General features: G+C 49.9%; 7 protein-coding genes across 17 annotated transcripts in view; 4 read left to right on the forward strand and 3 right to left on the reverse strand.

Annotated features, from left to right (window-relative positions):
- The first annotated feature begins 1,187 nt into the window (after positions 1-1,187).
- Positions 1,188-41,327, forward strand: LOC119565290 (collagen alpha-1(XXV) chain-like). Its single transcript, XM_043547335.1, has 28 exons — positions 1,188-1,228; positions 2,165-2,242; positions 2,918-2,944; positions 3,741-3,794; positions 4,511-4,582; positions 5,197-5,256; positions 6,816-6,851; positions 10,528-10,572; positions 10,930-10,965; positions 11,508-11,552; positions 12,565-12,600; positions 13,792-13,827; positions 15,164-15,196; positions 17,999-18,070; positions 19,070-19,129; positions 20,355-20,390; positions 22,269-22,349; positions 25,329-25,373; positions 25,748-25,819; positions 26,257-26,292; positions 26,410-26,445; positions 28,320-28,361; positions 30,243-30,296; positions 31,118-31,156; positions 31,413-31,451; positions 35,366-35,404; positions 37,477-37,512; positions 41,148-41,327. Exons 2-28 carry the CDS (start codon positions 2,231-2,233, stop codon positions 41,325-41,327), a joined length of 1,359 nt encoding a protein of 452 aa, XP_043403270.1. The 5' UTR covers positions 1,188-1,228; positions 2,165-2,230.
- Positions 35,136-145,361, forward strand: LOC119566600 (collagen alpha-1(VII) chain-like). Its single transcript, XM_043520930.1, has 38 exons — positions 35,136-35,404; positions 37,477-37,512; positions 41,148-41,282; positions 42,975-43,097; positions 44,476-44,745; positions 48,155-48,271; positions 55,110-55,175; positions 59,072-59,152; positions 59,257-59,307; positions 61,405-61,440; positions 61,574-61,627; positions 63,176-63,211; positions 63,708-63,767; positions 64,587-64,712; positions 65,995-66,066; positions 66,541-66,576; positions 68,250-68,309; positions 70,568-70,612; positions 72,836-72,871; positions 73,785-73,820; positions 77,171-77,227; positions 78,782-78,853; positions 80,198-80,269; positions 81,626-81,661; positions 91,030-91,110; positions 93,171-93,224; positions 93,514-93,567; positions 93,968-94,030; positions 96,017-96,079; positions 102,446-102,562; positions 114,043-114,120; positions 116,627-116,680; positions 124,251-124,299; positions 126,569-126,577; positions 128,644-128,811; positions 135,292-135,360; positions 136,538-136,708; positions 143,642-145,361. Exons 4-38 carry the CDS (start codon positions 43,044-43,046, stop codon positions 143,647-143,649), a joined length of 2,511 nt encoding a protein of 836 aa, XP_043376865.1. The 5' UTR covers positions 35,136-35,404; positions 37,477-37,512; positions 41,148-41,282; positions 42,975-43,043; the 3' UTR covers positions 143,650-145,361.
- A 36,075-nt stretch (positions 145,362-181,436) lies between these two features.
- UCN3 (urocortin 3) lies at positions 181,437-194,551 on the forward strand. Its single transcript, XM_007055937.4, has 2 exons — positions 181,437-182,060; positions 194,078-194,551. The coding sequence occupies exon 2, from the start codon at positions 194,087-194,089 to the stop codon at positions 194,549-194,551; it is 465 nt and encodes a 154-aa protein (XP_007055999.1). The 5' UTR covers positions 181,437-182,060; positions 194,078-194,086.
- Positions 194,552-213,645: 19,094 nt separating this feature from the next.
- Positions 213,646-221,155, reverse strand: LOC102932498 (tubulin alpha-3 chain). 7 transcript variants are annotated; one of them, XM_043520966.1, is made up of 4 exons: positions 221,037-221,155; positions 219,590-219,706; positions 216,042-216,239; positions 213,646-214,853 (listed from the first exon to the last, which is right to left on the reverse strand). In XM_043520966.1, exons 1-4 carry the CDS (start codon positions 221,037-221,039, stop codon positions 213,873-213,875), a joined length of 1,299 nt encoding a protein of 432 aa, XP_043376901.1. In that variant the 5' UTR covers positions 221,040-221,155; the 3' UTR covers positions 213,646-213,872. The 7 variants fall into 7 exon arrangements, with proteins under 7 accessions (XP_043376901.1, XP_043376891.1, XP_043376914.1 ...); XM_043520956.1 differs by having other exon boundaries at positions 216,042-216,190; positions 219,484-219,706; XM_043520979.1 differs by having other exon boundaries at positions 216,042-216,190; positions 221,037-221,078.
- A 6,197-nt stretch (positions 221,156-227,352) lies between these two features.
- On the forward strand, positions 227,353-234,996 carry LOC102946649 (tubulin alpha-3 chain-like). Of its 3 annotated transcripts, XM_043521012.1 has the most exons (5): positions 227,353-227,364; positions 229,069-229,084; positions 232,524-232,746; positions 233,130-233,278; positions 233,803-234,996. In XM_043521012.1, exons 2-5 carry the CDS (start codon positions 229,082-229,084, stop codon positions 234,778-234,780), a joined length of 1,353 nt encoding a protein of 450 aa, XP_043376947.1. In that variant the 5' UTR covers positions 227,353-227,364; positions 229,069-229,081; the 3' UTR covers positions 234,781-234,996. The 3 variants fall into 3 exon arrangements, with proteins under 3 accessions (XP_043376947.1, XP_043376941.1, XP_037745309.1); XM_043521006.1 differs by lacking the exon at positions 227,353-227,364 and having other exon boundaries at positions 229,016-229,084; XM_037889381.2 differs by lacking the exons at positions 227,353-227,364; positions 229,069-229,084 and having other exon boundaries at positions 232,518-232,746.
- Positions 234,997-242,935: 7,939 nt separating this feature from the next.
- On the reverse strand, positions 242,936-251,907 carry LOC102932721 (tubulin alpha-3 chain-like). 2 transcript variants are annotated; one of them, XM_043520992.1, is made up of 4 exons: positions 251,810-251,907; positions 245,612-245,834; positions 245,080-245,228; positions 242,936-244,125 (listed from the first exon to the last, which is right to left on the reverse strand). In XM_043520992.1, exons 1-4 carry the CDS (start codon positions 251,810-251,812, stop codon positions 243,142-243,144), a joined length of 1,359 nt encoding a protein of 452 aa, XP_043376927.1. In that variant the 5' UTR covers positions 251,813-251,907; the 3' UTR covers positions 242,936-243,141. The 2 variants fall into 2 exon arrangements, with proteins under 2 accessions (XP_043376927.1, XP_037745311.1); XM_037889383.2 differs by lacking the exon at positions 251,810-251,907 and having other exon boundaries at positions 245,612-245,840.
- A 29,553-nt stretch (positions 251,908-281,460) lies between these two features.
- LOC102932947 (tubulin alpha-3 chain) overlaps positions 281,461-284,068 on the reverse strand; it is an 8,356-nt gene continuing 5,748 nt past the window's right edge. For both annotated transcript variants that reach the window (XM_027818320.3, XM_043520947.1), the window contains exon 4: positions 281,461-282,852. In XM_027818320.3, the coding sequence (XP_027674121.2) occupies positions 281,875-282,852 (978 nt within the window). In that variant the 3' untranslated portion in view covers positions 281,461-281,874. The remainder of the gene's footprint in view (positions 282,853-284,068) is intronic.

A 284,068-nucleotide genomic window follows, 5' to 3' on the forward strand; every position in this document is an offset into this window, starting at 1 on the left:
TTCATCGAAGCTGCCTTCCACTTTCAGATTCTCCACCAGTTCCTCAGTACTGGTCAAACGCAAGCCTAGAACAGCCTCCCCCCAGTAGCTTTCTCCATCTTCTGAAATAAAAAAAAATGTCTCCAATACATTCCAAGAACTTGCTGGCTAATCTGTGCCCTGCTGTGTTATTTTCCCGGCAGACATCTGGGTAGCTGAAGTCCCCCATCACCACCAAGTCCTGGGCTTTGGATGAGTTCATTAGCTGTTTGAAAAAAGCCTCATCCATCTCTTCTTGCTGGTTTGGTGACTTGCAATAGCCCCCTGCCATGACATCACCCTTGTTTTCTACCTCTTTTATCCTTACCCAGAGACTTTCAACAAGTCTGTCTCCTATTTCCATCTCAACCTCGGTCCAAGTGTCTACATTTTTGATATATAAGGCAACACCTCCTGCCTTTTTTCCCTGCCTGTCCTTCCTGAGCAAGCTGTACCCTTCTATACCAATATTCAGTCATGTGTATTATCCCACCAAGTCTCTGTGATGCCAACTATATCATAGTTGTGTTTATTAACTAGCATTTCTGGTTCTTCCTGTTTATTCCCCATCTTCTCGCATTAGTATACAGACATCTCACTTACGGATTTGATTTCCCCCTAGGTTCTCTCTTGTCTCTCCCTCATCCCTGCTATAATAGCCCATGCTCTGGCCAGATTACAGCCCTTCTCCCAGATCTCCATGCTTTTGCCTTACCTGTGTGCTTTTGTCTCCTGCCCCATCAAACCTAGTTTAAAGCCCTCCTCCCTAGGTTAGCCAGTCTGTATCCAATAAAGTCTGTATCCAGTCTGGCAATGAAGCTGTTTGCATCAGCCCTGTCCTTTGGGGATGATTGTTTATATGCCTGCCTGCCTGTCTGTCTAACAGCCTCTGGAGCAATAGAGTAACTGACTGAAGAGCGAGGAAGTCGGGACCATTGCCTCAGCTGGCACGAATGGGTGAAGTTCCATTGAAGTCAATGGAACCCTGGGGACCGACTCCAGCTGAGAATCTGGTCCTACGGTTTCCTATGTGTAATTGTGTACCGAGCAAGTTCTCAGGGTTTCCTCAGATGAAAATCTGAGCGGAAAAGCTTCCTGACGCCCCAGTAAACTGCTGTGTGTGCTGCTTCCCGTTGTGCAGGGGGAACCGGGCTACGTTCTGGGAGGGGTGGAAGTGATTCCTGGCCGAAACGGACAACCAGGCTCTCCTGTGAGTAAACGCATGACGTCTGGTATAACCCACCTCCCTTCTGCGGTCGGTGTCTCCAAATGGTGTGTGGTCACCATAGATCACGCGACCGGGGCAGCCAGGCCTTTAGAATTATCTGTAGCCTAGTAGTGGCCGAAGGGTCTCTGTTAGGATCGGGGCCCCCTTGTGCTAGTCTCTGTGCATGCATATATAGCACAAGACAGACCCTACCCCAGGTAGCTTAGACAAAACAGGAAAAATAGGTGCACTGAGGGGAGAAAGGGATGCAACGTACGAGCTGACTAGGTCAGTGCTTTCCTTTTCCTGGGAGTCTCCTGTACAGGTGTTGGTGACTTGGGAGGCAGCGTTCTTTCCTTTGAGTCAGCACTAGAGGGCACTGTGCTGCTGGATGTGGGCCTGGCCACATGTGGTTGTTAAGGATCTCATAGGACTTTGTGTACGATTAGGATTGTTAACCCCCACATCCTGATGAAGTACAGTTTGGGTAACTGCTCTCTGGCTTCTTAAAGTCCCCCCCTTGTCATTTCAGTGAGATACAAAATCCTCCTTCACATCCTGGCCTGAGCTGCTGGCAGTGTTATTGTGTGCTATTAACCAGCTGCTGCCTTTCACCCCAGAGGTGGCAGCATTTCAGTGCTGGGTGCATGGATCTCAATGTGTATGTTCTAAATAATCTTGTTCCCTCTGTGTTTCCTGCTGTACCCTCATCATCTCTTTTCACTGCAGCCATCCTCTGTCCTCTTGAGAGCAGGGTTATGGATGTCTTTCCTTCAGTGTCTCTCCGTGCAGCTCAGTGATTGGCCAGAGAGGTCGCCACTGAGTGACACGGGCACTTACTCTAGGCCCATACGCTGCTCAGCTTTGCTAGGAGTGGGAGTAGAGGTCACTGGGGTAGAGCATTTGTGTCTCTCAAATGTTTGGCTTGAATCATTTCAGGGGCAGAAAGGGCAGCCGGGAGTTCCTGGAGCAGCAGGACCACCAGGGCCACAGGGACCTCCTGGGATGTCTGTGAAGGTCTGTGTGACTGTGAGCTGGCCATTCATCTGCATTGCTCTGCCATAGACACCTGGGGGCGTGTGCTGAATGCGGGGTAACTAGGGGGGTTATCCTTCTCAAGGCAGGGGGAATCCACATCCCCCAGCCTATCACACAGTGAGGGGTCAGGCCTCCTAGACATCTATAAATTAATCCTGTGCCATTGATGCCAATGGGGGCTTTACCGGTGACATCTGTGAGTGCAGGATCAGGCCCCTCTCTGTAATCTGACATCTCATCACAAGACATTGGGGTCCAACTGCAGTTTCAGAGGACCTAGTGGGCCAGTTTGAATGCAGCCTGGAACAGGAGTGAGTGAAAGTTGTTACCATCTGGGGGTGGTTCCGTTGTTCAGGTGAAATATTTAAGCCCAGCTTCCAGTGTGCACAGTGCCGTTGTCAATAGTTGCCTCCCTACTCAGCCACCTTCTAGGCAGTTTGAGCTGAGGACAATGGTGGGTGCAAATGTGGGAGACGGCTCCCCTCACACGCGTGGGGCAGAACGATCCCAGTGGGGGCAGACTGCAGCCCAGATTGCGTAGATCTTCGAGAGGAGGCTCCAGCGGAAAGTGAGAGAGGGAGGGGGCCCTGAGAAGGAAACGTGATCGCTCCTGTCTTGTTCTGAGGCTGTATCATTCTCTGTCCTCTGTTTCAGGGTGAGCCTGGAGATGCCGGCGGTAGAGTAAGTAGCTGAGATTTACTCCTAGTTTCATCCCCTCTGTGTGTGTGTGTGTGTGTGTGTGTCTGTCAGACCTGACTTGTCTCTCTCACTAGCAGGGGGTGGTCCGATAAAAGACATTACCTCACACACCTTGTCTCTCAAATATCTTGGGACCAACATGGCTTCAACCAAACTGCATGCAACATGTCTGTCTGACTGACAGCCCTGCATTTTATTTTTAAGCTGCCTAATGGATTGAATTTAGCTGGTGTTGGTCCTGCTTTGAGCAGGGGATTGGACTAGATGACCTCCTGAGATCTCTTCCAACCCTAATGTTCTATGATTCTATGAATACATGCCCCAGTGACGCTCAGCCTGGGGACGTATCCAAGAAGAGACATTTACTTTTTTTTGGTCTCCTCCCTCCCTCTCCCCTCCTCCCCCCACCCCCCCGCCAGCTCCCCGATCTGTCTGGTGATGCTGGTAGTGTTGCTATGGCTACCAGTCAGGAGTAGGTGTGCATGCGTGTGTGTGTGTATATATGGTGCAGGGAGGGAGCTGCCCAAGTACCATAGGCCTGCCACCATCACTGGCCACAATAACACAGTAAGTCAAGTATGATTCTCCCCTGTACTGCTGGTCTCCACTGCAGCTTGTGCCCTGTGGCAGACTGAAGGGGTCTCTGGGGTGCCATTGTATCCGAAAGGTTCTTTAATGCATGAGCATGAATCACTGGACACATGATTGATACTGAGGGCGGCTCCTGGAAACGTGCAGTGTTGTTCCAGGTGGTGAGAGTCTCTCATGCATTATACAGGGGCCTCGCGGGAAAAGCGGTGCCAAGGGTGACAAGGGAGATGCAGGAGAGACCGTGAGTACAGACTGGTGCTGAACTTTCACCAATAGTCGCTTTGGGCCAGACAGTGCCTGTCAGATGCAGGCCGTCGCTTAGGGTGGGTGGAGAGCAATACATCCTGGGACTCCTGGGAAATGTCGCGGAGGCGTAGTCGGCAGGATCTACACCCTGTTTACTGGTTAGCCATGGGTCATGCTCCCGGAATTTATTCACCAGATAACATAGATACTAAGAGAGTCCAAGGTGAGAAGGCTGGGAACGGGTGAAGCAAAAGGTTACGGTTTGTTATTTTCCATTTGTTTATTTCCGGTAAGGGAGCTAGAACAAAGGGAAAGGCAGGATGAGTAAACTGGAGACGTAACCCAGTCCCAACCTGGAGTTAGACAACCTCTGTGCTGACTGTGGCCTGGAAGCTGCAGTCAAAACAATGAGGGGATAAGAGTTGGGTTCATGGACTATGACAAGCATCCGGAAGAGTGCTGCAGTTAGAGCTGGCCAAGAGAGAGGCCCAAAAGCTGGAGGTAGCAGAGAAAGCCAAAGAGTGAGGTGCCTTTGGGTAGTGTCACACTCCCCTCTGTGGAGGGCAACAGCTTTCACTGGCTAAGATGCTGTATGAGCTAATTCCCAGCGCTTCGTGGGGCCTCATTTTTATCATTTGGCTTGGCACTAACCCTAAATACCTTGGGCATGACAGGCACTGTGTTGAAGCACATTCTGTTCCTCTTTTGCAGGGGAAAGCCGGTTTGCCTGGCCCTCTCGGGCTGGATGGTGCTCCTGGAATTCCCGGGCCAAGGGGAGAAAAGGTCATTACTCATGTAATATGTCTTTACTCTTCATCTGCCCAAAGGGGACAGAAATAGCCGAGTTGCCGTAATGGCAGGATGGACCAAGTGCGAGGAGGATGGAGAAGTGTCACCATGTCTCCCCCTGCTCCATGGACTTGCTGCAGCCAATATCATGGAATAGAATAGACATTGTCTGTCTAGCCAGCCTTCCCTGTTCCTCTGACTCATCTCCTATCTGTGCATCTGAAAGGTTTGGCCACTGTAGATGCCAGGACCTTCTCCTCTCCCACGGGATGCCCTCCTTTGGTGTCCCTGCCTCCTTTATCCCCATCCTCTTTCACAGTTCACTTGAAACCTCTACAGTCCTTTTCTTAACATGTCTCCCTTTCCAGGCAACTTAGGCTGACCTTAGAAATACAACCCTATAATGCTGAGGTTACATTAACAGACACTTCTCCAGACAAAATGGTCCTGCACTAAATTGCTGGCCACCAGTGGGAGTTCAGAGATGCTGCTGTAGATAGGACTGATTTCAGTTATAGTCTCGCCTTTTCTTTTCTTTTTCTTTTTTTCTCCTTTCTCCCTTCTCCCTCTGGAGTGTTACCTTCACTTAGGCTGTGCTTGCTTTTCAGGGGGAGGCAGGGATTGGCATTCCAGGCACACCTGGCTTTAAGGGAGCAGAAGGAGGAAAGGTATGTTTAGTCTTTGCAGCCAGGTTTGTACATGTGCAATAGGCAACCTCTGTCCCTCCCCTTTTCCTTCAGTGCTCTGGATGTAGTTATTAACAGACTGAACCGAAAAACTAAATCTGTCCTTGTAGTTCTATGGCCTGGGTTTTGCAGGAGGTCAGATTAGATGATCACAGGTTATGTCCATAATTGAAGATAGGGGTGTGATTCCCAGCTTGCCTAGATACACTCATGCTAGACCTCCCTGAGCAATATTTATCTGCTTTCACAGGAAAATTTCTATATTTCTCAGTCAGAAGACCTAAATATTTTGACTGAAACCGACATATTTCAAATTGGACATACTGCCACATTGCCTCATGGGAGTTATAGTTTACTGGCCTCATGTCTCCATTCTCCTCTATGGGCTGAGCTCCCCAGAGTGACTACATCTCCCATGAAGCACCATGGCCAGGGACTCCTATGATGTACTGCCTCCTTTCTCCAAAAGGGGAGATCGTGGTGCATCCTGGGAGATGAAGCCCTGTGTCCAAATTTCTGCCAAAAATTGAAATATGTATTTTTTTCCATTTTTGTCAAATTTTTCTGTGGAACCTCTTGCTTTTTTCCACCAGCTCTAGTGGGAAGGCTAGTGCAGACAAGGCGTCAGTGGCCACCAGCCTTTTTATCATGGCGTTTAGACCTTCTCTCATTAGGGTGGGAGGACTCAGTGATTAAAACACCAGTGGTAGTGGGAACCTTGGTACCCAGTGTGGCTACTGCAGTAGAACTAAACCAGCAATCACAAGGTGTTTGGCAGCAAAGCCCAGTGTAGATGCAGCTTCGTTTGTCAGACTTGGACTGGATGTTATTTTCTCAGAGGTAGGAGAGAATTTCATCTGGGTGTGAGCACCATGTGCCTGCGGTGTTCCAGCTTGGGGAGGAGTCAGTATGAGCCAATTAGCGTCTGACCTGCACTGGCATTAATGCCCAAACACTGGTCCTGATGAGCAGCTTGAGCCCATGGCCTATACTCTGGGGAGTTTCAGTGGGGCTGTAGAGAAGGAAGGCACCTAGGCCATAGAACAGAAGAGGAGCTATTCCACAGTGTCCACTGCAGCCTGTGCAGCATCTGGCCTCCCCCAATGCCAAGGGAAATGATTGGTGGCAGGTCCACCAGTTCTACCCCCAAATCCCTGCTCTGCCAGGCAGTGCCTGGAGTTTCTGTGCAGCTGGTCTTGTGGCACAAAAATCCTCCTTGGGCTTCCAGAATCCTGCCCTTTGCCCCTAAACAGCTGGTAGGAATTGCTCTTGCAGGACGCCTGTGTCTTCATTGTTTGAGGGCTCTGGATTTACCAAACCGTTGGAGGTGACAATCTAATAGGCGAGAGATGGGACGGGTGTTGCCGAAATCAGCCCTTTGTAAATAGCTGGACCACAATGGAGAGGTGTTGTTGAAACTCATGCACTGCTGCTGTAGTTGAAAAAGGAGAGAAACACAGAAGGGTGGTGATGATGAAGAAGAGAACAGGAGCCAGCAATGAGTCCTAGAGGCTGAGCTCTCTTCTCGCTTTGTTTTTCAGGGGGAAATGGGGCCACCCGGAGCACAAGGACAAAAGGTGGGTATTAAAAACATGCATCCAAGTTGAACCTGTGCTAGGGTGGTTGGAAAGGGGTGGTGGTCTTGTGATGGGGAAGATAGAGGGACATTCCTTGTGGCATTGAATGCAATGACATTACCCCAAATTCAAAGCCAGTGAAAGGAAATCCTTCTTCACACAAGGCATAATCAGACAGTGGAACTCCTTACCACAGGATGACATTGAGGCCAAGAATCCAGCAAAACTCAAAAAAAGATTGGATGGGTAGAAACCGGTGATCAATGGCTCAATGTCTAGTTGGCAGCCAGTATCAAGCAGAGTGCCCCAGGGGTCAGTCCTTGGGCCGGTTTTGTTCAACATCTTTATTAATGATCTGGATGATGGGATGAATTGCACCCTCAGCAAGTTCGCAGATGACACTAAGCCTTGAGGAGAGGTAGATATGCTGGAGGGTAGAGATAGGGTCCAGAGTGACCTAGACAAATTGGAGGGTTGGGCCAAAAGAAATCTGATGAGGTTCAACAAGGACAAGTGCAGAATCTTGCACTTAGGATGGAAGAATCCCATGCACCGCTACAGGCTGGGGACTGACTGGCTAAGTGGCAGTTCTGCAGAAAAGGACCTGGGGATTACAATGGATGAGAAGCTGGATATGAGTCAACAGTGTGCCCTTGTTGCCAAGAAGGCTAACGACATATTGGGCTGCATTAGTAGGAGCATTGCCAGCAGATCGAGGAACGTGATTATTCCCCTCTATTCGGCACTGGTGTGGCCACATCTGGAGTATTGCGTCCAGTTTTGGGCCCCACACTACAGAAAGGATGTGGACAAATTGGAGAGATTCCAGCAGAGGGCAACGAAAATGATCAGGGGGCTGGGGCACATGACTTATGAGGAGAGGCTGAGGGAACTGGGATTGTTTAGTCTGCGGAAGAGAAGAGTGTGGGGGGATTTGATTGCGGCCTTCAACTACCTGAAGGGGGGTTCCAAAGAGAATGGAGCTCAGCTGTTCTCAGTGGTGGCAGACGACAGAACAAGGAGTAATGGTCTCAAGTTGCAGTGGGGGAGGTCTACGTTGGATATTAGGAAACACTATTTCACTAGGAGGGTGGTGAAGCACGGGAATGGGTTACCAATACCTAGGGAGGTAGTGGAATCTCCATCCTTCAAGGTTTTTAAGGCCCGGCTTGACAAAGCCCTGGCTGGGATGATTTAATTGGGGTTGGTCCTGCTTTGAGCAGGGGGTTGGACTAGATGACCTCCTGAGGTCTCTTCCAACCCTAATCTTCTATGATTTTATGGTCATGAATACATTTAGGCTGGAAATTAGAAGGAGGTTTCTACCCATCAGAAAGAGTAAAGTTCTGGAACAGCCTCCCCACAGCAGTAGTGGAGGGCAAACAACCTAGGTAGTTTTAAGATGGAGCTTGATACATTTATGAATAGGACTATATGACGTGGCTTCCTGTGATAACAGGGGATTGGACTCAGTGACACAGAGATCCCTTCGAGTCCTGTATCTGGTGGTCTCTGCTCTGATCCAGCCTGGGAATCCCTAGGTTCCTGGTAGGGTTGCCAGACATCTGTTTTTTTCACTGGAACACCCAGTCGAAAAGGGACCCTGGCAGCTTCAGTTGGCACCGCTGACCGCTCTGTTAAAAGTGCAGTCAGCAGCGCAGCAGGGCTAAGGCAGGCTCCCTGCCTGCCCTAGCTCTGTGCAGCTTCCGGAAATGGCCCCCAGGTCCTTGCTGCCCCTATGCGCATGGGCGGTCAGGACGGCTCTGCGCACTACCCCCGCCCCAAGTGCCGGCTCCTCAGCTCCCATTGGCCAGGAATCATGACCAATGGGAGCTACGGGGGTGGTGTCTGTGGGTGTGAGGGCAGTGCGTGGAGCCTCCCGTCCCTGGTCACTCATGTGCCATGGGGCTGCAGGAACCTGGTGGCCGCTTCCTGGGAGCTGCGGTAAGCGCTGCCGGGACCCTGCACCCCGAACCCCCTCCCGGACTCCAACCCCCTGCCCCAGCCTGGAGTCCCCTGCCACACCCAAACTCCCTCCCTGTAGCCCGCACCCCCCCCCAACACTCTGCCCTTGCCCGGAGCCCCCACCTGCACCCCAAACCCCTGGCCTCACCCCGCCTCACCTCAGAGCCCACACGCCCAGCTGGAGCCTGCACCCCCTCTCACACTCTGAACCCCTCAACCCCAGCCTGGAGCCCCCTCCTGCACTCCAAACCTCTCATCCCCAGCCCCACCCCAGAGTCCACACCCCAACGTGCTACCCCAGCCCAGAGCCATTTCCCGAACCCCAAACCCCTCATCCCTGGCCCCACCTCAGAGTCCACACCCCCAGCCGGAGCCCACCCCCGCCCCAGACCCTAACCCCCTGACCCATCCCTGTGAAAGTGAGCAAGGGTGGAGGAGAGCGAGCAACGGAGGGAGGGGGGATGGAGCAAGTAGGGGCGGCTCCTCAGTGAAGGGGCGGGGCCTCGGGGCAGGGGGCGGGGCAGGGGTGTTCGGTTTTGTGCCATTAGAAAGTTGGCAGCCCTAGTTCCTGGTGGAGGCTGGGAAGGCAAAAAGTGTCAGTAAAGGCATATTAAACTGCATCGTACTGTTCAGCCACTAAGCAACCTACCTTTTTAAAGCTAACCTCAGCCATTGCTGGCAATGCATTAAAGGATCTTCTAGTGAACACATCTGGTGTGTATCTCTCTGAGAAGGGAGCCCTGCAGCCAGTCCATATTTGGTACCGAACCCTGACTTGCTGGTAAGCAGCCCTACCGGGTACAAAATGTACATGACAGAGGCCCCGCACAAACAGGCGGCAATGATTGTTGGGGAAGTGACTCGGGGAGAGTGGGGAGGATTTTGCTGCCCAGGGGTGAGGAAAACATCGATGTCTTAGCCTGTGACATTCACTGCTGGACAAGGATCAGGGAGTCAAAGACTATGATTTCTTGATGTAATAAAAAAACCCTGAGAGTGGCTTAGGTATGTGAAAGATAATCAAATCTCAGGGCATGAAGTGGTCACCTCCATGGGCTGGAAAGATCTCCAGGCCCCTACATGTAGCGCTGAATGAGTAGTTAAATGCATGATTGAGTGAGCCGTTGCCCACCCCCTGAAGCATGGGATGTCAGCCACTGCTGTAGGCAGGATACCGAACCTGACTGGCCAATGGTCGGGTCTGGCTAATTCAATCTTCTTATCACAGTTTCTCTTCCCTGCCTCTCCAGCATCAACTGGCTTATTGCTTGGAGAGGATTCTGCAGAGCAGCGGCTCTGGGAGACGGACATGTGACTCACTTCAGACCGTCTTGTCTAGCGAATGGAAAACTTGCTTTCTAAAGAACTGCCCCTCCAACACACAATATTGAGGGCCAAGCCCTGCTTGCCTGTGGAAAAGTGCATGTTTATAACAATGCATGGGAATTGTGTATTTGCACATTCAAACAGCCATCTCTAACTTGCCCTTTGCATGTGCAATCATGGTACTGTGTGCACAAATGTGGGCATGCACTTGTGTGGGCATTTTTGCATGTGCAATTGCACCTCTTTAAGAAAAGCAAAAAGTGTGACTGAGTGTTTTCTGTAAGGGGCCTTAGGCCTAGAACTACTGGTGTTTTTAATGAGCTCTTTCGGGGACTGACTACATGGGACAGTCAGGGAAATACATTTTGTTTTTGTTTTTGTTTAGGGTGAACCAGGATTGCCTGGAGAGGAAGGACTGACTGGCCCAAAGGTAGGGTTTGGGTGAACCAAAATCAAAGTTAAAAAAAAATGCAGTGAATTTAGAGCCCAAACTACCCCGATAAAATGGGACCCCAATCTCAGCTGATGTTACCATAATACACACAATATTGTGAGAATTAATTATTGTTTGTCTGGCTCTTTGAAATCCTCACCTGAAGGGCAATATATGAATGCAAAGTCTATTGATATTAAAACAAAGATATATTTGTTCTCTTGCTTTGCAAACTCCTGGAGGAGGAATATCCAAAGCTCTTTCTCCTGCAGAGTGCAGGGCTTGCTTGTTCGTTGGTTGATATTTCTTTGCAAATGGATCTTTGTCTTAACAAAAGCATCTTTCATTTTCCAGGGTAAAAAAGGCCAAGCAGGTGTCAAAGGGGAGAAGGTGAGAGGGGTCCTTAAACTGATAGAAATAAATGATGCTTGGACATAGGAGAGGAGAGAGAATAGGCCTGATTTGCTCTTGGTTACACTGGTATAGATCAAAGATAAATTTGGTGGAGTTACACTGGTCTAAAACCAGTGTGGTTGGCAGCAGAACTGAGCCCAATATCTGAGTTGTCTTAGCCTGTTGAATGTGCATTCAGTTTTCTTTTGAGGAATATTTCCCATGCATATTTGTTGTTTTACAAACCCCAAAGTCACATTCCTTCTGCATTTTCATTTAATTATTAAATCAAGGATCAAAATAAGATTGGGCATTTTTATTAGCATTTGCAGCTAGGATAAAAATAAGCTATCAATCCTCATGCTTCAGGATATTGGCTTATCACCAGCTGGGGACAGGAAGGTATCTCCCCTGAAGGTGACTTCCTCTGCAGTTTTGAGGCTCTGTCAGAGATTGGATGCTGAAGTAGATGGACCCATTGGTCTGTTTTGGCAACTCTTATGCACCTAATACCTCTATGTATTTTCTGTCGCTTGCAGGGGGAGCGTGGAGAAATGGGGCCGAAGGGACTTCAAGGAATTGCTGTAAGCCAATCAAGTTGCTTGACAAGCTGCTGTCAGAATGACCCTGCATGTAACAAATGGAACCAACCCAAACCCTTTCTTGATGAGACCATCGCAGAGCCAGCTCCTTCCCAATGTTGCAATGCCTTTGGAGCCACTTGCCACAGCTCTTGCAAACATTGTAGTCTCTGTTTGGCATCTCCTGTTGCTACAGATGCTCTGCTTGGCTCTCATTTACATGAATGCCCCTTTATGCCACTCTGGGTAAAAGGGCATTAAAGTGGGCCTTTTACCTGCCAGAATACTGTGAAAGAAACCTGGTATTAATGAGAATCAGGCTCTTCGTTAACGTGAGTCTGCAATGGCTGCATTCAGGTTGAAGACTAGCCCCATCCCCTTTTAGCCTCCTGGAATGGCAGGGAGGTGGTGACATTTGGGTGTCTCAGAGTTTGATTTAGGTTTCCTACGGACTGGCAGATCTCTCTCTTGCCCCCAAAAGCCCGCAGAGTGGGTGCTTGTATGGGTGCCTTCTGGTCTTGTATTCAACCTTCTGACCGTTAAAAATTGGGTGGGAAATCTCATGAGAACAGAATTTCTAGTGAGATTTGTACATGCGGGTGGATCTGGCTGGAGGTCCCCAAAGAAGACTACTGCATGGTGTGGGGCCTGCTTGTGTTGAAAAGCCTGGTAGTGGGACATAGAGCACATCACTTCTAGGTCGCCCTATTTAAATAGGGCCCAGGTTCAGGATAAATGTTCCCATCTGATGGCTGATGGGTAGCCTGTGTGCCGGGATCTGGTGATCTCATTCCACTCCCTAATGGGCGAGTTTTCATGGGATTAAAATCATCATCATGTTTAGCCCCCTTTTTGGGAGCAGTCTTGGCAGAGAAGCCAATGGCTAAATGTCCCATGAAGACACGACTTGACACTGCTGTTGTCCCTGCTGTACAATGTGGTCCCTTTGGGACCCCGGAATTAAATGACTGAAATTTTTTTAACCTGTTGGAAATGTTCCTTTGATGTTTTACAGGGTCTTCCAGGAATGGTGGGGCAGAAAGGAGACCAAGTAAGTAATATGGGGGCAGTGGGGGTCATTTAGATCGAGGAGCCAGGGCAAAGAACAGGAGTCAGGACTTCTGACAATCAGATAACAGCCTTAAAATAGTGACTGTGTTTAGCTGCCTTTACAAGTTTCCTCTCTTCTGATACAGTGTGTTCCAAGAAGAGCCCGGGGAATAACTGATGTTTCAGTTCGCTGGCAGCTCCAACATTTTTGTTAAAAAAAAATTCATTTTGGGCCAAACCGAATCGGAAAACTGCAAAAAAAATTTCGGCAAATAGAAAAAAAATCCATTTTGAGTCGAACAAAAATGTCTGGCATTTTAAAAGAACTACATTCACAAAATGAGTAGCGGTGGGGTCTCCTTTAGTCCTGTAGTTAGGGGTGCTCACCTGGGATATAGGAAACCCTTGTTCAATTCCCCCCTTCTGATTCAATTCCCCCCTCTGCCTATTGTGGGGAAGAAACTTGTACTTGGGTCTCCCACCTCTCAGGCGACCGGGCCATTGGCTATTCTGCTGCAGAGCTCTCTCAACCTGTTCCACTTAGTGTAAACAGTAACTGGAGCAGGGACTTGAACTTGGTCTCCCACATCCCAGGTGAATGCCCAACCCCCAGCCGATAGTGTACATCTCTCACTCTCTTTCCCTGTGCCAGTGACCATTCTTATTCATCATAGTCATTCATAATTACAGTGTCTGCTCATTGGGCCAATGAAAGACATACAGCATCATTAGGGCCCTACCAAATTCACGGCCATGAAAAACGCGTCACAGACCAAGAAATCTGGTCTTTAATATACTTTTACCCTATACTATACAGATTTCACAGGGCAGACCAGCTCTGAAGGCAGCGCAAAAGTAAGGGTGGCAATACCACTGCCCCCCTACAATAACCTAGTGACCCCCCCCACAACCTCCTTTTGGGTCAGGACCCCTACAGTTACAACACCATGAAATTTCAGATTTAAATAGATGAAATCATGAAATTTACGATTTAAAAAATCCTATGACCGTGGAATTGACCAAAATGGACTGTGAATTTGGTAGGGCCCCAAGCATCATCCTATTGTTTTACTTCTGTCCTTCTGTGCCTGAGCTGGGGGCTGGGTTAAGAAATGATGCTTTAGGCTTTTTTAAGCATAAAAACTTTTAATTTTCTAACTATTAACTTTATGTATTTAATCTTTCCTTACAGGGAAGTCAGGGCTTTCCAGGTGCTCCGGCCATGGGGGTAACTATGAGTGGACAGTAGTTCTGGTAACCCCCCTGCGCAATAGATACTGCATCACTCAGTGTACAATCCAGACATGGCTTGTGTCGCTTAGCGCACAGCTTTCCGGCGGGCAGCGTGAACAGCTAAAGAACTAGGGAAGTCTTACTGAACTGTCTGTTCACGCTCACTGTTAAAGTCACCTGGATCCACGGGGTGCACTGACTTCTGAAAACCAGGCTCCTTGGTGGTGGAATTATGAAAGCCAGTTCCACATGAGTGATTACTGCTATTTCTTCTGTAATATGCTATTTCCTGGAAGGCCCTGATCAAGACTGGGGCCGCATTGAGACTGGTGCTAGAAAGACAATCCTGGCCCCAGAGATTTTGTAGTCTAATCCTGTCCATTTAATCTGATCTCCTGTTATGAGAGTTAGCACAGGGCTGATTTTGGCACTACGAGGGCACTTACATTTATTCTGAGAGATACTGAGGCCTGCTGGAACCATCGAGGCTCAGCCCTGGTGTAATTAAAGTCCTTGGGCTGTTCTGGGTAAATCTTGACCAGTTAACTGGCCCCGCTGCCCTGAAGGTGAATTACCTCTGGATCCCACACTTGGGCTTACAGAGGCCCTGATTCAAAGCCCATTGAAATAAATGGGAGTCTTTCAATGGGCTTTGGACCAGGCCTATAGTCCTTTCTGGTGTTGGATACAGTATAGGAGTCGGCTTTTGCCACTCAAACACGGGGTACAAGGTCCTATAGGGTAATGGGGTAATGGAGGTAGACTGAGCTTATTTTGCTTTGAAACTTGAGTTGTGTCCCCCCCACATTGTCCCCCCTCCACCTCCATAAAACCCCAGTGTAACATGATCTGAATATGGCAGAGAGAACTGGGCTTATTTAGTCTGCAGAAGAGAAGAGTGAGGGGGGATTTGATAGCAGCCGTCAGCTACCTGAAGGGGGGTTCCAAAGAGGATGGAGCTTGGCTGTTTTCAATGGTGGCAGATGACAGAACAAGGAGTAGTGGTCTCAAGTTGCAGTGGGGGAGGTCTAGGTTGGATATTAGGAAACACTATTTCACTAGGAGGGTGGTGAAGCACTGGAATGGGTTCCCTAGGGAGACGGTGGAATCTCCATCCTTCAAGGTTTTTAAGGCCCGGCTTGACAAAGCCCTGGCTGGGATGATTTAGTTGGGGTTGGTCCTGCTTTAAGCAGGGGTTTGGACTAGATGACCTCCTGAGGTCTCTTCCAACCCTGATCTTCTATGATTCTATGATTCTAATATCCATCTATGGCAAGGAAATCCATCCCTCTAAATAAAGAGGACACTTATGTGGCTTCCTTTTCTCCTAGGTTGTTGGACCTCCAGGCAAGAAGGGTGCCAGAGTAAGTTAACTAAGCAGCACAATGTTAAACTTGCATGAGACCTTTGCCTAAGAAGACTAGGGCTGAGTACCATGTTACTCACTGAGATTCCTGGGCTATATGGAGACCTGGTCTCATGAAATGACAAAGCTCAAGTGAACCGAGATTGGAACATAAGAACTCTCATACTGGGTCAGACCAGTGGTCCATTTAGCCAGTATCCTTTCTCTGACAGTGTCCAAGGCCAGATGCTTCAGAGGGACTGAACAGAACAGGGCAATTATTGAGTGATCCATCCCCTAGTGTCTAGTCCCAGCTTCTGGCAGTCAGAGGCTAAGGGACAACCAGAGCATGGTGTTATGACCCTGACCATCTTGGCTAATAGCCATTGATGGACCTATCCTCCATGAACTTATCTAATTCTTTTTTTAACCCAGTTATAGTTTTGGCCTTCACACCGTCCCCTGGCAATGAGTTCCACAGGGTGATTGTGTGTTGTGTGAAGAAGTACTTCCTTATGTTAGTTTTAAAGCAACTGCCGATTAATTTCATTAGGTGACCCCTTGGTTGTGTGTTGTGTGACAGAGTAAATAACACTTCCTTATTCACTTTCCCCACACCCTTATCATTTTTATAGACCTCTAGCATATCCCCCCGTAGTCTCTTTTCTAAGTGAAACAGTCCCAGTCCTTTTGGTCTCTCCTCATATGGAAGCTGTATTCAAGGTGTGGATGTAACGACACATGATCAACGATGATTCTACCCCATTAATCTTTCTCTTGTTTATATGCAAGCCAATTGAAACCCTCACGTAACATCTAGCCCAGGGGTAGGCAACCTATGGTACGCGTGCCAAAGACGGCACGCGAGCTGATTGTCAGTGGCACTCACACTGCCTGGGTCTTGGCCACTGGTCCGGGGGGCTCTGCATTTTAATTTAATTTCAAATGAAGCTTCTTAAACATTTTAAAAACCTTATTTACTTTACATACAACAATAGTTTAGTTATATATTAAAGACCTATAGAACAAGACCTTCTAAAAACGTTGAAATGTATCACTGGCACGAGAAACCTTAAATTAGAGTGACTAAATGAAGACTCGGCACACCACTTCTGAAAGGTTGCTGACCCCTGGTCTAGCCACATGGCAGATGTAAATTTGCTTCCAGCCATTCTGTTTCCAGTGTCAGCTTGTGGAAAAGGCTTAGATCTTGGGGTACTGGTTAAGGAGGTTAGTAAGGCACAGATCCAGTGCCCAAGACAGAATCTGGACTCTGTCTAGAGTGGAGAGGTGTTGACCTTGCTAGAGTGAACTCAGTTTCCAAAATCCAAGGACTTCTTCGAGGTGGAAGAGACCACCTGCTGCATTAGCCATGATGGCAGGATTGATTTAATTTCCCTTCCCCCCCCCCCCCGTACCCTTATGGATGTGTTGGGTCTGGAATGTTCTAACTCTGGAACTTCCCTTAGCACAGTGGTCCCCAAACTGTGGGGTGTGCCCCCGCCTCGTTCGGGGGGGGGGCATGGCGGGGCCCCAGCCAGCCCCCATGGGGGCAGGGCGGAAGCACCACCCAGCCCTGTTCTGCCTCCAGCTCTGCTCTGGCCCTGCCCCCAGCCATGGCTCCTGGCCCTGCCCCCAGCCCTGCCCCAGGCTGGGGCTCTGCTCCCGGCCCCAGACCTGTCCCCAGCTGCAGCCCCAGCCTCAGTCCCCTTACCTCTGTCAGCATCCCCCGCCCCCCACCCCAGAGCCCCGGATCCCGGGTGGGGCTTCACTCCCAGTCCCAGACGTGCCCCCAGACAGGGCTCTGCTTCCGGCCCCAGCCTCAGCCCCTGGCCGCGGCTCCATTCCTGGCCCCAGCCCCAGACCTGCCCCCAGCTGTGGCCCCAGTCTCAGCCCCCTTACGCCTGTCAGCATCCTCCCTCCTCTCTCCCCCTGGAGCTGTGGCCCCACTCCCAGTCCCGGCTCCTGGGTGGAGTGCAACCCTGAAAAGTCTGTGGACCACTGCCTCAGCAGCTCATTGCCAGACTTAGAACTACAGAACTTAGGCTCCATTTTCCCTCCTGCAGCCCTCCTGGCTAGTACTCATATCTCCCTCAACTACTCTTCCTAACACCCCCCGCCCCTTTACAACATGACAAACTTCTGCTTTGCTTTTCTTCAGGCTTGAGCGTGCCCAGTGCATTTATCCCCATTGTTCTCCAACCGTTTCCATTCTATGGGGCACGCCTATAAGAGATGGATCCTCTCATGAGACCCACCTCCCATTATGGGACTTAGCAATACTCTCTTGGTTGCTGTCTGGGTCTCAAAACGTTTCATTCCATTCTGTGGCGCGCTGGCAGAGGGGTCTGCAGAGTCCTTAGCCTTCTCCTTGCCTCATACGTCCTATTCTTCTGACCTTTTATCATTTTTGTTGGTAAAATACCAGTCTCTTTTGAAGCTTCTTAGCAGACAACTCCCGGGCCAGATTCTCATTGCATTTACACCAGCGTGAATTAGGAGTTGCTCCAATGGAGTTAAACCGGTGTAAGTGAGAGCAAAGTCCGGCTAACCCCGTTAATTCCTTCCACTGTTACACAGTTTTCCACAGCTAAGGACTCCATGAAATCCACTAGGGACTTAACTAGAGATATTGATTTTACATAGTAGGCCCCCAGATACTATGGTGACAGGCAGCAGGACAAAATCCGAAGATAAATGGGTAGATTTCTCAAAGAAATTAGTCTTCAGAGTGGACTGAAAACTGGATTCCTGCAGCCACACAGGAAGGGCAAGCCCTGGCTAGGACATGTGACTAACTGTGTGACTTCTTCACACTTAGGGCGATATTGGACCCGTCGGCCCCCCAGGACCACAGGGAAACAAAGGAAAACAAGGAGTTAAAGGAGAGAAGGTAAAGGCTGTGCTTGTGGCACTGGAAAGTTTCCGTTTCTTTGTTGGTTCAAGTTGTACATTGTGGGTCTCCACGAAGAAGGCCACAATGTGGATTGAGCTTCTTATTAAGCCAGACTGGTGTGCACGGTCCATGCATGGTAGCCCCCGATGTTTGCAGTGGCCCACTGAGGCCCAAGGCTTTGAGACAGATATGTTGTAAGGCAGGAGGGTGACAATGAGGCCCCGAGGCCCAGCAATACATGTTTCCTCTCGCTTCCTGCCTCTCTGCGCTGGAAATGCACCAGGTGGGAGATGCCTCCTTTCCGTCTGGCCCTAAACGCAGAGGCTTGTCTGTTGAGTTGGAAGCTGTCTGGGGGTAGGACAATGTCCCCCTTTGTGTCTTATGCAGCACAAAGCACACTGTGTGCAGTCAGCCCCTGGTAATTACAGTATGAACTGGAAGTAGGTCAGTATCTCTGAACCCCGTGTGGATGGGCTCAAGAGGGCGGGAAGAGAAATGGCTGAAGCAATGGCCACGCTGCATGACTTGTTACTGAAGCAGGGTGACACCAGGAGCAGGGGCAGGCAACCTCCAGCTGGTGCTCAGGGAGGGGAATTCTCAGGGGCTGTAGTAGGTTGAGAGCAGAAGGGTGATGCTAATGCAGAGTCGGACGGGCAGCTGGCGTGACGATGGTGAAACAAGAGTGAGGCACTCGCTCCGTTCACTGATCAGAATTCTAGCAGCAGCGTGTGACTTGTTCAATGTGGATACTAGCCCAAAAGAGCTAAGGGCCTTTCCATGAGAACTGCCTCCTCCTGAAAACCTCCATGCTGGCTGCCGAGACCCGGTCTGGATTCCTGCATGTTGCTGAATGCTGCTGATGCCCAGTGGGAGAGACAGTCTCATCTCAGTCTTCCTAGGGATGCAGGAAAAGGGAGGAGGGCAAAATAATCACTACGTTTTATTGCAAGCAGCACGGTGAATTTGATGAATTTGTGTTCATTGATCTCCCCTCAGGGAAGTCCAGGTTTTGGCATTCCAGGGCAATCGGGATTGAAGGGGGACATGGGCGAAAGGGTGAGTGGGGGCCATGTGATGAATGGGAACGGAGAGGGGAAAGGACGGAAAACAAGAGATGCTGAGCTCAATTCTGCTCCATTACCTCTGGGCAGCTGCACTGAAATCAATGTGACGTCAGCGGGGACTGAGAGCGAAATCTGGCCTCACCCCGTATGGCCTGTCACTAGCAAATTAATCCAGTAGCTTCTGATACAAAAAAGATGTACCTTAAACGGTCTACAGAGCCCGCAGGGCAGCTCACCCCAGGGTGTGGGACTGCAGAGCAAAGGTGATGGGGTTGTAGCCAGCGTGAACTCCCCCTGTAGTGCAGATCCAGGGTCCCTTGGGGCACCACCTGAATATTACTTGATCAGGTCCCTGCCATTGCAGGTACCTCGGGCATGCTGCACCCCAGTCCCTCCTGTTCTCTGCCTATTTAGTGTCCCGAGGGCTGTGGCACTGTTGGGCTGGGTGTGGGGATGGCTGAGTGGTGGCCTGTCATATACAGGAGGTCAGATGACACGATCTGGTCAGATCCCTTCTGGCCTTAAACTCTAGGACTCTGGCTATTATGAAACACAGCAACGTGGACAATCAAAGCCCTTGCTATTAAAAACACGTGCTTTCTCCCCCCTCTCCACATGACAGCATATTAGTCCAGCTGCTAAGAGAGCGCAAGCAAAGAGCAGGTAGCTGCCCAGAGTGGCGCCTTGAAGAGGTGCAAAAGGCAGCTTAGAACAGCTTCTAACAGTTCAGCCAAGGGAAGATGCCACTTTGGCTCACCAGGCAGAACTGCTGCTTAGAGACCCTAAGTGTCCTACTTGGTGTTGGCCGCTGCAATTCAAAGACATACGCACGCATTGTGTCCCAAGCTGCAGAGCAGCCATTTTAGAGCCTGGCCACCAACTGGCAGGCCTGGGCACACTTAGGCTAAGGTTTTGAATTGTGACTGTCATTTCAGAGAGCTCAAATTGCGACACTTTCCGGGGGCCTTAATTTCAGAGAGCGGGTGCTTAGCGCTTTCCAACACACCCTTTAATGTGTCTCGGGGTGGGTACCCAAAATCACTAGCCAGGTCTAAAAAAGTGGGCCACCGTGCCTGCATGCCCAGGGTGTCTTGGGAATTACTTGCGTGAGTTGTATCTGCTGCTGAGAGTGTTTTGCTAGGGTTATGAGATCAGAACTCAGTGACGTCTTCGGGTATTGTTCTTGCCAACTGACTTACAGTCTCATTTCTCCGCAGGGGAATGTAGGTTTATCTGGCAAACCTGGCCCAAAGGTGAGTGAGCACAGACCGCAGAGCATGTGCAACGCAAAATCACAACTGTTGCTTGTATCGCCCAAAGGGACTTCGGTCAGTTGGGTTTTGCAACAGAAAAAGCGATGCCGCTAAAGTGGGATTAGAGTGGACGTTCATGGGGCGGGGAAGCTGTAATGACTAAAGAGGCTTCAAGGCAACTTGTGGCTCTGCTGGAATCTCCATTCAGCAGAGCTGGGGCCTTGCACGCTGCAAGACGACAGGCTAAAACTGCCTCTTTGTACTCTCCCCTTGCTTAACCCTAACTCCCCAGTAGGAAGGTATCCAGGCCATTTCTGGGTGTGCAGAAACCTAGAGAGACCACGATCCCAATGTAACCCACTTTCCACCCCTTCTGGAGACATAGAGGGACAGGTTGAAATATCTTCTAAAGGTAGCTTCAAAAATACCTCTCAGTGTCTCTTTGCCCAGTGCCAGACCGGTGGACAAGGGCATGGAAAACAGCCTAGATGCAGATTCACAAAGATACTCAGGCAGCTGGCCTCCCCCACCAAAGTGCCTCTGTCAATCTGGGTCCTCGGGCAGAAGATCTGCTTAACGATGATATTTCTCTCACGGTGTTCCCTAGACTTTGTTGAAGGGGAATTTTGTTTTGGGAGACTGGTCCTTCACCAAACATAGCACATAGTGTGGGCTGCTTTGGGATGGGTGCACTTGGGGGCTAGGGGAAGGGTGCACCTACGTGATTGGGAGATGTAGGCCAGAGTGGAAGTGCAAAGGTGAGGCCAAGAGGTTTTAACTCAATGTGGTGGAGAAGTGGGGGGGGAGAGGAGAAGGGTGTTTGGGTGAGGAAGGATGTTGTTAGTGCTGTGGAGAGTTGTTACGGCTGCTCAGTCTTGGAGCTCCGATGTTAGCTGCACTGGCTGGGAATGCAGCGTACTGATTCAGCAGTGTTACTCGATCTTACTCATAAAGAACGGCCACAGGCTCGGTTCGGTGGTGAAGGCGCTGGGCCAGCATGGTACTAGCACCCCGGCTCCGTGGTTACAGGTACATTCAAACATGTATGCCCGTGACAATGGGACCAGCTCAATCAGGACACCAGGGTCCTATCACCTTGGCTAGCACAAAGATGCTCCTTTTCTGACTTCTCTTTTTATACAGGTTTCAGAGTAACAGCCGTGTTAGTTTGTATTCGCAAAAAGAAAAGGAGGACTTGTGGCACCTTAGAGACTAACCAATTTATTTGAGCATAAGCTTTTGTGAGCTACAGCTCACTTCAATTGGTTAGTCTCTAAGGTGCCACAAGTCCTCCTTTTCTTTTTATACAGTGATACAAACAAGTTATGTATTACTCTCCAGATGTTGTTAGCTAGCACCTTTATCCTTGTACCTGCTAGTTAGAAAAAAATATCCTCATCCATTATCCTGTCATTCCCTCCTTATCTTATGAGGGGTCGATGTGTTCTTGTACTATCCCTTAAGAATGTGTTTACATAGTTACTTGAGAGATCTGTGTGGTTTTGTACCGTCCTTTCCAGACAGGAATGCACTAACGTCGTTAGCTGACACCTGGTGCATTGCTATTGTGCTGAAGCCCGGCTTACTCCGGATCACAGCCTTTGGTTCATACTGTTACTTTTGCATAGGGCTCCAGCATGGCCTACAAAGGGGACATGGGGGGCAATGATACGAATGAATATAGAATGCCTCTTTTACAAACCCTACGCAGGTGAGATGTTTAGATGCCAAACAGCGTGAGCTGGGCCTGTTTCGCATCCCTAAACACAGCTGCCATGCAGAGAGAAAGAGACACCCACATCACACAGCAGCCTAGACCACCAGGGGTACAAAATGCAGTAGAAGAAAACAACAGTTGTGTTCACTGTTTATTTCCAGGGGGAAATGGGTCCAAGGGGACAGAAGGGTGAACCAGGAATACCTGGGAAACAAGGAGAGACCGGACTAAGAGGTAAAGATGTAAGTAGAAACTAATGGCCCAGTAAGACCGATCATGTTGGTACAATTTGCTGAACTGCACCATTTTCTTAAACACAAAAGGAAAAAGAAGCTTCCAAATTAAAAATGGCTCCTTGCCACCATCTGACGAGGGGGGAGTGGATTATGTGGAAGGAACTGGTGGGTGTCAGTTTTGTTTTGGGCATGGGAAACGGGAACTTTTAATAATTAGGTGAAATGGCTCAGTCTGTGACCCGTTACACTACGTGAAATTCAGGTACAATCCTGGACTAATAAGCAACTCAAGCAACATACAGCTCTGCTCTGTCCCAGCTGGTGAGAAGATGCACCCTTCAGCAATGTGGCTGTGCCCTGGGCATTCTAGGGTACATATCTGGGCAGAGCTCTGCCGGTCAGAGTGCACTGTCTCTTTAACTTCAGCTAAAGTGGGACAAATGTGTTGCACCATGGCCTTTGTGTTGCAACATCTTGACATCGCATCATCACATCATGACGACATATCATCAACTCGTGACAACTTTACGCTGCACCATGCCATCTTGGTGTGATGATGATGCACCAGCTCTCAAGGACATTTTAGGGCATGCTAGTATATTTTGCAGGACGTGAGATTGCTCCGTTAGAACTGGGACAGGCAGCCAGGCCAAGGTTCCCTCTAATTTTTTCCATCCATGTGCGGAATAAATTTTGTAATGTGCATCGAGGATGTGGATGTGCGCCACCAGTAGAAACAAAAAACCTAGATATAATATATATTTTTTAAAAAGTCACCATAGGGATAATTACTCCAGCCAGGACAGGTTAGGCATTTTAGAACTCACGACTCAAAGAATTAAGCTTAAGTGTAAGAGAAATAAAAATTATTAAATGCACAGACCTGTCAAAAAACTAAAATAACAGCACTTCGAAAGAATAAAATTACAGAGAATATATGTGCATTGCAGGAAGTACCAAGAAGTAACAACAACAATAATACAATAATGTGTTGGGAGGTGAGTGTGAAAGATACAGAGACAGTGTGTGTGTGTGTGTGTGTGTGAGAGAGAGAGACAGAGACTGTGTGTGTGACACACAGACTCTCTGTGTGTGTGTGTGTGACACACAGGCTCTCTGTGTGTGTGTCACGGCGACAGCATGTGTGCTGGCTGCTGGGGAAGTTTCTGAGAGACGCTGTGCACTGTCTCTTTAAGGCACTCACTGGAAGCTCTCCTGAGCCCTGTCTCCCCTCCCCCGCTCTGCGGAGATGGGGTACATGGGCAGTGGGGAGCGGGAGAGAGAGAGAGAGAGAGAGTGTGTGTGTGTGTGAGAGAGAGAGAGAGACAGACAGACAGAGACAGAGATTGTGTGAGCTGGCTGCTGGGGAAGTCTCAGACACCATGGCTGTCTCTTTAAGAAAGGCACTCAGTCACCCGGAAGGCTGGTTCAGATCTCAGACTGCAGCAGCTCTCTCCTGCTCTCGAGTTCTGAGCCAGGCTGGCCCCTCTTCCCTGCTCTGTGGAGCTGGGGTACAGGGGACACCCTGACATCAACACCCCCTCTCGCCCCCCTGCTTTGCACAGCCAGCAGGAGGGTCGCCAGGAGCAGCTGCAGGAGCAACATGGCTGCAAAGCAGCGAGGGGAGGGGCACCTGAACGCATGCTGCCGGATGTGCGCGGCTCTGCTAATCAAGTGCATGGCACTTGAATCTCTCCTGGGCGGCCGCCCAACCGCGCAGCTTAGAGGGAACACAGGCAGCCACCCAAGAGAGTTTCATTACAGGCCTCAGATAAGACTCTTTACTAATGACAGCCAATGGCCACGCTCCTTTAGTTCAACGAGTTTGCACATCCAAGAGTCTTTCCATCATTGGAGTTACTATCACAATGTCCTGTGGCAGAATAGAGCCCAAGTGTCCCTTGTATGTACTGATCCATGAAGGAAAGGATTAAAGGGAAGAGCCCTGATCCTCATTTCCGGTTACACTAGAGTAATGTCACTGACTTCAGAGGAGTTACTCCTGGTTTACACTGGCAACAGTAAGATCAGAGCCAAGCCAGGCACTTTAATTCAATTGGGAAATTCAGAATAACAAAACTGGTCACGAACTGAACTTTAACCTGACACTTCGTGTTATGTTCTAGGAACAACCAGGGCAGAAAGGGAACCTGGGGACCGAGGTAGCATAATGGGAATTCTGTGCTTTCCCATAGCCATGGAGATGATTGAGCTCTCTCTGCTGTAGTCTGTAGTAGAATGCGGAACCTCCTGATAAATATTAATGTGAAGCTGTTCCGATGCGACTCCCACGTCGTCCGAAAGGACCCTCTTCTTTTCCCATTTTGGGGGCTTCGATTCAGATGAGAGGTGTGGAGGTCAGGTTTGCATTTGGTTCAGCCTGGCTCAACCAACCCAAGTTATTGAAAGTCCCCCAAACGGTCTCCAACTCTGGGTAGGTTTTCCTTCTGGGTTTGATTTCACCTGCCAGAGTTAGAGACTGCAACCGACCTATCAAACGGGACTTCAGAACCTTTTTCCTTCTGGGAAGGTTCTTCAAGTTCTGGGGGGTGGGACTGACCCCGGAGGCGGTCACCCGCTTGTTAAGGCTGTGGAGGTGGAAAGCAGGAGACTTTCCCAAAATCCCATTGGGGACTGGTGGAGAATTGTCAACCTCCCCCCACCTCTACTAGCATTATTGCAACTCTGACATCTCCCTGCAACATCTGACCCTATTTACTCCAGCTCCAGGCACCCTCTGAAATGTCACCCCCATTTACTGCACCTCTGACAACCCCCCCCCCCATCTTTATCATTGCAGTCTCGTCTCGTGGCTGCTGGGGAAAGAGACTGGCCTCATTCAAAGCCACTGGCCACACAAGTGGGCTTGACTCTCTCTCCATTTGAACTAGCATCTGCAGGCATAAGTGCTGGGGAAGCCTGACACACCCATTTACCTGAGGCTGCTAAGCAGGCTTTAAAAAAAATTGTCCTTCTTTCCTTTAGGGAGAAGCAGGCGCCCCAGGAGAGCCAGGAGAGAGAGGAATCTGGGTAATGATTCATTCCAGGGTGCAGAATGGGATCTTTCAGTGCTTCAGTGGCATCCTTCAGGCACTATGTTTCCATGTTCAAGCAGTTATAGAAGGGAATTAGTGAGGGAAAAAGAGATCTGTGCAATGAGTTTGGTGGTTCCCAGCCCAGGGCTTTCTCCTAGGGCTTTCAATCCAGCACATGTCAGCAGCATTGGAATTCACATGCACAAAGAGTCCCCTCCCAAATTAAAACCACAGAGAGTTCAGGCGGGTGCCTAGGGTGAAGTCTTCTGCACTTCCTGTGCTGCTGGTCAGGTTCTGGAACGCCCATTGGGCTGTGTGTGCGAAGATCATTCTCTTGTTTCACTCATGATTCTTTGAATCATTTTGCAGGGACCTTTCGGGCTTCCGGGACATCGTGGAGAACAGGGGATCAAAGGCGAGATGGGAAAACCAGGACAGGATGTAAGTCAGTCATCGAAGGCGTGGTGGAAGGAGCGGGAGCTTGGGAGACAATACTGTAGCTGGCAAAAGAGAGGCCCGTAACTCTGCTGCTTCAAAGGCTGCAAGCTCCCTCCCTCTGTGTGATGTAGCATGGCAGGCCCGGCATTGAAGGGCTGTTCCCCAGCAGGAAGGGATGGAACCAGTTTGAATAACTGGTCTGACTGGGTGGACACACAAGACATAAGGAGGATTCTGCCATGGGCACCCCTGGTGTGCACACCGCTCGAGTGTGTGAAATCTCCTCTGCCCACCTCTGAGGAAGAGTCACTTGTGTTTTCAGCCTGTTCGATGCTGAGGCTTAGTTTGCATTGAGCTGGCCTGAGGCGGGGGGGGGAAGCTGCTTTGACTTTGTCCCACCCAAGGCCAGTTCTCACGTTGCCTCTCTCTCCTCCTCCCAGGGAGTCGCCGGAGAGAAGGGAGACAAGGGTGAAGCTGTAGGTTTGCACGTTCTCCTTTTTAACCTTGCATGAGAGAGGGTCCAGCTCGGGGTCTGACATGCTGACTTTCACCACTTGCCTTTTTGGGGGATGGGGGGTGTTGTGTCTCTGCAGGGGAACCCTGGGCCGCCCGGGTCACCTGGAAGCATTGTGAGTAATACTCCTTTTCCGGAGGTGCTCATTGGTGGGAGGGAAGGGGAACTGGGGCGGAGGGGGTACGCTGTCCTGGCAACGGGTGTGGGGGGGCTCCTATTCCTTGGCAGGCAGCTGTGCTGTGAGTCTGCAACGGCACTGAGGTTACTCATGGGTAGTGGCCTGTACCTAGTGCCTGCCACAAGAGGCCAGAGTCGCCGTAGTGGAGACCACAGTCCCGCTGTTGCAGTGAATACGTCACAGCAATTCATTCAGCACATGTGTGCGTGCATGTGTGCGTATAACAACAGTCCTTCCGGACCTGATTCAGGAAAACATATGAGTACATGCTTAATGCCATACCTATTCCAGAAAGCACATGGCTAACTTTAAGTACATGCTTTAGCTCCACTGAAGTCAATGAGATTTAAACACATGCTTGACTTCAATGGTTTAAGCATGTACTTAAAGTTAATCAGGTGCTTAACTAAATCAGCACCTGTGGGGATATGCCATGGAGGCTCTTGGCTATCTCACAAGGCCTTTGGTTGCCCCAGCCTTATCATCCTTGCCGTTCTCCCATTCGCTTACTGCTCATGCCCCTCTTAGGCCTGGTCTACACTGGGGGCGGAGGAGGGGAGGATCGAGCTAAGTTACACAACTTCAGCGACGTGAATAACGTAGTTGAAGTCGACGTACTTAGACCTACTCACCGCGGTGTCTTCACTGCGGTGAGTTGACAGCTGATACTCCCCCGTAGACTCCACCTGCGCCTCTCGCCCTGGTGGAGTACCGGAGTTGACGGGAGAGCGCTCAGGGGGGTCAATTTATCGCATATAGACTAGACGCGATAAATCGATCCCTGCTGGATCGATCGCTGCCCGCCGATCTGGCGGGTAGTATAGACATACCGGGGCAGGCAGCGATCGATCCAGCGGGAGTCGATTTCTTGCATCTAGTCTAGACGCGATAAATCGACCCCCCGAGCGCTCTCCCGTTGACTCCGGTACTCCACCGGAGCGAGAGGCGCAGCTGGAGTTGACGGGGGAGCGTCAGCCGTTGACTCACTGCAGTGAAGACACCGCGGTGAATAAATCTAAGTTATTCACGTTGCTGAAGTTGTGTAACTTAGATCGATTCCCCCCCGAGCGTAGACCAGGCCTTAGTGAAGTACTCTCCTCCGAAATTGTAATGCCACTGGGGATGGCGGTGGGGAGCACAGTACGGTCTACGCTGCCTAGTAGGCTTGCAATTCCCAGCTCCTGTTGGAAGGGCAAGAGGCTCGACTCCTGTGGCTCTCTCGCCCTGGTCTGCCCTGTGCTAGCACAATGACCACCGCACCCAGTGATCCAAGTATATCGTCTTCCGATTCAGAGGGGAAGGAGCTCGTTCTAAACTGTGCAGTCATGTGACTGTTTATTCAGTGCAAACAACTAAACTATATCTAAACAAGGGCAAAAGTTGAGTCAACATCAAAGAGGGGCCCATATAAAATCCTAAATCTGAACATCCCTGAGCTCTGGGGAAGTTTGGATATTGGATTCTCTGTAGGCCCCAATCTCTGTAATTGGTCAGACTAAACACTTCAAGCTTTGTGGAAGTGCAGCTGCAGACCCAAACTTCACAGCTGGCTCATATCTCTACAGCTCATTGTATGAAGATGCTCTCTAGCCCCCGATCCAAAGACCCAGAAGGTTTGGATCCAAATATTGCAGCTCAGATTAAGGGCTAATTTTTAGAGGAGGAAAGAAAGTGAATTAATTGATCCGTGTGCCAAGGGGGTGTATCAGAACCAGAAGGAAGGTAGGCAGAGATGATGTTGCTCATTGGAGATTTGTTCCTAATTGGGACCAACAACACTTTGTGACCTGTCTTTCCTCCATCTGGTGTAGGTATCATCTCTGGATAACAGCATCACCAACAAAGGCAATAAGGTAAAGTGTCTCCCTTGCCGGAGAAGCAATGGTGCGTTGAGATGACTGTCCCCTAAGACTGGTTGTGTAGTTGTTTTGCATGGGGGTGTTTTACCCTCCAACAACAATAAAAAATTTTAAAAAGTTTTAAATAAGCTGTAAACAGTTGCAAAGGATTAAGTTAAAAATTAAGAAATTCTATGAAATAGAGATGATAGAATTGACCTCAAACTTTTCCAGATGTGAGGGGCACATAACCCTACGCTGCTGTGTAACAAAGGGCATAGCTACCCTGCAATCACACCCAGCTCGAGTAGACATACCCAAGGTAGCTGTAATGTAGCTAGCTCAGCTACTGGAGGAGGGAAGCTGCCTCAGCATGCACGTCAGTGCGAGCCGTACAAGCCCACCTGGAAGCCTGGGTACTTATTCGCAGGACTAGCCTGCACTGCTGCACCTTCACTCCTCTGGGACCTGAGCAATCACAGGTGCTGTGATTGCAGTCTTGACTTACTCTGTGACTTCCTGACTTCCAGATCAAGTCTTCTCCACTCAGGTTGACTTTTGCAAGTCAAAATCCACAAAATTCAACTTGGGATCTGAAACGCTGAACTTGGAAAAGCAAACTGAGTTCTCCTGTTCACTTTGCCAGTAACAAAGGTGCTGATCATGTTGTTGAGGACGCAAGAGGCAGAGTGGACTCCAACCCTCTTGCCAGAGCTGAGTGGGTTCTGCAGGGCAGACAGGAATAAACACTCAAGCCCCGATTCAGCAAAACATTCATTGAAGTCAATGGGATTCAGGCAGGTACTTGGTATTAAGCATGTGCTTAAGGGCCAGATTTTTAAGGGTATTTAGGTGCCTAACTCCCATTGTCCTAAGTGCTTTGCCAAATGGGGATAGGATCATTTACATGCTTAAAGTTAAGCACATGCTTGAGCACTTTGCTGAATTGGGGCTAAGGCAACTGGCTTCTCCTTAAAGGGGGAGAAAAATCACTTGTTTGTTTTATGCCAGCTCTGGCAAACAATTCACTGCTTTGCATCTTTGTCTAGGGTAAGAGAGCCATATCCAGGTGTGTTTTGAGTAGCACCTTTCAAGGATTAGTGCAGTGCAGTCAGACAATTGATCACAGTAGGACGGCTGCAAGATGCATGGAAGGCCTGTAATAAAGATCAGCAGAGAAGGATTCCACCCATATGGGGTGTTTGGGTAAAAAAAAAATGGAAATTGAATACAGTACCTAAGGGCAGGGAAGCGCAGAGTTCAGGGAAAAGCACCCTTCAGAAGATGCCAATGTAGTGGCTGAGAGACATAGAACACCATGTGTTCTTTGCTTCATGCCATTTTTCTGTACCATTCCTCCGCTCAGAGAAACAAACAGCAAAGAATCCAGACTCTTTCATGCACCACCCACATCACCACATGCAGCATCCGATCTGACCTATGCGGGAGGAGAGTTTGGTTCAGGTGTTAACCAGAGCAGCCATTTTGCCAAGGAATGTCTCCCAGCTGAGTGGAGATAAAATATGACTTGAAATCACTGGGTTTAGCAAAAGTTGTGAATCGTCCTCATTTTCTGGCATCTTCACCCTCTGTGCAGCAGGGGACAGGGAGAGGCAACTTGCCCATCAAGGGGGTGGGCCTGCCACAGCATCAGTTGCATGCTAACATTTGCTGTGCATTTGTGGTAGTGGTTGTTTCCTTGCGGGCAAGGAAAGGGTGGTTCTGGAGGGACCCCGGGAGAACAAGCGTCTTAAGCAATAGTCCTGAGAGTTTGTTCCGTTCCCACGGCTAACGACAAAGCATTAAACCAAAGCTCTCCCCAGATACCTGCATTGCTTTATCAGTCATGCTGCAGTGCCAAAGAGAGAGCGCTAACCCATTCCTGCTGGGTTACAGGGAGATCCAGGGGATACAGGCCTGAAAGGAGAGAGAGGCCCTCCAGGTCCCAGGGTAAGTGTGGGAGTCTGGGGGTGAGTGTTTTTGTTGGGCTTGCAGGTGGACGGACAATTGGGTCAGACCTCTCATGTGCTTTGCCCCAAAAGCTTAGGGTTTAAACAGAGAGAGCTTTTGAGCTAAGCCGTTAAAGTCCTGGCCAGACCCGGGCCTGGATCATGCTAAGATTTCTGCACTGGCATAACTTCATGCAGATGAGGAGTCAGACAGAGACCAAAGGAGCTATCTGCATGCGTAAAGTTACCGACTGCCTAGGCCTTTGCAGAGGCACGGGCTTGTATGGTGGATCTTCACTTTGCCACCTGACCATGGAATCTGCTGCTTTTAGCATTTAACATACACATTCCTCTGCTACCACAATACAATTCATAAAGAGTCATCATCAGCCAACCTGAGGACCCCCAAATATAAATACCGGGCCACTCCGCTGGAAATTTAATAGAACTGGATCTAACCCAGTTTTGGCTAACCCTAGAGAGCCAGTTCCTCGGTGTCCAGCTGACTCCAAGCTGCGCAAAACTCTTCATATACACACCCCATTTCTGCTGGACAGCTGTGATCAGCTGGGAAGGGGCAGCCCACTGTGCCTAGATTCTGTCAGCACCAGGCCATTTAGTGGGAACTCTTTCATAGCCTGAATTATAACCAGCTTGGGACCAGCAATGTGGGTGGGGGGGCCTACGTTTTGGTCCTCGGGAATAGGGGCAGTGGCAGCATTCAGAAATTACTCCTTACTGTCATATTTTAGTTGTGGAGATAATGTCCCTTTGGAACATGGGAACTATGAGGTCAAACCTACCTTTATTTTGTATTTTAAGGGACCGGATGGTCTCCCAGGGCCTGCAGGTGGGACTCTGGTATGTTACTTTCCTAGCCTTGTTTTCTACATATAATCAACATTACTTAAATTATCTTTTTATAAACCATGGTTTTAGAATACTAATAAATAAATAGAGTCTATCACATTGTGTACCATATTTATCCTTGTTGAAGATCGTCAACTAATCTAGTAAGTTTCAGGTTCTACTTCTTAACCATGGCTGTTAGATTTTGGTGCATCCGTTCCTGAAACATTCAGTACTGATTTCGTGCCTTTTTCTCCCCCTTGCCAAGCTGGATAACATGTCAGAAAAGGGGACAAAAGGGGAAAAGGTAACATCTTCTAATGTCATAATTCTAGATTGTGAATTCTTTGGGGGAGGAACTGTGTTTTGTGTTTGTCTGTACTGTGCTAACACAGTGGGGGGTCGAGGGGGGGCTTGCCCATGACACTTCTGTAATACAGATCATCATCATCAAGGGAACCGTGGCCCTCTCTGCGGGAGAATTGTTTGCTCAAAATGGAAAAATGAATTATTTGTACATAGAAATGTGCCACTGATTGGCACAAAAATAGATTCACGCCCACCCATGGACAGAGCAACACACTGGCACTGTGCTGTGAGGTGTGTATTGCCATGAGTTCGGGATGTTCACCTTGCTGCCACGTCGCTGGACTAGGAGTGAGTCATGCAGGTCTTCCCAAAGAGAACCTGCAGCTAAAAAAGCTTTAGAGCACACCACACTGTCAGGTACTTTATTGATGCTTCATATTGCCGCAGTTGAGACCCGAAAGGGGAAAAAACTCTAGGTGCCATGCTCCAGGCAGTGCTTGGAAATTGTAGAGTCAAGACGATTGGAGACAGAATCTAATTGCTGACGTGTGTGTGTGTGTGTGTGTGTAAGGGGATGGATCTGGAACACACATGAGTTTAGCAGCCATTTTCTGTCAAGAGAATCACACTGGAGGCTCTTTAAAGAGCAGGAGGAATGGAGTAGGTGTACGCCAGGGCAAACCCGTCATGGCCTAGTGGGTTAAGCAAAAGGCCAGGGTCCAAGTGCTCCTCAATTCTTTCCCCACCTCTGCTAATGGCTGGTCTTAATTCTCTGCACTGATATAGCTCTTTGCAAACATTCAGGAGGTAAATATGCTGAGCCCCGGGGTGGGAATACAGGGGGGCCGACTGGCGAAGGGAATTGCCCAAGTCACATGATTACCCAGGTCCCATGGCTCTCAAGCCAATACTTTCTTGGAGTGGTGTAACCATCTGGGTGGTCTCCGGAGCCTCTTGGATTATTTTCTCTCCTGTGGAAATGTGTTAAGTGGTGGAGGCCACCCCAGTCCATGGGTTGCTGGTGCCCTTCATTCCACCGGAATCTGTAGAGGCAGAAACCAGATTTCAGTGTAATGAAGCCCATCAGACATGGAATTCAACCCCTCACCTTCAAGCCCCTTTCCCCCTTGGAGAGAATGTTGACCAAAAGCCCATGTGGGCTCTCAGCCCTGTGTCCAGACACTGTGCTGCCCTGCTGCCGATTCAGTGGCTGCAAGTTCAAGGCTCCTGTTGCAATGTTGACTCATCTGCCCTGCACACGCGCCATATTTCCTAGAATTGTTTTTTCTAATTAAAACTGCAGCTTAATATATTAAAGGGGAGGCGGCATGGTCCCAGGATGAGACTTGGAGTGAAGAGATCTGGGTTCTAATCCTGGCTCCGACCCTTAGCGAGACTCAGTTTACCCCCAAGGGTGAAAAGTGAAGGACGATAGTTACCATCTCCACTTCCCATTGGTCTTGGGAGGCTTAGTCAATGGGTGTTTGGGATGATCCTGAGCTACCATAATGTTGCTGTTGGAGCTCTGACTTTCAAAATGTCTGACTCCTGCAAATCTAACTGGGCAGCACTAACATTGCATTGGCAAAGGTCATAGCATTGAATAGGTTATGTCCTGCATCCCTTGGTTCTTTCACATCTGCGCAGGGGACACGACACACTTTCATTCTCTGGGGAAGAACATTGATACTATCAGGCTATGTCTACACTATGAGTTGGGATGTGATTTCCCTGCCTGAAACTGGTGGAGGCAGCCAGGCCTCCTCTGCTATTACCCGTGCTATGGCGGCGACACTGCTGTTTACACTTGCGCTAACTCGATGAGCACTAGTGCAAATACGTGTGCACGAGCAAGGAAATCACACCCCTCGCTTGTAGTGTTGACATAGCGTGAGTGGGTTGGACGTGGGCCTCATCTACCTGTCGCTGGTAAAATCCTCTGCTCTGAATTTGTCACATGTCCTGCACTTGCTCCATGTGCCAAACTGCCACCGATGTCATTGGAACACCAATTTCACACCTGGGAGAAACTGAGGCCCAGAGCGATGGAGGTGTGGCTCTGATCTGAAAAAAGTCTTCAGTGGGGGCCTTGTGGGTGCTTGGGTTCCTGGGAAAACGTGGCCAGGTTTGAAACTGTTGGTCTATGACCTGAGTGTGGTCAGACAATGAACTAGTGACGGAATTAAAAAGAGAACCGAGTGCCTTTCTAGCTACAGCGAATCACTCAGGTGTTCTAGATTTATACACAACAGCAAGAAAAGTCTGCAGAGCATCAATACAGCAGGTATCAGCCTTTTGTTATATATCACGGTAATCATGCTCACGCTAATAAAACGGGAAATAATGATAGTTTGACTTGCTTATGTACCAGTACAAATTTCTTGTGCTGTTATGTTCATTTGGATGGAATGGCTGGACCTAAAAGTATTCATAGCTCAGTCACTGTCCAACCTTAAACAGCACTAAGGTTCGGCATTTGGTGTACAGAGACCTTAGCCTGCTTTGGACGATGGCAAACACGCCGTTAACAATCCTGTTCACCTTTGTGAAAGATTAAGAAAAGAAGGAAAAACTGGTAAAGTATTTGCAAAGTGAAGTATTGACTGAAGCTTTCATTTTAACAACCTCTTGTTCCCGTTGCCTTTAGGAGGAGAGAGTTTTTAGAAGGAAAAACTCCCTTTTCCTACAGTCTCTCAGGTGGCATCAGAGCTGGTGATAACGGTCCTTTTGGGGAAAAGGGAGGAAGTCAGTTGAGATAGGCTGGAGCTGCTGTTAAAGTCTGAGCCTGTTTCATCCCAGGTGGTGGCTGAGATCCAGCTGTAGCCAGCAAAGGTGGCGATGTCATCTGGGTCCCTCTCTCTGGCTTGGCCTGGTCAGGACATCTCTCAGGATTAGGATGAAGAAGTTCCGGGGTCCCAGGAGATGGTGGGGGTGGGGGTCATGATAGTGAAGCTAGCACCAGTGGCCAATTTCCCCGCCCCCCCCCAGAGTCTCTTCTTTTAAGGACCCAAAAAGGGAGTGATGGGTGGAATAGCCCACCCCCTCTTTATTGGTTCATTAATTTCTGGTCCCACATTTACTGGTGTACCAGACATGCTCTTACCACAGCCTTTGAGTTATATCAGACCTTTTTGTTTGGACAAATTCATTCTGTTTCCCTTTCATCCCTTTTCCCATCAACATTTGTAGTTATACATTATTGTGACATCTGATGGACATACTTACATTGGAGCTCACCGTCTGGGTTACTTAGTAGGCCCAGTTATCCCACCATCACTCACGCACTGGATCACAGATTGAATTAGGCAAAGCGCAGTGTGGAACTGGCTGATCATCCAAAGGTTTCGCTGTCTGAGGTGTATGCTCCAGTGGACCGAACACCTGCAGATCGGCCCAATGTTCTGACACGAATCCAAGCTTCCTTCGAGTTGAAGGGCATTCGTGTCTCAGGCTCTGGTTCAGGCGGGGCCTAGCGGAAGGGGACTAGCTGCCAAGTTCACTGGAGGATTTCAAAGACCTTTACAAACATTAACTGGAGCCTCTCATCCCCACTGTGAGGTAGTTAAGTCATTGCCCCACTTTTACAGATCGGGGCATTGAAACTAAAGGCATGTCGACCCTTCAAGCTGGGAGTGTGATTTCCATCTCAAGAAGACGTACCCGTGCCAGCATGCTAAAAACAGAGTGTAGCCATATGTCTCTCTGCACTAGAATCACCCCACCAGCTCGAAGTGCGGACATATTCAAAGTGACTTGCCATGGTCAGACAACAAGTCACTGGCAGAGACAGGACTAGAACCCCAGAAACCTGACTGCCAAACCTCTGCTCTGGCCGCTATTCAGTGCTCCTGTCACTGCATTTCTTTGGGCTAATGCTCTTGTTAACCAGCTGTTGTTTGTTTGTTTTTAAAGGGAGATCCAGGTCCACCAGGCAAAGGAGTGGAGATCAAGGTAAATAAAAAAGTGGAAAATTATAATCTTGATACACTGTCTCTCCATCCCTGTTTCTCTCACTGTGTCTCTCTGTCCCTGGGTCTCTGAGTCCCCCCCCGCCCCCCTTCCCCCAGGAGAGGGGATTCAGAGACAAAATCCTAAGAAAGCCCGTGTAGAACAAGACACTGCTGAGCTAGTCATAAATCTTACCCCATTGCTGCAGTAAAATGAAATTGTTTGGCTTTCCGGTAGGATCCAGGTTAGTGACGTTAACCAGGATGGGCGCTGTGTGGGTCACTGCTGCAGCTCTGTAGAGAGATCCCTTGTGAAATTTAGTATAAACTAACAGGCAGCTATGAATGTGGATCCCTGCCCTACAGCTGAGCAGAATGGGGGTCACTGGTTAGGATCGGTTGGATTCTCAGGCATAGCAAAGGCTAGAAATGTTTTATTGCCCCTGTGGCTGACAGATTCCAACCTTTACTCTGGGGTGTTGATCTCACCCTCATCAGGTGTGCGTTGGTCAACTCTCAGTTAAGCAATTGTTGCATCACTTGGGGCTACCCTTGAGAGTCAGCTGGAAGCTTACATATGTGCAGAACATCTACCTTCTAGCTAAGGCAGACAGACAAGAGCGCATCACACCTGTGCTTCCATCTCCGTTCTGAACCAGGGAACATTCAGGTGTAAATCGAAGGCTTGGCTCCGTGAAGCCCTAACTGCTCTGAAATGGTTACTGTATCTCAGAGATCACCTTCTTCCCACTGCAGAAGTTGCAAACAATGGGATGCTTAGGTTTTCAGCCTCCCGGGATTACAGCCCTGGGTCTGATGTAGGGCGTTCCCAATAGGGCTCTGGCATTTGCTCCCAACAGGGATCCATCAAGGCACAATGCAAGGCACATGTTTATACAGCACCTAGCACAATGGGGCGCCATTTTTGGTTGGCCTTTAGGCACCACCATAATAAACATGATTAATTATCATTAATCTCCATCAAGGTTTTCACCTAACGCTGAGTACTGGATTGTCTCTACCTGTCGGTTTCTTTCCAATGCTGCCTATTACCATAGTATCTAAGAGTGGTCTCCTGGCCCAGATGCCCCAAGGACACGATCTCCTCTCACACGGCATTTTCACGCAGGTGACAGGGAGGAGGAGTGTATGGTTCCCTACTTTGGGAAGTGGTGTGTCCTGTTAACCACATTATGTATCCAATCATTGTGGCCTGTTAATAAGAGCCCAATGGGACATTTGCTGCTGAAAGAGCCAATCGGCCCACGCATGTAAAAACTCTGCACCTACCCTAGTCCCGTGATGCAAGGTCTGATGTTATGCCTGTCCAAGCCAACTGCAAAGCTTCCATGAGAGCAGAATCAGGCCATCAATATCTAGGGACTTAACACTGCTCATCTGTGGAAGTTATACTTTGAGTTATTCCCTTGGTGGTAAATTGTATAGTCAATTGCTTGACCGCACTTTGGTTTGTTATGAAAAATACTCAAGAGACTAAATAACCAATATCCGTTCGGTTTATTGGACACGAATCGTGTAATAAAGGGAAAAGGTTCAACATGATACAAGCTTCTGGGAAGCTGTCTCATGCAGCGTGGTTGAATTCAGCTTACACAGAAGGCTCGCTTCCAGAGTGACACATTTCAGCTAGGAGAATTTCACAAGTTCCAAACCTCTTTGCACATCACGAGAATTCAGCAGTTCATAGCAGTTTCTTAACTTGTTGTTCTGTACCTTCCTTATCTTGGAGGCTAGTTTTCCAAGTACTGGTACGGGACAGGACCTCCCCAGCTTGTACCAGGGCAGAACATTAACGTGGTTTGCCTTTGACAAGTTTTCTATTTTCTTTGCCAATGCTGACTTCATCTTTGCAAAGTGTTGTGGGATAATTGACGGGGTGAACAGAATTCACTGAACATAACTTCCCAACACATTTTCTTTCGTTCTTTCGTTTGTTCGTTCTTTCGTTCTTTCTTTCTAAATGTATATTATATCCATGCTCATCATATCTATTAATGTGGTGTATGCTACGCCCAACATATGTTCATTGGCTAACACCCTTCATTCCTAATTCAGGATCTGGAGAGACTTTTTGAAGCATATGGGATCAAGGTATGTGAATATTTTACTTTCCTTCTGAATGTTTGGCCCACTGCTGTTAGATGTAATTGCTTCCTGAGTTGAGATTGTTACCATTAAACTTAGATGAGCCCTAACAAGCCTTCATCGCATCCCTCTGGCTTCTGTAGTGTTCTGGAGAGAGGGTCGGCTCTTCTGTTTCCAACACTGAAGTTAATGTGTAGGTGGGGTTATTTCAGTTCCTGGGGCTAGCTATCGATAACATTCAGATTCATATATGGCAGCTTTACAGTGCAAGTATTATTGGGGAAGGAGGGTCTTGTGGTTAAGGTTACAGGCCTGCAACTCATAAACTCTAGGTTCAATTGCTGGCTCTGCTAAGAGATTCCTTGGGTGAGTCATTTCATCTCCCTGGGTCTCAGTTTCCCATCTGCAAACTAGGGATAATACACCTTTTCCCTGTTTCTAGTGTAAGCTCTTCAGGGCAGAGTCCGTCTCTCACTGTGTGTACATACAGTGCCTAGCACAGTGGGACTCCAATCTTAATTGGGCCCCAGGCTGTAATACAAATAACAATGAACTAATGTTGAGTGATGTAGTGTTACTGGTCCAGAGACTCCAACTATCCCCTGCAGAGCAGGCTAACAGACTCTGGGTGGTCCACATGGGGTGCTGTGTATAACCTGGGATAGGACACAGTCTGGACCGCATGTGCAGGTCTCCAGCTCCGAGAGCCAGCAGACGTCTCCCTTTGCTCTCAGCCTCCAGCCCCCTCCAGCCTTGGCCGTCTGGCTCAGGAAGGTCAGCTGGCCAGCTTGGCAGCTTTTCCAGAGACCTGTTTCTCCTCCAGTCTCCTGCTTGTGGCAGTTCTACCTCACCAGGTCGCTCCCAGCAGGGTCCCTCTCCCTCCTCTCCCAGGGGCTCTTCCTGCTTCTGGCCTGTCTCCCGATCACCAGGGACCGCCCCATGGCTGCTCTTCCTAGGGCGACCATATTTCCCTATGCTGAATACGGGACAGCTGGTAAAATTACTCATATTCAAGCGAGTTCAATGGCAATCAATTGTACAGATGTTCAAATTAACATCAAGGTGACTGAGCCCCTGTTAAAAAGAAATACCGCGTAGTTGGGATTCTTTTTATTTACCTTCTTATCTTTAAGGCTTTAGGGTTCACACAGGAAGGGGTGACACACACACACTCCTGCACGCTTCTCTCACACGGGATGTGTGTGTGACTGACTGACCCGACCCTCCCTGCCCGGCACTCTCTGCCCTCCATGCCTGGCTGGGCCCCCAGGATGGACCCACCTCTCCTGGTACCTGGCACCGCATCTTCCTGAGGCAACACGCAGGGGGACACGCAGGGCCACATGCCCCTCTCCTGCCCCCAGATTTCTGCCAGGGTTCACACCAGAATGTGGCCAGCAGCAGCCTTTCGGCATGGGGTGGGAGGGAAGGGATGGGAGCTGCTTCCAGCTGCAGGGGAGGAGGAGACAGGGGAAGGGATGACCTGGCCTGTGTCTTTGCAGAGCTCATCTCTCCCCCTTCCCCACCTCTCCGGTGTGGCTGGAAGCAGCTTGTCCCTTCCTGCCCGCACAGTGTCAAAAGACAGCTGCTGGCCACCAACATAACCCAGCCGCCTCCTGTCTCCCCCCCCCACCCCCTCCTCCCTGCTACATCACAGGCAGGAAGGGGTTAAGCATTGTGCATTGTGGATGCATGACTGCAGGGGCTTCAGCGAACCTGGCCAGAGCAGTGGCTCAGCACAGGAGGGTGCCTAGGGGACAGAGCAGCCCCCCCACCCCCCGCTCTCTGGGGGCAGGACTCAGGGCAGGGGGGCGGGCGAACTAGGGCAGGGGGGCGGGCGAAGAGGGTGGTGTGGAGCCTGCAGGGTCCGGGTGTGAACAGGCTTTCCTCGCTCCACGACTCCAGAGCTTAGCTGAGGGGCGGAGAGGCTGCCCAGTGCCAGCGCTGTGCGGGGCTTTGGCACATGCAGGGCTTGGCTCCTCCTGGCCAGCACCGCGGGCCGGAGGGTCTTGGGCTTTCCCGGGGCGCCGGCCCAGCCAGAGGCAGTGGGGGAAGGAAGGAGCCTGCCGGCCCGGCTGCTGGTGAGCTGAGCGCTCCGACCAGGGGCTGGTTCTCCCCACAGCGCCGGGAGCTGGACGTACCCCACTGCGGGGGATATGGAGGAGCAGCGGGGCTGGTGCGGGGGGGGGGGCGGGGGCAAAGTGGCAAATCAGGGAGAGGACAGCGAGAGGGGAAGCATGTAAAGGGCCGATGGGTGGGCAGCAGAGGTGACATGCAACCAGCCTCTGCCTGGTGCCTGCCTACACTCACCAGCCACCGCAGCTCGTAGCCAGTGCCAGCCAGAAACTGGATGATCGGGGCCCTGCTGGTATGCAGTGGGGGGCTGTGCTGACGGACCAGCAGGAGGAAGGGCCGGCCCCGGGTGCTGCATCTTCGCCCCACCACCAGCCTTGCACAACCAACCCCTGGGGTTGCCAACTGTCTAATCACACAAACCCGAACACCCCTGCCCCGCCCCTGCCCCTCCCCTTCTCTGCGGCCCCGCCCCTGCTCCCTCCATCCCTCCTCCCTCCGTCCCTCGCTTTCCCCCACCCTCACTCACTTTCACTGGGCTGGGGTGCAGGCTCTGGGCTCGAGGGTGGGGCAGATGGGTTCATAGTGCGGGAGGGGGTCCAGTCTGAGGCAGAGGGTTGGGGTGCAGGAGGGGATGTGGGCTCTGGGAGGGAGTTTGGGTGCAGGAGGAGGCTCAGGGCTGAGGCAGGAGGTTGGGGTGCAGGAGGGGATGTGGGATGCAGGCTCTAAGAGGGAATTTGGATGCAGGAGGGGGCTCAGGGATGGGGCAGAGGGTTGGGGTGCAGGAGCGGGTGTGGGCTCTGGCTAGGGTTGGGAATGAGGGGTTTGGGGTGAAGGAGGGGGCTCAGGGCTAGGGTTGGGGTGCAGGAATGGGTGCGGGCTCTGGGAGGGAGTTTGGGTGTGGGAGGGAGCTCCGGGCTGGGACAGGGGGTTGGGGCACAGGAGGGGGTGCAGGCTCCTGGCGGCGCTTACCTCCAGCGGCTCCCGAAGGTAGCATGTCCCTGCGTCTCGTAGGCTCAGGCAGGGACGGCCAGGCGGCTCTGTGTGGTGCACACTGCTGCCCCTGCAGCTCCCACGGGTCGTGATTCCTAGCCAATGAGAGCTGCGGAGTTGGTGCTTGGGGTGGAGGCAGCGTGCAGAGACTCCTTGGCCGTCCTTGCCTGCACCTAGGAGCCACAGGGACATACCGCCGCTTCCAGGAGCCATGCAGAGCCAGGGCAGGTAGGGAGCCTGCCTTATCCCCACTGCGCCACCCCCGTCAACCAGACTTTCAGCCTGTTAAAATCTCCTGGATTGCTTTCAATAGAGGCACACACAGTTGTGGTGAAAATCTCCCGTGCGGGTAACGCTGGGCCCTTTCACCAGAAGGCAGTTCCACTGGGTACTGGCACTTCCTGGAGACCTGCGGGCGTCTGTCTGTCCATTTGCCAGGCAACGCTCCTGAGTGCATGTGTATCATACTCTCATGTTGTGTGGGCTCTGCTTTTCTCAGTTACCTTGGGGAGCAGCGGGGGACAGGGAAAGAGGTGGTCATTGTTTGATCATTGATTGTTGATGTGCGGCTGCAGTTGGGGCTGCTGAAGGAACTGACTGATCTTCTCCTGAGGGAAGGGTTTGAAGCGCTGATCCAGCGGCGGGCCAGCTCCGGGAAAAGCAAGCCAGCCAAGAAAAAGGAGGGATTTACGCAAGCTACGGACTATGCTGTGAGTATTCATCCCCCTGAACTTCTGCAGGATCAGAGAGAATAAGGGGAGGAGAGCTGGGAAGAAATGGAGGCACCGAGAAATGGCTTGTTCAGGGCTCCAGAGAAAGTCGTTGGCAGAGCCAGGAACAGAGCCTGTTCTCATTGACACCATGTCCAGTGGTTTCAATATCAAGATCTTCTTTCCCTTCCCCTCCTTTTTGGTGTTATCATTGCATGGAAGAGTAGGACTGCTGGTAGCCGTGGTAGCTGAGAGCTGCAGGAGGACAGTTTATTGTCATGCAGATTATGATGATTTGTAGTAGCTAATACTGTTATGCCATTATATTATGTTGGAAGGTATTAATGCCTGCCATCAAGTGGATCTTTGATCTTGTTAAAGTGTACAGGTGAGCTAACCACCCTTCAGGCTAAATGAAAGGAGCAAGTAAGCTACTTTATGGAGTGAGATAATTGGAGACAATAGAAGCTATCGCCCAAGGCAGTCAGACACATGGTGAAACCTGAGCAGGGCTAAGCCATGTGAGCTGAGGGGGTTCCCTGGGACTGGTTGCAAATCCAGGGACTAGAGGATTGCTTGGCAAGCTGTTTGTGTAGGTTAGATGTAGAAAGCCAGCAGAAAATGAGAGAAGCTGTCATGGGCAAAGCCCTCACAGGGACCAGAGACAGAGATCCTGGGGGCAAAGGACTGGCTGGAAAGGCAGGATTGGAAACTGTGAGCAAGGACACTGCCTGCTGTTGTTTGTTTCCACTGTGTTCAGGGAAGCAGGACTTTTTCTACATTCTTTATAAATAAACAGGATCACTCCAAAGAACATATCTGGCTCGCATAATCAATTTCTGCCCCTAACAGAAACAACCCAGCAAGGCCCTGAATGTTGGCTGATTGCTTGGGCCAAAGGGAGAACAACGTTTTAACCTAGTCACAGGGCTTTTCACCTTGAAGGATTCCAGAGTGCTTTGGGCAGCCACTGACTGCAAATGGCCTGGAACCAAAACACCAGATCCAAACATCCTGGAAACGTGGGGTGTTTGAAATCTGAACCCAGGTCCAGATGGCCCTTCTCTTGACAAGCGAATGCAAAGACACCCCAGGGGTATCTGAGATTGTTGTGCAGATTTTGGGTATGTCTACACAGCAAGTGACAGCAGGTCTCAGAGCCCCGGTCTACAGACTCCAGCTCGCAAGGCTTGCACTACCAGTGCTAAGAATAGCCACGTAGGTATTCAGGCTTGGGCTGGATCTTGGGCTCTGAAGCCTAGGGAGGGGGATGGGCTTCAGAGCTGGAGCTGCAATGTTTACACCACTGTTTTTAGTGCTGGAGCCCGAGTCTGGGGCTTGCTGCCGCGGACTGTGTAGACGGACCCTTTGTAACCCCATCCCTACTGCACCCATGCGGCCCCAATGAAATGCAGCCACCTCTGGGGAGGGAGAGTAGCAATCAGCTGGCGCACAGCTATGGTAAGAGGGGGAAATTTGTCCAGTGGTGCTGGAGCTAATCTCTACTATTCTCGAGAGTGGCAGGTGCTCACCACACAGAGCGGACAGGCTTCATCTGCAAGACCTTCAAACAGCTGGTCTCATAGAACTCAATTAAATCCGCCTGGAAAGGATCAAGGTCTCCTTTGACCCACTGGGAGTCCATGCTCAGATCGCTCAACTGGGTCTAACTACTTTTCTTGGCATTTACAGGCTTCGCTGAAGTATGATTTTTCTAGCAACCCTCTGACCAGTATAGAGGTGACTGACGAAGACCTGAGTATGGATGTCGGGCCTCAGCTTACAGTTCCAGCATCTGTAGGACATCCTACTAAGGTAACAGTAAGTGGAGGCGGTCTGGTAGGATTCATTCTTTACATTTGGGGTTAATGGGTAGCTCCTAGGTTACTTAGCCATTACTAGGCTGTCTTCTCTAGGCTATATTCATGTTCTTGCACCATGCCCATCACCATGGTAATCTGAACAGCTTCCAAAAGATAAAGTCAGCGGTTAGCACCTGTTTCTCCATTTGAATAATATTTTCAAAAGAGCCCGGCTTTTTTCCCTCTGAGGTCAATGGTACAAATCTACTTGACTTCACTGGAGCACTGGTAAATATCACCCTTTGGTGTTGTCATTTCCCAATTTCCTGAATCCGTAGTGGGGCTTTTCTAATTTTCTGTGGATGAAAGGCCAGCGGCAACTCGCTATCCGCGTACCTCCCCGCACCCGTGAACAGCTCAGTGGCAAGAAGTGATGCTTCTAACTGTTGCTGTTTGAAAGCCAGATACCAGTGGCTTTATCGAGGAGGATTTTCACAGGAATGCAATATCTAAGGAACACTCCTCCTGGTGCATGATGTGCTTGCTTTTAGACAATGGTGGGCCCCAAACCAAAATGGAGTCACATGTGCTAACTTTTCCTTAACAATCTTCATTTGTTGTTGGTTGTTTCATAAAATCACTGGCAGAAGGGTGGTCCATTGGTTACAGTGCTAGCTGGAGACTTAAGTTCAATTCCTGCTCTGCTACAGACTTCTGGTATGGCCTTTGCCAAGTCACTTTGGACCAGATTTTTAAAAGTATTTAGGCATTGCTGCGCTCAGTGTCTAACTGATTTAGAAACCTAAATCTCATTGAAAGTCAATGTGACTTAGGCTTCTAAGTCAGTTAGGCATCGCAATGTTGGGCAAAGCAACATCTAAATACGTTTAAAAATCTGGGCCTTACCCTCCCTTTGTTTCAGTTCCTGGTCTGTAAATCGGGGATAATAGCATTTCCCAGCACTGCTGGGGTAAGATAAATGCATGAAAGATTGTGAGGTACTCAGATACCATGTTGGTATCAGAGCTAGATAGCATTAAAGTGATCACAGCATGGGATTATTAGCACTTCTGTAGCACACCAACATCAAAGCACTTTGCAAGGTGGATGAGTAGCATTATCCCCATCTCACTGAACGGGGAAACGTCTGTTCAGAAAACTGAAGTGACTCACACAAGATCACACAACAGAACTAAGGTGGGAATAGAATCCCGGTCTCCCGAGGCCTAGTTCCAGGCCCGTGGACCCATGTGAATGCAGCTCTTTGGAAGACGTCGGTTATCAGGAAGCCTCTCGTCATGTTAGATGTGGAAGAAGAGTGGTGAGTTCCGCTCACACTCAGACATTTATTGCCGCTGTGCCTCTTCAGCCCCCTTTCCCTGTTTTGTTAGGATGTAACAGGCCAGAAGAAACCTCTGGTTGATGGGACAACAGCCATCAGTCTTGGTGACTACACCGAAGTGGAAGTAATGGTAAACCAGACGCGCTCATGTCAGAGACAGCCGGAGACTAGGAAACGGGAAGGCAGCCGTAGACCTCTGAATGCAACCCGGCTACAAACTAGCCAAGAAGAGCCCACTACAGGGCAACAACATACTGCTGAAAATACCTCTCTTGAGTGCCAGGAGGTGGATGGGTCAGTAATAAGGGAGAATGAAGAGGTAACATTTAAAATCCCCTTGCCTGCTTAGCAGTTTATATTTGGTTTATATTCCCAAGCTAGACCTGTTTGCTGTTGAGCATCTCACACACCAGGTCAGACCCAACAAAGGTGCTTCTGTGGAATTTATAAACAGAGATGTTCCCTGCCTCCGGTATCTTCCAATTAACCCCAAATGAGACCAAAATGTCCCCACAGGCTCTCAGAATATTGCTTCTGATGCTCATTGAAGTGCCCACCTCAAAAAGCCCCATTGTAAAGCAAAAGGATTGGTCAAGCAACCAAAGGAAATGGGCTGACTTGTCCATACCTTTCTGAAGACACCAACCACACAGCCTGCTTCCTTCTAAGGGCCTCATGTGTGGAGAGGGTGACATTGATATAATTTTCTTATTTCCCAGAATGCCATGCCCCAAGCCAGGACTAAAACATGGCAGCCAAGAGGGACTACATTTGCTAGCCGTCCTGCCGTCTTGGATCTCAGAGTATCCCTGACCCTGACTACTCCCTTTCTCTGTCTGCCAGGGGAGTTCCAGACCACCCTACTCATGAGACTCCCAGCCCTGGGATCAGCTGCATGAGCCTTGTCATAAACTTCAGACTGTTTCCCCACAGTTAATTCCTTCCCCTCAGCGCCTTTGCCCCCAGACCCAGGGGAATTTTTAAGTGGCAAACGCGGGACAATGTAGTGCTGGCCGAAGAGCACTCCCTTGGAAGTCTCCAAGGGCCTACTTAATCCATTGCACCCACTGAGGACTGTGTAGCCTACAGGAGAGCCGTCACCCACCACCACAGAGAGATTCCGGTCATGGTCTGTGCTGGGATTTTTAAAATTAAATTAGATTTGCAGAGAGGTGCAGCCCTAGACACGGACATTCTCCTTTTATCTTCAGCACGAGCAAACATGCCCTGCTCCAAATATTGTCCCAATCCTGGCCAAGAGGGATCGGCCCTGAGTGGTCTAGCGCCGAGAGGGCAGTTCAGTCTCTGCCCACTCCTCTCTTGGCCTCCATTGAGAGTGGGTGCTAGCTGCCATGTGGATACAGGACTGGTTTTGAGATTAACAGAAACCCTGCCTGGCTCATGGAGCCCGCAGATCAGATGGTGAATTGCCGAGTTTATAGGATCCCAAGAAATCTATTTGGTTTTTGTGCTTAAATTCAGCCCTTTGCAGACATCTGTTTGCTGGGAATTGAGCTTACCTTGTGTGACCGGGGTCCCAGTGGGGGCCAGCTGAGGTTACTCAATTAGGGTGAACTGCAAAGAATGGGGCAGACAGACCCCAAAGCTGTTGGATATTCCAGTACTTAGATTTACCAAGCCAGCATAAAACAGCTTCTTTATTACCTTACTGGTTGCCCAAAACCCAACAACACAGTTCCCTTAAAGCAACCCAGCCTCAGGCCTCCATCCAGGTACCTAAGTCAAATGAAGGTACCTAAGTCAAATGATGAAGATTTCTGAAAGCCATATTTCATCATATTAAGAAAAGGTTCTACCTATCCCACAGGATCGGACACGTTACCTCCCAGGTTAATGAATATTCCAGATCTTACCCGAAGACACGCTACAGCCAATTCTTATTAACTAAACTAAAATTTATTAAAAAAGAAAAGAGAGGAGAGAGTATGGTTAAAAGATCAATATATAGACAGACATGAGTTCAATTCTTAAGGTTCAGATTCATAGCAGAGATGGTGAGCTTTGTAGCTGCAAAAAGTTCTTTCAGAAATAGTTCATAGGTTATAGTCCAATGTCCAATATCATTGCAGGATGTTCCAGCTTAGGACTGGAATCTCAGTCCTTATGGCTTAAGCTTCCCCTGTATGAAGCCTCAAGTAGATCTGAGATGAACAGGATCAGGACCCAAGGGTCTTTTTATACAATGTCCTAGCATCCACTTGACCACGCAGTCCTGGGTAAACAATAGGCTTTTGTTGTAACCTTTTGCTTTCTAAACACCACCAGTAATTAGTTACCCAAATTAACAGAGGGCAATTTATCCATTAGGCAGTCTATCACAGACTTCAAAGAGACATATAGACAATGACATTACTTCACCCAAGATCCATCTAAATGTTAATATTCCCATTTGATCTCTGAATTAATAGGTATAGTGACCGGAATTATCTGTTTACATGGCTAGCTTCTAAGATACACACAATTAGTGTCAAGTATCAGAGGGGTGGCTGTGTTAGTCTGTATCCACAAAAACAACAAGGAGTCCGGTGGCACCTTAAAGACTAACAAATTTATTTGGGCATAAGCTTTCCTGGGTAAAAAACCCACTTCAGATGCATGGAGTGAAAATTACAGATACAAGCATAAATATATCAGCACATGAAGAGAAGGGAGTTACCTTACAAGTGGAGAATCAGTGATGACACTTCTAACAATCAGTAGCGAGGCTGGGGGGGAGCGGGGCAGCGGCCGCTCCCCCATCGAGCAGAACTGGTGCCTTTTTAATTCTTTGGCGCCTTTTACATTTTTACTCACCCGGTGCCGCTCCGGGTCTTCAGCAGCACTTCGGCGTCGGGCCTTCACTTGCTCCGGTCTTCGGCAGCATTGCGGTGGCCGGGGGGGGGGCCTTCAGTGCTGAAGACCGGAGCGAGTGAAGGACCCGACGCCGAAGTGCTGCTGAAGACCCGGAGCGCCGCTGGGTGAGTACCAGGGGGTGGCGCCTCTTTTTATCTCCGCTCCCCCTGTTTTTTCCACCTGGCTACGCCACTCCTAACAATACAGGTTTGCATTTCAAAGTTCTAGCCTATCTACCATGGATGGCCCCCGTTACCATTCACATACCTTTCTAACATGACTTTAAAGGTGGGCTTTGGGTCATTCCGTCTGCAATAGGGTAGTGGCTGGGCCCTTAGCTGGAGTGTGAATAGCACAAGTTTAAGTCCCTGATCTTCTTGCCTCTCCCACATCGCACTTGAATGCCCTAACCTGTTGGCAGTTCTGGTCTTTTGCTGCATCTCTGTGGCCAGAAAGTCCATCCTGGACCTGCAAAACCTTCCCCATGACATTTTTGTCAAAAACGATATCGTTCCCTGAGAAGTTTCGGTTTCAACGAATTGGCGTTTTCTGACCAAAAAACATTTCCTCAAAAAATTCCCACCCAGCTTTAGCCATAACCAGCCTCCTGAGTACTCAGACTGCCCACGGTCTGCTTTTAAATAATACTCTTGTTGACAGCAGTGTGTCCTGATTTATGACGGAGCGCTCAGGAGTCGGTCACCTTGGCTGTGCATCATTGTACGTATAGTGTTTAATTGATCGTCATATTGCTACTGAATATCTGCTAAAGGGAAAGGGTATGTGTGAGAGAGTAATAAGAGTTCTACCTCATGTCCTGTATGTGACATGGGAGAGACATGGTGCCTTAAAGAGAAATAACCTGCCTTCTTCAGGCTCGGCAGAGCCCAGCTGGTCTTGCTCTGGGGTCGGAACCTCCTGCACTGGGAAACATTTCTGCGGAGACGCCAGAGCCCTTGAAGAAGAGGAGGAAGGAGAAAGACGTGAGCAGAGTAAGCGCTTTGTGTGGAGATGTATAACAATGCCCATTCGCTGACTTTCAATTAATCTCTTCCCACACATGACCCTAAAATTGACATTAAGGGAAGCTGCACCCCAGGGGCTAGTGTTGATTGTTGGGGATCTACAAGAAAGTTTTGCTTAGGCTGGACATTAAGAAAAGCTTCCGAACTGTCAGGGCAGCTAAGCACTGGGACAAATTATCTAGGGAGGTTGTGGAATCTCCGATAATGGAGGTTTTTAAGGCAAACACGTCAGGGATGGTCTAGATAATACTTCGACCTGCCTCAGCGCAGGGGACTGGACTACAATCATAGAATCGTAGGACTGGAAGGGACCTTGAGGGGTCATCTAGTCCAGTCCCCTGCACTCCTGGTGGGACTAAGTATTATCTAGACCATCCCTGACAGGTTTGTCTAACCTGCTCTTAAAAATCTCCCGTGATGGGGATTCCACAACCTCCCTAGGCAATTTATTCCAGTGCTTAACCACCCTGACAGTTAGGAATTTTTTCCTAATGTCCAACCTAAACCTCCCTTGCTGCAATTTAAGCCCATTGCTTCTTGTCCTATCCTCAGAGGTTAAGAAGAACAATTCTTCTCCCTCCTCCTTGTACATAAAGGATTGTTACTTGAAAACTTATCATGTCCCCTCTCAGTCTTTTCTTCTCCAGACTAAACAAACCCAGTTTTTTCAATCTTCCCTCAGAGGTCATGTTTTCTAGACCATTTTCTAGAGGTCATTTTTGTCACTCTTCTCTGGACTTTCTCCAATTTGTCCACATCTTGCCTGGAATGTGGTGCCCAGAATTGGACTCAATATTCCAGAAGACCTCTTGAGGTCCCTTCCAGTCCCACATGTCGATGATTTCTAAGATCCTGAGCCTGTCATATGCACTGGAAGTCACACTAAGGAGCTTTCCCTGGCTGAAGAAATCCCCTTGGCCCCGAGCCAAACACGTGCCTTCTTTCCCATGAGTGAGGCCGTTGGCTGCTGAACAAATCTCCTCCCCGTAACGCCCGGCTGGCAGCTGCAGCTCCGGTGTCTCCAATTATCACAGCTGTGCCGCAGTCGTGTGGGCGGAGGCAGCCTCTCCCCTCGGGAGGCCCATGCCAGTCAGCCCTGCCTCGGTCAAAGGTGACACCTCAGCCTCCACCACAGGCTCTGCCTCCAGTGAGGCTCCTAGATCTCTGGCATTTTGTGCTCCCGGTGAGATGCCCCACAGGCTGCAGTGCCTTTAGCTTCTGAGAGGGGGGCCCCCTGGAGAGTGCACAGGGACTAATGACCTCTCCAGGTGATAAGGTCGCAAATCATAATACCAAGGTCCCCCCGTTCCTGAAGAAACAGTCCCTGTTTCCTGGGCTAAAGGACTGTTTTGTCCACTGCTGCCATTCCCTTGTCTAACAGCAGCTGAGAATCTAACCAGCCCCCTGTAAGAAATGCAAACCCTGGTGCCAAATGATGGACACGCTCTCCATCAAAGGGGCAGATAGATTCTTCCCCATAACTTTTGGTCACTTTCCCTAACCTACCCGTGTGAGGTCTGCCTTGTTCGAATTGAGCCTCCGACAGCTGACTCCCGTGCATGCCCCAATCTAGATCAAACGCTGGGTGCGTTGCTCAACCGCCCGGGAAGTAATGGAGGCAGATTGTCAAAAGAGCTCAGTGTCCCGTGTCCTGAACCTTCTTAAAGTCCATCCATAAGTGCTGCAACAGGAGCTGCTGGATCCTGAGCACTTTTGAAAGCCTGAGGTTTATTTAGGAGCCCAGATGGGAGATGAATTCTGCCCCACACGGTGGAAATGGAGCCCCTTAAAATCTGCCCCTGAGCTCTTTTTGAAAACCTTGGCCCTAGAGCCGGCCTCCATAGATGAGCTGTGGCGCCATCTTAGAATGGCTATGGCGGAGTTCAGGGCCAGATGATGAAACTGGTGTAGCTCCATTTACACCAGCTGAGGATCTGGCCGTGTCTCTGACTGTCTTGGAGCTGCACAGCTCCGTCCTGTAGTTAAAGTGGCAGCGCCATGTCATGACTGATTGGAGGTCTAACCTGGAAATAATGCCTTTGTTTGAGCTGAGTGGCACTGCGCCTTTAAGAAAAGGCAATAACAATACTTAGGACCTCTACCGTGCTTTTCATCTTCAAAGCACTTGGCATGTATTGACAAGCCACCCCTGATAGGGAAGCTGTATCCCTGTTTTACAGAAGGTGAGGAACCGAGGCACAGGGAGGGTAAGGGATTTGCCGAAGGTCACAGTAGAAGTCAGTGTCAGAGCCTGGCTTAGGAACTCCTGAGGTCCTAGCTCCGCATTGTCTCAGCTTCAATCCATTGGACCAGGCTGCCTCTGACTTGCTGCCTTCATTCTCTGCCGTGCTCAGCCAGGCTCCATCCAGAGTCAGAATATCACTTCCCAGGAAATGGGTCCAGGGAGCTTCTGGCACCCCTGAAGAAAAGGCCCTAGGGAGCGAAGGAAGGAGAAAGGAACCCACAGAGTAAGCCCTCTGCACAGGCAGGGGGTTGGCACCCTATGCCATGTCTGGAAAGCCGTGAGTCTCCCTTCTCCCACCTGAGCCTGGTTCTGGGGGCCCTAGGGCAGGGACTTCAGGGTAGGAGCAGGAGATTTGAGGCTTTCACCCCTTCTATGTTGGCATTTCACACCTTTGTATTTCTCTGCCCTTCTGCACATGCCTAAACTCCATCCCCTTCTCGGAGCCTGAAACAAGCCACTTTGGTGTGTGCGTAGCCCAATGCCTGCAAGCCGCCTGACAATAATAAACCAGCATGTGCAATCTTGTGCTCCCGAGTGACCCTACACTGACAAACAGCTCAGCAGCTCTCCAGCAGTAGAACATTAGAACCAATGGTCCCTCTAGCCCAGCATCCTGGCGTCCAAGAGTGGCCGAGGCCCTATGCCCCTGTGGGCTAGTGATGGGGCTAAGAGAGGCACAGTAAGGAAATCCACTGTCATTTTCAAGCATCCAGGTGTTTATTAGCAAGAGAAATATTATTTTAGAAAATACTGGGAGATACGCTGGCTGGGTCCTTTGAACTGAGCTGAAAACCAGTGGTGTATCCTTACAAATGCCGCTGCAAGGGGCCGTGGGTTCTGGGTAGTTCCCGGCAATGATGCACATCAGGAAGAAATCCAGCCCTGATTAGAACAGACCCGTTGAAGACCTGCTGCCACTCCCCTAGCTTCGTGGTCAGTCTAGATGACCTCCTGAGGTCCCTTCCAACCCTGATATTCTGTGATTCTGCATAAAGCCTTGCTCTGTCCTGAGATTTCAGAAGGAATTCAGATGCAAATCAGTATAACTGTGAGCTAGTGGTCAGGGACCACTAGAGGGCACCCAACACACACAGGCCTGGAACATATGTACCGTAGCTCTGGGAAAAGGTTCTCCAAATTCTAGGAACGGGCAGGTTTTAAGAAATTACTAACTTGGAAAAGCCTCCAGTTCCAGATCTCTCCTGCTGGCATATTTGTCTCTATTTCACTTCCCTGATTTTCCTTCTCCCTTCTCCAACGGATATTTGAATGAAAACAAAATTCTTGTAATTCAGGAGCACAGTCCACAAGCCAGATGTTCCTACACTTCTAGGAGGGATTGGACTGAGAGTTCAATCTGGCAAAGATCCAGCCTATTTTAGGAGTTTCTTGGTGCCTCTCCCTGGAGAGGAAAGTCTTGTGGTTAAAGGGCTACAGCAGGAACCAGTAGATCTAGGTCTATTCTGTGCTCTGTTACTGATGTCTCCCTGTGACCTTGGGCATGTCCCTTATGCCTCGGTTTTCACAAATTGCTCCTATTTTGGGGTGCTTCAGTGGTAGGGTGCCCAACTGGAGAATTATCAGCGGTGCTGGGCACCCACAGCTCCCATTCATTTCAATTGGCATTTTGGGTAGAAATCAGTCCCCAGGGGTCTCAGGTTTGGCACCCCAAAATTGAGGCTCCCCAAATCCTTGGCTGCTTCTGAAAACGTAGACTTCAGTCCTGCAAGTAGTTCCATGTCAGCAGACCCATGGGGCTCCATGCGGAGGCCACCCACATGGAATAATTCATGGGCTCAAAGCCTTAGGCTGTAACCTTTCTGTGACTCAATGTCCCCGTCTATAAAATGGAGGTGATAATACCTATTCATCTCCTTCACAGGGGGATTGTGAGGCTAAATGTATCGATATGCTTAGATACTGCACTGATGCGTGCCATAGCAGTGACTCTGAAAAGAATATAGGGGTGATAGAGAACAAGCCACTGATCCATGTGCGATGCTGTGGCTAAAAGGAGCTGCTATGAGCCTTGGCTGTGTAAACAGGGAAGTAGCGAGTAGGGAAGTGATTTTTACCTCTGGGTAGGGCCGTGGTGAGACTAACACTGGACCGCTGCATCCTGTTCTAGGGTCCACATTTTTAAAAGGCTATTAAAAATTACAGCGGGTGCAGAAAAGAGCCACGAAAATGATTTGAAGTCTGGAGAAAATGCTCTATGGTGAGCGGCTTAAAGAGTTCAGTCTGGTTAGCTTGTCAAAAAGGAGACTGAGAGGTGACTTGGTTACACTATTGTGTAAGTACTTTTGTGGGGAGAAAATCGCAGGCACTAAAGGGCTCTTTTCTTGAGCAGAGAAAGACAGAGCAAGGGCCAATGGCTGGAAGCTGCACCCAGACAAACCGGCCTAACTGGTGTCTACATTTGGCACAAAGGGATTAACCACTCAAACAAACCGGGAAGGGGGAAAGCGGATTCAGGGGTGGTGGAAGCTTCCTAAAAGTGTATGTGGGGGGGGTACCAACACCAAACTGTGGCCCTCCCCCTGAGGCCCCACCCCAACAATGCCCCTTCTCCCTGAGGCCTTGCTCCCATGACGCTTCTTCCCCCAAGACCCCACCCCTCACTCGCTCTTCTCCTACCTCCCCCCGCCCCCGTTGCTTGCCCTTATGGCCGCTAAAAAGTGGCAGGGCCATGACTCACTCCCTCCCCTCTGTACTAGCACCCCTGGGTGGATTCGTCATCTCTTGTTGCCTTCAGCCCAAGATCGGCCGCCCTTCTGGATGCTGGGCTTCAGCCAAACACAAGATATTCATTAGTCAAACACAGGTTATTGGCAGACATGCCAAACCTGCAGAAAAAATGCAGAAATTGGGCTTATTTTTGGCTTAATTGGCTTGTGAGTTGCTTGTTGGCTAGTTTTTGGCTTGTAGCTTGTTGCCTGATTGGCTTGCTGCTTGTTGCTTGTTGTAGCTTGTTGCTTCTTTTTTTTTTATCAGCTCTTGGAAAGCAGGGGCAAGGGGCAAGCAGGGGAGAGAGTTGGGGGGTGCATAGCAGGCCCACCACAGTCCCAAACTGCAAGCCGGGGGGATCTAGTCACATGGAGTGTTGGGGTTCTTAGGGATTGGCTTGTTCTGGCCTTGTTTTGAAATGGGATTAGCTTGATTTTTGGCTTATTGTGAAAGTCAGGGTGCTTATTTACCATGTTAAAGTTGGCACCTGTGGTTACTGGACTCAGCTGGGTGAAATGTTGCGCCAGAGGCCAGGCGAGATGATCTAATGGTCCCTTCTGGCCTTCTGTGAATCCGTAGAAAAGCCTATACATTAAATCAGGATCCCTGGGTTGTAATCTTGTGTTCAGTTCCTATGGCAATAGTTATGGGCCCATCCCTGCCAACACTCACTCTTGAGTGTGATCTCACTGAAACCAAACCCAGAAAATTCTGCCTTCAGGTGAGGAACAGTGCAGGGAGCAGAGAAACAGCTAGACCAAAAATACCCAACTTTCATGCAAATGACCCTTGCACCATGGAGGCAGTGTTGTTTCTACAGATGGAACATTTCCCAGGAGCTCTCAGTAGGTCGACAATAGGCACTTCCATTCTGACAGCCAAACTAAACCCTCTGAAACACCAAAGCTCATTCTAATCTCAGCTTCAGAGCAGTCTCCTGCTGTTGATTTAGATGTAAAACTCCCCTTGACTTCATTGCAAGTTCTGTGTGTTCAGTGGTGGCAAGATACCAGCTTCCCTCTCCTCTTTACTTGCAGCGTGGCTCCGGTGTCTTTGGTTAAATAACTACATACCCACCAGGGGGAAATACAGCTAGAGATAAATATAGCTGGTTGTTCTCCCCATTAGCAGCAGCTCTAATCAGGAAGCATAATCATTAAAAGGTTCATGGGGCCCTTGACAGGTGTTGAATTGATAATAACCCTAGCAGTTGGCTCCAGAGGTCCAATTTCTTGGTGGTAGAAGAGTTTATTAAAAGTGGGCTGTGGAATCAAATGAACTTGGTCGGAGAGAAAAGCAAAGCCAACCCAAGTAGTTGTGTCATACATAAGAACGGCCGTACTGGGTCAGACCAAAGGTCCATCTAGCCCCGTATCCGGTCTTCCGACAGTGGCTAATGCCAGGTGCCCCAGAGGGAAAAAACAGAACAGGTAATCATCAAGTGAGCCATCCCTTGTCGCCCATTCCCAGCTTCTGGCAAACAGAGGCTAGGGACACCATCCCTGCCCATCCTGGCTAATAGCCATTGATGGACCTATCCTCTAGGAACTTATCTAGTTCTTTTTTGAACCCTGTGATAGTCTTGGCCTTCACAACATCCTCTGGCAAGGAGTTCCACAGGTTGACTGTGCGTTGTGTGAAGAAATACTTCCTTTTGCTTGTTTTAAACCTGCTGTCCAGGATGGGTAGTAGAAGTTACTTTCCTCCATTTGAGTAATAACAGAAAGAGTACTGCCTGAGACCTCCTGTCCAACCATCTTGGCCACTGCAAAGAATCTATAGTGCCAACCCCAAGAGAGCACCCAGCCTGAATTGTGCTGTTTTCCTCTGCAGCCTGATCATTCCAGGGGAAACGATGGTTCTTCTGAAGCAGCTGATACAGTCCTCTCAGACATAAAGGTAACAGGCCGCATCTGCTCATCCTTGCTTAGCTCCTTCCACATCCCCCGCTCCACAGGAGGTAACAAGTTTCAGTTCCTGGTGAGCCCGGCCTTGCTCCTGGAAATTGCTCTACGCAGGTCATTGAAGTCAACTTGGGCGCAATGGCAAAGATGCACAGAGCAGCTTGCAGGCCTGGAGCCCTTGAGATGAAAGATTCCTGCTATAGTCCCCATAGCTATTATTCTGATTCTTTATTTGTAGCATGTAGGAGCCCCAGTCATGGACCAGGGCCCCACTGTGCTAGGTTCTGTAAACATGGGCAAATCACTTCACTGCTCTGGGCCTCAGTTTTCCCATCTGTAAAATGGGGATAAAGATACCTCTTTTATAAAGCACTTTGAGATCTACTGATGAGAAGGGCTAAATAAGAGCTGGGTATTCATATACAATTATTAATATATTAACAAACAGACAGTCCCCGCCCCGAAGTTTACAATCTAACCTAATCTATCAAGTCCCTTATCTTTTAAATTATGTCATTGTAGCAAGCACAATTAGTATCCACTGTAGTTAAACTGTATAGCTTCTGAGTGGTAGCCGTGTTAGTCTGTATCAGCAAAAACAACGAGGAGTCCTTGTGGCACCTTAGAGACTAACAAATGTATTTGGGCAAAAGCTTTTGTGGGTTAGAACCCACTCGGATGCATGGAGTGAAAATACAGGAGCAGGTGTAAATACATGAAAGGATGGGGGGTTGCTTTACCAAGTGTGAGGTCAGTCTAACAAGTTAATTAACAGCAGGATACCAAGGGAGGAAAAATAACTTTTGAAGTGGTAACAGAGCGGCCCATTACAGACAGTTGACAAGAAGGTGTGAGTAACAGTAGGGAGAAATTTAAGTTTAGGTTTTGTAATGATCCAACCACTCCCAGTCTGTACTCAGGCCTAATCTGATGGTATCCAGTTTGTAAATTAATTCCAGTTCTGCAGCTTCACTTTGGAGTCTGTTTTTAAAGTTTTTTTTGTTGAAGAATTGCCACTTTGAGGTCTGTTATTGAGTGACCAGAGAGATTGAAGTGTTCTCCTACTGGTTTTTGAATGTTATGATTCCTGATGTCAGATTTGTGTCCATTTATTCTTTTGCATAGAGACTGTCTGGGTTGGCCAATGTACATGGCAGAGGGGTGTTGCTGGCACATGATGGCATATATCACATTGGTAGATGTGCAGGTGAATGAGCCCCGATGGTGTGGCTGATGTCGTTAGGTCCTATAACTTAAAAAACTTCAACTTCAATGAAGTGGGTTCTAGCCCACGAAAGCTTATGCCCAAATAAATTTGTTAGTCTCTAAGGTGCCACAAGGACTACTCATTGTATAGCTTCTGTTTATCACCCTCTTTTCACATCCTTGTAACTTTCCAAAATTTTCATTTTGGGGGCTGAAACTTTCCTCTTGGTAAAACCTTCCAGGTAGGAAAGTGGGTATTTTTTCCCCTAGAGCATTTCAGCAAATTCCTTTGGGTTATCTGGAGTTTGACAAAGTGATGGGGGTTGGGAGGAGGAACCAAACCACTGCTTTAAAAAACATTCTTGCAGATATCATAAAATCCACCATCCTAAAGGGCTTGCTAATTACCGTTCAGTGTGGTGCTCCGGAGATGTCTGGGCCGAAGCTGGGGGATGAGCCTGCTACAGCTTTGGCTAATAGAGCTGGCTCTTTTAGCAGTACAGGCTCATGGTTTAGGATCCAGAGGTCACAGGTTCTGTACCTGCTGCTGAAGACCTACCTGGGGTCCAGGCAAGTGGTATGTCTGTTGCATGACTAGGAATGGGTAAGACCAATGGGGCTCATTGATGTGGGAAATTGCCACAGTTGAGCTGCAGTGGTGGAGATGGACATGCAATTCTCTTACCACATAGCTTCTTCTTTCATAAACCCTTCTTATGACGGAACGACTGGTGCCAGGAAAACACTGCGAAACTCAAGCCACACAGGCAGTATCCAATCCCTTTGGGCCTGGTGCTTGTTCACATGGACAACGTTCAAGTTTGTCTTGCACCAACAGGCTGGTCAGTCAGTTATTAGGTGCACGAGGACCCGTGACCATAATCTCTACCATTCACCAGTAGTTCCCCAGTCTCATCTTTCCCATTTCCAAGAACTCCCCCACTTCAACTTTCTGTGCTGTCCATCCCCAAGTGGCTCTGCCTTTTTGTCCTCTTCTGAGATGTGCAAGGATCATGAGCTGGTAATAAACCCAGAGGTACAAAAGAACCATAAAACATCTGGCTTGGAAGGGACCTAAGGAGGTCATTTAGTCCATCCCCCTGCTCAAGGCAGGACCAATCCCCAATTTTTGCCCCAGATCCCTAAATGGCCCCCTCAAGGATTGAACTCACAACCCTAGGTTTGGCAGGGCAATGCTCAAACCACTGAGATATCCCTCCCCCCAAGTTAATTAATTAAATTAAAGCTAGTTAACTAATTAAATTAAAGCAAGAACTAGTGGGAAGCTGGAAGAAATACTATTATTTTACTTTTTACCTCACTCCATTTTATTTTGGGGGGACGCGAAGAGCTAATGCATTGATTTGATCAGTTTGGTTCCCAGTGAATTATTCAATTATTATTATTTATTTAGGCGTATTGCAGCGATGCTTAGGAGCCCAGTCATGGCCCATTGTGCTAGGTTCTGTACCAACACAGAACAAAACCAGAGTCCCTGCTCCAAAGGGTTTGCAATTTATTCAGGGTAAAATCCCCTCCTGTGAAGAGGGCTTGACTGGAACAAAGTGCTGTCCACTGTTCGTGTGTTGGCCATCTGCATGGGGTCAATTTCATCCACACTTCCTGTGACAAATCACTTTCAAAACATTGTAAATAGCCGATGGAAACCACCGTGGGGCTTGGTCCCAATATTTTGATGCTACCGTTCTTTTTCTCTGAGGCCTGATATTTCTGTCACGATGGGTTAGATTCTGATTCCCTTCCTCATGTCGAGTAGCACCTTATTCCATGGAGAGTCTCATTAAAGTCAGTGGGTGATGTACATGCATCCCAGGTGAAAGTAACCGGTCTTATTTGCTTCATAACATGCAGTTATGTCTGAGAGGAAGAACGAGCTTGTGGTTAAAACACACGGGTGGGAGTTTAAAAAATGGGGTCCTCGTCCACAGACAAAGACCTACGATCCACTGGGGTTGAGTTTATTTCATCGTGAATCACTCAATTCCTTTGTTTTCATGTTCTGGTGGTTCATGGTGTGCGAGAGCGGCTTGGGGAGTAATGTCTGGCAACGTCTAATTTCCTCACTTTCAAAATATAGGAGCAGATAATTGGGTGCAATTAATATGTAGGAACTCCTACAGGCATTGAGTGTTTACTGCTAGGGCAGGTGACCCTTAGCACAGTTCCTACCTTATACATCTCACACGTACTCTGCCAGAACATCCCAAAACACAAGCTTTGCAAGCATCTGTGAGTTGCAGATTAAGCCATTCCCATCTGGCCTTTCGTCTCTTGGTGGTGGTGCCTTTGGCCATTAATGTTCCAGTGATTTCAGGGGAATATACCAAGTCCACTGAGCACCGCATCAGGTGTGTTGTACCTAGATTCAGCTAGTGCCCAGAGCACCACTGCAGTGGTGCGTTACCTAGACATGGTTGGTACATGTAATAGCCCAAAAGGTAGGTGCATTCTTCCTGGACGTACCTGGTATCCTCAGCAACACCACCGGTGAATTCTACAGGGACGCACCTGGACAGTTCAGTGACACTCCGACAATTAACACTAGCAATTGCAACGTGTGGGCTTTTTTGAAGTAGCAGTAAACCTATGGCACGGTGTGAAATTAAATAATAATCCAACTTACGCGTCTGGGGGCTTTAAGGGATGCTGTTTTCCTTCATGCAGGAAAATGCAGATCGAGTTGACGGCCCGGAGTTAACAAACCGTGTTAGAGTCAGAAGAACGGCTGAGCGACAGAGGCACATGGTAAAGTCCCCTGTTCCCGCCACCTCAGTCCGTTATGCCTGAACGCAAAGCAATCAACACTGCTTGGAAGGAAGCAGTAATAATGCCTTGTTGTCCTTATACAGGTTCACTCACCTGGTGCCACTGGAGTTCAGAAATCCCCGGCTGGATATGTGGTAAGCGATGGCTGAATATCTGGAGTGTTTGCAGAGATCGTGCTTATGAGATAGACACGGGGGATAAGCGCCCTTGCTGCTTTCTCGCTCATTAACAATAGTAATACCCCTAGGGTGAGGGTGAAACGCTCCCTGTAAATAACGAACAAGCAGCAGCCAAGCCAGTGTCCTTTGGTATGGCTAAGTGCTGCTCCCAAGAGAGATGGGGAAGGGAAGGGTGTGATGCTTAAAGAACACAAGAGGAAAAGAGAAACCAGCGTTAATCACTGATGGAACACAATGACCAGCTTTGGGGAGGTTTTGTGTGTGCAACAAATATATCTATAAAATGTATATATACACACCCCCCCCAATTATACACAGTTGTTTTATTGTGGTTACGTCTGTCAGATTGGACATGTGAAACACTCTAAACGGTTCTTCAGCATTAGAGCAGGGCAAAAATCGGGAGCGGCAGAAGCTCCCTAAAAGTGGGGGGGCCACTGGTGCCCGAACTGTGCCCCCCGTGCTGCCCCTTCCCTCTGAGGCCCCACCCCCGTACCACTCCTTCTCCCAAGGCCCCACGCCTACCCCACCCCTTTTCCCCAAGCCCCTGCCCTCACACCGCCCCTTCCCTCGAGGCCCCACTCCCACTCCACCTCTTCCCTGCAAAGACCTGGCCCATGCTCGCTCCTCTCCACCCCCTACCCCATCGCTCCCTTATGGCTGATAAAAAGTGTGTGGGGGGGGGGCATGGCCCCCTGCCGCCCCGTTCCAGCGCCCTGGCTGGAACTCTCACTATTTCTACATTTGGTTTCATCCCAGATTGGAACAAAGAGTTTGGATATCCAAATTTGTAGTGGAAAAAAATGTGTTATTTGGAAAATGTCAAAATGATTCACTTTGAGTTGGTTCAATGTTAGACTGCATCTTCTTATGGTGCCGCATGGGAGTTGTAGTTTGGATGCCACATGCCCTTGTTCTCCTTTATTGGCTGGGCTGCCTGGCCAAACTACATCTCCCATGATGGACCTCAGTCATGTGACTCTCACAATGCACCATGCAGCTCAGTCAGAGGGAACCTGCGCTGTCGGAAAAATTTCTCTCTGATGATTTCTGACCTGCTCGCTTGCCAAAACATGGGCCCCAGTAGAATGCTTGATGAAAACTTTAAAGGGACAGGTCACATTTGGCCTGAAAAGTCGGTTTGGTAAAAACTTTTACAGAACTTAAGACTGATATAAATGTTCCCATGATTTTTTTTTAAAAAAATCTTAGTGGAAATTGATTATTTTAAACAAGAAAGCTTTCCCCTACTATGGCCCTGGTTCTGCAGCTCGTCTGGTGGAGGGTCCTCGCAGACTGCATGAATAGGAGCACTATTTTTTGTTAGGGAGGAGCAAGATACTGTGATGAACCTATTGCCATCCCTATGAGGGCAGAGTTAAGACGACACAGGTGTGTTCTGTGTGAAGGAGCATCTTAACTGGGCATTTCCTGCTTTATGTACGTTCCTTGTTGGGATTTTGTCTTGCAATGCCAACATTCTTTATGGGGAGAGGTGTGGAGACCTCAACTGAGCATTTACTACCTTTCTAACCATTGGGTTTGGGGCTCTGAAACCTTTTGTTCCTCAAGTGCATGAGGAGCAGAAGCCACCTGAACTCTAGATAACCAGGTTTGTTGTGAGTCTATCCTAAAGTTTCACTTATTTTCCTTTTCATTGCACTTGATCACACTGAAAAACCAGACAATAGGCTACATTCTGCTCTCGGTTCCCACAGCCTAACTTTGGAACAGCTCCAATGAAATCCTTTTTGTGTCATTTGCCCCTATGTTCAATTGGATAAGGCTGCTGCTAAGTGACCCCAGATAAGTGTTCACTGATTCCTGCTAAGACGTAACCTGTCCACTACATGCACCCAATTCACCACGGTTGGCATCAGGATGCAGTAAGAATGAATTGTTGCATTGATCGTGAGAGGTATAACGTGCCTTCCATGTTCAAATAGTTCTTTTCCACGTCTTATGGATGAAATAGCTCTGAAATATGAAATATTAGCATGCAATCATATGCTCTCCTCTGAAAACTTCCTCTTCTTTTTTATTAAATTCAAGACATATCCAGGACCTCAAGGCGCAAGGAGGATCAAGGTAATATATTTATTTTATAGAGCTGTTACTACAGCTCCGTGCGTGTTGGATGCAGCTGGTTCTTCATCATTCTATCCATAATCTCCTGTTTGATTGTGTGTGTCTGTGGGGGGGCTCTATTTTCTTTTTGCAGAAGCAGGAGTCAGACACGGTGGATCCAGAACGGGTGCCGTTCCAAGGTCAAAAGGTCTGAGTTTTTCTTTAACGTTTTAACAAAACAAACAAACAAAAACCCCACCCCCACAGAATCAGAGCTCCGTTGTAAAGCTGAGCTGAAAAGCCTTTACTTAAAGACAAATTAAATCCTTTAAGATCCCAAATAATCATCAGCCTGTTGGGCCTGACTCCCCACGGCCCTATGCTTGTAAAGGAGAGGGGAACGTGCTACTCAGTCAGGGCAGGGAAGCAGCACAAAGAGTCTTGCAGCGAGATTGCTGCAGACCAGGAGAGACGATGGGCTGGTATGAACCCAGGGTGAAGAGCGGGAGGTTACCTGGGATCATACAACAGTTCCCACCAACTGTCGGTGAAAGACCGTGCTGGACAGGGCTTTTAAGCCACGTGTCCAGCATCTAGGGCCACTGAAGTGGATTGCACTGAGTCCATGCCATGCCATCTGTATCCAGTGAGTGGGCTGATGCATAAACCAGGATGGGAATGCCACGACATGGCCAGCAATCATGAGATTGCTAAAAGTTTGGTGGCGCAATAAGGTCGCCAGTGAGCATAGACTGAACGTCTAGCTAGACCCCCTTAAGGACCTAGCTAGGGATCGACCTGGTTGGCGTTCAGTCCTCAAGGAGGCTGCATGCCTTTGGGATAATGATGATCGGAAAGCTGGCTGGGCCACCAGTTCTACGTATTCTGCAGTAAGTGCAGTCGAAAGCATGTTGCTGTAAAAGTGTCTTGGGAGCGAGGAGGGAAGAAACTGCAAGAATCAGAACGGTTTGCTCGAGGGGTTGCATCATTAAATGGTCACACTGCTGAGCTGCCTGTGATGTGCATGCTCTGTAGTGAGGGAGATGAGGAAGGACTGAGCATCTGTAAGAGGTGATGTCGTCTTCTTGCCAGCGGAGATGGGAGAGCCGGGAGAGAACTTGAGCTGCAAAGTCTGGATCTGGATCCAGATCAGAAGTTTCTTATGGTCTGACTGTTGGGATCCAGCCTGTGGGTTTTGCCCATGGGAAAGATAAAAACTCAGGTCCAAATTCCCCCAGTGTTTGGGTCATTCAGACCCTCTTTAGTTCAGGCCTAGCTCTAGTACTGACCAGATCCACAGTGAATTCGGAAGAGCAGGCTGCTGGCCTAACGTTGTTTGTTCCTGGTGCTTAAGAGCTCCTTTGAAGCTGCTTCCTACAGACAAGAGCTCCTGGATTTTAACCCCCAAAGCAGTGATTCTGTCCCTAAAAACCACTCGTTCATATCTGCCTAGGGCCTGCTGGTGATTCCAAGGGTAAGTCTGGAGGGAAGATCTATGGCTTATCTGTATACACTTAGGATCATGCAGCTAGTGCTCTCCGTCCCTTTTCCTCCACGACCATGCTTCCCGTGCCCTCGTGGTGAGTGGAAGCAACAGTTCCTAGCCCACAGTTTTGACCGGCCAGAGATTCTCTGCCCCCCTTGCAGATTACACAGAAATCTCTGACCTGGTTCCTGATCCCCTGCAGGGCATATTTCACCCAGCCCTCTTCCCCAGCCATGATCACGGGCTCTGTAACTTTCTCTTCATTCCTAGGGCACTAAAGGAGACAGAGGAGAAAATGGTCAAAAGGTAAGAGCCGACTTTGGCACCATACTCAAGGACTCTCCTAGGGTTAGGGTTCGGTTGCTGTTCTTACACCATTAGAATTCATGTGTGCTGTCCCTTCCTGGCTCTTCTCTGTACACAAAAGGGCTTTGCTCAGTAATGCTGCGTTTTTAGATCTAATCACTGTAGATGATCAGCTGCTGCCTGCCGCTGTCTCTTGTGTTTTCTCCAGCGTCGAGCTGTTCAGCTTCTCTCTGTAGTTCTCTCCCTCCGGGAGTGGGCCATATAACTCTCCTCCCTCAACGGCGGATGCAGCAGCCTTACATCCATCTATCTCTCAAGCATCTTGGGTGGGTTCTGTGGCTCCTGTCCCTGGAGTATTGACTTCAGCAGGAGTTGGATTGGGCCTGAAGTGAGCAGCACGTAGTGATGTGTCCAGTATGATTTTGACAGGCCCACGATGGAAGATGTGGTGTGTTTCTGATTGTTCTTGATCTCCTCCCCTTGTCTCTCTTTACAGGGAGAACCAGGAATTGGGTTCAGAGGCCCCGCTGGTCAGGCTGGGCCCCCTGGGCATAAGGTAAGCGTACAGGATCTCACTTTGTCTGCACATCATCCAAGATGCTCTCTCTTTGTGCCCCTTGCTGATCGCACAACCACCAGGCAGGCAGGCACCAAGGGTCCGTGGGGCTCACTGGGGCTTGCAAAGATGCGCTACCGAAGCCAGTCGAGGCTCTGGAGGGCAAGACCACCCATGTGTTCCAAACGCACAGCTCCAGGGAGCTGTCTCCTGCACGGCACCGTTTCACACCAGACCTTTCCTTTGGGGTGGGCAGATGGAGGGTCATTTTACCATTGCCAGAGCACGATGCTGAAGAATCAGGGGCGAAGCCTATTAGCCAGGCTGCACTTGTGAGATTCCAGGACTGACATAAAGGGGGCACTGCAGGCATGTCAGGATTAGGGGGCATTGGTGGAGCCATTTTGTTTCTGGAATAATAGAGGTGAACTCGCAGGTCAGCGTTAAGATGCTCTGGCAGAGCTATGTGGAGCATCGGGGCTGCAATGGCTGGGAGGGTGGGGTCCTGCTGCAGGGCAGAGGTGGGAGTGTGAGGTGCGTGGGAGCCAAGGACTGGGGCGGTGGGGGGTGTTGCAGGTCTCACGAGGGCAGCGGTGCACAGAGAGGTGCCTGTCAGCCCTGTGCCTGGCTCAAGCCAGTGTCATTAGGCCCTTCCTTGCACTCAGTGGACTCGCCAGTTCAATCTGGAAGGAGCAGTAGATGACAAGGGAGCTGAGAACCCCTTGCGAGTAGCCTGCTGGTCATGGCTACAATAAGCTGTGTTACTGGGGAGTCCACTGTTCGCGTTGTGACTACAGCCGCATGATTGCTTTGCAACAGGGGGAGCCCGGGGCCCCGGGACCTCCGGGAGTGCAGGGCATCCAGGGTATTCGTGGCAACCCTGGCATTCCAGGATCGCCGGGAGAGAGAGGCGCCCCGGGTCCACCTGGCATGCCAGGGCAGAAGGTAGGTGACGTGTCCTGGGCACTAGAGAGCGAGTGTGGTGGTGGGGGTGAGAGAGGACTGCATTGTACCCACAATCGCAAGGCACGAGGGTGCAAACAGATGCTGAGGCTCTGTGAGAAGACGTGTGGTGGGAGGGACCTCACATAACGTGGGACAACCCCATAGCCAGCTGAAATCGTGCCTGGGAGATTCAGGAGGCAGAGCTGTTCTCGGCAGACGTCCTGCTGCCGGAGCACGAAGCCCTTCCTCCCCGGGAAATGGCTGTGTCACCCTGACACAGGCTGGATTCCAGGCTAATCAGGCTCAGTGCTACAAGCACAGAAGTTTCAGCGTGGTGAGCAAGCTGTCGTGTTGTGAGCGAACAACAGCGTGATGCACGGGGACAGTTTACCCTTGCCAGGCGCTGCTGAGATTGGGATGTTCCTTTGCTCGGCTGTTCCATGCGACACCGAGAGCAGTCCCCGGCGTTGAATCGTTAGGGCGCTTGGAAGCTGCTGTCTGTAATGTTAGACCACGTCAGCCAGTCCAGCCCAGGAAAAACAAACAGTAGCCCCCTCCCAAGCAGTGCCTCCCTTGCATGATGCCCAATCACTGTTCCCACCTGCCCTCCAGCAGTGGTTCACTCTTTCCCCCTCTTCCCCATGTTTATTAACTCTCTGAGGCTGTGAAGCCACAGGGGACCATCTAAGCTGACCTCCTGTGTAACACAGGCTGGAGAACCTCACCCTCGAGATTCCAGCATCAAGCCCAGACCTGGTCTGTGAGCTAGCGCATCTCGTCTCTGTCAGCTTGTGCGGATGGTAGCACGCTGGAGAATCTCAAATGACCTACTCAACAGTCGAACCTAGGGATGGTCAGACTGCATCAGACCCACGCTCCACCTAGCTCAGTAGCCTATCTCTGACATTGCCCAAACAAGCTTTCTCCCTTAGATGGATCTCCAGATCTGTCTACAGAGCCAGCCGCCCTCTGGGCCCAAAGGGATCTTGTTTTTAATTCCTAGAAACGCCCAGAGTTGCTTAGTGTGATCTGGGGAGGTGGAGGCCATCCCTCAGCCACCCCCTCTATTAACCCAACCCCCTGCCCAGTTGCCTTATGACCATTGTAAGCTTCTTCTACTGTCTAGGCCATTTACTGCCCAGGTCCCTCCTGCTGGCCGTCTATGGGGAAACTGTAGGGGGGGACCTACCCCTCTGAGGGGCGGCCCGTTTGAGTACATTTGGGGGCAAAGAGCATCTCGCCATCAAAGTTATCTCCCTCTTAATGGTTTTTCTGTTCGAAGGGGGAACGCGGTAAGAGAGGCAGGAATGGATCCACTGGGCCGGCAGGACCTCCCGGGCCCCCGGGAAAACAGGTGACCTTTGGTTATTTTTCACTGTTGAATTCTTTGAATGAGCTACGTGTACCCGTGTTATTGTATATTATGTGTGTTCCCCAGTCATGGACCAGGCTCCCGTCGGGCTAGGCGCTGTACAAACACAGATCCTTCGTGCACAGACCCCAGACTGTGAGGGGGCGTCCTACACAGGGGCTGGGAGGGGACGGTGCCTGGATCCTTCCACATGCAGATTTGGCCTCGGATCAGGAGTGAGGCCCAAGGGCAGAGGGATCACGACAGGGAAGTTGGTGGGGCCGGCACCCAGGCTGTATCTGTCCCGTGGAGGGAGGGCGGGCTTTGTTCTCTGGCTCTCAGCCCAGTTCTTTTCACCCGCACTGAATTCCTTTTGCTGGGTGTATTACAACCTGCCTGCCGCTCGCCGGCTCCGCTCCTTGGGGCACGGTGCATCAGAGGTGTTGCAAACCAAGTGTGTGTCTCCTTGGTCCGCAGGGGATTCGAGGGCTGCCCGGGACCAATGGCAACAAGGTGAGCTGTGGATGGCGGGAAAGACAAAGACGACGCCAGTATGAATCCCAAAATGGTAGCCTCAGCCCAAAGCTCTGGGCAGGGATGGAGGGGTGGGAATTGCACTCTGAGGAGGACTGAAAGGAAACACAGTGACTTCTCGCTGCCTCCTGTCTCACCCCAGACAGCTGGAAGCCATGCCTGACCCCATCCAACATCCCCACCTGCTGAGGGTTGCCTGGTGACTGGAAAGTCTGTTCAAATGGGGACCTGTACAGTGTCCGGTCAGATGCACTGACTGGACACCAAAAGTCCAGTTACCGCAGGCAGGAGCAGGGAGAGGCGCCGAGTCATCAACCCACACCAGCCCCGGCTCAGCCAGGGCCTCATGGGCCGACAGGCTCCGTGTCAGGGGCTGCAGCTCCCGTCCCAGCCCTGGAGCAGAGCGAGCCCAGCTGGGGGGGGGGTGGTGCGGGAGGGAGGTGGAGAGGATTGAGTGACGAGGAACGGGGAGAGCAGCGACGGGCCTCGGGAAGAGGCGGAGCAGCAGGCGGGGCCTCAGGAGGAGGCGGAGCAGGGGTGGCGGAAGGTTCTGGCGCTCCTGCTGTAGTGTGCGGTTTTCTGAAATTAGGAGTTGGCATTCCTGCACTTGCTCCGCCTTCATGCACTTTCCTCCTGAGGACCCACACACCCGAATGGTCTCCTCCAAAGCAGTGTTAACAGTCGAGAGGCCTGATCCCAAGCCCACGGAGGTTTTTCCATGGATTGCAATGGGCTTCCGATCAGGCCCCTACCTGAGGGATTATCACTTCCCACTAACTTGTACAAATTAATTCATAAAACGCTGGAAGGGATGGGATCCAGGCGAGCTGCCCTGCCCGGTTGCGTTGCTTTTGTTGCACGCCAGCCCCTTGCCTGTGCTTTAGGCTGTGTCTGTGCAGCACAGTTAACCTGGGTGGGTGGATCGACACCCGGGTCTGAGTCCCTTTGTCAGCCTCGCCCAGGTGTGAGCATCCCTGCTGGCGAGCCCTACCTGCGTCACTGTGTCCTCATGCTGTCTGCGCTTGCCCGTGTGTACCGGGAGCATATCCCACGCTTCTTTGCGCTGTGATGCTCTAGGATTCTTTCCTGGTCAATTGCAGGAGAACTTCTCTGTCCTTCAGGGGAAACTGTGGCAAGGGACTGTCACCACTCAAGTGGTTTAGCCTGTGTCCTCGCGTCAAAGTGGGCGAGTTCCAGCCCGAGTTCCAACTGGGGAAGGTGGCCCTGGCTTAAGCCTCCTCCAAACCCAGATCCGAGGTTTCTCTGTGTGGACTGTAGCAGTGTGTGTGGTTAACAGTGGATAAGAGCCTGGGTTAACTATGCAGTGTAGACGTGCCCTTTGATGTTGCCCTCTTAAATAGTGGGCCCTGCCAGGCAGCGGCTGTGATTTGTCACCTGTCTGTGAGGCAGATCTCCTGCTGTTGGCACTAAAGCAATAACAGGGGGATCAGCGTGATTTGGGCCCGGCCATTGTGGGCTCTGCAATACAAGGGACTGAGCCCACACCCGCTGGAATTAATGGCAAAACGCCCATTGATTTCCGGGGGCTTTGCCTCCTGCCCGACGTAATAACAGAGGGCTCTGGTGCCGAGAGGAGAAATGTGCAGCTGTGTCCCTGAAACAACCCCTTTGTGTTCCTTTCTGTTGCACAGGGGGAGATCGGCCTCGGCGTGGCAGGTGCGAGAGGTCCCCGCGGACTGCCTGGCCCCGGGGTAGGTCATTCCATTATCACGCCAGGCTCCATTCGGTTCTCTCATTGCAGTGTCTGTCTGAACACGCTAAAGGTGTTATCATGCAATGATCACTCATATCAAAAGCCCCTTCAGGTGCTGACCCCGAATCCCCTTGAATTTTTACCGAGACCAAATCTGGCCATGCTCAGAGGTGACGGGTTCTGTCCGCCCCATAGCACACCCCCCTCCCTCCCTCCACACACCTGTGCCTCTGAGGAGTTGGCATGAAGCTAATGCTCCCTCCCACCACTACTGATCTGCCCCCCAGGTGATTCTCCCATGGTGCAAATGAGGCGTCATAGGAATTACACTGACTGGTTAGGTCTCTCTCTGAGCCACCAGACCAGGGTCTCCTGTCCTGCCCTTATGCACTCAGCCACCCCACCCTGCCCCCCAGTGGCACAGGTGGAAGCCACACCTCAGTAAGTGAACGTAATGGGGGCTGAGGGCCTGATGCTGATCTCACGGAGGGTATGACTCTGCAGAGCAAAAGCCAAGCACAGGCTACCCTACCCCTGAGCTACCTTCAATCCAAGCTAGGGGGGTAACAGCAACAGTGAAGACAGTGCAGCTCGGGCAGTATAAGCCTGGCGTAGACCCTGGGTACATTCTTGGCTTGCTAGCCCACACCTCACTTCTAACATTACCTGCGCTAGCTGCATTCAGGCTAGCTCAGATAGGCTAGCCTGGTGCACAGCTCCTGCTGTGTAGACCTACACTTACACTCAGGTAGCTCCTTTGCCTTCTGTGGGTTTCCTCCTCATCTCCACCGCTCTAAACATGTGGCTGTCCAGCCAGCCTGGCCTCCCAGATCTTTCTGTTCATTTAAAATTAATTAAAATAATTAAGCGTGAATTCCCCTCTGCCCTCGGAATAAAATGTACGCAAAGTTTAACAAACGAACGTACGTGTCTGTAAAGTGCCGACCATAAAGAGGCCCGATCCTGGAGGGGGGCCTGTAGGTGCTAGTGTCGTATAAATAATTACTGATAAAAAATAAACATCTTATTGGTACATTTGAATAGTGAGAGCTGAGCTGCTTAGGCAAAGTAACACCCCCCCAGAGTGCAGTACTGGGGCGGGATGCAAACCCTCATGCAGCTAGATCAGAGAAGACATCTTTATATGCTGCTTCCTCTGTGGCTGTTCTATGAATAAACCGACTTTATCATGCAAGACGTTTATACAAACCCACCAGCTGCCAGGAGAGCTGTTCAAATAGGCACCTGCGAAGCGCCTGAGAATGTCAACAACTGTGTAAGGTCTAGTGTAAATCTTGCTAAGGGGTTTTTTTTTGAATGTGGGCGGGGAGGAGGTAATGAAACAATGAGGAGCTAATTCTGCTTCTAGTACTGTTGTGTAAATCTGGAATGAATCACTGGATTCTCTGGCATGTCGTTGGGTTTACACTAGTGTAACTGAGATGAGAACCTGGCTTCCTGGGGTGTACTTAGGTCTGTATAAATGTTTGGCACTTCCCGTCAGACAAATCTTCCAGGATTTAGCTTGTAAGGCCAAAATGTACTCGATGAATTAGCCGGCAAGGCTATAGTCCATATGAAGATTTCTGAAGGGTTAATACATGAGTAATAGGTGGTGTAAGCAGGTTAGAGATATGGGGCGTGTGTTATAGATGGGTATAGGCACATGGCTTACACTTCATAGGAAGGCTCCATGTACACACATTTTGTAAAGGGATAGGAAAATAACAGGCAAACAATTCCTATCCACAAATGTAGAGGGGATAAAGCAATGATGTGCATTCCAGGCCAAATTCTGGGCTGCCTTATTTACGGTACCTGGTCTCCTTGAAGTTCATGCAGACAGAACTTGCCCCTTTGCTTGCACAGAATGATGCAATAGAAACGCATCTGACCCCTCCTTGGAACGCTGGGAGCTGAGAAGATCGTTCCCTACCCCCAACCTTTTCCGTTGGTCGCCCGCTAGGCCCTACCCCACCAGGCAGGGGCTGTCTTGCCTCCCGGTGCCTACGCACGCACCGGACAGCTGTAAGCGCAGCTTTGTGATGACCACACTGTGACTTTGAAGCTGTCCAGGTCGCCGTTCTCCACTTACAGCAGGGGAACTGGGCACTATGGGCCTCTATGCACAGGTCATCCATTGACTTCAGTGGGAGCGCCACGCACACAGGGCTCGCAGGATGGGGCTTGTGTGTATTATCCATGCTTCGTCGTTTGTAGACACAGTAATGACACTAAATCTCTCTTTGCTAACAGGGGGAGGAGGGCATTGCAGGAGTCCGAGGCCCCATTGGCATGACGGTAAGTCAGTAAGAACAAAAGAACGGCCTTAGAGGGTCAGACCAGTGGTCCCTCTAGCCCAGTATCCCGTCTTCTGACAGTGGCCGGGGCCAGATGCTTCAGAGGGAGTGAACAGAACAGGGCAGTTATCGAGTGATCCAGCCCCTGAAGCGTATGAGGATGGTTTTGTGGCACCAAGCCCAAGACTGGCTGGCGAGAAGCCCTAGTTGTGGACGCTGCTATAGGATGAGGTTTTCAAAGCCACATAGGGATGGGTGCCCACTTCCCACTGATTTTAATGGGAGTTGAGTGTCGCGATCCTATAGGTGGATTTGAAAACATGGGCCACAACACTGAGTGTAACTGACTTGCATTCCTTGCCCATTCAGCGTGGCCCATCCACAAATGGCTTTTTAATTCAGCATGCAGTTCCGTCTCCCTGCATCCCTTTCCCTGCGTGACTCATGGAGCTCTGAGTCCGTACGAACGCTTGCACTGTGTTCCCAGAAGGGTGAGTTACGGGCCAAAAATCCCCAACTAGGTACGGCAGTAACAACACCAGGTTCCAGGTAGTAGTACACGCAGATGGGAATAAAGAAGAAGTAGATGGAATTTGACGGGAAATAGTGACAATTGTGGAAACCCAGAGATTATTGTATTGCAAGGCCTGGTGGTAAATCTCATCCTTAAATGCAGCGCACGGTGAGGGCCCCTCTTGCATTATTAAGGCAGAATAAGCTAGTGGTTAAAGCAGCGGGGTGGAGTCTGGAGACTTGAGTTCCATTCCCTGCTCTTCTGCTCTGTGGGCCCTCATAGACTTTAAGGTCAGAAGGGACCATCCTGATCACTGAGTCTGACCTCCTGCGTGTGGCAGGCCACAGACCCTCACCCACCCACTAGTGTAGCAGACCCCTAACCTCTGGCTGAGTTACTGAAGTCCTCAAATCATGGTTTAAAGACTTTGTTACAGAGAATCCACCATTTACATTATTTAAATCTGCAAGTGCCCCAGGCTGCAGAAGAAGGCGAAATCCCCCCAGGGTCTCTGTCAATCTGACCTGGAGGAAAATTCCTTTCCGACCCCAAATCTGGCGATCAGTTAGACCCTGAGCATGTGGGCAAGACCCACCAACCAGACACCTGGGAAGGAATTTTTTGCAGTAGCTCAGAGCCGTCCCCATTTCGTGTCCCATCTCTGGAGATATTTGCTGCTACCGGTTGCAGGTCAGCTTCATGCCATTGTAGGTAACCTTGTCATACCCTTGTGCAATTCGTTTAAAATGTCTGGGCCCCCTTTCCCCATCCATCTGTAAAATGGGAATAATGATCCTTCCCCAGCTTTGAGAAGCGCTTTGAGATCTTTGGATGCCAAACGCGACGTTAGTGCAGACGATTTTGTCATGATGTAGTTCAAAGCCTACATGCTGTACGCCATGGAAGCCTGCCTCCAGGTTCAGTAGAGCCGGAGGGTTAGGATGGAATGGAGCCACTGGTGACTCTAGAGTGGGTCTCACACTGCTTCTTCTGCAGTGTTCCCAGGAGGGATTGAATACATCCATCAGGAGAAGAAGGATGGTTATAAATGGAGAAGCTACAGTTCTCCTTCTGCACCACTTTGAGAATCAGCAGCCCCAAAGGAAGGAAAAGAGCTAAATGGGGGAAGTCAGAAAAGTGCAAGTCTTTATTCACCTGTTCCAGAGCACAGCGGGGGGTTGGGACGCTCAGTAGTTAGGTGCTCATCTGGGATTCCAACGTTCAATTCCTTGCTTTGCTGCAAGCTTCCTGTGTGACGTAGGGCCAGGCGCTTAGGTTCCAGATCCTCAAAGGCGTGTAGATGCCTAACTTCCCCTGCCCTATGACACGCGGTAACCGCACGTCCCCGTCTCACCGGGGTGCTGTGAGGATGAATACGTTACAGAGCGTGAGGCGCCCAGGCACGAGGGGCTGTATCAGTATCTCAGACAGACAGATCGCTTTCCCCCGTGCGCATGAGGAGACGGGCCAGAGTCCTTTTAGGGATCCGGTCACTTGCCACAATCGGGGCCTGAGTCTCCTCTTCTGCTGCCTTTGGCAGCAGAGCCGTTCTACCAAGTCACCCTGGCCGGGAGTGAGAGGCGACTCAAACCCTCTGTGCAGCGCTCGTCCTGCCCCCAGAGCTCTGCCCTCGCCCAAGGAGGTTGCTGCGGCCTGCAGTGTTGCCACCTCCAGCTGTTCGTTCTGACATGCTGTTTCATGTGTTTGCAGGGTCCGAAAGGTCTGCCTGGAACGAAAGGAGAAAGAGTAAGCAGCGGGCGTCTTAGCTGGACTTCCTGCAGCGCCTGGATGGTCACCTCAGCCAGGCAGATCTCCCATGTTCCCCAGCGCCCTGAGCAAAGGACCCCATTGCTGAGGACATATGTTCCTAAGCACATTTCAGCCAGTCTCCACCCACACATTATTCACTCTCCCTTTGCTCTGGTTTCCGGGGTCAGATTCTTGGGCGAGAGCCGTGGGAGCTACCCAGGCTAAAATACCGGTCTCTAACGCAATCAAGAACAAAACCATTCACAACCACCTTAAATCCAGCCATTGTGTTGTGTAGATGAGGGCCAATCCCTATATGTGAGATGGGGAAAATAACATTGAGCTGCCTTGTGACGCTGTAGACAATGGGGAAACCGGTTGATGTTTGTACAGCGCTTTGAGAATGTAAGGTGGTATTTAGGGGCAAAGCATAGAGTGGATTATTCTTCCTGCCAGACAATGAGGAATCCCAGGACTCTGCCTTTTGGGGGATTATCAATGCCTGTTTACAGACATCTGATGAGAAGGACACCCCCTGTATAGCATTTGGAATCCTAGGAAAACCCCAAACACAAAGGAGAGTGTTGTATAGCAAAGGCTTTGTCTAGGAGCTTGACCAAGGGACTGAGGATCAATGCTTGTGGGTTTGGTTCCTGCTGTTCTGCAAGTCACCTAAGTCCTCTGGGCCTCGGTTTCCCCAGCTATAAAATTGGGATAGCGATACTTACGTTAGATGCGACTTTGTGTGATGAGTTAGTCATTGCAAAGCGATTCGAGACACTCAGCTGAATTGCGTTCTCTGAGCGTAGGTTGCTATAGTTATAAACAAGAGCAGTTCTTAAACAGATGGGTGTATTGAGTGATGTGCCAACGGTAGAGAAAAAGCCTTTCATTGTCCTTTTTGTTTCAGGGTGATCGTGGCCTCCTGGGACCCAAGGGAGAAAGAGTAAGGGACATAAAAAATGTTGACTGTCTGGGGGATGTGGGATATAAGAAGTTGGAAGGGCTTTATGAATGCCAGTTGGCAGCTGGACACGTGTCTAAAATAATGTCAATGAGTGGACAAATTAGAGACATAAATGAAAAAAATTATGTTTTCAGACATCTGGGACCTCTGCTGTTTTCTTACCAAGTAGAAGAGGGAGCTGTATAGTCCCTGGACAGTGGTGCCACTAATCTGAAGCAAGTTCTGGACATGGATCCTGAATTTTGGTGTCTGCATTCGGCCTTTCATCTCAGAAGACCTAGGTTCAACTCCTGCCTTGGTTCAGAGATGGAAGGCATGGCATTAGTAGACCCAATCTTGTCCCTAGTAGACTTCTGTCTTTATCAAGAACTGAGCCCAGTACTCTAAGTTAGATATGAGATGAATTGGCGGAGCTATATGAAGAAGCTTCAATCATTTTCTGATAGTACCATGGCTGGCTAGAGTCACTGCTATGAGACCTTGCCTTCATGAGAATTCAGAAGGAATCCTTCACCCACCACAAAAATGCAGCCACCGCTGAGGTGGAATGTGGCAGCTGATTAATGTCGCACAGTACTGCTTTATAACAGTTTAGGACAGGAAGTGAAAAATATATCTGATTATAGTTTGCACAGTCCATCCCAAAACATGTTGAAGTCTTAAAAATCGTGAGATTGATTATATCAAGTAATATTAAACCAAGACTAAGAAGAGATCTGAAAAGTGCCCCGTTGCTTTGGTCCAGCAAGTATTGAATCTCTGTCAAGTTTCCTGTTAACTTCTCTCCTGAGTGAAATGGCTTGTTAGAAAAGGAGGTTTAGAAAACCTATATGGCAATGCTACCGTTGAGTCAAAGAGTATTAAATGATTAAGGCTGATTTATGTCTGAAGAAACTACTTTCAAAGGCGCCCTGCTCCAGTGACAAATCAATTCTTAATCTCTTTCTTGAAGGAACCTGAAAATACTTCCCAACCTAAAGGAAAGTGGACTGCCTTCTCCAAAGGACTCCTTAATAAAATATACAGAGGCTTGTGAGATAAAACAGGATGGGGGAGATAACCGGGTTGTGCTTAGTTCTTCCAATTGATTGCTTCCTAACTTTCTTTCTAGCTCCTGCTTCACATGTGTGAAACTCTGTGTTATGCAGGACCTTGGAATGGATGAGCCCATGGTCTCTTCTGGTCTAAAAAAATCTGTTAATCCCAATCCAGTCTGCTTTGGAACCCTTCAAGCCCAGGAAAGTGGAAGAGTGTCTCAAACTGGAAGGGAAGATGATGATGATGATTATTGTGTGGGATGCTGTGCAAACTCACAGTAGAGTCCCTGCTGCAAATGGTTTACAGTCTCTAGAGAAGCTAACAGGGAGGATTAAGTGAGTGCTGGGGATTAATTTACTTCTGAGGAAAGGCCACGAGATTTAAATGTGCAGTGTGTGTTACTAAAGATCATAATTAATTAGCAAACAAAGACTATGTTTGGTGCCAGCTAAAGCTCCCTCAAGATGTCCCATCGATCCAAAACCTGAAAAGCATGGAAATAAGAAGTTGTGCATTTCTTTCCAGTGTCATCTTGCCTGCTACACTGTTGAGAATACACCGCAGTGCTCCATGAGGGTTTCACTTCCCTCGCCAACGGATATTGACATCAATATATACCCATCACCAGACTCATGCTGTAAGGCAAAACCTCCCTAGCGTCCTCCCAAGGTTGTATATCCACAGATAGCACATCGGACTGTCCTATATTCCATGCCTTTGGGAAGTTATTCTCCCTTAACGCTGCTGACATCACCGTTAAGTTTTGGGGCTTAACTTGCTAATGTTTGTAAAGCTGCCACTAATACAGCTCAGTCACCCAGTGCTGGGATGTTGACCGGGCGTGAGCGCGACTGAAACACGTTCATTGCGAAATTCAAACGGCTACTCCCAGAAAAGCGTTCGCACTATTCTCCCAGCTCTGCGTTTTAGCACATGCCTGAACCACACTCTGCAGTTCGCCCATCATCCATTGATACCTCTCCATCCCTCGGCCCCTTCGGCTGCCATCCTTTCCCTGGCCCGCCTCTCTCAAAGAAAGAAAGACAGTCTTGTGCTCTGAGCTGGGGACTGCTGCTCCAGGAACTCCTGCATTCCAACCCAGCTCTGCCGCCGAGTCACTTGGCGGAAAGGGCTCCGCTCACCGCAGGGGAGCCTTCCTGTGGCTTGGGCCAGGAATTAGCTTTTGCCCATTGTGGCCCCCCCCCGTTGTCAGTCTCTCTCTTTGCAATTCGAAGTGCTCGCTCTTCGTGACTCGGCCCTCCGGGCCAGGCCACGGTACAGTCCCCTTTCTGGGGTATCGAACTCCCACCGGACAAGCCATCTGGATGCCACCTCAGTCGGTCTTCTCTTCCACCTCTGGGCCTTGTACCACTTCCTAGTTGCCAGGCTTGGAGGCAGCTCAGGGTTCCAGCCCACGGACCCTGTGACTAGCAATCCAGATCTGCTCAGTCTCGTCCCTGTTGCTGTTTCCCTGAACTCCTTCCTACCCCACCCCTCTATCTCTGGATTTCCACTGGAATTTCCTCTGCTCCCCGTGGCTACTTCACCCCTCTTGTCCTTTTGCCAGACTCCCTAGTCCAGGTCCGGATACCAAGGTGTGCTCTCCCCCTGGATTTCCTCCTTGTCCCTGACCAATTCCCTTTCCCTCTAGAAAGTGGCTAAGGGCCCCTGCTGTGTAGCCCCCTCCTGCTCTCACTTGCTGGCTGTATAATCCTGTCCCCGCTCCTCCCTAGCAGGGCTTCATCTGCAGTTAGGCCTTATCAAGCCCAGGCTCCCCTCCAGGTGCAGCAAATAGGGTTATGTTGCCCCTTCTGGCCCACATTAACCTGCTCGGGGCTCCTGTAGAGGGAACACCCCATCATGCCCTCCACGTCTCCATCTATATAATGGGATACCACGCATGGAGAGTGAGACGTCACTGTTATGGTTTGTCCTAGTGCAGCGCTGGGGAGATCAACGTGAACTATCGTTCTATTCCGTCTTTCAAGTGAGCTTCACGCTAGGGTGAGGAGCCAGCTCGCCACACTAGGATGGAAGTCTCCCATCTGCGCCGCACCCAAGATCAGGAATGAACCTAGGTCTCCTGCTTTGCCTCGTGCAGCTGAAATCTGTATTGTGGCTCAGGGGCAGGGTGGATATTTTGATACCTTTATTCTTGCTGTGTGAATCACCCAGCATGTTGTCTGCTGAGCCATTCACAGCAAAGGTCGGTCTATCCAGTGGGGCATATGGTAACTGCAATTCTGCATCATGGCTTGTGTGTCCATCGTTCTTGCCTGTTTGTTTCCTAGGGTGAACCCATTATTATTTTTGGACCTCAAGGCTATAAAGGCAACAAAGGAGATCCGGTAGGTTGTGACAGTTCTCTTTGAAAGCATGTTACCTTCAGTAACTGGGAGCAGTTCATTCTCTCATCTGCAGTAGTGGTCATTGGGTATATATCTATACTGCAGTAGAAGCCCAGAGTTCAAACCCAGGCAGCAGCCTCACCCCCCTTACATCTGCTCACACATCATGCTAACCCAGGGCTCAGATCCAGGATTCCACGGGCATGGAGGGTCCGAGCCTGAGTCAAGCTGGGACCCAGGGTTCAAGCCCTATTTCTTTGTAGTGTAGACTCATGCTCTGGGAGTCTGCCAACGGTATCCCACAGGCTGACTCCCTTTGGCTGGTGGACAGTCACGTTTCCCCACACTGCATCATGAACAAACGGCTAGAGCAGCCACATTTTGGGAGGTTGTTAGGAAGTTTGGGATATGGGTGGTTGCACTCGGGCCTGCATAATACATAATGCAGATGCTGGAGCCCCAGGTTGGGACCCAGCGTTCAACAATTTCTCACCTGGGGTTACAAATGAGTATAGGCACTCAAGCCCTAGGTTAGCAAACCCAGGGTCTGATAACTCGAGTTCTACTAACCCTGGGTTTACATAGCAGTGTAGACGGACCCCAAGAGTCACAGTGTTTAAGGCTAGCAGAAGCCAGCAGATCATCTAATTTGACCTCCTGTATATCACAGGCCACCTAGCACCATCTATCCACCCCCCCCACCAAGCCAACTGCCAGAATTGGACCCAAGTGGTACAGCCCTCCGTCTTAACCTACTTGATTGGTGTTTGTGCTCTCCTGTGTATTCCATGTCCTGGTTCTGGTTTCTGTGCGTTCAGTGGCTTTTGAGATGGGAGCCCTGGCTGAGTTGATGCACAGATGAACTGAACAAGCCTGGTGACTATCTCAGAGGGCTGGCTAGCTCAGGAAGGGCCCAGCCAGGGGTGATGGATAGCTCCAGGGATTGGGTAGGGCATAAAGGGCCTCTCACCGTTAGGTGGCTGGTTTCAATCCTGGGCTGATTGTCTACAGAGAAGCAGTGTGGGACAGTGGCTAGAGCGTGGGACTGGGGGTCCAGCAGATCTGGGGTATGTTCCCATTTTTGGTTCACTATGCAATCTTAGGCAGTCACTTAACCTCTCGCTTCCCTAGGTTCGGCCTTCTGGAAAATGGGGTTAATGATACCTATTAGCCTTTGCAAAATGCTTTGAGATCTGCAGATGATTGCGGCTGCACAGGGCCAAGTGCTGTTAATAATACCTATCTGTGTCTGTACAAGCTGCTGCTGAATAATTTTTGCTGTTTGGTTGCCTGTGCGAAACAGAGTGGGTGGCATCAATCCAGCTCCTAGAGGGCATGGAACTGAGCTACCTTCTGACCCCTGAGCAGCACTGGCAGGCAGCAAAGTGGGGAAGCTTGACCTAGAAATACACCTCTGCGAATTGCGGTCACTGAGTGCTGCAAGGTCCTTAGATGCACACCTGGCATAAGCATAGCAAAGAGGCATGTCTAGGTTTGGAAGATGCTGGCTTGGGGTGCGAGTGTAGTTCATAGAGCTTCTGTCTGATCCCGTAGGGTGAGCGGGGCCCGCCAGGCTTCGATGGAGACAAAGGCGAGAAAGGGGAGGATGGGCCTGCAGGAGAAAAGGTAGGAACCGCCGTATTCATTGGGGGTCTTAGGCGGCTTCATTTGTGATATACAGAACTTACATGTGCACTGCTGCCCCCTATAGGATATCTTGCATAGTATCCACTCAACGCACTCTGCTGGCTGGTGTACGGGGGCTCATTTAGCCCTGGTCTACACGACAGAGTTAGCTCAACACAAGGCAACTTACTTTGACTTAACTCTCTAAGTGTCTACACTAAAATTTTGCTCCCACTGACGTAACTGGCCCACTACACCGTCTTAATAACACCACCTCCACAGGAAGCGTAAAGTCAGGGTTGATGTAGTTAGGGTAACGCAGTGACAGTGTAGACGCTGCATTGCTTACATCGACTGTTGCTGGCTTTCAGAAGCTGTCCCACAATGCCCCACACTGACAGTTCAATCGGTGCAAGCTCTTCTGGTGAGGATGCACGTCTCTGACACAAGGAGCAAAGTGTAGCCATGCACAAGTGATGCAGTTACTTTGGCGGCTATATAAACAGTCGGGCAGTTCTTATTCTCTCCACTAGAAGGCAGCAGTGCACATACACGCTAGCCAGTTGACTGTGATATCATCACGGGAAATGGTGTAACGTCCCCGTCATCGGAGAACTGGTGTTATGATTCCTTAAAAACAGAGATCGGTTTTGCTTTGGGTGGCTGCTGCAGATCCCATGGCGCTGTCTGTACGGGCTGGTTGGCTTTTCTGTTCTTCCCCCCCACGCAGCTATTATGCAGCACGCTGTGCCTTGGTTCCCTCACCTACGCACATGTGTAGTTGTATGGTGCTTTGGGATCCTTAAAGGTGCTATGTAAATGCAGGATGCTATTATAATTCTCCTCCATTTCCACCTGTTCCTCCGCTGGCTGCCCGTTCAGGAGCAATAGCTGCCAGCAGTGTATTCGTTGCAGCTTCTCAAAAGGAGGCAGCCCCTGATCCCGTGGCATAGGCTGTGTAAGAAGTAAATTCCCTGCCTCACCAATCAGGATTCCGCAGGGCTCTGAGAGCTACACCAAGTGACCCCTGTTAATCAAACATCTAGATCAGCGCTTCTAAACGATGGCGCAGAATGAGCCGTTGAGAACCCAGCCGGGGGGGATTGGGAGGGTGGAAATGGGGTGGTGGTGTGGGGATCTTCTTTCTCATGAGGTAATCCACAGGGTGAGAACATTGGAAAACCTCGCCCCTTGGGGAAATCATGGGTGTCAACTGCGTGGTGAGGAGGCCCCAATCTATAATCCCAAATAAAGGTGTAGGGGGGCAGGAGGCGAGGTATGTTTTTAAGTGGAAATGGCAATTTCTGAATAAACAAGTTTCTTGGTTTGTGTGTTCGATTTTAGGGGGTGAAAGGTGAGGCAGGTGTGAAAGGGGCCATGGGCCTGTTCGGTGCCAGAGGACCAGTGGGACAGAAGGTTAGTACAATGGTGCAAATGAATGCTGAGAAACCTACATGGTTACCATCGTAGCTTGTCACTCCACCACTGCAACTGAGCCCTGGCTTTGTCACTTATCTTGAATAGTTTGGGGGGCTGGGGGTGGGGAGACAGGATCTTCACAGGGGGGCACTGTACCAGGCCGTGTTCAAGTGCTGGTCCAGGCTAGACATTCCCCAGCTTCCACTTGGGTCACCTTGTCACCAGGTTTTGCTGCCCCAATGCGCACTCCATTTAGAGCACGCCGGTACTTTTGTTCGAGGTCAGTGTCCTGGAGGAACCATGTGCCGTAGTGTTCTCCAAGTGGTCACGGCGCGGGACTGCAAGCAGGAAGTCCTGAGCCTGGGGATTGTGCTGACTCCTTTTGTGGCCTTGGGAGACACTCAAGCTCTCTGGGGCCCCTTGCTCTAAGGTCCCTAGTGATGTAAAGAGGCCTTAAAGTCTGCAGATTTCTCCCCCTCTTCCACAACTTCCTGTGAAATGCCTCTGTGTAAGTGAGTTCCCTTGTCATCATAGACCCGGTGGAAAGGCTGTGCCAGCCCCCCACTCCTCCTCCTAGGAAGACACATGGGCAGCTCGGGTGTACGTTGAAGCAGTCTTGAGGGCTGCTCTAATTTACACCAAGCCTGGCCAGGTCCCCCAGCCAGGCCCAGAATACCAGCAGGTGCAGAGGTTCCTGCACTGAATGCATCTCAGCTGGAAGGGTGAATCAGGCCCCTGTGTTTCCCTTACCCCATTTATCAACTGGGGATAACGCTACCTCGCTGGGGTGCTGGATGCCCTCACTGAGGTTCCTAAAGTGCTCTGAGGATGCACGTTGCCATAAGAGGGGTTGGGGCAAAGTCCACAGAACATCAAATTGCAAATGGAATGAGGTCAGCCAGACCCGCTGTGTTTCAGACGATAAATGAAATCCGTCTGGCATCAGACTATTTGTCATCCCAGGGCACATTTTGCAAGAGTTCACGGTGTTACTTCCATCTCCGAACTGAATAACTACTTTCAATTCCCCCTGCAGTTTCTTCCATCAGATGTTTTATTTTTCACTTCCCATCCTAAATTGTGTGCCGTGTTGCTGTGCGGCGGTTAGACAGCTGCCGCATCCCACCCCAGAGGTGGCTGCGCTAGCTTGGCAGTATGATAAGCGATGCCTGTATTCGTACAGCAAGCAAAGTGCTTCGGGATCTTCCAGGAGCTAAAATGACGATGATGATATGGGTTTTGGAGGGGAATCCTTACTAGGGATCAAGTGACTGAATGGTAATTGTTTGCACGGTGTGTAGGAGACACATGTGACTTTCCTGTGTGTTTAACTCATTGCTCCTTCTCTCCCAGGGAGAACCCGGAGAACCTGGCCTGCCTGGATTTGCTGTGAGTTGTGAGAGCGTTTCATGTTAGTAGCATTGGGATAATGTCCATTTGCTCTAATGGCCTCATGCTGTGCACTGCTGACGAGAGCACCCCGAGTGCCAACTTTCTCAGCAGGCAGTCACCAGGCTCTTGAAAGGTTATTAAGAATGAGGGAGATGTCCTGAGGTTGGCTGGCGTTCAGCACTTTGATAGCTGGGAGCACAGTACGTGGAGGGCTCTTGGTACGTCCCTTCCTTCTGTGGGGATCCATGAATAGCCTCCTCGTGGCACCTCGTGTTCTTTTTCAGGTGCACTCCTGCGGTGGAAGTGCAAGGGTGGCTTTGATGTGCACTGTGCTCCTCTCTGACTCACTGGCAGCTAACGCTGCGTGTTTCAAAGGCAGAAGATGCCTCCAGGAAGGAAATAATTTGGGTGAAACTTTCTTGAACACTTGCATGAAAAGGGAGATCTGAACAGCGTGAGGGTGGCTGTATGGATCAGTGAGATCAGAGATGCAATTTAATGAGGGCTTTGCATTTTGCATCAAAGAACACCTAAAATATGCATTTCCCCATTTTACTGTACTAGCATTTCAGGGTGTACTGTCTGGACAGAACTGAAGCCAATACGTGTTCAAAATGTCACATATATACAGGCTTATATATGTCATGGTAGTAGTTAAACCTTAGAATACTGCCATCCACATGAATTCTGAGAAGGATATACTGTAGTGAACTGGCTACTGGACATGTGCACCAGTGCCCTCTGCTGGACGGAATGAGAACTACTCAATTCTGTTCATAGACCACATACTGCAAACTAGAAGCTGGTTGAACCATTTCAGCGAAACAAAACAATTCGTCATAAAATGACGTCATAAAAGTACGATGCCACAGCCATGTTTGTTCGCATGAACTGTGTTGGGTCTCCAGCATTCTTAACAGCCTCATTAACACTCACCGGTGTTGTCCTTGGTCAGTGGAGACTCAGAGTTCAGAGGTGCTTTCACATGAGTTCACCTCCCAGGTGGGGGGCAAGAAGGTACCTTGCTCGTTCCTCCAGCTGCTCACTGTTCGCTCTGGCCACTGTTGTTCGTTGTGCCCCCGTTCACTCCATCACTCTGTTGCCAGTAGCCCTGTGCCATCACTTCTGCTGCCACCTGCCACTGTGACCTCTGCACGTTGGTCTCTTGAGGTTCCACCAGCTCTCAGTGATTTCAGCTGAGCTCTCAGTGGGGGAACCTCACTGCTAGTGCAGGCTGGGCCGTCTCTTCCACAGAAACACTGTCCCACTTGACTAAGCACTTGACTAAACTGAAATGTTTCAGGAAAGCATTTCACATTCTTTGAAATTTCTGTTCAAAATTTTCAAAAGGCTTCAGTTTTTTCCCCATTTTGTTTTGGTGGGAAAATCCCACGTCTGTTTGCCATTCTTTACTTTTTCCCTCACCGGTTTCCAGTGGGGAAAAAAATGTAAAAGGTGACCGAAAGTAGGCATTTCCCCACCAAGTGAAAAGACATTTTTATTTCAATTTTTTTTTATGAAATACTAAAAATGCAATGAAAAACACTGAGCAAAGCAAGACACTTGAGAGTCTTTTAGAAATGTTCAGGAAAGATGCTTTACCTTTTTTTCAAATAGTTCTACTGTGCGAAAGTGTTTTCCTTTAGCTCAAGTGATAGGGCCTGGGGCTTGGGACCGAAAAAGATACAGATTCTATCACACCTGTTGGTGTGAAATTCCTCGTGTCGGTTCTATGCTGCATTGCGACTATCGTGGAGCTTCTCGGAAGCCATGGATTTCGTACTGTTTACATGTGTATGATCCAAAGCTTTAATTCCTCTTCAAAGTGTAACAAAGACCATGGGTGGCACATCAGCTGCCCCTTCGGGGAGGCTAACCCCTGGCCCCACCCCTTCCGCCTGAGGCCCCGCCCCTTCCACCCCTCGCTCGCCAGAACCACGAATGTTCCCACCCACCCGCACAGTCGGAGGAGTCCCAGCCAAAGCAGCTGGCCCAGACTGCCAGACCGACCCCCAGATGCGCCAGCTGGCCTGCTCCCTGAGCTGCCAGCTAGCCCTCCCCCGCCGATCTGCCTCAGCTGTGACAGCTGGCCCTGAGCAGCCCCAGGTCACCGACCAGCCCCGAGCTGCCTGCTGGCTCAAGTTGCCCTCGGGCCTCCAGCCAAGCCCCAGCTCCAGGCCGCCAGCCAGAGCTGAGCCACCGCTGGCTTTGCGGGAGAGAAAGGGGCCTTGGGGCAGCGCGTGGGTGGGGCCGCGGCCTGGGTTAGGGGAGGCTTAATCTCCCCTGGCCTTTGACACTCGCCTCCCGTGACAAAGACCCTGATTCAGTAAAGCACTTCAGCGTGTGCTTAGCTTAAAGCCTATGCAGAGTGCCACTGAGGTCAGTTTAAGCATGTGCTTAAGTGCTTTCCTGACTTGGGGCCAAAAGAAGTAATGTGCCCTGAGCAGTACACAAGAAAGCAGTGATCCCATCTGGTCCATCGCAGCAGGACTCCAGCATGAAATTGCATACCTCTGTTTAGATACACTGTTGGGAGTCCCTTCAGATTCTATACACAGAAAATGACTAGCCATACTAAAGTCATTAGTTTGCTCACCAGCTGCTTGACCCTCTTGAATGGCTGCGGGGGTGATACTGGGAACAACTGAGAACTCCGAGTCGTTTTGTCTCGCAAATTGCATCCAAACCAACGCTCTCTTCATTCTGCTCTACAATTTGGACATCAGTGTGGTTTTGTATCGTGCTGATTTCCTGACATCTACAAATTTCACTGTACCAGACAAATAACCACTGGACATCGGTTTCTTGTAAACATGCATGGTTCAGGAACGCCGGCTAATAATCCTTATTAGGATGCAGTTAATGAGGGATATTTCGTGCATTAGGAAGAGCACCTGTATTGTCGCTGGAGCTGGGCTGGGACGGCAAGATTTCATTTTAGTTTTGCGTAACCTGTTTCAGCACTGCAGCCAGGCTCCACTTTATCAGAAGCCCCAAAATTCAGGACGGATGCTGTCAGGGTTCCCTCCCCACTCTGAACTCTAGGGTACAGTTGTGGGGACCCACATGAAAGACCCCCTAAACTTATTTCTACCAGCTTAGGTTGAAACTTCCCCAAGGCACAAATTCTTTGCCCTTGGACGGTACGCTGCCACCACCAAGTGATTTAACAAAGAATCAGGGAAAGGACCACTTGGAGTTCCTATTCCCCCAAAATATCCCCCCAAGCCCTTACACCCCCTTTCCCGGGGAGGCTTGAGAATAATATCCTAACCAATTGGTTACAGAGTGATCACAGATCCAAACCCTTGGGTCTTAGGACAATAGAGAAATCAGGCAGGTTCTTAAAAGAAGGATTTTATTTTAAAAAAAGGTAAAAATCATCTCTGTAAAATTAGGATGGAAAATAATTTTACAGGGTAACAAAAGTTTCAAAACCACAGCAGAACTTCCTCTAGGCTTAGTTTCAAAGTTACAGAAAACAGGAATAAACCTGCTTCCAGCAAAGGAAAAATTCACAAGCAAATCAAAAGATAATCTGACACACCTTGCCTGGCTTTTACTTACAATTTTTGTAAAATGAGAGACTTTTAGGATGGTTTATAGGAGAAGGAGTTTTCTGACCTGATGCTTCTCTGCTTTGCAAGAGAACACTCCAAACAAAGCCTTCCCCCTGCACCCCGCAAGATTTGAAAGTATCTTCTTTCCCCATTGGTCCTTTTGGTCAGGTACCAACCAGGTTATTTGAGCTTCTTAACCCCTTACAGGTAAGGAGGAATTCTAGGCTACCCTTAGCTGTATGGTTATGACAGATGCGGGAGAGAGAATCCCTGGGCCTTTTGGCCCGTCGCAGATGGGTACTGAGAGATGGATCTTGGAGGGCAATAGTGCCAAGCGTGATTTGTGTACGTGCTAGGCAAAAAAGGGATGAGCCGGACAAGTGATTCCAGTCTGCACTCATGAGCCATTGCCAACCAGATGCTAGGTTACCCCTCTTTAGTAGCAAGAGTAAGACCAAAGGGGAACATACAGCCAAGTGCCTTATTAGTACCAGGAGGGTCATGCTTGGACGTGCATCTCCTCAAATGCACCAATTTTTATTACCCTGAGCACTCGTGGAGAAGGGAGCAGGTGCACATTACCGTCAGTCATTAACATAGCTCCATCAGTGTGCGTGGCACTTTGCAGAACAAACAACATCAGGTTTGCTGCCAAAGCGGACTTACAAAATGTTCTGCCAACCTGATGCAGCGTAGCACCTTCCTCTGAATGAGCCTGGGTTAAGGTCCTGGTGGACTTGAGCACTGGTGAACGTGAGTGACAAGTGAAGATATATACTCCAGGAGCAGGGGAAGAATAAGGAAGGACACATATGATGACTATGTGATTACAAGGCTATTCTGATGCCGCTGCTGTAAATGGGTCTTCTGGGGAGTGATTTGACTGAGGAGCGGGTGAGCTCATGGGAAGGGATGTGGGCAAGGATGTTGCAAGCACGGGGATGGAGTGGAAGAAGGTCCAGAGGTATGTGGGGGGAAGAAAGGAGGCTTGCGCTTGTCATTGGCAGATCAAGGCCTCCAGGATCGCCAACCCCAAATGGTCACAAATCATGACAGTCATCAAAAATCCTGAGATTGGTTATAAAATCATGAGATTATGTACCAATAATAGATGTGGGGTTCTTTTCATTTGCCTTCTGCTTTTTGGACCTTTAGGGTGCACTGGGGTCACATTTTGAACCTTCCCCCACAGCCGTGAGGGCTGACCTTTTCTTTAAGACTGAAGGCTGAAATCATCACGGATCCACGTGACTCCAGGAGCTGGAGCTTTAAGGCAAACAGTGATTATCGTGAGCCTCGTGACAAAATCATGAGAGTCGGCAACACCAAGGCCTCTGTGCTAATGCTGACCTCAGACACCTCCCGTCAAATATATACCTCTAAACCCGGTAGGCAGTGAGCCTGTGAGCGGTGGTTACAAACCACCCTGTGGCTCGGGAACATATCCACTCTTTTATTTGGGTTTTCACTGCTGTTCCGAGCAGATGTCTCCTGCCTGTGCTTGTCTTTAGGAAGTCCCGTTCCCTCCCTTGCACCTTTCCCCGATGCGAGTGAAGTGATGCCCAACTTGCTCACTTCAGCAGGTCAGTAACCAAAGGGGCTTCGTCTCGGACTTGCACCCGAAGCTTGGCCAGTGCTGTAGCTGAAGGCAGTGATCCGGGGTGGTTCAACCATCTCTTTGCGTCAGACCAGCGCTCAGCATTCATGACTAATCTACATCACTTCGCTATTGTGCTACCTAATATCTGCACAGAGAGCTGAAACCTGTTTGAGGCAGTGCTTTAATCACTGTGCCCACTGAGCATTAGACTTATTGGTAGTTATTTTCAGCACTCCAACAGTAATTGCCTTTAAATGGCCCTTTTCGGAGCTCCGATCGCCCTGCCTTTATTTGCCTGGAGAAGCTTGAAAGGTAAAGTTGGAGATGGGCCCTGTTTTGAGCAGGGGGTTGGACTAGATGACCTCCTGAGGTCCCTTCCAACCCTGATATTCTATGATTCTATAATTTTAAATCTCCGGGAATAAATTTAAACACCATCAAACTATTCCCCAGCCCTGCCCCAAATGCTTCCCTCTTCCCCAGTCATCTCCTTATGTTTTGTCATCTCCCTTTCTCCCAACCCTTCTGAGCTCTCAAAGCTTCTTTTCATGCCCTGCATACAAACTGCCTTGGAAAAATATCACTTCCAGGACCCCACTCCTAGTGACTGTTCTGCATGCCTTCCTTCGGGGAATGCTGTTCTCCCCTCTTTTTATTATTATTATTGTTGTATTTGTGTAGCACCTAGGAGCACCGGTCATGGACCAAGACCCCAGGGTGCTAGGCGCTGTACACAGATAGAACAAAAAAACGGTCCCTGTCCCAAAAAGCTTGCCATCTAAGTATAAGCCAAGAGACGACACATGGATACAGACTGGTTGATGCGGGGAAGCAATGAGACAGTCAGCACTGGTGAGCATGGTAGGCAGCAGTCTCAGCCCACCACCCGTGGTTAAGGGTTTTGTAGACATCCTAGCAAAGGAAGGCTTTCCCCGGGGACCTGAAGGAGGACACTGAAGTGGCTCTGAGGATGTGGACGGGGAATACCTCCCCAGTCTGAGGGGCAGCCTGGGAGAAAGCCTGAAGGGGCTCGTTTGGGAATTTCAGAAGCAGGCAATGAAGGCCCTTCTGTGTCTTCTATGCATGCAGTAGCCCACTTCTCCTATTGCTCGTAAACTATAGGCCAAAGTCACCAACTGGACGAAAAGTTGGGCTCCTGGCAGCTGAGTAGCTGCCCCGAGGACGATCCTGTCCAGGTCCCTAGGTACGTATTTGGTGTGCCCAGCTCACCCCACCCTGGCTGCAGCGGCTACGTGGCTGTTTTTAATATGCTAGCGTGACAAGAGCGAGTGGAGGCATGTCTGCCCATGCTGGAAGTTACAGCTCCAGTGTGGACCTCTTCCGCCCCTGTGATGAGGCTCTAGTTGGGATGGAAATAACCATGTATTTATCCAGGGGCTGGATGGTTCTCTTACCGGAGATATCTGTGCACAGGGTGGTTACACATGCGCAGTCTAAAAGCTTAGTGTCACCCCCACATGACATGGGTGCTCATGGTTTCAGGACACAAATACAGCGCAGAATATACTTATCTCAGTGGAAATGCCGTGGGGCTAGCTTGGCAAATTCCACGCACAGACAGTGACTAGGGGTCAGACTCTGCTTTTAGTCGCACTGTAAGTCCAGAGAAACTCAACTGAGTAACATCCCCCGAGCCCAGAAGTGATGAGCCCAGGGACCGTGGTCCAAATGGAGTGATAGGACTGCACTTTGCATGGTCAGTTTTCAAATGCCAACAAACGTGAACTACTCTGGGTTTTCACTGGTGTAACAGACGGCAGAATCTGGCCCACTCTGTGTAAGGGCCTGTAGCTGCAAACTGCTCCTAGCCTGTCAGTTCTCAAATGTTATATGGTGAGAAACAGATTTTAGTCAGTTACAGTTACAATGAATGTAAAATATGCCCCTCTCCCACCCAAGGCTGGATTTGATTTTAGGGAAGGCAGTGTGGTCTAGTGGATAGATCACAGGGCTGGGCATCAGGAGGCTGAGTTCTAATCCTGCTGCTCCCATGGCCCTGCTGTGTGACTCTGGGCAAGTCATCTGTGTTCCCTCCCACCTTTGGTCTGTTTAGACTGTAAATGATTTGGGCAGGGACTGTCTCACAATACACGTGTGTATAGCAGCCAGCACAATGGGGCTCTGATCTCAGCTGGAGTCGGTAGATTCTCATATAATCACATGACTCCAAGAGCTGGGACTTGAAGTCAAAACATCAAATATTGGAAGACTCCAACATCTCAGTTTCCCGCAAGGTTTAATCACCCACCAAAGAAGTTTGTTTCTCATTCCCTTCCCACGGCGACCTTTATCCTGTAAACAAACAATCCGGCTTAGACAGCAAATGGAACCCTGTTATTTGCTTTGTTTGTACATGATATTTACTTACCCTGCCACAACACGGCATTGACCATGTCATTAAACAATCACCGGTCTCCATGGAAATAAAGGACGTACAGGGTATCATGCCTTCTTATTAATTTTAGCAATTAATTGCCGGAGCAGACGTGGCTCCTGAAACCACTGGCCCTGCTGACCCGACCTGTAGGCATCACATAGGAAAATCAGGCCCCGTTTATGGTAATTGTGTTGGATACTTTCCTTTGGTCACTGTAAAGGTTTCCGAAGTGGCAGATAGAGACTTAGTGGGGAGGCGGGGAAGGGTGGGGGGGACGACTGAAACAGCAGCCTGCCCACCTGTTGTTGTGATTAGATCTGCTGTTCATTCTTCAGGCAGGGAAATGGCCCTTTTAGAGACTCTCTCTAAATAAGACTCTGGTGGCTGATTTCTTTTTAATAACTGAATCTTTCTTTTCAACAAAGGACTGCAAATTGATTCAAACCGCTGAGTGCCACTTACTCATCTCATGAGCTGTTTAAGCAGCCGGCTTGCGCTCGTTCACCGGGCATTGAGTGCTCTGCGGTCAGTCATCATTGCCGAAGTGGGAATGAGTCCAACTTCAGTCAGCAGAAATGTTGGAGTTCTTAATTGTGAAGTTGAAGGTGGCAAAACTAGATAAATAAAACGGCAGCTGAACCAGCAGCCTTTGAAATGTTGGACATTTCTACTCACTCAGTACCCAGGCCTGGCTGCTGGGTCAAACTGTGGGCTCAAGCTTTGCGAAAATGTCATTGTAATCGTTGATCTCAAAGTGTCACTATCCCCATTTTGCAGATTTGGGAAACTGAGGCATGGATTGAGTAAGTGGCTTGCCCAAAGTCTTACAGCAGGCCGGTGGCAGAGCCAGGAAGCAAACCCAGAGCTCCTGCTCCCAGTCCAGTTCCAAAGGAAATTGCAGTGAAAGGTGAAACTTTGCACAACTTCATGTAGATTTTTCCAGTGCAAACGTTTGACCTTTTTTTTCGAGATACTTGGAGAATAAGCTCAAGAGAATAAGCTCATAGGGTGCATGGCAAAGTACAGCTGGATGAAACTCAATAGCCCTGCCTCAAACAGCCGCAAGGTAAAACCAGGAGGTGGTGACAAGATGGAACTGATAAAAGAATCAGTGGGTGAAATTCTCTGGCCTCCTGGTCAGATTAGAGGAACATAATGGTCCATTGTGGCCTTCAAATCTATGAATTTATGCACTTCTCAGAATTGCTGCTGTTTGTTTATTTTCTTTATTTGCAAATTTCATGCACAGACAAGATCGTACCCAATAGGGAGACTGGGGCAGGGGGAGATTGACTTTCCCTGTTTTCATAGTAATATCCTGCTTTCATTGGCGGATAGGTCCAAATTTTGCTTCAGACCAACTTCACAAGTGTGTGCGAATCTCCATTCATCTTTGTGCACCCCTCGCTCCCGAAATAAAAACGGGTCACTTCGCCGAATTTGGTATTCAGTGCTTGAATGCACATTTATCACTGAACTGTGTTGCGGCCCCACTGTGTTGCGGCCCCATAGCAACGCATTCAACTGCCGTGTGCCTCAGTTTTCTCATCTATAAAACAGGGATAATAAAACTTATCTCACAGGTGCGAGGCTTGACCTGTGCAAAAGCCTTGGAGACCTTCGGGGGACAGTGCGATATGAATACAAAGTGGTAGCATTCATATTAGTGCATTTTTTTTGGCTTCTGATCTGTGCTTAGGAGGACACACCGCCTTCGCCCTACAATTTAGTTTTCGTTTTTGTTAATGCAGCCAGAAGCCTCACAGCAGGCAGCATGGAGAAATTAATATTACTCCTCTTGTAACAGGGCATGGCTGGCCTCGAGGGGAAGAATGGAATCAAAGGAGCTAAAGGTGACCGAGGTCTGCAGGGTCAAAAGGGGGAACCGGTGAGTCTCGCAAAGAAAGACCAAGGGATATTTTGAAGGCTGAAAAAGTGGCTTGGTCCTTTTTCCAGTGTTGCCAACCCCAAGGTGTTCAAAAATCAGGAGTCAGGCTCACCAAAAATCCCGCGATTGGCTTTAAAATCGTGCACCGATAAAAGATGTGGGGTGCTTTTATTTGCCTTCTGCTTTTTGAGCCATTAGGGTGCACCGGGGGTCACATTTGGAAGCTTCCTCCACAGCTGCGAGGGCTAGAAACTGACTTTTTCTTTAAGACTGAAGGCTGAAATCATCACAGCTCCACGTGACTCCAGGAGCTGGGGCTTTAAGGAAAACAATAATTATCATGAGACTCATGACAAAATCAGGAGAGTTGGCAACACAGCTTTTCTGACCCAGATTCAGAATCCCCCTCCGACCCCCTCCCCCAAAACGAATCCTCGGCTTTAGGCACAGGCCCTCAAGTGCTTTTGTTGTTGTTTGTGAGACTTGCTGTAAGCAAAATTACTGCAAGACACTCCTGGAGAACTCTGAACTATGCTGTGGGCAGATTCTCAGTAGGTATAAATTGGCGTAGCTCCCTTGGACATTGATTAACCACCACTGAGAATCTGCCCTGAGTCTCTGATGTGACAGAGTTTTAAATTCTCCCATGGCAAGTTCAGCTTTCCAGACGTTTACCTGCATGTTACTTCCAAGCACGATATCCACAGCGCTGGTAAAACCGATGTGGGGAGAAGGGGAAAAAAAAATCAGCCAGTTGCCCATTCCACAAACAGGATAACATCCAATGAAGTGAGCTGTAGCCCACGAAAGCTTATGCTCAAATAAATTTGTTAGTCTCTAAGGTGCCACAAGTCCTCCTGTTCTTTTTGCAGATACAGACTAACACGGCTGCTACTCTGAAACCTGTCTAATAACTGTTCGCAATAGCAGCACGGATATGAGCTTTCCAAACCTCTAGACACTCACGGCCGTTCATTATTCCAATCCACTCGGCATCGGGAGTCCCCGTAAAACAAGCTGCCACCCTGTGACGAGTGATGGCACTTTGTCAGCCTCATCACGCTCCAACCATATTCCCGGCAGCTGTGTAGAAATCAGGAGATTGCTTGCGACACGAAGACGACAGAGAATTACCAAGAGGGAGAGTCACTTTGGGGTCACTTTGTGTCCGAGTGTACTCCGCTATCGTGTGTGTTGTTGTGTTTTCCATCCCAGAGGTGGCTGCATTTCCGTGGGGGAAATGATTCCTTTATACAAGCCTATAAAATGCAGTGGAGCCTTTGGGGCGAAAGGGGCAATATAAATTGAAGATGATGCTGTTAGGAGAGCTGTATTTTTAACTTTCTAGTTGTATATCATTGTGTGTATATCTCTCACACACACACTGTGGCAGTGCAACACTCACCACCATGGTGCCTCCTGCTGGCCATTCTGGAATTAGCTCAAGTCCTTCCACAGGGCGCCCTCCTCCAGTGGTGTCTCACTCACCATTACTCCCGCTTTGCTGTCTCCACCTCTCTGGGACCTGCGTCACTCCCTGGACCGCGGCGTCCTCTTCTGGACCTTTCGGGGGAACCGGCAGTCTATAGTCCAGCCACTCGCCTCGGTGACCGCTGCAGTCACCAGTCTAGTCCTTTGCTCCAGGGGCAAACTGCAATCTGTTTTGGCTGCTTCCCTCAGGGCAAGTGGGGGCAGCCCTAACACTTTATCTGCCCTTCCTCCAGGGCCCCAGTCTGGCAGCGGCCAGCCAGAAGCTCCTTCTTCTCTGCTACCCTGCCTAGCACTGCTCTAGCCATGGTGCTCCTAGGCAGCCAGTCCTTTCCCTAGCAGGCCAAGGGGAGACTTCCTTCTGCTCTGTTGAGCAGCCCTTTATATAGGGCCCCTGCTGGCCCTGATTGGCCACTGCAACAAGCCACCTCCCAATTGGCTCGCTTAGTGAGCCCTCCTCTAATTGGAAGGTTCTGCACAGGCTCCGTCTGGCCTGCTTCAACCCTTCCTCCCTGTGTGGGACAACTGCACCACTACATGCCCACACCTTGATTTTTTTGTCTTTTATTCAGGGAGCAAAAGGTGATCCTGGTATAACTGGAGACCTTGGACGGAAAGGATCTAAGGTAAGAAACGGACATCATCACAGAAATAATGAGTGCTTTGGCTATTCTCCGGGGGGTGCAGCAAATATGAAAACTGATTGACCTGAATGATTGTAGAAAATGGCAAGTGGACCACTCCACTAGGTAGGTAGATGGCAGGTGAAGAAGAGAGCAGTGCAGTGTTTACACAAATCTGTAGAAAGGCTCTGTTAAGCCATGCATGAGTTAATGCTAGCCCTTTGCACAGGGGTGGATATCACTGTGTTTTGTCCTACTTATCTTTACCAGCTACCTGTCATTTCTCTCCAAGGGCTTACTTGGTTTTCCCGGGCAGATGGGTAGCCCTGGTGCAGATGGAATAAAGGTGAGGACTTTTTATTGTTCTTCCTCCTTTTAACATTAGTTTAAAGGGGATCTAGCGCAGGTGAAGTGTGCGCCCATGACAGCTCAGGGCAATGAGGTCCTCCTAGTTATCTGCAGGTCAGGCACAACACTGGGCCATGATAGAGCCCGTCATCATGACAGAGCCCTGCCAACCTGTCTCAGACCCAATCCGAGAAGCTACCCGTAGGTCTGAGAGCAGACGTCACACATCCCATGATCCATTCGATTGGCAATGGATCCACTCACCAGTTTTGAGGAGGTTTAATCACACCTATCGCAATAATCAGGTTTTCACATGCATTAACCGCCCCATCATCTTTCTAATCTGTGCCTTCTGTTCCCAACCTGCTCACATTTTCAGTATCTTGTTCCACATGCAGGGTGAGACTGGCAGCCCTGGAAAAGCAGGGATACCAGGGTCAGACGGACTGCTTGGGCCAAAGGTGAGTGGGAAAGCCCCTCTTCTCTCTCAGATGGAAGCTTTGTACGGGCATTACAGGTCTTTGAAATTAAATTACCCAACGCCCATGTCCCTCTCCATGGGCTTGTCTAGGGACAGAAATGACACTGACTTAACACAATCTGCTTCTAAATTGATGCAGTTAAGTCGGCGCAAGCTCGTGTGGACGTGCTTAAATCGGTTTCAGACTGGCTGGTTTTAGCTTAAATTCAGTTTGTTACCAAATATAGTTAAATGGCTGCAAATTTCGGTCAGCTGACCAGGCCTAGTGACATAGGTGCTGGAACTAGGGAGTGCGGCAGCAACCCCTGGCTTGAAATGGTTTCCCTCATATACAGCTGCAGCCGATGACGTGAGCTGTAGCTCACGAAAGCTTATGCTCAAATAAATTTGTTAGTCTCTAAGGTGCCACAAGTCCTCCTTTTCTTTTTGCGGACACAGACTAACACGGCTGCTACTCTGAAACCTGTCATGTACAGAGTTTCCAGTTTGGTTCAATGGCTCTCAGCACTCCCACTATACAAATTGTTCCAGCACCCCTGCCTAATGAACACTGTGGGGGGGGGGGGGGGGTCTTTTTGAACAGCAACAGAAAACATGTCTGTCAACGAGTTCTGGGTTTGGTTCTTGATTTTTGTTTTCTTTTCTCACCTCCATGGCTGGTCAGGGAGAGTGGGGACAGGGCCGGCTCTAGGCACCAGCAAAACAAGCAGGTGCTCGGGGCGGCACATTTCTAGGGGCGGTATTCCGGCGCCGGCCATGCTGCCCCGAGAAATGTGCCCCCGCCACCCCAACTCACCTCCACCTGCTCCCCTGAGCGCACCGCCGCCACCGCTCCGCTTTCCCCCCTCCCTCCCAGGCTTGCCGCACGCGAAACAGCTGTTTGGCGCAGCAAGCCTGGGAGGGAGAGAGGGAGGAAGGAGAAGCCGAGCGGCGGCACGCTCAGGGGAGGCAGCAGTGGTGGAGCGGAGGCGAGCTGGGGCGGGGAGCGGTTCCTCTACCCCCCTACCCGTTACTTCCTGCGCTCCCCCCCACCCGCCTCGCCTGAGAGGGAGGGGGGAGAAGTGGAGCAGCGGCATGTTCAGGGGAGCAGGCAGAGCGGAGGTGAGCTAGGGCGGGGAGTTGCGGGGGGGGAGCCGCAGGACGCAATGGGGGGGGGGGAAATGCGGCACGCCCGGGGGAGGAGGCAGGGTCGGGGATTTGGGGAAGGGATTGGGAAGGGGTGGAGTTGGGGCAGGGGGGGCACGAAAAAAAAAGTGAGGGTGGCCAAAATTCTTTTTGCTTGAGGCGGCAAAAATCCTAGAGCCGGCCCTGGGTGGGGAAGGTGTCAAGCTTTGCCAGCCAATGCATTAGTTGGCTTGCTCTGAGCCCTCGCTCAGGGCCTGATCTGGAGCCCATTGAAGTCAATGAGATTCTTTCCATTGACTTGAACGGCATCGAACCGGACCCTCATTGTGTCAAACCAGAGCTGGTAACTTGCCAACGTGTCTGCCGCCAGCGACACACCCAGCTGGAGGGGTCGCAGAGGGAGTCAGACAGACAGTCAGGCAGACACTGCATCTTACTCATCAAGATTTCTTCTGGGCTAACCAGATTCTACTAAACGCAAACTGCAACCGACGGATTCAATAGGGGGCCATGACAACATACCTGACCCTGTGCCAGCCTGGCACCTGGGTGGAATGTCGTGCACGTGTGGGAAATTGGCTTGTTTGATAAGGAAAACCAGAAACCTCGAGTTTTGTTGCTGACAACCCACCATGCTTTATTTTTCACTCTCCCAAAATAGATCTGCCATCTTGGGGAACCTAGTGAGCCGCGACATCTAATGAGTTCTTTCCTGCGTTAAGCGATACTAGGGCCCATTCCAAATAGCAGGTGCACTTGTCACTGAATTACAGCTCGCTTGGTAAATGACAGACGGGGCAGGTCATGCCTTGGCTTTGATTTTTCTCTTGTCTACCTCCAGGGTGAGCGAGGAACGTCAGGTGCAGATGGCCCCATGGGAGTTTCTGGGGAGAAAGGAGAAAAGGTTAGTACTCTCAAAAGAACACCGAGAGGCCATGTTTTGAATGAACCATCCATCACGTGGAGTTAACAAAATTATACACTGCTAGATCGCATGTACCCTTTTCAGAGGGCAAGTGTCACCTGTCTTAAGCATTAAGCTTGGACTTGGGGAGATGTCTCCTTAAGTTCACTCTGTGGTGATGCATTTAACCCTTGGGGCTGGTCTACTGCCTTATCTAGCTCGGTATAGTTAAAGTGGTACAAATCCCCTAGTGGGGATCCAGTTATAGCAGCATAAAGGTGCTTTATACCAGCATAGCCGTTCCTATGCAGAAAAGAGAATACGCTATATTGGTATAAGATACCTTCATGCTGGTATAACTGTGTCCACACTAGGGGATGTTTTGGTAAAACTTTGCACCCCTAACTGACATAGTTGTACTGGTACAAAATCTATGTGTAGATTAGGCCTTGGAGTGGACGCCCTGGTGGGGTATGATGTGGTGTATGCACCCCTACGCCATTTTTGTAGAATCGCAAATTGATCTTAAAGGACTGAAATATACACAATGTAGACTCTTTACCCCCAACATATTGGGCCTGATTCTCCTTTCATTCGTACCAATTTAATGCAGTTTAATTTAAATTGCTCCCTGGAGTCACTCCTGACTTACACTGGTTTAAGCCCCTGAAGAATCGGGTCCACTGTATTCTGCAGATGTGCTGATATAAGAGGTAAATAAAGCTCTGGCACTGTGTAAGTGAGGAGGTATGATCTACACTGCCGTGCCTGCTCATACTGAAGGCTCGTCAATTACAGCAGGGATGTCGTTTTTATTTATTTCATTCTTTGTGCCGGGACTCGAGGTCCAGGTTCTGTGAGATGGTGATGGCACCCAAAGCAGAGCAGGGCAGGGGAGGGAAATGCTTCCCAGCCATGCAGCTCCCTGGACGAGCTTGAAAAAAACATCCTCTGCACAAATATTTGCATCAGTTGTAACAATGGGGATGTTTTTAAGAGGTCCAGGCCCCCTCAGCCAAAGTTCCTAAGTAGGGAAAGACTTGGAAAGCTTTCAATCAAATCTGTTCACCTCGATGCACCTCCAGATGTCTCCTGACTTCCCCGCAGCTGCCTGTTCCCCTTCTTCCCATTGGCCTCTCCTCTTGTCCTATCCCCCATGCTGCTTCTGCTCCTTCCTACCATCTACCCTTCCTGTGCAGCCACTGTGTGTGATCCTCACCTGTCCATCTCTCCGCTATACCCGCTCCTGCCTCCCAAGCTGTCTACCTGCTGGCTGGTCCAGTTCCCACCATCCACCTTCTCTGCAGTCCTGCTCCGTAGGAACATAACTGGAAGGGTCCTTCTGGGTCATCATCTCCAGTGCCCTGCTATTGTAGGTAGCCACGTTGGTGCACCCGAAGTCTGTCTCTATAGCAATGGTAATTTGGGGGCCAAACCTGCTTCCATTGACGCCAGCGGCAGTTAATGAATATGAAATGTTGTGGGTTATGAATGTGAGCTAAAGTTTAAATATTTTAGAAATAAGTCGTAGTAGGATGATTAGATTTGGCTGTTGCTTATCCTTTAATAGAAACCATCTTCCAATATGTTAAAGGCTGTTACAAAAGAGGACGGGGATCAATTGTTCTCCACGTGCACTGACGGTAGGGCAAGAAGTAATGGGCTTAATCTGCAGCAGGGGAGATTTAGGTTAGATAGCAGGAAAATCTGTCTAACTAAGTTAAGCTCTGGAACAGGCTTCCAAGGGAGGCTGTGGAATCCCCATCATTGGAGGTTCTTAAGAACAGGTTGGACAAACACCTGTTAGGGGTGGTCTAGGGTTATTTGGTCCTGCCTCAATGTGGGGGGCTGGACTTGATGACTTCTCGAGGTCAACATTTCTATGATTCTCTGAAGTTCATAAACTTACCAAGCTCCATCTGAAAATGAGTTAGGCTTCTTGTCCCCACTACTCCTACTGGAAGGCTGTTCCAAAACCTCGCTCCTCTGATGGTTGGAAACCTTCCTCTCAATTTCAGTCTAAATTTATTCATGGCCACTTTAAACCCATATGCTCCCTTGGCCTACTTGTGCTCCTGCTTCTCCCAGCCCCGCCCACCTCTCCAATTCTCTCATGCTCCTCGATTTCCACACCCTCACTGCTTAGCTCCCCTTCCACCAACCTTCCTGGCTCTCCTCCCAAACTACTCTTCCCACCCTGCACACTCTGGCAGCTCCTCCCCACACTCCTTAGCAGTTGCTGAGGGGATAATGTCAGGGATTGCCAACTCTAATGACTTATCCTGAGTCTTCTTGCCATATATATGGTGTTTTTGCTTAAAGCCCCAGCTCCCAGAGTCACGTGATTACCTTAGAATCTCAACTTTCATTTAAAGAACTGAGGCTAAGCTTCTGCCCCCTGTGGTGGAGGAGAAAAGCTTGAAAACATGAAACCTACAGGCTCAAACACCAGAAAGCAAGTAAAGCAAACCCAAAAGGTGTTGTTTTTAAAGCCTCATGATTTTTAAGCCAATCTATTGTTTTTCCGGGGTCCTGACTTGTGAATGCTTGGGGCTGGCAGTGCTGTGCCAGGGGAGCCTTTTTCTCAGCTATATTGTTTTATAATGTCACCGCATTTGTAATTTCTCATTAATAATGGTGCATGCACGAGCATGTGTGAATTTAGTGATGATGAAAGGTGCCAAGTGTACATGCTTGATGACCCCTTTTTATCCCACCACCAATGGTGCTGTCCTCTAGCACCACCTCTAGGAATGAAAAGGAAGTTCAGGCTCTTAGCACATTCAGTCCTGGGCTTCTCCACAGAGACTCTCTACTAATGCCCATTGGGGGGATGGTTTTGAGGACATGGACAACTGTCCAGTTGGAATAACACTGAGACCCACCAATTCATTTCATGTAGGCCATTAAATCAGTCACTGCATGGCTGCAGCTTGAAGTCCACATTATCATAGTCTGTGGCTTAGTGCTGAAAGGACATCTATTAGAGCAGGCTGGCAAACAGATTTCCTGCCCCATGAAACTTGGTGTTTTTTTTTTAAATGGTCCCAAATCAGGGGGAAAAAGCCAAAATTTTGAATTTTTTTATGAACTGAAATTCCGGAAAACAATTCATTACGGGTCAATGGAAATGTTTCGTTTAACTTTCAGCCCTTTTCCTTGGTCTTATGTACAATTAAGTTTCAAAATGAAAAGTCATTTTGAAATGAAAAAGTGGAAGATTTGTTGCAGAAAGGTTGAAATGGGATGTTTTGACACGTTCTAAATGTTTTTTCCCATTGTTTTCTCTAAATGCAGTTTTGTCAAAATTACATAAGAACATCAGAACGGCCAGATTAGGTCAGACCAAAGGTCCATCTAGCCCAGTATCCTGTCTTCCGACAGCGGCCAGTGCCAGGTGCCTCAGAGGGAATGAACAGAACAGGGCATCACCGAGTGATCCATCCCGTCGCTCATTCCCTGAAACAATTCTGCAAAAAAAAAAATAATAATTTGGTTTTGTTGAAACAACATTTTCTGATGGTTAACTGGTGGGATGCAAATTTTCCAACCAGCTCTATTGTATTTCCCTTGGCCAGTCACTGGAGCCGTTTATTTATTCTCTGCAGTTGCAGACTACACCCATATCTAGATTATTGCTGCTTTTGTACCCTAAAAAGTTTTTGACATTAAAACAGCTTTTCTGTTCACCTTTACAGATTTTCTCACATTACAGAAAAATTCCCCTGAATTGAATTGCACACACTCTATTCTTGTCACAATCGAATTGGGGCATTATTATGCGTGTTGGAAATTTATCTGAAGGAGAATTCATGCTGTCTGTTTCTCTTCTTCACCGTAAATGGTGTTTCTAAATGGTGTCATTATCAAGGCTTTGCAAAACTCAAGTATATTGTTTTGTTTTTTTTAAACTTTGAAATGCAGGCTATGGACAAATTCAGCTCTTAAAATTCCAGCCATCAGAATTGCTCAATGACAATTCAGATGTATTAGTAACACAATTAACGTAGCATACCTGCCTGTCTGCTACTAACTAGTGAGGGGAAATGCAGAAGGATAGAAAGCTACAGGGAGGGGAGAAGAGATTAAAGGAGCAGGATGAAGAGAGAAAGAGAGAATAGTTTACCTGGGAAAGGAGATAAATAAGAGGGGACATGATAAAGCTATTTAAAATAATGAAGGGGATAGAGACAGTAGATTGAGAGCTTCTTTTCTCCCAGTCTCACTTCTCAAGGACAAGGAGACATGCAGTTAAATTAAAAGTGGCACATTCAAAACTGATCAAAGGAAGCATTTTTTTTTCACTCAGTGTAATTGGACTGTGGAACTCATTGCCACAGGAAGCTGTTGAGGCCAAACCATTGCCAAGAGTCAGAGGAAGCTGGACCTCTATATAGATAGCAAAAATATCCAGAGTTTTAATGGTTAATGCAAAAAAATTTGGAAAGGGAAATAAAACCTCAGTGCATCAGGGCTCAGTTCAATCTCTGCTAGGGATTAGGAGGACACCTTCATTGGGAGCAGATTACCCCGCTTCTTCCTACTGTGGGTTTCTTGCACTTTCCTCTGAAGCATCTGTTTGGACCCTGTTGGAGACGGGATTCTGGAGTGGATGGACCATGGATCAGGACTAGCTTGACCATGGGATCCTATAAAAGAAGAGAGAGAAGAAGAGTTTCATACTTTTTTCTTGCTAGGTTGCTTTAGAAGTTCTAGCCTTGTGGCTACCCAGCCTGCCACCCACTCTTGTGAGCGCCTCCTTTGCATTGCGGCCACGCACGAGCTTATGCAAGTCAGCGCCTGAGATACAATTGAACTGAGAGTCACCGGGGGTCACTTGTGCTAAATGGGAAACCAGGCTCTGTTGGGCGGGGGAATGCATTGCATCAATCATGTCGGGGGGCTCCCGTCTTGATCCTCCAACACTCAGCGACCCGACTGACTCACACTCCATCTCATTGCCAAGAGAGCTTTGCTTTGGAGCAATTGGGGAGGGGGAGGGAAGGAGCTGACTCTCCCTTCAGAATAGTTTAATGTGACTCTCTTTTACTTTAGATGGATGGGCTTCTATTTTTAGTGTTCAAAAGAAACAGCCGCATGAATTAGAAATGCAGCCTGGCTGAGTCACTGAGGTCTTCCCCTCCATCTCCTTCAAGTTCTTCTCTCTCCTCCTAGCAACTTCAGGAGAATTCTCATTAGTGCAGATTAGTGTGCATTTAATGGCTCAAGTATTGATAACTGAGCCTTTCCACCTCTGGGCTTGCTGACTCATCCAGCCCAGGTCCAGAGGGAGTGAGAAGCATGTTACCCTCCAGGGGGTGTTGGGTGGCACATGTTAAATGAGTTGGGCATCTCACTTTAGCGCCCTCAGATGGATGGTGTCCATGTCACAAAGTAGTGAGGGTGTGGCCATTATGACCACTGTCACAATCGGCACGTTTGGTGGCAGCCTCTGAAGAAAGGTTGGGGATTAAATGGGCCAGGGAGTCCGAACAACCCTCTCAGCCCTACAGATGGGCACACCAGAGGGTGGAAGCACATTGGCAGGGCAGGCACTGGCAGGCAGGATGGTCTAGTGGAAAGGGCACAGGACTTGGACTCCCAAGACCTGGGTTTAATTTCTGGCTCTGGCATAGACTCCCTGCCTGACCTTGAGTGAGTCACTTAATGTACATTGCACCTCAATTCTCCATCTGTACAATGGGGATAAAAGCACAGCCCTACCTTTCAGCGGGGGTTGTGAGGATCAGTACATCTGTGAGGTACTCACACCTGTGATGTGCTCAGTGATGGGACCCAGGTGAGTACCTAGATGGTTAGTCACTGTTCTATGGGTAAATAGAAGAGTTCAGATGCCAAGACCATCAACATTTTCCTTAGCAGAGGCTGTACCCACCTGCACCTGGCATTGACAGGGGAATGGAAATGGGTATTGTCAAGAAAATTTCCCCACCCCCATTAGTCTCTTAGCATAGGGGGGCTCTTTGGTGAGAGTTTCTCTGAGATAACAAGGTTGCTCTGGGAGTTTCATCTGATGCAAATGTATTTGTCCTGCTGTTTTGACGTTACAGCAGAGGGCATGGCACAGAGACATAACTCTGTAGTGAATGCAAGGGATGGATTAACTAAGCACTGCGTCTGTGCTGGCAAAGGGCATCCCCCCCTCCCCCCACATTCAAATCATTTCACTGCATTATTAATAGGACAACAAGATGTAAAGGGTTAATATATTTCCCACTGCCAGTAATCCCACTGAAAGCATGTGCTCGGTAGGCCTTTGCAAACCCCCATCTTCCGGGGGGCGCGTCTATACTCGTTTGTATTTGAAGGGAAGTCTCTGACCCACTCTCTGTTTGGAATTCTCAGGGGGCCAAGGGAATTCCTGGCTTGGGCGGATTTAAAGGGCAGGTTGGATTCCCGGGGAAGACTGGTGTGGCTGGACCTCCTGGATCTCAAGGACCACAGGGTGACCCGGGACCACAGGTAAGACATTCTGGGCAGATTGCATTAGATGCTCTGCAGAATTCACACCGCTCCGGCCACTGTCTAGAGGGGTGTGAGCTAGCGGGCTGAGTGCAGCCTGAAAGCCAAGGCCAGTCACTTGCAGCCTGCTTTTCAGGGGAGCTGAGCATCCATATACCCCACTGGCTTCGGCTTTTAAGAGTCTGTAACTGTCGGAGAAAAAGAGAGCCTGGAGCACGGGGCCTGGTGCAAGATCTGAGGCCTGCACAAGAGGCTGTGAACCAAACTCAGGCCATATATTGAAGCAGATGTTTACAAGTTCACTCTATGACCTTTGCAAAAGCATTGCCAGTGTGGCTAAAACACAGGCACTCCTAAGAAGCGACAGATATTGGGTACATGCGAGAACACACTCCAAAAGCTTAGGGCAGGGACATCCTGGCCTAGCGCCAGATAAGAGGGTCTGCTAGAGGTAACAGGGATGTTGTGCCGGAGACACCTGGAGCATGATAAAAGGGGAGGTAACAAGCAGATCTCATGAAACACATCAGATGGTATGAGAGTTGTTTGTCTCTGTCTATAAATATTGGGATGCTTCGCCTTAACCCTTTGTGTGGCCTTGGGGACAGCAGAAATTCCCGCTGCTGACTAAGCCGTTCCTTGCCACTAGACACTCGTGTGTTAGTGTCCCTGTAACCCTGGAGCCAGGGCGCTAGTACTGTGTCGTGAGGGCAATAAACCTGGCCGAGTGCCTTTATCACTGAACCGTGCCAGTGGTCATTCTTTCTGGGTAATATGATCGAGGTCTCCTGAACCAACTATCTGCGCAGCATACGGACAGCACACGGGCACCTAACTGACAACAATAAGCGATGTAGCCAGCTCTAACCACGGCCTTCTCCACAGACAGCATGGCAGATAACAGAGTTTGGCCCTCGCCAGCAGTCTCTGGGGCATATTGTAACCCAAGAAGCAAGATTTAAAATCGGTGGTGAGAGGGAAATAACCAGTTGAAGCAAAACTCTCCACAAAAGGCTCACACGTGTAAACCACTTGAAGGGTCCCCCCTGCGGGCTACTGACTCAGTAAGAGGAAGGTGGTTATAGTGTTAGCCTGGAATGTGGGAGACTCCCTGCTCTGCCACAGACTCCCTGTGTGACCTTGGACAAGTCACTTAGCCTCAGTTCCCCATCTGTACCATGGGGGTATTGGCAGCCTTGCCAGGGCATTGTGAGGATAAATACTGCCCATCACTATGGCAACAGGGGCCAGTTAGATACTGCTTGGAAAAGGTACTTAAGCAACAGGAAGGTTGAGAACTGTAGGTGGGCATGACAGACCCTGTGCCCTCCAGTCCTACTGGACTTCAGTGGGCTTCTGCAGAGGGGAACAGCTTGCTACACAGAGCCACCTGGCGAAAGCACATTTAGAACCAAAGAAAGCCCTGAGGGGTGGCGTGGGCTGGAGGTGTCTCAAACCTTGCTCACCGTGGGAACGTGAACTCAGAGCAGTCCATGTGCAGGCTTTGCTGCTGCTCTTGTTCTTTTAACTCTTCAAGGTGAGCAGGACGTGCCTGCGCAGAGATAAAGAACTAAGACCGCTAGACAGCTGCAGGAGATCCGAGTTCTGATCCTGGCTCTGCAACCTCCTTGTTCCGTGATCATGGACAAGTCACTTAACCTCTCTGTGCATCAGCTCCCCATGTATAAAATAGGGATAACAGCATGCCCGTTCTCCCATCCTTTTCCTGTCTATGGTGGAAAGTCTCCAGGGCAGGAACTGGCACCTAAATAAGAAAGGAAAGCATGGTAAATTTTAAGCTGCTAGCACAGTGAATGTGCCCCGACAACTCTAGACATTTGCGGTATTTGGTGCCTATATTTCTGAAGCAGTTGGATGCTTTAAAGCTCTATTTGTGGGTCATCTTTAAGATGTGTCTTTGCACACAAGACACGCTGGGCTCCTTTTGAAATATAACAAAAAGACTTGGAAATGAGACATGCTAATGCTATTTAGGAATGTGAACGTCCTGCCCCCGGATTTTATGATAATGAAGAGTCCAGGCAAGCATAATACAGCAGAGGATACTGTAGATTAATACTAATCAGCAACCCACGAGCATCATTTATTAAATAAGCAAGAAATCTGCCAATGAAACAGGACTAAAAATAAAAACATACCTCTCGACTGTGCTGCAGGGAATGGCTGAGTTTCAGCCTTCAGCGAGACGATAAAGGTAAATGAATGTCAAAAGAATCCAGAACATGAGAAATGCCTAGAAGAGGTAAATGTCTGAAAGTCCAACCGTTTCCCATAAATTAATCTGTAAATGGCCATTTAAAAATCATAGAATCATAGAATATCAGATTTGGAAGGGACCTCAGGAGGTCATCTAGTCCAACCCCCTGCTCAAAGCAGGACCAATCCCCAACTAAATCATCCCAGCCAGGGCTTTGTTAAGCCTGACCTTAAAAATATCTAAGGAAGGAGATTCCACCACCTCCCTAGGTAACGCATTCCAGTGTTTCACCACCCTCCTAGTGAAAAAGATTTTCCTAATATCCAACCTAAACCTCCCCCACTGCAACTTGAGACCATTACTCCTTGTTCTGTCATCAGCTCCCACTGAGAACAGTCTAGATCCATCCTCTTTGGAACCCCCTTTCAGGTAATTGAAAGCAGCTATCAAATCCCCCCTCATTCTTCTCTTCCGCAGACTAAACAATCCCAGTTCCCTCAGCCTCTCCCCATAAGTCATGTGTTCCAGTCCCCTAATAATTTTTGTTGCCCTCTGCTGGACTCTCTCCAATTTTTCTACATCCTTCTTGTGGTGTGGGGCCCAAAACTGGACACAGTACTCCAGATGAGGCCTCACCAATGTCAAATAGAGGGGAACGATCACATCCCTCGATCTGCTGGCAATGCCTCTACATATACATCCCAAAATGCCATTGGCCTTCTTGGCAACAAGGGCACACTGTTGACTCATATCCAGCTTCTCGTCCACTGTAACCTCTAGGTCCTTCTCTGCAGAACTGCTGCCTAGCCATTTGGTCCCTAGTCTGTAGCAGTGCATGGGATTCTTCCATCCTAAGTGCAGGACTCTGCACTTGTCCTTGTTGAACCTCATCAGATTTCTTTTGGCCCAATCCTCCAATTTGTCTAGGTCCCTCTGTATCCTATCCCTACCCTCCAGCGTTATCTACCTCTCCTCCCAGTTTAGTGTCATATGCAAACTTGCTTGAGGGTGCAATCCACACCATCCTCCAGATCATTTATGAAGATACTGAACAAAACCGGCCTGAGGACCGACCCTTGGGGCACTCCATTTGATACCGGCTGCCAACTGGACACGGAGCCATTGATCACTACCCATTGAGCCCGACAATCTAGCCAGCTTTCTATCCACCTTATAGTTCATTCATCCAGACCATACTTCTTTAACTTGCTGGCAAGAATACTGTGGGAGACCGTGTCAAAAGCTTTGCTAAAGTCGAGGAATAACACGTCCACTGCTTTCCCTTCATCCACAGAACCAGTTATCTCATCATAGAAGGCGATTAGATTAGTCAGGCATGACTTGCCCTTGGTGAATCCATGCTGACTGTTCCTGATCACTTTCCTCTCCTCGAAGTGCTTCAGAATTGATTCCTTGAGAACCTGCTCCATGATTTTTCCAGGGACTGAGGTGAGGCTGACTGGCCTGTAGTTCCTAGGATCCTCCTTCTTCCCTTTTTTAAAGATGGGCACTACATTAGCCTTTTTCCAGTTGTCTGGGACCTCCCTGACCGCCATGAGTTTTCAAAGATAATGGCCAATGGCTCTGCAATCACATCCGCCAACTCCTTTAGCATTCTCAGATGCAGCGCATCCGGCCCCATGGACTTGTGCTCATTCAGTAAGGGGCCCACACTTTCCTTGACTTTCTTCTTGTTGCTAACATACCTGAAGAAACCCTTCTTGTTACTCTTAACATCTCTTGCTAGCTGCAACTCCAGGTGTGATTTGGCCTTCATGATCTCACTCCTGCATGCCCGAGCAATCCAGACAACATAATACTCTTACACTCTCCCCTGGTCATTTGTCCAATCTTCCACTTCTTGTAAGCACTATAAGTGAACAGGTGAGGGCTTATAGAATCATAGAATCGTTGGACTGGAAGGGACCTCGAGAGGTCATCTAGTCCAGTTCTCTGTAGTGTGTCATGTTTCACACCAGAGGTGGCTGCATGTTGCATATCAGTGGTGCTGTGACTGGGTGACCGGGATGGGCCACACTGAAAATGTCACACTCAGGGAAGACTGCATGAAATAGGACAGACAAATCCCTAGAGCTAATGGTTTACTCTATACTTCGATTCTCCAAACCAATAACAAAAGAGCTTCTGCAGCACCACACCAATTAACCAGAAGCCAAACAAAGTCCCCCTTAGGCACTCCAGCCCTTGGCTCCCATCTAGGCAACCCAATCTAATATAGTGAGAGGTTATTGAAAACCTTTGTCACCAGATGTGAGGTTCTTTCTAATCCCAAAGGATCAGACACATGTCCCCAGGTTAATACGAATCTCAGATCTTACTCAAATATCATGCTCCAGTCAATCTTTAGTAAACTAACTAAAGATTTTAATACTAAAAGAAAAGAAGAGGGTTATAAATGATTAACAGACCATATACATACAAATGATTGCAAAGCCAGAATAGCTTGCTGGCTTGTAAGGTGTCTCTGGTAACTTCCAAAAGAGTGGAAGGTCCTCAGTCCATAGTTCAAGATGCTCCATTTTTTGTAAATCCACAGTCCAGAGGATTAGAGCAGAAAAAGAGGCAAAATGGAGATCTCTCAGGGGTCTTTTATATCCTCTGCCATGTGCATGGAAAATTACTGTCCCAAACAAAGCCCACAGCCACTGTGTGTGGAAAATTACTGGCCCAAGATGGAGTCTAGGGTCACATGAGCATATCAGATGTCTTTACATGGTTTGCTGGATCACAGGGAAGTAGTCATTGGCTCCTTGCTGTCTGAGGCATCCGCAGGAAGACCTGCTGGGCGGGATGAGTTTCTTCAATCGCCCATTGTGAGAGCTGAGTGTCCTTGATGGACCATCAGTACAGAGCTGTCTAGCCCTGATGTAAATCCATCTGATGGGTGTCTCCCGGGCATACAGCACAGGGTTCCATAGCCAATAGTCATAACGTCTGCTATAAAGATGATACATGGATTTAACCAGGATAATCATACTTGATAGACTGTAACTTTTCCATCGACACCTTACATGATACACTTTGTACAAGATTTGTGGTTATAAATTATGTAACAGTGGTAATATCAATGTATAAATAGTCATCTTTAATCAGACAGCATCACAGGTGGGTGAATTTGTTTCTGTAAAATATCTCCTGGAGGAAAGGTAAGTTGTGTCTCTGCTTCAGGAAAACAACACATTGGGGGAGGAAGGGGCAAAGACACAATGTTTTTGCTTTTAACCATTATGCCACGTTACCCAAGTACTTAAGACTCTCTCACCATCAGCCAGCCACTTGTGGGGCATGGGAGTGGGGAGGAATAAGGTATCATGTAGCAAATACCATCATGTAAAGAGATGCGGAGAATCTGATGTGCAGAGCCGGTATGAGTGATACAATTCTATAACGTCTGTGCTAGACAAACAGTAGAGATTCTCCTGTGGAAGTCATTCATACCTCATTTCCTGGGATGACCCGAAATAGACAGATGGAAAAGCGGAACGCAGAGCAGTCCTGGGCTCATTGCGTCAAACTGAGCTTGGACCTCAAGAGTTCCATTTCCTTCATTAATCTAGGACACGTAGTTTCCAAGTGGTTCAAAATTTGGCCAAATGACTGAATGGAACGACTTCCAATGGAACAAGTTCCTGCTGGCTTCTGTTTGAGCATGGGATGCAAAGAATGCTTCCAAATCCACTGTTTGAAATGAGCAATAATTAATCACAAGATAGTGCTCTCCTGGCTTCCACTGGACACCTATCTTGGACTACACAAAGGCAGTGAATATGTCTTTAGTGCAGCGTGCATGGATCTGCAGCCTGGTTTTTCCACGGCCCTGTACCATGTGTCATCATTTAAGTCTGTACAAAGTGAGTGGGGTATGAAATGCTGGTAGAGCTTTATGCCCACTTTGGCACAGGTGTGTAGGTGCTGATGCAAGGTGCAGGGCAGTGGGCGATCATGCCCCTAGAGAGGAGACAACTAGATACGGGCAAATGAGGTGAACACAACTAATTCTAGCTTGCGTTCATTATGGTAATTGTCCGGTTGGATAGCTTAAGCATGTACTTGGAGATACTATAAAAGAGGGGCCTGATCTACTCTGTGATGCAGAAGCTCAGACAAAGTAACAGGCCTTCATTTGCTGAAGTATCTTTGGTACTAAAGATGGGCCTATATCGTCCCTTACTGTAGCAAACACCAAACCGCTATGGAAGAGCATGATGCAGAAACTGACCCCAGTGGTGCAGTAGGAAGCACATTTGGAGTCATCTGGCTTATGAGGTGTAACTTCCTTTTTTGCTCTCCTTAGTTAAAATCCACACTCAGTTTTATCAGTCCAGATCCAGTCCAGATCAAGGTTCCCATCCAAGTTCTAAAACCCCAAGAAGAGGAGTTTACAATGGGAATAACACTTGTCCAGTGGTGCTATCCTAACGTTCATTAGCACTTTTTTTCTGCAATAGGTGGCGTGCAGTTAGCTTTGGCACGTTCACAGGCCCAAATCTTGCTCTCTGTTATGCCAGTGCATGGCTCCATGTGTTTTAGAGAGGTTGCAGAATTTGAGCCTGGTGTCCCAGATTGTCCCTTCAGCTTATGCAGGCAGAGGGGACCTCACTCAGGCTCAACTCCCTTCAGAGCACTACTCCATGCAGAAGAAGTGTCCCAGAGCTTGGCTGAGCACAGAAGAAGGTAGCACAATGGCCTTGGCTATTCACACAGGCCGGAACTTTTATTCAGCCCCATGGATTTCCACCTGGCAGTCCCGTCTGGAGTTAAAGATTCCCAAAGCAGCTTCACCTCCTGTAGGATGCTATCCCCAGCTGCTACAAAGGAGCTATGCTGCATGGCGAAACGGACAGCAGAGCAGCGTGGCATGGGAGCCAACGCTGACAGGCCTGTTCCTGCTGCCATGAATTATGGGGTTCCCTTTCCTCATGGATCCCCTGGATCTGTGGAGTTGGGAGGCCTAACCTCCTGCCAGCTCTCAATTCCTCCCTGCTGAGAAGATGCTTCCCTGGGGAGTTCTAGCAGGAGAACCTCATGAAGATTTCTGGTCCCTTCACATGGGAAAACCACCTCTGCCCCAGAGCCATTAGAGCAGTGACCTACGTTGAAATTTAGCATGATTGCGGTAGTTCCGTGCAGCCTGCATAGATACATAGTCATTGGAAACACTGGGTCAGATCCTGTTCCCATGAATTCAGGACAGGGTCCATGTCAAGTAGTAAACGTCAGTGTGTTTGTAATGTCGTTCCATGCTTTGTGCTTCCATAGGGATTCATAGATTATAAAGCCAGGAGGGACCGTTTTGATCATCTAGTCTGAGCTCTTGTATAACACAGGCCATAGGACTTCCCTGAATTAATTACTGTTTGAACTAGAGCAGACCTTGATTTAAAAATGTGCAGTGATCGAGAATCCACCACATCCATCTGTACCAATGGTTAATTACCCTCACTGATATGAACTTGCACCTTATTTCCAGTCTGAATTTGTCTAGCTTCAACTTCCAGCCTTTGGACTGTGTTATACCTTTTTCTGCTAGATTGAAGAGCCCATTATTAAATATTTGTTCCCCATGTAGGTCCTTACAGGCGGCAATCAAGTCACTCCTTAACCTTCTCTTTGTTAAACTAAATAGATTGAGCTCCTTGAGTCTATCACCATAAGGCCGGTTTTCCAATCCTTTAATCATTTTACTGGCTCTTTGCTGGACCCGCTCCAATTTATCAGCCTCCATCTTGAATTGTGGACACCAGAACTGGACGCAGTGTTCCAGCAGCAATCGCACCAGTGTCCGTATCGCCTCTATGGTATCACACACTGGTTCACTATCTCCTTGTCTTCTTCTCTTCCCATTGGTGAGGCTTCATCCGCCTCATTTGGCGTGCCAAACGTTCTGTGGCGCTCTCTCTGCAGAAAGCCCGGGCCCTGATCCTGGAACTGGCTGTGCATGGGTAGACCCTGGCACTCACGTTGCGGCTGGTGTCTGCCCACACGCACCATGAGTTGCAGGATCAGGGGCCCGGGTGAGCACTGCTCTTAGTACAGGCCTGTCTTGTAGCTGGCTGCGGAGACCTGTGTTTGGAGGATGGGGGGTGAATCAGATGACCAGTGTTTTCTGTTTCATTAGCAAAAAGCGACGTGGCAGGCAGGCCAAGCCGTGGGAAAGAGATCTTTGTGAAGCCTGCGGGGTGGCTAGTGTTACATGCTTAGCTTCTGCTTCTACAATTTCTGTGTAAGGAACCTGGCTGGGCTTGGCTTGCTGGCCCACTGGTGCAACCCGAAATTGGGCCCCTCCTGAAACTGGGCACTCTAGTTCCACTCATCATATAATGTCTTCCACCTCTAATTTCTGCGCCTTTGTGAAGAGTGCGCAGCCCAGAATCCCCTCCATTGCTTCTGAAGCAGCCCACCACGGTACTCAGCGCTGCTTTGCAAGAGTGCTGCGCTTGGCTTCTTCCGTAGAGGAGCTAGGGCTGCCAACTGTCTAATCGCACAAACCCAAACACCCTTGCCCGCCCCTTCCCCGAGGCCCTGTCCCTGCCCCGCCCCTTCTCCGAGGCCCCACCCCCGCTCACTCCATCCCCCCCTCCCTCTATCGCTCGCTCTCCCTCACCCTCACTCACTTTCACCAGGCTGGGGCAGGGGATTGGGGTGTGGGAGGGATTGGGGTCTGTGGGCTGGGGGGTGGATCCGAGGGGTTCAGAGTGTGGGAGGGGGCTCCAGGCTGAGCCTGGGGCAGGAGGTTGGGGTGTGAGAGGGTGTTTGGGTGTGGGAGGGGGCTCAGGGATGGGGCAGGGGGTTGGGGCACAGTGCGGGGGTTCAGGGTGCAGGCTCCGGCTGGGCAGCACTTACCTCAGGCGGCTCCAGGAAGTGACTGGCATGTCCGGCTCCTAGGCTCAGGGGTGTCCAGGCAGCTCTGCATGTTGCCCCTGCCTACAGGCACTGCCCCCGCAGTTCCCATTGGCTGCGGTTCCTGGCCAATTGGAGCTGTGAAGTTGGCGCTCGGGGCGGGGGCACCGCGCAGAGACCCCCTGGCCCCCCCTGCACCTAGGAGCTAGAGGGACCCGTCACAGCTTCCTGGAAGCCACGCGGAGCTAGGGCAGGTAGGGAGCCTGCCTTAGCCCCACTGCGCCACCCACCGGACATCTCCTGGATGGGCTTCAGTAGGGACCAGGAGATCGAGGCCCTTTCTGGGAGACTCCCAGCCAATCTGGGAGCTTTGGGAACCCTAAGAGAAGTAGCCTCTGCTGTTGTTTGTTCCTGGGGCTGCTCGGAGTTAATTGGAACAGAGGCAGGCCCAAGCCACAGAGAGAGTGGGATCAGGGCGGTCGGCACAAGCAAAGGCTAGTGAGAGAAAGCTGCAGCCACTGCATCCCGGTGTCTCTGTGTGCACTCCGCATCCAGCCCCAGTTGCAATGTTCTTGGCTCGTGTCCAGACCCACCACTCACCTGCAGAGATTATACACCTTAAATCTGTATTGCCAGCTAATGGAGAATCTCTCGCAGTTCAAGTGCTAGAGGCCTATAATGATGGAGATGAGACCTTGGTTCTGTTCCCCAGTGCCACACCGTTTGTACTATGTAGCTGATGCCTGATGCATCCAGCCCTGGATTCACTGCAGTGTGCCTGATCCTGCCGTCCTTGCTCGGACAGATCTGCCATTGAAGTCAAGGGGAGATTTGTACCTACAGAAGGCAGAATTAGTGCCCAGTCTGTGTTAAAGGGTTTAGCCATTTCTTGTGCACTGGTCCCCGCTGACAGGCCCCGATCATACGAGGGGCTCCCACAGAACCCTCGTCCCAAATAGACACAGCTGCGTGAATCCTCTGCCGGCATTCGAAAGATGAGCTCCCCAAGGGGGGTCAGGATCCAGAGTTTAACCAGGTGACTGATGCAGAGGAGCACCTGGGTCATCATCAGAGACCCTGTTCCAGGAGTGCCAGAACAGGGGAGACCAGGGGGCCATGGCCCTCCCACTTTTGCCCTCCCACCTTTTCCTGCCTTAAGGGTGACTGAGGGTGGTGAGGGGATGGAGAAGAACGAGCAGCGGGCAGGGCCTTGGGGGGAGAGGTGGAGCAGGCACCGGACCTCCGGGGGGAAGAGGCGAAGGGGGGGCAGGGCCTCTGGGGAAGGAGGCGCGGTGAGGGCAGGGCTGTGTGGGAAGAAGTGGAGTAGGAGGTGGGGCCTCAGGGGAAGAGGCGGGGTAAGGGGCGGGGTCCCCACTTCTTGGGAGCTTCTGGCAGTCCTGCCCTGTTCCCTTTCTCTGCCGTCCCTGGAGATGAAAACTGTTTAAAAGCAGCTGAGAGGGCGTAAGGAACTGAAAGCAAGAGATACCCTCATGTATGTTTAAACAGGCTGGATCTTTTCTATTAGCAGTACAAGTGACACCCGCCAAAAAAGCTGTGTAAGAGATCATTAGTGATGCCAGCTTTGGCACTGATTAAAGAGCGCACATGAGACGCTGCCTTCCCCACCCACACTGCTCCCTGTGTTTCCCCTACATTAAAAGATAAAGGCCTCAGGAACAGCACCGAGGCCCTCCAGATGCCCGTGTGGGAGGGAGCTGCAGCCGTCAAAGCCCCAGGAGCCCTCTTCCTCCCACCGAGACGGTGGTTCTTAAATTAGTGGCAGAAAGGAGACAGGGCGGGGGTGTGCGGGGGACGACGACGAACGACTGCTGCCCCTGTGTGTGAAAGCAGGTGACCTTTTCCAACAGAGACAGGACTCAACAAACTCTTATCAGCCTCACTTGGAAAAGAAAGCAAGAGGTTGATCCTGGGCCACACTGGATGGAGGACAGGAATTGGGTCCTCCCTGGAGAACCCCCAAGGACAGGGTTAGGGGGAGTTGTCCTCTAGGAGGGTGCTCCCAAGAGGAGAGGGGGGCAATGGCTGATTGCTTGAGAGTCATGGGTATGGGGGGCTGACATCCTTGGCTGCTGAAGGGCCCAGAAGGAGCAAAGCTCACCCTCCTGCTGGGATGACTCAGAGGAAACTCTAAAGAGATGCTCAGCTTGCTGTCCCCTGGGGTTCTTATTTGCTGGGGATGAGCCAGGTACTGGGGCTGAAGCATAAACTGATACGTTTGATGGAAGGGGAAGTATTTTGGCAGCACCTGAACTCCAGATGTTTGCCCAAGTTGCCTTTGATGTCTGAAGTCTTGCTATGCCGAGAATAGGATTTGGGGGGACATCTGTGGAAGTTGGCCAATCACATAGACTAGAATGATCCTTTTTGATATATGTTTTAGGGTACAAGAGGTAGAAGAGGAAGACCTCAGCTCTGCCTCAGGGGTCCTCCAGGTACTCCTGGCAACAAAGGAGAAAAGGTGAGTACAGAGAACTGCTCAGTTAGCTTAGAAAACGAAGCTGAAGCTGGGGTCGGGGTGGTTATGGAAGGGAACTTTTTTTGTGTTCTGTGTTTGTACAGTGCCTAGCACAGTGGTGGCCCTGGTCCGTGACTGGTGCTCCTAGGTATTTCAGTAATACAAATACTGAAATAATAATAGGCCACTGGACTGAGGATCGGGACATCTAGATTCAGTTCCATGCTCTGCCATGATAATGAGTGTGAGCCGACTTTCACTGAACTCTGCAGAAAGGCGTCCACTGGCTTCAATACACAGAGGGTCAGGCCAACGTTCAGCTGAGCTCTGGGAGCAGGGTTTGTTAGTATCGTTCCCCCTGTTGGCTCAGGAGAAAAGTCCATCCGATCAGATCTTGGGTGAAGGCTGTCGACTTTGGGTTTGATTTGCTGGCCTTGTGGAATGTCACTGCTCTGTGTACAGACAGCGTGTTGAGCCAGAGTGCCGGCATTCTGCTAGCACCCTGAGAATAGCAGTGGTGTAAGCAGCAGACGGGGCTACCCAACCCGAATCTAATCCCGACTGAAATCCTAGGTGCATACTCGAGTGGCTAGCCCATCCCACTGTTCTCACCGCTGCAGCTATACTTCTCTTGTTAGCACACTAGTTCCATCACAGCCAGCATGTCTGGAAATTACACCTCCAGCTCCAGGATAGACACCCCCTCAGGGCCAGTGATCTGGGCTCTGCAGCACAATCCTGGCTAGACTGCCTGTCTGTGTTAGGCATTTGCAATGTGCCAACCCTCACCGCCAACCATGTTTGTCACACTTCTTTGGGAAACATCGTATTTGGGGCCCACCCTCCTTCACAGCCTCCCCCTTTTAATTGACTGGAGAGGGTTATGCAGTCCAATTAAATAATGCGCTCCTATATCCTCTGAGGGTTCCAGAGATCACTTGACTAGCTAGCTAGGCAGAGCTCATTTCACCCAGCTAATCTAGCTGAAAAAGCCAGGGCCAAGACTTTCAAAAATGGGAGCCTAAAGTTAGGATTCTGAGCCCGTGTTTTCGCCTCTAAGTAAGTGGTCTGATTTGCCAGAGGGCAGATCACCCTGCAAGCTGCTGATTTCGCTCGCTACAGAAAACCTGGCCACTTATTTACAGGTCTGAATATGGAATCAGTCTAACTTTAAGCTCCCGTTTTTGACCATCTTTGCTCTCTCTATTTGCATTGCTAGTGAGAGGGAAATTATGTCTCGGCCAGGCAACCTAAAAAAAGCAGCAGATGCAAGAACTGAAGGGTTTTATGTTATTCTGCAAGCAAGTCAAATGCATAAAATTGCCCATACTCCAGTAACGAAGTTAGCCAGACGGAAGGCAAAACGAGGCAAGAGACAAGCAGCGTAAATCATTCACGCCTATTAGTCTGGCCAGGAATTGGGTACGGTGGCAGAGCATGAGGACTGACTGGCAAAGGTCTGAACGATTCTGAAATCACCCTCTCTTTATACTCTCTCCTCAGCCAGCTTTAGATCTTTGCTACCGAGTCGTATTTCTGGCAGAGGTTTTATCTGCCGCAGGGGTTGACATCCCTGACTCACTGTTTTGCTGCGGCAGTGAGTAGCCATGGCAGCTCTGCCCCCCTAACAGGTTTAGCCTTTGAAGCTGATGGAATTTGTTCCAGTGCTTTCGCCCCTGTTAGGTGGTCACAGATTCAGAAAAATGGCCATCGCGGCTCTCGTTCGGACAACTCGCCTTGTGCCCTTTTTAGCGTAGCAATTTTTAATCAACAGATTTGGTTGGAAGTGGCTCAGAGCAACTTTTGCAGCACAGTTGTCTGCATTGAGCAGAGAAATCCTCCATCCTGCTTGTTGTTTCCCTTGAGGGGGCTGGCACTGTGTTCTCAAGATTGTGACTACGATGCCACCAGAATGTAATTCTATCTGGCATTTGAATTACAGGAGTGTAAAGTAGCTCAGTTTTGAGACCAGATTCTATCCCCAACCCAGAACTTTTCCTCCACTCAGATAATGCAACAGAGCCAGAATTTGTCTTTAGCTGGCTAGCTGAGAATTCACCTGGCATGAGGAGATCTGGAACAAAGCTGGGGGCACATCAGGGGTCGGAGGTCCATTCAGGCAGCTGGGAGTGGACCATCAGTGCAAAGCAGATTCTCATTTGGACTATGGTCCCTTAGAGACCATATGCAAACGGCATATGTTAGAGCAGCCCCTGGGCTGCTATAGCTCCTTTGGAAGCTGGGGCAAGTGCAGTCCACAGAATCAGGGAGACTTAACCATCCCCCTAATGTATCCCCTCCTCTCCTGCATTGGGATGAATCTGGCAATTTCAGTTTACTGACCTGTTTTCTGGTGTCTCTTAAATTTACGGGAAAACACTGTATTTGAACCTTGTGGTCCCTCCCCCTCTTTCTTTAGCATCTTTTTCCATTCAGGATGCATTTACTGTTGGAGACATTTGCTGCCTAATCTGCTGAACCTCTGTAATTACCTAAGTGTTTTTAACAGGGAGAAAATGGTCCAGCTGGTCTGAAAGGAGAGAAAGGAGATCCTGGCCTTTCTGTGAGTACTTTATCAACAGCCTATTGCACAAACCAGAATAGAGAAAATAGGGCAAATGGTGCCTAAGAGGTATGGAGGAGGACAGAGACACTCAGAGCAAATTCATTCCGAATGGCTCCAGGAGACGAGTGTGCATTACAGTGGACTATTAGCGGCTGATAAGATGTCAGCTAGATGCACGCTGAGTCAGAGAGAATGCAGAGGGCAGTGTAACAGCAAAGCAGACCGCAGCTCTGCTCTCGGAGGGTGCTGGACTGGGGCAAACTTCTCCTCTCCCATCCTCAGCGTGGATCCTCTGCTTTTTGTTGACATCGGTAGGAGTTCCATGGGTGGGACAAGACTGTCCAACAGCGATGAGGAGACAGAAGTGTGCCCTTGGTTTTGAGCTGCAGAAAGAGGCTTTGACAAAACCTGTCCCCTGTAACAGGAATCGGAGTAGAAGCCATGTTAGTCTGTATCTGCAAAAAGAACAGGAGGACTTGTGGCACCTTAGAGACTAACAAATTTATTAGAGCATAAGCTTTCGTGGGGTACAGCCCACTTCATCGGATGCACAGAATGGAACATATAGTAAGAAGGTAGATATATATATATACAGACAGAGAACATGAAAAGGTGGAAGTTGCCATACCAACTGTAAGAGGCTAATTAATTAAGATGAGCTATCTATTTCCCCCTGTTAAGTATCCTCACACCTTCTTGTCAACTGTCTAAATGGGCCATCTTGATTATCACTACAAAAGTTTTTTTCTCCTGCTGATAATAGCTCATCTTAATTAATTAGCCTCTTACAGTTGATATGGCTACTTCCCCCTTCTCTGTATGTATATATATTTATCTGCTTACTGTATGTTCCATTCTATGCATCCGATGAAGTGGGCTGTAGCCCACAAAAGCTTATGCTCAATCCGATGAAGTGAGCTGTAGCTCACGAAAGCTTATGCTCAAATAAATTGGTTAGTCTCTAAGGTGCCACAAGTACTCCTTTTCTTTTTGTGAATACAGACTAACACGGCTGTTACTCTGAAACCTGTCAAATAAATTTGTTAGTCTCTAAGGTGCCACAAGACCTCCTGTTCTTTTTGTAACAGGAATAACATTCACAATGCTGACACCTATCTCCCCACCCCAAAAGCAAACTTACATGCCACCAATCCACCAACAGCATAACCCTACCGCAGGCAGACTGTTTATTTTGTAAAAGTGGCAAGAAGCTGAGACTCCATGAAGTTCAAATAGGGGCTTTGCTATTGCTGATCGGTTTTACATGGAAGGCGCCCAGGTACTACGGCTGGGCATGGAATCATGCAGGAGAAGGTAAGTCAGCAGAGAAACAGCTGCCAGGAAGGAACTGAGACTAAGAACTGAGGAAATGAAGATGATGGACAAAGCCACCCAAGAAGGGAGATGGCAAAAGAAAACAGAAGCCACAACGCCATTAACTCCAGATGAAGATACAGCAAGATGATGAGGAGAAACCGAACTTTCAGGTGACAGGAGGTGTCCCTTCCCATATCATGAGACAGAATCATTAAGATCAGCGGGGGATGACGTGCATGGAGCAATGGGTTAGGCCTGGCTTAGAGTGAGGAACAAAGGTGAAGTGAATCAGGATGGCTACCTGTATAATAAGAATAGGTGGGAACACTTTGGCGACACTTGGAAAAGTGAGTGAGGCTCCCAAAGGATTGGTTTATTTTGTATTTTGACTTGGGTGAAGGAGGGTCTGGTGGTTAAGGCTCAGGGGTGGGATGCAGGAGAATGGGGTTCTCTCCCTGTCTTTGCCACCAGTTCTCTGTGTGATTTTAGGGATGGTCCCTTAATGTCTCCGGGCCTCTGTCTCCACATCTGTTAAATGAGGGAAATGAAAGGGGTGCAGTTAGGTTTAATACGTTCATTTCCACTAGGCATTCGCATACTGGGGAGACGAGCGCTATAGAAAAGCCTGTAAATATATAACGTCTGTTGCCATGGTTGCCTGTGGCTTCAGCACGGGGCAGAGGTGCTGGAACACAGAGAAGATGCTCTTGGATATTATGAAAAACTATTTCATTAGGAGGGTGGTGAAGCACTGGAATGGGTTACCTAGGGAGGAGGTGGACTCTCCATCCTTAGAGGTTTTTAAGGCCCGGCTTGACAAAGCCCTGGCTGGGATGATTTAGTTGGGGTTGGTCCTGCTTTGAGCAGGGGGTTGGACTAGATCAGTGGTTCTCAACCAGGGGTCCGGGCCCCCTGGGGAGGGGCCTCAAACAGGTTTCAAGGGGTCCACCAAGCAGGCCCATGTTAGACTCACTGGGGCCCAGGGCAGAAAGCTGAAGCCCTGCTGCATGGGGCTGAAGCCTGGGGCCCTGAGCTCCGCCACCGGGTAGCTGAAGCCAAAGCCTGAGCAACTTAGCTTCACGGGGCCCCCTGTGCATGGGGCCCTGGGCAACTGTCCTGCTTGCTACCCCTCAATGCCTTCCCTGACTTTTATATGCAGAAAACCGGATGTTATGACCCAGGTGAGCCGAGGAACTTTTATAGCGTGTTTGAGGGGGAGGCCTCAGAAAGTAGAAGGTTAAGAACCCCTGGACTAGATACCTCCTGAGGTCACTTCCAACCGTAATCTTCTGTGATTCTATCTGACCCGCCTGGAACCGGGACGCATCAGAAATCTCACCAGAGAGCCTGTTCTCTTAAGGTTCCCAGCCTGACTTCTGGATCAGACAGGTGTGAAGCAGGGGAAGTGGAAGCTTCCTAACAGTGGGGGGACCACTGGCACCAAAACGATGGCTCCAACCCCCCGCACAGCCCCTTCTCCCAAGTAGGGTGACCAGATGTCCCTATTTTATAGGGACAGTCTCGATATTTGGGGCTTTTTCTGATATAGGCACCTATTACCCCCCACCCCCGTCCCGATTTTGCACACCTGCTGTCTGGTCACCCTTCCCCCGAGCCCCCGCCCTCGCGCCGCCCCTTCCCCCGAGCCCCCGCCCTCGCACCGCCCCTTCCCTCGAGCCCCCATCCTCATAGAATCATAGAATAACAGAGTTGGAAGGGACCTCTGGAGGCCATCTAGTCCAACCCCCTGCTCAGAGCAGGACCAATCCCAACTAAATCATCCCAGCCAGGGCTTTGTCAAGCCTGACCTTAAAAACTTCTAAGGAAGGGGATTCCACCACCTCCCTAGGTAACACATTCCAGTGTTTCACCATCCTCCTAGTGAAAAAGTTTTTCCTAATATCCAACCTAAATCTCCCCCACTGCAACTTGAGACCATTACTCCTTGTCCTGTCATCTGCTATCACTGAGAATAGTCTAGATCCATCCTCTTTGGATCCACCTTTCAGGTAGTTAAAAGCAGCTATCAAATCCCCCCTCATTCTTCTCTTCCGTAGACTAAACAATCCCAGTTCCCTCAGCCTCTCCTCATAAGTCATGTGTTCCAGACCCCTAATCATTTTTGTTGCCCTTCGCTGGACTCTCTGCAATTTCTCCACATCCTTCTTGTAGTGTGGGGCCCAAAACTGGACACAGTACTCCACATGAGGCCTCACCAGTGTCGAATAGAGGGGAACGATCACGTCCCTTGATCTGCTGGCAATGCCCCTACTTATACACCCCAAAATGCCATTGGCCTTCTTGGCAACAAGGGCAAACTGTTGACTCATATCCAGCTTCTCGGCCACTGTCACCCCTAGGTCCTTCTCTGCAGAACTGCTGCCTAGCCATTCGGTTCCTAGTCTGTAGCAGTGCATTGGATTCTTCCGTCCTAAGTGCAGGACTCTGCACTTGTCCTTGTTGAACCTCATCAGATTTCTTTTGGCCCAATCCTCCAATTTGTCTAGGTCCCTCTGTATCCTATTCCTACCCTCCAGCGTATCTACCACTCCTCCCAGTTTAGTGTCATCCGCAAACTTGCTGAGGGTGCAATCCACACTATCCTCCAGATCATTAATGAAGATATTGAACAAAACCGGCCCCAGGACCGACCCTTGGGGCACTCCGCTAGATACCGGCTGCCAACTAGACATGGAGCCATTGATCACTACCCGTTGAGCCCGACAATCTAGCCAACTTTCTATCCACCTTGTAGTGCATCCATCCAGCCCATACTTCTTTAACTTGCTGACAAGAATACTGTGGGAGACCGTGTCAAAAGCTTTGCTAAAGTCGAGGAATAACACGTCCACTGATTTCCCTTCATCCACAGAACCAGTTATCTCATCATAGAAGGCAATTAGATTAGTCAGGCATGACTTGCCCTTGGTGAATCCATGCTGACTGTTCCTGATCACTTTCCTCTCCTCTAAGTGCTTCAGAATTGATTCCTTGAGGACCTGCTCCATGATTTTTCCGGGGACTGAGGTGAGGCTGACCAGCCTGTAGTTCCCAGGATCCTCCTTCTTCCCTTTTTTAAAGATTGGCACTACATTAGCCTTTTTCCAGTCTTCCAGGACTTCCCCCGATTGCCGTGAGTTTTCAGAGATAATGGCCAATGGCTCTGCAATCACATCCGCCAATTCCCTTAGCACTCTCGGATGCAGTGCATCCGGCCCCATGGACTTGTGCACGTCCAGTTTTTCTAAATAGTCCCGAACCTCTTCTTCCTTCACAGAGGGCTCGCCACCTCCTCCCCATGCTATGCTGCCCAGTGCAGTAGTCTGGGAGCTGACCTTGTTCGTGAAGACAGAGGCAAAAAAAGCATTGAGTACATTAGCTTTTTCCACATCCTCTGTCACTAGGTTGCCTCCCTCATTCAGTAAGGGGCCCACACTTTCCTTGGCTTTTTTGTTGTTGCCAACATACCTGAAGAAACCCTTCTTGTTACTCTTAACATCCCTCGCTAGCTGCAACTCCAGGTGTGATTTAGCCTTCCTGATTTCATTCCTACATGCCCGAGCAATATTTATATACTCCTCCCTGGTCATTTGTCCAATCTTCCACTTCTTGTAAGCCTCTTTTTTGTGTTTAAGATCAGCAAGAATTTCACTGTTAAGCCAAGGTGGTCGCCTGCCATATTTACTATTCTTTCTACACATCGGGATGGTTTGTCCCTGTAACCTCAATAAGGATTCTAAAATACAGCCAGCTCTCCTGGACTCCTTTGCCCCTCATGTTATTCTCCCAGGGGATCTTGCCCATCAGTTCCCTGAGGGAGTCAAAGTCTGCTTTTCTGAAGTCCAGGGTCCGTATTCTGCTGCTCTCCTTTCTTCCTTGTGTCAGGATCCTGAACTCGACCATCTCATGGTCACTGCCTCCCAGGTTCCCATCCACTTTTACTTCCCCTACTAATTCTTCCCGGTTTGTGAGCAGCAGGTCAAGAAGAGCTCCACCCCTAGTTGGTTCCTCCAGCACTTGCACCAGGAAATTGTCCCCTACACTTTCCAAAAACTTCCTGGATTGTCTGTGCACCCCTGTATTGCTCTCCCAGCAGATATCAGGATGATTGAAGTCTCCCATGAGAACCAGGGCCTGTGATCTAGTAGCTTCTGCGAGTTGCCAGAAGAAAGCCTCGTCCACCTCATCCCCCTGGTCCGGTGGTCTATAGCAGACTCCCACCACTACATCACCCTTGTTGCTCGCACTTCTAAACTTAATCCAGAGACTCTCAGGTTTTTCTGCAGTTTCATACTTGAGCTCTGAGCAGTCATACTGCTCCCTTACATACAGTGCAACTCCCCCACCTTTTCCGCCCTGCCTGTCCTTCCTGAACAGTTTATACCCATCCATGACAGTACTCCATCCAACTCCAGTCATGCGAGTTATCCCACCAAGTCTCTGTTATTCCAATCACATCATAATTCCCTGACTTTGCCAGGACCTCCAGTTCTCCCTGCTTGTTTCCCAGGCTTTGTGCATTTGTATATAGGCACTTGAGATAACCTGCTGATCGCCCCTCGTTCTCTGTATGAGGCAGGAGCCCTCCCCTCTCACATGCTCCTGCTCGTGCTTCCTCCCGGTATCCCGCTTCCCCACTTACCTCAGGTCCTCGTGCCGCCCCGAGCCCCCGCCCTCGCGCCGCCCCTGCCCCTGAGCCAGAGCGCCGGGGCTGGTGAAGTGGGCCTGGATGCTAAGTGGCTGGAGCGCAGCCCACCCAGGCCCACCTGTGGCTATGCCCCTGGTTCAGCCGTTCTCCCTGGCAGCCGGGCCTGGGCGGGGAGTGGGAGGGAGCCGCTGCTCACGCAGCTCAAGCTGGCCTCTTTGGGTCGCTGCTCCGTGCGGTGCAGCAGCTGCCTGCGACAGCCTGGCTGGGGAGGTGCCGGCCGCCCACTCCCCACCCGGGCCCAGCTGCCAGGACAGGGGCCGAGCGAGCCGGAGTCCCCCTCCTCGCCCCCGGCACATTTCCAGCTCACTCAGCCCCTGTCCACGGCAGCTGGGCCTGGGTAGGGAGTGGACTGACGCCACCACCCCAGCCGTGCTGGGTGTGGGGAGGGTAGTGCAGTGGGAGGAGGACAGAGGCCCCCCCGGCAGGTAACGTGCTGGGGTGAGAGTGCAGTGGCCCCGGGCTGGGCCCAAGGCTTAGGTAGATGTGGGGTAGAGGAGACACATGGGGCAATCATGTCCTCCCCTTTAGATTGTGCCCCCCTCCCCCCCCCCAGTATGGGGAGGCACAAGTTTTCTATGCTTGAGTATGCTGCCATGTGCTGGAGTCACACCTCCTGTCTGCAGTGTAGACGTACCCTGAGAAACCAAACACCTCTAATCATAGGTTTCAGAGTAGCAGCCGTGCTAGTCTGTATCCGCAAAAAGAAAAGGAGGACTTGTGGCACCTTAGAGACTAACATATTTATTTGAGCATAAGATTTCGTGAGCTACAGCTCACTTCATCGGATGCATTCAGTGGAAAATACAGTGGGGAGATTTATATACACAGAGAACATGAAACAGTGGGTGTTACCATACACACATACTGTAACGAGAGTGATCAGGTAAGGTGAGCTATTACCAGCAGGAGAGCGGGAAGGAAAAAACCTTTTGTAGTGATAATCAAGGTGGGCCATTTCCAGCAGTTGACAAGTTGACCTCTAATCATGTTTCAGAGGGGTAGCCATGTTAGTCTGTATCAGCAAAAGCAACGAGGAGTCCTTGTGGCACCTTAGAGACTAAGAAATTTATTTGGGTGGGTTCTAGCCCACGAAAGCTTATGCCCAAATAAATTTGTTAGTCTCTAAGGTGCCACAAAGACTCCTCGTTGTTTTTACCTCTAATCATGAAATAGTGTTGGAGGAAGAAACAGGCATTTATGTGACTTTAGGTCTGCATAGATTCTCACCTGTGCAGCGCAACACCTGCCACTGAAGAGAGATTTAGTTACGTTATAAAAGAGGCCTAATCGAATGTATTTCAAAATTGCTTTAGACGAGTTATCCACAAGCTGCACACCCTGAACCTGATTCTCAATGACACCAGGGTCCCTTTCCACCACTCCGGCAGCAGGCGTAAAGTGGGTGTAATTTACATCCACTGGCCAAGGGGGCAGAGTCAGAGGCCCCAGGTAGCTGGGGGCCATGGAATGGAAGAGGAGGTGCTGGGGTCACTCACCATAGAAACCAATTCTAAACCCAAGCTTTGCTTGCTGCAAACACAGGAAGAAGAAGTGAAGGACGTGGTCAGGAGTGAAATGAGTGACAAATGCGGTAAGTAAGCCGAAGGAAGCCCCATTTGCTGAGATGCGGCACCGCCGGGAGGCCTGTCGGTGTCTAAATTGGAGCAATTTGAATGCCAGCACAGCCCTGCCTGGCGGAGCTAATAACTGCAAACAGCGACGCATTACCAGTCCAGCCCCCTAGATGAATACAAGCGCACACTGGGCACGAGGGCTCTGCTGCAGTCTTGACCTCCTTCCCAAGCTATAATTTTTCCTTTTAAACACTCAGTTTTTTCAATTCTTTTCATGTGGCTTCAGTAGCAAAGCCCGTCCTGTATTGCCATGTCGGTTCTCTTGTCACTGGCTGATGGTATTGTACCACGGGTAAGGGTCATGGGGGTGATTGCACACACCTGATGATGGCTCCAAATCACCTCTTCCTCCCATGCCAATCTTCTCGCTCTTCTTAGTAACTGGACATACAAAGCATTTCCTTTTTGGCAGCCGCTCTGTCATGATGATGATGATGATGATGATGATGATGCAGGTCTTTGGAGTTCAAGATATAGCACCACTCCCATTACCCCAACGTCACGGGAAATGCTGTTCTCTGGGGTTCATAGACGTAGACGGAGCATGGCCCTGTTTCAACAACAAAGAGTTCTGGATAATGAAGGATCTGAGAGATAATCCATAAATCATACTTAAGCCCCTTCGTTTTAAGTTTAAATCGATTTTTAGTGAAAAAAATCCCAGGCTTTATAAAAAGTATTATTCATTTTTTTCTGATTTTCACCCTCCTCTTGTATCATTCAAATATATAAAAAATAACTTGTATTAGGAAAATACAATACATTGCATGAGATCTATGTATTACGATAATACATTAGTCTGTGTGTGTATGCAAAGCTGCCTGTTGAAGTCAGGCTATGTATTAGTCTAGAAGATACACACAACAAGCAAATAGACACGCACGCCAGCTCTGAAGATTTATTTGGGGATTAGAGGTGTATTGTTTTCTTACACTCAGAAGTGGCGTTGTGTTTTGAGTTTGTTTTAGTTCTGCAGCAAACCATACTGAATTCCATTCATCAAAGTATTAATCCACTGAATACATTTTCCCCCTGTCCTTCCATCCACCAAAATAAGTCCTGATATTTACCCAGAAAAATTATTAATAGTTTTTTCCACCAATTTTCACCTGTTTTTGTTGTTACCGTAATAAACACCGATAACTTCCCAGGAAAAATTAAATTAAAGAAAAACTGAAAATGAAGGGCCCCAATCATACTGAAGTATCAGAATGTCACTTCCTTTCCCCATTTCAACACCGGTACGGCAGGCACTCGGACCTATTGGGCTAGGCAGTGGCTGTAGACACCAAGTGACTTTGGTTCTAGTCTCCGGTGTGGCACTTGGCTCAAAGTGAAAGGTGCACTGAATTGTGAACCAGGAGGCCATGAGTTGTAGACTCACCTCTTCTGCTAACTGGTGTAAATAATACTGTGCCATTTACAACTTTTGAGATGCAGCAAGGCTGGATGGGTCTGCCATGTTCGCGAACTGGGTTCCATTCCCTGAATCTCAGCAAAGTCGGAGGCCTTGCTTACTAATCAGGCATGGGCGGCGGGTGAACGCACTGTTGCGGGAGGCTAGCCCCCAGTCCCTCCCCCTCAGCCCAAGGCCACATCCCTCCCCTTTCACCCCCTCTTCCCCGCTGGAGCACACCCCCCTGCATGGCCACCTGCCCTCCCGCACGCCCCCAACCCCAGCACAGCACGGGGGTGGCATAGCTGGAGCACCCCAAGCCCCAGTGCTGGGTGGGCAGGTGGTGAGGCTGGAGCACCTCCAGCCCCAGCTCAGTAGCTCCCCCAGCCCCGGATCGCTGGGTGGGCAGCTTGGTGGGTTTTCATAAGAGTTAAGACCATGCTGCAAATCCAGCATCATTTTCCTTTGTTTCCTCTTCCCCTCTGTTCCAGGGACCACAGTTCCAATCAGTGAGCTCTGTCCCTAATCCAGGCTCTGTACCAAGGAAGCCACATGACATAGTCATTTATTCCTTACTTCTTTTCAATGGCATGTCTTATTAAGACTAACTGGAACTGGTTGCAATTTTTGTTTTCTTCTCCATGGAAAATTTTGACTTTTCATGGAAAAGTTTTCAGTTAGTTGAAAATCTGCCTTTTCCGTCAAAAAAAAGTTTTGATGGAAAATCTTTGCCCACCCCAACCCTGCCTCTGACCCCACAATGCCTTAGCTTACCTGATCTTTTTTTTTTTTGCTTTATTCATGAATCCCTTTCTTTCCTATCTTTGCAGTTTGTACAGGTGAGTTGGGACGAATGCCCATAAACAGTGGTAAGTTTTTTATCATTTATGTAACCTGGAGAACACACGTGGAGTTTTACAGTCAAGTAAGACATGGGCCCAGATCCACAAAAGGACTTAGGTGTTGTAATGCCTAACTTTTAAGCACCTAGAAAATCATTGGAATGCACAAAGTCTGAGTTAGGTGTCTACACTTCCTATACAATGATGTGGAGAGAGAGGCACCTTAGAACACGATCCACGAAAACCAGCATGCTAGGTGGTGCCCTGCCTATACTAGCCAATGGGAGGTGCTCATGAGAGGGGTGTGTCCTGAGCCCTGCCCCTCTCACAGCAATCTGCAGCCAGGAACCCCTCTCCTGAAGGCAAGTGCAGGAGGAGGCATATCCCCTATAACTTTTAGCCTAGTGGTTAGAGCACATACCTGGGGTGTGGTGCTATGGGAGAATTAAATTTGACATTACTGCCATCTGCCATTTTGTGTGTCCAGCCACTGCTAGCTAAAAACCAAATACCACATAGCTAAAATAATTTTTAAGACTCTTAAAAAGCAAGGCCAAATAGCTGCATGTCTGCAGTTTTACTAATCAAAATAAAAAAATTACAACAAATTAATATACCATAAAAATAAAAAAAATAAAAATCAACAACCTGAATTATAAATACCCTTAACATATACATTTTATTATTATTATAACTAAAATCCTTTACTAATACAAAATAAACAATTCGCTAAAACTAATAAAATTAATAATCCAGTAGGGATTACTATAATAACTCACTAAACATCACTATAAATTATATATGTCATTTATATTAACTATACAAAATGAAATAAAAATACACTTTAAAGCAATCCAAAAAATCTTTGCTTCAAGCAGAAAGCTAGCACCTAAACGCCTCAGCAGCTGGATGGAAAGAGGGCCCTTGGAAACCTGGCTGTTAATCTCTCAAAACCATCTAAAAGTTTCAGTAACTATAATATTTAAAGTGCTCTAAACCTATTGCTATAGCGTATATGTGTATATGCTTAAAATCTATTTAAAAAGTAATTTGAAGTAAAAACACACTTGTTTATACCAGTCATATATCAAACAAAAAAAACCTTTATCCCTATTCATTTATTCCTAACACCCCCTAAAAAAAATCATTAATTTGCCACTACTTTAAATTCAAAAAACCCTAAATAGCAGGTTCAATTCCCCCTTTGCCAAATGAGGAGAGAGAAATTTGAAGGGGAGGGGAGAAATTTGAATGGCGGGGGGGATTCGAACTGGGGGTGCTCCAGCTTCTCAGGAAGTGCCCTAACCACTGAGCTATGGGGGGTCTCCCTCTTGCCTTTGAAGTTTTGTCCCATGCTGGACAAACAATTCAACTGTCCTCTGGAGCCTCTAGGTCAGAGGTTCCCAAACCAGGGGGCACAGAGGAACGTTCGGGGGTGTGGGTGGGGCCTGGGCCAGCCCCCATGGGGGACAGGGAGGGAGCACCACCCAGCTCCTTTCCTGGCCCCAGGCCTGGCTGCCGTCCACCCCACGCCTGCTGGCCCTACACCCAGGGCTCCGCTCCCAGCCCCCCAGCTGCTGGCCCCATGCCCGGGGTCCCGGCAACCAGCTCCACACCCAGGGCTTAGCACCTGTGGCCCTGGCTGCCGGTCTCAACCCCCAGCCGGGGCTCCGCTTCCAGCCCCTCCCCTGCCCCCAGCTGTGGCCTCAGCCTCAGCCCCAGCCCCCTTACTCCTGTCCATATCCCCCGCATAAGCCATGCCCCTACTCTGGGCCCCAGGGGGAAGGGTCCAGACCGGGCTAAGCGGGGGGCGGGAGGTGACCCTGAAAAGTTTGGAGACCACTGCTCTAGGTGCTATCGTAATACAAATAAATAACTAATAATCGCCACCTTTGTGTTTTAAACAGGGGAACATGTAGTGACTGCTCTTGTTCCCATGTGAGCACCCTGGTGCGCTCGCACACTCCCCTTGGAATTGTACAGGTCCCCTGAGGTCCCCTCTCCAATCTGTACCAATACTTTTCATTCAGGGAAAGACTTTCACTTACTAATTAAATCTGCAGACCTGGGTGCAGACTCTCCAGGAGAAATCAGCAGGAATATCAAAGAGAATTTTCAATCGCCAGAACTCATAAGGAAGGCCGATGAAGCTCAACAAGAATTACTTAGTGAAATACAGAATACGACTGAACCAGAGATGCCTATCATGGAATCAACTCCATTTATGACCGGTAACTTATTTTAATGTGGTTGTGTGATTGTTTTAGCTTTGGCTACAATTGACCATGACCTCCCTCCCTACCTCACCCATGACAGCCTGGGAATTGTAGTTATAAGACCGCTTCCCAGTGTACCGATGGAACGAGGGCCATGTCAGGATGTCTGATGGCATGGGACTGGACAGCCAGGAAGGACTGCCAGGGCTGGAAGACCATGAATGGAAGATTCATGAGATGATTGTTAGGAAACAAACCTATAACTAGCTGCAGCTATGGTCCCATAGGCTGTATTAGTGTGTTGGTAAAATGACAGGTTTCAGAGTAGTAGCCGTGTTAGTCTGTATCAGCAAAAAGAACGAGGAGTACTTGTGGCACCTTAGAGACTAACCAATTTATCTGAGCATAAGCTTTCGTGGGCTAAACCCCACCTCATCAGATGCATGCAGTGGAAAATACAGTGGTGGCTGATGATAGAACAAGAAGCAGTGGTCTCAAGTTGCAGTGGGGGAGGTCTAGGTTGGATATTCGGAAACACTATTTCACTAGGAGGGTGGTGAAGCACTGGAATGGGTTACCTAGGGAGGTGGTGGAATCTCCATCCGTATTGGTTTTTAAGGCCCGGCTTGACAAAGCCCTGGCTGGGATGATTTAGCTGGGGTTGGTCCTGCTTTGAGCAGGAGATTGGACTAGGTGACCTCCTGAGGTCCCTTCCAACCCTGAGACGCTATGATTCTATGGTAAGGTGGAGAGACCAGGACCATCACTGACGTATGTGGTAGTACTTTTATAATCAGAGTGACAAGGCAGGAAATGGAGCCCACTGGGCACAACAGAAGATCTCACGGGCAGATCAAGATGGCTGACTGGTCTAAGGCACTGAGTGTGGGCTGCAATCTGCCCCGGAAACAGGGGAAGGTAAAACTCCAGTCCTGACAGCGTGTTGCTCTTTTCAGCCAAGCTGTAGGGCTAGATTTGGGAATTTCTGGGTGAAGTTCTCTGGCCTGGGTCATGCACAGGTCAGACTAGATGATCTTAATTGTCCTTCTGGCCAAGGGCGCTGGACCCTTTGTAGAGGGGTGGGCAAGGCCAAAGTCTCCCCGGCCTCTCCACGGCTGGCTGCTCTGGGGTGAGCCAGCTGCCACCTCCTATGGCACCACAGCATCCCCTGGTGGGCGAAAGATGTAATTCCAGCATCTCTGGGGCAGAATCTATTATTCTGCGGGCTGGGGGTGGAATCTGCAGGGACATGAATTCTGCGCTTATGTTTCTTTTGTTAAAAAGCTGGGGGGTCATGGCTCCCTAGCCTCCCTGGTTCCGGCCTTGGTGCTTCTGTCCTTAAATCTATGGGAAAAGGAGCCTCTGAATGGCAAACTGATACAGATATCAAACAGCAGGAGACAGTTCCTTTGTTAGCTGCCTGAAGACTGCCTATCTAGCCAACGCTCTGTACCCAGAAAGCTTTTTCTCTCGCCTTTATCTCACGGTTGCATTACTGTGCTTCCAGGCTGTGTCTGCTCCACTTTCTCTCTCTGCTGCTGTCTTGCTTCTGTCCCTGTGTCTCTCTGGGTGCGATGGCTCTGTCCCACCAACACAGATTGTACGTGGTGGTGTAGCTGCGTCAGTCCCAGGATATTAGAGAGACAAGGTCGGGGAGGTCACATCTTTTAACGGCCCAACTGCTGTTGGTGAGTGAGACAAGCTTTTGGGCGACGCAGCTCTTCAGGTCTCCCTCCAGGCCTGAGGAAGAGCTCTGTGTAGCTTGAAAGCTCGTTTCTCTGACCAACAGAAGTTGGTCCATCCATAGGCACTGACTTTTATTTTTCCCTGGGGGTACTCCAGCCTGAGACCCCGCCCCTTCCCCCAAGGCTCCGCCCTCCCCCTGCCTCTTCCCGCCCCCACTCCACCCCTCCTCCGAGGCCGCTGCCCACTCACTACTCGCTGCTCTCCGCCCTCCCCCAAACCCCTCCCCGAGCTCCCAAACAGCGGTGGCTGGTGGGTGCTGAGCACCCGCTATCTTTTTTCCCGTGGGTGCTCCAGCCCCAGAGCACCCATGGAACTGGTACCTGTGGGCCCCTATCTTGTCCCATCAACACAGAGCCAGACACCCCAGAGCAAAGGCCTGATCTACACTAAAAAGTTAGTTCGACCCAGCTACATCACCCAGGGGTGTGGAAAATCTCTATCCTAAGCTGGTGGGCCAACCCCTCCTGTGTCTACACCCAAGGGCTACCGCCGGGCAGCTCCAACTGTGCTGCTGTAGCGTTTCAAGTGGCAACTAAACCCAAAGACCTTGCCCCGTGGAGCTCTCTGCCCACAAAGTCTGACTTACGGGTGGGCGTCTACACCCGCTTTGTCTTAGGTGGGGCTGTTCAGTTGTCTCTCACAACTGTCTCATGAGGGGTGGCGGTCACAGCAGGTTAGATGCAATTTAACCCAACCCACGTAATATTAGCATAGATTTGGGAGGCCCAGTTGTTAGGAACCATGGGCCTGTAGGTCCTATTCCGAGTGTCCCCTGTATGGGACAGGGTAATGAAACATATATACCAGATACTGACCTTGGTAAAGCATTGCGCTCTGTGGAGGACAAGCGCTATAGACGAGCTAGGTCTTGATGATTATGAAGCACCTGTAAAGCAAAATCCACAATCTGTTCTCTGCTTCCTGTCCTGTCCGAATCCCCTGCCACCCAGGACCAACCGTCTGGAAATATGCGTACTTGCTCGTTACTGGAGAGGGGCCGGGGGCCGTTCCCTCCTCTTCATTGCAGTCCGTAGTAATTTCCCTCTGCAGAGAGCCGGGAGTGGGGGTGCTAGGAATGCTGCTCCTAGGTTAACAGCAACGCCGAAGTGGGTGTGGGTTGTTTGTTTTGGTTTTTGTCCAGACTCCTTGACATGCTGCTTTCAGCGGCTGTGGAAGTGGCATCCGTAATCAGAGGCTCTTGTGCGAGGCCAGGCTCCGACCCTGTGGAGAGGCAAAGAGGGGGGGTGAGAGTGGAGACAGGGTCTGCATTGCAAGTGGAAAGGCTCTTTCCGTGTAGCACACTGTGCTCATTGCAGACTCACTAGACAGTGCCACGCGGCATCCTTACGGGTGGGCTTTTCATGCCAGAAAATAGCTGGACATGACCAAGAGATTCACGGGGGACGGACATACACTGGGCCTGATGTTCCTCCAACAGACCATCGGCGCCGACTCTGGGGGTGCTCCGAGGCTGGACCACCCACGGGGAAAAAAAAGGGTGCTACCCCCCGGTCACCTGCCACTCAGCTGCTTGGCAGGAGGCTCTGGGGCGGAGGGGGCAGAGTGGGGGTGGGACGCGGTGGAGCGAGGGCGGGGTTTATTCAGGAAGGGGACCGGAAGAGGCAGAGGGAGGGTGGGGCCTTGGGGGAAGGGCGGGGCGGGAAGAGGCGGAAGGAGGGTGGGGCCTTGGGGGAAGGGGCAGAGCGGAGGCGGGAAGAGGCGGAAGGAGGGTGGGGCCTTGGGGGAAGGGCGGAGCGGGGGCGGGAAGAGGCGGAAGGAGGGTGGGGCCTTGGGGGAAGGGTGGAGTGGAGGAAGGAGGGTGGGGCCTTGGGGGAAGGGGCGGGGCAGGGGCGGGAAGAGGCGGAAGGAGGGTGGGGCCTTGGGGGAAGGGCGGAGCGGGGGCGGGAAGAGGCGGAGGGAGGGTGGGGCCTTGGGGGAAGGGGCGGAGTGGAGGCGGGAAGAGGCGGAAGGAGGGTGGGGCCTTGGGGGAAGGGTGGAGCGGAGGAAGGAGGGTGGGGCCTTGGGGGTAGGGGCGGGGCAGGGGCAGGAAGAGGCGGAGGGAGGGTGGGGCCTTGGGGGAAGGGGCAGGGCGGGGGCGGGAAGAGGCGGAAGGAGGGTGGGGCCTTGGGGGAAGGGGCAGGGCAGGGGCGGGAAGAGGCGGAGGGAGGGTGGGGCCTTGGGGGAAGGGCGGAGCGGAGGCGGGAAGAGGCGGAAGGAGGGTGGGGCCTTGGGGGAAGGGGTGGGGCGGGGCGGGAAGAGGCGGAGGAAGGAGGGTGGGGCCTTGGGGGAAGGGGCAGGGCGGGGGCGGGAAGAGGCGGAAGGAGGGTGGGGCCTTGGGGGAAGGGTGGAGCGGAGGAAGGAGGGTGGGGCCTTGGGGGAAGGGGCGGGGCAGGGGCGGGAAGAGGCGGAGGGAGGGTGGGGCCTTGGGGGAAGGGGCGGGGCAGGGGCGGGAAGAGGCGGAAGGAGGGTGGGGCCTTGGGGGAAGGGGCGGGACAGGGGCGGGAAGAGGCGGAAGGAGGGTGGGGCCTTGGGGGAAGGGGCGGGGCAGGGGCGGGAAGAGGCGGAAGGAGGGTGGGGCCTTGGGGGAAGGGGTGGGGCGGGGCGGGAAGAGGCGGAAGGAGGGTGGGGCCTTGGGGGAAGGGGCGGAGCGGAGGTGGGAAGAGGCGGAAGGAGGGTGGGGCCTTGGGGGCAGGGGCGGGAAGAGGCAGAGGGAGGGTGGGGCCTTGGGGGAAGGGGCGGGGCAGGGGCGGGAAGAGGCGGAGGGAGGGTGGGGCCTTGGGGGAAGGGGCGGGGCAGGGGCGGGAAGAGGCGGAAGGAGGGTGGGGCCTTGGGGGAAGGGGCGGAGCGGAGGTGGGAAGAGGCGGAAGGAGGGTGGGGCCTTGGGGGAAGGGGCGGGGCAGGGGCGGGAAGAGGCGGAAGGAGGGTGGGGCCTTGGGGGAAGGGGCAGGGCGGGGGCGGGAAGAGGCGGAGGGAGGGTGGGGCCTTGGGGGAAGGGGCGGAGCGGGGCGGAGTCACACAGCTACACCGCTGGGGGGAGCGGCCCGGATTTCCCCAGGAGGCCCTGCAAGGCAGCACCGGAAGTGTGGCTGTGCCAGTACCATGCCCACAGCAGGAAATCTGCTGCTGCGGGGACACAGACTGAGCCACGCTCTGTGAGAGCGGTTCAGGCGACTGCCCCTCTGCCCAGATACACAATCCCGCCGGTGGCTGCAGGGCGGCCTGTCGCAGTGCCTTGCTTCGTGACCCCATGGCGCTGCGTCTGCAGCCCCAGATCCTGCGGGGCCCCGCATCGCACCGCAAAACGGGCGTAGTGTCTAGCCCTGCCCAGAGGTAGCGCTGTGAGAGGCGCCTTCAAAATAGCGACGATCGAGATGCAGCTAGACACAGATTGTCCGTGCTTCCGAGGGCCGGTCTCCCCAGGGAGCTTCCATCGGCATAACTACGTCCTTCAGGGGTGTGGAACCCCCCCTCCCGCCCCCCGGAGAAGTAGCTCTGCTCAGGTAGCCGCTGTAGACAGCGCTAGGTCGATGGAAGAATTCTTCTGTTGACCTCGCTGTTGCCTCTTGGGGAGGTGGGTTACTTACACAGATGGGACAATCCCTCCCGTCGACATCAGCAGTTTAAATGTAGACGTCCCCTGAGAGACTTTTCACAGATGGTGCAAAGCAACAAAGAAACTTCCCTTCCTTTTTTTTTTTTTTAAACCCATGGTGCTTTATTTTCAAGGGGCACCTGCCTTCCTGGGAGGTTTCATGCCTAACTGCACCTATTGCATTCTAGACTGGAGCTGGCTCACACACCTGCCACCACCTCTCTTCGTTCATGTAATGGAAGCAAAGTTTACAAGACTCATTAAAGAAAAGAACCCCAACATCTAGAGACAGGCCTGGACCGACCCGCTTCGGCCAAACTACCCTGAGTTTTGGGGAACAGTGCTTGAAATAGAAACCCATTTACGGATGGCCTGTATCTTACTATGAGCTAAATCCAAATATCACCCAACACGGTCTCTGAATCCAAAGTTTGCAGCCTCCCTGCTTTGTCCTCTAAGGAGCTGCCTTCTCCACTTTGGGGTCTTTCTCATACATTGATGGCATCACCCGTCTGGGTCTAAATTTACTTTCAAGAAACATTTTGGATCTCAGAAGTTTAAGATCAGGGGCCCGGGCTCCATGTTATTGAATCACAGCTGTGGCTGTATCCAGCTGGCTATCCCATTAGAGCCTGGATTGCTAGCAACAGGGCACTCAATCGGTTTGCTAGGTGATGGTTGTGGACAGGCATCTAAACGCTAACAGGATTCTGCAATCAGGTGGCTATTACGGCTGGATTACCTTCGCTTCTGGCTTTTCAAACCTCTCAAATTTATAGAACCCTGATCTTACATTTATCTCCCTTCTCTCACAAACACCACAGATACTTCAAAAAGAAAAGGAGTACTTGTGGCACCTTAGAGACTAACCACAAGTCCTCCTTTTCTTTTTGCGAATACAGAGACTAACACGGCTGCTACTCTGAAACAGATACTTCAGTTTTCTCTAACATCTGACCTTTCTGACTGAGTTGTTAAAAGTCATTAAGAATTTTATTGCCACCGATTTCCACCACTCACCAGTTGTTCGGTGACATTTATCAAGAGCTTGTTATACGACGGAAAACCATGTAAACCTGTAACGATCAATATTTAAACTGTGGCTGATTTATTTGCACGCCCTCATTAACTGTGATTTCCATTTGCTTTCTCTGCAGCTCCCAGTGATAAGCAGCTAATGGCTCAGGCTCCGCACGAGCAGCGACGTGCCCGCAGCCCATTAGAAGGTGAAATGCACTGAATTAAATGGCATTTAGGGAAGTCACTTTCAGGAGAGGAAGTGCTTTTTAAAACTGAGCTCAAGGGGACACACACATGGAAACAGATACACCTGATAACTAGCGCTACAGGAAATCTCTGTCTCTCTCCTCCTGCATGGAGCAGATGAACTTAAGAGCCGGACATTCCCCTGTTGTTGAGATAATTGAGATAACTAATTGCAGCATGCTGCCACCTGCAACAATGTTGTCCAGCCAGCCTGAGTGGCCCTGCAAACCGGGTCATGTGTCTCTGGATGCTGCTGGGGTCAGTGAGTGCCACAAAGAGCCTTCGGCAGAGTTCAGCAGTGGAAGGGTTCAGCTGCACGTTTGGAGATCAGACGCTATGGGGATGGGCACACTAGGCTAGTACCTAGTGGCGTTTGCGAGGTCTATGGCAGAAAAGCGTTCTCTTGATTTCCAACCACTGGAAATCGGATTTCCTGCTGAGATGAAACTGGCTTGGATGCTCGCAGACAGTAAGATGTTTTAGCCCCTGTCTGCAAAAAATCCAAGAGGCAGCTCAGCAACTCTGACAGCCTCTGCTCAAGCTGCAGCCGAGCTAGAGCCACGGCGGGTGTTGCAGGTTGGGATGGTAGAACATTTGGGTGCTGCCTGCAGGAATAGCGGGCTTTGAGGCAGGTCAGTGCGTTGACAGAACTGCATGGAGGGGAAGCTTGCTCGGCACTTCATTCATTTTACTGAGTATCCTATTCATCCAGTACAATCCAACCTCCCATGCCAGCTCATGGCCACACACTCCTGACGGCCCAGATCCTGCCCCCCTTGCTTACACTGTGCAGTACCTTACTCTGTGAGTAATCCTATTGAAATCAGTGGTGCTACTTGTGGAGCAAGGTGCTGGCCTGGACGCACCATTGGAAAACTCACAGAGGGCAGGATTCTGCCATGGGAAGCAGTCAGGCCCAGATCCTGAAAGGCATTTAGGCTCCTAACTCCCCTTGAAAGTTAGGGGCCTAAATCCCTTTGAGGATCTGGGCCTACCTTACTCCCTCTGAATCCCCATTGAAATGAACAGGGCTATTTATGCAGTAAGCTGCTGCTCAGTGGGAGTAAGGGGGCAGCATCTGGCCCGTTGCTTTCCATTCCAGCGTCGATCTCTTGGTGGGGATCTGTTTCATTTCAGACCCTTGTCGACTGCCTATGGACGAGGGCTCCTGCCTGCACTACACGTTGCTCTGGTATTACCATGGAGAAGCCAACGCCTGCAGGCCGTTCGTGTTTGGAGGCTGTGGAGGAAACAGCAATAGGTTTAAATCCAAACTAACGTGTGAGCGTTGGTGTAAAATCACAACAGGTAGGGGGACGTCTCTTCCATTCGCTTCTGGTGGGGACAAGAACAAATGGGTATCGACTGGCCAGGAATAAACTCAGGCTGGAAATTAGAAGAGAGATTCTAATCCACAGAGAAGCAAAGGTCTGGAATGGCCTGCCCATAGGAGTAGTGGGGGCAAGAAACCCAAGTAGTTCTAAATTGGATCTTGATATATTTAGCAATGGGATTACTGGACTTGATGACCCAGGAGGTCCTTTCCAGTCCTGGGTGAGGCCACCCCAGTCACTTCTCCTACCCCTCTCACCAGTGAGTCCTGGACTAGCCTCCCACCTAACATACATGAGTCCCATCCTCTCCACCTTCAAAGAGCTGCTACAAAGCGGCCTGTTCTGCAGAGCGAAAAGGAGTACTTGTGGCACCTTAGAGACTAACAAATTTATTTGAGCATAAGCTTTCGTGAGCTACAGCTCACTTCATCGGATGCATTCAGTGGAAAATACAGTGGGGAGATTTATATACACAGAGAACATGAAACAATGGGTGTTACCGTACACACTGTAACCAGAGTGATCACTTAAGGTGAGCTATTACCAGCGGGGGCGGGGGGGGGACCTTTTGTAGTGATAATCAAGGTGGGCCATTTCCAGCAGTTGACAAGAACGTCTGAGGAACAGTGGGGGGGGGAGGGGGGGATAAACATGGGGAAATAGTTTTAGTTTGTGTAATGACCCATCCACTCCCAGTCTTTATTCAAGCCTAAGTTAATTGTATCCAGTTTGCAAATTAATTCCAATTCAGCAGTCTCTCACTGGAGTCTGTTTTTGAAGTTTTTTTGTTGAAGAATTGCTACTTTTAGGTCTGTAATCGAGTGACCAAAGAGATTGAAGTGTTCTCCGACTGGTTTTTGAATGTTATAATTCTTGACATCTGATTTGTGTCCATTTATTCTTTTACGTAGAGCCTGTCCAGTTTGACCAATATACGTGGTAGAGGGGCATTGCTGGCACATGAGGGCATATATCACATTGGTAGATGTGCAGGTGAACGAGCCTCTGATAGTGTGGCTGATGTGATTAGGCCCTATGATGGTGTCCCCTGAATAGATATGTGGACACAGTTGGCAATGGGCTTTGTTGGAAGGATAGGTTCCTGGGTTAGTGGTTCTGTTGTGTGGTTGCTGGTGAGTATTTGCTTCAGGTTGGGGGCCTGTCTGTAAGCAAGGACTGGCCTGTCTTCCAAGATCTGTGAGAGTGATGGGTCGTCCTTCAGGATAGGTTGTAGATCCTTGATGATGCATTGGAGAGGTTTTAGTTGGGGGCTGAAGGTGATGGCTAGTGGCTTTCTGTTATTATCTTTGTTGGGCCTGTCCTGTAGTAGGTGACTTCTGGGTACTCTTCTGGCTCTGTCAATCTGTTTCTTCACTTCAGCAGGTGGGTATTGTAGTTGTAAGTACGCTTGATAGAGATCTTGTAGGTGTTTGTCTCTGCCTGCGGGGTTGGAGCAAATGCGGTTGGATCGCAGAGCTTGGCTGTAGACAATGGATCGTGTGGTGTGGTCAGGGTGAAAGCTGGAGGCATGTAGGTAGGAATAGCGGTCAGTAGGTTTCCGGTATAGGGTGATGTTTATGTGACCATCGCTTATTAGCACCGTAGTGTCCAGGAAGTGGATCTCTTGTGTGGACTTGTCCAGGCTGAGGTTGATGGTGGGATGGAAATTGTTGAAATCATGGTGGAAATCCTCAAAGGCTTCTTTTCCATGGGTCCAGATGATGAAGATGTCATCAATGTAGCGCAAGTAGAGTAGGGGCATTAGGGGACGAGAGCTGAAGAAGCGCTCCCCCCCCCCCACCCCACTGTTCCTCAAACGTTCTTGTCAACTGCTGGAAATGGCCCACCTCGATTATCACTACAAAAGGTTCCCCCCCCCCACTCTCCTGCTGGTAATAGCTCACCTCACCTGATCACTCTCATTACAGCGTATATGGTAACACACATTGTTTCATGTTCTCTATGTATATAAAATCTCCCCACTGTATTTTCCACTGAATGCATCCGATGAAGTGAGCTGTAGCTCACGAAAGCTTATGCTCAGATAAATTTGTTAGTCTCTAAGGTGCCACAAGTCCTCCTTTTCTTTTTGCGGATACAGACTAACACAGCTGCTACTCTGAAACCTGTGTTCTGCAGAATGTGTCATGTCTCCTAGTACTCCCTAGCAGGCCAGATTTACCTACTACCGGTGTGTGGCGGGGAAAAGGGAGACTGAGACGGAGCAGCAAAAACGCATCCAGGTGTATGTCACTAGCAACTCCATTCAGTTCCATTTTCAGTGCTCCTGCCGCCCCAAGCATGCCCAAAGTTTTTCCCTTCTAAGGAATCCATGTCTCTTTAAGGAGGTGAGGCAGGCCCCAGCCTATGTGCCTGGAGTCCCAAATGCAGTACCTCCTTCCCAGATGCTGCCTGTCTTCACTTTGCTGGAACGCGTTGGCCTGGCACTATCATTACACACCCTTCCCTGGTGCTGCCCCCTCCTCCGACTGACTAAGTTACAGGACCCTGTGTTTTATAAGCCCTCAGACTCCTCCCACTCTCAGCATGCTTTGCTAAAAGATACCAGTAGTGCTCCCCAGCTCTCAGTGAGTGAAGCCAGCTGGACTGTGCCCCAGTTCTAACCCTGAAGTGGCTACAAACTTTTTACAGCCCCCATCCTGGTAAATCCAGTTTCTGAAGGAGCTTGGGTTTCCCATTTTCCTACCACATCTGTGATGGGCAGGTCATCCTGGCCCACCAGTGAGCACTTGGTGAGGTGATATCATCCAAGCCTTGTTCTTCATCTGTGCACTGCATTGTCCACATGGGTGCTTCTAGGCTGCAAGTTACTGGAAGCCGAGCTCATGATCTTTGCTTAGAACATTGCAAGCCATCTCGTATATTGCAGTTAGGTGCCGTCCATACCCCTTGCTTTCAAAACTCCTATTGTATTTCTGGCACCTGAATACAATTATGGAAGAGAGACCTCAGAGTGTTTATGGACCATTACCATATACCTCAAGGTTGTAGGCCTACCAGGAGCATAGAATTTGCTCTACATCATCCCAATGGCACATCAAATCTGGCACACTGCGTCTGGCGGCGCATCAAATCTGGCACGATGCTTGTGAGGAAGGCAAACCAGGCATGAGGTCTCAGCTACTTTTTCAATGCTGGACTTGCTTGTGTCATTGAGTTTCCGTCAATGGGATCATGGGACACCCAGCCCTTAAATGATCAACTCATTCACAGGCCTCCCATGGTAACTTGTTGGTAAAGTGCCTTGTACCACTCCCAGTGGCTGATTAGTGCCAATTAGCAAAGTTCTGTTGTACAGGGTATGCCTATGTGGGGTGGAATCCTGGCCCCACTGAAATCAAAGGCAAAAGTCCAGTGGACTTCCATGAGTTTGGGATTTCACCTTTGGTATTCTAGGTCCCAGCTCTATCATGGTTCCCCTTCTCTAAGGCTGGGTGCCACATTACTGTTTTGATGTGCAGAATTTTGTGCAAATTCCCCACCCCCGGCACTCACTTTCCTTGATGTCACCCAGACTTAAAGCTCCCAAGGAAAACTTGGCCAAACCCTTCTGTCCAGTTTTTGGGAGGCAGCCACTGTGTTTGGCCTGAATTCCACCTTAGCCATGCATCAGCACCAGGAGGGTTTGAAATCCAGCCTGGGATCACCCTCGAGTTTGCAAATCTGGCCTGAGCTTGGGGTTTGCGCCAAAACCTCAAACCTTGGTGAGGAAAGACGTGCTCAGGGACATGAAGCCCTTGTCCTCTGAAGGGGGCCCTTTAAGAGAAGCAATCAACAAGTGCTATGGAAGGGAGGTGGCTGCTGCTTATGAAGACAGCACTAACTAGGCCACTCTCTGTAACCACCAAGCTGCATCAGAGGTGATGCTTCTACGTGGAGCATTCTCGTCACCCTAACTGAGAGAGGCAGGAAGAGCAGATCCCAGAAGGGGCTGTTTCCCCTGTCTAAAGAAAGACCTACTGAGACCCCAGCTGCAGGAGTACAGCTCTGAGCCCTGAGAGGACAATGAAGGGGTAGAGTTCTTCTCCCACCTCCTTCAGACCATTGCGCTGGCTTGAATTCAAGCCTCATGTCACTGCCTTGTCTTGTTCTTCTGTCCTCTTCTGGCACTGCCAGTGGTAGATTGAGGCTATACCTGAGAACTGTGGTATTAATTTAGATGAACTATATGGGCCAAAGGTGCTAACCTAATCCAGTCACTGTCCAACATTAAACCGTGTTAAACACGGTTCGGGGTTTGGTGTACGCAAGCCTTAGCCTGCATAGCACCCTAGCAAACCAGTTGTTTAACCTTTTATTAATGATACAGAAGAGAAGGAAAACCAGTGAAAGCCTTGGAAATGGAAAGTATTAAGTCAGGCTTTCATTTTAACCGCCTCCCGTGTTCCCTTTCCCTTCAGCTGGAGAGAGTTTTAGAAGGAAACCCCCCTTCTTTGAGAGTCTCTTCAGTGGTATCAGAGATGGTGGTCACTGTCCTGCTGGGGGAAAGAGAAGTCAGTTGAGCTGGGTTGGAGCTACTGTTAAAGCCTGATCCCATTGCATCTCCGGGGGTGGCTGGTATTCAGCTGGAGCTGATGATGTCAGCTGGGTCCCTCTCTCTGGCCTGGTCTGCTCAGGACATCTTTAGGATGAGGACGATGAAGGCCTGGGGTCCCAGGAGATGGGGGGGTGGCAGCCATGATGGTGCCATTCGCTCTAGTAGCCTCCTTCTGTTTTTTCTCTATATCCCCCCCACACACACAAGTCTTTCTTGAAGGACGCACAAAGGGTGGGTGGAATAGCCCCGCTCCTCAGTATTTTCTCCACCAGGCCTAATACCCCCAACACACCAATTTTGGGTCATTAACTTCCACATCATCTGTTTTTAACAAGCAGAATTTCACCAGTCCTTGGATTATATCAATGTGGCCTTTTTAGATTAGGCTAATTCAGTTTCTTTGTCCAGTTCTCTTGCATCTGTTTAGAACATTCTTTCTTGGAATTAACTTGACCTATTTGCCAGAGTAAATTCCTAGGTGGGCAAAAGTTACAGGCCGGTTATCACAACAGACTTTTCCCGTCCCAGACAACGTGTGCAGGACACATCTGGTGCCAGGCTCCCCCCTTCCCTTGTGAGTGTGAGCCCACAGTGAATATCCTCCTCTCCGCTATCAGTGATAGTGCACTGTGCCATCGGCTGACACGCTGGGACCCCTCAGGCTGACCTAGCTTACCCCTTCATCCATCCACTAAGAATACCATAACAAATCTGTGGCCACTTAGGACCTCCCAGTTGTCGTTGTCCTGCACACTATAACCACTTCATGTCAGCAGCTGGTATCAAACTCAGCACAGGCCCCTGTCCTTGACCCAAAGGTGAATCTCCACTAGCCGTCAGCAGTAAAGGGGCTTATGACACACAGGTGAGCAGTTCTGATTGCCTCCAGTAGATGGCAGTGGCATGCACATGCACATATCCGCTAGTTTGCTATATTACCTACCTTTTTAGAAAAGTGCTTCTTAAATTAAGCTGATCCTGCTCCTCTGAGCCCTTCCTCGCTGTGACATCACAGTTCTCTCCCATGGAAATGGTGATGATGTCACAAGCACAGGGTGACGTCATCAGCAGGAAGGCACTGAGCAATGGGAGGAAGTTGATCCCGGCAGGGAGGGGAAATAAGTTACAACAGACTCAAAGGTCTTACTTGTGAGGCGGGAGTCACCATCAACTGAAAAGCCATGCGTCCATCTGAGATGCTTTGCTTCCCATCATTAAAGGCCACATCGCTGGTTCTGAAAGAGATGAGGGGACCAACGTTCCCAGTTTCAATCTGTTAACTTTGAACATTGGTGGGACTGACTTTGTGTAGTGTCACTTCCACTGTTGAGCCTGCAGAGTTGGTCCTTTCCCTCTGTTGTTTGCACCACTCTTTCATAGAATCATAGAAGATCAGGGTTGGAAGGGACCTCAGGAGGTCATCTAGTCCAACCCCCTGCTCAAAGCAGGACCGATCCCCAGCTAAATCATCCCAGCCAGGGCTTTGTCAAGCCAGGCCTTAAAAACCTCTAAGGAAGGAGATTCCACCACTTCCCTAGGTTACCCATTCCAGTGCTTCACCATCCTCCTAGTGAAATAGTGTTTCCGAATATCCAACCTAGACCTCCCCCACTGCAACTTGAGACCATTACTCCTTGTTCTGTCATCTGGTGCCACTGAGAACAGTCTAGATTCTTCCTCTTTGGAACCCCCTTCAGGTAGTTGAAAGCAGCTATCAAATCCCCCCTCATTCTTCTCTTCTGCAGACTAAACAATCCCAGTTCCCTCAGCCTCTCCTCATAAGTCATGTTCTCCAGCCCCCTAATAATTTTTGTTGCCCTCCGATGGACTCTTTCCAATTTTTTCACATCCTTCTTGTAGTGTGGGACCCAAAACTGGACACATGCTGCAACGGGAAAAGGTGACGGTAAAACCTTACAAATTGGCTGGGCGATCCACGGGGTGTATGCCCTGGAATGACTTTGAACCCTTTTAATTGGCTCGATTCCATGTGGATGAGGTTCCTTTAATCTTTCTTGCCAGAAAGAAAGCAGATGCTCCTAAGGAAACTTGCTTTTGACACTGCTGACATGTGTTAACGGGTTCCCTGCAAACACAATCTGGTCATTAACAATTCCATCCAGCGGATGCAAGACGTCCTAATCAGTGGCGTTATTAAGCGCACAGAAGGAAATCATCGTTAGAAGCAGCCTTTGTAGTGCAAGCTATCGAAAAATGACTTATTCAAAATGAGTCTTAACAGTATTCCTTCTGCAATGGCAAGAAACTCAGGGAGGAGAGGCCCTTCCAGCCAGCCTCAAACTGAACCCATTTGTTTTCTCTTTCCTTTCTCTCCAAAATCTCTCCCAGGAAGGTGACTCGGTGCAGACAGATGATGTAAATGAGGAGGGAGCTGCAGGAGGTGAATCCAGGACAGCTCAGAGGTTGGAAATACAGCAAGACAAACCATTTAACACAAAGAGGTGGTAGATGTTAGTTCTGCAGACAAGGAGATAGTTATGGTTATGGATATGTAATAAATCGGGCTGATAAGAGAGAGTCTTTTGTTTGGCTGGAAAAGCTGAAGTGTTCAGAGGCCCTTGACGCACTGCAGATCTATTGTGCAACACCCAACAGACACCTAAATATTATTTTATTTTTTTAAATAAACCTGTAGGTTAAGCCAACCTTGCATAATTCCAGTCCCCCTGCTCACCAGGTAGTTCTTTGTGATGGGCAAGTAAAATGTAATTGTTTTCCCATTACCATCAGTTTGGTAAGGAAGGGACAAGTCAGTTTTGCTGGTTAATTTTTGTGAGGCTCCTATTAAATCGTCAGTAGGGATAGATGGAACCAGTTTGGGACAACTTGGATCATCGTTCAAATCAGCCTTCAGCCATCACTCAGTTTTCACGTCTCCCCACTTCCTGGTGTCCTCCAGGATCGGAAGCCTTTGTGAGAGAGGGGGCATGATCTGAGCACAGAACTGGGCGCATGGAACTTCCGTTCTAATCCCAGCTCTGCCACTAAACTCTCTCTATGACCCTGGACAAGTCACTTAACCTCTCTCTGCTTCAGATTCCCACCCGTAATACAGGGATGTGTTGAGCATTAATTAGTTAATTTCATTGCGGAGGGAAAGTGCCAAGAGTTACTAAAATCTCACCAGAAAGGCTGTTCTCAAATTGGGCGATACCACGTCATTCTGGAAATCATTGTCTTGTCCTGTGAAATTTCAAACCCCGTTTCTAGATCAAAGTGTTTTGGATACATTCGGAGGGCAATCCTAACTGTTACCAATTTAGATGCCAAATGCTGAGATCAGCAGCTGCAGGGATAGATGGGCTTGTGGTAAAACTTCCAGTGTCTTGGATCTAAGTAAAGCGGGCTGAGGGGTCCCTTTCCGACGAGAAGAATGGAATCCTTTGAACCAAATTTCATAAGGCAGGAGGAAGCAGTTGTCAGAGGAGCCATTCTTTGTAATCAGGGTGACCCAGCGTGAGATGCTTCTGTATCTATCTTAAGGCACAAGAGACTCTTAGCTCTTTTTAAATCTTTAATCATTCCATTGCCAATGGGAAAATGAAGAAGGAAATCTCAAACAACTTAGAGTTGGTAAGGAAATATTAATTATCTCTAATATATATACTGGAGCTAAAAATTTCACCTACTAAATGAGGCTTGGTTAACAAAAGCAATTACTGAACTGTCAAATTTTCTGGCTTAATATAACCATTCTGGTCTCTAATTTATGGTATTTCATGCTAAATTCCCTTGACTTAGTCCTGTACAGGAAAGGCAATGTGGTCTAATACAGCAAGCATGGCATTCCTGAATTCCCAGTCAGCCTCTGCCACTGACTAGCCTCTGTAGACTTTGGCAAGTCGCTTCACCTCCCTGTGGCCATTATAATGACTGTTCTGATACTCATTCATTTATTTAACAGGAGTGTTGTGCGGTTTAATTGCTTTGTAGTATTGTGTCCAAAGCCTGCCAGTGGCAGAGATTAAATAGAGGGAAGGCTACATTTACAAATACCCAGGACTTTAAGCAAAGGGGTGGGGTTTTGTACAGAACACACCCTCTTGCTAATGATTCCTCAAATAACTGGGCCCATCTCCTTTGTGAGTGTGTGTTCTTTTGTTCCGCATATAGAGAAAACATTAGTTTTCATTAAACAATTTAAAGGACAACTTGTCTTCGTGAATTTTAGAGTGAAAACTCCCCACATTTTGTTTCAAGACAGCCCTGATGGGAGTAGTGGTTTAATAAGGGTTATGGTAGAGGAAATAGAGAAGAATCTAGTAAGATCTTAACTGAAACTGTAAAGGGGTCTTACAGTGACAGGATATTCAGAAACTCCACCTACCAAATCTACCCAGAAGGAGAGCCAGTTACAGATACGGCTTCATCCCTGCCAGAAGCCACGATCCCTTTGTTGGTGGCAGCTGTTCCCACCTGGAGGGTATTGCACAGGCCGCCCACTTAAGTTTACAAAGTGTAAATGTGAGTGACTTTAAAAAGCAAAAACAAGTTGACCGGGGAATTGTGACACTACCGCCCCAATACAATTAACCCTTGTCGAGCCAAATTGAGAATGACCCTCGTTACTTGCCACTGCGCTGTTCATAGAACTTAGGTCCAGACCCTCGGAAATATTTAGGCACGACAGGCATTAGCCTGTAGAGGTCCATGGGAGTTAGGTGCCTTGCTGTCCTGGAGGATCTGGGCCTTACTGCTTCAAAGTCATACCAACCTCTTCCAGTAGATTGGATAAGCACAGAGAGAGTGAGAGAGTGCTGTATTGCTTCTAAATAACCTTCGCACTCCAGCTTACAGAATGCAATGGCACGTGCTGCCGAGGGTAAGGCTCCTGCATCAGCAGTGGGGACTGTGAACATAAGAACGGCCAGACTGGGTCAAACCAAAGGTCCATCTAGCCAGTGTCTGGTCTTCCGACAGTGGCCAGTGCCAGGTGCCCCAGAGGGAATGAACAGAACAGGTCATCATCAAGTGATCCATCCCCCCTTGCTCATTCCCAGCTTCTGGCAAACAGAGGCTAGGGACACTCAGAGCATGGTGTTGCATCCCTCCCCATCCTGGCTAATACAACCTTGACAAATTGGAGAATTGGTCAGAATTCAATAAGATGATATTCGATAAAGACAAATGCAAAGTACAGCACGTAGGAAAGGAAAAGCAAACGCACAGCTACAAAATGGGGAATAACTGGCTAGGTGGTAGAATGGTTGAAAAGGATCTGGGGGTTATAGTGGATCCCAAATTGAATATGTCAGCAATGTGATACAGCTGCAAAAATGCTACTATCATTGTGGGCTGTATTAACGGTGTGTCCGATGTCAGACACGGGAGGTAATTGTCTCACTCTACTTAGCACTGGTGGGGCCTCAGCTGGAGTACAGGGGCCAGTTCTGGGCACCATGGTTTAGGAAAGAGGTGACCAAATTGGAGCGAGCAACAGAAATGGCAAAAGGTTTAGAAAAAGGAAAGGCTAAAAAAACCTGGCCGTGGTTGGTCTTGAGGACAGAAGATTGAGGGGGGACCTGATAACCATCCTCAAATTAGTTAGGGGCTGTTCTAGAGAGGACAGGGATCAATTCTCCATCTCCGCCAATGGTAGGGGGAGAAGTAATGACCTTAATCAGCAGCAGTGGAGATTTAGGTTAGATGTTAGGAATGTTCTAACTATTCGGGTAGTTACGCTCTGGAACAGGCTTCCAAAGGGGGTTGTGGAGTCCCCAGCACTGGAGGTTTTTAAGAACAGGTTGGACAAACAGCTGCCAGGGATGGTCCAGGTTTATGTGGTCCTGCCTGCGGCACTGGGCACTGGACTAGATGACATTTGGAGGTCCCTTCCAGCCCTACTTGTCTCTGAGTCAGTGATAATATCTTTTTCCCCATGCAATGAAATTGGGTAATTGCCATGGGAGAGCTCACAGTTTGAGTAAAGCAAGATGCCTCTTCTTGTTAAAATTCCAAACAGAAAACGTCCCTGCAGCCCGTGTCTTCCTCCCTTGGTGGATCTGGCCGCGTTTTTCATTTTCTTCCAACAGGCTGGGAACTGCAGAGTGTTAGAAAAACAAAGGGTACATCATCCTTGCCCCTTGGGAGGCACATTAGGTTGATATCAAGTACTGTACAGGGAGGATAAACAATATTATCCATGTCTCTTATGACTGTGAATCAGCAGCATGCCGAGTCTCGGTTTACAATGGGTTTATGCACAATGGGCCACACCAACCCGCCGCTTAGCTAGAAGGTTTTGGCCAACTGCTTCTTCTGCAAGCAAGTCCTGCGAGAGGTGGTCAGAGAATTGGTTTCCTCCTGGTCCCCACAACTTAGGAAGAGAAACGAGAGAGAATTCCTAGGCCAACCAAAGCGCTCCAAGGATCAGAGGATAAACCACAAGAGAAGAGGCGGGAGAGAGATTATAAATGGGACTGGCCCTGGACCCCCCTTTATAATGGCTCCCCAGTATGTGCCCAGGGGCCTTTTCAGAGTGAGCACCATGTCACTGGCCTCCCATACTCCATCCTGAGTCCCTATAATAGAAAGTACTAGAGCAAAGCATTGTATGGACCGTTCTAAAGCGCTCACAGTCCCAGAGCATACGTGGCCTTGCAGAACCCACGCACCTGGCGGACAGGAACTCAAGGTGGTGGGGGGTAACTGGGTAGGGGTGTGACATTAAATGCAAACCACGTGGTTTGTGGAAACGACGACAATAAAACAGGACTATGAAGTGCACTCCAGGACCGTGATGTGCACAAGGACCATGTCTAGGACTGGAACGCCTGGGAAAGAGGCAGCTTATTCCAGTCCGAACCTTTTTGCTAGCTAGCGTTACAATCTAAGGCACATTTATAACTGACGAGACACCCCCACATACTCCCCTTGCAGCTGTCTTTACCCATTAACCAAGATCAGGGGTCTCTGAACTATCTGACTTCTTGGCCTGAGAATACAGTAGCTGCCTGAGAATGTGAGAGGCAGAAATCTCCTTCGCTCCCACTTTTCCTTAGTCACTGCAAGAAAGATGCAATTGGTGGAGTTTTCTTTTTTTTAAACCTACAGCCTAAACTTAGGTTCTGAAATAAAAGTGGTCACTTTCAGAGGTGCTGAGTGCCAGTAGGAGTTAGGCACCTAAATGGCTTTGTGACTCCCACCCTTTACTCCCATGAATGATCTGGCAAATTGCTCCGGTGGTCACCCCTCTCCATCCTTACAAGCGTTGCATTCTTGGATGCCCATGTGGCATTTTGGGGGAGTATTCTGCAGTGGTTAGAGACACCTGGGTTCTATGCCCAATTCTTGGGCAAGTCACTTAACCTCAGTGTCCCATCTGTAATATTGGAATCATCGAACTTATATCAGCCTCACAAGGGATATTAATATTTGTAAAGTGCTTTGAGATCCTTGACGGGAAGGTGATAGTCACACAAACTAGTATCACCGGTAGCTACCTAGAACAAATCCTGCTCTGTGGCTATATATGATCAAACTGTTTGTTTCTGAATTGGGTGTATTAAAGGCAGCTAGGATTTCCCATCAGTACTCTAGGAGGTTGGACATAATGGGACATGGATAACTTGATTTTTTTTAAAACAAATCTAGCCCTAAATGTTTACTATTGATTTACCATCTGAACTGCTTTGGTAGGACCAAAATATGACTGTAATGTATCCTCCACGTTCCCTTGGAAATGTCATGCCACTATAATTGAGTTTCTCTCGTTGATTTGATTGTGTGATAGAGGAGACTTTTAGGGCACAGCAATCAACAGCAGAGCAGGCTGCTTTGGAGACATGCAGGAGGTGGCGTTATTGTAAATGGGGAGCATTCTGGAGAGTCCATAAATACTTAAATATATCTTTTAGAAAGACTTTTAAAAAACCAAATAAACCCAGTAGGCACAACCCTGTGCGCTCAGAATAGCTTGTCAGAGCCCCAAAACTCATGCAAATGGCTTAAAAAATTGGAGATTTTTTTAAAAAAAACCTACCTTTGGGGTTCTTCCCATTTGCCTTCTGGCTTTTGAGTCGTTAGGTTGTATTCAAGTCATGCTTTCAAGCATTTTTCTGAACCATGAGGGCTAGAAATTTTTTAAAGCGCAATGAATCTATGAAAGCTGAGTGTTTCACAAAATCACATGATTCCAGGTGCTGGGGCTTCAACACCAACTAGTGCAAGACGTGTGATAAAAATCACAAGAATTGGCAATGGTGCAATCTCCCTATTTGAACTATGCTCTAGCTGGTGTACAGAAAGGCAAGTGGATGACTGTGGGGCAGCTGGATAGGAGTGGGAGTGAGGGGAGCTACTGAGATTTGGTGGGGGGAGGGAAGTGGCTGGCTTCCAGTCTGGGAAGGGGTGTCCCGGTAGTTCCTACTGCCATTCCTATGGCAGTTGCTCAGTGGCTGATGCCTGGTACCCTGTGCTTCTGCCCGTCCTTGGTGCCTGGGGCCCTGTGCACCAACGCCCACCCCAGCAGCTGGTTCACCTTCTTCTGCCCCTCCTCCAGGCCAAGTGTCTCTGCCAGGACCTGCAGTGGCTAGAAGGCAGGATTGGGCTGGGCCAGGGAGTCCTACCTGCTCCCTGGCAGAGGGCCTGATCTGGTGCACGAGGGTGTCTGCTCCAGCCCCTCCTCAAGATCCTACTCTTGTCTCTGTCCCTTCCCTGCCACCAGGTCCCCCTTTTACCTCTGTAAGATATAGTGGGTGGAAATATCTGTAAGCACAGTCTGATGAGCTGGGAGAGAAGACTTCAGGAACTGACCTTGTTTGCATAGACATGCCCACTTTGCCTAGGTGCACAGCATGATGGGGCTGCTTTGCCCAAATGATCACTTTTGGTTGGGCTTGGGTGGCAAGTCGCTTTGTTATTGGGTGCAGGGGTAATAACGTGCTGTTATCCTTGTTGTGGGATCCAGGGCAGCAGAACTGAGCTTGGCATGCCTTGATTGAGGGATTCACACTCAACTGAACTGCACTTGCTAAGCAAGGAGTAGAGGCGCCAAAGCCCAGTGGAGATGAGAGGAGGTGAGGGCAGGTGTTTGTTCCTGATGGTATGGGCTCTCCCTAAGGGCTCTCGGCACCATAGGACCCTCTCTTTCTCCACTGTTTAAGGACAGAGCTGATTAAGACTCAGTTAAGAGTCTTTTGTTGTGGACCAATAGAGCTGACATCACTGATAACCATGTCCAAGTGCTAAGCCTTAGACCTGCTTTCGGAGCAGTGTCTCTAGTAAAAGAGACTGCCCAGCTTGAGCTAGCAGGGAGGCTCCTCCATTAACAGCTGAAATCACTGGGTGCTGTGCTAAGTGGTGTGACCTCAAGACATCCTAGAGGGGCTGTAGTAAAGAGGGCGGGGTGGCTGGCGATGGAGTGAGCAATGCAGAGTGACCGGCAGAGCAGCAACAGCTGAGGAAATGCTGGATGCTTTCCCCGCACTGGGGTGGGAGGTGAACTCATGCAAACACATCTTTGAACTCTGGGTCGTCGTTGACCAAGGACAGCAACTGTGAGTGGGGTGCAGTGGAGGGAGAGGGGAACATGGCATGTTAAAGGGACATTTGTTTGTTGGACTTCCACACCGAGGGAAAGGACACTGCCCAGCGTACTCTGGGATGGGTGTTTTGCTCATGGTCCTATGTTTTCGAATTATTCTTGTGGGTGTTTTTTCCCAAATTAATTCCTTTCCCCTTGTATTAAAAGTGTTCTTTTCCACACCCAGACTCAGTGCTTGTGAGAGGGGAAGTATTGCCTCTTAGGGGCACCCAGGGGTGGTGTGTAGCTTTCCCAGATTACTGGGTGGGGGCTCACGGTTCTGTGTTGTCTTGTCAAAAGGAACCCCCTAGATATTGAACCTGGCCCTTGTTGCTGCTGATTCCACCTGGCAGAAGGATTACACGTAGATCTGACCCCCCATATTTCCAGTGGAGGGGAGCTAGACCCCACCCACCCCCTGATTCCACCCCTCCTGCAGAAAGGGATGCAATTTGCTCTTTGAAACCTTCCTCCATGTGACCTGACACGAGAAGTGAATCCTGAAACACAGTGTCATTTCAAGGTGAATGTAAAATTATTTACGGGAATACTGCATGCTAGCAACACAGTGGAAAATGTCCTGAAGCTAACAAGTCTGACCCTGAAGTCAGGGGTTTTCACCATTGTTCACTTCAGTGGGAGTAGCACTGGGCCCCATATCTATTTTCTTCTAATGCCGTCCAGGGGCATCTCACAACAGTAAATACAACCACAGGATGCAGATATTCCCACCCTCCACCTTATGCAGTAAACATATACATCATTGTGCTTCCCCAGCTGCCCTGATGACCCTCAAGTTTCATGACTTTCACGCTGTGACAGGTTCGGTCACAGAGATCCCCTTGGGACTGTCACCTGATGTGCTGAAGTTACCTCTGAGCCCGTTTTCCCTGCTGGCTTGGGACTCCAGAACCCTGCCTTGTTGAGCCAGATACACTAGTTTGCTGAAACACAGCCCCAGGTCTGGTCCATGCCCCCAAAGCTGCAGACTTTAACCAAAAACTGCTCAGCAAGTCACCTATCTCCCTCACCCAGACACCCAGCTCCCAATGGGATCCAAACCCCAAATAAATCCGTTTTACTCTGTCTAAAGCTTATCCAGGGTAAACTCATAAAATTGTCCACCCTCTATAACATGGATAGAGAGATATGCACAGCTGTTTGCTCCCCCAGGTATTAATCACTTACTCTGGGTTCGTTAATAAACAGAAGTGATTTTATTAAGAATAAAAAATAGGATTTAAGTGGTTTCAAGTAATAACAGACAGAACAAAGTACGTTACCAAGCGAAATAAAACAAAACACTCATGTCTAAGCCTAATACAGTTAAGAAACTGAATACTGGTAAATCTCACCCTCAGAGATGTTCCAATAAGCTTCTTTCACAGACTAGACTCCTTCTTAGTCTGGACCCAATCCTTTCCCTGGTATAGTTCTTGTTAGTTCCAGCTCAGATGGTAACTAGGGGATTTCTCATGATTGGCAGCCCCCTTTGTTCTGTTCCACCCCCTTTTATATCTTTGGCACAAAGCGGGAATCTTTTGTCTCTCTCTGGGCTCCCACCCTTCCTTGTAAATGGAAAAGCACCAGGTTTAAAATGGATCCCAGTATCATGTGACATGTCCACATGTCCTGTGAGACTTCATTACTCACTGGCTGGCACCCACAGTATAGAGGAAGGCTTACAAGTAAACAGAGCCATTTACAACCAATTGTTCCAGTTCATGGGAGCCATCAAGATTCCAAGCCACCATTAATGGCCCACACTTTGCATAATTACAATAGGACCTCAGAGTAATGCTTCATATTTCTAGCTTCAGATGCAAGAATGATACATTCATACAAATAGGATGAACACACTCAGTAGATTATAAGCTTTGTAATGATACCTTACAAGAGACCTTTTGCGTAAAGCATATTCCAGTTACATCATATTTACATTCATAAGCATATTCCCATAAACATACAGAGTGCAATGTCACACACGCTGTGCTCCTGATTCAGCCAGGCTTTTGCCTGATAACTTCCCAGAACAAAGCAGCAGGAGCCAAGAGACCAGGGGATGACACACCCAACCAATGAAACATCAGGTGAAGAGCAGCTGCCCCTTCAGAGCTGCTCACACCCTCCGAGCCTACCCCTTTCTACCAGCTGCTGAAAACTGCCTTTTCCAAATTAACCCTTTCATGGGCAGCACATGAAGGCCATCACCGAAAGCAGTTACCATCAGCAGGTTATTTTGTAGCCGCTCTGAAAGAGGGGGGGGTCAGACCGAGCTTCTGAGTTGTCGCTTTTTGCAAATGAGTAAAAATAAAATCTTTCGGCACTATCTAAAATGCTTGGCCATAGATGTTCCCAGTTTGGAAGAATTCCAGCTCGTGCATTAGGGAGGAAGGAGGGGAATAAATAATCTGCAACACAATGGGAAGGGGAAAGCCGGGATGCAGGAAAGCAACGGTGGACAGCAAATCAGCCATGAGTGTACAGTGCAACATGCCAGCAAAAGGGCCAATGCAGGATTGCTCTGTGTATTAAATGCATTACATTGTGACTGCTACCTAAAAATGCCCACCTGCTTCCGTATGTTATATATGTACACGTGTGTGTGTGTGTTTTTCAGTGTTTTATATGTGATACATACATAGAAACACAGAATCACCGAAATGTAGGGCTGGAAGGAACCTCAATAAGTCATCAACTCCAACCCCATGCACTGTGGCAGGACCAAGTAAACCTAGACCATCCCTGACAGGTGTTTGTCCAACCTGCTCTTAAAAACCTCCACTGACGGGGATTCCACCGCCTCCCTTGCAAGCCTGTTCCAGAGCTTAGCTACACTTATAATTAGAAAGTTTTTCCTAAAATCTCATCAAAATCTCCCTTGCTGCTGATTATGCCCATTACGTCCTGTCCTACCTTCAGTGTACATGGAGCACAATTGATCACTGTCCTCTTTATAAGAGCTGTTAACATATTTGAAAACTGCGATCAGGTCCCCCCTCAGCCTTCTGTCCTCAGGCCTAGGGTTTGTAATCTTTCCTTGTAGGTCAGGTGTTCTAAGCCTTTTATCATTTTTGTTGCTCTCCTCTGGATTCTCTCTCCAAGTTGGCCACATCTTTCCTAACCTGAAAAGTACTCCAGCTGAGGCCTCACCCAGTGCTGAGGAGAGTGGGAACATTACCGCCCATGTCTTCTGTACTCCTCAGTGGGAGTCATACATAAATCCAGAGCCTACCATGGCTGGATTTTCAAGAACCAGTTCAATGCTGGGACCGTGGACACAGAACAGCTGCAGCCACTTCTTCATGAGGCATGGTAGGCTACTTTCGGTGACCCCGTCCTCCTTGAGGCTAGTTGTCTCAGTACGTACAGGGCAATGACTGCGTTGTAGCTTGTTTTTATAAGGGTAGCAGTCTGAATTTAGTAAGAAAGCACTTGGGGCCAGGGGAGCGGACTAATCTTGGATTAAAATGTCAGTGTCTAGTTTCTGAGTGACCTTGACAAAAGCAAATGGTCTGTGAGATGACAAGGCTAGGATAGCCTAATTGAGTAATTTGGTAAGGATACAGTCAGTATAATGGCCGCGAGTACAGACAGCAGGGACCAAAGCATAGTCTGGTGTCTTCTTGCTATACCCAGTCGATCGGAGGTGAGCGGTGGCTGTTTACAAGGAAGCTGTCAATAGCTCTTGCCTCCCACCCCAGTGTACGAAGACATTCATCTCCATGTCATCGGTTTGAATCGGGCTCAGGGGGGTAGCTAATTACCTGCTTTATTTGGAGCAAGAGTAATTTAGGGTCTGGAGGCAACTCGGGGATATAGCCACAGGGTTTAACCAGAGCTGGGTTCAGCTGGGTGCTGGAGAGAAACTTCCGGGAGCTTTCACAGAACTCCCCCTCCCACAGCAAGCCAGGTGGTGACACATCCAACCCACGAACTGCCGGATTCAGAGCGTCTTGTCTGCTATGCCCTGGGGCCATGCTTCTTTCCAGCAGCTTCTGAAAATCTGCCTTTTCCAAGTGCACGCTTTTGTAAGCATCCCATGCAGGAGGTGACTGGAAGCTCTGACTTGCTCAGGGTTATTCTGTAGGCTCCTTGAAATGAGCTCTGTTCTAGTCTCCTACGACGTTTACTCTGTACTGGGCTATGCTTTTCACTATGGTATCTGAGGCCCAGCTCCCTAGATGTTAATGGGAGTTAGGAACCTCAATACCTTGCTGGATCTGGGCCTGAGCACCTTCCAGAATAAATACATGTAGTGACTCAATTGGTGGACTCCATCCAATTCCTAGGGGCTACAACAATGGCCCTGCCCCCACTCTGCCTCTTCCCCTGCGGCCCCACCATCACTCCGCCCCTTCCCCTGCGGCCCCACCCTCACTCCGCTACTTCCCTGAGGCCCCACCCCCACCACACCTTTTCCTCCCAAGGCCCCGCCCCTTCCCCTCATCACTTGCCCTTAAGGCACGCAAAAAGTAAAAGTGATGGGGCCATGGCCCTCTGGCCCCCTCTGTTCTGCTGCCCCGGCTACACATCCTCACAATCAAATCCACTATTGCAGCTGGAATCAGCTGGCTCCTTGCCCGTGAAGCCAAGGACTGAATGGGCCTTGGGTCCTGAACTACCCTCTTGTCCATAGACATGGTCCTGCCCGGCCAAGGTTGAAGCGTATTGTTAAGGCAGCCGGCGAAGGACTTGTACTACTTAGGCTCCCACTCTTCAGTGGCTAGCTGGGAGAACCCAGTCCCCAGATGGTCGCATTGCGCCAGGGATGAAGAAGGACCTGAGGCCAGAGGGTTTTGTACTCCAGGCTCCTAGCAAAACCAAATCGACGGGGCTCCCGTCACTGGCCTTGAAAATTGCTCCCCAGCCTTAGAGCTCACACGTCCATGATGTGTGCCCCGCCTCCCCCATTTAGACCGTCTCTATTTTAGTTATTTCATCCCTAGCTGTTTCCCCTGGTGCCAAGCTAAATAATTCCCTTTCTCTCTGGTGTGTAAATCCAACATGTGCTTGCCCTGATGGATCATTTCCCAAATGTCTCTTCAGGGAGAGTCCTATGGCTCAGGGCCTTGTCGGGAAGGCACTGGCCTGAGTTCACTTTCCGGCTCTGATACAGCCTTCTTGGGTACGTCATTTAACTTGTCCATGCCTCAGTTTCCTTCCCCCTCCTTTGTCTATTTAGGGGCAGGGACCGTTTCTTACTATGCGTATGGACAGCACCTAGCTCACCAGGCCCTGATCTCAGCCACAGCTGGTAGGTGCTGCCATAGGCTAAATAATAATCATCATCTAGTTGGTGAGAAGCTCAATGGGTCTCTCACCTGCCCACCTTCAAGTCCCTCTTAGACTCCAACCCTGCTGGCTACAATGAGCTGAACTGACTTGTATAAAAAGTTCCCTCTCGGTTGTTCGCTATCCCCTCGCCTGGCTGCCCATCTGTCTTGACCTCCCACCCCTTCCTCCACATCCGGAAAGCTCCGCAAACACTGTGGGCCCCACTGTAAATAAATGTTGTTTTGTCTCCCCCCGGCCCTGGGTGATAAATTGGTAATGCTGTCGGGCATTTACCCTGGGGGGAAGGGCTGGCCTCTCACTCCCTGAGCCCCAGTCTCCTCCTCTTTGTGCCACTGAGCCTCTCTGCAAGGGCAACGGGGGCTGTGTGGTGCATCGCTCACCGCGCCCATCCCCGACGGCGGGAACCCGCCAGACAAACCCGGTCAGCACCAGCCGCTCACTAGGTCCTCTCTGGCAGAGTTCCTCTTGCCCAGCGCGGCCGACAGCCGCCTGCCACTCAGCCGCGCTGACAGGCAGTTGCTCGTGGAGACAGGAAGCAATTAATTCAAATCTTTCTTGGGCCCGTATTGTGACTAGCAAATAAGGTTGGAGGTGCCTGTTTAATTACTGGCCTGTCAGTTCCCTGCAAGGAGAGCGACTGGTGCTTCAGCACAGAAGGCGTCCTTAGGGTACATCGAACGCGACTTGGTGGCTGCCAAGGCAGGGGCTGTGCGTGCCGTATCCCCAGATAGCTTCTGACGCTTGAGTAGTGCCCCCGCTCTCTACCTACAGGTTAGTGATTGGCAGAGGCCAGCCCCCAGGTCCTCCAAGCATCCCCCTGGAGCGTCCAGCCCCTGGGCCACTGGACGCTTGCAGTATTCACAGCGTCCCTGCTTCCAAAGAAACAGCACATCCCAGCTCACCAGTTCCACCTCGTCTCACCACTCCGCTTCACACCCAGCACGGAGACATGGTGCTAGCAAAAACAGGTAAAAGAGATTCCAGGGATAGCAAGTAACTGTATTGGAAAATACATGTTACATATAAAATAAACTCATCGGGCACATTCTAGAGCCTGGACTTACTTATCCAGACACTTTCACGTCTCGTAGACCAAACCTTAGGCAAAGTCCTTCCAGTGTTTTACAGCCAGGCTTGGCTGTGATCTTCCGTTTATGAGCCAAGTCATGCTGCCAGGTTGCCTCCTTGAGGAGAGATCCCAGGGGTCTGTGTCTCCCCCACATATTAGAATGATTCATTGTCCTGATTTGGAAGCAGGATGCTCCCTGCCCCCCCCGCCCCCATTCTCCCTCTCCGCTGGTGGTTTTCCCCTGTATACCTTTCTTGTCAATGTTGCCATTCCTAGTGCATCTGGCTCAGGAGGCAAAGAGTCATACATTGCGAAGCAAACACTACACAATGACCGGACAGGCAGCTAAGCACCTGTTACTCCCTGCCTGAACAGAACCTATCCAAAACACATCACCTGCTGGGTACCTGCCTTAAGAACATAATTTTCAGGGTAGACACACAGCTCCGTACATAGATTTCACAGTGATTATGATGACCAGGAGCAACTGGCTCTCGGCAGAGGCCTTAGATTTCATCCTTGAGTGAATTATTATGCATCTATCTGACCCAGGGGATCCCTGTAAAACCCCATGCACCGCCTGTGCCCTCTGCCAGTTGGCATCCAGAGGTCCGTGGGTCACACTCTCCTGACTCAACTGCTCTGAGTCGCTCCCCTCCACCTTTGCACCTACGAGAGGTGAGCTAAAAATGTCTATAGAATCGATATACATGCAACAGTGCCCACTTCACCCCCTCCTCCCTATGGATCCTCCGTGGAGAACAAATCAGCAACCTGCCATGCCAAAGGCACTTGAACTGATGCTGTAACTCCAGTAATCAGCTGCAGGGGCTTCTCTTCTTGAGTGTCCCAGCTGCTAGAGGCAGACACAGAACCCATCCTGGACCAGTGAGCTTTACACCCTCACACACAGCATAATAACAGCACCATTAAGATAACCCCCATCTAAAATGAGTAGCCATGTGATCTTATTGCTGAGTACCTTAATCTTTCCTTGCCTTAGCCCACTGTTGGCTTTTCAGTGTTGTCCCCCCTGCCGCCCCCATTATGTCACATCTACAATTCAATTGTAGGCACTTTAGAGGCCTTTGGCTTATCCTGGCCAGTGCCTGGTACATTTCTGGGCATTACAGAGCCCAGTAATTCCAGTAGAATTTAACGAATAAACTAGGCACAAGGGCAGCTTCTCCTAGGGCCAAATCTCGCTTCCCATTCGAGTCAACGGGAAATCTCCCACTGATCTCAACGGCCGGTGGTCAGGGACCAATTAATTCCATGCACAGCGCTGATCAGTCCTTTTCAGCATCACCCCGGCCAGGCAGACGGCCAGATGTAAAAAGGGGGGAACTACATTTGGTACTAGTCACACAGGGGTGACGGATTCTTCCTAAACGTTGGGGGTTGGGGGGCACGAGGCCCCGCCCACTCCATGGCCCCACCCCTGCCCAGCCTCTTCCCCCTGAAGCCCCGCCCCCCCAGCCAAGCCACCTGCCGGGGGGGAGGCCTTAGAGCAGTCCCTGGCCTACGTCCCTGCCCCGCAGGTCCCCTGCCCAGGGCAGATGGAGAGTCCATGGTTCCCCACCGCTGCATGTGCGGCTCTTACCCTGACCCAGCTCCAGCTTCCATCCTGGGCAGGGGATCCGGGGGGCAGGGACACAAGCCAGGGGCTGCTCTCTGGCTCCCCCACCCTGGGCAGGGGAAGGGTCCATGCCCCCCACAGCTGCCCTGGCTCCCTGGGCCGCTCTTACTCAAGCCAGGCTCCAGCATCCAGCCAGGCCCCGGGGGACCACAGAGGGAGGAGATGGGGCAAGGGGCTGGGCCCATGGCAAAAAGTGGACCAGCCAGGCCAGTCCACTTTCAAAAGTGGGAGAGCCATGGCCTCTTGGCTCCCCCGGTTCCGGCACTGATCGATCTGATGCTTGCTGAGGATGCTGAATGACTGAGCTGCCAGCAGCTGATGGGGAAGGTTAAAAGTACCTGGCTTTCTGGGTGGCGACTCTCTTTCCCCAGCAGTCTCTCTCATTGAAAGTGACAGGCTTAATTCAATGCGGGAATCTCTGGAGCTGGTACCAGCAGCGCTGCGTTGCAAATCTCATTAACCAGAGCTGCATTCTGACTCGTTTAGGAAAGCGCCTCGGCGACCCTGTGGCCGGGAACTCTTCTAGACCTCATCACAGCATCCGCGGCGACAGCTCCCCTTGGAGTGGCTGGCCTGGGCCCCCGGGAGGATGTCTGGACAGACAGGGCAAGGAGCCTGTCTGGACTGTCGTGTAAAGCGTCACTGTGTCGGACGGCTCAGTACAGTGGAATGCATCCAATTCCCTGGGCAAACTCCTCCGCCATGTCCAGGACAGCAGCCAGGATTCACAGGGGCCCAGGACCCCAGGGAGATGCAAGTGAGCCCCTCCCTTGGCCCCCATCTCCGTGGTATCTGACCACCTCACGCTCTTCAGTGCCCGTGTCCTCACAACACTCCTGTGAGGCAGGGCAGTGCTGTTATCCCCACTGTACCAATGGGAAACTGAGGCACAGAAAGGTTAAGGCCCAGCTCCTCTAAAGTATTTAGGCCCCTCACTCCCATTGAAACCAATGGGAGTGAGGGGCCTGAATACCTTTGAGAATGCGGGCCTAAGTCACTTGCCCAAGGTCACTCAGGAAGCCAGGGGCAGAGCAGGCAAACCCAGGTCTCTTCTAGGCTAGTGCCCTCATCACCGGACCAGCCTGACTCTGTCTCCTGCAACGGTAGCCCCCCGGTAGCTCCCAGAGGCCCCTCCACTGAGTCCTATCCTCTGCTGGGCTCCTTCTTGGGTCTCTGTCCTTCCCCATGCTCTTTGCCTTTGTTTCTGCTTGCTTCTCCATCTCTCCCCTCCCCATTTTATCCCTCCCTTGCCCACGTGCCAATCAGGACACTCTCCCTCCCCAAGCCATGGTCCCCTAGCCTCCCTTATGCCCCCTGGCCTGCCAGCGCCAGGCAACTGGCCGGACCCACCCTTACCGAGCAGCCACCTTCCTCTTGGGCTGGCAGGAGGGGCTTGATTAAGCCAGAGACTGCTGGACTCCACTGCAGCGGCTAGGGGAGGAGAGAGGGACCCAAAGAGGGACCCCAGAGTCCCATGGAAACATGGGAGGTGAGCTAAGGGGATCGAGAGCTATTCTTGTGGCAAGGAAGGAGGAGGGATGGCCTGAAGCCCCCTCAAGTAGGAGCAGCAGCAGGATGGGCAAGACAGAAGCAGCGAGGGGAGCAGTTCCTAGGACGGGCCAGAGTACCCCTCGCCTCGAGGAAGGGGATGCGTGGGCGGGACATAAACCGTGTCTCATTTTTGTGCGGGCCTCTTAGCTACGATGCTCAGAAATGTACATTAAAAAAGCTGCTTGGCAGGATGTTGCAAAGGAAATAGAAATCTGTGCTCTGTTACCAGGCGGAAGAATGGAGAACGACTCGCTGGTCATTAGATCAAAGAGCCTTCGGGAAAATGACAGCTGGAGAGGTGCAAAAGGCAATTGAATTCAGCCAGGGACTATATGAAGCTGTCATGGAAAAGCACCCTGCTTAACAATCCCCTGTCCCTTCTGCAGCCTGACAGCCTCATTAACTGGAGCTAGCCATGTGCTTGTAGAGGGGGAAAGCTATTTTTAATCATTTGTTCCATGTGGTAGCATTAATTTTTGTTTACACAATGCCTGACAAAATGAACTGTGAGAGCCTGATGTGGCTCAAATATGTGGATCCGGGTGTGGGGGCTCGTGGACAGGAGCCCCTCAATGTCTCTGCAAAATTTTCTTCTTTCCGGGCTAGACATCCCCCTGCCTCGCCACACACACACATGCTTCTTCAGAAAAGGTGGCTGGCACTCAAGCAGTGACAGAGCGAAGCTGAAGCGTATATGGCCTGGTCCAATGCCCTTAAATTCTCTGATTGCTTTTGGCAAACAGCTTTTGTAGAAGACAGGAAAAAAGGCAAGAAGCGTGGGGGAGAATTGTCGTATGGGCACCCAGCAGTGAAGCAGGAGGAGGTCGGATAGTCATGTGGCTAAAGTACTTGCTGGGTGAGTCACTCTTTGTGTCTCAGTTTCCCATCTGTCAAATGGGGATAAGCTGTCCTTTCTTGCACCTTGTTTCTAGGCTACTTGTAAGCTCTTTGGCGCAGGAACTGTCTCTGATTCTGTGGATGTGCAGTGCCTGGCATGGTGGGACTCCAACACTGGCAGAGGCCTTCAGGTGTGGCTGTAACACAAATAATAATGATGCGGGAAACACAGCACACCAAGGTCCTCCCTGTATTTTAAAATACTTTTTTCTTCTCCCGTCTGGATTTTTTCCCTTCTGGACGGCAAGATCAAAATCAGAGTTTTATTTAGTTCTTAAGGGATTTTTTAACTTCTAACGGTCAATAACAGATTAAATAGGTGCTGGTTTTTCATGAGGGAAATTACATTTTATGTTTGGGCTCTGGGTTTAAGATTATCGATGCAAACGCAGAAGCTTTAAGGCTAGTCTTGGGCCATAGACTCTGGAAACTCTGACTGAGACAACACTAATATTCACATGGGCTCAGGAACCTATAAAATACCGAGGGGCCCAATTTATGCCAAATAGAAATACGCTTTTTGATGCTACCGTTGTACCTCCACTTCGAAAGCTCAGAGCAGAGTTAATTAATTGTCAGAAACACGAACCATCTTGGGGCGAACAGCTCAGTTAAAATGAACCGACTGCCCAAAGGCGGGTTGGGTTCCGAGTTCTGCCAAAATAACGAAAGCCCCGCTGTCCAATATCTGACGGTTACAAGGGGTGAGACGTCAATTGGGGATGGGCTCCAGTTGCCCCGGTTCAACTGCAGGTGAGATTTGAAACCCAGTTCATTAAACCAATGCAAACTCCTCTGTGGGCATTTTTATACGGGCTTGGCTTGTGCATACAGCTGCAGGTTAGCCTGATATAAGCCAGGTTTCAAACTCATAGGAATATCTACACACAAAGCTGCACTCAGGCCACCCTTACGCTCCAGGTGCTCAGTGGTACAGTTTCAGCACCATGGCTATGTGGCTGTACTGCAGACACTTCCTACAGAAATGGAAGGGGTTTTTCCGTTGCTGTAGGAACTCCCCCTCACCAGGTCATGGTAGCACGCGTCTGTCGACCGAGCTGCGTCTACCCAAGGAGCTAGGTTGGCATAGCTGCGGCGGGTGTTAACTTTTCCCAGCCCTGAGCTCCGTAGCGACGTCAACCTAACTTGTAAGTGCAGACCTAACTCCGTTTAGAATCACACCTTCAGGGCAACCGCTGCAACTTTGTGTTTAGACAGACCTCGGGGTTGCAAGAAAAACTCTTTGTAGCGCTAAAGGGGGAAGGGAACTTCATACTTCCAAAATTGTTTAGCTGCTAAAAGGCGGCCGAGGTATGGATCTGGACAGACCTTGGATAACTACTGAACAGCTAGACTTCCCTGGAGACAGTCCTCCCAAAGAATACAAGGCCTGCATGTAAATGACCTAACTCCTGGATTAGACTTGCTTTAGAAATTGGGGATCAGGTCAGGTTCCAAGCCAGCCCCATCACAGGCTGGCCTTGTCGATGTAACCCCTGTGTTCCTTCCATCTGTGGGGTTTGCACTGCTGCCCCTCACCATGGTAATCCAGATGCCTTCCACAGAAAATAGGTTAGCAATAGAGAAGAAGTCCCTAGTGGACTTCTTGAGTCTTGGGCTTTTCTCCAGTTTCAGGGTATACAATGCGCTGCTTAAGGTAGGTTTTGGGAGTGGATGGCTGATGCTGTGAGTGTCACTCCAGTTAGAGTAGGAAAGCTTTATCGACTAGGGAGGTTTGGTGGCGTTACCTCAAGCTGGTCTCTGGTTTCATCTAATCTCCTCTTCCACAGCCAGATCCCTGAAAGACCCCTTTTAATGCAGGTGGAGACAAATTGGATTACTGCCTTTTAGGGTCCCCACCCAACTTCTACACTCGTGGGTTTTGATATTTCCTCCCATAAAGAAAGAGATAAATACAGAAAGATGGGCAGCATGAGACAGTATCTAATCTAGGGCCGCGTTACCTTTCCAAGATCAACTCCACCAGGCCAGAGGAGGCTGGGGTGTGTTCCATTCCTCTCCTGGCCCAGTAAGCATCCTACTTTTCCCCCAGCATATCCCATGACATGTGGAGAGGGATCCACGTACCCTGGGATTGGGGCAATAGTGTCCTAGTTTGTGTCCACACCATAGGCACCGATTCCAGGGCTGCGCCGGGGCTCAAGTGCCCACCGATAAAAATAGGGGGTGCTCAGCACCCACAGGGCCAGATTAATCTTTTGTGGACCCCTGGGCCCGAACCATGGCCCTGCCCGCTGCTCTGCCCTGAGGCCCCGCCCCCACTTGGCCTCTTCCTCCCAAGGCCCCACACACTGCTTGCGAGGGCGCGAGAGGGCAGAGAGGAGCACCCACTGGCAAAAGTCAGTGCTTGTGGTCCACGCTGCAGTGAAGGGTTGATGGCAGCATGGGTTGGTGTAGCGTTAGCTTTAATCTAGCTAGCACAGGGAACAATCGTAATGAAGGCGTGGTGGCATGGGTTGGCAACCAGAATACAGAGCCAGGGTCCCAGGCAGGCATGTACCTGTTTGCTAGCCCGTGCTGCCATGTCTTCACTACTGTTAACCCTGCTAGCTAGATTAAAGCTAGCCTGGGCTCGCTACCCATGCTGCAGTCCCACCTTCACTGGGAGCATAGAGCGGCACACAGAGGCCCCCTCCTGCACCGAAAGGTGGAGAGAGACGTACATAGAGGAGACCCCCATGCACTGAATGGGGTGGGGTATGAACTGGCCCCTGCCGCAGCTGCCTATGCACTGTGGGTACACAGAAGCTTCAGTCTCTGGGGCCGTTATTTCCCTTACACCATATTCCCTACAAAATTTAGAAGCCGTCTGTACCCAGTGTACAGCATTGGCCTTCCAGTCAGCTGCTTTAACTCAATTCGCTGCACTCTTAGCTACAGCTTATTTTTGCTTCTGAACGGCTCCCAGCTTTGCAGTTACAATCACCTGATGCCGCTGTTCACCCGGATTGGGTCCCTTTCCTCACGGCCAAGCCGGCGGCCGTTGCCATGCGCCTGCGCTCGGAAAGAGTTTACATACACCCACACGCCGTTCAGCTTGCGCTCCAAACTTACTCTGCCCACTGAGCTCAAAGTTTACAGGACTCGTTCAAACCAGAGCTGCGGGAGGACGAAGGGCCTAGTTGTAAACTTGTTTTCCCGTGCGGAACTGAACAACACAAGGAGCGGTGGGCAGCCTCGGCAGGGCCAAAACCTTTACCCAGATAGGCCCAAACTTTGGGGAAGTTTAGATCCAGATCCAAAGGCTGACTCTGCTCTGTCCCTCATCTCTGTAACAGGGAGAACCAAAGCCCCGGATTCAAACTCCCCAAGCTTTGGCGACATAGAGGGTGTGGCTATAGATCTCAGCACCAGGAGGAGGCGGTCGGGGGACAAGGAGCAGGGGGGTTGGATGGGTCGGGGGTTCTGAGGGGGGCAGTCAGGGGGCGGGAAGTGGAAGGGGGCGGATAGGGGGCGGGGGCCATGCTGTTTGGGGAGGCACAGCCTTCCCTACCCGGCCCTCCATACAATTTCGCAACCCCGATGTGGCCCTTGGGCCAAAAAGTTTGCCCACCCCTGAGCTAGATAGAGGAGAGATCTGAATCTATAACTGTAGCTCCCTCCTGGAACACCTCCCTGCTAAATTGACTCAGTGGCCCACCTTAGATGCAACGAGTTCGTTGATGGTGGGTCTTACCCCTCCACCAGCTGGCCTTCTGAATGCTCAGTGCCTCCATCGCGTGGTCAGGTGACTCACTGAACACACAGCTTCTATGAAATTAACTTCATAGCTTAAAGAAATCAAGGCCCAACCAGCGGTAAGAAGAAGTAAACACGGTAGTAGGAGGAAAGGAGAGGGTTAAATTAAACGAAGAAGCATTGGTAGGAACCAGGGAGACAAGCATTGAGAACACAGCAGTAACCAATTGCTCCCTCTCTCAGCTACTCACTGTGATGCTGGCAAACCAGGTGAAAGCTCAGGCCAAGGTCCCCATGCCTCCGTGGAACACTGACAAGCACAGAGCTGACATCAGTGTGGCTCACCTGCGTGTTAGTATTGTTAAAAGAGGTATTGGAGTTATAAGAAAGTGTTTAGTCTTTACTGAAGGCTTGTGAGTTGCTGCCTGCATTAATCTCACTTATAACATCTGTACCGCATATTGTAAGGTAATATTTGAGTGTTTGCGTTGTAAGCTTCTCTAAGTGTGAAAATCAGCAGACAGGAGAGGGACATTATCTAATGCAAAATGCTGGTTTCCAACAGAAGGGGTTATGTCCTGCACAACAAGGAAGGCCTGTCAACATCATACGGACTATTGTGGAACACTAAAGAGAACAAAAGACTTTGTTGTTTACTCTCCCCCTCACCATGAAGATAAGCCTTGCAAGTGAATTCATCCCATTGGGTGAGTATGCAGCTCAAAGCAGAAGGGGTAAAGGGAATAAAAACCCTTAACAAGGAGGAACTGTATCTTTATGCGGCTTGGATTCTGGGGTGCAAGAATTACTAGGCATAAGCAAAAGATCCCTAATGTTTAGCCTGGGTTAGCCATATAGACCTTGCTTATTATACAAGTTTCTATTATTTTTTTAATTTAAGATTGAAACCCATCTGTGTGTATGTATGTATGTATGTTTACCTGCTTTAACCTTGTAAATAACTCTCTTATTTCCTTTTCCTAGTTAATAAATCTTTAGACAGCTTTTTATAGGATTGGCTACAACCGTTGGCTTTGAGGTGAGAGCTAAGGTGCAGTTGACCTCTGGTCCTTTGGGATTGGGATTAACCGGAATATGGCTGTGATCCTTGGTCTAAGGGACCCTCTATCACAAAGGTAGGCTCACCTGGGTGGTGAGGCAGATCGCAATACCCAAAGGGACTGTGACTCCATGTTAAGGCTGGTATAGTTCTGTAGGAGTTTGCGTTTAATAATTGGGGAAATCTAAGTATAGAACTCACAGCCAATTTGGGGATCGTGCCCTGCTTCTAAACAGCCTGCCCTGAGGTTGGTTCTCATACTCGAGCCACAGCAGGCCAGCTTGACAGTCACCTCCCTCTCTTTAGAAAGATTAAATACCGTTGCTCCTTTGCCAAGTGGAAGCAGCGGGACAGAAATCCGTGACAGGAAATCAGGTATCTCCTTAGAGTGACGGGGTTATTGACAAGTCCTGCGCAAGTCCCGTTTCCCTGAACTGAGGTGGTAAGAAACGACACAGCGGGCACTCCAGCTTGCACAAATCTCCCCGCAACACCACGACGCTGTCCCAGGAAGGAGCTGCCTTGGGCTTCTGTCTCTCTCCAGGACTTGTCTGTGATCTCAAACAGATCCAGCTGCTCAACGCATCCTGCGCCGCTTTCCTCCCTCAGCCCCAGCATGTTACACCTGGGGAATTTTTAGTCCTGTGCGCCCCTGGGATTGCACGGCCTGGGGAGGTCAGCCTGGCCGGCTCCCCTCTTTCTGCGCAGCTGCCTGGCCCCACAAAGGAAGCTCGGGAACGTCTCCAGGCCCAGACAAAGGTGAGTGCTTTAACCCATGCGATATCCTGACTGGCTCTCTGGGCAGTTACCTCACGGCATCTCTGGCGTGCTCTGTACCCGAATAAGGGGCAGAGGGAGTGAAGAGCCCCTGAGCTGCCCCCCAGGCTGGGAAGGTGGAGAGGGGACCCTTCTGCAGCTCCTCCAGGCCCACGGGGTGGTGATGGTGGGTGGTGGGGAGCTGAGGTGAGAGGGTGGGGGATGAACGAATGGCAGGCTTGAGGGGCTGAACTGGTGGGGTCTGGTGGCTGGAGTTTGGTGCAAAGGAGGCCTCCTGGGTGAGGCTGGCGGTCAGGCCATAGTGGGGTCTGGTGGCTGTTCCGCTCCTTTGCCTCTCCTCTCCCCATACTGGCTGGTGGGGCGCTGACTTCTCCCTGCCCTACGGCTTCAGGCGCCGAGCTCTTCTGGAGACAGTTAGCTGAAGGGGGACACCCTGTGGGTGCCTCTGTTTGGCTGGACACCTCTGGAGACGTAAAATGGAGCTCCCTCTGCTGCCCTGCATAGAGCACCTGCTAGCCTATCCTTCTGCAGCTGGAAGCCAATCCCTTATCTCCCCTTCAGGAAGTTCCAGCTGGACTCAGGCACTGTGGCTGGTTGTCCAGGCACATCAGTCAGGCTACTGGCCCGATCATTCCTCTTCTCCTCTGCCCCTTGCCAATCACAGGCCAGGCAGATACAGCCAGTTTCCTTTCCACACATGCTGCTTCTATGGTGCCGCTTTCTGTCTGCCTGTCTAAGCTGCTTCTCCCAAAAATGGCAATATGCCATTTTTCACTCCACGTTGGTGATGATGCTGCACACCCCAGTTACTTAGAATTTACCACAGTCACGTCAGGAACAGCACTTGGATCCTGCTGCCTCCAAAGCGCAGTCTCCTGGCACCCGAGCTATCAGCTGTTAGCACTATAGGGCCCATGACACAGCATTTAGTGGTTCTGATTTCAGCCTGTAGAGGGCAGTGGTGTGTGTGTGTGTGTGTGTGTGTGTATACACACACAGAGACAGACATATGCGCACACCCAGTCTGTCTCGCTCAAGCCAATTAACTGCAATGTGAATGATTAACTAGTTTACTCTTCTTTCCTTTTATTAGCAAATCGCAGTATTGCCAAGTCCAAACATTCAAGATCTTGAGTCCCCCGCCACAATAAATAAATAAATAAATCAAACATTTGGCTTCAAAATCATATGATTTTTTAAAAATAATGCATTTTGGCTGCTCTCTTTTTGCTGTCTGGTTTCGGAGCCTTTAGCATGCACCTGAGCCGTGCTTTCAAGCTTTTCTCTGCAGCCATATGGGCTAGAAATCTCTCCTTTTTTTTTTCAATGAAAGCTGAGAGTCTCACCTAATCACTTGCCTCCAGTAGCTGGAGCTTTACTGAAAAACCCAAACCAAAAAATATGACAATGTTCACAATAAAATGGCAAGACTTGGCAACAATATTCGGTACATTTCCTTTGCCTTCAAAGCCCTGTGGGGAGCATCGAGAGGTTTGCAGTTGCAAACCATGGCAAATGGTAGCGTTAATCCCACAATAAAAGAACCTGCAGAGTGGGTAGCGGTAGGGTTCACTTGTCAATTGTTGTCAATAGCCACAGTCTTGAGTATGGTTGCCACTGTATTAAATGAGTCATTAGCGAGTTACAGGCTCACTGTGCCAGCTGACAAGCATATGTCCATGCTCCGGTGAGTTCAGTTCTGCCATCAGCTTAAGAGCAGCATGTTATCATTCGAGAGCTGACTCATAAGGGAGGGAAGCTCAGGATGTGGAAGTATTTTCAGTGGAATAACCTCTCATCCCTGGCTTCTATCGGTGTTAACAAAATGCCAGAGAATTGACAGAGAAAAATCTACCCACTTATGGTCTCTTTCTATCCTCCAGGAACAGCAGATAGAAGGGGATTTTATTGCCTTTCTCATAGCCTTGTGGCCCATGATTATTATTTATTATTAATTAGGCTTGGAAGGATTACATTTGCATAGGTAAATATGGATAAATGTCAATTTCCCTGCACACACACAAACTGATGAATAAATACTGGCATCGATACCAATCAAAATTTACAGACAGGCAAAGTAAGAAAAATGTTGCTTGAGAACTTAGAGTTTGATTTAAGGCTCTTGACTTTGTATATTTTGACATGTGATATTGACAGTTTCTGTTTTAACAGTTTGTGTTTTAACTCTTTGAATCTCAGCATCTACTCTCATTAATTAATTATTATGTGATCCCCTCCATGATTTCTGGCTGTGAACATTTAAATAGATACAAATATTTTTAAAAAGCTTAACACCCATCATTTTGCATAACTGTGAACACTTAAATCAATTAAAAAAATTAAAATGCTTACAAATAAACATATTATCCATCGACATTATAAAAAAAATTCTGCCAAACCCAGTTATTACTTTTTTAAAAAATCTATATTAAAAGAACTTTAAGGTTGCAAAGTCAAGCACTCAAAAGTTAGGAAATGCCAGAATTAAGGTTGCCTTTGCAACCTTAACTCTGCCCTGTTGTGCATCTTCATGATGGTACAGACTTTAATCACATGATCACATAGTATTTTTTCCCCAGGAGCCCTGTCTCATTCAGGATGCACAGTGCTCAGGGACTTAATCGAGCTCTGTAGTGAATGAATAGTTTCACAACAGAGGAACGTGGAGACTCAATACTTTATATATATATATATATATATGGTGTGGATGATATATATTTATTAATATGTTATATATTTATATGCTAGCCAGCATATATCAGCCAACAGCCTCAGCTTCAGTGCAGACATACCCTAAAGGTGGAGAATTCGCTGCTCAGTCTGAGTTACAAGTTCGATTAGTTGGGGTTAAAATTTGTTGTACCTTGCGTTTGCTGGAGAAGTGAGCAAGACGGTCATTACGAGAGTCCCTGTGTGTAGGGCTTAGATGCCCAGAAAGTGGTGTGAGTTGACCTGGCCCCTTACAAAGGCAGCTACCAAACACTGGACAGCAATGGGTTAAATGCCAGCTGCAAAAGACTGCAATGATTCAGTGAAGGTGCTTAGCCTTTATCAGAGAGCGCACAGTGTTGTTCTCGCTCAGTACCAGTCGGCATTTGAACCAAAACTCAGAGCTGCAGCCGCCTCACAGATGCCATTACACATGCAGGGAGACTCCTGCTATCCATAGATGCTGCACAGGCTAAAAAGAATGACAACCCCCCCCGCCCCACCTTCAGCAACATTGCTACCCTCGCCCTGTGAGAGGATAAAAGCCTGCAGCTGATCAGCTTTGCCTGGACTCTGCAGTCACTGTGAGCGGCGCTGGTTTCAGTGAGCTGGCTTGCACTATAAATGAGAGCAGAATTTTATCTTTCTGGTGCTAAAAGATCAGTGCAATCTTCCAGTCTGGATGTTGAATTCTCCAAAGATCTAGGGTTTTGGTTCCGTTTATTATAAAGACAGGGGCTCTTTGCAACACTCTGAGCCAGTTCCAGGTTCAGATTACAAACTTTCCAGGACTCTGGGTGTGTTTGGAGCTATGGGTCTTGGTTGGGGCTCTTGGCTAGTAAAGAGAAAGGGTTGTAAGCCCATTGCCCCTGCAGAGGCAGATGTGATGCCATCACGATCCCCTATCCTCTCCAGCTTGCCAGTGTCTGCAGTGCTGGTATTTTTACTCCCGCTGGTTACAGACAGGTCTACACTTGGAAGGCTTTGCCAGTATAGCTGTTATACGAGCATACATACGACAGACCCATCATAGGCCTGGCCTACACTAAAAAGTTAGGTCAACCCAGCTTCAGGGGTGTGAAAAATCCACCCCTCCTGAGCAATGTAGTTACGCTGACCTAACCCCCAACGTAGACAGCTCTAGGTCATTGGAAGGTCTTCTCTCATCCTAGCTACTGCCCCTCAGGGAGGTGGATTACCTATGCTGAGGGGGAAACCCCTCTTGTTGGCATAAGTAGTGTCTACACTGAACCCACAGTAGAGTTTCAAGTATAGACAAGCCCATAGACTCATAAATTGTAAGGCCAGAAGAGATCATCATGATTATTTACACCAGCTGAGGATCTGGCCTGTTGACATCAACAGAGCTCCATCAGTTCATGCCAGTCGAGGAACTGGCCTATCAACATCAATGGAGCTATGCCCATTCACCTCAGCTGTTCCTTTAAATTAAACGCAAACGTGCCAAGAAATTGCTCCTTTTTTCATTCTTCCATGCTAAAAACCCCTCAAATATTCAAACTTTCAGCTCATTGTAGAGAAGGGAAAGGTGGGAGGAGGCATGGAACACAACTAGCTTCCAAATAGCTCCTGGAAACTGAAACACTGACGAATCCAGGCGACACTCAACACAAAAGCCATCCCTTCCATTTCTGCTATTCTTGTTGCTTTCCTCACATCTCACAGCCATTATTACGCTTCTCTCTTGGGAAGATGCTGTAGCAGAATTCAGATGCGATGCCATTGTTTAAGTGGCATTCCCTGAGGTGGCGCTGAGTGGAACATCAGTAAAGTGGCACGACTGGAAGAAAAGTACAGAACAAATAGCCCCAAATGAGCTAACGATGAGTCACATATGGGTGGGAGGGGGGCTTCTCATTCATTTAATAAAAATGCAAAGTGAAATTTCACAGCACACGGCCACATTGTGAAATGCGTCTTCATACTCTGTGGAGAGTTTATAGCAGAACGGCTGGGCCTCCTCTCACGCACCTGGACTTAACGGTGTTGACGTTGGTGGCAGGACTCCTGATTTATGCTGGTACACAGGAGATCAGAATCAGGGTGACAGGGCCTCGACCTTCGGACCACTCCAGCGACCCAAAGCAGTGGTGAAGCGTTAGAATGCAGGGAGCTCAACCTGACGGGGAGTGTATGCAAATCTAGTGCTAAATCAGCACGACTGCCTCTTGTGTCATTCATACTTCTTGTGTAACAAAGCTACACCCACTTAGGAACTTCTGGGTTGTAATTATACCGTACGCGCTGACCACTCAAAACTTCATGGTAACAGCAAGATCATCAGATCTTACTGCTCCAGAAGCACAAGCCCCAGCCACTCAAGCTAGAGGAGAATCTTCTTTCAGTGCTTAGTAGTAAAAGCTATATGACCCACAATTCTGATTCCATCCAGTAGAGGGCAGTCATACACATGTAAGGCTGTGGTCTGGCTCTCTAAAGGGAAGGAACTCTCTGTTGCCATCTATTGGTAAGCTGGAGGAAGACACAGAATGAGTCAGACCTTATTTGCATGTTGCTAAACCCCATCTCGGTGTGAAGATTTTGGTCATTTTGTTTAAAGTTCATTTAAGTTTTGGGTGAAGGGGTAATGGAATGTTATTGTCCTTGTTGTATGACAAAAGGACAATGGAACTGTATTGAATATGCCCTGAGTGAAGAGTCACCCTAATCAAAACCTCATTCTTGTACCTCTGGCTAATGAGATTTGGCCACAAGCCACAGGAGAGAGTGGAGGAGAAGGATTTTCTTCACCCTTTATCAGTGAAGTTCTGGTGTTAAGGATTCTGTTCAAGAGTCCTATATATTATTGACATTCCCACCCACCATATAATGAGGGAGCTTTGATAAGCCTCATTCCCCCACCTGGTCGTGCTAGAGCTGAAATTGTTAGAGCTGGGTGAGGTGGAGCCTGAGCACCCAGACACGGCATCACTGCAGAAGGTGGCATGGAGACTGCATTGTGGTGAGAGATGGTGCAGTGGCGTAGCAAGATGCTACCCACCTAGCACCACTAGAGCCGTACTCACTATAGCCAGGTTTGGCAGTGGGGCCTCTGTTCTGGGCCTGGCACAGAGACAGCATCGTGGCCAGAAGTGGCAGCCTGGAAAGAGATGGCGTAGAGTTGGCAGTGAGGCATCTCTTCATGGAAGGCAGACAACATGCCCCGTAGGGGTTGGAAATGAACCTGTTCAAGTGAACTCTGGGACTTCTAACCACAGGCAACAAACTGTGAGTGGGGTGCAGCAGAAGGGAAGAGGGAAGTGGTGCGTTAAAGGAACATTTGTCCACTGGATGTTCACACTAACAGATGGGAAACTGAGGCATGGGACTATTGGCCAAGATACTGGGGGTGGGGTGGGCATTTTACTTATTATTCATATAACCATACCATTGATTTATTGTTGCGTTTTCCTAGGTGAATGCCTGGTTCCTTTCTCCCTTAATAAAGTTGTCTTTGTTTCATACACAGTCTCTTTGCTTGCGAGGGCGAAATATTGCCCGTTATGGGCACCCAGGGGTGGGATTTCATTTCCCCTGGTTTCTGGGTAGGGTCTCAAGCCAATGGTGCATGATCATTTCAAGAGCAACCCTTGGCTATTTGAACCTGTTTCTTTTCACTGCTGACACGCGCTGGCGGAAGAGTTACACACGTGTATACTAGACGGTTTGTGACAACACTACAGCTGCATTATTGATCATTAGGGCGGGGGTTTGCCAGGATGTTTCTAGTTTTGCAACAAAATCTTAGCCTCTGATACTATACAAAAAGCAAAATACGAAGCAGGATAATTGCTCGCTCACTTCCGTAGCTTACCAGTGGTGGATAAAACATTTATGCTTTTGTGTTTTAAGCTGCTTAGCAGAGGTAAAATGGATGTTTCAAGTTCCTTTATCTTTCTTATTAATCAATAGCCTCGCTTTCTTATTTCCCTTTAATAAAATCACCCCGAAGTAAAGACTCCATGTCTGGAATTATGATTTGACCTCTGTCGTGAATTCCGCTGCACATGATGGAGTAAGACAACAGCAGAGCAGTTTAAGGGCTGCAGCTTTAGAAATCTCTAGTATGCCAGGCTTCAAAACATACCCAAACTATCAATTTCACCAAATATTTCTTAGTAAGTCTGATTTTCTGTGAAACAGCAAGAAAACAATGAGGAATAACTGTACAGATGAAACTTAAAAAACACATCGTCCCGTGGTTGCAACACAGGACTGGGAGTAAGAATTCTTTTCCTGGCTCTCCCATGTGACCAGGGGCCCTTTTATGGCTCTGTGCCTCCGTTTCCTCACCTGTAACATATTATTATTAGTGAGCGACAGACAGAACACAGCGTTTATGAGAGCAGGGCAGACTGAACGATCAGCTCAGTGGGATCCAAAAATCAATTTAATTGAGATGACTGTGCAGTGAAATGCACTTCAGTGGCCTACAAGACGCACTTGGTCTATTTAAACAAAACTCCCACACTGGTCCGATGCCCCTTTACAGCTGTTTGTGGGTGTGCACTGGTGTTTTGCTATGATAAGTTTCCCGTTGCTCAACGTTTTTGTTCACCCCACGCTAACCCCCTGCTCCTTTGGGGCTGCGAACGTGGTCAGATTTAGCTCAGGTTTATCAGCATTTTGGTGCAGGAGCAGGGGGCTGTGGTCGGAGCTGGGAGCAGGGGGCCAAGGCCAGGGACAGAAGTGCGGCGGGGGTTGGGGTGGGGCTGGGGCCCGAGTGGGGCTGCGTGGCACTCCCTCCCCACCTCCCGTGGGGGCTGGCCTGGTCCTCCCCCCCCAGAACGTTCCTCTGCACCCCCCGAGCGGGGGCACGCCCCACATTTTGGGGACCACTGATCTAGTCTGACCTCCTGCACATTGCAGGCCACAGAAACTCACCCACCCAAGACCCCTAACCTCTGGCTGAGTTACTGAAGGCCTCAAATCATGATTTAAAGCCTCGAGTTTTTCATTGCATTGTAGACATACCCTAAGTGTTCATTTAGCCAAGCCCTCAGGTAGGCAGGCCTTTCCTATCACATGCTGTAAAGTGAGGCCCAAATTCATCCATGTCTATTTAAGCTCTATGCACTGGAACCCCAGTTCTAGCTTAGGTACCAAATATGCCTCCCCACCCATTACCACAGTATCTGAGCACCTCACAATCTTTAATGTGTTTATCCTCCGAACACCCCCCGTGAGCGAGGCCAGTGCTATCATCCCCAACCAGTATTTCCAACCCCAAACATTCAAAATGAGAGAGTCCAGCCCTCCCCTTCCCACATCACAAGATTGGCTTCCAAAGAGTGAGGTTTATGTAGATATTTTTTAAAAAAATAAAGATTGGGTTCTTTTGATTTGCCTTCTGGCTCATCGTCCTTTAGGCTGCACTGGTTTCACGTTTTCTAGCTTTTCTCTGCCGCCAGGATTTTAAACGAAAGCTGAGATTCGGCTGCAATACCATGATTCCAGCAGCGGGGGCTTTAAGCAAGACGCTAAAGAGAGCTGGCAACCATGCAAAGAAGCCAAATCCATACAGGGAGTTTGTAGCAGAGCAGGGCATTGAAGCCAAGTTTCCTGAATGCTAAGCTGCCATGCTAATCACTGGGCTACCCTTACCGATCTGGCAGGAGGGGTCCAAGGACCTTCTGGAGGGTTAACAAGGGGAGCAATTCCACTGATGCAAAGGGAACTGTGCTAGGCCGAGATGGCTGTCTCCAGGTAGTGGCATCCTTACCTGCCAAGCAACAAGGAGCCCAAACTCATTGTCTAGATGACAGTATTACACACTCACACACACAACCCATCTCCCCAGAGTACACAACAGCAGCTGAAGAGGTAGCCCCAATGCCACCCTGGCATTTCCAGCTGGTCCCTCGTCCCTTTAAAGAGAAATCAGAAAGGCTTTAACAGCCCGGGGCATGACGTCGGGGCGTGGGCTGTCGGCGTTCCCCCTTCTGGACCCTGGCCTTCCATTCCGGGCTTTGTTTCACTTCGCCTCTTTGCCAGCCACAGGAACAGGTGTGGAAAGGTCGCCCCAAGCAATTAGGAGACGCAATGCTTTACAGAGCGGTTTACAGCCTGGCTTTTATTGGCTGAATGACGGGCGCGCAGCCCCCTTGGGGCAGAAGCCACAGCTGGTTCAGCACAGAACTCTGAGAATAAAGGTGATACAATCCATTCACAACACCAGCCGAGGCCCTGGCCACGAGTCCCCACAGACTATGGGGCTGGGGTTTATTCTGACACAGTGGGTACAAATGGCAGAGCAAGCCCCCCTCTCTTCCCAAATGGGAAAGCAAGTAGCTTTAACCTCTAAACAGAGTACAAGATGAAATGACTGCTACACACAAGGCTGGATCCTGAGCTCATCCCATTGGCTTCACGCCTGATTTCTATGGCCGAAATCCGAATCAGGACCACAGCTTGCCAGTTTACAACTAAAAGACGTGATTATCTCATTAAGAAATGTGTCTGAGCCCAAAGTCCAGGGATCAAGAGATGGACTGGGACTGGGATGGGGGTAAATTTAGCCCCTGGAGTTTTATTAACAAGGGCTAGCAGGGCAAACAATTCAATGTACAGCAATACTCTCTGATGCTCATTCCAAAACGGGAATAGTACTGTTCATATTTCTTTGTGACTATTTTGACGACCGCTAATGCCCTGGCAGATATATAAGCAGACAGACACACACCCCTTCCGACCTGGTGGATCTAAAGAACAAGGTTCTGATCAGTTCTTTCAGTCACAGCTCTCAACAGCCTGGGTCCAGGATATCTAAAAGATTATCTAGAGTCCAGCCTGAGGGCCGCCATCGACAGCTCTGGCCCTCAGTCACAATGGACCTGTTCACTGCACAGGTCTGGCTCATCTGTGCAGGAGAGGGAGCTTTCTTGGGAGGCCGGTCCCAGCCTGTGGAACAGGATGCCACATGATCGAAGAACCGCTGCCAAGCTCACTCCCTTCTTCCACCATGCCATCACTAACACACACAGCACAGCAGACATCACACAAAATAATCGGCATGCAATTTTCCACCTGGGAAAAGCAAAAGGAAAGAACCCCATGCAATCAATTCCAGGCAGGTGGCTTAACACATGGTTGGAAGGTGTTCAGATATCACAGCCATGGACTGCGGGCTAAGGAGAGAAGACGGTGCCCATGTTTAGCTGCTTTAATAAGATACAAGTCAGTACGCTACCTGCAGATTTCAGACCAGCCCATTCTTCATTCCGCCCACTGAATCCCGGTGCTGGCCATCACCCTAAGGAACATGCATTTATTCAGGAAACATCCATATCGCACCTGCCCAGTTCTGCTCTTGGTTCTCCATGGTGTTGCTCAATGCAGCAGCGTTAATTAAGCTGCAGGCTGATGCTGCTGACTCAAGTCCCCTGCATCAGCCTCTTGTCTGGCAGAGGCAGGATTTATAACTAGGGACACTGGGCTTCCGAGTTCAAATATCTCTGATGGGTCCAATGGGAAATCACATTAACAGCGCCCTAACCGGGGGGTGGGGGGAAGAGCGCGGCTGAAAGTAGGTCTTATTTATCAACACTCGTTCTGTGCAGAGGGCGAGACTGCGGGGTTTCACGTTGCCTTGGACAAGCCAACTGGGAGAAAAACTTTGCTCTGTGGCACTAGACAAGTCAAAGGGCGTTTTCCTGAGCAAGGGGTGAATCAAAACTGAAGACCAGATTGTGAAGCCTTCACTCTCAGGGGTGAGCATTTACTCACCTGAGTAGCCCCATTGAGGACTTCAATTAGGGCTACTTGTACCCCATTCCCTACCATTCCAGTCACAGTGCCCTCCCCCGACACACACTCTATATCTTTGAACCGCTGGATTCTGCAATGATGGGCAGTGAGGCTCCAAATGAAGGCCAACACACCTGGAAATAAGGGACCTCAAATGTTTTACTGACCACACTCAGTAGTGGATTACTCCCCAGGCCAATGGGGCCCATGGTCAGGGGCCCTGGCGAATTTGGGGGCCCCGAAAAAATCTCCCCCAGATGCGGCCCCGGGGCTGGAGGAGCTCTCGCTTGTCCAGTCTCAGTGGTGCAGTGAGGGGGCGGGGTGGAAAGGAGCGAGGCTGGGGCAGAGCCCCAGGGAAGGGGTGGAACAGGGTGCAGAAGGGGCGGAACGGGGTAGGGCTGTGGAGGAAGGGGCAGAACGTGGTGGGGTCGTGGGTGGGGTCACAGGTGGAAGGGGCGGAACGGGGGCAGGGCCACAGGTGGAAGGGGTGGGGCAGGGCCCCCTCACTTGCTCTGGCCCAGGGCCCCAGGAGACCTTGATCTGCCTCTGAACAAACTGCTCTGTCGGGAAACCAGGGAAACTGGCTGAGCAGCAACCAGCCCCACCTGGCCTCTACCATCCCTCACATGTGCAGGTCTGCTCCCCACCTCCACCGACACCTGCTCCCCATCAGCTCCCAACTCCCCACCCGCTCTCTGAGCACCCCAGTCCCACCTGCCCCCACCATCCGCCACCCCCTAGATCTACCCCAACCATCACCCCCACACACACCTGCCCCCACTCCCCTCAAAGTTTCCCCTTGAGCCCCCACTCCCGAGAGCTACCCCACTTGCCCACTCCCCAGCAGGTGTGGGGGGAGAGATGGGGGGGGTCTCACCGGGGGGAGAGCATGGGGGAAGGCACCACGATTGCCTCATCAATTATTGGGAGTGGACCATATCCACCCGGATTGAATTGGCCTCGTCATCACTGGTTCTCCACTTGGAAGGTAACTCCCATCTCTTCACGTGCCAGTGTATTTATGCCTGTATCTGTAATTTTCACTCCCTGCATCTGAAGAAGTGGGTTTTTTACCCATGAAAGCTTATGCTCAGATAAATCTGTTAGTCTCTAAGGTGCCACGGGACTCCTCGTTGTTTTTGTGGCTACAGACTAACACGGCTGCCCCTCTGATACGAGCTACATGAGATGTATTCAAGTCAGTAGGGCCTGCTGAAATTCACCCTACGGTATTTAAGGAACTAGCTGTACCGATCTCAGAACCATTAGCGATTATCTTGGAGAACTCACGGAGGACAGGTGAGGTCCCAGAGGACTGGAGAAGGGCAATCATAGCTCCTATTTCTCAAAAGAGGGAAAAGGAGGACCTGGGGAATTACATCCCGGTCAGCTATTGATAGATGTGATGTATCTTCCTTTTAGTCAGGCTTCTGACAGTCTCACATGGCATTCTCATAAGCAAACTAGGGAAATGTGGCTAGATGAAATTACTGTAAGGTGGGCGCACACATGGTTGGCGGACCGTATTCAAAGAGTAGTTACCAATGGCTCGCTGCCAAGTGGAAGGATGTATCTAGTGGGGACCTGCTCGGGTCTGTCCTGGGTCTGGTACTATTCAACATTTCCGTTCATGACTCAGCTAATGGAGGGGAGAATACGCTTATAAAAACTGCAGATGTCACCAGGCTGGGAGGGGTTGCCAGCACTTTAGAGGGCAGGATTAGAATTTAAAATGACCTGGACAAATTGGAGAATCGGTCTGAAATCAACAAGATGAAATTCAGTAAAGACAAGTGCAAAGTACTTCACCTAGGAAGGAAAAATCAAATGGGGAATAATGGGCTAGGCAATAGTACTGCTGAAAATGATCAGGGGACTCTAGTGGATCACATATTGAATATGAGCCAACGTGATGCAGTGGCAAGAAAGGCTAATATCATTCTGGGGTGTGTTAGCAGAAGTGTCATATGTAAGACACGGGTGGTGATTTGGCACTGGCGAGGCCTCAGCTGGAGTATTATCTCTAGTTTTGGGTACCACAGTCTAGGAAAGATGTGGAGAAATTGGAAAGCATCAGAGGAGAGCAACAAACGTGATAAAAAATTTATAATTAGGTGAGGAAAGGTTAAAAAAACCTGGATCTAGTTAGTCTTGAGAACAGAAAACTGAGGGGCGACCTGATAACAGTCTTCAAATATGTTAAGGGCTGTTAGAAAGAGGACAGTGATCAGTTGTTCTCCATATGCAGTGAAGGTAGGACAAGAAGCAATTGGGTTAATCTGCAGCAAAGGAGATTCAGATTAGATATAGGAAAAACTTTCTTACTCTAAGGTTAGTTGAGCTCTGGAGCAAGCTTCCAAGGGAGGTTGTGGAATCCCCATCACGAGGTTTTTAAGTACAGGCTAGACAAACACCTGCCCAAGATGGTCTGGATTTATTTGGTCCTGCCTCAGCACAGGGGCTGGACTAGATGATATTTGAAGATCCCTTCCAGCCCTCCATTTCTATGATTCTCTGATTAAGGTAATCTAGTCTGTCATCCTGCATACCCAGGGCAGAGAACCTTCCCCAGAGATTCCTGCATAAACCGCAGTAACTTGTGGTGGAATCTGAACTACACCTGTTGCTACTAGGATAGTTTTTTGGAGGGTGGGGGGTGTTTCATTGTCTTTGGTGAGATGTTTCCCTGCCCAGGGATACTGCAGCTGTACCAGCCCTTCCATGCTCACAATGGTACTGCTGAGCAGAAACACAGACCAACCTTTGCCAGTTTTAAGCTCCTAAATCCTTACTTAGATACCCACATGTAAATGGCCTGATTTCCCCACTGTGCTGAGCATTCACAAATCCCACTGACGTCAATGGGAGCAGCAGGTTCTCAGCCCCTTTGGAAATCAAGGCAGTTTCACCCAGGTAAATGAGTAAGGAGTCCCTGCCATGATCAGTCAGTTTCAGGACCAATGGAGTAAAGCACGGCAGAGCCCGATCCTCCGTTCAATTGCTGGTGATGCTCCATTGGCTTCAATAACGTTACTTCTGATCTATAAGGATGTAAGGGGTGGGGACTCAGGCATGTAGCATTGAAAGGCTATCGGTATAATGGGAGGAATGAACAAGAAAGTAAACCCTAAGCAGATAATAAGGGGATGAGTTAATCCTTTTCAAACCCCACTTTCTTTGTCTCTGAGGCTCATCAAAGGATTTATCCCATAACCAATCAGATATTTGATCTATCAAGCACAGTAACCCATCTCTGGGCTTGCCATGGCTAAGTGACTTGGCCAGGGTCACCCAGAAAGACTGTAGCAGGACCAGTAATTGAACCTCGGTTTCTAGAGTCCTACTCAATTGTCTTAACCACCAGACCAACCTTCCTTGAAACAGCTCAGTCTAACTGGAGACACATAAAGGGGCCTGATTCTCAGAGGGCAGGTGCTCAGCACTTTCTGAAAACCAGGTTCCATATTTACAAAAGTTCAGGTACCTTTTTCTTTTGTAGCTTTGGTCTGCAGCGCTGCACGCGCTGGTTTTAGCTGAAAACAAAAGCCCAGGAGGCTGCATGAGCAACTCTTCTCAGGATGTTCCAGAGGCTGGAATGTTCACTAGGAAAGTTGGTCCGGGGAGATTTCTATCTTGATTGGCACCTCAGAGACGCCCGAGTAGGTTCTGAGAACCAGCCAAACTCCTGGATGCTTCTCTTATCCCAAATGAACTGAAGGTCTTTGAATCTTGTGAGTGTCGCTCATCACACGATAGAACCAAACTTCCACAAACCCCTCCTTGCCTAAGGCTCCTTGGCATAAAGCCCCCCAGCAATTCTAGCGACTTTATCCTGGGTTGTGTTGACTTTGCTCTGTGTTGCCTTTTGTTATCATCAAAGCAGCTCCTCATTCCGGTAGCTAGCTGGGCTCTGGAAGGCAGGGTCTCTGGAATTCGAACCCCATCTCTAAATCTTTCTGTAGCCTGGGGCAAGTCTCATAACCTCGCGGCCTCCATTTCCCCAGTCTGTCACGTGAGGACAGTAATACTTCCTCATCTACCACAAATGGGCTGAGCTGAATATTGGTTAATAAAGGCCAGATCTACCACTGATGCAAGTGAATTAAGTCAGTGGCATTCACCAGGGATAGATTTTGCCCTGAATGTCTGCAAATACAGGGAAGAGACAAAGAGCCAGTTTTGTAAAGGTATAAAGACTCAAATAGGAGCCGAGGTGCTTTTAAAAATCCCACTAGGTGCCTATCTTCATCGTTAGGGGCCTAAATACCTTTAAAAATCTGGCCCAGCGTGCTAAGTGTTAGTGCAATGTCTCTTGGTTCCAAGCAGGAGAGTTCGAGCAAAGCATATGTGTGTCTGTGTGTACTCTGTACGGTCCTGGAGTTTGCAACAGCTCCTCTTCTTGGTGTGACTCTTAATAGCCAGCTTTTTTTCTTTTTTTTTCTGAATGGGAAGGGACATCTCAGCCCGTGACGTTGCCAGCTCCTTCTGATTTCATTTTAATGAAATCATGTCCAAATGAAGGCGCCGCGGCTGGAGTTACGATTCAGACCCCGTGATCACTCATTTTTATATATACACAAGGGGGGGGGGGGGAAGCGTTTCCATAGAGAGAAAAAATATCGCAGCCCTCTTAATAACAATAAAAGAAAAGGCAGGATACAGAAGTTCGGGCTAATGTTCCTGATATATTTCTCCTTACTCTGAGACGGCGGCTTGCAACAGTGAGCTCTCTCCCTCCTGAGCACAGAAGACCTACAGGTGAGTGCATTGCTTGGAATTCATTTATTAAAGAGCAACCAGCTTTGTTTGCAACGAAGTTTAAATATTTCAGTGCTTCTCCTAGGTGCTTGGGTCCCTGCTGGGCGCCACATTTCTATGCAAAAGGAGAGAAGCATTCTATCAAAAAGCAGTCTAGGAAACTGTATTTAAGAGACAAAAATGACTCTGTCTTTTGAGTTACTGAGGCAAAGGATCAGCTAAAGCACCGGCTGGAGTTTTCAGAGTTAAACTGACTAGCTCCAGGGATAGGGGAAAGAGGTGGGATTGACATTTTTCAAGAGTTATCTCCAGGGAGGGGGACAAAAAATGCTGTTTCTAAAGACAGAATGGGAAAGCAAGACAGAGTCAGCCCCCACGGCTAAAGTCAGTTTTGTGCATCAGCAACGAAATGGGCCATTTGAAATGTGCAGTTGGTTTATTAGTTAGCAAAGTGGAGGTGTCTGTGGCTGAGATCCAAATGTGTAATATTTGATCTTTCTGCGACTACTTTCGATGGGAAGCCGAGCTGTGCAAATCAGATCCGTCTCATTAGCTCTAGCTGAAGTCTTTGTTACAGGGGGACACCAATAAGTCAGAAAAAGCTTTATTCCCAACTTGCTTGACCTGCCTTGCACGTCTGCTTCACGTTTCCTCCTGTCTTTAATAGCTAAGAGGCAGGTGTAGGTCCCCAGCTAGTGTAAATTCTGATAGCTCCAATTGTCTGTAGCTTTTCTATATAATGTCTGTAAATTATCCACTGGAGCTATGACAATTTATCCCAGCTGAAGATGTGCCCCTAAAGGCACCTGTGGATCACGTCTCGTAAATGTCATCATCAGACTCAATCCAAGACTCTTCGGAAACTGGTTTGCTGCTTCTTTCGGCTGAATTCCACATTTCTTTGGTGACAGTTCCAGGGAGCAAGTCTTTGTAAGGGTTACCAGTGCACTAGGATTCTCAGGTACAAGAGACACAACAGGATGGCTACCAAAAGGTATTTTTTGCAGTAGCCAAGCAAAGGGAACTCATTAGCCAGGCCATCGGCAGTGTATTGTGTTGAGACTTTGCCTTGATTGAATTTTTTTATGATATTAATCCCACGTCTGGGCATCTGAAAACCAACGATGCTTTGGGGCATGTTTCATTTGCTTTTTTTTATGTTCTGTGGTCCCCGTTGCCAATGACAGCTCCCAGGAAGCCCCCAAAGAGTTTTCAGAGATGGGGCAAGCTAGTCCAGTCATCGCCTGACCTAGGGCCAGACTTTCCATTATCAGATGATGGTATAAAGAGTGTTGCGAACTGATTTGATAGTTAATTGTGCAGGGCTCAGAGAGATGCAAATTGTCTGACAGATTCGCACTGATTAGCGGAATATCATCCCTGGAGACAACTTTAGAAGGGGCTCGATTAGTTCTTAATCACAGCTGGGTGTTTCCAAACGAAATCTGAACAACACAGCTGTCAAAACGGTAGCTCGTAATAATCCAGAGCCAATAGCCCTTGACACTAACAGAGCACAGGGGGCCAGATCTTCAACAGGTGGAAATCTATTGTAGAGCAACACGGATTTCCACTCACTGAGGAGCTGGGCCCATGTATTTATAGGGGAAAATAAGCAGGATGTGGGTCTTTGCTGAGATCTATTCAGGCAAGTGCAGGCTGATGAATCCTGTAGGGCATATGGTTTAAAACCTATCAAAACTCCATCTATCTGACTCCAGCTCATGTGGCCAAGTTTATTGGTGCAATCGATTACTCCGGGACAGCAGCGCGAGAGCAGTGGGCGTCAGAGAAGAGGGAGAACGGAAAGCCACTCTTACAAAACAGCCCCCCCCCAATAGTCCCTGTCCCTCTGGCAGGAAGTTAAAATAACTTTTGAAGGGTATCCTGCCTCCCTGTTCCCAGGGCTGGGGAGTGAAATGCCAGGTCAAAGGCTGTATCTCAGATGTGTGTGTGTGGGGGGGGGGAGGTTATCGGCCTATTAACGTTTCATGGCAGAGTTTAAGTCCTGATTTTGCAAGGCGCCGAGCGATTCCTAGACACTCTCCCCTGCCATTGACGAGGGTGCTGAACATCTCACAGAATCAGGCCCACAGTGCAACCAAAGCAAGAGGCTGATCACACAAGCTTGAGCCAGGCAAAGCGCTGGCAGACACGGGGCATGCCACAATCCTGACCTGTGGGCACACAGCTCAGCCTTCACACCTCAGTCCTGCCCCGGTGCTATTCCAGCCCTGAGGCCCCCCCCCCCTTGAGCTGGGCCTTGGGACCCACGATCAGCGCAGGCTCTCCCGGTCCCTCGGCAGCCAGAGGACTGGGAGCGGGGCAGCAGGAACCTTTTTCTGATTAAAAGAGGAAGGCGGCAGAAGGGTGGAGAATGAGCAGAGCCCCTTGGAGAGGGTGGAGGGGAGAGTGGTGGGAGCCACCAGCTAAGGACAGGAATGGGACTGAAAAAACCAGCAGCCCCTCTGTGCCAGGCAACCCTCACTCTTGCTCAGACATATGCAGCCACGGGGCCTCAGACCTAACCATGTCCACATGTGCATTGTAGGCTCGGGCCGGCGGGTCTCACCTGGCCTGAGCAGAGGTTGCCGGTTGTTCTGAAATGGGCCGCACTGAGAGGTGGCTCCCGGATGAGGAATATGGGTCCTGGGTCCTCTAAGCCGACAGACGCGCCGCATTCTGCAGAGAGACAGGGTGAAATATTATGGCTAGTTCTGTTGACTCCAACGGGTGCACACGCATGCTCAGCGTTATACACAGGCCTACGTTCTCCGCTGGATCCGGGCCCAGTTCAGAGCTCCACTTCCATTCTCCAGCCGCCTGTCCTCCGAAGCACGGCAGGCTGTTACAGGCAGACGCCTGGTTCCTTCACCATTGTGCCTGGCACATTGCCCCGAGGAAACAAGTGAGAATGGCAGCGAGCAATGACAGGCCTCCTTGTCCAGCAGGCCTGTCAAGCTCAGTGGGTGGTGGGTGTCTCCTGCACCATAAGTGAGACCCAAACTGGTCCATCACACTCTTCCAGGAGTCAGGAAGGTGCTTCCTTTTCGCCCAGCCACTAGGAGTCTTCCTGAGCTGATCTCAGCTGAAAGGGACCCTTTTAGTAGTTGAGCCATGACTGTCCTCAGACAGCTTTCCAGTCCAGCTATATAGCATGGACCTGTTCAAAGCCACCGTGAGCCCATAGGACCTGGCCAGACCTGACGCCAGAGCAGGGCTGTGCTAACTGGAGAGACGAAAAGGCCTCTAGAGACCTACAGACTCATCATTGTCTTGGATGCCTGATTTCATAGAGGCCAGAAGGAACCATCAGATCTCCTAGTATGATCTCCTGTCCCAGGCTGTTACATTTCACCCAACTACCCCTGTATTGATCCCAATTACTTTAATTAAATTCAAGCATTTCCATCCTCAAGAGGCCAAATTGTGTGCCAGAGCCACAGGAGAGACTGAGGTGTTACCATGCCAACAGGCCCTGCAAAACAAGGCTCCATCCCAAAGCGCTCATAACAGACAACCAATACCCGCACCATTTCCGTGTTGCTTTATGCCTTCAAAGCACTACACAAACATTAACTAGTCCCCAACTCAGTCCTTGGTCCAGGGGAAGTGACAATTACAGGCAAGTATCAGCGTGAGGAGCATGTCTTCCCTTCTGAGCACGTTCACGTTGGCAACCATCGTGAAAATATAGAAGCCTGGAAAGTTCCAGAATGAGCTAGCATTTCTGCCACCAGCCACTGAGTTACCCTCCGATAACAGCCATAGCCTTAACTCTGCCCCGGTGGAGACAACAGCTGCCAGACCTCACACGCGGGGAAATGGAGAAACGTTGCACTGCACAGCTCGGTCCTCGGGAAGAGCAGGTAAAAATACCGCTGCAGCCGTTGGCCTGAAAAAAACGTCCTTCAGAGCTCTCTCGGCCGCAGATCCCTTGTCCAGGCAGCCCTCCCCAAAATACTAGAGGGATGCATGCTCTAAAAACCACCTCCAGCTCACAGTTAGGATGAGCAGAGGGCAAGTGTGAAAAATCGGGACAGGGGGTGGGGGGTAATAGGTGCCTATACAAGAAAAAGCCCCCCCAAATTGGGACTGTCCCTATAAAATCGGGACATCTGGTCACCCTACTCACAGTGGACTATGCATTCTGCGCCAGTGGCCAGCGTCAGCAGGCCCAGGGCAGGCGCCCTGTGCTTTCTTCATTAACAATCCACAATCACTTTATATTTTCTCAAGGTATCGGGCGTTTTTAAAACCATTTTCACAACACTGTGGGCCCTATCCGCCATTGCCTTCTGCTTTGTGTCGTTATTTACACCTGCGCAAAGTGGGGGGAGAATGAGACCAGCTCCAGATGGTAGTCTGGTGCACCACTTTGCACCCATTTTGCACATGTGTAAATGACTATGTTATAGTAGACCACCAGAGCTACTATAGCTAAAATTGAGACCAACTTTCTGGTTAAAGCTCAGCTTTCCTAAGTGCTCTAATATTTGCATGGTGACTCAGATTGCCTTGTAATTTGGGGAGCACCATGGGGGCACTGGCTGGGGTCAGTGATCCAAATTTGGGATCATTTGATCCAGGGGTTTCTGAGATACAAAGTGCAAGGCAGTTTTCTATGCAGTTCTGTATGCAAAGTCACCCATCCAGACAGGAATTACAGGGCCATTCCTCCACCCCGTACACATTAATTATTATCAACCTCCACAGTGACTCTAGCCATTAGTACCCTGGGATTTACCAAACAGGGAACAATTTCAAACAACCATCCAGGCCAGATGTTCTTGGACAAGAGTTGGGTGTTTTGTCCATAAATCAAATCGACAACTTCGCTCTCATTCTCTTAGATGACTTCTTTCACTCAAAAGACGTTCAGCTGAACCACCGACTTCCTTAAGACCAAGCCTGGCAGTGATGTTACACAATGCTTTCTAAACCCAGCTGAGAATACTACAGCCTCGCAGCTCTAGGGGGCAGAGTTAAGGTTATCGGTGTTTTGTGAGCGTGACTGTGGCTTGTTATGGAAGTGAAACCTCAGCATTGAAATTCCTGGGGTGCTTACTTTATTTTATTAACTGTAATGCACTGGAAAGGTGAGGCCCGCTCAATACACTGGGATGGGCTTGCAGATTTAAACACCCTGCAAGAAAGTTTTTTGTATGGGAATTTCCTTAGTTTTTTAAATTGTCCTACTGAGGGACTGGAGGGAGCAGTGGGCTTGGAAATGGGGGGGGATTCTCCCTCCCTTTCCCCTGACTCCCTACTGTCTGTGGGGAGGGGAGCGTTCCCATGCACAGCCCAAGAGGGGAGCCCCTCTCTGGCAGACCTTAGGATGTGTGCAGGGTGGGAACCATCTCAGGTCTTAAAGGTGGGGATGAGGGGAGCAGGAGGATTGTTGGGGGCACATATCAAGGGGCATTCCCCACTTCCTTCCTGTGCGTCTCCTCAGGCCCGATTCCTGTGGAGCTTAGAGGGCACCCAGGAGGAGGGCTCTGCTTGGATAAGTGTACCAGCCTCCTGGCAAGCCCCAGAAGGCTACTTGAAAGGTGCTCCAGCTTCACCTCCCATGGGTGGGAGGAGGCTCTCTGAGGCCCACCTCAGAAACCTTTTGGGGTACCTCAACCTTCCCCACACAGACGGGAAGAGGATCAGGGGGTCCCGCATGAGCCTTAGGTGGCTGGCAGAGGGGCCCCCAGCCTCCACCATTCTGAAGATTCTCATCCAGGGCCGCACCTTTGTCTGAATTTGGCCCATTATGGGGACCAACCCTAGCTGGGGATCTGACATGGCTCATAATGCCCCCATCCGGTGGGGGCTGGCTGGGAGGGACCCCAAGGATCCGCTGGAGACTTAGGCAGACCAGCTAAGATAACAGGTGTGTGGAATGGGTGGGAAGGCCACAGCACATGCCCTAAGGCCCAGAGTAAGGCCTCCACGAGCCCTTAATGGGGCAGAGTGGACCTGCTGGCTTCCCCATCCTCTTTTTCTCCACTGGCCCCTGCTTAGCCCTCCCCATTCCTGTGCCCAAAGCCACGGCCCTGGCCACTGGAGATCACTCAAGCCTGGTCAGGTTTGGGGCACATTAGCTGCAGGGCGCCAGGTAGCGGTCAGCAGGGCTGTCTGTGCTGTACCTGTTCTGTGACTGGCTCCCGTCTGCGGGGCTGTCCCCCTGGTTCCCTCCACCAGCCCTAAATATCAGGGGAGGCTTTATATTCTAGGCTCTCTGATATTGCGATCTTGAATTGAAAATCCAGCTGCCCCCCTCCAGCCCTGCAGCAAGTCACACAGAGTTTGAGCCGGGTGAGTGACCCACGGGACTGACAATAGAGGATCTAGCCAGACTGCGTTGGACACCTGCTTTGGACCCACAAATGAGGCTCTCTGCAGGATTATGGCCGCGTTGGTCCCAGATATTAGAGAGACAAGAAGAGCGCTGTGGGAGCTTGGCAGAGTGCCTCTCACACCAACAGAGGTTGGCCCAGTAAAAGCTATTACCCCACCCACCTTGTCTCTCCTTGGGTCTGTCTACACAGCAAAGACAAACCCGTGGCCAGCCCGTGCCAGCTGACTCGGGCTTGGGGGGCTCTTTTGTTGCTGTGTAGACTTCCGGGCTCGGGCTGGAGCCTGAGCTTTGAGACACACGCACACCTCGCAGGGTGCTAGAGCCTGGAAGGCTAATGAAACATCTCTACAGCCCAAACCCTGTGAGCCTGGGCCAGGCGCGGGTGCCTAGTTGCTGTGTAGACATACGGATAGGGGCTCTGTCGCTTACTGCTTAGCCTGCAGGGTACTGAAATACCCACTAGGGGGAGCCTGTGGCTCACAAAAGGTAGCACACACAAGGGTCTCTGCACACCGCTTTGTTCTGTGTCAGGATCTAAAAGGTCGATATTGGTACAGTGGAAAAGCCAAGCTTGGCGGTTTTGAGTCTGCAGTGTGGTATAGTAGCTAGGGAATATTACAATCTCGTGTTTTTCATTAGTAGATCTCAAAGCACTTTATAAAGGAGAGCAGTGTCATTGTCCCCATTTTACATATGGGGAAACTGAGGCACAGAATTTACCCCAGTTCACCCAGACAGCCAGTGGCAGAGCTGGGACAAGAAGCCAAGACCCCTGAGTCCCAGGCTGGTGCTCTAGCCACTAGATCACACGACTAGTTCCTAGCTCCCAGGGTGTGACCTTGGGCAGCCGGGCTGAAGGGTCTTTGAGATAGGGACTGTCTTTTCATTCTGTGTGTGTACAGCGCCTGGCACAGGGAGCCTGGATCGGAGCCCCTAGGCTTTGCCGTAATATAACTACATCCCCCTGCCCCTTAATTGCCTCGTCTGTAAAACTGGCACCAGCTCTTGTAAAATGCTTTGAGGGCATCCTAAGAAAGGTGCCATCCAAGAGCTACAGGTTGGAATAGTGGGGGGAAATATTAGCTGAATAAGGCACTTTTCTAAAGAGAAGGTGAGTGTCTGCGTGTCCGTCCCTGTGGGTCTGTGTGTGCCTCCGTGACGGTCACTGCATGCTTGTAGGATCCCTCGGCCTGCTTCCTCCCTGGGACAATGCTGCCCTGGAGCCGGCCGGGGTGCGGTGCTAGCGATGCCTTTGTACAGCGTTGCCAGAGCATTCGGCTGTTTACCTATTTGGTCCCAGGTTCATTCACAGCCTTGGATCATCCTCCTGGCTGCAGGGGCGAGAGAGCTGGCCACAAAACAAGCAATCTGCCCCGTTCCCTTGTGACACGTCCCGTGATGTAACAGCGCGTCACACCGCCAAAGAAAATCCCCAGCCCTCTAGCTACCGACTCGTCACTCAGGGCAGCGACCCAACGGGAAATTGCTCCTACGCTTTTGCTGGCTCGTTATAATTGTCATGGATGACTGGATGGAATAGATTAGATAAGAGGGAATGGCTAGCGTCATTTGGAACAGTGGAATTCATAGATGCTAAGGCCCCTCTCATACACTGCGAAGCAATGGTTGATGGGTGCGTCAGGCCAGTGACCGCACCAGGACCTTTGAGCATCCACAGCCAGACAATGCGTTGTCACCGTGATGGTGTCTAGGAGGCCGTGCTGTTAGAAATGCCAACTCTTCATCCCTCCACATCTCCTTTTGCCAACACTGGCTTGTTCCCTATTGTGTATTCCTCCATCCTATTTCAAATGGCTCCGTCGGTGGAGTTTCCATTATTAATAACAACCCCTAGCTCTTATGCAGCACTTTTCATCAGTAGATCTGAAAGCGCTTTACAAAGGAAGGCAATATCATTACACCCACTGTATAGATGGGGAAACTGAGGCACAGAGCAGGGCAGTAATATTCCCATGGGCCGCCCGGTGGCAGAGTCAGGACTAGAAACCAGGTCTCCTGAGTCCTGTGCCAGCGTTTTTCACGCTAGCCAGGAAAACAACTAGAATCCATGGACGGGAGGGGGGGCGCCCTTCAAGTCGCGGGTTTACCTGGGATGTCCCAGGCAAACAAAGTTTGTGAACAGTCAAAAGGAGTGCCAGACCTGCTGGGACCTCCCTGTTTCTCCACTCGGTCCGGCTGCAGCAGGTTTCCTGCCTGCCGTGAATGGCTCGTTCTCTGGCCTCATCTTGAGAGGTGCCGAGCACTCAGAACTCCTCTTGACTTCAAAGGGAGTTGGGATGCCCGGCCCCTCTCAGGAAGAGCCGACCCGAGGAGGAGAAACCCTTCCAAACCAGGAAGAGAATGCGCAGCAGAGCCGCGAAAAGGCAGGTGTTTCACAGCCTCCCACTAGGTTAGGCTGGCTTGCTGGGGCAGACCTACTGCAGCCACTTTCCAGGCCTCCTCTCCCCAGATACTGGAGCTCCGGGCAGGGGGAACTGGGTGTGATTCTGTGGCCTGGGTTATACTGGAGATCAGCTGAGATGGTTCCTCCTGGCCCTAAACTCTGTGAATATCTGGGCTCCCAAGCGCGGACCGGGTCACAGGAGCAGTGAGTCTGGGAGTCTCACTCCAGGCCCAGAGTTTGCTCAGCTCACAGAGGATACGTCTCCACGGCCCACTGAGCCTGGGCTCTGACTCCGGTTGGTGCCCCAGCCCCCTTCCTCCTACACACAACTCAGTCTGACGCGGGTCAGCAAAGCACGCAGGACCCTGGCCCTAGGAACTTGCTGAGGGCATGGGCCAGAGACCAAGTGATTCAGGGCCGAGCCCGGTCGTTTTGCAGTGTGAACACAGCTCAAACCACAGCCCTGAACCAGAAGGTCTGTATAATACACTATGGACCCGGTTTACAACGCAGTGTGGATGCTCAGGCCCAAGCTTGGAAACAGTGGGTACGTCTACACTGCAGTAACACACACAGCACAGCTGTGGCTGGCCTGGGTTAGCGGGTTTGAGCTTCGTGGTGGGTCTCAGAGCCTGGCCTCCAGCCCAAGCCCAGACCTCTATAGTGCAATTTTCAGCCCCGCGGACCTGAGCCCTGCAAGCCTGAGTCGCTTGACCCAGGCTCTGCGGCTCGGTGCCGCGGGCTTCTCATTGCAGTGTAGACGTACCCACTCTGGCCACAGGTCCCAGAGCCCCAGGCTAGTATGCAGTATAGACACAGGCACCGACTTCCAATGTGCCGGGGGGGTGCTCGACCCCCTGGCTCTGTCCCAGGCCTTGCCCCCTACTCCACCCCTTCCCTCAAGTCCCCACTCCCACCCCGCCTCTTCCCGCCGCATTCCACCCCCTCCCCCGAGTGCACCGCGTTCTCACTCCTGCCCCTTCCCCAGCCCCCAGAGCCTCCTGCATCCTGCAAAACAGCTGATCATGGCGGGCGGGAGGCATGGGGAGGGAGGGGGAGGCGCTGATCGGCAGGGCTGATGGGGGGCTCCCGAGGGGTGCTCCAGCCCCAGCGCCTATGAATATAGACGTATCCAGTGTGATTGTCAGCCACCCCCTCCTAGAGGAGCAGCAGCTCAGGAAGGGAACTGATCACGACATGCCATCAGAAAATGGTGTTTGGGCAAAACCAACATTTGTCGTGAAATGACGTCGATGTCAAGGACGTATCATTGAGAAAAAAGGGCGGGGGGAGGGGTAAGTCGAAATGTCACCTTTCGGCACAGAAAGTTTTGCTTGTTCATCCTGGAACAACCTTCGTTTTGAAGTTTACTGTCCCTTTAAATGGGTGTAATGGAACCATTTCAAATGCACTGATGGGGGAAAATGGGCCCTTGGCTGCAGGAAGTGAGGGAAAAGTTGAGGGTGGCCAAGGACCTGCATGGTCTGGAGAGCCAGAGAGCAACAACTAAACCTTTCCACTGGCCCCGCATGAAGATTTTTTCAGAATTTCATTCCCCCCGCCCCCAAATTTTAGCTTTTTGTCTTCGCTTGCCATAGGAAATCCATCCGCCGGCGGGCTCGCCTCTGGAATGACGTGGGATGAGACGGCTGTGTGGCAAGGCAGGGCTGAGGGGGCTTGGGGATGTTAGCGCTCCATCAAACCTCTGTGGGGACACGGTTATACAGCCCCTGCCTGCCCTAGACACAGTGCGGTCCTTAGCGGCCATTTTGTGGTCAAGCCAAGGTGACTCAGTCAGGGTGAGCGTTGTTGGTGTTAGTCAGCTCCCGATTTCGAGGGGCCCTGGCTCCCGATTTCTGACTAGTCAAGGTCGGCAATACTGGGGTTTATAGTCAGATGCACTCTCAGGGCTGCAATAGATGGGTTGCCAACACCGCGTGGGGTTTCCTATTGATATAGGAACCTATGTTGCCACTGGGATTAGCTAGCGCCATGGACGCATGCCTAGTGGGCTTCGATGGGCTGGACGTGCTTTTTCGAAAATCGACATTTTGAACCAGCTTTGAGTTGGTCGGGGGGTAGGGGGGGGGCTTAGAAGGTGATGCCTGGGAAGTCATATGGAGCACAGGGGGGCCACGAGGAAGAAGGATGGGAGGTGACCATGACTTTCTGACAACCCTGTGGCAGTGTCCCAAGTAATACTGCGGGAGCTGTTATAACAGCTGTTGTGTCCCACCCCAGAGGCAGCTGCATTACAGCACCAATGCAGCAAAGCAATCCTTATGTATGAATCGTCTGTAGGTCTGCAAAGCATCAGGTCTCCGGTTCAGCATGTACAATTAGAGGCCACTTTTCTAAAGGCGGGTCTTAGCGACCCACCCAAAATTACAGAGGGAACCCATGGGTGTGGCACCATGGAACACAGGGGGGCCTGATGCCCAATCCCCTGCTCTAACCAGAGATGACTGGTACCTGCTGATGGGGGGGCACAATTTAAAGGTTCACCCCCCCCAACAACTTGAGTCACCCCCCCCCCCCCCCCCCCGCAGGCTCACACTCCTCCTCTTACCCTCAGGGGCCCCTCCCTGCAGCTCCCAGCTGTTTGCGGCTTCCTCTCCCCGTGGCTGCAGCTTGCGGCTTGCCAGCTGCAGGAGCTACTGCACAAGGAGGGGGCCGGGTCGGCAAACCCTGGCAGAAATCTCGGGGGCACACGACCCTGCATGCCCCCCGCCCCATGCATCGCCTCTGCACTAGACCATACTTCCTCCTAGTTGTGGGAATAGAACCCAGGAGTCCTGATTCCCCATCCCCTGCACTTACCACTAGACACCTCCTCCAAGATCTGGACATCCCAATCCCCTCCCTTATCACCGGACTATTCCGCCATCCGCAGAGCTTTCTCGTTTCCCTGGGGGTGCTCGACCCCCCACCCCACCCGAGACCCCGCCCCCCACTCCATCCCTTCCTCCAGGCCCCACTCCATCTCTTCCTGCCCCATTCCACCCCTCCCCGGAGCGTGCCCTGCCCTCTCCTCCCGGGCGCCTCCCGCCTGCCACTGAACAGCTGATCTGTGGTGGGCAGGAGGCACTGGAAGGGAGGGAGCGGAGCTGATCGGCAGGGCCGCCAGCGGGCAGAAGGTGCTGGGAGGGGCCGGGGGGGGGGGAACAAGCTGATCGGTGGCCTGAGGAGACACCGTGATTAATACAAATGACCCTCACCTACGTTTCTACCTTCCCTGCCTTCTCTCCCTCTCCTGAGCCTCAGGGGGGAACCATGTCGCCCACCAGACTCATGCTGCTGCTCCTGATCGTGTGCGCCGCACGGATGGGCCTGTCCCTCAAGCTGTACAAAGCCGAGTCCCTCTTCAGCTGCCTCAACGCCGCCCTCTCGGAGGCCGAGAAGAGCCGCCCGGAGGAGAACCCCCTCCTGGACAAGAGGAGTTTCGGCTCCCTGCCTGGGAAGGAGGCATCCTCGCAGCAGGAGGAAGAGGAGGAGGCGGAAAAGGAGAAAAGGACGTTCGCAGGGGACGCCCGATACAAATACCTCTCGCAGGCGCAGCTCAAGGGGAAGATGTACCAGAACCGGGCCAAGACCGACCGGCGCACCAAATTCACCCTCTCCCTCGACGTGCCCACCAACATCATGAACATCCTCTTCGACATCGCCAAGGCCAAGAACTTGCGGGCAAAGGCCGCCGCCAACGCCCACTTGATGGCGCAGATCGGGCGGCGGAAGTGAAGGGGGCGCGGGGGGGGGTGGAGCGGAGCGGGGAGCGAACTTGTGGGTGAGGTAGGGCTGGGTGGGCCGGGGAGGGAGGTCGCCATCGGGGGCTTCAGCCCACCCCTCCTGGGGCTGCCCAAATGAAACTGTATAAAAGTGCGGTCTATTTTTGATCCTTAAAGCTGCATAACATTCAGATCGATCTCTCTCTCTCTTTCTCGCTCTGAACTTTTCCTCTCCTCAGAGCCCTGACCGCTTCCCGCTTGCTCCCTGCTAGGAGGAGGCAGATGGGGGTTTCACACCAGGGGAAGGGGATGTCTGGCTTCCCATAACACGGGCCCCGATTAAAGCAACAGTCTCTCAAGTTTCCAATTCTTTCCTTTCCTTTTCTCTCGTTCAGGCCTAGCTTGGCAAATAAAGCTCCACGGGGCCTTGTCCTTCAAGCTATAGAAGAGACTGCAAAGGTTAAAAAGGGGATTTGTTACTGAGGCTCTGGGACCCAGACAAGACCCTGTAACCATCCCTGGCTCTCCAAACACAGCCCGTGTTGCCTCAGGTCACCACATAGGGTATGTCTACACTGCAAGTAAGCCCAGGCTTGAGCCCGGGCTCACGCCTAACCCCTCTTGCGTCTACATGTAATTGCACTAACCCAGGGCTCAGACCCTGGATCCCAGGACCCTGCATGGCTGGAGGGTCCGAGCTCGAGTTAAGCTGGGACCCAGGGTCAGAGCCTTTATTGTTTTGCAGTGTAGATGCAGCCCCGCTTGACTCGGGTCCTGGCAGCTGGAAGTATCCCACAATTCCCTGGGACACCTTCCTTAGTCCTCTCTATCCCAACCATCGGCAATCCCTCCCTGCTTTACCAATGGCAGCAGCTCAGGTCAGCGTCAACCCATTGTCTTCCGATCCCCGATCTGCAAGCGCGCTATCAGACAGCCTCCCGGGTTTGCCGTGGAGAACGAACCCATCAAGCCTTTTGCAAAGCGAGCTGCTTCCTGGTGACAGGCAGGGTGGGCAGGTAACTTTTCCCACAGTGCACCACGCTCCTAAGGCTAGAGCGGCCACATTTTGGGGTGGGCGCTGAGGATTCTGGGAGCTGGTTACTCTGACTTGGGTCTGCGCACTGAGGTGTGGACACCAGCGCCATAGGTTCGAGCATGGGTTAGAAAACATGGGGTTAAAATGCAGTGTAGACGCTCAAGCCTAGGGTTCCCTAACATGAGTCAGCTGACTCAAGTCCCACTAACCTTGGGCTTATATTGCCGTGTGGACACACCCATAAAGTATGAAGCCGTTGGCCATATGACAAGCCACCTGCCAATGGCCTCCCCCAATAAGATGCATAACCATCCAGAACATGTGGGGGACAGCTGTCCCTCTCCGGGGGGGGTAATGATGCCCACAAGCTGCTGCCATCCCCCAGCCATTCACAGGCCTATGTGACGTGAGCTGGGGGGTTCTCAGCGGATGGATGTCCACACTATCATCACCACCTTCACAACCAGACCCTCCTGGCCCTGCTCTTCTGGCTACTGGGCAAACTTTTTGGCCCGAGGGCCACATCGGGGTTCCGAAACTGTACGGAGGGCCGGGTAGGGAAGGCTGTGCCCCCCCAAACACCCTGCCCCCCACATCAGCTCCCTCCCACTTCCCGCCCCCTGACTGCCCCCCTCAGAACTCCCGACCCATCCAACCCCTCTGCTCCTTGTCCCCTGACTGCCCCCTCCTGACCCATCCAACCCCCCCCCGCTCCTTGTCCTCTGACTGCCCCACCCCCTATCCACACCCCCGCCCCCTGACTGCCCCCCCGGGACTCCACCCCCTATCCAACCCCCCCCCCGCTCCCTGTCCTCTGACTGCCCCACCCCCTATCCACACCCCCGCCCCCGACTGCCCCCCCGGGACTCCACCCCCTATCCAACCCTCCCCGCTCCCTGTCCTCTGACTGCCCCACCCCCTATCCACACCCCCGCCCCCTGACTGTCCCCTTGGGACCCCACCGCCTATCCAACCCCCACTGCTCCCTGTCCCCAGACTGCCCCACCCCCTATCCACACCCCCGCCCCCTGACTGCCCCCCCGGGACCCCACCCCCTATCCAACCCCCACTGCTCCCTGTCCCCTGACTGCCCCACTCCCTATCCACACCCCCGCCCCCTGACTGTCCCCTTGGGACCCCACCGCCTATCCAACCCACCCTGCTCCCTGTCCCCTGACTGTCCCCTCCCAGGGCCCCCTGCCCCTAACTGCCCACCCCCATCCAACCCTCCCTGCTCCCTGTCCCCTGACTGCCCCAACCCCATCCACACCCCCGCCCCCTGACAGGCCCCCTGAGACTCCCAGGCCCTATCCAACCCCGCTGCTCCCCATCCCCTGACCGCCCCCACCATGAACCTCTGCCCCATCCAACCCCCCCCCCGCTCCCTGGCCGCTGAGTGCCCCCGGGACCCTCTGCCCCTTATCCAACCTCCCCTGCTCCCTGCCCCCTTACCATGCTGCTCAGAGCACCAGGACTGGCAGCCACGTGGCCGGACCGGAGTCAGCCATGCCCCCCAAAGCGCTGGCAGCCCGGCGAGCTGAAGCTGCAGGGACGGGGGGACAGCAGGGAAGGGGCCGGGGGCTAGCCTCCCCGCCAGGGAGCTCAAGGGCCAGGCAGGATGGTCCCGTGGGCAGGATGTGGTCCACGGGCCGTAGTTTGCCGACCTCTGGGCTAGAAGCCCGGCTTACAGTGGTGTGAACAAAACGGGAGGGGGCATTCGGTCATCCTCTGGGAGCCGCAGCTGTGGTAAGCCGGTACTTAAAGTGCGCCCCTCAGCAATCTAGCTCAATCTGCAATGTCACGCACACGCGAAGCGGCGTGGGGGAAGCTGGCCCTGTGGCTAACCCCCCCCCCCCCCCCCCCGGACGGATCACCCCCCTGTGGCTAACACCCCCTGGTTCTCACACCACACACAGCAGCACACTCCTAAGCCTCTGGTGTGGACCGGCCACAAGATGGGGGCACAAACCCAGACTGTAGTCAGGTGGCTAAACAGAAACCTGCCACGCTCGTGTCACGTTCACACCAAAATATAAAGCAGCAGGGAGCCGGGGGGGAGACGGGGGATTTGTTTTGTGCTCACCTGGCTACTTTTCAAACTCCCCCACCCAAATCTGTCCTGTCTCTACACTGGGGTTTCTTCCGCCTTCCTCCCTCTCAATCAAACAGCAAACGGCAGCTCATCGCATCCGGTAGCAGAACAGCCAGTAAAAGCAGGGCCCCGTTCAACGCATGTGAACTCCGGGCACCCGCAAGCCCGGTACAATCCCCAGCTGTGAGTTAGAGGAGCCTGCTGGGTAATATATGCGCCCGAGGCAGCTTATACGACAGATTCCTATTCTGCACTCCACAGACACAACGAGCATCCAGGTGACACACCTGGGAGCTGGGACCAGACCCCCCTCAGCTGTTTGGTTCCTAAAACTCAAGCCGACTACATGAGAGCCACTTGCAATGGCTCTTTGGAGTAGATCCAGAGGTCTACTGAGTTTCAGAGGAACATGGCAAAGCAAACTCCTCCAGACTCTAGTCCAACGGGGGCTTTGCCTGCGTAAGATCTGACAAACCCTGAACATCCCATTTTGCTGGAGCCAAGCGGGGGCAGAATCTCAAGTGCAACAGGAGTTTGACGGTTGTGCAATGACACCTACCGTGGGTGGTCAACAGTAACTGAACTTGAGACCTTCATCACCAAGGGGACCAACCGAAGGCCCATTGAATTAAATGGAAAGATTCTCATTGACTTCAATGAGCACTGAAGTTGGCCCCAAATGCACAGGTCCCTCACACTTGAGCTAAAAGAGTAGCTCCATTAGCAGGTAACAGTAGTAGGCTCTTTCCCAATAAAGAGAGTGTGGTCTTTTTGCATGTCATTCGTTAGCATGGGATTTCCTGTTCCCAGCCCATTCAAAGAAGTTCAGATGAGCGACCTGCCAGGAAACCACTAAGTTTCAGGGGTCACTTATGGATGCAGTGAGGTCATTTTTGTGCATTTACTCAAATGAAATCAAGTGGCTGCCAGCCAATCAGATGGATGCTAAATGCAAAGCTGACCCCCGATTTGCTGATAAAACTGTGAGGACAATACTTTCGCTAATCAGCTGATTCAAAAAAGTGCAATGAAACCTCACTAAAGAGTGACCGTGGAGGAAGATCTGTGGGTTTCTGAAACACTCAACAAAGTCTTGTTTAGCCAGATGGCAATAGCTCGAACATGGCACAGCGGTTACCCTGCTAAACCAACACCCCGCTCAACCTAACTGATGTGCCCAATTTACCCAGCACATAATGGCCCATGCCGGGCCAGTTTTCCCCTTCACTCTGTCCTACAGCTTCCGGAATGAAATACACACAGGAACCTTCACATCTTCAGTGAGGCCCTCTCGTGGTCCATTACTGCAGGTGTGGCCATCACATTATTGCACTGATCTAAGCAAACCCATCCTGGGACTGTCTAGCACCATTCCCTTAGGGTCTGATCAGTGCCCACTGAAATCAAAGGAAAGATTCCCAGTGACTTCACTGGGTGTTGGATCAGTCCTTTGTGCCCCTGCAGTCTGAAGAATCTCTCTTCCTTTCAAGGGGGTTGGGATACAAAAGTGGCCACGTTGTCATTCTTCTCTCTAGCCAGCAGTGGGCCAGCTGGCAAAATGAGCCACCGTCTGTCCCTCAGCTGTCTAGGACCTTTGGCTGCAGGCCAAAGCAACCAGTTTATTTGATTCACCTGGAGAAACAGGAATGCAAATGGATCATTCCACGTCGGCTCAGGTAGGATAGTGGGAGGGAAGAGGAAGAACGTTCAAACAAATACGCATCAGAAGTCACAGCAGCTTGAAATTGAAATCACTTAGTAAAAGCTCGGCAGGAGTGGATCAGAGGTGTCTGCTGTCTGAGGCGTGGGGATCTCTTGGGTGCTACTGAGCAATGGATACCGTGTCTGTGATTGGGAGGACTAAGGGGGGATATGATAGAGGTCCGTCAAAACATGCATGCTACAGAGCAAGGGAATAGGGAAGTGTTATTTACCACTTCGCATCACACAAAAACCAGGGGTTGCCCCATGAAATTAATAGGCAGCAGGTTTAAAACAAACATATAGACACACAACGCACAGCCAACTTGTGGAACTTGTTGCCCGGGGCGGGAGAGGGGGTTGCAAAGGCCAAAACTATAAGTGGGTTCAAAGGAGAATGAGATAAATGCATGGAGGACAGGTCCATCAATGGCTATTAGGCAAGATGGTCACAGATGCAACCCCATGCTCCGGGTGTTCCTAAGCTCTGACTACCTGAAGCTGGGACTGGACGACAGGCGATGGATCACTAGAAATTACCCTGGTCTGTTCATTCCCTCTGAAGCATCTGGCACCAGCCACTGTCAGAAGATGGGATACTGGGCCAGATGAACCATGGTCTGACCCAGTATGGCCATTCTTTTATTCTTAGGTCACTAGGGTTGAGGTTTTATTCTGCAAGGCAGGGTAGTGCTTGGAAACTAGACCAATGCTTTGCTTTTCTCCCCATACACCAGGGGCTAGGGTTATTTCTTATTCTGACTATCCCCTAGGAGACTTTCCTTTTCCTTCGGGCAGGATGATTTCATTAGGAAAGCAGTGAGCAGATGACAACAGTGAGGACAATTCACTGCACAGAGGCTGTTTTGTAATAACTCTATTTGGCAAGCACGGCAAGAACACAGGGCCATCCAACTTTAAGCAGAAGTCTTCGTTGAAATCACTGTTCATGAATCAATGAAATCAAATGCACAAAATGGCCCACAGTGCTCCTAATGCAAAGCATGGCAATTAAGTGGTAACTGCCTGGGAAGTCGTGGTAATTACACTGTAACTCTCTGCAACATTAAGGCAAACAGGGATGCAAAAGGTCCAGAGAGGGTATAATTTCAAGAGATGGGGAAAATGCTGGAGTCAGTGAGGACCTACTATGTTCTGAAGATTCTTTAGTCCTGGGGCTAATGCATGAGAAAGAAAAAAACCCAGCTTGACCCCCAGATCCCAGCGTGGCTGCACGGGGCTGGCATTTAAACTGAGCAAATTGGAGCTGGAATCCGCGAGACACAGTAAAAACAGAGCCCTGCAGGGCTATTTTAGCGGTCACTTTCAGGAGTAAAACTGCACTGTAAGGATGGAAAACCATGGTTCCAGGCCAATTGGAGCTGCAGGGGTGGCGCTTGGGGCGGGGGCAGCGTGCAGAGTGGAGGCCCCTGGCTGCGCTTACACATAGGAACTGGGGGGGGGGCATGCTGCTGCTTCCAGGAGCTGCGTGGAGCAGCCCCCGACCCTTCTCCCCAGCTGGAGTGCAGAAGCGGGGCATTGTGGCTGCTTCCAGGAGCCGTGTGGAGTGGTCCCCAACGCTGCTCCCCAGCGGGAGCTCAAGGGCTGGATTAAAATGGCTGGCAGGCCGGATCAGGCCCACAGGCCATGGTTTGCCCACCCCTGATCCTCATCTGGTGTCCATCGGCATAGCTCAGATGACTGCAGTTGGGGAACTGACTCAATAAATACGTACAGCCTAGACTTCCATAGGTCACAGATCTGTGGTCTTTCCCCCCTAGTCTTTTCCTGATGGTTCAAGCAGAACTGAGCTCATATATCAAGCCCAGTGCTTAATTTGTAGGAGGGCTTGTCAGGGCGGAGTCCTGGCACATCTAGGCTTAACTATTCATGGCCCTGGCACCTCTGGGCCCTCTTTCCCCCCAGCTACTGCCTGCCGGCGGCCACGCTGATCAACTCCTCCCCCGCCCTCCCAGAGCCTCCTGCACGCCGTGGAACAGCTGTTCAGCAGCATGCAGGAGGCGCTGGGAGGCAGGGGAGAGAGTGGGGGAGGGGGCGGAAAGAGGCAAGGAAGAGGTGGGGCGGGTGGGGCCTTGGGGGAAGGGGTGGAGCGGTGGTGGGGCTGGGGGGAAAGAGGCGGGTCAGGGCTGGGAGCAGGGGGAAGGGGTGAAATTGGGGCGGAGGCCTGGGGCTGAGTGGGGATTGAGCATCCCTGGGGAAAATTAGAAGCCGGCACCTGTGAAAATAGTTGATTGCACATGGCCAGGGCTGGATTACCCAATAGGCAGACTAAGCACGTGCTTAGGGCACCAGCAAAGCAGGGGGCACCCAAAACAAAAGAGTTTTTTTTTTTGGAAAAAATTTTATATTTGATATTTCCAAAAAAGCATCGAAGTCGTCATCATGGGGAAAATCAGAACTTTGTTCGACTTCCTTACACTCCACTCCACACTCTTCCCCCGTTTTTCTGTTCTCTTTTTATTACTTATCCCCACCTAAACCAGGGGGGCATCCTACTAACGTAGATTGAAATAATGAGAGGAAATCAGATCCTGTCATGTATTGCAATAAATGTATGTTTTATTACTGATATGTTCTTCTGAGTTATACATACTTGATTCGGGGTTTTTTTCTTTCTTATATATATATTATATATATACATAAAAATAGTGTACGTTGTGTAATTTGGTTTTTTTTAAGTTCAGATAACTGAGATAAGGGGCAGGATGAAATGTCACCAACTGAGTGGAGCACAGAAACGTAAACTGGCAGAAGAAAAGAAACAAAAAACTAGTGAAATTTTCCAAAACTGACGTCATTTTTCAAAGCGAATCCGTCGGAAGCAACATCTTCTCTCAGTCGCACAGACATCGTTCCGAAACCTGTAGGTGTTTCAGAGACTGACCCTTCTTCTGTTGGTGAAACAAACACCACTCCAGGACCTGTGGATGTGTCAGAGACTGTAACTGATCATCCTACTCCTGGTAGTAAAACAGACATTGTTCTAGAAGGTGTGGATGTGTCAGAGACTGAACCTGCTCATGCTGTAAATAATAGGAGAAAAGATCCTGGTATGTGAGTTGATTTCAGTACCGATGATGTAGCTTACTGGACAGATCGTGAACCAAATGACTGTCAACACCACACTGGGCCATGTGAGAAATCACGTCGGACTTTTACCAATGGCAAACAAACAAGATATTTTTCAGAGTAGCAGCCGTGTTAGTCTGTATTCGCAAAAAGAAAAGGAGGACTTGTGGCACCTTAGAGACTAACCAATTTATTTGAGCATAAGCTTTCGTGAGCTACAGCTGAATGCATCCGATGAAGTGAGCTGTAGCTCACGAAAGCTTATGCTCAAATAAACAAGATATTGTCCACAAAAAATATTTTTCGGCATGAAAGCAAATGGTGGGAAATACACTCGAGAATGGCTACTGTATTCACCATCAACAGGCTCTGTGTACTGTTTTGTTTGTAAACTTTTTGCATATAAACCTTCAACATCCTGCTTTGCTGCAGATGGATTTAGTGACTGGTGGAATACTGTTTTAATTGAACAACATGAAAATAGCACTACTCACAGAGATTCAATGTTGACCTATTTAAATCGAAGACAGGGCTTTGGATTGACACAAAAATTGGAAGAACAAATTAAAGGGGAGTGTGAATTCTGGTAACATGTCTTGCAGCGTGTTATAGCTGTTATTCAAACATTAGCTGAATGTGGTCTGCCTTTCCAGGGATCAAATGACAAATTTGGATCATTGCAGAACAGAAATTTCTTGGGATTGTTGGAGCTTGTGGCTCAGTTTGACCCATTTTTAGCAGGCCACATCTCAAAATATGGGAATGCTGGCAAAGGTAACCCATCATACTTATCCAAGACAATATGTGATGAACTCATTGGTCTAATGAGTGACAAAGTTCGTTCAGCTACTGTGGATGAAATAAGTCCTGCTGGCTACTTCCGTTTATCTGTCGACTCTACACCTGATCTTCCGCATATTGATCAATTGAGCATTGTGCTAAGATATGTGTCGCCCACAGCGGGAAAACCAGTTGAATGATTTATAACATTCCTCAATTTGAAAAGCCACCCTGGTGAAGAAATGGCAAATCAAGAACTGCATTATCTGTGCCAAGTTTGCAAAATAGAGTTCTCAAAGTGCAGAGGTCAGTCTTATGACGGCGCTGCCAACATGTCAGGGCGTTATCAAGGAATGCAGAAGAGGCTTTTAGAACAGAACAAATACGCCGTATTCATACCATGTGCTTCACACTCTCAATCTTGTTGGCCGCGTGCTGTTAATTGTTGTCCAGTGGCAGTAAGTTTTTTCTCAACAGTTCAGTTACTTTATACATTTTTCTCTGCCTCAACACACCGATGGGCAGTTCTTAAAACATATTTGGGCAATGATCGTGTGTTGAAATCTCTTTCTAATACTCGCTGGGAGGCACATGCCATGGCAACAAGTGCAATTCTGGAGTCCTACTCAAAGATTGTGGATGCATTAGAAAGTAGAGCTGAAGACCAAGCACAGAAGGGAGAAACTAGACGAGAGGCAGAAAACATTGCAAACAAGAGGCAAGAACTAGAGTTTGTCTTAATGTTGACCATGTGGAATGAAATTTTACGACACTTTTACCATACAAGTCAAGCTCTCCCAGAGAAAGAATTGGATTTGCAAACAGGTGCAGACCTCTGCCCATCATTAGCAGACCACTTACATACTTTGAGGAATGATTTTGAAAGATCTGAAACCATATCAAAAAATATCTTGCCTGATACTAACTACGAAGAAGCCCAGTCCTGCAAGCGAATCAGGAAAAAACAAGCAAATGATGGCTGTGCAACAGAAACAGCATTGAATCCAAAGACAACTTTCCCGTATCTGGTTACTACACTATAATCGATACAGTTGAAGCTCATATGAAGAGGAGAGGTGACATGTACAAAGAAGTATCAAGTAGATTTTCTTTTCTAAACGATATGGACTTATCTGACCAACAATATTCACAAGGTTCCCAAAGGCTCGTTGACTCATACGCTGTTGACTTGAACATGAATCTCTGTGGAGAAGTCCGGCAGTTCCGCTGTTATATGAGCACACAGTTTAATGAAACCGGGAAAATGAAATCCAGTCACATTGATCTTCATGACTGAAAGGCGGAATACGACGTGTATTTCCAAATGTAGAGCTCAACCGACGTGTTTTTCTAACAGTGATGATTACTAACTGCTCCACAGAACGTTCTTTTTCTCAGCTGAAAAGATTAAAAAACCCTCCGAGAACAACAATGTGTCAGGACATTGATTCACTTTCCCGGTTGTGTTGGGAAGCGGACATGCTTCGTCGAGTCAGCTTCGATGAACTTATCCAGAATTTTGCAATCAGAAAATCTAGAAAGAAGCTATTTTAATTTCAGCATACATGTAAGTTGTGTGTCATTTCAAAAAATAAAATTTTATTTTACGGTATAGTATTGTTTTTATTTTGAATTACATGGGGGGGGGCACCATAATCTTTTCAGTGCTTAGGGCCTCTAAAGGTCTTCATCCGGCCCTGCACACGGATCAGCAATAAGCCTTCAGATGGTCATTTTCATCCACTGCCAACCAGATCCAAAAGGCTTGACTTGCAGGGGAAAGTATTATTTGCCCACTACCAAAAAACCCAGCCACCCGCCCTCCCTGCAGTCCAGCACTCTCCAGTCCTAGCACACGTTGCTCTTGTTTGCAGAACGTCTGCAGTGCAAAGCTAGCCCTGTGTGCCTCATTCAAAGTAGGGCAATGGGCCCTGTTTTATCTGCTTGTCCGTGAAGCCAGACTAGTCCCTTCTGTCGGACGGTCCCTTCTGGCCTCACACACTATGAATCCTCCAAGGCTGTCAAACCAACACCGAGCCTTCGAGCTAATGATTCCAATAAAGGCTGATCATTGAATCCAGTCGGTACAATTGGCGTCAGTATAATCCTAAACCGCAACCAGGGCTCTGCTCTCTTCATGGGAAGGAGGAGTGAGTAATAGCCTCTTCGCCTAACGAACAAAATAAGCCCCAACTCCTACTCTCGGTTACACTGGTGTAAACCTGGAGCGACTCCCTTGCTGGCTGGAGTTACTACAGCTGCAGACTGGAATAGGAGAGAGGAGAATTTGGCCTTAGGTGTAAAAAATACACATCCCAGCAGGACCATTGTGCAATATGGTTCTAGACTCACCGGCATTAAAGCTGGGAAGGAGCAGGTAAAGCCTGCCTCCCTCGGCAGGGTTACTCCCTGCAGCGCATGCTGGACATGGTCTAATCTGGGGGGGTGGGGGGGTATCCTGGTACACAACCTAATTTTTCCTCACTCCTTTTAATCTCTATTATCCTTAGTCCTCTGGCCCATCCTAAAGAGTTCCCCTCCTTTCTTGGTATTTACACCCTTTGGGCCAAATCTGTGGTTGAAATCAAGGCCCAGATCCTCAAATGTGCTTAGGCACCTAACTCCCATTGTTTTCCATGGGAGTTAGGTGCCTCAGTATGATCCAGGCTGAGGTTCCATCCGAGCATACGACCCTTTATACACTTGTAAACAATTACCGCACATCAGTGCTTATCTGGCCCCATCCCCACTGCATGTGCACCTCACCATCTTTAATGAAGCAATCCCCACAAACTCCCTGTGAGGTAGGGCAGTGCTGTTATCTCCATGGTACAGGCGGGAAACTGAGGCACAGAGACGCTAAAGGCCAGACCCTCAAAAGTATGTAGGCTCCTAACTCTCAGTGTGATCAACGGATCTCACTGGACATTTGAGAATCTGGGCCTAAGTGACTTGCCCAAGGTCATACAGGAAGGCTGTGGCAGAGCAAAGTTTCCCAAGTCCTAGTTTAGTGCTTGAGCCACTGGACCATCCCTCCCCTCCTCCTGCCTCATTCACATTCTGTTCATTTGATATTTCGCCACAAGTGTTTCTGTCATCTCTGGGGGAAATGAATTGTCCTGTTGAAACAGCCTGAGACAACAGGGCTAAGGCAAGCGAAGAGAGCTAGAGCCTCAGCTGGCGTAAATCAGCACAGCTCCATTGACTTCAGTACAACTGTGTAGATTTACACCAGCCAAGGCGCTGGCCCAGAGGGCTTACTACGCCCAGGGACGGAAGGAACTCATTGGCCAGCAGTGTGGTAATGATTTATACCGTTATGTGCATCCTGGTTGTTATCAAACCTTGGGGTCACATTAGTGCCTTTGAAGAGACCATCCAAACCAGTCACCGTCCAGGAGCTCAGTGATACAATGTGCCCAGGGCACTAGTTCACCGACCTAGCCCTCAGATCCTGCTTCTGTCACGAGGGAGATGAGTTTGGGTGCCTCATTCCCTAACGGACACGTGTCTGTGTCAGAAACCCACCCTGCAAGCTGGCACCACACGCAGCGTCTCCCCAGGAGGAACCCGGGGCTGGAACGCGAGAGGCAGGCGAGTCGGAGGTCAGGTCTCGGCAGAGCTGTGTGGGGAAATGCACTCTGTATCGGCGGGGGCTATGCCAGTGCTGTCTACACCCCGCTTTCAGAGGCCTGTAGCAAACCAGGACTCTAGGAAAGTGTTTTGGGAGCCAGGTAAGAATCTGAAATCAAAAGACTCCTGCTTTAAAATAGAAATCAAACCGCATATGACAGGACTCCTGGGTTCACTGGGGGTGTACTCAACACATAGCACTTGTTTGGAGGAGGAAAGACTACTCTTCCCTTTGGGGCGCGGTTCAGCTGAAGTCTGCTATATTCCTCAACTCACACCTTGTGCTATTGGACATTAAAGCATCCGTTGTACTGTCCGCTGTGGTTTCCCCACGGACCTTCCATGAATCCTCCAGTTCACAACCCGCGAGCTCCTTTGTATAGCGGCATGTTTTGGCTTCTGGAGCAACAAGCCCAAAGGACCATTGCCGTGTTCAGACAAGTTTCAGATAACAACAGTGTTAGATCTGCAGCTGGCATGGATCAGCGTCGCCCCACTGGCTTCCGCTCTCTGGCCCTATGACTAAGACTCTGAGCCCTGATCCTCAAAGCTATTTAGGTGCCTAACTGCCAGTGATTTCAATGGGAGTTAGGCACCTAAATTCTTTTGAGGATCTGGGCCCTGGTCTATTTCCTGGTGAGCTCCCGATTGGTTGTTGCTACCTCCCCTTCCCCGGCCTGCCCAGTTCCCATCTTGCTCCCCTCCAGAATGCAGACTCACAGGCAGAGCCCACCTGTCAGCTGGCTCTGCTCAGGGGCAGGTTTGCAACAAACCCTGCTGGGATCCAGCCCTGGCACACATGAGCCACTCTGAATGCACAGCATATGACTTGTGCAGGGAGCAGACCAGTGGGGAATGCCAGGGTGCCATGCAAAGCGCGACCGGGGGTAGGGGAGGGCACTGCTAACAGCAACGACAGTATCCCGTAGGGCAGAGCAAGGAGACGCAGCAAACGGCTTTTGAATCCCCCTGAGCCAAGTGTTTAAATGAGGTCCCAGGGGAATCCAGTAATACTTACGGGCCAAGTGCTCGTCAAGGCTCCCAGACCAATGGAAAGTTAGAGAGTCAGGAAAATGGTTTGGGAGACCCCCTATTCCCTGAACTGCCTTCTCCAGCCAGTGGCTAAGTGGGCTGGGGATTTTATTACCTGCTGCCTATTAAATCTGTACAAGGACGGACCATCTTTTCCCACCTGTGAGTCTCTTGGGCTGTTCTGAACCCAGCTTTGCTGCTACAGAAGTTAGCACTGTCACGCGTCATCAAGCACCGTACGAAGTGTGCGTACCGAGGGGGCACTTGCTCTATCAGGCCACGTGACCAGGGAAATTCACAGGTATTATCTGCATGGGCCCTGGTGACCCCGCGAGTTGTGTTTGACCCTGTTCCATTATCTTTACTTCCTCTTTCATATAGAAGTTACACATACTGGGTGGGTGTGTTTATTTCTCGGGAGTCTCCAGTGATCTGGGAAGTAAGTGGGGTTACCGTGTGGTAAGCAGTTTCCTTCCAAGCTGCCCTGATGACTCTGGCAAGAAGGATCCAGGGGGGTGGAGGCATCACCAACTAAATTCCTTGGGGAAGAAAATAAGGAAGTTAGACCGTGCTGAGCTGGAGGCGGGATCCAGCTGACCCCAGGCCTGGCCAGCAAAACCCACAAGGAGATTGGCGTTCAAGGAAGTAACCGGGTGGATAGGGTGCTACACGCATTTTAAAATAAGGCTTCTCGACTTCCCTGAATGCCTCCCCCGTCCCTGCACACACCCGGCCTGCCCTCTAAGGTCCCTGCCCACTAGTCCCTGGGACACCGGGCACAAGGGCTCTCCACATCTAAACCGGCTTAGCATCTTCCTCTGCCTCCTCCAGCCACTCATTCCTGCACAAACAGACAGCGGCACCAGCCTGAGAGCTGCACAAGCCCTCAGAGCAAGTGAGTGTGAAACACAATGAGAAATGGGCTTTGGCACTCCTGCAGCCCGTGCCAGGTTTGCTCCCCGAGACGTGCCACCTTAACACGCTTGTTCTAAGAGGATGCCTCAATTTCCCTCAGCAATAGGGGTAAGGAAATCAAATAAACAGCCACTCCTCCCTGTGGGGGCCAAAAGCCTCCAGTCTCTATATAACCCAGACCCGGGCAAAGGGTGGCCCAGTGGTTGGGGGCTAGTCTGGGACTTGGCAGAACAAAATTCAATTCCCTGGTCTGCCACAGATTTCCTGTGTGATACTTACACTCTCTGGGCCTCAGTTCCATCTGTGCAATGGGTATAACAGTCATACCCTTCCTCCCTGGGTACTGTGAGGATAAATACAGGTGAGAGGGGCAGGTGCTCAGGACTGCAGCTGTAGACGCACTCTATCATAGCTGAGGAAGTCAATATACCAGCATAAGAGCCCCACCCAGGGAACCTCTGGACTAAGATGATGGCATTAGGAAGCCAACAGACAGGCCTGTCTTCCATCCTTCTCAGCTTAGAGCTGCTGAAAAGGTGCCCGTTTGGCAACCCCAAAATCCTTTCTCTAACCCCAGCACAAACTTCCACCACGTCCAGCCCTCGCCACGCCAGCCCCTTGGACCACGTCACACACGAGCATTTCCTCAGCCTTCCATAGGACGCTGGCATCTGAGAGGCTGCCCGCACAGAGCTCACGGCAGGAGTGGGGCTGCTACGTACCCCACACTGCAGTTCAGGGGCCACCCATAGGGGTGAAGGCAACTCTTTCCCCAGGCTCCGCCTTGGGCAGAGGGGCTAATAGGCCAGTTATGGGGCTGATCTCTGAGAGACAATCGGGGCGGGGCGGGGAGGTAATTTTTTTTTACTGGGCCAATGTCTGTTGGGGAGACAGACAAGCTCTGTCCGGTGGATGCCTGTCCATGAATCAGGGTGAGCACCCCCATTTTTAACCCACATAGGTCACTGGAAATGAATTTCAGCGACTGCTGGTTTGGGCTGGATTTGAACCAGTGACCCAGTAGAACCCACCTCACCAAAGTCCAATAACAGACGTGCTGGGGGTCCAGGCACAGCTCTACATTAGCACGTGTGGGACAGAGACTCCAACTTACAGCCTCCTGTTAGATGCTTTTCCAGCTACACGTTTCTTGTCTGGCTGTTCGGAGCGTAACCTGCCCGAGCACCGACTCAGTTCAGACCCGTGTGCTGATCTGTAATTGACACGCCGCCTCTTACCTAGACCCCGAGTATCAGTAGCACCACGGCATGGCAGGTGAATCACAAGCCAGGCTGGTCAGGGTGAGTTCGGTAACGGGAAGGCTTTAACAACAGGTCAGCTTCTGAGGTCATTAATATTCCACCAGCTGAGTTTCCGGCTGGACTGGCTGTTTCCTTAATACCTCAAACTAAACTGCAGCCAACCTCCCACGGCAAGACACAAAGTCCTGGAAGGCTGCAAAGGGCCTTAACTGAAGAGTCCCATCCACAATAGGCTTTGCAGGGCCTGTGCTCCATTCAACTGACTGTGGCAGAAAGCCTAATAGATAGGGCAGGACTAGGAATCAGGAAACCTCAGTTCTAATCCTGACTGTGCCATGTGGCCTTGGGCAAGTCACTTTACCTCTCTGGGCCTCCACCCTTTGGGTGTTTAGATGACAAGTTCTTCAGAGCAGGGGCACTGCTGTTTGTTCGCACAGCACCTAGCACAACGAGGTCCTGATCTCAACTTAGCTCCTCAAGGCATTACCGTAATGCGAATGACGACCGGTCACCAGATGAAGGGTGTGCAATAGGCTCTATCTACAGCACCTGGGAAGCTCATCTGTGCAGGAGCCAGAACTCTCCCAGGGACCAGTCCAAGACCATGGAATGAACTCGCCCAGGAACTAGGGACAATCCCAGACCTGACCACCTTCCTGCCTTCTCTGACAAACCACCACCTGTGTTTAGACAAGTGAAATGAACTCCTCTGCCCAGACTTCTCCCGCTGCTGAGAGGACAAGCACAGGAGAGCGGTTAGTCAGGTGCTTGGTGGGCTACGAGGAGGAGCGCGGGATAAGAACCTGCACAGAACACAGCAGAGAAGCCAGGTCAGCGCACCAAACTCATTAATAAATCTTCCCTCAGTCCCTCACGCTGAGCTCTTAGGAGTACTGTCAGCGTGAAGCAACTGACCAAGCACATAAGACGTTTTCCCCACTTCACTAGCATCATCTAGTGGAGAAAGACAAAAATAAGTGGCCTGACCCTGGCTGGAGAATGCAAGGAGGAAAGTGTTTATCCCAGATGCTGTGGAATAAAGAGGACGGCTAGTCCTGGGGTTAGGGACATCTCAGTCCAATTCTGACACATTCCCTGTACGACCTCGAGCAAACCCCTCCACCTCTCGCTGTGCCTCAGTTCCCCCTCCCTACAGCCAGGGCTGCCCAACAGACTTCTGCTAGCCTCGCTATACTGATCAGGGGTGTGATCACTGACTGACACCGCCGTGGTGGCAGCAGCCCCGAGCACAGAGATAGCTACAGCAGCAAACGCTGCTTTTACCAGCATAGCTCATTTCACCAGCAGGAGCGATTGTACTGGGTGGGTCCAACGCAGTTTTGCTGTTATAGCTGCATCCACAGTGGGAGTGCTTTGATATCACGCCCCAGTAAAGCACTCATAGTGTAGACATGGCCCAAGTTAGGCACAGTTACTTCCTTTCCCCCAGGCTTTGTCCCTTATCTATTGAGACTAAGCTCTCCAGAGGCCATCTCCATGGTTTTATACTGCACCTTGCACAGAGCGGCCTGGTGATCTCCCCTGGGGAGTCTACACCCTGCTGTAATGGAACAAGATGTACAACAGTGAACATGTACCTCAGTTTCTGCTCCACCCTAGGTGGGCACCAAGCCAGCCTGAGACCAGAGCTCTCCCGGCAACTGTGCCCGTATAGCAGTGCGCAGTGGGGGGTGGTTTTATAGCGGGTATTTCTATGCCGGCAAAAACCCTTGTGAAGATGCGGTTATGGCAGCCTAGCAGTTGAGCTGGTTTTGTTTGAGGACCCAGTATAAGCTGTATGGTAAAAACACTTGTGAAAAATTTTTCAGAGTCATTGCTTCCCCAGATGGAGTTTCCCCATGATGTGTGATGCTGTATAAAAAAGGTGAGCACGTTTACACTAATGTATCACCACTGTTGCACTATTGTGATAAGTGTTGAACAAAGGATGTTATGTAAAGAATCACTGGAAAAGCTACGGTCTGCTAAGTAGGGTTATCCTGTTTATATGCATGCATCACCATGTTACGAAACTTTGCCGGATGTTTGTATCTCACAGCTGTTGTGTTCCTAGATAACACCCTCAAGGCAGATTTACATCCAGGCTAGTCCATTAGGATCAATCAGCTCCTCCAGGGACCCCTCCTGAGGTCTCTTCAGGAAACACACCCAATGACAACTCCCTATTTAGAGTTACATGTTTAAGGCCTGTCAGTTGCCAATTTTTAATCCACTTATGTGCCATGTTAATTTTATATCACTCTAGGGGTTTTTTTTTTTAAGTCAGAATGTCACGTGGTGCCAAGCCAAGCCAAATCCTTACATCAGTCTAAGTATATTAGAACAACACTATTACCTTTATCAAGCAAAGCTGCAGTCTCATCGGGGGGGGAAAAAAATCAAATTAGTCTGACAGGATTTATTTTCCTTAAACCCATGTTGATTTACATGAAGAATATTAAGAACTAGAGCATGGAAATTGAATCCCATCAACCATTCCATTATCTCAGAGGATTTATAGACTGGTCAGCCTGACATTACCACCTAGCTCATCCCATTTAAAAATTGGCACATTAACTTTGTTGTCTAGAACGTCTTGAAAAATCAACACTAGCCAGCCAGCCACTCAGTCAGCTCTTTTAAAATTCTTGGAAATAAGTTAGCAGGACCTGCTGATTTTGAAAGTGTCTAACTTTAGGAGCTGTTCATTTCACATCCTCCACAGACACTAGTGGAATGGGAAAAGGTGTTATCACCCTGAGACAATATCTGGTTTTCGCCAAATGCAAAAACAGAAATATTGAACACTTCTGCCTTCTCTGCATTATTATTGCTAATTCTACCATTTCCAGCTAGTAATGGGCTAGTACCATTTTCAGGAATCTTTAAAAAAAAAAAAAACTCAACAACTCCTTGTTGTCCTTAACTCTGCTGGTCATAGATTTCTCCTTGCGTGCTTGTACTTTGCTGTTGTACAATGAGACTGGAAGCTGTGGGGAGAGCGACACGGAATTAGGGTTTGGAGAAGCTAGAAAATGCATGCTATCAGGCAGCATCTTACACAAGTCTCTATTGTTTGTTCTCCAGTGCCGCCCCCATGTCACCTTGTTGTAGAACTACCCCCCGCCCCGCACACACACTTCCTAGGTCTGACAGTACTTTTTATGGATGAAGAATGGCAGAACCTTTTCCCTCCTCAAGACCCTAGCGGTTGATTCAAATGCCTGGAATCTTTAAATTCAGGGGAAGGAATCAGTTTGACACAGGGTGTGTGTGTGTGTGTGTGTGTGTGTGTGTGTGTGTGTGTGTGTGTGTGTGTGTGTGTGTGTGTGTGTGTGTGTGTGTGTGTGTGTGTGTGTGTGTGTGTAAGTAACTTCAGGCTACACCCCCAGCCCAGCATCTACAGCTCCACCGCAATCTGCGGTGGAAGCGGAAACTCAGCACCTGAAAGGGTGGTCATTTGAAACCTTGTACTAACAGGCACGCAAAAGCCTGACTGTAGACATCTGTGTTTCAGAGTTCCCACCTCCAGGCTTAGACAGAATTAGTTGAATGAGAGACAGAGGTTTGCAGTTAAGAATTTATTCTCACAGTTCCAGCTCGAAGAGAAGTGGCAAGCCGAGGACATGACACGTGTAGCCCTAGGACACTCTATCCTCTTTCATGCCGTAACGATCAAAGTGATAGGCAGCGATCCATCTAGCAGCAGGACTGCAAGTAACGAAGTGTAATCCCACAGACATCTAGCCCACAAGAGGAATAGCACTGCCAGGCTAATGCCTAGAACAAGTGCTTAATAATCTTCTCCTTCCTCCGCCTCATCCCCATCTGCAGAGTCCCTGCCGACTTCCTCATAGTCCTTCTCGAGAGCAGCCATGTCCTCCCTGGCTTCGGAGAACTCCCCCTCCTCCATCCCCTCCCCCACATACCAATGCACAAAGGCCCGTTTCGCGTACATCAGGTCAAACTTGTGATCCAGCCGGGCCCAGGCTTCTGCAATAGCCGTGGTGTTGCTCAGCATGCAGACGGCCCGCTGCACTTTAGCCAGGTCTCCCCCCGGCACCACCGTGGGGGGCTGGTAATTGATGCCCACCTTAAACCCAGTTGGGCACCAGTCCACAAACTGGATGGACCTCCTGGTTTTGACGGCTGCTATAGCCGCATTCACATCCTTGGGCACCACATCCCCCCGGTACAGCAGGCAGCAAGCCATGTATTTGCCTCGGCGAGGGTCACATTTCACCATCTGGTTGGAGAACTCAAAGCAAGCATTGGTGATTTCAGGCACCGAGAGCTGCTCGTGGTAGGCTCTCTCTGCAGAGACTATGGGGGCATAGGTAGTGAGGGGGAAGTGTATGCGGGGATAAGGCACCAAGTTAGTTTGGAATTCAGTGAGATCCACATTCAAGGCACCATCGAACCTCAGGGAAGCAGTGATGGACGACACTATCTGGGCTATCAGCCTGTTCAGGTTGGTGTAGGAGGGACGCTCGATATTGAGGTTCCGGTTGCAGATATCATAAATGGCCTCGTTGTCCACCATGAAAGAACAGTCCGAGTGCTCCAGTGTGGTGTGGGTGGTCAGGATGGAATTGTAGGGTTCCACCACCGCAGTGGAGACCCGTGGGGCAGGGTACACCGAGAACTCCAGCTTGGACTTCTTCCCAAACTCCACTGAGAGACGCTCCATCAAGAGGGACGTGAATCCAGAGCCTGTGCCTCCTCCGAAGCTGTGGAAGACCAGGAACCCTTGAAGGCCACTGCACTGGTCAGCCTGCAGTAGAAGAAAAAGTTTGACGCCCGTTCCCCTCTGGAGCGCTGGGATTTAGAGCATCGTGTTTATGAAACAATGGAGACCAGGCACAAGTGATACATTTCTAGTCAGCACTCCCAGTTGCCAGTTAGAGAGGTGAAACAGGCCACAGATCGCTGCCTCAGGCCGTATGGGCACCAGTCACAGCCCACCCTGGACAAAGTTCAGTCCACACAGCTAGTGAAGCAGAACCTGGTGCTGCGTATTTATTTATTTAAAGGGGTTTCACCTTTCGTGTAGGCAATATGCCAGCAGGTGAGCCGGGAGCACAGTAGGAGGGATACCTGTTCAACAGCTTGTCCTCAAGGGGCTAGTGGCTATAGGACAGTTCATTTTGGTGGCCACTGTGACAGCATCCAGATGCCTCTGGTTAGATGCTGCCAACGCTCACTGGTGTCAAGGCAATTGCTACCCCACACGTTTTGCGGAAATGTTTTTATGGACGCCCATACGCAACAGACCCCATGCCTAGAAGCCCAACTACTGAGTCACGTTATTCCAGGAGACTCTCGGCTTCTGTTTTAAAGAGTTTCTAGCCCTTGTGGTTGGCAGCAGCTTGGAAGCGTGAACCAAGCGTCTCCAGTGCAATGCTGCCTGCCGGAGTCTGAGACGCGAGCTCTAAGTGACGTGAGGGGTCCTATGCATCTCAATGGAGCGGTGGCTCCCAGATCCATTCCCTGGGGGGCCCAGCCACCCCCACCTAGAGCAGAGGCATGTGGTCAGGGCAAAGAGGGCCCAGCCCATCCACTCCAATGGGAAGGCCGTCCTCATGGCCACACACTGGGGACCTTGAACCCATAACACACCTCACCGGTGGGTTACACAGGCACAGACTGGCTGCCAGGGTACATACTCAGACCCTTACAGCCACTCAGGGTGTGGTTGGGAGAGACTGAACCCCACACTCCTGCTCCTAAGGGGTGAAAAGGGAGCCACTGCCTTTCTGTGATGGGAGTAAGGCCCTGTGTGCCTTCCAGAGGGGAGTGGGTCCCTAGGGTGCAGAGGGAATCCCTCCCTTGGCGCCAGCCATGTAAGCTCAGGACTAGAGGCATGAACACCCAGGGTTCAAACTCCGCAGCCAGCCCACATGGCAGAGCCACACCGGGCCGCGCCGCATCAGCCACTTACAAAACGGATTTTCCTACTTGCCATTTTGCGAATCCTGGCCGATACGTTATCAATGATTTCCTTCCCAATGGTGTAGTGGCCTCGGGCGTAGTTATTGGCTGCATCCTCCTTGCCTGTGATGAGCTGCTCCGGGTGGAACAGGGAGCGGTAGGTTCCTGTGCGGATCTCATCTGAGCGGGAGGGAGACCGTGGAGTGAGAGATCTGCAATCTAATACCATCTACCAGAAACGGAGCGGCTATTAGACAGTAGCACGAGAAGAGGCGCATAAACTGCCAGGGCAACTAAGCAAAGCCACAGTGGGTTAAACCAAGGGCAGGTTAGGCTCACACAGGAGGTTTCATGAGACCAGAGGTGCTTGGGTGCGACAGCAGTGAGTCCAGCAGGAGACCCTGAATGAGGGAGTTAAACCTACTTTAAGTGACTTAGGGGAATTATTCCCCTATCAGACACTGCAGCTTTGTGCTAGCTCATGGGAGCTGGGAATTGTCCCTAAATGATCTGGAGGATGGCGTGGATTGCCCCCTCAGCAAGTTTGCAGATGACACTAAACTGGGAGGAGAGGTAGATACGCTGGAGGGTAGGAATAGGATACAGAGGGACCTAGACAGATTTCTTTTGGCCCAATCCTCTAATTTGATGAGGTTCAACAAGGACAAGTGCAGAGTCCTGCACTGAGGATGGAAGAATCCCATTCACTGCTACAGACTAGGGACCAAATGGCTAGGCAGCAGTTCTGCAGAAAAGGACCTAGGGGTTACAGTGGACGAGAAGCTGGAGATGAGTCAGTGTGCCCTTGTTGCCAAGAAGGCCAATGGCATTTTGGGATGTATACGTAGGGGCATTGCCAGCAGATCGAGGGACGTGATTGTTCCCCTCTAGTCGACATTGGTGAGGCCTCATCTGGAGTACTGTGTCCAGTTTTGGGCCCCACACTACAAGAAGGATGTGGAAAAATTGGAAAACGTCCAGCGGAGGGCAACAAAAATGATTAGGGGACTGGAACACATGACTTATGAGGAGAGGCTGAGGGAACTGGGATTGTTTAGTCTGCGGAAGAGAAGAATGAGGGGGGATTTGATAGCTGCTTTCAACTACCTGAAAGGGGGTTCCAAAGAGGATGGCTCTAGACTGTTCTCAGTGGTAGCAGATGACAGAACAAGGAGTAATGGTCTCAAGTTGCAGTGGGGGAGGTTTAGGTTGGATATTAGGAAAAACTTTCACTAGGAGGATGGTGAAGTGCTGGAATGTGTTACCTAGGGAGGTGGTGGAATCTCCTTCCTTAGGAATTTTTAAGGTCAGGCTTTACAAAGCCCAGGCTGAGATGATTTAGTTGGGGATTGGTCCTGCTTTGAGCAGGGCGTTGAACTAGATGACCTCCTGAGGTCCCTTCCAACCCTGATCTTCTATGAGAGACTTGCAGGAGGTTGCAGCCAGGGTCATCCCTACCCATATGCAAAGTATGCAGCTGTGTAGGGCACCCTGCCCCTTCCTGGCCGCAAACCCCCTGCCCTGCCCCTTTCCCCCTGCTCCGCCCCAGCCCCACCCCTTCCCCAAACCCTCCATTCCACCCCTTCCCCCCCACAGGACTGCAGCAGGAGGCAGGCCTGCACTCACCGGTGGCAGGAAGTGCAGCAACCCAGCCCCAGCTGTGCTGCCAGTGAGTGCTGGGGGCAGTTCCCCCCCCGTCACCCAAGCCAGCCCCTCCTCCCCCACATACCATGTGAGGGCTGTGTAGGGCCCCAGAATATCTAGGGACAGCCCTGGTTGCAGCTTTCAGTTCCTGTGCTCTGAAGAGGTGTAGTAACAAGCACAGAGGTATTCTAAGAAGCGACCCTGTGTCTCAGATCCCGCCCAGTGTTCCCCTCCACATGCGTCACTCCCTGCCCAACACACATGCAAAAGAAGGCCAGCCCTCTGGAGGCCATGAGATGGGTTTGTGTTTGCACATGGGGCAGCCACGCGTCTCCAAGCCCAGAGACTGTCCCCATTTTCAGGGTCTGTTCCACTGTCCCCACTGACTTCTCAGAAACATTTCAGCATGGCAGGTTCAAGCCAGTGACGCTTTGCCCAGACTGGATACCAACCCTGGGGAGGAGATCTAGGATAAGAACCAGCGAGAACATCCCTCCATCAGGCTGGCCACCCTGAGCTTCCTTCATCGTCTGCATTCTCTCCTCCCCACTCCCACATAGTGGCCCTTGCACGTAGAGAGGAGGGAGAGAAGTGGATTGGGTGAGAAAGGCGTCCTTTGCCCTAGCCACTGCCACAACCTTCCTGACCTCACCCAGGGAGGGTCATCCCAAAGTGTCCCACTGGGAGTCTGGTCTTCACTGAGGAATAAAGCACCATGTTTTAAACACAGGTGCTGCAGTCCAGCAGCATCCCTTTAATATTGAGCATCCACTATTTGAATGGAGGCCTGTCAGTTACACCCTCTCTAGAGGTCTGGTGAGCAAGGCCAGATTAACGCAAGGGTTTTAGGGGCTGCAGATCAGGGCCTCAGGCTAAGGGGAGCCCCGCAAAAATAAATCCATAATTATATACAATTCAGTGGTCACCACCTCATTGATCATGATCGATGGGTCAGTCCTGGAGCCTCTGCCAGTGGATCATGATCTCCGGGCCACTAGAAGTCCCGTGGCACAGCAGGGCTCAGGCAGGCTGCCTGCATGCCGTGGCCCTACACTGCTCCCAGAAGCGGCCGGCTGCTGGCAGCTCTGCGCAGCCCCTGGCCAGGGGTGGGGAGGGGAAGGAGTGGGGAGGCTCCACATGCTGCCCCCAGCCCCAGCCCTTTCCCCATGGGCAGTGCACAGAGACATGCTGTCCGCCTCTCCCAGGGGCGCACAAAGACCTGCCAGCAGCCGGCCGCTTCTGGGGGTGGTGGGGGGCTATGGCAGGCAGCCTGCCTGGGCCCTACTGTGCCACCAGCTGGGAGCTGCCTGTGGTAAGTGCCTCCTGGCCGGAGCCTCCACCTTGCACCTCCTTCTGCGCCCCAGGTCAGAATCCCCTCCTGCACCCAAACTCCCTCCCAGAAAGAAACTAATAGAAGAGCTGTTCTATGGTAAGAAGTAGGCTGTTTTGAATCAGCTATATTCTACGTGTTTTGAGACTGAAATGTAACCACAAAACGGCTTTGTGTTAATTAAAAGGCATGTTTAGTATAAAGTTAATAGCCTTGATGCCACAATTGTGATCATTTTGTTTTAAATTAGGGAAGAGATTTTGTATACGGGGGGCCCCACAAAAGTCTAATAGCCCCAGGCCCACAGGAGAGTTAATCTGGCCCTGCTGGTGAGGCTGGGAAAGGGATGGGGTGGAACGAGCTCATGGCCTGATTGGATCCCAGTAACCTGGAGGCCATTCTCCCAACTCTGCGAGTGTTTGCAGTTTGCGATGGAGAGGACATGGCAAGATTGACAGTCACACTGGACACCAAAGATTCATCCATGCCCATGTCTTACCAATGACTGTTGGCTCCAGGTCTATGAACACTGCTCTGGGAACATGCTTCCCTGCTGCAGTCTCGCAGAAGAAAGTCTCAAAGGAGGAATCCACTTGTTCACTTGCCTTTGGAGCAGGAATGGTCCCGTCTGGTAGGATTCCATGTTCTAGGCAATAGAGTTCCCAGCAGGCGTTGCCCATCTGGACTCCAGCCTGCCCCACATGGATGGAAAGGCACTCCCTCTGGAAACAGAGACACAGGCTGTATGTGCCATGCTCACAAATAACAGACCTAGACAACCTCAGCCCTGCATCAGTGGGACCGTCTACCTGGCAGGATCAGGAATATTTTCAGTAGGAAGGATAAAGTTCCCATATTTTCCTGAGAGACTCTAAATGTCACCCTGAAGTCTTTTGCTAGAAGTCTGCTCTCCTCTGACCCCTCCTTGCAATAAACCCACTCATGACTGGTTTATTATTGTAGGTGCCCAGGAGTTCTGCCCCACACGGTTTCCCTCCTCACTTTCCTCCCCCTAGAGGGGGCAAGTGAAGAATCCATCTTAGGAAACAAAACTACTTAGGGAGCTGTATGGAGAAGTTAAGACACATTGAGACTCAATGAACATCTCTACCACTTTGGACTGAGTTCAAGAGAAGCAGTTTGTTCCTGGGTTTAACACTGGCATGTCCATAACAGAGCTGTAGGGAATGAACAGGACCCCTCAGGTTGCCAGGTCAGTCGCTGATCCGGAGGCAGGGCCGGTTTAAATGAATGCAGTGCCAGTCCAAGTCCAAGGGACTCACTAGGGGCCTCTCCAATGCGGCAGGGCAGTACTTTAGCTCAGAAGCCGTGGCAGCTGATTTGAATCAGGATCAAGGGCTCACTGGAACCCATAGCAGGTGTCTTAATGCACCTGGCAAGACCAGGGAAGCTTGTGCCAGGAGCACTGAGGTGCCAGGGAAAAAACCTTATTCTAGACGAATGCAATAGACTGAAGTAGTCACCCCGGCCCCTCAACATCCTGTACTTCGCTAGAACACAACCTTTAGTGTCAGTAGAGGGCAGGCCACTGGACGGGAAAAGACAAGTACAACCACACACCCCCAGAGCAATCAACCGAATTGCTCCTTTAGCTTAAGTGGTCAGAGGCTGTGCTTTTAGATCTTCAAGCCCCAAGGTCAAATCCCAGATCAAGGGTCCTTACATCCATACACAGCCAGAGATGAAATGATATTCTTATCCTGAGGAGTTCTCACTGAGGCAAGAAGTCAAAGGGGAAAAAGCAAGCTGAACAACTAAAAGCCCCTAGACTTTAATGGATTATACCATCATAGGCAGCATTTGATCAGGCCTGAAAGGGAAACTAGATATCAGCGGTCAAGCTATCCTTACAAGGAACACGCCCTGCTTTAATAAGCTACAAGCCCCTCCAAAAAAAAAAAAAACACCCCCAAAACCCACCACTTGCATTAGCATCCCAAGAGAAAGCAGCAAGGCACATGTAGCCAGAGACTTTACAATCTCTAGCCTGTTCACAAGCTGACCTACAAAACCTCAGCTGTAGAAACCTACCATGGCAATTGAGTCTAAGCACTTTGTGAGCTGCAGTTTCTGATAGCTCTCCTGCTGTAGCTCACTGGAACTTTATAGCCTGCTTGCAAGGGGCTCCACCTGGAGAGGGGGAAGCTGCTTGCAAGTTTAAAGCCGCAGAGCCCCTTCTTGGAGGGTGTCTGAGACATTAAACCCTCTGTACTCACAGGAGCACGGTGCTTAGTCCATTCTCCTAGCTGTTGCCTTTGAAGACAAATTGGACGCTCTTGGGATGACGGATGCTCTGATGAGAGTAACTAGCCTAGGTCTTGAGAGATGCCCGTTCCACCCCAGGCTTCCTGTGGGACTCTGGGCAAGTCACTTGCCAGACAGAATGCTACCAGACTACATTTTCTTTAACCATCTTAAGATTTGTTTCTTTATCTGGTGATGATTAGGACAGGATCTCCTTCTTATCAGCCCGACATTACAGTGTTTTAGTGCAATTTTGATGGAATGTGAGGATGTGACTTCCTGCTTCTTAGCGAATGGCTGCTGCTCTCTTAGTATGACTGCAGACAAAGGCCTTAGGCCTTACAATATGGCTACAAGAAAAGACCTTTTTCTTACAGAAGGATGACCATGTGGTTAAGGCATTTGCCTAGTCTATAAGAAACCTCGGTTCAATTCCTAGCATCTGCCCTTAACTTACGGTAGGATGTTGGGCAAATCCCCTTTTCTCTCTACCACCCTTATTGCTGTTATATCTGAGCCCCTTCCAGCAGTGCCCGCAGCTAACATCTGTCACCGGGGCTTAGCTCTTTCTGCTCCCAGGAGGAGAATTGTGCTGAGTGTACTGTTGTGGCCGGGATTTTTTTGACAAATGCACACATTTGGTAGAGGAGGCAGTGTTGGGGAACAGCTAAAACACCCAGGCCCTCACTAAATAAGCACCTTCGAATGCAACAGGCCAGATTGCTGAAAAGGCTTTTTACTGATTTATAAGCGTAAGTGCTACACTTTGTTTCCCACCTTACAGCAAAGTCGAAGAAATGCACTTTGCACTCAGAGAGGAAGGAGGTGAGGTTTGTGATGGCCCTCAGCTCCGGGGCAGGGGGGAGAGTGGGGGTTCATTCCACAGTCTCACAGGCCCAGGCCATGAGAAAGCTCTTCCTCCTGCACAGATGAGCTCCACCCTCATAGCTGAAAGTTGCATTGCACCAGAGGAGTGAAGCTATCAACTATGTTCCTCATCCTGGAACTTTAGGCTCTTCTAGATACACTGGGACCAGCTCATGGAACACCTTGAAGGTAAAGATTGAGCCCACGAAAGTGACTCAGTATTCTATGGGAAGCTAGTGTAGAGAGCAGGGGACAGGCTGGATGTTCTCACAACAGCACTCCTCCCTTAGGTGGAGTTTCCTGAGGGCTGATGGCTTCATACCCAGTTCCCATCTAAAAACTGGAGATAAAGATGCTTCCTTTCCTCCACCCGATGACTGTCTTTTCTACTTAGATTGTAAGCTCTTAGCGGCAGAGATGTTCTCAGACATGACATACAACCCTGGGCACAAGAGGGCCACTAGGAGGTACTACAATGCAAGTAATCACCCATTCCCAGTCAATTCTATTTCAGGCTGATGAGCTTCAGAAGTCCTAGTTTGAGAGTAACCAGAAAACACACCCTGCATGGGAGGAGGGGAGAAAAACCTGGGGTCAGACACATCTGAAGGCCTGAAATAGTCAACTCCAAAGTAAGCTTAGATCAGCATTATTAGCCATGCAGGAGACACTATGGAATCATCCCCCGTTGGTCTAGGACTTGGAACTGAATGGCAAAAGTTTCCCAGAAACCCTTGAGAAGATAGTGTACGAACTGAGTGTGACTGAATACACCCCTGTATTCACGCCCTACACACCGTGGTAATAATCTTTGTACAAAATGTGCCTTGTGAGGTATAATCTGAAAACTAATAACTCACTGGCCAATAATACCATGATGAAATGGGTGTAGCAACCTTAGATGTAAAGTTATGAACAGAAGCTGAAATCATGACTGAATTGTGTTTACCAGACAAGTCGGGGGACGGGGTGAACCTGTTTCTCAAAGACAAAGGACGAGCTGACCCCTCTAGCCAGGTGCCAACAGAGTTGACTGGCAATCACTGGTCAAGTGGCCATTATTTGGCAAAGAAGGAGAGCAGGAATAGATTGGTCTGCATTTTAGCAAACAACAACATGGAACCTCTCTCACCGTGAGACTCTATGTCTCCATTCTCACAACTGGAAGGAGCTTTATCCAGGGGTAGCCCTCAGGAAAATGCATTTCAACGGGTGACTGGACTATAAAAGGGCGGGGCAAAAACACCCCTGGGGTATCTTTTTTTTCTTCTGCCTCTCTCCTTCTCTCTTTCACCTACGAAGACAAGAGAACCAGCCTTTTGAATTTGTGGGGGGATCCTGTCTTGAGATTTTGGTCATCAGTGTTGCTGGGAACATGTGGGAAGGATTTTACCTTGAAGCAAGTCTAATTCGTTAAGTTTTAGTTCCTAGAAAGCGTTTTCTCTTGTAATCATTTCTGCCTTTAATGCCTTATTCTTTTACTCACTTAAAATCTCTCTCTCTGTGTAGTTAAAGAAGCTTGTTTTATTCTTTAATCAAAGATAATCCAGTGCTGTGTTTAAACTGAATTGTTTGGTAACTCCAATTCAAGTAGCAAAATGTTGTACATTGACCTCTTATGGGGGAAGGGACCTCCCACATCACAGGGTCCTAGAGCCTGGGCTCCAGCCCGAGCCTGGAAGTCTACACAGCCCCACAAGCCTGAGTCAGCTGGCAGGGGCCAGCCCTGGGTGTCTAGTCGCTATGTAGATGTACATAAGTGCCTAGATTCTTTGGAGGGGCAGGGTTTATGCCACGCCCCTCTCCTCAGCATTTCCTACTCACTGGCTTAGGCAGTTCCCCACTCAGCACGCTGGCTTCTGTGAATCCCATGCTTAGGTGGGTAACTCAGGGATTCCACTGGACAGTAGGGCGTCTACGTTAGGCATCGCAATGCTGAGTCGAAGTCTCCTTGGTGGATCTAGCCCTTAGTTTCTATGTCTCACTGCTAGTATGTCAAGACACAGCCAGCTGTTTGCATTGTGCGGGAGGCAGCCGGGCCCACTAGTTAGAGTGCCGCCATCGACCCAAAATATGGCCCAGCCCCTCGTCACGTCACTTCTGGCCCATTTGAAGGAGACGTCTCACATCTGTAGGATAGTTTAAGATGCCGTGATAAAAAGCAGTAGGATATTTCGGAGCTTGATTATCTGCAGCGCTGAACGCTTGCGTTCCAAGTTGCGGTCAATAGAGTCAACACTGAGTGATGCTAGATTGACTGCGTGAGAGTTAATTAGCCAGAGCTCTAGACTTTGCATGATCTAAAACAGGTTTTCCGTTGAGAACTTCAGTGCCCTGTTAGTTTACATTTAGGACGTTGTTCAGAAGAGTTTTTGGCAGGTTGTCATGTCAGATTTCAACCATTCCCTACAAAGCCAGACAGGAACAGCTGAAGTCCAAGATGCCAGACTAACTGGAAACAAAGCTTCAATTCAAGCAACAAGTAGGTTCGCATTTGCAGCTCAGAAATCCATCAGTCTGACAGGGCAATGCCTGTAAAGAGTTAATTGTTTCTGATTTTAAAAAACTGTTCCCATTCTCAGAGATGGAACAGATTTAAAAACCTAACCAAGCTTTTAAACACAGCTCAGGATATAGCTAGCTACCTTCACAGGAGCACAAGCCAAGTGTAAGACAAAGGAATAATACGGCCCTTTCCTTAGTCACTCCATGCCAGACGGGAAGTCGCACAACACTGACGCTGAAGAGGAAAAATTTCCCTTTAACTTGTACTTTCTATCCAGTTACAACATTAGAGCAGGAAAAAAGAGACTAAGACAGAACACGCCAGCAAACTCACCATGGCGAGAGTCCAACTCGACTCTGCACCAAGCAGCACGAGAGAAACGTGTGTGTGTGGGTGTGTGTGTGTGTGAGTGAGTGATGAAAGAGGCTGAAGTTGTTTCTTTATTCCCCCCTCCAACCAGGACAGCGTGTGACCCCCTACGGTTTCCAGAATCACATGTTGGGTTTACACCAATGACTTTAGATTGGCTCCAGTCTTGGGCCCGACCTACACAGACTTTGTGTATGCGCTTAAGTTTACCACAGTGTAAACACATCCACAAATCTTCGCAAGCCTAGGGCCATAATGTGTGGGCCTTTCTACTCTCTGGCTCTTGGGGACTTTTTTTCTTCTTTTTCCTTGATGGTTTCTGGTTCAAGGACAGTGTTTTGCTCAGATATTGATGCGGCAGCTTCGAAACAAACTCGCCATTGGATTTGCTAAAAGGAATTCCAGCCACACCTTTTGCTCTACTTTCCGTCTCATGGCCTCACTCCCTCTGGAGGAGCACAGGCCCCTAATCAGCGGTGTGGGACTTACCTCCCATAAGCCGCTATTCTGACAGCCACTCCATGTGGACAGACACCCCGGGGGCTCCATTGTCTCCAACAAGGCTCCATGCAAGTCGACCTCAGAGCCCACACAGCACTCCCCTGACGTCACTTGCAGGACTGGGGCCCACCCCGCTGCCTGCCTGTTACTGCTGCACTTGCAAGCAACGGAGGGACCTGGAGACCCCTGGGGATAAAAGAGCCGGGGTTGCTAGTGGAGAACGTTCCTCCAGGGGCCCTTGGCTTGAGAATTCACTGCCCACTGGGCTATGGGATACTCAGACGTGGGGCTCCCGCAGCCTGTCCTCTACCACTAATGAAAGAGTCATTTGGGGGAGGGGGAAAAGCGAGTGAGAATGGCTCTATAGCCCAGGGGTTCGAGCTCTCATCCAGGCGGTGGGAGACGCAGGGGTCCAGGCCCCCTGCGCCAATGACTCTTTAATTATTGGTCCACAGTGGAACAGCTCCAACAGGAGAGATTCAGGAGCCCTGCAACGGAATACCCCATAGCCCAGTGGTCAGAGGTCGCACCTGAGCGGTGGGAGAGCCCAGATCAAATCCCTTCGCCTCCTCAGGTGGAGAGGGGCTTGAACTGGGGGGGGGGTCTCCCACATCCCAGGCGAGTACCCAAACCACTGGGCTAAAAGTGATCAGGGAGCTCCACCTTTGCCCCCTCCTCCAGCCTCTTGCAGAGGCCCCTAACTCCAAAGAGGGCTCCCGGCTGTAAATCCCTAGCCGAGACAGGCACCTCCCTGCAGCCCAGATTTCAGCATCCATCTCCGTGAGGAGGTGGGGGGCTTAGCACCCCACCACTGGTCGGCCTCTCCCATTGGCTGGCTTAGGTGGCTTCCTGCCTAGCGTGCTGCGTTCCACCTCTTCCCTTGAGGCCCCATGTCGTCTCCAGGCCCAACCCCCTTTTTTGCCTCTTCCCCCAAGGCCCCACCCATGCTCCACATCTTCCCACCCCCCCGGCACTTGTCCTCTGCCCCCTCCCCCTTTCGTTCACTGGACTATGCCAGACAGGGCCGGATGAACTCTCCTGTGGTCCTGGGGCTATTAGACTTTGTGGGGCCCCTGTATACAAGTCTTTTTCCTGGGAGGGAGTTTGATGCAGGAGGGGGCTGGGGCAAGGGGTTGGGGTGCAGGAGGGGTGTGGGGTCTGGGAGGGAGTTTGGTGTAGCAGGAGATTCTGACCTGGGGTAGGGGGTTGGGGTGCAGGAGGGGGTGCGGGGTCTGGGAGGGAGTTTGGGTGCAGGAGGGGGCTGGGGCAGGGGGTTGGGGTGCAGGAGGGGGTGCAGGCTCTGGGAGGGAGTTTGGGTGCAGAAGAGGATTCTGACCTGGGGCAGGGGGTTGGGGTGTGGGGTCTGGGAGGGAGTTTGGGTGCAGAAGGGGATTCTGACCTGGGGCAGGGGGTTGGGGTGTGGGGTCTGGGAGGGAGTTTGGGTGCAGAAGGGGATTCTGACCTGGGGCAGGGGGTTGGGGTGTGGGGTCTGGGAGGGAGTTTGGGTGCAGAAGGGGATTCTGACCTGGGGCAGGGGGTTGGGGTGTGGGGGTCTGGGAGGGAGTTTGGGTGCAGGAGGGGATTCTGACCTGAGACAGGGAATTGGGGTGCAGGAGGGGGTGCGGGGTCTGGGAGGGAGTTTGGGTGCAGGAGGGGGATTCTGACCTGGGGCAGGGGGTTGGGGTGTGGGGTCTGGGAGGGAGTTTGGGTGCAGGAGGGGATTCTGACCTGAGACAGGGAATTGGGGTGCAGGAGGGGGTGCGGGGTCTGGGAGGGAGTTTGGGTGCAGGAGGGGGATTCTGACCTGGGGCAGGGGGTTGGGGTGTGGGGTCTGGGAGGGAGTTTGGGTGCAGGAGGGGATTCTGATCTGAGGTACGGGGTTGGGGTGCAGGAGGGGGTGCGGGGTCTGGGAGGGAGTTTGGGTGCAGGAGGGGGATTCTGACCTGGGGCAGGGGGTTGGGGTGTGGGGTCTGGGAGGGAGTTTGGGTGCAGGAGGGGGATTCTGACCTGGGGCCGAGGGTTGGGGTGCGGGGTCTGGGAGGGAGTTTGGGTGCAGGAGCGGATTCTGATCTGAGGTACGGGGTTGGGGTGCAGGAGGGGGTGTGAGGTGTCGACTCCAGCTGGGAAGTGCTTACTAGAGGCGGCTCTCGGCTGCCTGCCTGCCATAGCCCTCGGCTGCTCCCAGAAGCAGCAGGCTCCTGCAGCCCTTGAGGGGATGGGGACAGTATGTCTACATGTGCAGCCCGTGCCCACAAGCGCCGCCCTCGTACCTCCCGTTGGCCATTTTCCAGCCAATGGGAGCTGTGAGGACGGTGCTGGGGGCGGGGGCAGCACACAGAGCAGCCTCCCTCCCCTGCCAGGGGCCGCAGAGACATGCTAGCAGCCAGCCGCTTCCGGGAGCAGCGTGGGGCCATGGCATGCAGGCAGCCTGCCTGAGCCCTGCTGCGCCACGAGCCTGGGCGGCGTCCACTGACTCCCTTGACGCCTTTGAAGAGCAGTGGGCGCTGTCCGGGGTCCTCTGCTCGGTGTCCCCATCCAGTTCCCTTCGTTTGACCCTTTGACCGCACTCCTGTCCCTGTTGTTTATTAGTTGTCCCCCGTAATTATTTGGTTTTCCAGGTCCTGTGGACCCCCCCCCCTTAGGCTGGGGGGGATCCTTTAGCAGTGGGCGGGCTTTGCCCGCCCACTTCCTGGATCCCAATAAGGCTGCGCCATGAGACTTTTAGCAGCCTGCAGTTGGAGATCACTGCCTGTGATTTATTTTTGCGGGGCCCCCCTTGAGCCAGGGCCCTGGGCTGTAGCTCCTAAAGCCCCTGCCTTAACCCAGCCCTGTGTGTCAAGGATCCTACCTGCAGGTAGGAGGCAGCCTGGGCTGAGCAGGGGCTTGCACGGATTAATGACCCGACACCTCTGCCCACCCCGCGGTAACCGGACTTCTGGTTTGGGTGCCATTTAGGGTTGCCAGGTCCCCAATAACCAGGCACCTGGCAACCTTAAATGGCACCCGAACACAGAAGCCAGAATCTGGACTGTCCAGGTAAAACTCTAAGCCTTAGCCTCTCTGCGCCTCAGTTCCCCACCCGTACAATGGGGATAATAACACTGCCCTGCCTCCCAGGGGGGCGTGAGGGCGTGAGGATAAACACATTAACAAGTGTGAGGCCCTCAGACCCTGTGATAATGGGAGCCCTAGGAGTACCTCAGACAGACATGCCTGCAGCTTTACAGCTGTCTTAGGGTTTTCTCTGTAGCACCCCTACGAAGTCCCATGCTGTTACGGTTGCCAACCCTCCAGGACTGGCCTGGAGTCTCCCAGAATTGGCATTGATCTCCCAGTGACTATTGAAAGCAATTCTGGAGATTTTAATAGGTTATTTTAAGAAAATGGCATTACATCGTGGGGGGGGAGTCTCCCAGAATAGCTTCAATCAGAGTTGGCAACCCAACAATGGGTTGGAAAATGAGCTCTGTCCTTTTAAGACACACCCCTCGCCTCTGCACCGCTGTGATTGTTTGCAGGGGGGCTATAAGTGAGCTGGGAGTGGGCTAGGCTGATTGCAAGCTCTTTTGGGTAGAGCTAGGCTGCAGGCATGGTGAGTTTGTGATATGGTAGTTTGCAAGTGTTGGGTTATAAGCTGCGATGCAATGCTGGAGTGGAAGTGAATGCATCCAAATGGAGCTTTTTCCTTTGGGGTAGTTGCTCTTATTGATGAAACCAGGGGTGGGTTTTCTGGGGACCTGCGCTTATTGTTAGAGGCACTCTTTTTCCAGAGAACTCTACTCCCATTCTAGTAGTGCAACAAAGCTTAGCACTTATTTCAGGATTGCTGAGCTGACAGGCTAAATATTGTTACCTCCTGGGGGCAGGGACTGTTTTTTGTTCTGTTTTTGCACAACACCTAATGCAGGGGGGTGTTGGCTTGTGAGGTAGGGCTACTGCAAGACAAATAACTAGAGCACTGGGGGAGGGACAGATTTTTCCAAAGAGCTCAGTTAGGACCTCTTGGAAACTCAGCTGCTTAACTTGATGCCTGAATGGGACTGATATCTAGGATGATCTGGCCTATGTCAGACTGAGGGGCTGCTACCTCTGTTATGGAGAGGGATTGATTCTATTTTAATTGAAGTCAACAGTAAAAACTCCTAGCCTGACGAGTGGGTCTCTGTGCTAGTGTTTCCTTAAACTGGGATAGCTACGGACTAACTAGCAACCAGCTTAGTTTAACACTTGCAAACTGGATTGTTCCCTATGTGGGGCAGGGCGTGTATGCAGGAGAACACTTAAGAGGCTGGGTTCTAACTGGGGAATAATGACTGGTAGCCCTGTCCTGCCTTACTGCTTCTCTGCAGCTAGGGCGCTGTGACTGTCTATGGGCCTGTTACCTGAGCTGGGTCTACTGCAGCGTTTCAAAGCGCTGCACAAATACTAACTAACCAGCCCCAGTCCGAGGGAGGTGAATGTTCCCAGCCTACAGAGAGGGATGCAGGTGTATGCCCGTGAATCTAGCACTAACTCGGGCAGAGTCTTTGTGGTAAAGCTGGAATTAAATGGTGGTGTTAGTGGCTGTGTGGCCTGGTGGCTGGAGCACTGGTCTGGGACTCAGGAGACCGGGATTCTATTCTGGGCTCTGTCATTCAGGCTTGACAAAGCCCTGGCTGGGATGGTTTAGTTGGGGATCAGTCCTGCTTTGAGCAGGGGGTTGGACTAGATGACCTCCTGTGGTCCCTTCCAACCCTGATATTCTATGATTCATGGGCCTGCTGGGTGATTTTTGCACAAGTTACTGCTCCTCTCTGTGAGGAGGGGATAATGAAGCATTCTCAGGCCCTGCTTTAGGAATGACTTTAGGGAAGTTTTATGGCCTGTACTAGCTAGGAGGTCAGACTAGAGGATCACAGTGGTCCCTTCTGACCTTGGGATCTAGTTTCTGACTCTTCATCTTGTGTTCAATCTATTTCAATTCTAAGAAATTAAGTAGTTAGAATACCATCCATATGTCTGGGGCTGACTAGACCAGCCCCTGCTCTGATCAGCTCACCTCCTCCATTAGAGCTGTGGTGATGATCCTGACTCTGCAGCAAGGAGCTGTTTTAAAAACTGATAGACCTGTTTATCTGGAGTGACAAGCCCCAGATTATTGGTTCTTCGACTCTGGTCTTCCCAGTCCTAGTCCTGTGTAAATTTCTCTACTGAATTGAACGAATGAATCTAAACCATCTACATGTCTAGAGAGTCATTTGTCTCATCTGAATAGATCCCTGAATTGGAAGAGGAATAAACACTTGCCTGATTAAAATTCAGTTAATAGCTGGAACCCCGTCTTCTACAAGAGAGAAGCTGGTTGATCTAACCTACTTAGACATAAAGGCATCCCTGGACTAATTGGTGCCCTGGAATAGGCACTGCTCATTATCCCTCTCCTCGGGATAACCTTAACACTGAGCAGACTGGCTGTCCTTTCTTAGCCAGCATAGCTGCAGGAAGGCTTAAACTCCACTGATGGGTCACTAAGGTTCCATTTTTTTCTTTGCCTGAACTCTAATGCCTAGGGAAAGGTTCCACACCAACTCTACCCCCTTGTGTTCATGCTGTGCAATAGGTCTCCATTCATGGGAGGTAACCTAGGAAAGAACTGGAATTAGTTAATGGGGTTCTGATGATTACATCAGAAAAGAGTTTTCTCTTCTAAAACCACCGGCTCTGCGGGGCTCACACTAGTAAAATTAATTCCCCAGCCCTCACCAGTTTGAAGAGGACACTCAATACACACAAGATGGGGACTAAGGTGTTGCTCTTAATTTCATGTCAGTGCAGACAATCTCCAGTTTTGGGCCCCACACTACAAGAAGAATGTGGAAAAATTGGAGAGAGTCCAGCGGAGGGCAACAAAAATTATTAGGGGGCTGGAGCACATGACTTACGAGGAGAGGCTGAGGGAACTGGGATTGTTTAGTCTGCAGAAGAGAAGAATGAGGGGGGATTTGATAGCTGCTTTCAACTACCTGAAAGGGGGTTCCAAAGAGGATGGATCTAAACAGTTCTCAGTGGTAGCAGATGACAGAATGAGGAGTAATGGTCTCAAGTTGCAGTAGGGGAAGCTTAGCTTGAATATTAGGGAAAACTTTTCCACTAGGAGGGTGGTGAAGCACTGGAATGGGTTACCTAGGGAGGTGGCGGAATCTCCTTCCTTAGAAGTTTTTAAGGTCAGGCTTGACAAAGCCCTGGCTGGGATAATTTAGTTGAAATTTGGTCCTGCTTTGAGCAGGGGGTTTGACTAGATGACCTCCTGAGGTCCCTTCCAACCCTGATATTCAGTGACTCTATCTCTAATAGCATCGCTCTGACTACTGCAGTCCAGTATCTAATATGTTGTTGCCATGAGACGTGCATTGAAAGCATTGCACAGTGTCATCAGGCCGAATCTGGCCAAGACTCGGCTGCTCTGCCTTCATCTTGCAGCCCAATCCTGAAAATGGGCTAGTCTTAGGCATGTGGCACCAACCAGATCTTCGATACTGGAATTCCCTTTGCTCTTCAAACCGTAAGGCCAGGGGGTTTTCCAATCTAGCAGCTCTGACTGCACTGAACCATACATATACCTCACTAGAAATAAGAACTGTCTTAAATCACCTTCTAGCCTTGGGCCTGGCTGTTCGAGAACAATGGTTAGACCTGACTCCCCGTCATACGGTAGCCTGGATGGTAGCTCTGTCCAATAACCAAGCTAAAGCCCTGCTTGTCTCTGGATCTGGTGATCCTGGTTTAATGTTGCTTAACAGGGCTGTGCACATAGAACAAGGCTGTAGTTTAACAGCTGGAAATTGAGCCCATTGGTCACTCCTGGGAAATGTGACTAGATGGATGAACCTCCCCAGGCCCAAGTTGCTTTTGATTCCCACTGTAGCTCTGAGCAGGGATGGAAGTCGAGTGACCTGGCTCCCTATTTCTAGGCATGAAACACTGACTGAACCAGCCAGTAAAGCCACCATTTCATGGATGCAACTTCTTTGTGTGCCTCTTCCCCCATGCAGCGGGAGTGTATTTCTGTCCACATTGGCCAGGCCGGTGTGCAGATGGGCAATGCCTGCTGGGAGCTGTACTGTCTGGAGCACGGGATCCAGCCAAATGGAATCATCTGTTTGGAGAAGTCCTTGGGGCAAGCTGATTCTTCCTTTGGGACCTTCTTCAGCGAGACTGGGTCAGGGAAGCATGTGCCCAGAGCGCTGTTCATAGACCTGGAACCCACAGTCATTGGTAAGACACTGGAATCTGCCTAGACCAGATCCCTTCTTTGAGTTTCAATCACTGACCTGCTGGGAAGAGGGGGGGGAAACACAACCATCCTCTCCACTTCTCAATGGCTTCTAACAGGGTGCTCTTACCGCAGATAACCCAGCGTTTGGTGATAAACCTGTCTTTGAGCCCAGATCCACAAAGCTGGTTAGTCTCCTAACTTCTGTTGGTTTCCATGGAAATTAGGAGCCCAAATACCTTGTGGGTCTGGGCCTTAGTGCCTTGCTGTTGACTGAGTGTGGGTACAACAGACCCTGGAACATGCTCTACAGTAAAACTTTGACTAAATCACAGCTCTGAAGCTGAGGCCCTGAAGGTGTTCATGACCCTCTCCTTCCTTACAGATGAGATCCGAACTGGGACCTACCGCTCCCTGTTCCATCCTGAGCAGCTGATCAGTGGCAAGGAGGATGCTGCCAACAACTATGCCCGTGGCCACTACACCATTGGGAAGGAAATCATAGATCCTGTGATTGATAGGACTCGTAAAATGGTAAGTAAGGAAAAGGAGTTTGCCCATTCCCTTTTAGAAGTTGAAGGGACTGCACCCTGTCTAAACCAGACAGGAATAATGCTGGTGAGAGGGATGAGGGACTTAACAGGAGTGTTGGGGAGTAGGTAGAACTTCAGTCCAGGGATTTTCTTCATGCCAAGCTCCCCTCATGGCCTCTTTGCTGGCTGAGGGGAGCTAAATACAGCACCCACAAAGCCAATCACTCCTGGCATAAGGAGGCAAAGCCTTGACTTGCTCTTCCTGTAGTTAGCCTAGAAATAGAACTCCATGTGGGGGCTTCTCAAATACTCCTCTAGCACTGGTAATCTTACTGAAAGACAGCTGCTCATTCATGAGCAGGTTTAGTGCTGTCAGGCACCAGCCTCTCACAGGCTATATAGCTTGAAAGCCTACCTCTGGCTGACAGTTGAGGAATAATTGTATCTCACTTGCATGTGATTGTGTAGGGGTTTACTGTGAGTAGCATGGCCAACACTAGTTCAATGTCCTCTCACCTTGTGCAGGCTGACCAGTGCAGTGGCCTTCAAGGGTTCCTGGTCTTCCACAGCTTCGGAGGAGGCACAGGCTCTGGATTCACGTCCCTCTTGATGGAGCGTCTCTCAGTGGAGTTTGGGAAGAAGTCCAAGCTGGAGTTCTCGGTGTACCCTGCCCCACGGGTCTCCACTGCGGTGGTGGAACCCTACAATTCCATCCTGACCACCCACACCACGCTGGAGCACTCGGACTGTTCTTTCATGGTGGACAACGAGGCCATTTACGACATCTGCAACCGGAACCTTGATATTGAGCATCCCTCTTACACCAACCTGAACAGGCTGATAGCCCAGATAGTGTCCTCCATTACTGTTTCCCTGAGGTTTGATGGTGCCTTGAATGTGGATCTCACTGAATTCCAAACTAACTTGGTGCCTTATCCCCGCATACACTTCCCCCTCACTACCTATGCCCCCATAGTCTCTGCAGAGAGAGCCTACCACGAGCAGCTCTCGGTGCCTGAAATCACCAATGCTTGCTTTGAGTTCTCCAACCAGATGGTGAAATGTGACCCTCGCCGAGGCAAATACATGGCTTGCTGCCTGCTGTACCGGGGAGATGTGGTGCCCAAGGATGTGAATGCAGCTATAGCAGGCATCAAAACCAGGAGGTCCATCCAGTTTGTGGACTGGTGCCCAACTGGGTTTAAGGTGGGCATCAATTACCAGCCTCCCACGGTGGTGCCGGGGGGAGACCTGGCTAAAGTGCAGCGGGCCGTCTGCATGCTGAGCAACACCACGGCTATTGCAGAAGCCTGGGCCCGGCTGGATCACAAGTTTGACCTGATGTATGCGAAACGGGCCTTTGTGCATTGGTATGTGGGGGAGGGGATGGAGGAGGGGGAGTTCTCTGAAGCCAGGGAGGACATGGCTGCTCTCGAGAAGGACTATGAGGAAGTTGGCAGGGACTCTGCTGAGGAGGTGGAAGAAGGTGATGACGAATATTAAACTTTGCCTGGCTACTAAAAAGTAGATCTTAACAAAACAGCTGGCGTCCCCTTGATGTCCCACTAATTACTGGAGAAAGTGTTCCATGTGTATGGAACACCCATCCAGAGGGGTCCCCTCTCTGTGCTGGATGAAGTAACTATAATATATTTTGTGGACTCTGTCCTAGTCAAGAGACTGAGCCTAGAAACTGAAAATAAACCTCTGAACAGCAAACCTGTCTCCTTGGTCTTTGGTTAAGAGTCAACGGGATGTAGCGCTTCCCATTCTCTAGCATTTTGAACAAGCAGATATGTAACCTGCTCGTGGCTGTGATCTGGTTGTTCTGGAGATAGCAAGTATTGCAGCCTAACATGAATCCACTGGTCTTCACCTAGCATCCATCTTATGCTAAGTGAGACACTTTGCAATCTTCAGCTTTGTCCACCCCTTTACACTCGGGCTCATTTGTGCACATCTGTCTGTCCCCCTGGCTCTGCTCCAGCTCGCTGGCCTAACCTTCATAAAGGGAAGGCAGAGCTGATCAGCAGCTCCCTGGACCTCTCCCTTCCAGCAACAAGGTAGATGCACTTCAGAGCTTCTACACAGGGCTAGAGCCATCTAGGACCAATATGTCTCCTCAAGGTCTTGCTGGATCCCACCCCTTAACTATCTCACTTCAGGCTCTTCTCCTTACTGCTCTCACTCTCCACTCACTCACTGTCCTAAATCTTCCCTCTTCAAGCCACGCTGCCCATAATCTCTTCATATTTGCTCTTTTCCTCTACTAACCCCTCTCACACAGACTCCATTCAGGCCCTCTGTTCCTTGTGCATGCTGCTCCTCTTGACCTTGGTAGGAGCCCCATGAAGAGCATGACCCAGCAATGACTTTCAAGTGGCTTCTACACCATCACAGCTAGGGTGGCAAAAGGATGGCAGCATCTCACAGGCCTGCCCCAGCAGCAGCTTGGATGTTGCTGCCTAAGAAAATTAGCACGTTTCCATTCAACCTGGGTCTGGAGCTATTGAGCAGGCGTGTTCCGAATCCAGGGGAGCCCTTCTGATTCTGAGGGGGCTGGATCAGGGATGGGGCAGTCGAAAGCAGCACCTAGCACTGGAGTAATTGTTGTTACTGGGGGGCTAATGACCTGTACTGGCAGTGCCCTGTGCAGACCCTGCCTAGGGCTAAAAATTCTTCATTTTTCCCAACTAATGCCCTACTTCACATGACTAGAGCTTGTCTTCTGGACAAGCAGCTGGGCCTCTCCTAAACCAGGAAAGGCTCCCAAGTAGAGCTATATTGGAAGCACACCTGGTGTACACATGAATGCTCTTGCCAGTGCTGCTTATGCTGGGTCCCCAAACAAAACAAGCTCTGCCAGCACAAGCCCCTCTATGCAGCCCTAACTGCATCTTCACTAGGGCTTTTGCGAGCATAGAAATACCCACTACAAAATCACACCCCACTGGGCACTGCTATACTAGCAAAAGTTTCCCGTGGAGCCTTGGCCTCTGGCTGGCTCAGTGCCCATCCAGCATAACACCAGCAACACTGAGGTACGTTTTCACTGTTCCTCTTGTTCCATTACAGCAGGGTGCTTAGACTCCCCAGCAGAGATCACCAGGCCGCTCTGTGCAAGGTGCAGTATAAAACCATGGAGATGGCCTCTGGAGAGCTTAGTCTCAATAGATAAGGGACAAAGCCTGGAGGAGAGGAAGGAACTGCGCCTAACTTGGGCCATGTCTACACTATGAGTGCTTTACTAGGATGTGATATCAAAGCACTCCCAGTGTGGATGCAGCTATAACAGTAAAACTGCATTGGATCCACCCAGTACAATCGCCCCTGCTGGTGAAATGAGCTATGCTGGTAAAAGCAGCGTTTGCTGCTGTAGCTATCTCTGTGCTATGGGCTGCTGCCACCACGGCGGTGTCAGTCAGGGATCACACCCCTGATCAGTATAGCGAGCCTGGCAGAAGTCTGTTGGGCAGCCCTGGCCGTAGGGAGGGGGAACTGAGGCACAGCGAGAGGTGGAGGCGTTTGCTTGAGGTCGTACAGGGAATGTGTCAGAATTGGACTGAGATGTCCTTAACCCCAGGACTAGCTGTCCTCTTTACTCCACAGCGTCTGGGATAAACACTGTCCTCCTTGCATTCTCCAGCCAGGGTCAGGCCACTTTGTCTTTCTCCACTAGATGATGCTAGTGAAGTGGGGAAAACGTCTTACGGGCTTTTTCAGTAGCTTCACGCTGACAGTAACTTTATTAATGGGTTTAGTTGGTGCGCTGACCTGGCTTCTCTGCGGTGTTCTGTGCAGGTTCTTATCCCGCGCTCCTCCTCGTAGCGCACCAAGCACCATGACTAACCGCTCTCCTGTGCTTGTCCTCTCAGCAGCGGGAGAAGTGGGGGCAGAGGAGTTTATTTCACTTGTATAAACACATGTTGCTGTGTTTGTCGGAGAAGGCAGGTCCAAGAAATGCACCTTGGACGTGGAGTAGAAGGTGGTGAGGTTTGGGATTGGCCCTACTTCCTGGGCGAGTTCATTCCTGGGTCTTGGACTGGTCCCTGGGAGAGTTCTGGCTCCTGCACAGATGAGCTTCCCAGATGCTGCAGCCAGATCGTATTGCACATCCTTAAGCTGGTGACAGGACAGCTCATCATTTGTATTAAGATTGTGACCAGGTGCCTGGACTGGATCACATGGAAAATGCCACACTCAGGGCAGACTGCAAGCAACAGGGCAAACAATCACCAAACTGGTGGTTTATTCTATAATTAGATTCACCAAACCAGTATCAAAAGAATTTCTGTAGCACCACGCTGGTTAACAAGAAGTCAAATACAATCCCCTTTAGGCATTCCAGCCCTTGGTACCAGTCCAGATGAGTTGGTCCATTATAGTGAGAGGTTACTGAAAACCCAATTCACCCTAGGTGAGGGTCTACCAATCACAAAGGCTCAGACACTTATCCCCACGTCAATTTGTAACTCAGATCTTACCCAAATATCATGCTATTGGCCAATCCTTAGTAAACTAACTAAAGGTTTTATTAATAAAATAGAAGAGAGTTACTGAATGGTTAACGAATCATATGCATACAACTGTTTGTAGATGGACTGCTGGCTTGCAAAAATCTCTCTGGTAACCTCCAAAAGACTGTGGAAGGTCCTCAGGCCATAGTTCAAAATACCCCTTTTAGTTGTAAATCCACAGTTCAGAGAATTGGAGCAGGAATGAGACAAAATGGAGGTGTCCCAGTGGTCTTTTATATCTTCTGCCATGTACATGGGAAGTTGCTGTCCCCAAAAATGCTCAGAGCCCCTGTGTGTGAAAAGTTACTGACAAAGATGGAGTCCAAGGTCTTGTGTCCACATCACATGCTCTTATATGTTTTGCTGACTCACAGGGGTGGCCATTGGCTCCTTGCTGTCTGAGGCAGCCTCAGGAACAGCTAGCTGGAGAGTTGATTCTTCTTAATGGCCCATCCAGCTTGAATAGTCCCTTCGCAATGGGCTGGGTGTAAACTGCCTTGGGGCTCTCACCCCAAGAGCCAACACAAATAGCCAATATTTGTAACTCCAGATACAGTGATGATACCTGGATTTCACCAGAAAATGACAGAATAAAAAGGAGGACTTGTGGCACCTTAGAGACTAACAAATTTATTTGAGCATAAGCTTTTGTGAGCTACAGCTGAATGCATCCGATGAAGTGAGCTGTAGCTCACGAAAGCTTATGCTCAAATAAATTTGTTAGCCTCTAAGGTGCCACGAGTCCTCCTTTTCTTTTTGCGAATACAGACTAACACGGCTGCTACTCTGCAACTTGACAGAATGTAACTTTTCCATGGACACCTTACACAATACACTTTGTATAAGATTTGTTGCAAATGTATAACAGTTGGTAGCCACAATGATACAAATGGCCACCTTCAATCATACAGCATCACAATGATAATGCCCAGAGATCAGAGCCTCATTGTGCTAGGTGCTGCGTGAACAAACAACAGTGCCCCTGCTCTGAAGAACTTGCAATCTAAACACCCAAAGGGTGGATGGGAAACTGAGGCCCAGAGAGGTAAAGTGACTTGCCCAAGGCCATGTGGCACAGTCAGGATTAGAACCGAGGTTTCCTGATTCCTAGTCCTGCCCTATCTATTAGGCTTTCTGCCACAGTCAGTTGAATGGAGCACAGGCCCTGCAAAGCCTATTGTGGATGGGACTCTTCAGTTAAGGCCCTTTGCAGCCTTCCAGGACTTTGTGTCTTGCCGTGGGAGGTTGGCTGCAGTTTAATTTGAGGTATTAAGGAAACAGCCAGTCCAGCCGGAAACTCAGCTGGTGGAATATTAATGACCTCACAAGCTGACCTGTTGTTAAAGCCTTCCCGTTACCGAACTCACCCTGACCTGCCTCGCTTGTGATTCACCTGCCATGCCGTGGTGCTACTGATACTCGGGGTCTAGGTAAGAGGCGGCGTGTCAATTACAGATCAGCACACGGGTCTGAACTGAGTCGGTGCTCGGGCAGGTTACGCTCCGAACGGCCAGACAAGAAACGTGTAGCTGGAAAAGCATCTAACAGGAGGCTGTAAGTTGGAGTCTCTGTCCCACACGTGCTAATGTAGAGCTGTGCCTGGACCCCCAGCACGTCTGTTATTGGACTTTGGTGAGGTGGGTTCTACTGGGTCACTGGTTCAAATCCAGCCCAAACCAGCAGTCACTGAAATTCATTTCCAGTGACCTATGTGGGTTAAAAACGGGGGTGCTCACTCTGATGCATGGACAGGCATCCACCGGACAGAGCATGTCTGTCTCCCCAACAGACACTGGCCCAGTAAAAAAAATTACCTCCCCGCCCCCCAGCCCCGATTGTCTCTCAGAGATCAGCCCCATAACTGGCCTATTAGCCCCTCTGCCCAAGGTGGGGCCTGGGGAATGAGTTGCCTTCACCCCTATGGGTGGCCCCTGAACTGCGGTGTGGGGTACGTAGCAGCCCCACTCCTGCCGTGAGCTCTGTGCGGGCAGCCTCTCAGATGCCAGCGTCCTATGGAAGGCTGAGGAAATGCTCGTGTGTGACGTGGTCCAAGGGGCTGGCGCGGCGAGGGCTGGACGTGGTGGAAGTTTGTGCTGGGGTTAGAGAAAGGATTTTGGGGTTGCCAAACGGGCACCTTTTCAGCAGCTCTAAGCTGAGAAGGATGGAAGACAGGCCTGTCTGTTCGCTTCCTAATGCCATCATCTTAGTCCAGAGGTTCCCTGGGTGGGGCTCTTATGCTGGTATATTGACTTCCTCAGCTATGATAGAGTGCGTCTACAGCTGCAGTCCTGAGCACCTGCCACTCTCACCTGTATTTATCCTCACAGTACCCAGGGAGGAAGGGTATGACTGTTATACCCATTGCACAGATGGAACTGAGGCCCAGAGAGTGTAAGTATCACACAGGAAGGCTGCAGTAGACCAGGGAATTGAACTTGGATTTGTCAAGGCCCAGACTAGCCCCCAACCACTGAACCACCCTTTGCCTGGGTTTAGGCTATAGAGAGACTGTAGGTAGCTTAATCGCTGGCTTTGGGCCCCCCCAGAGAAGAGTGGCTCTTTATTTGACTTCCTTGTGGGCTCCTCAGCAACTACAGAGGGCGGGTGTCCTCTTTGTGCAGGAATCAGGCTGCTTCCAGCCCCAAGAGCCCCCCTCACCACAAAGCGGGGCAGGGCTCCAGGTGCAAATCAGAACAACTCTGCCACACTCCACTCTGCTCCCCCCCCAGCGCTCAGATCCCCTCACAGCAGGCGGGCAGCCCCGACCTAGCAGCGAGAGCAGCACTTGCCCCCGGGTAACGGTTTCGTCTAGGAGGGGAGGGTGAACTCCGCTGGGCTGGGGAGGGAGTTTTCCCAACCGGACTCTCTCTACTCAGAGTCACCTCACCCAGCAAAGGGACCAAGCTAAGAGATGTGGCAACCAGAATCCCAGAGCCCATTCTCAGGGAGGGCCAGCTCTCCCAGAGCCAGTCCTGCCCTTTCAGTGGCTGGCTCCAGACTCCTCAAAAATGGCTCCCCCCCACCCAGCTCTTTTCTTCCCAGGATTTTACTTGGTTGCTGTTTGACTCTCACCCCTCCTTTCTCTTTGCTGCTGCTCCTGCTCTAAGCAGGCAGCTGGTGGCCATCCAGGCTATCCTTCCCCCCCAGCCACCAGGCACCTTGATGCTGAAGGGTCTCTCCTCTGGGTTACCTACCAGACTAAGTCTGCCCTTGGCCACCCTCCACTCAGTACCAGTGTCCCCCTCCCTGAGTTACTAGCACACAGAGCCCCAGGAACCAAGGTAAGCGCCTTGCGGGGTAGCCAGGTTTAGATCTCTCCACCCTGCCTGTAATAGTAACTCAGAGCCCTCCCCATCTAGGGTCCAGTGTCTGGCCGTTGGGGGTTTTTGCTACTAGTAGTCACCAATAGGCCATATGCCCTCCCAGACAGTCCCATTATACCATCCCCCTCCATAAACTTATCCAGCTCAGGCTTGGAGCCAGTTAGATTGTCTGGGCCCACTGCTCCTCCAGAACTTCACTTGATTTGTGCCAGATACATCCCTACTGAGCCCAGGAGTCCTGTCATATGCTGTTTTTTTACTTTAACTCAAGGCTCATTTAATTTCAGGTTCTTACCTGGATCCCAGGAACACTTTCTTAGAGGCCTGGTTTGCGAAAGGCCTACGAAAGCAGGGCACAGACAGCACTGGCGTAGCCCATGCAGATACAGCGTGAGCTTCCTCACCCAGCTCTTGAGCATCAACCGAACTGAACGTGAGTGGGGCAGGAGGGGGAAGGTGTGGCCCAGTGGTTAGAGCACTAAGCTAGGACTTAAGAGACTTGCCCAAGGTCACACGAGAAGGCTGTGGCAGAGCAAGTCACTTCTGCCCAGGTTCTCAAAAGTCCATTGTCACACTGGGAGTTAGGAACCTGAATACTTACGATCTGGGGTTTAGCCTCTGTGCCTCAGTTTCCCACCTGTAACAGCACTGCCCTCCCTTAGTGAGAACAGCTGCATTAAAGATGGTGAGGTGCACGTGCCAGGGGGGCTAGATAAGCCCCTCAGTGAGGTAATGGTTTACACATGTATAAAGGGTCATATGCTCAGACAGCACTTCAGCCTGGTCCCAATGCTCACAGGTATTGAGGCGCTTAACTCCTATGGGAAGCAATCAGAGTTAGGTCCCTAATCACAGTTGAGGATCTGGGCCTTAGATTTCAGCTGAAATCTAAGGCCCAAAGGGTATAAGTACCAAGGAAAGAGGAATTCTTTACTGTAGGCTAGAGATTTAAATGAATGAAGAAAAATTTAGGTTGTGCATCAGGATAATCCTCCCCTCATTAGACCCTGGAAGAGTCTCCCAAGGGGTCTTGTGATAAACGTTGCTGAGGGCATGGAGAACTGGACAGAACGTCTCCGCATGCACTGCAGGGAGTAGCCTGCCGAGGGTGATGAGGAAAGACCAGCAAAGTCTTTCCCCAGCTTTAGTGCTGATGATTCCAGGATCACATTGCACAACTGGCTGGAAACAAAACAAAAAAACCCAAAACACACAAAAACCTAAGGCCAAATTCTCCTCTACTATTCCAGTCTGTAGCTGTAGTAATTCCAACCAGCAAGGGAGTCACTCCCCAGTCACAGTGGGAGGAGTAGAAGTTGGGGCTTATTTTGTTTGTTAGACTAAGAGGGTATTACTAACTTCGCTTTCCCATGGAGAGAGGAGAGCCCCAGGGTTGGTTTAGGATCAGATTGCTGACTGCTACTTATCCCCTTCTCTAAGGGTTTCTAAACACCTAGATGTGATTTGGTACCCTGGGATATTTGGATGCAATATACTTAGACATCTGTAAGTTTCTTCCTCATGAACCTAGTGGTTGATTCAAATTTTCAGAATCTGAGTTCAGGGGAAGGAGTTAATCCAGGCAGCTATATCTGACACTCCCATGTGCTTAACTTCAGACTAGAAGAGGGTCCCTGGCTGCCCAAAACCTACCATATCCACTACCAGCTGTAATAGATGCAGAAACTCAGCACCTGAAAAAGGTCAGGTCATTTATAATCTTGTACTAGGAGTTATGCAAAAGCCTGAGTGTGGATACTGACTGTTAGAATTCCCACCTCCAGGTTTTGCCAGAATTAGCTGAATGAGAGAGAGGAGTTTGCAGTTAAGAATTTATTCCTGCAGCTCAGGTTCAAACAACTGGCAAGCAGAAGACCTGACACATGCAAACTACTTCCAGAAGTTACAGCATGAAAGAGGGTAGTGTGTTCAATGATGCATTGAGAAGCAGACTGCAAGTGACCCTAGATACATCTGGCCCATGAAAGGAACAGCATGGTGATGCTAATGCCTAGAACAAGGGTTTAATAATCTTCTCCCTCCTCCACCTCCTCATCCCCATCTGCAGAGTCCCTGCCGACTTCCTCATAGTCCTTCTCGAGAGCGGCCATGTCCTCCCTGGCTTCAGAGAACTCCCCCTCCTCCATCCCCTCCCCCACATACCAATGCACAAAGGCCCGTTTCGCGTACATCAGGTCAAACTTGTGATCCAGCCGGGCCCAGGCTTCTGCAATAGCCGTGGTGTTGCTCAGCATGCAGACGGCCCGCTGCACTTTAGCCAGGTCTCCCCCCGGCACCACTGTGGGGGGCTGGTAATTGATGCCCACCTTAAACCCAGTTGGGCACCAGTCCACAAACTGGATGGACCTCCTGGTTTTGACGGCTGCTATAGCCGCATTCACATCCTTGGGCACCACATCCCCCCGGTACAGCAGGCAGCAAGCCATGTATTTGCCTCGGCGAGGGTCACATTTCACCATCTGGTTGGAGAACTCAAAGCAAGCATTGGTGATTTCAGGCACCGAGAGCTGCTCGTGGTAGGCTCTCTCTGCAGAGACTATGGGGGCATAGGTAGTGAGGGGGAAGTGTATGCGCGGATAAGGCACCAAATTAGTTTGGAATTCAGTGAGATCCACATTCAAGGCACCATCAAACCTCAGGGAAGCAGTGATGGAGGACACTATCTGGGCTATCAGCCTGTTCAGGTTGGTGTAGGAGGGACGCTCGATATTGAGGTTCCGGTTGCAGATGTCGTAAATGGCCTCGTTGTCCACCATGAAAGAACAGTCTGAGTGCTCCAGCGTGGTGTGGGTGGTCAGGATGGAATTGTAGGGTTCCACCACCGCAGTGGAGACCCGTGGGGCAGGGTACACCGAGAACTCCAGCTTGGACTTCTTCCCAAACTCCACTGAGAGACGCTCCATCAAGAGGGACGTGAATCCAGAGCCTGTGCCTCCTCCAAAGCTGTGGAAGACCAGGAACCCTTGAAGGCCACTGCACTGGTCAGCCTGCACAGGGAGAGAGGACATTGAACTAGTGTTGGTCATGCTACTCATACTGGGTCCCCTCTTCCTTTCCATCACCATCCAGACATCAGCTACTTAACATGTGACTATGATTTGATAACAGAAGGTCTGTGTGTAATGATGTATAAATACAAAAATCAGAAGTAGTTTGTAATGACAACCTGTTGGGGAACTGAAGATTGCTGGATGTCAGTATGAGACCTCCCAAAACAGCACCCACATAATATTGGTGGAAGATTTTATTGAATAAGTAAAACATAACCCCTGTACCAAGCAAGCAAGATGCTGGTTCATGAGTCAGCTTGAGGATTTCCTCCCCTCCGAAGAATGAGCCCAGTCAGCATTCACTGAATTACAGCCTTGGTGCTAGATTCCCATACAACAGCTGGGTGGGCAAATGCCATTACAGCTTGCCATCGTGGCTGGTCTATTCTTGGGTTGCTCTTCCACTGACAATTCCAGCTACAAAACCCCAAACACAACAATCACATGGGAGCAAGTTACAATTATTCCTCAACTGTCAGCCAGAGGTAGACTTTCAAGCTATCTAGCCCATGAGAGGCTGGTGCCTGACAGCACTAAACCTGCTCATGAATGAGCAGCTGTCTTTCAGTAAGATTACCAGTGCTAGAGGAGTATTTGAGAAGCCCCCACACGGAGTTCTATTTCTAGGCTAACTACAGGAAGAGCAAGTCAAGGCTTTGCCTCCTTATACCAGGAGTGATTGGCCTTGTGGGTGCTGTATTTAGCTCCCCTCAGCGAGCTAAGAGGCCATTAGGGGAGCTTGGCATGAAGAAAATCCCTGGACTGAAGTTCTACCTACTCCCCAACACTCCTGTTAAGTCCCTCATCCCTCTCACCAGCATTATTCCTGTCCGGTTTAGATGGGGTGCAGTCCCTTCAACTTCTGTAAGGAAAAGGAGTTTGCCCACTTACCATTTTACGAGTCCTATCAATCACAGGATCTATGATTTCCTTCCCAATGGTGTAGTGGCCACGGGCATAGTTGTTGGCAGCATCCTCCTTGCCACTGATCAGCTGCTCAGGATGGAACAGGGAGCGGTAGGTCCCAGTTCGGATCTCATCTGTAAGGAAGGAGGGGGTCATGAACACCTTCAGGGCCTCAGCTTCAGAGCTGTGATTTAGTCAAAGTTTTACTGTAAAGCATGTTCCAGGGTCTGTCATACCCACACTCAGTCAACAGCAAGGCACTAAGGCCCAGATCCACAAGGTACCTGGGCTCCTAATTTCCATGGAAACCAACAGAAGTTAGGAGACTAACCAGCTTTGTGGATCTGGGCTCAAACACAGGTTTATCACCAAACGCTGGGTTATCTGCGGTAAGAGCACCCTGTTAGAAGCCATTGAGAAGTGGAGAGGATGGTTGTGTTTTCCCCCCCTCTTCCCAGCAGGTCAGTGATTGAAACTCAAAGACGGGATCTGGTCTAGGCAGATTCCGGTGTCTTACCAATGACTGTGGGTTCCAGGTCTATGAACAGTGCTCTGGGCACATGCTTCCCTGACCCAGTCTCGCTGAAGAAGGTCCCAAAGGAAGAATCAGCTTGCCCCAAGGACTTCTCCAAACAGATTATTCCATTTGGCTGGATCCCATGCTCCAGACAGTACAGCTCCCAGCAGGCATTGCCCATCTGCACGCCGGCCTGGCCAATGTGGACAGAAATACACTCCCGCTGCATGGGGGAAGAGGCACACAAAGAAGTTGCATCTATGAAACGGTGGCTTTACTGGCTGATTCAGTCCGTGTTTCATGCCTAGAAATAGGGAGCCAGGTCACTCGACTTCCATCCCTGCTCAGAGCTACAGTGGGAATCAAAAGCAACTTGGGCCTGGGGAGGTTCATCCATCTAGTCACATTTCCCAGGAGTGACCGATGGGCTCAATTTCCAGCTGTTAAACTACAGCCTTGTTCTATGTGCACAGCCCTGTTAAGCAACATTAAACCAGGATCACCAGATCCAGAGACAAGCAGGGCTTTAGCTTGGTTACTGGACAGAGCTACCATCCAGGCTACCGTATGACGGGGAGCCAGGTCTAACCATTGTTCTCGAACAGCCAGGCCCAAGGCTAGAAGGTGATTTAAGACAGTTTTCTTATTTCTAGTGAGGTATATGTATGGTTCAGTGCAGTCTGAGCTGCTAGAGTGGAAAACCCCCTGGCCTTAGGGTTTGAATGGCAAAGGGAATTCCAGTATTGAAGATCTGGTTGGTGCCACATGCCTAAGACTAGCCCATTTTCAGGACTGGGCTGCAAGATGAAGGCAGAGCAGCTGAGTCTTGGCCAGATTCGGCCTGATGACACCATGCAATGTTTTAAATACACATGTTATTGCAGCATGAGAGACACCAGACGCTGGACTGGAGCCCAGTCAGAGCAGTTATCCGAGCAGCCAATCTAAACTAAAATCATCTGAGTCCTGTTCCTTGTGTGTTTTGAGATTCTTCTTCAAACTGGTGGGGGCTGGGGAATTAAGTTTACTATTGTGAGTCCTGCAGAGCCAGTAGTTCTGGAAGAGAAATTAACTTTTTCCTGCCGTAATGAGAACCATCAACAATCCAGTTCTTCCCTCTGTTACCTACTGTAGTCACAAAAAGAAAAGGAGGACTTGTGGCACCTTAGAGACTAACCAATTTATCTAAGCATAAGCTTTCGTGAGCTACAGCTCACTTCAGCATCTGATGAAGTGAGCTGTAGCTCACAAAAGCTTATGCTCAAATAAATTTAGTTAGTCTCTAAGGTGCCACAAGTCCTCCTTTTCTTTTTGTGAACACAGACTAACGGCTGCTACTCTGAAACCTACTGCATATGGAGACCTATTGCAGGGCATGAACACAAGGGGGCAGACTTGGTGTGGAAGCTTTAACTATGCATTAAACTTCAGGGTATGAAAACTGCAACTGTAGAGAACCATCAATGGAACGATGTTGTGGTGGGAGTCTGCTATAGACCACTGGACCAGTTTTTCTTCCCGCAACTAACAGACGTTACTAGATCACAGGCCCTGGTTCTCATGGGAGACTTCAATCACCCTGATATCTGCTGGGAGAGCAATACAGGGGTGCACAGACAATCCAGAAGTTTTTGGAAAGTGTAGGGGACAATTTCCTGGTGCAAGTGCTGGAGGAACCAACTAGGGGCGGAGCTCTTCTTGACCTGCTGCTCACAAACCAGGAAGAATTAGTAGGGGAAGCAAAAGTGGATGGGAACCTGGGAGGCACTGACCATGAGATGGTAAGTTTCAGGATCCTGACACAGGGAATAAAGGAAAGCAGCAGACTATGGACCTTGGACTTCAGAAAATCAGACTGACTCCCTCAGGAACTGATGGGCAGGATCCCCTGGGAGAACATCATGAGGGGGAAAGGAGTCCAGGAGAGCTGGCTGTATTTTAAAGAATCCTTATTGAGGTTACAGGGACAAACCATCCCGATGTGTAGAAAGAATAGTAAATATGGCAGGTGACCAGCTTGGCTTCACAGTGAAATCCTTGCTGATCTTAAACACAAAAAAGAAGCTTACAAGACCTGGAAGTTTGGACAAATGACCAGGGAAGAGTATAAAAATATTGCTTGGGCATGCGGGAGTGAAATCAGGAAGGCCAAATCACACTAGGAGTTGCAGCTAGCAAGAGATGTTAAGAGTAACAAGAAGGGTTTCTTCAAGTATGTTAGCAACAAGAAGAAAGTCAAGAAAAGTGTGGGCCCCTTACTGAATGGGGGAGGCAACCTAGTGACAGAGGACGTGGAAAGAGCTAATGTACTCAATGCTTTTTTTGCCTCTGTCTTCATGAACAAGGTCAGCTCCCAGACTGCTGCACTGGGCAGCACAGCATGGGGAGGAGGTGACCAGCTCTCTGTGGAGAAAGAAGTGGTTCGGGACTATTTAGAAGTGGTTCAGGACGAGCACAAGTCCGTGGGGCCAGATGTGCTGCATCCGAGAGTGCTAAAGGAGTTGGCGGATGTTTGAAAACTCATGGCGATCGGGGGAAGTCCCAGACGACTGGAAAAAGGCTAATGTAGTGCCCATCTTTAAAAAAGGGAAGGAGGCGGCTCCGGGGAACTACAGGCCAGTCAGCCTCACCTCAGTCCCTGGAAAACAAATCATGGAGCAGGTCCTCAAGGAATCAATTCTGAAGCAGTTAGAGGAGAGGAAAGTGATCAGGAACAGTTAGCATGGATTCACCAAGGGCAAGTCATGCCTGACTAACCTAATCGCCTTATATGATGAGATAACTGGCTCTGTGGATGAAGGGAAAGCAGTGGACATGTTGTTCCTTGACTTCAGCAAAGCTTTTGACAGTCTCCCACAGTATTCTTGCCAGCAAGTTAAAGAAGTATGGTCTAGATGAATGGACTATAAGGTGGATAGAAAGCTGGCTAGATCGTCGGGCTCAACGGGGAGTGATGAATGGCTCCATGTCTAGTTGGCAGCCAGTATCAAGCGGAGTGCCCCAAGGGTCGGTCCTGGGGCTGGTTTTGTTCAATATCTTCATAAATGATCTGGAGGATGGTGTGCATTGCACCCTCAGCAAGTCTGCAGATGAGGTTAACTGGGAGGAGAGGTAGATACGCTGGAGGGCAGGGATAGGATACAGAGTGACCTAGACAAATTAGAGGATTGGTCCAAAAGAAATCTGATGAGGTTCAACAGGGACAAGTGCAGAGTCCTGCACTTAGGATGGAAGAATCCCATGCACCGCTACAGACTAGGGACCAAATGGCTAGGCAGCAGTTCTTGGCAACAAGGGCACATTGTTGACCAATATCCAGCTTCATGTCCACTGTAACCCCTAGGTCCTTTTCTGCAAAAGGCCAATGGCATTTTGGGATATACAAGTAGGGGCATTGCCAGCAGATCGAGGGACATGATCGTTCCCCTCTATTCGACACTGGTGAGGCCTCATCTGGAGTACTGTGTCCAGTTTTGGGCCCCACACTACAAGAATGTGGAAAAATTGGAAAGAGTCCAGTGGATGGCAACAAAAATGATGAGGAGAGGCTGAGGGAACTGGATTGTTTAGTCTGCGGAAGAAAAGAATGAGGGGGGGATTTGATAACTGGTTTCAACTACCTGAAGGGGAGTTCCAAAGAGGATGGATCTAGACTGTTCTCAGTGGTAGCAGATGACAGAACCAGGAGTAATGGTCTCAAGTTGCAGGTTTCGGTTGGATATTAGGAAAAATTTTCACTAGGAGGGTGGTGAAACACTGGAATGAGTTACCTAGGGAGGTGGTGGAATCTCCTTCCTTTGAAGTTTAAGGTCAGGCTTGACAAAGCCCTGGCTGGGATGATTTAGTTGGGGATTGGTCCTGCTTTGAGCAGGGGGTTGGACTAGATACCTCCTGAGGTCCCTTCCAACCCTGATCTTCTATGATTCTATGAAGCCTTCCTGCAGCTGTGCTGGCTAAGAGGGACTGAGGCTATGTTGGTACAACTTACGTTGCTCTGGGGTGTGAATAAGCCACCTCTGAGCAGCATAAGTTACACCCACCTAAGCACCAGTGTGGGCAGCACTATGTCAGCAGGAGAGCTTCTCTTGCCCACATATCTACTGCTGCTCATTGTGGGGGTAGATGAATTAATTTGACGAGAGCTCTCTTCTGTTAGCTTAGAGTGGCTGTGCTAGAGAGTTTACAGCAGCTGCACGGCAATAAGCTTTGTAGCATAGCCATAGCCTCAGTCTGCTCAGCGTTAAGGTCATCCTGAAGTGAGGGAAAACAAGCAGTGCCTCGTCACAGGAGCCTACCATCAATCCAGACTTGGATGCCTTTATGTTTAAGCTAGATCAGCCAACTTCTCCCTTCAGGGGGATGGGGATCAAGCTATTTACTAGCTTAAAATTCAGCTTTTAGGGAATTTCCAGTTTAGGGAAATATTCAGATGAGACAATTGGCTCCATAGGCATGTAAACAGTTTAGATTCAGTAGAGAAATTTACACAGGACTAAGACAGGAGTAGAAGCATCAGTAATTGGGGCTTGTCACTCCAGACAGACTAGCAGAACTACCAGCTCCGTAATGCAGAGTCAGAAGGATCGTGACAGCTATAATGTGGGCTGATCAGAGCAGCGGCTGGTCTAGTAACTGCCAGGCATATTAATGGTATTCTAACTACTTAGTTTCTTATACTAGAAATAGACTGAACACAAGATTAAGAGACAGGAACTCAATTCTAAGTCCAGAAAGGACCACGGTGATCTTCTAGTCTGACCTCCTAGCTAGTACAGGGCATAAAACTTCCCCAAAGTCATTCCTAAATGAGGTCCTAAGAATGCTTCATTATCCCCATTTCACAGAGGGGAAGGGACTTGCTCAAAGTCATCCAGCAGGCCTGTGGCAGAGCCAGGAATAGAATCCAGGTCTCTCAAGTCCCAGACCAGTGCTCCATCCACTAGGCCACAGTTTCACAGACTTCATTCCACCACAACCCCCTTCTGGCAGCAAAGATTACTACCAGACCCCAGGGAGGGGGACCAAAGCCAGAGCCCCTCTGCCTTGCGGGATGCCAAAGCTTGATTGCTTCGGCCCTGGGTGGTGGGGCTTGGACCTTGGCTTCAGCCCTGAGCCCCAACAAGTTTAAGGACAGCCTTGGTGACCCCATTAAAACAGGATCCCGACCCACTTTGGGGTCCCAACCCACAGTTTGAGAACTTTTGCACTAGGACACACTGCCTCTAGCGACACCATTTAATTCCAGCTTGACCACTAAGAACCTGCCTGAGTTAATGCTACATTCACTGTCATACACTTGTCTCTCTCTGTAAGGCGGGAACATGCACCTCCCTCAGAATGGGGCTGGTTAGTTAATATTTGTGCAGAACTTCACAATCCTGAAGTAGACAGCTCAATTAATAGACCTATGTACAATCACAGCACCCTATCCACAGGGAAGCATTAAGGCAGGACAGGGCTACCAGTCATTACTCCCCAGTTAGAACCCAGCCTCTTAAGTGTTCTCCTGCATACACGCCCTGTCCCACACAGGGAACAATCCAGTTTGCAAGCGTTAAACTAAGCTGGTTGCTAGTCAGTCCATAGCTATCCCAGTTTAAGGAAACACTAGCACAGAGACCCACTCATTGGACTAGGAGGTTTTTACTGTTGACTTCAGTTAAAACAGAATCAATCCCTTTTGATAAGGGAAGTACCAGCCCCTTAGTCCGCCATAGACCAGATCTTCCCAGAGATCAGTCCCATTCAGGCATCAAGTTAAGCAGCTGAGTTTCCAAGAGGTCCTAACTGAGCTCTTTGGAAAATTCCACCCCCCACAGTGCTCCAGTTATTTGTCTTGCAGGAGTCTCTAGGAGCCTGACTTCACAGGCCAAACCCACCTTGCACTAGTTGTTGTACAAACACAAAACAAACAAAATGGTCCCTGCCCCCAGGGGGTCACAATACTTAGACTGTCAGCTCAGCAATCCTGAAATAAGTGCTAAGCTTTATTTAGCTACTGGAATAGGAGCAGAATTCTTTTAGGACAGGAGGGTAAAGGGCTTTAACAGCAGCTGTAGGTCCCCAGAAAACCCACCCCCGGTTTCACCAATAAGAGCAACCAAAGGAAAAGCTCCATGGGGATTCATTCACTTCCACTCCAGCATTGCAGCACAACTTATCTTTCAACACTTGCAACCCCCCATGTCACAAACTCACCATGCCAGTAACCTAACTCTCCCAGCTCCACACAAAACACCTTACAATCAGCCTAGCCCACTCCCAGCTTACTTATAGCCCCCTCTGCAAACAATCACAGCTGTGCAGAGGCAAGGGGTGTGTCTTAAAAGGACAGAGCTCATTTTCCAACCCATTGTTAACAGCATGGGGCTTGGTAGGGGTGCTACAGAGAAAGCCCTAAGACAGCTGTATAGCGGCCGGCATGTTCCCAGCTGGGGTGGAAGGATAGGATTTAACACCCAGTCTTCAATCATAAAAACAAGGAGTTACTTCACCTCAAATTCTCCAGCATGCTGCTGTTACTGTTATTTCCACTGCCGTGGTTCCTGGTGCCCCATGGTGTTGTCGAGCTATCTGTGTGTCTGTCTGAGGTACTCCCAGGGCACCCATTATCATAGTGTCTGAGGGCCTCACACTCGTTAATGTTTCAGAGTAGCAGCCATGTTAGTCTGTATTCGCAAAAAGAAAAGGAGTACTTGTGGCACCTTAGAGACTAACCAATTTATTTGAGCATAAGCTTTCGTGAGCTACAGCTCACTTCATCGGATGCATGTAGTGGAAAATACAGTGGGGAGATTTATATACACAGAGAACATGAAACAATGGGTGTTACCATACACACTGTAACGAGAGTGATCAGGTAATGTGAGCTATTACCTGCAGGAGAGTGGGGGGGGGGGGGAAACTTTTGTAGTGATAATCAAGGTGGGCCATTTCCAGCAGTTAACAAGAATGTCTGAGGAACAGTGTGTGGGGGGGAGGGAATAAACAAGGGGAAATAGTTTTACTTTGTGTATTGTTAACTGCTGGAAATGGCCCACCTTGATTATCACTACAAAAGTTTTTCTCCTCCCCCACACTCTCCTGCTGGTAATAGCTCACCTTACCTGATCACTCTCCTTACAGCGTGTATGGTAACACCCATTGTTTCATGTTCAGTGTGTATATAAATCGCCCCACTGTATTTTCCACTGCATGCATCCGATGAAGTGAGCTGTAGCTCACGAAAGCTCATGCTCAAATAAATTGGTTAGTCTCTAAGGTGCCACAAGTACTCGTTAATGTGTTTATCTTCATGCCCCCCCGGGAGGCAGGATAGTGTTATTATGCCCACGGTACGGGTGGGGAACTGAGGCACAGCGAGGCTAAGGCTTAGGGTTTTACCTGGACAGTCTGGGTTTTGGCTTCTGTATCTGGGCACCATTTAGGGTTGCCAGGTGCCTGGTTTTTGGGGACCCTGGCAACCCTTAAGGGTACCCGAACCAAACGTCCGGTTACTGCGGGGTGGGTGGAGGCGCTGGGTCATGAACCCACGCCAGCCCCTGCCTCCTACCTGCAGGCAGGCTCCTGGAGACAGTCCAGCGAGCCACACGGAGAGGAGGGCAGAGGAGTGAGCAGGGGGAGCATGGCCCTGGGGGAAGAGGGGAAAAAGGGGTGGGGCCTGGGGAAGAGGCAGATGGCAGTGGGGACTGGAGGGAAGAGGTGGAGGAGGGATGAGTCCTTGGGAGAAGAGGCTGAACAGGGGGTGGGACCTTGGGGGAAGAGGCAGGGCGGGGGGTTGGGGGGAAGAGGTGGAGGAGGGGCGGGACCTTGGGGGAAGCGGTAGGGCAGGGCGTGGGGGTTGGGGTTGGGGGGAAGAGGTGGAGCAGGGGCAGGACCTTGGGGGAAGCGGTAGGGCAGGGCGCGGGGTCTCGAGGGTCCAGTTACCAAAAATTAGAAGGTGGCAAGGCTACCAAGGCTCAGTTCCACAAAGGTATTTAGGCTCCTAGGTATTTAGGCCTTAAGCTGGGCCCAATGCCCGGTGCAGAAGGAGTTCGGTGTGGGGACGCTGAGCGTTGCTTTTAGGCACCTGGAAAAACCCCAGAATCCGCGCAGGCTGAGTTAGGCACCAGGCTCCGCACGAAATGCTCAGGGAGAGAGAAGGGCCTTCGAACGCAGCACGCTCGGCAGGAAGCCACCTAAGCCAGCCAACGGGAGACGCTGACCAGTCTCTAAGTGACTACATCTGGGCTGCAGGGAGGTGCCTGTCTCAGCTAGGGATTCACAGCTGGGAGCGCTCTTTGGAGTTAGGCGCCTCTGCAAGAGGCTGGAGGAGGGGGCAAAGGCAGAGCTCCCTGATCACTTTTAGCCCAGTGGTTTGGGTACTCGCCTGGGATGTGGGAGACCGCCCAGTTCAAGCCCCTCTCCATCTGAGGAGGTGAAGGGATTTGATCTGGGCTCTCCCACCGCTCAGGTGCGACCTCTGACCACTGGGCTATGGGGTATTCTGTTGCAGGGCTCCTGAATCTCTCCTGTTGGAGCTGTTCCACTGTGGACCAATAATTAAAGAGTCACTGGCGCAGGGGGCCTGGACCCCTGCGTCTCCCACCGCCTGGATGAGAGCTCGAACCCCTGGGCTATAGAGCCATTCTCACTCGCTTTTTCCCCTCCCCCAAATGACTCTTTCATTAGTTATCCACAGGGCAACAGCTTGTAGAGGAGAGGCTGCAGGAGCCCCACGTCTGAGTATTCCCATAGCCCAGTGGGCAGTGAATTCTCAAGCCAAGGGCCCCTGGAGGAAAGCTCTCCACCAGCAGCCCCCACTCTTTTATCCCCAGGAGTCTCCAGGTCCCTCCATTGCTTGCAAGTGCAGCAGTAACACACATGCAGTGGGGTGGGCCCCAATCCTGGAAGTGACGTCAGTGGAGTGCTGTGTGGGCTCTGAGGTTGACTTGCATGGAGCCTTGTTGGAGACAATGGAGCTCCCGGGTGTCTGTCCACATGGAGTCGCTGTCAGAATAGCGGCTTATGGGAGGTAAGTCCCAAACCACTGAATGATGACCTGTGCTCATTCAGTAGGAGTTTATTCCTGAGGGAATTCTGTGCCAAAAAATTAAAAATTCTGCACCAAAAGAAATAAAAATTCTGTGCACCGTATTTTAAAATTCTGCAAATTTTATTTGTCAATAAATATATGTGGAGGCTCCCATATGGCAGTGGGGAGCACAAGCCACTGGCTGCATGGAGATGGGACATGGGCTCGGCAATGAGGCTGCACCCAACCCTATCACAGCACTAGGGCCTGGCCTGGCCCAGAAACACTCCAGGGCTCTGCCCCTCCACGCCAGGCACATCAAGATTGCAAGCGAAAAGACAGAGCTTGCACACATGCCCAGCCCTGCCCCCTGATCCAGGTGTGGGGCAGGCAGGCAGGCCTAGCCTGGCACGATCCAAGTGTGACTGGGCTTAGTGGGGGGGATCCAGGTGTGGGGTGAAAGGGTTCTGTGTGGGGCAATCTGAGTGCGGGCAGCTCAGTGGGAGATCTGGATGCACAGGGACACTTTGATGGGTTCTGTGTGTAGGTGCCATGGGACTCTGCAGGGTGGTCCAGGTGAAGGTAGTTAGGGCTCAGCAGGGTGGGTCTGGGTGTCAGGATGATGGGGGATCAGTGGGGGGGTCTGGGTGCAGGGGCTCAGCGGGGAGGTCCAGGTGGTAGGGGAGTGGTGCTTGGTGGAGTGGGCGACTGTGTGCAGCTGGCTGGGGCTCAGTGGGGTGGAGGTCTGGGTGTGGTGGCTCGTCGGTAGGCTGACCAGATAGCAAGTGTGAAAAATCGGGACGGGGGTGGGGAGTAATAGGTGCCTACATAAGAAAAAACCCCAAATATCAGGCCTGTCCCTATAAAATTGGGACATTTGGTCACCCTACTCATCGGGGTGGTTCAGGTACAGGGGGTGGGGCTTGTCGGGGTGGGGGTTCAAATGCGGGGGTCTCAGCAGGGGTAGTCTGGGTGCAGGGGTACCCAGGGGTATGGATGCAGGGGGAAGGGGCTTGGCGGGATCCAAATGCAGGGTGGGTGGGGCTCAGCAGGGGAGTCCAAATGCTGGGGAAGGGGCTTGGCAGGAGGGTCGGAGTGCAGAGGGGAGGGGCTTGGCAGCAAGGTTGGGTGCAGTGGCTGAGGTTGGTTGGGTGGGGGTTTGGGTGCGGGTGTGGGGGACTCAGTGGGGGGTTTTGGGTGTGGGGGTGAGGCTCGGTGGGGGGATGGGTATGGGGGGGTCAGACGGATGGTGGCCGGTTGGATGAGGGAGCAGCTCCCCGTACAGAGACCCCTCCCCACGAGGCTCTGGAGCAATGGGAATAGGAAGCAGGGGCGGGTGCGGAGCTTCCTACAGTCAGGGAAGGTTTCTGGGTTTGAGTCTGACCTGGCCCCCACTGCTTCTTTCAGGGGAAGAGGAAGTCCCATCCTTCCCCATCGCCAGCCCAATTGAGACGAGCAGCTGATGCCGGTGCAGGGTAGGAGTGTCCGCAGCCCCTTCCTCCCCCTGCCCCCACCGCACTGATTTACCTCTCCGTCTGTTCCGGGTGCCCGAAATGATGCGCCCATGCTGCTGGGGAGGAACGCATGACCACTCTTGCAGCTTCCCTTTGCTTCCCAGTCAGAAGTCATTTTTCTGTGGGGAAGCAAAGAAATCTGCAGGGACATGAATTCTGTGCACGCGCAGTGGTGCAGAATTCCCCCAGGAGTGCTCGGAGTCGATGCCATGATAAGTAAAGTAGAGCAAAAGGTGTGGATGAAATTCCTTTTAGCAAATCGAATGGCGAGTTTGTTTCAATGCTGCTGCATTGATGTCTTGCATCAAACAAAATCCTTGAACCAGAATCCATAAACAAAGAAGAAGGAAAAAAGTCCCCAAGAGCAAGAGAGTAGAAAGGCCTACAAGTTATGGCCCCAGCCTTGCAAAGATTTATGGATGTGCTTAGCTTTACACACTTAAAAAAGTAAACTTAAGTGCACGCACAAAGTCTGTGTAGGTCGGGCCCAAGGCTCTGAACTGTGTAAAGCCACTGGAATAAACCCAACATGTGATTCTAGAAACTGTATGAAGTCACACACTGCCCTGACTGGAGGGAGGAAATAAAGAAACAGCTTTGGCCTCTGTCCACACTTCCAGCTATAAACTGACCAGGGTCAGCAACAGGTTTCTCTCGTGCTGCTTGGTGCAGAGATGAGTTGGATTCTCGCCATGGTGGTGAGTTTGCTGGTGTGTTCTATCTTAGTTTCTTTTTTCCTGCTCTAATGTTGTAACCGGATAGAAAGCACAAGTTAAAGAAGGGAAATATTTCCTCTTCAATGTCAGTGTTGTGTGACTTCCCGTCTGGCACGGAGTGACTAAGGAAGGGGCTGTATTATTCCTTTGTCTTACACTTGGCTTGTGTTCCTGTGAAGGTAGCTAGCTATATCCTGAGCTGTGTTTAAAAGCTTGGTTAGGTTTTTAAATCTATTCCATCTCTGAGAATGGGAACAGTTTTTTTAAAAACAGAAACAATTAACTCTTTACAGGCATTGCCCTGTCAGACTGACAGATTTCTGAGCTGCAAATGTTAACCTATTTGCTGCTTGAATTGAAGCTTTGACTCCAGCTAGTCTGGCATCTTGTACTTCAGCTGTTCCTGTCTGGCTTTGTGGGGAACAGTTGAAATCTGACGTGACAACCTGCCAAAAACTCTTCCGAACAACGTCCTAACTCTCAACGAACAAGCCACTGCTGTTCTCAATGGAAAACCCATTTTAAATCATGCTTATGGGGCTTGAGCTGTGGGGCTGTTTCATTGCTGTGTAGACTCGTGGACTCAGGCTGGAGCCCAGGCTCTAGGATCCTGCAAGGTTGAGGGTTGCAGCCGGAGTCCCTTGAGTCCGAGTCAGCTGGCATGGGCCAGCCACAGGGCTTTCTCTGCTTTGCAGACAGACCTTTACATGGTTAAAAAGGAGTTGAGCAGGGGGGCTGAGGATTTAGACGTAGGTGCCAAAGTCCCTTTGTGGATCTAGTCATTGGTCGAGGTCTAATTAACGACTACACTTTTTGTTAAAGAATGACAACTGCCATAAGAACATAAGAATGGCCAAACTGGGTTAGACCATCTAGCCCAGTGTCCTGTCTTTTGACAGCGGCCAGTGCCAGGTGCCCCAGAAGGAATGAACCGAACAGGTAATCATCAAGTGATCCATCCCCTGTCGCTCATTCCCAACTTCTGGCAAACAGAGGCTAGGGACACCCTTCCTGCCAATCCTGGCTAATAGCCATCGATAGACCTATCCTCCATGAATTTATCTAGTCCTTTTTGGAACCCTGTTATAGTTTTGGCCTCCACAACATCCTCTGGCAAGGAGTTCCACAGGTTGACTGTGCGTTGTGTGAAGTAATACTTCCTTTTCTTTGCTTTAAAGCTGCTGCCTATGAATATCATTTGGTGACCCTTAGTTCTTGTGTTATGAGAAGGAGTAAATAACACGTCCTTCCTTACTTTCTCCACACCAGTCATGAGTTTATAGACCTCTATCGTATCCCCTCTTAGCCGTCTCTTTTCCAAGCTGAAAATCTCAAATTTATTAATCTCTCCTCATACGGAAGCTGTTCCATACACCTAATCATTTTTGTTGCCCTTTTCTGAACCTCTTCCAAGTCCAGTCCAAGTTTTTGAGATGGGGCGACAACATCTGCACGCAGTATTCAAGATATGGGCGCACCATGGATTTATAGAGAGGCAACATGATATTTTCTGTCTTTTTCTCTATCCCTTTCTTAATGATTCCCAGCATTCTGTTCGCTGTCTTGACGGCCACTGCACTTTGAGTGGATGTTTTCAGAGAACTAGCCAGCACGACTCCAAGAGCTCTTTCTTGGCTGGTAAACCTGTTATGTTCCTGCCTTTCCTGGTATGTTTCCCATGCAACTCTGCTGGTTTAGGACAGAACTACAGCGACACAGCCTACAACTCCAGTTCACACTTGTGTTCCTGTGAGGGCAGGCGCATCCTGGAGGCCTGATTTCAGATATTTACCACCCGGGCGACAGCCTTCTAGATTTGAGGTGACGCTGTAACTGAGGCTGGCCTGGCACTGCTCCATGGATGTTTCATGAACCTACAGCGAACAAGTCCTCATATATCAAGCATCTGACCCTGCCACTAAGTAACCATATTTATTTAGCATCCAGTGGCTCCATTCTGGATCGGAGTCCCATTGTACCGTGTTCTGTATGACAGGACCATGCATGGTTCTTGTTTTAAGCAGCCTGTAATCCGAAGAAGGATAAGATGTGACCCTATGGGACAAGGGTCCAGTAATAAGATGAGGGTATGCAAGTAAGCATATATAAAGAAGAAGCACAGCTGGCCTGCTAAGTTATGTTAATCAAGAGGAGATTCTAATCACACACAGGCCATCTAACTCGCACTCATTAATCCTGAGAGTAAGTATAACTGAAGGTCTTCCATAGTAATCTTGGAAACTGCCCAGTTCATCCGTGTAACGACAGTGACCACTTGGAACTTTCAGCCTTGCCTTTCCTTAACTTGCACCCGGCATTATTCTCTTTAAAGGGTTACGTCCTTGCAGCTGCGAAGATTTCCAATGGCAATTGCTGATCTGGCAAATGCTGACGTGCCAGACATGTGTTTTACATTCCAACCTCTGATTCTGATGAGGTGTCACATGGTTCTGTCACTAGCTGGGAAGAACATCTTAAAATCTGATGTTAATAGTTCACCAGCAGTTGTCAGCGTAAGAAATCTCTTCAAACCCGGCACCTAGTGTTGCTAACATGACTTAGGTGACCAAAATTATTAGGACTTCCATGCTGCTGAGCTTTGATGCCCTCGCCTTCGGGGAGGGTATAAAGTTGGAACCAGGTATTTGGAGAGTTTTTAGTGTGTGCTCCTAATATGTGTGTCTCTTCCCCCATGGAGAGGGAGTGTACTTCTGTCCATACTGGCCAGGTCAGAGTGCTGATGGGCAATGCAGGCTGGGAGCTGTATTGCCTAGAACAGGTGATCCATCATCTGTTCAGAGAAATCCTGAAGGGCAAGCTGATTCTTCCTTAGGGACCTTCTCCAGTGAGACTGGATCGGGAAAGCATGTGCCCAGAGCACTGTTCATGGACCTGGACCCCACGGTCATTGGGAATGCATAGCAACTCTGTGAGAATAGGCCTCTTGCTCACAAGCTGGGTAGATGGGAAGAAGGTGACTTTGCCATTTCTGTGTAGATCAGAGAAGAGAACTCGTAAATTCGGATAGCCAGCAGTTAGAGCTCGGTTCTACAATAGTGCCTCTTATGTAAGCTTGGCACCTAAAGAAGATGTGGTCAAACCTGTCTAGACCATTTGATGAACAATTTTGAAGCTGATAGTGAAGGCACAACCCCATTCTCCCTTACAGATTAAATCTGAACTGGGACCTAGCGCTCACTGTTCCACCCCGAGCTGCTCATCACTGGCAAGGAGAATGCTGCCAATATATATGCCCAGCATAGGCGCTGACTCCGTGGGTGCTCCAGGGCTGGAGCACCCACGGGGAAAAATTGGTGGGTGCTCTGCACCCAGCGGCAGCTGCCTGCCCCGCCCCAGCTCACCTCCGCTCCGCCACTGCCTCCTCTCCTGAACGCGCCATGTCCCCACTTCTCCCCCTAGCTCCCAGTGCTTCCTGCTGCGAAACAGCTGTTTTGCAGCGGCAAGCACTGGGAGGGAGGGGGAAGGAGGGGGAACACAGTGTGCTTGGGGAAGAGGCAGGGCCAGGGTGGGGATTTGGGGAAGGAGTCCAATAGGGGCAGGGAGGGGGCGGAGTTGGGGTGGGGACTTTGGGGAAGGGGTTGGAATGGAGGTGGTGCAGGGGTGGAGTCAGGGCGGGGCCAGGGGCACGGGGGGGTCGAGCACCCACTGGCGCTGGGAAAAGTTGGCACCTATGATACCCAGGGCCACTATACCATTGGGAAGGAAATAATCAGTTCAGTCACTGATAGGACTTGTAAAATGGTGAGGTTCTTGGTGGCTGTCAAGGTTCCTTCCCCACTCTGAACTCTAGGGTACAGATGAGGAGACCTGTATGAAAACCCCCCTAATCTTATTTTTACCAGCTTAGGTTAAAACTTCCCCAAGGTACAAACTATTTTACCTTTTGTCCCTGGACCTTATTGCTGCCGCCACCAAGCGTCTAACAAATATAACTGGGAAAGAGCCCACTTGGAAACATCTTCCCCCCCAAAATCCCCCCAAGCCCTAAACCCCCTTTCCTGGGGAAGGCTTGATAAAAATCCTCACCAATTTGCATAGGTGAGCACAGACCCAAACCCTTGGATCTTAAGAACAATGAAAAAGCAAGCAGGTTCTTAAAAGAAGAATTTTAATTGAAGAAGAAGTAAAAGAATCACCTCTGTAAAATCAGGATGGTAAATACCTTACAGGGTAATCAGATTCAAAACAGAGAGAATCCCTCTAGGCAAAACCTTAAGTTACAAAAAGACACAAAACCAGGAATATACATTCCATTCAGCACAACTTATTTTATCAGCCATTTAAACAAAACAGAATCTAACGCATATCTGACTAGATTGCTTATTAACTCTTTACAGGAGTTCTGACCTGCATTCCTGCTCTTGTCCCGGCAAAAACAACGCACAGACAGAGAGAACCCTTTGTTCCCTCGCCTCCAGCTTTGAAAGTATCTTGTCTCCTCATTGGTCATTTTGGTCAGGTGCCAGCGAGGTTATCTTAGCTTCTTAACCCTTTAGAGGTGAAAGGATTTTTTCCTCTGGCCAGGAGGGATTTAAAGGTGGTTAGCCTTCCCTTTATAGTTATGACAGTGGCTTAGTGAATTCACTCCAAGTGGTGGGGAAACAAGGTTTAAATCCTAGTTTGAGTAAAAAAATGTAGACCTTGCTGTCATCCTGGTCATCTTTAGTTCATAGTCTGATAGGGGTGCCAACTTTCTACTCACACAAAACTGAACACCCTTGCCCTGCCCCCTGCCCCGCCCTCCTCTGAGGCCCCGCCCATGCCCACCTCCTTCTCCAAGGCCCCGCCCCCACTCATTCCATCCCCCTCCCTCCACTGTTCGCTTTCCCCACCCTCATTCACTCTATCATTTTCATCAGGCTGGCTCAAGGAGTTGGAGGTGGTGAGGGCTCCAGCTGGGGGTGTGGGCTCTGGGGTAGGGCCAGAAATGAGGAGTTCAGAGTGCAGAAGGGGGCTCTGGGCTGAGGCAGTGGGCTGGGATGCAAGAGGGGGTGAGGGCTCCAGCTGGGGACACAGGCTCTGGTGTGGTACCAGGAATGAGGGGTTTGGGGTGTAGGAGGGGGCTCTGGCCTGCAGGGTGGAGCTGAGGGGTTCAGAGTATGGGAGGGGTCTTTGGGCTGAGGCAGGGGGTTGGGGTTGGGGTTGGGAGGGAGTACGGGCTCTGATCTGGGGATGTAGGCTCTGGTGTGGGGCCAGGGATGAGGAATTAGGGGTGCAGGAGGGGGATCTGGGCTGGGGCTGAGGTGTTTGGAGTGCAGGAGGGGGCTCCCGGATGGGGCAGGGAGTTGGGGTGTGGGGGGAGTGAGGCTGGGGGTGCGGGCTCTGGTGTGGCGCTGGGATGAGGGGTTTGAGGTACAGGAGGGTGCTCCAGGCTGGGACCAAGGGGTTTGGAGGGCAGGAGGGGGATCAGAGCTAGGACAGGGTGTGGGGCGCAGAAGGGGGTCAGGGGTACAGGCTCCAGGCAGCGCTTACCTGAAGCAGCTCCCGGAAGTAGTGGCGTGTCACCCCTCCAGCTCATACGCGTAGGCGTGGCCAGGTGGCTCCGTGCACTGCCCCATCCGCAGTTCTTGGCCAAGGGGAGCTACAGAGCCGACACTTGCAGTGGAGGCAGTGTGCCGGAGCCCCCTGGCTGCCCGTATGCCTAGGAGTCGGAGGGGGGACAAGCTGCTGCTTCCGGGAGCCACACAGAGCCATGGCCGGCAGGGAGCCTGCCCTATTCCCACTGCGCCGCCAACCAGACTTTTAACGGCCGAGTCAACGGTGCTGACCAGAGCCACCAGGGTCCCTTTTCGACCGGGCGTTCCGGTAAAAAAACAGACATCTGGCAACCCTATAATCTGAGCTGCTGTGGTTGGGATCCAGAAAGGTACGTAGGCACCTAAGTCCCATTTTTGGCACTGCTGTGATCCACAAAATTCCTGTTTGGCTGCTGCTTAATCCTGTAGGTGCCTAAATCACTGCCTCTGCGTGTGTACACCACGACCTCGCTCTAGGGCCCCCAGCATCTATCTCCCATCTCAGCCCCAGAGTGACTCACAAATCAGTGAAAATAGACATTTGGCAACCAAAGGATTTGAACAGAGATCTGTCACCTCATGCACTACAATGCTCAGCATCACAACACAAAGTCCCTCTGTAGATCTGGGCCTATTCGGCAACCTAGGCTGAAAAGAAGCCAGGACTAGATTAGCTTGAATAATGAAGGCCAGAGTCAAATTGGATTAGCAAAGCAGTAGAAGGGGAGTTGCACTTTGCTGAGTGCTAAGGCCCAAACTTTCAAATGCAGAGTGCCTAAAGTTAGCCATCCACAGCTATTGAAGCAGCCAAGGGTGAAAATCTGGCCCTAAACGTGTTAAACCCCAATGTATGGGCATGGGGAGTGAGAGGGAAATATACTGAAATATATTTCTAAAGTACTACTTTGAACCAGCATGTCACTGCCTTGCCTTCTTAATTTTTTTTAAATCCTGCTTTAGCCCAGTGTTTCTTAACCCCTTATTCAAAGTAAAACACTTTTTTGTAACCCTATCTTGTAGTAATGTATCATTCCCAGAACAGTTAACGTATATGATCTTACTTGCATGTTGCAAGGTGTTGATGGAATGCTTGTAGAGAGCAAGAGTCTCTTTGATTTTGACCAAACTTTTATCTCTTCAAACCCCGCTGCCTTTCCTCACCCTCCTCTGCCTCCCACCTTTGGTAATGACACACTGGTTGAGAAACATTGATCTAGTAAACTTCAAAGTCTGCTGGCCTCTAGGATATTGTACATTGTCCTGATGAAATTCCCAAACTGGTCCATCACTGCCTTCATATGACCAGTGCAACTTTGGGGTCATAACTAGAGCTGGTCAAAAAATGGCTTTTCTACCATAGAATTGTTTGTTGTGTTTTGGCAGAAATTCATGTAACAAAAAAGCTTTAGCTAAAATATTTCAATTTAGAAATGGTACTGCATTGCCTCTTGTGCCCATTCTCCTCTGTAGGCCAATGGCTCCAACCAGACTACATCTCCCAGAATGCCCCATGGTTAACTCTTGGAGAGGGGAGTCCCTCCAGAGAAGAGAATGGAGCCCTGCTACAACTCCCAGGAAGCATCAGGGCAGCATTTCCACCCAGAACTAGCTTGGTTTCCACACATCTTTTTAAACACACCAACTTTCCACAGAGACGCCACAAAATCTCCCTTGTCAAACCCGACCTTCCATCAAAACAATGCTGATAGAAAACGTTTAACCCAAACCTAGTTGTAACCCTCATCAAGACTGTCTTCCTCAGCTGTAATGGTACCACAACTGAAGTGGTACTTGGTTACATATAACTCCTCATACCATGCTCTAATAAAGCCCTGGAGGGAGAAATCTCTGGCTGAAGTGACTGGGGAAATTGTACCAGAAACATATCAGCACCAACCGTGGCTCTATATTCAGCTGTTATCTGAAGAGGGCAATGCGATAGCGGATATCCCCCCATGGCTGCATTTCTAGGTTTCTATACACCACCGATACGATATTGGGCCTCAATAAGTGACATACACAGCAATGGCCGTGAACGTGATCCTATTACTTAAATCCCTAGCTATGCTGTGAGTCCCTGCTAAAGTAATGCACAAAGGGCTGCCAGAGTTCAGGCTGTCTGGAAGCCTGCTCTGCATTTGTGAGAGAATTCATATACTTCAGCTGTTTGGCTGGTCTCAGGCCCACTAGGAAAGGTATCTGCCTCCTTTTCTGTCAGCCCATTCATGAACCTGAAAGAAGAATGTATGCTGTGATTGTACTATTCTGTTAAACGCTAAGGTGTCCTAGCCTGCAGGTGGCTTCTTTGCAAAGAGGCAAAAACCCCTCAAGTCTTTCTGAATGCATAAAAAAGTGAAAAGAACTAATAGTGACCTGCAAAGAACAGGGGAGTTGATGCAAAGAAGGTCTGACAGGCTTTTTCTTGCTTGTTGTAACTTTAGAGATGTCAGGAATAACAAATCCAGTTTTGCTGGAGGACTTGTAAGTCTCGGAGATGTTTGGGCTTTCTCAATTGAAGGAATGAAAACACTGAATCTTTGACAAAGCTTGTCTCCCGAGTGCTCTAGTTAAATATTTTCTTCACAAAAACAAAGTCTTAAATGACCTAGTAAGGCAGGCGATTCATGCCAAACCAATTTAATTTCCTTCTGTGACAGGGTCACTGGCACAGACGCCAGCTTCCTCCGGCCCCGGGGGTGCTCAACCCCTTGCTCCACCCCAGGCCCTGCCTCCACCCAACCCCTCCTCCAACCCCCCACCTCTGCCCTGCCTCTTCCGACCCCCAATCCTACCCCACCTCTTCCTGCCCCCGTTCTATCCCCTCCCATTAGCACGCCTTGTCCCCGCTCCTCCTCCTCCCCCCACAGCACCTCCTGCACGCCATGGAACAGCTGATTGCGGCAGGTGGGAGGCACTGGGAGTGAGGGGGGGAGCTGGCTACCAGGGGTGCTGAGCACCCACTAATTTTTTCCGTGGGTGCTCCAGCCCTGGAGTACCCATGGAGTTGGTGCCTGTGTGGAAAAAGCTAATGTACTCAATGCTTTTTTTGCCTCTGTCTTCACGAACAAGGTCAGCTCCCAGACTGCTGCACTGGGCAGCACAGCATGGGGAGGAGGTGACCAGCCCTCTGTGGAGACAGAAGTGGTTCGGGACTATTTAGAAAAGCTGGATGAGCACAAGTCCATGGGGCCGGATGCGCTGCATCCGAGAGTGCTAAAGGAGTTGGCAGATGTGATTGCAGAGCCATTGGCCGTTATCTTTGAAAACTCCTGGCGATTGGTGGAGGTCCTGGATGACTGGAAAAAGGCTAATGTAGTGCCCATCTTTAAAAAATGGAAGAAGGAGGCTCCGGGGAACTACAGGCCAGTCAGTCTCACCTCAGTCCCTGGAAAAATCATGGAGCAGGTCCTCAAGGAATCCATTTTGAAGCACTTAGAGGAGAGGAAAGTGATCAGGAACAGTCAGCATGGATTCACCAAGGGCAAGTCAAGCCTGACTAATCTAATTGCCTTCTATGACGAGATAACTGGCTCTGTGGATGAGGGGAAAGCAGTGGACATGTTATTCCTTGACTTTAGCAAAGCTTTTGACACTGTCTCCCACAGTATTCTTGCCAGCAAGTTAAAGAAGTATGGGCTGGATGAATGGACTATAAGGTGGATAGAAAGCTGGCTAGATCGTCAGGCTCAACAGGTAGTGATCAATGGCTCCATGTCTAGTTGGCAGCTGATATCAAGTGGAGTGCCCCAAGGATCGGTCCTGGGGCTGGTTTTGTTCAATATCTTCATTAATGATCTGGAGCAGGAATGGCCAAACTTACCGACCTTCTGAGCCGCATACAACAATGTTCAGAAGGTCGAGAGCCAAGGCATGCCTGCTGGGGCTTGGGTCTTCAGCCCCGTGGGAGGCGCCTGCCAGGACTTGGGTATCCGCTTTGAGCTCCAGCAGACGCACCAGTGGGACTGAAGCCCTGAGACTCCCCCTGCTGCTGAGCAGAAGCCCCGAGCTCCCCCCCAAGTCTTGTAGGTGGATAATGGGGGTGCGTGTGGGAGGGGCTTTGTGAGCTGCACTTTAACTGTAAAAGAGATGCATGCAGTGTGTGAGCTGAAGTTTGGCCACCCCTGCCTTAGACCATCCTGCCACTTGGTGACTTTAAGAACAATGGAGTTGGGCAAGAGATGGTTTTCCCCTCCCATCAATATTTTTAAGTTTGCGGTTTGTTCCGGTCCCAAATCGGATTCAAAGGTCAAAATCCCAAATTTTCACAAACTGAAAAAACGGGGGGAACAAAGAGTTCAGAACACAACAGTTGGTTCTGGTCATTTTGAATGTTTTCTGAAAGCTTTGTTTTGATATTGACCTTTTTTCCCCATCTAACAAGACTCCCTTTCAAAACAGAAAGTCATTGCAAACTGGGGCACATGGAGTTTTCCCTTTAGGGCGTGTTGACAGGAAGTGTTTGGAGAATTTTAAAACTTCCTCCGCCAACTTTTTGTTAAGTCGGGAGAAGTGTCAAAACTGGACCTGTTTTCTAAACAGGTGGGGTTTGGACAAGTTTGGGTTTTGCGGACCCCCGCCCCCCTCCTCCCACATCAGGCTCTCCATCAAAGGTTCTTATCACAGCAGTAACGGCCGCCATCACCCTCGCAAAGCTTCGCACTGGTTATTCACAATGGGAGACCACGTGGGGCTAGTTACCTTAGCCTCCACTTGCAGACCCGCTGTGGGGAGTCCCACCCACCCGACTTTGGAATGGGCCAGCAAGCGCTCCTCCGGCAGCCATATTTGTTTTAGTAGCTGTCACCAGTTTCCACTGGCCCTTTCGGAAGTGCAAGGTCACTTTAGCAGCTGAATTTCACGGGAGGAGGGGGTTTCAGAGCGGGGTCTCCAACCTTTTTATGCCCAAGATCATTTTTAAAATTTAAGATCAACCCAGGATCTACCCCGCCCCTTCCCCGAGGCCCCGCCCCACTCACTCCTTTCCCCCCTCCCTCCGTCGCTTGCAATCCCCCACCCTCACTCATTTTCACCGGGCTGGGGCAGGGGGTTGGGGTGCAGGAGGGGTGTAGGCTCTAGGCTGGGAACAAGGGGTTCGGGGTATAGGAGGGGGCTCTAGGGTGAGCCTGGAGCAGGGGGTTGGGGTGCAGGAGGGGGTGAGGGGTGCAGGCTCTGGGAGGGAGTTTGGGTGCAGGAGGGGGCTTCAGGCTGGGGCAGAGTGTTGGGGGAGCAGGAGATCTACAGCCCCACCCGGGGCCGCAAGCACCACCCCCGCAGCACCCATTGGCTGCAGTTCCCGGCCAACGGGAGCTGCCGAGTCAGCACTGGGGTGGGGGTGGGGGCAGCAGCAGCGCACAGAGCTGCCTGCCCCCCCAAGGGGCTGCAGAGACATGTCAGCCGCTTCTGAGAGTGGCGTGGGGCCAGGGCAGGCAGGAAGCTGGCCTGCACCACTGGAAGTTTAGCGGCCAGAGATCGCGATCGACTGCCAGAGGCTCCAGGATTGACCAGTCGATTGCGATCTACTGGTTGGTGACCACTGTTTTAGATACTGGTCTGTTTGCTCATCAGCCCTGTGATGGGAATTTCATTTACACCCCACAGTATTTCGTTTAAGAAATACACGTAGCAGGCCAGAAACTCAGATAGAGTCTGTATGAGAAAAGGACTGTTTGCTCCTCCACAGGGGAGCCACCATGGGTTGCAAGTGAACCGCCCATTGTGGGGGCTAGTCCCCTCTCCTGCCTCTTCCTCCCCCCCTTCCGCCAGAGCTCCGAGCCCCCCGCTGCAGCTGCCAGCTCCCCCACCCCAGTCCTGGGCCGCCCCAGCCGGCCTGCCCAAGTACCCCCAGCCATGGAGTGCCCCCAGCAGTCTCAGTGCCTCCAGCCCCAGAGTGCTAAGTGGGTGGCCCAAGTGCCCCCAGCCCCAGAACGCCAGATGAGGGGCCCCATCCCCGGAGCACTTATGGCCCGAGCACCAGCCCCACCTGCCTTGAGTCCCGGGCTGTAGGCCGGCCCATCCTAGCCCCAGCCCCAGCTCAAGCCCACTTTGGGGAAGAGAAGCAGCCTGGGCTGGGGCAACGGGGAAAGAAAAGGAAGCAGGAGGGGGCCTTATGATAGAACATGGGTGGGACCAGGTCTGGCTGTTTGGGGAGGCTTAGCCTCCCCTAGCCTGCGATACCCACCGCCCATGGGAGAGACTCACATACCGTAATTTCCTGGTGCAAGTGCTGGAGGAACCAACTAGGGGCAGAGCTCTTCTTGACCTGCTGCTCACAAACCGGGAAGAATTAGGAGGGGAAGCAAAAGTGGATGGGAACCTGGGAGGCACTGACCATGAGATGGTAAGGTTCAGGATCCTGACACAGGGAAGAAAGGAGAGCAGCAGAATACGGACCCTGGACTTCAAAAAAGCAGACTTTGACAACCTCAGGGAACTGATGGGCAGGATCCCCTGGGAGAACAGCATGAGGGGGAAAGGAATCCAGGAGAGCTGGCTGTATTTTAAAGAATCCTTATTGAGGTTACAGAGACAAACCATCCCGATGTGTAGAAAGAATAGTAAATATGGCAGGTGACCAGCTTGGCTTAACAGTGAAATCCTTGCTGATCTTAAACACAAAAAAGAAGCTTACAAGACCTGGAAGATTGGACAAATGACCAGGGAAGAGTATAAAAATATTGCTCGGGCATGCAGGAGTGACATCAGGAAGGCCAAATCACACCTGGAGTTGCAGCTAGCAAGAGATGTTAAGAGTAACAAGAAGGGTTTCTTCAGGTATGTTAGCAACAAGAAGAAAGTCAAGGAAACTGTGGGCCCCTTACTGAATGGGGGAGGCAACCTAGTGACAGAGGATGTGGAAAAAGCTAATGTTCTCAATGCTTTTTTTGCCTCTGTCTTCACGAACAAGGTCAGCTCCCAGACTGCTGCACTGGGCAGCACAGCATGGGGAGGAGGTGACCAGCCCTCTGTGGAGAAAGAAGTGGTTGGGGACTATTTAGAAAAGCTGGATGAGCACAAGACTGTGGGGCCAGATGCGCTGCATCCGAGAGTGCTAAAGGAGTTGGCGGATGTGATTGCAGAGCCACTGGGTATTATCTTTGAAAACTCATGGTGATCGGGGGAGGTCCCAGACGACTGGAAAAAGGCTAATGTAGTGCCCATCTTTAAAAAAAGGGAAGGAGGAGGCTCCGGGGAACTACAGGCCGGTCAGCCTCACCTCAGTCCCTGGAAAAATCATGGAGCAGGTCCTCAAGGAATCAATTCTGAAGCACTTAGAGGAGAGGAAAGTAATCAGGAACAGTCAGCATGGATTCACCAAGTGCAAGTCATGCCTGACTAATCTAATTGCCTTCTATGACGAGATAACTGGCTCTGTGGATGAGGGGAAAGCAGTGGACATGTTGTTCCTTGACTTTAGCAAAGCTTTTGACACGGTCTCCCACAGTATTCTTGCCAGCAAGTTAAAGAAGTATGGGCTGGATGAATGGACTATAAGGTGGATAGAAAGTTGGCTAGATCGTCAGGCTCAACGGGGAATGATCAATGGTTCCATGTCTAGTTGGCAGCCGGTATCAAGTGGAGTGCCCCAAGGGTTGGTCCTGGGGCCGGTTTTGTTCAATATCTTCATAAATGATCTGGAGCATGGTGTGGATTGCACCCTCAGCAAGTTTGCAGATGACACTAAACTGGGAGGAGAGGTAGATACGCTGGAGGGTAGGGATAGGGTCCAGAGTGACCTAGACAAATTAGAGGATTGGGCCAAAAGAAATCTGATGAGGTTCAACAAGGACAAGTGCAGAGTCCTGCACTTAGGATGGAAGAATCCCATGCACCGCTACAGATTAGGGACCGAATGGCTCGGCAGCAGAAAAGGACGTAGGGGTTACAGTGGACGAGAAGCTGGATATGAGTCAACAGTGTGCCCTTGTTGTCAAGAAGGCCAATTGCATTTTGGGATTTATATGTAGGGGCATTGCCAGCAGAACAAGGGACGTGATCGTTCCCCTCTATTCGACATTGGTGAGGCCTCATCTGGAGTACTGTGTCCAGTTTTGGGCCCCACACTACAAGAAGGATGTGGAAAAATTGGAAAGAGTCCAGCAGAGGGCAACAAAAATTATTAGGGGACTGGAACACATGCCTTATGAGGAGAGGCTGAGGGAACTGGGATTTTTTAGTCTGCGGAAGAGAAGAATGAGGGGGGATTTGATAGCTGCTTTCAACTACCTGAAAGGGGGTTCCAAAGAGACTGTGAATCATAGAATCTCAGGGTTGGATGGGACCTCAGGAGGTCATTTAGTCCAACCCCTTGCTCAAAGCAGGACCAATCCCCAATTTTTTGCCCAGATCCCTAAATGCCCCCCTCAAGGATTGAACTCACAACCCTGGATTTAGCAGGCCAATGCTCAAACCACTGAGCTATTCCTCCCCCCCCCCCCGACCCTGGATGGATCTAGACTGTTCTCAGTGGTAGCAGATGACAGAACAAGGAGTAATGGTCTCAAGTTGCAGTGGGGGAGGTCTAAGTTGGATATTAGGAAACACTATTTCACTAGGAGGGTGGTGAAACACTGGAATGCGTTACCTAGGGAGGTGGTGGAATCTCCTTCCTTAGAAGTTTTTAAGGTCAGGCTTGACAAAGCCCTGGCTGGGATGATCCTGCTTTGAGCAGGGGGTTGGACTAGATGGCCTCCTGAGGTCCCTTCCAACCCTGATATTCTATGCTTCTATGATTGATTCTATGATGCAGACCATTTGTCGCATCAGTATCAAATACAGAGGTAAAATAACCTCTCTACTCCTACTCGAGACTCCCCTATTTGTGCATCCCGGGACAGCCTTAGCAGTTTTGGTCATTGCATCACAATGGGAGCTCATGTTCATTTGGTTATCCACCATTACCCCCGAATCTTTTTCCGAGTCCCTGCTTCCCAGGATAGAGTCCTCAATCGTGGGCGTATGTCATGCCTTCTTTGTTCCTAGATGTATACTTTTAGAGTTAGCCATATTAAAATGCATCTGGTTTGCTCAGTTTGTCAAGCAATCCAAATTGCTCTAAATCAATGATTGGTCTCTTCATTTTATTAACCACAGCCCCATTTTTGTGTTATCTTCAAACTTTATCAGTGACGATTTGGGGTTTTCTTGCAGATCATTGATAAAAATGTTAAAGAGTGTAGGACCCCCACTGGAAACACCTGCTCAGTGACAATCCTCCTTTTACAGTTACATTTTGAGACCTACCAGTCAGCCAGTTTTTAATCCTTAGCCAAGACTATAACCGGGTTCAGAAAAGAACTAGATAAGTTCATGAGGGATAGGTCCATCAATGGCTATTAGCCAGGATGGGCAGGGACAGTGTCCCTAGCCTCTGTTTGCCAGAAGCTGGGAATGAGCGAGAGGGGAAGGATCACTTGCTAATTACCTGTTCTGTTCATTCCCTCTGGGGCACGTGGCACTGGCCACTGTCGGAAGACAGGATACTGGGCTAGATGGACCTTTGGTCTGACCCAGTATCGCTGTTCTTATGGTCTTTTAATGTGTGCCATGTTAATTTTATATCATTCTAGTTTTTTAATCAATACTTCATGCAGTATCAAGTCAATGCCTTGCAGAAGTCTATTACATCAACACCGTCACCTTTATCAACAAACTTGTAATCTCATCAAAAAAGATGTCAATTTAGTTTGACCAACCCCTTCCCAGGTTGGTGTCATCCACAGTTTTGATAAGCATACTCCCCACTCCATCATCCAAGTCATTAATGAAAATACTGACTAGTACCAGACCCAAGAAAGAACCCTGCAGTATGACACTGAACCATGGATAACTACTCTTCAAGTATGGTCTTTCCACCATTTGTGCACCCATTTTATAGTAATTTCATCGAGACTATTTTCCCCTAGCTTGTTTATGAGAGTGTCATGTTAGACAGTATCAAAAGCTTTACTAAATTCGCGATAAATCACATCTACTGCTTCCACCCCAGTCACTAGACCAGTGACCATAGAATCCTAGAATATCAGGGTTGGAAGGAACCTCAGGAGGTCATCTAGTCCAACCTCCTGCTCAAAGCAGGACCAATCCCCAATTAAATCATCCCAGCCAGGGCTTTGTCAAGCCTGACCTTAAACTTCAAAGGCAGGAGATTCTACCACCTCCCTAGGTAACCCATTCCAGTGCTTCACCACCCTCCTAGTGGAAAAGTTTTTCCTAATATCCAACCTAAACCTCTCCGACTGCAACTTGAGACCATTACTCCTCGTTCTGTCATCTGCTACCACTGAGAACAGTCTAGATCCATCCTCTTTGGAACCCCCTTTCAGTTAGCTGAAAGCAGCTATCAAATCCCCCCTCATTCTTCTCTTCTGCAGACTAAATAATCCCAGTTCCCTCAGCCTCTCCTCATAAGTCATGTGTTCCAGTCCCCTAATCGTTTTTGTTACCCTCCACTGGACGCTTTTAATTTTTCCACATCCTTCTTGTAGTGTGGGGCCCAAAACTGGACACAGTACTCCAAATGAGGCCTCACCAATGCTGAATAGAGGGGAATGATCACATCCCTTGGTCTGCTGGCAATGCTCTTTACAGCCCAAAGTGCCATTAGCCTTCTTGGCAACAAGGGCACACTGTTGACTCATATCATATCTAGGGTGACCATATGTCCCGATATTTAGTTGTTTGTCCTGCGTCCCGACTGATGTACGGTTGGGATGCCATTTGTCCCAATATTTTGCTTCGGCAGCACTCCAGCTTTTTTCTTTGTTTGTTTTTTGCTTGGGGCAGCAAAATACCTAGAGTTGGCCCTGGTGAGCCTGTGGCTTCTCCCCCATGTGTCCCGATATTTTGTTCTTGTCATCTGGTCACCCTACTCATATCCAGCTTCTCGTCCACTGTAACCCCTAGGTCCTTTTCTGCAGAACTGCTGCGTAGCCATTCAGTCCCTAGTCTGTAGCAGTGCATGGGATTCTTCCATCCTAAGTGCAGGACTCTGCACTTGTCCTTGTTGAACCTCATCAGATTTCTTTTGGCCCAAACCTCTAATTTGTCTAGGTCACTCTGTTGGATCATATTAAAGAAGTTCTGTGTTAAAATCACAAATGAGTTTGATTCCCCATAGTTTAAATTCCAGGGTATTACTAATTAATAGGTCTCTTGGTTTTTGGTACTGTTTCTCTCCCTCTATGTGTGAAACTTGCAAGCTGCTAATTGTGTTAGTACATTCTAAGACAGAGTCTGTTCTCAAAGCAATTCTTTGTAACAACAACTACTCACACAGAGAGAGACTCAAAGCAATACTCTGTAACAACAGAAACAGCACCCAGAGACTCCCCGCCCTTTTGTTGTATTCATCTCGCTTTGTTAACCATTGTGATTAAAATATAAATAGAGGATGTGTGTGGATGGATGCTTGGTGTGGATAATAACTGAATGATCAGGGAGGTGCCAGCCTAAGAATCCAGTGTCCATCGGCTGAAGAAGGCGTCAAGTAGAAATAACCAGAGGACCCCCAGAGGGCAGACTGGAATCCACCCAACAGACTCAAGAACGGGAGGAGCAAAGAACAAGATAACATCTAGCAGCACGGAGCCGTCAGGAATGTGCCATCCGCTGATTGATTCAGCAAAAGCATGATGAAGCAATTCCATTGACTGGCATAGGAAGAAATTCCTATAAAAATGGATTCTAGAAAGTGAGAACTTTGGGGTCTGATTCTGCAAACCAACTTCCAGGTGAGCATTTGACAAGGCCCTGCTCCCTCCTCGTGTCCAGGCCACCAGGCCAGTGGCTTGGCATGAGCAACTCTAAAGCTGGTAACTATGATAACAACCTTGCAGAACCTGTGTGTGTGTGTGTATGAATGAATGTGTGAATAAATATGAAATTGAATGGAATGTTATAGCTATAAGTCACTGCTTACTAGTATTCTTTCTGTATTCACAATAAATGTGGCATTTTGCCTTTTCCCCTTTAATAAGATCCTGCTTGTTTTTATTTTATTGGTATAACATTTTGGTGGAGAATTGCGAAAGGGGGAATATTGGTAAAAAACCTCAGTTATTGTAAATATTGGTGTGCACACCACCAGCTCTATTGAGCTAGGCATTTCTATTAGGTTAACTAGACGTGCTGGCCTCTGGGAAGGTAGCAGGGGAAAGTGTATAAATTAAGCTAAGATTACTAAAAACAATCAGGTTAACCAGACCTGCTGGCCTCCGGGAAGGTAGCAGGGGAAAGTGTATAGATTAAGCTACGATTACTAAACCTAAGTCCTATTGTTCACTGAGGTACCAGGGGCAGCAAGAAGGCCTAAGGGCCAGGCTAAGCTACTCGCTAGAATAAGGAGTAGCAGGTTCAGAGAATCTAGGCTGTGTCACTCGCTGACCTGTGCCAGGTGTGACGAGAAAATTTGATAAGCTACGATTTCAGAATCTAGGCCGGGTCACTCACTGAGTAATACCAGGAGTGACACAGAGATTGAAATATCCGTGTTAAGATGTTTAAAACAAAACAGGGTAAGCCAGTACCAAAGGGAGGATGGAGTCAGAAGGAACTCCAACCTCACCTTCTGTTAAAAAAAATTACACCTTTTAAACAAATCCTTCAAAAATTTGGGCACAGTCCTTGGACTAAACAAGCCCTAGCTGACGTATGCACTATTTCGGACCTAGAGGATAGATTAGCTCAGTATATCCCCATATACAAACCTCCTAGTGCTGCCAAAAGAGATGCAGCAGCAATCTGGTTGTTGTGGGAGGCATGTAAGGATTCTTCCCTCCGCTTGTCTTCATGTAAAGAGGAAAAGGCACAAACGGAAAAGGGAGCAGACAATTGGAAGGTGCTGGCTACCAATACCCAAAGTCAGCTGAAAATACTGAAAGAGGCACTCCAGGAATGCAAAAAGAGAGAGAGATTCCTGGCAGGGACCAAGCTAAAGCCTCTGAGGAAATTGAAAGAGAGAATCATGTGCTCCAAGGTATGGTAAAGAAATTAACCTTGAAGCAGGGCAGAGCACCTGCAAATCATAGTCGTTGTGAGTCACTAATTAAGAGTCTGAGACAAAACTTGGGCTTTGCCTCTAAACAGGTAGCAGCCATTACAGCGGGTGAAGGGGGAGAAGGTCCTATGTAGGGCACCCCCAGGCATAATTACAGAGAGAAAAGAGAGTGAAAAGTTAACTCTGCAGAGGCTGGAGGGAATTTTTAAGCAGCTAAACTTTGTGAGAATGTTAAAAAGGAAAAGTGTTCGAGGCAGAGCATTCTTGGTTTCTTTGCAGCCGTTCTGAAGGAAAAATGGGCCCTTTTCCAAAGGAATGTCTGTCAATTAGCCAGGCAACAATAAACGATCTGATTAAAATCATTTGACTGGACAATTTAGTCAAATTTGCTAAAAGAACAGAAGGGGGTTCTATTGGAACTTAACTGCCTCAAATGTATAAAGGGAATCTAAGATGTAAAAACAGAGCAGTGTGGAAGGGATGTTAAGGAAAAGAAAATGTGTATGTATCTATCTGTGTGTGTGTAAATATGTAAAGTTCTAAGGATCAATTGGTTTTGTTTTTGTTTTAAATAATGCCACTAAAAATCCATTTGACTCTATAATTCAAAGTTGCAAAACTGATAGACCTTTTTGCTAGACACAGGTAATTAGTGTTGTTTAGCTTTGGGATTTGGCTTTTTACCCTTAAAAGGTAACTCAGTGCTTTACAAAATGTAAAATGTTTTTAAGTTGTGGCTGTAGAAGGGCAGTCAAAATCAGGAGAATAGAAAAAGAAATAAAAAATTCTGGATTCTTTTTGTTTGTTTGTTTGTGTAACAAAATAGCAGATGAGAGCTGTAGTAAATAAATAAATAATAAGAAATTAAAAAAGACAGTGCCCCTCTGAAGCAACAGCAGGGGTGAGGTGCACAAAACAAAAAGAAGCAATGTTAGAAACACGGAGCCTTAAAATGGCTCTGAGTAATCAGACTGTCACTTTGATAAAGGGACATGAAAACTCTGTAAGCAAAAAAAGAAATAGTTACACCTTATGCAAAAATGGATCTGGATCATGTTATAGAAGTTAAACTATGGAAGGAATGTGCATTTGCCCCAGAACATGTGCAGGGTATATTGTAGAAGGGGCAAAAGAAATGCAAACATGCCATGCTACTCAATTAAAATGCTATTCGGGCTCCAAAGGGAGCCACAATAGGTTGGGTTTTCCTTTTCAGATCGCTGTATGTTTTGGAAGCAGAAGTTAAAAAATGTGATCAAAACTCTGGTGAAAGTTGATTGTGTCCCTTTTAAGATCGAGTCTCTGAGCTGCTGATGGTTTTAAATCCAAAAGCAGGAAGTGTCTGTGAAAATGCAAATTACCTAAATGATAAATTTCAGAGTAGCAGCCGTGTTAGTCTGTTTTCACAAAAAGAAAAGGAGGACTTGTGGCACCTTAGAGACTAACCAATTTATTTGAGCATAAGCTTTCGATGAAGTGAGCTGTAGCTCATGAAAGCTTATGCTCAAATAAATTTGTTAGTCTCTAAGGTGCCACAAGTCCTCCTGTTCTTTTTGCTAAATGATAAAGGAAGGAAAGAACTAGCAGCCTAAAGGAGCTGCAGATAAAGGACATACCTGGTCAGCAAACAAATTGTCTAAATAAAAGGCATGGTATAACAAGAGAATTTTAATAAATTTAATGATAATAAGTACCCCTGTAACAATGTACAGTGTGTATGATTTTTAGAAAAATCCTTGAAGGTCATATGGTAATGATGCTTCTCAGTTATTACCTGTAAATAAACTTAAAGCTTAACACAGCAGGAAAAACGTTATAAACTTGGTCTGCTGTATAAGAAGGGAAACTGAGTTACTCCACCTCATGGATTTATTGACTAAACAGTGGGATAATTTCCCCATCACCCTTAAAAGATAGAAGCCATTGAAACCTGGCCTGCCTATAGAACAAAAACAAGAAAATGTGGGGGTAATTCCTCTGTTTTGCCTGCAATCAGCAAGGGTACTTGTAAAAGAAATATTTTAAGCAATAATCTGCCACCCCAAAAAGGGGTAGAAACATGTTCTTTTGTCTTTCAGAAAAGCTGATGCCAGCTGAAGAGCAACCCAATACCATGAATCTACTGTCACAATAGAAATTGTGTTTTGTGTTCTATGTGTTGTCTTGTCTTGTTGCTAGCACTGTTGTGTGTTTTAAAAAAAAAAATACTGCAGACCTGCAGGTAATTAAAAATAAATGAAGCTTTCTGTCCCAGCTACAGGACAGCCTGATACAAAAACAAGTACATGCCAATGTAGACTTGGTCCAAATTGGTCTGGGTAACCTAAAAGCCCGATGGAATCTTTGGCAATGGCTTAATACTACCACATGGTTTATGCATAAGAAAAAATTTAGAAATAGGAAACTACACAGCCATAGCTACGGGATGCACTGAAATGCAGATACTTCCCCTAGCTACTTTGGAACACGAAATATCAGGAAAATTGGGAAATATTAAGGGTTTGATGCATTTGTTAAAACAAAGAAAGAGATCATTCTTTGACACTTATCAATATGAATGGATGCAATACGTTTCCAGTATTGTAAAACCAGACTTGTTAATGGGAGAAGTTGTTGTCAAAATTGCACACCAACAGTCCCTGGAGGCAAAGGTATTGAAGGTTAGCCCACTCCCCATATTACACTTGGGATCCTTCTGGCTACCCTGGACCTCGAGCCAGTGGGCTGGGGAGGGAGGGAAGCTATTGGACACTAGAGGTTGTACCGAATGGACTCGTCAAAAGTGGGCGTGCCTCACCTTGCCTGTTGCCCCAGAACCTTGTAGTAAAGATACATCACTAGGATCATGTATATGGGATGAATTGGAATCACAAACTCAAATTGCCTCACAGTACCTTGTCTTGAATACGCTACATAGCAAGTGACACTGACGATTATAAATCTTAGTGTCAAAAGGGGGATTATGTTGGATCATATTAAAGAAGTTTGTGTTAAAATCACAAATGAGTTTGATTCTCCATAGTTTAAATTCCAGGGTATTACTAATTAAGAGGTCTCTTGGTTTTTGGTACTGTTTCTCTCCCTCTATGTGTGAAACTTGCAAGCTGCTAATTGTGTTAGTACATTCTAAGACAGAGTCTGTTCTCAAAGCAATTCTTTGTAACAACAACTACTCACACAGAGAGAGACTCAAAGCAATACTCTGTAACAACAGAAACAGCACCCAGAGACTCCCCGCCCTTTTGTTGTATTCATCTCTCTTTGTTAACAATTGTGATTAAAATATAGATAGAGGATGTGTGTGGATGGATGCTTGGTGTGGATAATAACTGAATGATCAGGGAGGTGCCAGCCTAAGAATCCAGTGTCCATCGGCTGAAGAAGGCGTCAAGTGGAAATAACCAGAGGACCCCCGGAGGGCAGACAGGAATCCACCCAACAGACTCAAGAACGGGAGAAGCAAAGAACAAGATAACATCTGGCAGCACGGAGCGTCAGGAACGTGCCATCTGCTCATTGATTCAGCAACAGCATGATGAAGCAATTCCCATCGACTGGCCTAGGAAGAAATACCTGTAAAAATGGACTCTAGAAAGTGAGAACTTTGGGGTCTGATTCTGCAAATCAACTTCCAGGAGCATATCAATGAGCATCTGACAAGGCCCTGCTCCCTCCTCATGTCCAGGCCACCTGGCCAGTGGCTTGGCATGAGCAACTCTAAAGCTGGTAATTATGATAACAACCTTGCAGAACCTGTGTGTGCGTGTGTGTATGAATGAATGTGTGAATAAATATGAGATTGAACGGAATGTTATAGCTATAACTCACTGCTTACTAGGATTCTTTCTGTATTCACAATAAATGTGGCATTTTGCCTTTTCCCTTTTAATAAGATCCTGCTGGTTTTTATTTTATTGGTATAACAACTCTGGATCCTATCCCTACCCCTACCCTCCAGCATATCTACCTCTCCCCCCAGTTCAGCGTCATCTGCAGATTTGCCCAGGGTGCAGTCCATGCCATTCTCCAGATCAGGGGTGGCCAACCCGGGGCTCCGGAGCCACATGTGGCTCCTTGTCTAGGCACCAACTCCGGGGCTGCAGCTACAGGTGCCAACTTTCCAATGTGCCGGGGGATGCTCACTGCTCCACCCCTGGCTCTGCCCCCACTCCACCCCCTCCCCTGATCCTGCCATGCCCTTGCTCCTCCCCCTTCTCACACCCCCACCCAGAGCCTCCTGCATGCCACAAAACAGCTGACTGGGAGGTGCAGGGAGGGAGGAGGTGGTGCTGATCAGCGTGGCTGCTAGTGGGTGGGAGGTGCTGGGGGTGGGGTGGGGCAGCTGATCAGAGGCTGCGGACATATTACGGTGGTAAATTTTGGCTCCTTCTCAGGCTCAGATTGGCCTCCCCTGGTCTAGTCCATAGCAGATGCTATTTCTCCCATCCATCAAGGGGTTTCATTACCACCCTTTTTCATAATGGAAAGGATTTCAGCTCAGTGACATTGTAAGTGCTCAACCCCCAGCCCCCCTCCACCTCTTACATGGACAGGTGCTATTAGCAGAGTCATGAGACCGGATAGTGGACAGAACTGAAACATCAAGATCCTGATTTAGCAACCCTGCCAGCTGTCCTCGCTGCTTTCACCATGTTCTTTTCACCACACGTGCCCTAAAGGGCTGGTTTGTTCCTTTCTCAAGCTAAATACATGTAATGCCACAGTCCCAACTTAAGCCTCTTTCGGCTATGCAGCTAGAGAGGCAATACGACTGCTCAGAAATGAGCAACAGCTGCCCCTAGAAGTCCTAGCCTGTTGCAAGCTGGTTCTATTACCATGTTTGCTGATCTATGTCTATCTACTGTGTTCACCATAAGCATTTAACAAAACAAACAAACAAACAAAAAAAAAAAAACAAAAAAAAACCAAACACCCAGTTTTGAGACATTTGAAGTCCTGTGCTCTTCCATCAAAGCTTATGCCAATTTGCCTTTCTAGAGAGAATATTGCAGAGCGTTTCACGTGGGTGTGGAGAACAAGGAGCAATGGAACCATTGCAGGCAGCCTTTTGAGGACTAGTTCCGTCAACATCAGTAGCACTAAGCTCACTTACACCCACTGAGGATCTGATCTGGCACCCAACGGTTCAGTACAGTAATTTGGCTACCTGCTGGCCTTAAAGTCTATGAGGGATCATGATCATCATCTGCAACATGTAAGAGGTCAGGCTGAGCTACAGAACCTCATCCACCCACCCTGTAACATCTGGCTGAGGTTACTGAAGTCCTTGAATCATGATTTAAAGAGGTCAAGTTGCAGAGACTCCACTATTTCCTCTAGTTCAGACTAGCAAGGGCCCCATATGGCAAAGGTAGGCAAACCTCTCCTGCCAGGATCTCTGCCAATCTGACCCGGGGGAAATTCCTTCCCCACCCAAAATAGGGCGATCAGTTAGAACCTGAGCATGTGGGTGAGGCTCACCCACCAGACATCTGGGAAAGAATTTTCTATAGTAAATGGCCTCAACTGTAGGAGACAACTCTGTGGGTGCTCCAGGGCTGGAGCACCCACGGGGGGGGGGGGGGTGGAAAAAAGTTAACAGATGCTTAGCATGCACCAGCAGGCAAGCTCCCTTCCCCTGCCCCCCCAGTGCCTGCCACACACTGGTGGCCACCCAAGCAACTCACCGCAGTGTTCAGGAGGTACTGGGGGGGGGGGGGGGGGAAGGAGATGTGCTTGAGGGAGGGGGCAGGGGTCAAGCACACCCTTGGTAGAGAGGAAGTTGGCACCTATGGCCTCAACTCTTGTTAAGTTCACTCTTCTATCCAGTAAGTTGCAGACTGGAAATTTCAGGGCCTGAGCAGCTTTCAGAGAAGAGATCAGCTTCCTGCTGGGGACAGGTTTCAGCAGGAATACTTTCTGCAGCATGTAGTGAGTGGGGCATCGAGGTAGCTAAGCCTCAATTACAAAGCTGCTCCTGAAACATGGATTTGGGGGATTTACTCCTGGATTAGTGGAAAGACAAATGTTAAAGACAACCTTTGGGAGTCAATACAGCAGCCCTTCACAGAGAAGTTAAAGCCAAATAATTTTTATTGAAATACATAGTTTAATGTCACATGGTTTCTAATAAAAGGTGCGTTAGCAGTAAAAGAGGCAGAGGAATCTTCACGTTTCGGGCAGGAGAGTGTTGCAAGCTTTAGGTCCTTTGGTTCATACATTAGTATCCTTTGCACCTAAAAAATCTGCCCCAAGCATTAAGCTGGTGCCTTATCAGATTTCATTTCAGAGACCTAGCAATGAAGCTTGATAGTTTCAGCAAGTATGCGCTCATGCGACAGAGTTGGCCACGTTCGATTATGCAAGCATAAGAGGGCACAGAATATCTCAACTGGTAACCTTTATATTAAGGGAGAATCCCATGAGAGATGCTGCCTGAGCACCATCACAGCTGTAGCCTGATTAACTGGAGTTTGTACTTGATTTGAGTTAATACTCATCTTCATCTGCCTCATCCCCATCTGCAGAGTCCCTGCCGACTTCCTCATAGTCCTTCTCAAGAGCGGCCATGTCCTCCCTGGCTTCAGAGAACTCCCCCTCCTCCATCCCCTCCCCCACATACCAATGCACAAAGGCCCGTTTCGCGTACATCAGGTCAAACTTGTGATCCAGCCGGGCCCAGGCTTCTGCAATAGCCGTGGTGTTGCTCAGCATGCAGACGGCCCGCTGCACTTTAGCCAGGTCTCCCCCCGGCACCACTGTGGGGGGCTGGTAATTGATGCCCACCTTAAACCCAGTTGGACACCAGTCCACAAACTGGATGGACCTCCTGGTTTTGATGGCTGCTATAGCTGCATTCACATCCTTGGGCACCACATCCCCCCGGTACAGCAGGCAGCAAGCCATGTATTTGCCTCGGCGAGGGTCACATTTCACCATCTGGTTGGAGAACTCAAAGCAAGCATTGGTGATTTCAGGCACCGAGAGCTGCTCATGGTAGGCTTTCTCTGCTGAAATTATGGGTGCATAGGTAGTGAGGGGGAAGTGTATGCGCGGATAAGGCACCAAATTAGTTTGGAATTCTATCAGATCAACATTTAATGCACCATTAAATCTCAGGGAAGCAGTGACAGATGACACTATCTGTCCTATCAGCCTGTTCAAGTTGGTGTAAGTGGGACGCTCAATATCAAGATTCCGGTTGCAGATGTCATAAATGGCCTCATTGTCCACCATGAAAGAACAGTCCGAGTGCTCCAGCGTGGTGTGGGTGGTCAGGATGGAATTGTAGGGTTCCACCACCGCAGTGGAGACCTGTGGGGCAGGGTACACCGAGAACTCCAGCTTGGACTTCTTGCTGTACTCTACTGACAGGCGCTCCATCAAGAGGGACGTGAATCCAGAGCCTGTACCTCCTCCGAAGCTGTGGAAGACCAGGAACCCTTGAAGGCCACTGCACTGGTCAGCCTGCAAGAGAAATACAATATTTGTTCATTTCCTCAACTCAGGGATTTTATACTATTTAATCTCATTGCTGATTAACAGCTGACAGCAGGATTGGTCAGAAGTTCCGATAGTGAACGTCTGTGTAAAAATAAAGTTCCAACAATTCTCCTCTTCATAGAATCATAAAAGTGCAGGACTGGACAGGACCTCAATAGGTCACCTAGTCCAGTCCCCTGCCTGCAAGGCAGGACTAGTAATAGTAACTGACAGTCTAAGGGGAGTGTTATTCAGCCTTAATTTGGGATTTTAAGATTTCATACCCCCTTGGATGTTTCCATAGGAGATCATTAATTAGTTCAGTGTTAAGTGGTGGCACACTGACACAGAATACTTGTTCCTATTAGAGGTTCTATTGCATGGACATTTGTCAACCCTTCTTCCGGTAGTTATCACACGCCAACATCCACAGAGCACTTGTGCCAAGTGGAAGTTATTGGCTGGTTCTAGGACAACTACTAGACAGAGAACTATCATGCACTCAGTGTTTCCACGATCACTGAAATGCAAGTTGCTTATTGACAGCCCAGAGTCATTTAGTATATGGACACTTGTCTACTTGGAACTGGATTGAGACCCACTAGCTAATTTTATGTAGGCCACCCCAGCTATTCAAGGGTTACAAGACTATAAAAGGGTTCAAAAAGGAACCAGATAAGTTCATGGAGGATAGGTCCATCAATGGCTATTAGCCAAGATGGGCAGGAATGCAGAACTATGCTCTGAAGTGTCCCCTGCCTGTTTGCCAGAACCTAGGTATGGGGGACAGGGGATGGATCCCTTGATTGCCTGTTCTGTTTATACTCTCTGAAGCACCTGGCATTGGCCACTGGTGGAAGACAGGACACTGGGCTAGATGGACCATTGGCCTGACCCAATATGGCCATTCCTATGTACTTTTGTAATGTACTCACCAAGGCTGGGATTTGACACATTGATAATGGACTGCAAGGCTCTGAACTGTTTAGGTCCCACATGATAGTCACTAAGTACAGAGGTCTTACCCCTCTATTACAAGCCCCTCCCCCCCCAAAAACCTCTCATTATGCAGCCATTTCCAAGAGACGCAACAGCTCCTGAGCTAAAACTTTAAGGGTTCTTTTGAAGCAACGAACTTTATACTTGGCTTGTAGTGCCCATCAGACATTGGGTTAGTACACCGGAATGCCTTGTTAGCCTG

The sequence above is a fragment of the Chelonia mydas genome, chromosome 1 (assembly GCF_015237465.2).
Source record: "Chelonia mydas isolate rCheMyd1 chromosome 1, rCheMyd1.pri.v2, whole genome shotgun sequence".
Taxonomy (NCBI): Eukaryota; Metazoa; Chordata; order Testudines; family Cheloniidae; genus Chelonia; species Chelonia mydas.

Bases quoted from the DNA above. Each gene is read 5' to 3' on its own strand.
- LOC119565290 (XM_043547335.1), top strand. The intron at 15,197-17,998 runs GTAAGTTAACTA...CTTCACACTTAG, and splicing joins CAGGCAAGAAGGGTGCCAGA to GGCGATATTGGACCCGTCGG. The intron at 35,405-37,476 runs GTAAATAAAAAA...TTCCTAATTCAG, and splicing joins GCAAAGGAGTGGAGATCAAG to GATCTGGAGAGACTTTTTGA.
- LOC119566600 (XM_043520930.1), top strand. From the start codon at position 43,044: ATGGATGTCGGGCCTCAGCTTACAGTTCCAGCATCTGTAGGACATCCT. The intron at 68,310-70,567 runs GTAGGTCATTCC...CTTTGCTAACAG, and splicing joins GCGGACTGCCTGGCCCCGGG to GGGGAGGAGGGCATTGCAGG. The intron at 135,361-136,537 runs GTGAAATGCACT...GTTTCATTTCAG, and splicing joins TGCCCGCAGCCCATTAGAAG to ACCCTTGTCGACTGCCTATG.
- UCN3 (XM_007055937.4), top strand. From the start codon at position 194,087: ATGTCGCCCACCAGACTCATGCTGCTGCTCCTGATCGTGTGCGCCGCA.
- LOC102932498 (XM_007055938.4), bottom strand. The intron at 216,191-219,483 runs GTAAGACATGGG...CCTCCCGCTCAG, and splicing joins CCTGGAGCCAACAGTCATTG to ATGAGATCCGCACAGGAACC. The intron at 214,854-216,041 runs GCAAGTAGGAAA...CTTCTACTGCAG, and splicing joins CGGCCAGGATTCGCAAAATG to GCTGACCAGTGCAGTGGCCT.
- LOC102946649 (XM_037889381.2), top strand. From the start codon at position 232,518: ATGCAGCGGGAGTGTATTTCTGTCCACATTGGCCAGGCCGGTGTGCAG. The intron at 232,747-233,129 runs GTAAGACACTGG...CCTTCCTTACAG, and splicing joins CCTGGAACCCACAGTCATTG to ATGAGATCCGAACTGGGACC. The intron at 233,279-233,802 runs GTAAGTAAGGAA...CACCTTGTGCAG, and splicing joins TTGATAGGACTCGTAAAATG to GCTGACCAGTGCAGTGGCCT.
- LOC102932721 (XM_037889383.2), bottom strand. From the start codon at position 245,840: ATGCAGCGGGAGTGTATTTCTGTCCACATTGGCCAGGCCGGCGTGCAG. The intron at 245,229-245,611 runs GTAAGACACCGG...CCTTCCTTACAG, and splicing joins CCTGGAACCCACAGTCATTG to ATGAGATCCGAACTGGGACC. The intron at 244,126-245,079 runs GTAAGTGGGCAA...CTCCCTGTGCAG, and splicing joins TTGATAGGACTCGTAAAATG to GCTGACCAGTGCAGTGGCCT.